This window comes from Bubalus kerabau, chromosome 7 (assembly GCF_029407905.1).
Source record: "Bubalus kerabau isolate K-KA32 ecotype Philippines breed swamp buffalo chromosome 7, PCC_UOA_SB_1v2, whole genome shotgun sequence".
In the NCBI taxonomy this organism is placed as follows: domain Eukaryota; kingdom Metazoa; phylum Chordata; class Mammalia; order Artiodactyla; family Bovidae; genus Bubalus; species Bubalus kerabau.
Window position 1 is genome coordinate 49,842,736 of NC_073630.1, and position 288,358 is coordinate 50,131,093.

The 288,358-nt window shown below is 40.7% G+C and overlaps 2 protein-coding genes, 1 long non-coding RNA gene and 2 other non-coding genes across 19 annotated transcripts; 2 read left to right on the plus strand and 3 right to left on the minus strand.

Annotated features, from left to right (window-relative positions):
• Positions 1–14,905: 14,905 nt before the first annotated feature.
• On the plus strand, positions 14,906–175,622 carry RBPJ (recombination signal binding protein for immunoglobulin kappa J region). 14 transcript variants are annotated; one of them, XM_055588193.1, is made up of 13 exons: positions 61,249–61,354; positions 102,045–102,227; positions 132,401–132,439; positions 146,949–147,044; positions 150,422–150,436; positions 155,417–155,582; positions 158,316–158,490; positions 163,735–163,872; positions 164,026–164,138; positions 169,002–169,142; positions 170,410–170,565; positions 170,924–171,027; positions 171,202–175,622. In XM_055588193.1, exons 2-13 carry the CDS (start codon positions 102,211–102,213, stop codon positions 171,515–171,517), a joined length of 1,476 nt encoding a protein of 491 aa, XP_055444168.1. In that variant the 5' UTR covers positions 61,249–61,354; positions 102,045–102,210; the 3' UTR covers positions 171,518–175,622. The 14 variants fall into 14 exon arrangements, with proteins under 14 accessions (XP_055444162.1, XP_055444163.1, XP_055444172.1 ...); XM_055588192.1 differs by lacking the exon at positions 61,249–61,354 and adding an exon at positions 61,440–61,586; XM_055588194.1 differs by lacking the exons at positions 61,249–61,354; positions 102,045–102,227 and adding exons at positions 63,101–63,205; positions 144,347–144,464.
• TRNAC-ACA (transfer RNA cysteine (anticodon ACA)) lies at positions 14,926–14,997 on the plus strand. Its single transcript has one exon. It is a non-coding gene; the product is annotated as a tRNA-Cys (tRNA).
• On the minus strand, positions 53,865–59,923 carry LOC129657727 (uncharacterized). Of its 2 annotated transcripts, XR_008717037.1 has the most exons (3): positions 59,840–59,923; positions 59,296–59,462; positions 53,865–54,132 (listed from the first exon to the last, which is right to left on the minus strand). It is a non-coding gene; the product is annotated as an uncharacterized LOC129657727 (long non-coding RNA). The 2 variants fall into 2 exon arrangements; XR_008717035.1 differs by having other exon boundaries at positions 59,296–59,913.
• LOC129658250 (U6 spliceosomal RNA) lies at positions 95,194–95,297 on the minus strand. Its single transcript, XR_008717343.1, has one exon. It is a non-coding gene; the product is annotated as a U6 spliceosomal RNA (small nuclear RNA).
• A 30,476-nt stretch (positions 175,623–206,098) lies between the features above and the next one.
• CCKAR (cholecystokinin A receptor) lies at positions 206,099–216,779 on the minus strand. Its single transcript, XM_055587452.1, has 7 exons — positions 216,654–216,779; positions 215,728–215,979; positions 211,637–211,898; positions 209,489–209,616; positions 207,764–208,136; positions 207,049–207,172; positions 206,099–206,741 (listed from the first exon to the last, which is right to left on the minus strand). The coding sequence occupies exons 1-7, from the start codon at positions 216,763–216,765 to the stop codon at positions 206,715–206,717; spliced, it is 1,278 nt and encodes a 425-aa protein (XP_055443427.1). The 5' UTR covers positions 216,766–216,779; the 3' UTR covers positions 206,099–206,714.
• Between the last annotated feature and the right edge of the window lie 71,579 nt (positions 216,780–288,358).

Here is a 288,358-nt window from a genome sequence, read left to right on the forward strand (position 1 = left end):
TGGGGATGGAGAAAACATTTCCAAAAAGGCTCACTCATGCGGCTGGCAAGTTGGTTCCTTTCCATAGGGGCCTCTCCATAATGTTGCTTGAATGTCCTCACAAAATGGCAGCTGGCTTCACCCACAGTAAGCAATCCAAGAGACTGAGATGGAAGTTGCAGTGATATTATGCCTTGAAGACTTAGAGGTCACATCCCACCACCTCTGACATATTCTATTGGTCATTCAGGGCATCTCTAATTCAGTGTGGGAGAGGACCATGGAGGGCCATCTTGGAGGCTTCTACAATAGTAACTACTCCACAGGATATGAGGAAGATTAAATGAAACAACCCATGTAAAACCTGGCACATAATAAACACTGGATAAATGGTAGGCATTATTATAAAATGTCTTAAGTGCTAAATGCCAACTCACATTAAGACTGGTGCTGACTCTAAACTCTGCCCTAGGTTTAATTTTATTGGATTTTAACAAGAGGTTACCTTGTGAAATGCTTTATCCCACATTAGAACCCACTGGGAAGAATCCAATGGGAAAAACCCAGAAAGCCACACAGCTCAGGTGAAACAGCAGCGACAACAAACAACAGGTCAACAAAATATTACAAACAAAACAAAACCAAAAAACAAATACCAGTTCAATGAATGAATAAAGCAAACGACATCTGGGGCTCAGGCTCCTGAGACCCAAGGGCAGCTGGTCCTCCCTGGCAGGCTCAATAGCTCACCCAGGTTGGAAGCATCTGGAGTGGTTTGTTACTACCTTCTGAACAGCAACAACCAATGTATCTCTAGTGACTTCCTTATCTTGCAGGTGTTATCACTTAAATAGTGTAGTGTCTTCCTAACTTGTATTCAGGGAAGCGTTACTACAGGAAAAAAAAAAAAGAAAACTTTAATAGGTGGATCTCAAAAAAAGCTTCATGGTTCAATACATTTGAAAAGGCTGCCTATGAAATCCTATTTTGGAGACTTATGGTGCACATTCGGAGAAGGCAATGGCACCCCACTCCAGTACTCTTGCCTGGAAAATCCCATGGATGGAGGAGCCTGGAAGGCTGCAGTCCATGGGGTCGCTGAGGGTCAGATATGACTGAGCGACTTCACTTTCACTTTTCACTTTCATGCATTGGAGAAGGAAATGGCAACCCACTCCAGTGTTCTTGCCTGGAGAATCCCAGGGACAGGGCATCTTGGTGGGCTGCTGTCTATGGGGTCACAGAGAGTCAGACACGACTGAAGTGACTCAGCATGGTGCACATTTTGTGTACTGTTCAAGACTCTAGGAAGCCCCATGGTTAAACAATTTAAAACTTGGAAGAAAAAAAAAAAAACACCTGTTTAGTTAGACTTGACCCAGCATTTTGCAAATTCACTAGTGCACAACACACACTCCCCCCCCCCCCCCCATTGCAGGTGTAAGCCTCCTACTTAGAAGCACTGCCTGCTTCCTATAGGCCTGATTATGGATGGGTCATTGAAACCTTTTGGCCCTTAGTAGCCCCATCTCTGGGTTTCCCTGGTAGCTCAGCTGGTAAAGAATCCGCCTGCAATGCAGGAGACCCTAGTTCAATTCCTGGGTTGAGAAGCTGCCCTGGAGAAGGGATAGGCTACCCACTCTAGTATTCTTGGGCTTCCCTGGTGGCTCAAATGATAAAGAATCTGCCTGCAATGTGGGAGAGCTGGGTTCAATCCCTCGGTTGGGAAGATCCCCTGGAGGAGGGCATGGCAACCCACTCCAGTATTCTTGCTGGGAAATCCCATGGACAGAGGAGCCTGGTGGGCTACAGTCCATGGGATTGCAAAGAGTTGGACACGATAGAGTAACTAAGAACACAGCACAGCACAACCCCATCTCTATAATGTGGATAATACAAACTTCATAGGGCTGTTGAGAAGATGAAATAATAAAAGTACCTCTCCTGATATCTGAGTCCCCTAGTAAGACCTTGATCCTTTGAATTCCAAACCCAGCTCCACCAGGAAGGATTTATTTGACCTTGATCAAGTTCCTTTTACTTCTCAGTCAGCTTTCTGGTCTGTAAAACAAGGAGAATGAATGCATGCTAAGTCTCTTCAGTCAAGTCTGACTCTTTGCAACCCTATGGACGGTAGCCTACCAGGCTCCTCTGTCCATGAGATCCTCCAGGCAAGAATACTGGAGTGGATTACCATGCCCTCCTCCAGGGGATCTTCCCAACCCAGGGATCAAACCTGCGTTTCTTACATCTCCTGCATTGGCAGGCAGCTTCTTTACCACTAGTGCCACTCGTAACTTTCACATGGGGAGAAAATAAAAGGGAGCACGTGACATGCTGAACACTTGCTTGGCACGTAGCTCACTAGCTGTCTAGGTATCATCATGACTGTTGTTGCTGGAGGTCACAGAGCCGGCGAGAGACAAAATCAGTTAATGAACCCTAGCCTGTCTGCCTCCGAGTACATGTGCTTCAGCCTCTGTTGGGACATACACACAACAGACATGAGACACAATCATTTTCAGAGTGGCTCTGGGAGAGGATTTTATTGGCAGTTAAAGACAAGTGGGTGGCAACGATTCCAGAGAGCTTCCAAAAGCCATGGGGTTGCAGGAAGATATTTAAAGGAGGCAGGTGGCTGGGCAGATGGGGGTGGCAGGGTTTACACACTCAGGACAGCCGGGACAACGGCTCAGAGGAGTGAGTGGCAGCGGCTGCAAGACGCCGGCTTTGTTGGAACAAAGCAGCAGGTGAGGGCCACAGAGAGTCCACACTCCAGGCACTCAGGGAGGGCTGAGGCAGAATAAAACCCTTGGCAGGGAGACGGCAGCCCCATTTGCCTTTTTCAATCAATCAAACAACAATTGAGGGACCAGCCCTGAAACAAAGCTGGGTCTCCCTCCCTCCCTCCCATGCAGCCTCCTTTCAAACATCAGATCATAGTTGAACTTCTGAGAACTCCTCCTCCCTCCTGAAGCCACGAGCAGTTGTACAGATATTCATTTTTATTATTGAGCTCCTATTTCTGCTTTTGCCATCACCGCAGATCAGTTTGGGTTTTGTCTCCCAGCCAAGAGTTTTTCATATTTTCCAGATCACTCAAAAGACTGTATGTGCTGCCTGGAGCAGGTTTAAGGAACAATCTGAGATTTCTTTCTGAATAAGCAGTTATTTGTACTTTGTTTTGCTTTTCTTAGTTACTGAAGAGAAACAGTGACATAAAGAAAGCACTGGTAACACAGCACTGAGCAGCACAAATGTCAGTGGTAGTGACTTTCAAACAAATAGTCACATTGTCAGGCGCACAAGGGTCTCATTGAGGAAATCTGTGCAGTGACTGCTAAGGGGGTTTAACACTTTAGGCACAATGTAATCAAGGAAAGAACTGTAAACTTTGCACAGAGTGACCTCGGAAGGGACTAAAAGGAAATGCCAACTCAAGATCCCAGCATACATTTTCAGACCAGTCACAGTATGTTGAGGCAGGGCGGGGTGGGGAGAGCCTGATAGAGTGAAACATTGTTTATGGGGAAATGGGGAACATTCCCTAATTATTGCAATGATTATGGTAAATCCAGTTACATTCTGTTTCATTCTCTATTTTAATAATTTTAATTATGGTTCTACACAAAGCCAAAGGTTTTTTTTAAAATGAGATGTACAATGCATTTTACCATTTTGCAATATTTTTCTTTTAAAGGTTATTATTGTAAAGAAAATAGAATTCCTTTAGAAGAAATTTAAGTAAATACCTAGAACTCCCACCAGCCCCTTCCCAGAGCCTTTGGCATATAACAATATGGGCAAAATTTGTCTGTCCTGCCCCCCTATTCAGGGTTGCCAAATTTAGCAAATAAAAACACAGGATGTCTAGTTAAATTTGAATTTCAGATAAACTATAATTTTTTTAGTATAAGTATGTTCCAAACATTGTTCAGGAGCTACTAAAAAATTATTTGTTGTTTAAATTTAACTGGGGATCCTATATTTAATTTGACCACATCATTCCAATTGACTATAGATGTCTAGGTTTATTTCTGGACTCTGTTCTCTATCTGATCTCTGTATCTATATTTACACATATACTACATAGTCCTGGGATTACTACAGCTTTGTAGCGAGTTTTGATATGGGTCTGAGTCTTCCAAATTTGTTGTTTTTTAAAAGATTATTTTGGCTATTCTGGGCCCTTTCTATTTCAACATGAATTTTAGGACCAGACGGACAATTCCTGCAGAAAAATCAGTTGTCATTTTCATAGAGATTGCATTGAATCTGTAGATTAGCTTGAGGAGTACTGCCATATATATATATATATATATATATATATATAATATGTTTATTTATTTGGCTGTGCTGGATCTTTAGTTGTGGCATGTGGGGTCTAGTTCCCTGACCAGGAACCAAACTCAGGGCCCTTGCATTGGGAGTGTGCAATCTGAGCCACTGGACCACCAGCGAAGTGCTTGCCATCTTAACCATCTTAAATTTCCAATCCATGAAAATAAGCTGTTTTCTATTAATTTGGTTTTTCATTTATTTATTTCATGCTCTGTAGTTTCCAGTGCACAAGTCTTACACTCTTTTGTTAAACTTATTCCTAAGTACTTTTTTCTTTTCCAAATAGAAGTAGGTGTTGTAAATAGAATTTTCTTAATTTCATTTTCAGATTGTTGATTTCTAGCATATGAAAATAAAATTTATTTTAGTATACTATAATATTTAAGAGTGTAAGTTTGAAAACCTATTGTTCTAGTGAAATATAATTCACATTCTGATTGTCTGCTACCGGGACATTAACTTCTCTGTGACTTTCAGTAACGTGGCTCTTTGGGAAAATGCTGCTGGCTCTGGCCAAGGGACCATAAGCATGTGACCTGTTAGACTGTGGGCTCAGGTACACCTGCAGAGGTGCAGGAGGCAAGAACCCCACAGGCAGATGTGCTGCCCTTCAGTACTTTAACCGCCAGGCTCTCTCACCGGACTTCAAACTCGCTGAGAGCTTAACAAGACCTTCTGTACAATTCTCTCTCAAAAGCAGGCACCAGTTTGGTGTTTGCTCTATGTATTTTGTCAGACTCATTGACTAAGTGGAGAAGGGAAAATGGAACTGCTCAGGGGACAGAGCTCAAGGGGATCTTTTTTGCTGAGGGACCTCACAGCCTACTGTCAGGTTTGACTCATCCATACTCACCCTGTTCATAAAAAGAAAGGTCTGTAAGGCTGTAAAGTACTATCTATTATCTATTGGACATATTGTAATATTTTTATTGCAGTCACTTCATAGTATCTTTTTAAAATATGTGGTACAGCAAAATGTCCCTTATTGTTCTTGTTCAAGATTCTCTTGACAATTTTTGAATTTTTATTTTTTTGTATCCTTTTCATTACTGGGTCCTTAGTGGGATTTTGACTGGATTCAATAACATTTTTATATTAACTTGGGAAGGATTTGTATTTTCATAATTTTTTTCTAATCCAAGATTTTGGTATGTCTCTCCATTTATTCAAGACATGTTTTATTTCCTTTAATTAAATTTTATAACTTTGTTCATATACATTCTAGACTTCCCTTGTTAAATTTATTCATGACACTATTTTTAAAGAATTTATTTTGTAATTTCTATGTATAACTCTATTTCTAATATGCAGAGAAGTTACTGCTTTTTAAAAATATTTACCTTAGCAGCCACTAAGGAAAACAGTATGGAGGTTCCTTACAAAACTAAAATTATAACTACTATGCTGCTGCTGCTGCTAAGTCTCTTCAGTCATGCCCGACTCTGTGCAACCCCATAAATGGCAGTCCACCAGGCTCCCCTGTCCCTGGGATTCTCCAGGCAAGAACACTGGAGTGGGCTGCCATTTCCTTCTCCAGTACATGAAATTGAAAAGTGAAAGAGAAGTCACTCAGTCGTGTCCGACTCTTAGCGACCCCATGGACTGCAACCTACAAGGCTCCTCCGTCCATGGGATTTTCCAGGCAAGAGTACTGGAGTGGGGTGCCAATGCCTTCTCTGATATATGATCCAGTAACTCCACTTCTCGATATGTATCAGGAACAAACAAAAACTCTAATTTGAAAAGACACATGTACCCCAATGTTCATAGCAGCACTATTTATAATAGCCAAGACAGGGAAATAGCCCAGGTGCCCATCAACAGATGACTGGCTTAAGAAGATATGGTATATATATATATATATATATATATATATATCTCCAGTGGAATATTACTTGGTCTTAGAAAAAAAAAATACTGCCATTTGCAACAAATGGATGGACTTAGAGAACATTATGCTTAGTGAAGTAAATCAGAGAAAGATACTGTATGATAGCACTTATATGTGGATCTATAAAAAGATAGAAAAGATAATATAAGTGAATCTACGTATAAAACAGAAACAGATTCACAGACAGAAAACAGACTTATGGCTACCAAAGTGGGATGGAGGGGACAAATTTGGAGTGTGAGATTAACAGATACAAACTATTATACATAAAATAGATAAGCAACAAGAATTTACTGTGTAACACAGTGAATTACATTCAATATCTTGTAATAATCTATAAAAGAATATATCTGAAAAAAACAATGGAATCACTATGTGGCATACCTGACACTAACACAATATGATAAGTCAACTATACTTAAATTTTTTAAATTTATCTTATATTCAGTGACTCTATCAGTTATCTTGGTGGTTTTAATGTTTTGAGTCATTTGGGATTTCCAGGCATAGAAGTATATTATATGTAAACAAAAATATTAATATATTTGCCTTTTCTTTTTCATGATTTGAAATTCTCATTTGCTTTTCCTGTCTTATTTCATAGTAGAACCTCCCAAATAATGCTAAGTGATAGGGGTGACATTTATTTACTTATTACTGAAGTCAAGAGTATTTGCTTTTGAAAATTTTGTAACCAAAACAAACTTTAATACCAAACAAGAAAGTAAACTATATCGTTTTGGAGATATAGCAACAACTATATGTAGAAGTTATATAATGCATTGATGCCTTCAAACTGTGGTGTTGGAGAAGGCTCTTGAGAGTCCCTTGGACTGTAAGGAGATCAAACCAGTCAATCCTAAAGGAAATCAACTGAATATTCACTGGAAGGACTGATGCTGAAGCTGAAACTCCAATATTTTGGCCACCTGACGCAAAGCACCGACTCACTGGAAAAGATCCTGATGCTGGGAAAGATTGACGGCAGGAGTAGAAGGGGGGTGACAGAGGATAAGATGGTTGGATGGCACCACCAAATCAGTGGACATGAGTTTGAGCAAACTTCAGGAGACAGTGAAGGACAGGGAAGCCTGGCATGCTGCAGCTCATGGGTTCGCAAAGAGTCAGACACAACTTAGTGACTGAACAACAACAAAATTGATGAATATAGATAGAAGGATAATACTTAATAACTCCTTGAATGCAGAGTAAACTTGAATCTCCAATGGAGACTTGGAGGAATTTTTCATCCCCTAAATTCTTAAAAGAAGCGATGGGAGAGAGGAGCCAGAAAGAATCTGATACATCCAAGATGGCAGAGTAAGAGTTCAAAGATTAGGAACAGCTGGGGAGAACAAGAGACCACAGAACAGAAAGCAGGATTTTCTTGGGCAAAAGCCAAGAACACCAACTGGGAGGTGACCACTAAGTCAAAACAGTTTAATACAGAAGCCAGAGAGGGAATATGAAGCTCTGATTGGAAAGAATCTTGAAGATTAATTCAAAGTCTTGACAAGCAGCTTCTACAACAGTTTTTCAAACTTTCAAAATACAACTTGTCATCTTCCTATTGGTGCAGTAGAGCTCTTTGCCTAGCACAGTGTTTTGTATATAGCTGGTCATTAAAAAAATTTTTGTCCTTGAATTAATAGACAAGGAGACCATATGTAAAATAGATAGCCGATGGGAAATTGCTGTATGGCTCAGGAAACTCAAACAGGGGCTCTATATCAACCTAGAGGGGTGGGATGGGGAGGGAGGTGGGAGGGATGTTCAAAAGGGAGGGGATATGTGTATACCTATGGCTGACTCGTGTTGAGGTTTGACAGAAAATAACAAAAATCTGTAAAGCAACCATCCTTCAGTAAAAAAATTAATTAATTAAAAGAAATAGACAAGGAGAGAGAAAAACAATAGCACCTCAAAAGCCAAAGAAAAAGTGACAATATCTAAATGCCAAAAGACTTTTGAAAAGTCTTTTTTTTAAGAAAGCATTTTATTAAGCTAGAATGCATAAAGAAAAGAGTACAAATTATCTAGCTCAATAAATTATTACATCCAAGTAACCACCACTGAAAATAAGAAATTGAGTATCAGCAGTTCCCCAGAAGTTCCCTTTAAGCCCCCTCCTAGCCACTACCCTCTCTAGGGGTACTCACAGAACACCACAGATTTTAGCTGTTTTTAGAAATTGTATAAATAAAATCACATACTTTTGTGTGTGTGTATATAAACATAAGAAGTATGTACTTTTTCATATCTGGCTTCTTTTGTTTAACATTGTATTTCTGAGATTCCTCCATGTTATTGCAATATGTAGCAATAATTTCTTTATTCTCACTGCTATATAATAATTGATTATATGAACATATCACAGTTTATTTATCCAATCTATTGTTGATGGGCATTAGGGATGTTTCCAGATTGGAAGTATTATAGCGATGCTGTGAACATTTTACTACATGACTTTTGATGAACATATTAAGTTTCTATAGGGTGTTCATCAGGGAATGGAATTGCCTGGTCATAGACATTTGTATTTTCAGCTTTAATAGATATTTTTAGACAGTTTTCTAAGTAGTTATACCAATTTGTGTTCCTACTAACAATATAAAGGAGGTCCAGTTACTCTATATCCTCACAATCCTGGTTTGTCTATTTTAAACATTTTGGTGGATATATAATAGTATTGCATTGTAGTTTTAATTTGCATTTTCCTGATAACTAATGAGATTAAGTGGTGACTTTTTTGGTTGCAAAATTAAATCATGCCTACGGTAAAATATCCAACAACAGTATAAAAAATAAAGCCAGTGGTATCAGCTTCCTAGTCTTAGAAGCTAAGGCTATAGAGTGTAGACACAAGTCTTCTCAAAGCAGAGTTCATGGAACTCTGTGTTTCCACCGACATACTCTTTTAAGTCCACATATTTTCTTTACAAAATGAAATTTTGTGGTTACATTTTTGAGATAAACTAAAATATTGTTGTAAGTATTATTTCAATCATCTGAATGACCAGCTTCAAGCCAAGTATTGCCAACCAATGTAGGTGCCTTTATTTACTATTATATTTGATTGCCATGATGTCAAGTCAAGGACTAAGAGAAACAGAACAGAGGCAAACCTAGTAGGCTGGCTGCAACTGCAGACTCAGTGACGTCAGGTGCACTGGAGGAAGACAGGCGTCCAGGTGGCTTGAACAGAGAAGAACAGTGGGAGAATAACATTACCACAGGAGTGAAAAGCCAAATAAAAGAATCCAATGAGGGATTTCCCTGTGATTAGGACTCGGAGCTTTCACCGCTGGGCTGGGTATCTAAGATCCCTCTCACAGTGAGGCCAGAAAGGCTGCAAGGATGTAGACCATAGAGTTTCTATAGGTTTAAATAGTTTTGTTTTATTTTTTTTAATAGTTTTGTTTTAATATAATTTTTAAACTTGCCTCCAGTTCTATCACTGCATATGTAAGAATTATAAGCATAAGGAGCTCATAACAGCTTTCTGGTTGTACATTTTAAAGTCACATTCTTTGAAACTGACTTAAATCAATAATAAATTTTTATTCCCTATCGGAGTTGCATACATTGCTCAAGTCTGAGAAACACTAACCTAATAGGTAACTTCATGCAGAATTTCTAGGTGAGGACTATCATGATGGGAAAACATCAGGACAAACACTCAAACAGGACTTTGGCTGCAGAATATCAGCTTTTGAACTTGAATGTGGATTTAAGCGTCATTGTTTCTCTAATCTGAAGGCAGACTGAATGATTCATAAAACTGAGCATATCAGAATGACTAGAGAATTTCGCTGGTAGTCCAGTTAAGATTCTGTGCTCCCAATACAGGAAGCACAAGTTCCATCCCTGATGGTGGAACTAAGATCCCACATACCACACAGTGCAGTACTTTACTTTCTTTTAAAAACCAAAAAGTAAAAGTAAAACAAAATGTTATAGGTAAAAAGAAAGAAAAAGACTGGGCCTACAAACTAGGCTGGTTTTGCTTCCTCTACCACATTTGAACTGTGTCTGTCCCTTATCTAAACTAGAGATTGACAATAATATGAAACTTGCATGTTTGTTGGAAAGATTATATTTAACATATTTAAAGCATCTGGGGAATATTACTGGTGTTTAATGACAGCCACTGATATTACAGGGACATTTGACCTGTAGGTTTTTGGGCAGGTTCCATGAGCTTTATATCATGCTTAAGTTCTTTCCACACTTAGGAAAATATTCTAAACTGAGTGACTAAATATTATACATATAACCAAAGCAGTATCTGCCAGTGCCATTATAGCATACAAAATACAAACAAAACAAAGTGAAAACTATTAAGAGTTTAATTCACTGAATTTTTATCAACTTCTCCTGATCAGTTAAATTTTTTAAAGCAGTTATTTTAACTGTCAACATTGGAAGTGTTTCTGAAGTCTGCCAATCCACTTTTTTTTTTACTGAAGTATAGCTGATTTACAATGTCGTGCCAATCTCTGCTGTACAGCAGTGATTCAGTTATATGCATATATACATTTTTTATGTTCTTTTCTATTATGATTTTTCACAGGATATTGAATATGGTTCCTTGTGCTATACATTATGACACTTTAGACAGTAAAATTTTGTGGATTTGCCTTAACATCACTGGTCAGACTAAAATCATTGACATGTGAATGTCTATGTGGGTATGGGGCTTTCTTGCTAGCTCAGTTGGTAAAGAATCCACCTGCAATGCAGGAGACCATAGTTCGATTCTTGGGTTGGGAAGCTCCGATGGAGAAGGGATAGGCTACCCACTCCAGTATTCTTGGGCTCGACCTGGGCTCGATTCTTGGGTTAGGAAGATCCCGTGGAGAAGGGAAAGGCTACCCACTCCAGTATTCTGGCCTGGAGAATTCCATGGAATGTATAGTCCATGGGGTCGCAAAGAGTTAGACACGACTGAGCGACTTTCACTTTCACGTGGGTATAAATGTATAAAACATACATGAAATTGAGCTATATAGACATTGACTTCGACTCATAAACTGGAAGTTTATTTTTGTATTTATGAAAATCTTAACACCTGCTTGCTTTGCTGTGATGAATAATTTTTATTCTATAATTGGAATGTAATGGGGGGATTCTTGTCCCTCTGAGTTTAGATAAAGTAATCATATTTGAAATAGTTACACGGTCTAAAACAATATTAGTACAAAATGATGGTAATCATATTTAAAGATTCTGGAATTTTGCTTTACTTATAAAGCCCATCTTCCCCCTTATTAGTAAAAAGAACACTGAGTAACAAGGTTGGGGGACATGCCTAACTGTGTCTGCTCTGAGCTTCAGAATCTGTCCAGTCTCCCCCACTTCTACTGCAGCCTTCTTGAGGCACATCACCCTGCACCCAGACAAGAGCAATAGTATCTCAGTTGGTTTATTTGTGTCCACTCCAGCCCCTTCTAATCCACTCTGCATACAATGTGTCAGCTTGTTGTTCAGTTGCCAAGTCCTGTCCAACTCTTCAGGATCCTATGAACTGCAGCATGCCAGGCTTCCCTGTCCATCACCATCTCCCGGAGTTTGCCCAAGTTCATGTCCATTGAATCACTGATACCATCCAACCATCTCATCCTCTGTTGCCCGCTTCTCTTCTACCTTCAGTCTTTCCCAGCATCAGGGTCTTTTCCAGTGAAAAGTGTCAGATTGGCCTTTCTTAACTACAAAACAAATCAAGTCATTGCCTGCTTAAGACTATTCCTAAACTGTCCCAGGCTTCTTTCTCCCACCTCTAATCACACCATTATTCTCCTGCTCACTGTGCTGCAGCTTCATTGGCTTTCTTTCTTCAAATCCTACAAATGCATCCCCACTTTAGAGTCTTAGCACTTACTGCCCTTGGCACCACCTCATTTGAACCTCAGCTGTCCCTTCTCTAAACTAGAGACTGATAATAATCCAGAACTTAATGCTTGCTCTAAGGATAATATTTAACACATTTAAAGCACAGGGTGGGGTATGGGGATGGAAAGAAGAAGGAGGAGGAGAAGGAAGAGGAAGGGGCAGGAAGGTGGGGGAAGTAGAAGAGAAGAAAGGGAAGTTCTCTGCCTAGTCCTCTGCCTAGAACGCTCTGTTCCACAATCTTTGCACAGTTCCTTCCTTCTCTAACTCTTCAGAGAAGTCTTCCCTCCCCATACATGCCATCACCCTGTGTCCAATGCCCTGTTTTATTTTCTTTAAAGCACTCAACAATCTGATTTCATCTTTACATTTATTGGGTAACTAGCTTATACTATAGCATCTCTCCCCACAGAATGTAAGCTGAAGGAGTCCCTTGTCACTCAATGCATAACATGCTGCCTATACAAAGAAGTCTTTCAATAACGTTGCTTGACTAAAAGAATGAATGAGTGAATGAATGCTGCTGCTGCTGCTAAGTCACTTCAGTCATGTCCGACTCTGTGCGACCCCATAAACGGAAGCCCACGAGGCTCCCCTGTCCCTGGGATTCTCCAGGCAAGAACACTGGAGTGGGTTGCCATTTCCTTCTCCAGAGTGAATGAATACCCAGCTTCAGAAATCACCTAAGATCTGGCTTCTGAGTAACAGAGTGTGTGTGTGCTCAGTCATTCAGTCATATCTGACTCTTTGCAACCCCATGGACCATAGCCAGCCAGGCTCCTCTGTCCATGGAATTTTCCAGACAAGATTACTGGAGGAGGTTGCCATTCCTCCTCTAGGGGATCTTCCTGACTCAGGGATCAAACCCGTGTCTACTGTGTCTCCTGCATTTGCAGGTGGATTCTTTACCACTGTGCCACCTGGGAACCTCTAGCAAGTACTGAACTTTTTGGCACTTCAGTTTCCCTTATGAATAATTAGTAAGCTGAATTGATCATTAATGGCACTTCTTGTTTTACACTGGCCAAAAAGTTCATTTGAGTTTTTCTGTAACATCAATATTTCCATGGTTCATATTCAAATATTATTTCCACCTTCCCTTCCTGTTCTTCTGTCTTCTCCTCCTTCTTCACTTTTTTCTTTCCTGTCTCCCTCCCTCCATCCCTCCCTCCTGTCAGCAGCGGCCCTCGCTGGGATCCATGAATAATTCTAAACCATTTGGAGATACTTTATGCATAAAAACAGACGTCTCAAGGATGTATGGTCTCTACACAGTGAATTGTCTTCACAATTGTTGTAGTGTTTCATTTTCCTTGCTTAGCTAACCTCATCAAAACCACACCCTCTGCTGCCAAACCACAGCCCTACTCTGACTTTGGAAATAAAAATGGAACAGAAGGATCCCTGGCTTCTGAGGGGGGAAAAAATGCTACACAAATTTTAACTAGTATGGTGCTTCTGGAGAAATCAGGGGGGAACTGACAGGATTGATTACAACTTTATAAATTTCCTAATATAATAAATTCCATGAGACTGATACCAAATTTTAGATACCACCAAAGACAATCCCTAAATTACTTTTTCTAGGCCATATCTAATTACAGTGACTATCCTTGTACATGCTTAACTTTTAACCACTTAGTTTACGATATGCTATTAATAGAAATATACACTAAAAACAATATAGTGATGATCAGAGAGTAATGTTATGTATTAAAACTTACATCATTCCTTATTTAAGATCCTATGAAACATGGTCTCAGGAAATGAAACAGAATTTCTTCCATGTCTAGAACAACTGAAGTCATTATCAACTGCAAAGACATTTTAATTTGCTTATAAATGCATGTCTACAAACCAAGTTTTTAAAGTTTAAAACCACATGATGGCTTAGAATCACAGCATTTATGAACTGGAAGAACACTGTGACCTTCATTTAACACTTGAGGAAACTGAAACTCGGAGAGCTCAAACGACTAGACCAAGGTCACAGACCCCATTAGTGCTGGAGCTGGAACAAAACTTCTGGTCTCCTGGTTTCATGCTTTTCTCATCACCCCAAGCTGCAGTTTCTTGCAACTTTCAATCATATGTGCCAACTCATCACAGAACACAGTGGGTTGGAATATAAATTATCAGTCCATTAACTGAGAAACCACTTGAGGAATTATAGTAGTCATGTTGCTGTTACAGTACTTCTTAATATTCACTTGACTTTATGTGTCTGGTACTTTAAAAAGTGTTACTTGTATTAACCTATTTAATCCCCAACTAGCCCTATGGGTGGGTGGGTATGGGAGGATAGTCACTTTTCTAAGCCTTTTACATCTAATAAATCATATAATCCTCAAAACTACCCTACAAAGTAGTATTATTACTCCCATTTTACAGGTGAGGAAACTGAGTCTTAAAGTGATACAGTCATGCTCAAGTTCAAACATACCCTTAAACCAATACATATGCTACCTCTCTGCTCTACTACCTACTCATTAGTTTCTACTTTCCCATCACCAAATATTAGAATAACAAGTAGTTTAACTTGAGTTTCTTCTCCCTGCATTCACCTAGCTTCTCTGTATTAGCTGGCACTAGAGATATGGAAATGGCAACCCAGTCCAGTACTCTTGCCTGGAAAATCCCATGAACGGAGGAGCCTAGTAGGCTACAGCCCACGGGGTCACAAAGAGTCAGACATGACCGAGAGACTTCACACACACATACAGAGATATTTAAAGAGAGAGGAACCAGAAAGGACAGAAGACCATCTACAACCTGAATAAATTAGACAACGGATTTTATTATGTAATTAGCAACACTTCAGGCCTTCCCTGGTGGCTCAGACGGTAGAGCGTCTGCCTACAATGCAGGAGACCCGGGTTCGATCCCTGGGTCGGGAAGATCCCCTGGAGAAGGAAATGGCAACCCACTCCAGTATTCTTGCCTGGAAAATCCCATGGATGGAGGAGCTTGGTTGGCTACTGTCTATGGGGTCATAAAGAGTCGGGACTCGACTGAGCGACTTCACTATAGCAACACTTCAACTTGAACAGGTATGGCTACAGCCCATGAGAGTAAGTTTTCTGCATATGGTGACCTAGTATAAAAACATAATCTGTGAATTACTAAGTGAGCTACATTTTTTCTGCAAGAAGGAGCAGAGACATGTTAGTGTTACATCAGTTAGTGGGGAAGTCTGTGGAAAGAACACATGGAGAGGTGAGAAATCCTAGGAACAGTCTCGGTGGCTACAGTCGGGGCCTCAGAGGGTATCATTCAGTTTTTTTCAGGTTGCAATAGTAGCTCTAGTCATTCAACAGCAGCAAAAGCCGTCCACCATTTTCATGACTTGGCTTCTCTGCTGGTCTCCCATCTCTCAACCTACTTACTATTAATTGACTTTTCTGTATTCACCTCTCCTACCTCTTTCTCCTACCTCTCTCTGCTCTATGTCCCCCATATGTCTCTATTTACCACCTTCTTTTCTTTTTTTCCCTGTAGGGCTCTTAAACCCCATGACAAAGAGAGAATCTGAGCTGGGACATGAGCAAGTCTATTGGTGCATCAAGTAGATGGTATTTCCATTAGAGTGCTCACATCAAGTCATCTCAAAGTCTATGGAGGGCTGCCTTCCCACTCATCATACCCTCCCAGAGAAACATCTGTACGCCCACTGGCTGCTTCAAAGGTAACAGGATCATACAGAACAAAGCAAGCATGGACCTATGTGTTTAAAAGGGAACTTTGACCATGATGAGCAATTTGTATGGCTTGTCTGGTACAAATACAGATCCTCTTCCATGTACTGATGGCACTAATCAGGACAAGAGCTCTTGCTGAAAAAAAAAAAAAATTATTAAACTTTTAAGGGCAGAAACCCCAAAAATAAAGGGTCATTGCTGAATATTCTCTCATTTTAGATTTCAGCTACAGTCCTATTTTTAGCTATGGCATACTCAGAATTGGATACCATAAATTCTTTTAATGCTCTTGATCTTCAACTCTCTTACCTGTTAAATCTATAGTAACTTTTAGCTGACTCAGGATACAAACCCAGAGGCTCTGATAATTCTGACATTTTTAAATGGCCAAACAATGGAGGTTTCTGAAGTTGTTTCATTGATGGTGTTGACCTATAAGAGGACAAAAATAGCAGTACCTTGCAATTGCAGATCATTTTGTATTTTTGAAGTGCTCCTCACTGAAATGCCACTCTTTTCTTACTCCTTTGTACTTTCCTAGGGCGCTGACTTTACCAAACCACAAAATGAAATCCCTCACATCACCATCCTCCCCTTGGTTTCCTGAATCCACTTGATTGCTCTTTTCTCCAATCTCACCAGGACTCCTTGCCTACGTTGCTCATGCGTGACACATCTTGCATAATTAAAGTTTTACTTGCTTATCATGTTAAGTTTCTTGAGGGCAGAGAAAATGAGCCATCTAAAATGGTATCTTGCATATAAAAGGTATGAAAAAAATAGAGGAGGGGAATGCATGGGAAAAGGCATGATTTTTCCCACTTATAGATGAGGGGAAAAAAACATACCATTTGGGAACTGAGGAAGATATTGCACTGACTTGTGGTAGACTTAAACCAAGGTGCAGAAGCAAAGAAAGAAACATTTTAAAAGTATTAATAGAAGCATAAGAGACTGGCAAAGAGTAAAATGAGAAAGAAGAGGAAAGGATGAGAAGAGACAGAAAAGGAAGAGAAGAGGGCTGAGCTGAATGGATAAGCAGCAAAGAGGAGTTTTTGTTTGTCTGTCTGTTTTTAAGAGAGTGAGGTGGAAAGCCAGAAGAAAAAGGCAGAAAAGCATTTTTATAATCTCCTTAGGAAAATGTTTTACATTGACTGGAAGCGCTAATTTGGACTTTGGGAAGTAGGAAGAAAATGAGGAAGGCACCATCCTTTAGTCAAAGGTAAGAGAACTGAGAAAAGTGAATAGAGGACAAAGGGGAAGAAGAGAGGGAAGTGGTTGGTCCTTTTTTTAGTTATTAAAATCATTCCACACAAAATCCGTTTTTGAGAATTTTGCAAAATCAAAGGGAAAAAAGAAAACCGCAACGAAAGGAACTTCAGCTCCTGTGATGCCTTGAGTCAGAAATTCTGTGCAGTCTGTATAACTGTAGGCAAAACTTCTAAAGCATATGTTTAAATTCTCTGTCAACAGATAAGAACTTTTCAGCCAGTTTAAACCAGAACTTTCAAATGACAGTCTAATCTAGCAAAGTCTTATGACCATTCTAGGTTTGACACCAGAATCTTGCCCATTATGCACAGTATCAGAGAAAAATCAGTTCTAATTTGATTTAACTTAGAAACTAAATATCTTCTGTTGGCTTTTAGGATACCTTTCTCATTCAGTTTTCCTCTCTCCACTCTGAGTGCTGCTTTGAGTTTCCATGCCCAGTCCTCCAAGTCCACTCTGTACCTCTCTTTTACAATATATCTTGGTTTATGGTAGACAAAGCTGATATAACAAAGACTCAACTATGTCATCAGTCAGTTGTCAGGAACCACTTCCTCCTCATGTAACACATCCATTCATCCATCACATGCTCAGTGTCCCACTGTGTGATCCTATGAACTGCAGCCTGCAAGGCTCCTCTGTCCATGGGATTTTTCCAAGCAAGAATACTGAAATGGGTTGCCATTTCCTTCTCCAGGAGATCTTCCTAGCACAGGGATTGAACCCACACTTCTAACCTAGTGTACAGGTTGTCAGGGCAGCTTTCCTCCACACATTTAGGGGGACTGGCTCCTCTCTATATACAGCTCTCCACAGCCATCCCTTCTACTTAGACACCCTTGGCCAGACTTCAGACACATGACCATACCCCACAGCAAATTCAGTTCAGCTGTCTACCTGGACAAAGAAGCAAACAACAGGTTGGGGGGAGGGGGAGAAGCAGTCTCTGTCACAGTACCACCTACCACAGTTGCTGTTTAACATTTATATGTACAATTACATCATCCATGTCTATTTCCTCCATCAGATTTTTAACCTCTGTTACAGGAGGTAAACATTTTTGTTCACAACTGGGTCTCAACAAACGGCTAAATACATCTGTTGAATTAATCAGTAAATTCTTATTAATCTAGATCTCTAGCATATTAGCCCGGAGCACTACAACAGCCTCTTAACTGACCTCTCTGTTTCCCCTCTTGGCCCCCTCCATAGCAAAGCCTTTTGTAGTGATCTTCCAAAACTACACACGTGCTCCTACCATTTCCTCCACTTTAAAACTTCAACAGTCTTCCATTGTCCCCATATTTCCTTATTTTGCCATGTAATTCCCTTCCTTCCTTCTCTCTTTTCACATTCCTTCCCATCACAGATGCACACACCCTCACTCACTCTCTCACATATACTCACTGTCTGCCTTTCCAGTCCAGTCACAAACACTGACACTTCTCCCCAACACACCGCGCGCCTCCCTGGCTAACTGCTCACTGCGCTCAAGTCTCAGCTTAGTTTATCATTTTATTGAGGCTCTCCCTTAGCCCTCAGGATGGTGTTGGTGCCCTTACTCTGTGCTCCCATAGCCCTCTGCCTACTCTAGGGGGTATTTTATGCTTTGAAGTTATCAAGTGGCAACCCACTCCAGTACTTTTGCCTGGAAAATTCCGTGGATGGAGGAGTGCCGGGGTCTAGCCCCGGCTGATCCAGGGTATTCGAAGGAGAGACGGCATAGGCGACCTATTTATTTAAATATTTATCAAAGATATAAAGAGTAATAGAATGAGGATAGCTCAGTAGGAAAATTCAGTGGAGAAAAGAGGCTGAGTAGCTTGGTTTACGCGGGAGACCAATAAAACTTCAAGACAAGAAGTTTGCACCACTTACATAGGCCGCAGGCGTCCTTCCGTTCTCCCGAAGGAGAGGAGACACTGAGGCCTCCCCGGTCGGATCTTAGAAGCCCAGGCATAATTAGCAAGCATGGCTGGTTCCACGCTCCAGATGGAGACTCAGCCAGATTTTGAGAGAGAGAGTGACATGGGGAGACCAAGTTTCAGTGAACAAGGCCCGCACTTTATTTTCCAAAGTAGTTTTTATACCTTAAGTTGTGCATAGAGGATAATGGGGGAAGGGGTGGAGTCATGCAAGGACAGCAGTTCCTGGTTCTAATCGAAGCCAGGCTTTCAAACTTATCATATGCAAAAGTTCAGGTGATTGACATCATCTTCTGGCCAGGAGGCCTGTTAACATTTTAAGAAACTTATTTTTCTCTAAAGGTGATTATTCCAAAGTCAGGAACCAGCCTCCAAAAAGGCATTGGACAAAGCTGCATTCCTATAGGGCAAAGGTGAGGTGGGCTCAATCAAGAAAAGAATTAACTCAAGGGTCCAAGGTTACAAACATTGAGGCTACTACTTACATTTCTATACACCCATTATATCAATCAATACACTGCCAAGGACACAGTAGGTAAGGAGTATGGAGACTTAGCAGCAAACATTGGCCAACAAGTGAAAAACCCTTCACCAATACAATTTCTAATCAGTCTTTTAACTACTCAAAGGAATCTGTGTTTAGACAGTTTAGAACATCTCCTGCCTCTCACAGTTGGGAGGCTCTGAACAATCACATGTGGCCGGAAAAACCTATTCAGGCAGGCTAGAGGATTTCCAAAGGAGTTTGTAGGTTGAAACACTGTCACACCCAGGAATTATTAACTGGAACTGTAAGCTAACTCTTTTTTCAGAGAGACGTAGTGGGGCACAGCCCCCGTAAAGTCAGAGGTGTAGGTGAAAGCACAAAGCAGAAAGTAGGCAGACTCTGGTTTTGGGGGTAGATGCTCGAGAATTTCCAGGGGGACTCCTGAGGCTCGATCCCGCCTTTGCGTATGTCGAGCCTCCTTCCTCATGACCTTTGTCATGGGCGGACTTCCTCACGCTGGCTCCCGACAGTGATAGAATTCCAGTTGAGCTATTCCAGATCCTGAAAGATGATGCTGTGGAAAGTGCTGCACTCAGTATGCAATTTGCAATATGCACTCAGTATGCAATATGCCGGCTCCCGGCAGAGGAGCCTGGTAGGCTTCAGTCCATGGGGTTGCAAAGAGACATGACTGAGCGACTTCACTTTCTCCCCCAGCAGACTGCCCTGCCACATCTTACTCCCTGGGTGCTCCCAGCACTTAATACATTGCTGGACACAAAGTCTACATCCTGGAAATAGAGGATGGATGGATGACTTTTCAGAGAAAAGTTGTGAGCCATTGCATTCAACTTTAAACAAAATCAGCTATCACTGCTGATCTCAGTTAAGAAAGCTTCAGTGGTGGAAACTCTACAATTCCCAGGGAAAATTGTGCTAAAAGCAGAAGTGTTAATGATCAAAAATGTTTTTCAAATTTCTTTCCATAATCTGAACCTCTTAATTACTGTCTAACTGCACAAGTTCCAAAGAGGTGCTTTACTTCTCTTTCATAACATTAACTTTTAAAACCCAAATGGCTTTAAACTTGCACTTTCTCATGATGCAAATGGCTAGCAAGTTGACCTTTCTCTTGATTTCAAGATAGAGTAGGACATGGGGTTACACAGAAACCTAACATTTACTTTACCTGTTTTCCCTGGGGCTCATGGAGCTCAACGGATCTCTAAATCTGTAAGATATAAGAACTTGATTTCCCCCAAGTTATGTTTGCTTGTGTGTGCTCAGTCTTGGAGCCTGGAGGGGTGGGGCTTGGAGATTTGGTAAGGCTTGTCTCAGGTCCAGGCTCCCACTGTAAACGAAACAGCCAAAATAACAAACTCCCAATTTAGGAATTTGCTATGGGCGCTGCTCAAGGATCATTCTTGGGTTCCTTGGAGTGTATTGGACTAACGTTTTTTAAAAAAGGGAACAACTCCTATTCATATGTAAATATCAGTAGCCTATCATATCCTAGGGCTTCCCTGGTAGCTCAGAGGATGTCCCTTTTGGCAACTGAAGACTGTTGAAGTTTTAACGTGGAGGAAATGGTAGGATCACAGGTACAGTTTGAGAAGATCACTACAAAAGGCTTTGCTATGAGGGGGCAAAGAGGGGAGACAGAGAGGTCAGTAAAGAATCCGCCTGCAATACAGGAGGCGGAGGGTTCGATCGCTCAGTCGGGAAGATCCCCTGGAAAAGGGAATGGCTACCCATTCCAGTATTCTTGCCTGGAGAATTCCATGGACAGAGGAGCCTGGTGGGCTACAGTCCATGGGGTCGCAAAGAGTCGGACACAACTGAGTGACTGAACAACAGCATCACCTAAGCAAGAACATAGATTTCTAAGGACAGGTTACTGCTGGAGGCAAAGAAATGAAGTTAATGAAGCAGTCATGGGGCAGGAAATTTTACAATTTCAATATGAGACCAACAACTACTTGCAGAATGCGAAAAAAAAGATCTTCCTATTTATTTGCCCAATTACATCTGACATTCCTACAAAAAAAAAAGAGGGAAAAAAATAAGCGTAAACTTCTAAATTAATGCCTCTATTCCAAGAATTTTACCGATCTAAATTTCCTAAAACTTAGTTGAGTAAGTCTGTAAGCTGTTTTGATTTTTGTACAAAGGGAGAAGGAAAAGCACAGCACATGCTCTGACTTCGCGTCAACTTCCCTCTGTTTTATTTTCAGCCCAGTCACAAAACCACGTTCTTTGCTTGCCTCACTCCTTTGTTTTTCCAAAAGAGTATTCTCTTCTGTGTGAGGTTCTGATCCAAAATAATCAGTATTGGAAGTTGGGCTGTTTTTGCTTCATTTCTGTGGCCTGAGTCATTCTCTCCAAAACCAGGATGCCCTTAGGGAAGATACAGAGGAAATGATGTAATTCTCTCTGGTCTCTTTCACGCTTTGGGCCGGAGCCTTAATGAATCTGTTTCCTAATTAGCCAGCAAGGAGCACAGTGGGGGAAAAAAAAAAGTGTCTCTTCAGTGTGTCCTTCTCACTAGAGGTGCACACACTATTTTCTCCTTTGGGGAACACAGGTAATCTTGCCAGAAACAGTGCATAAATCTTCGCGTCACTGTCAAGCAGCTGGAAGCAAAGGTATTTTGTTATGCCTACTTTACCAATTAACTTTTAAGTGTTTTGAGTTGTTAAGAGTTTAAGTTTTAAGTGTTTTGAGCTGGGATCAAAAACAGAAAGTGTCATATCCAAGGTCAAGCACTGCCCCTAGGAGAGGGAACTGCAGTGAAGGGGGTTGGGGGAAGGGGAGGGGTAAATATCTCCCAATTCCTCCACTACATCCCCCAAGCAATCCCTGCCTATGCAAATGAAGGGAGCAAGAATCTATTAGAAAACCTGTTTAGAACAGACTTCCTATATTAACTTGATAACCGTTTGTTCAAGATGCTTTTGAACTGTGGTGTTGGAGAAGGCTGTTGAAGAGTTCCTTGGACTACAAGGAGATTCAATCAGTCAATCCTAAAGAAAGTCAATCCTGACTACTCAGCAGGACTGATGCTGAAGCTCCAATACTTTGGCCATCCGATGCAAAGAGTTGACTCATTAGAAAAGATTGGAAAAGATTGCAAGCAGGAGGAGAAGTGGACGAGAGAGGATGTGATGGTTGGAGGGCATCACAGACACAATGGACTTGAGTTTGAGCAAGCTCCAGGAGGTGGGGAAGGACAGGGAAGCCTGGGGTGCTGCAGTCCATGGGGTTGCAAAGAGTTGGACACATCTGAGTGACTGAACAACAACAACAAACTGTGTGTTCAATTTCTGGGCACTCTGGACACTGCACAGGAATATTCAGTCTTGAAGCCGTGTAGGTATATCCGTTGTTTTTGTTGTTTGTGTTTCAGTTGCTAAATCATGTCTGACTCTGCGATGCTATGAAGTGTAGCTCCCCAGGCCACAGGCTACAGGCTATATTTTCCAGGGAAGAATACTAGAGTGAAGCTTAAGAATCCGCCTGCAATGCAGGAGACCTGGGTTCGATCCCTGGGTTGGGAAGATCCCCTGGAGAAGGCCAGGCAACCCATTCCAGTATTCTTGCCTGGAGAATCCCCACAGACAGAGGAGCCTAGTCCATGGGGTTGCAAAGAGTTGGACATGACTGAGCTACTAGCACAAGCACATAGGCTTCCTGACCCAGGGATTGAACCCATGTTTTCAGAATCTCCTACACTGGCAAGTGAATTCCTTACCACTGAGCCACCTGGGAAACTCCTGGACACCGTATCATTTCCTAATTATAACCTTGAGTCAATTTTGCTCTTTTTCTCTGATATTTGACTTCTTGGGCTATTTGCCTGGTAAAAACTAGCAATTAGCAAATTCATGTCCTTTAATTTATTGTGGGGAGGAACTGGAAAGCTTGGACCTGTACCACCACTTCGGCTACTGGTAAGCCATAGATAGCACTTGGGGTCATTCAAAGTATTTGCTCAAATTCCCTTCTCTCTGAGCCCCAGGACTTGAGATCATTTTAACATGTGGCTCGCCCTGTGGAAATGCTCTGTTCAATACGTCTGTCTCCTCAACCAGACCTCAGCTTCTTAATTCTTTCTGATAACCCCAGCTTTAGAGGAAGCTCATGAATTGGCTGCTGGAACTAAACTAAGGAAAAGGAGAAGCAGGCGAGGGGTGAGGAGAATTTGAGGCTGGAGAGTGAGGTGGGGGAAAAATGCCTGAGGGAAAGAAGGGCAGAGTTCACACTGGCATCCCAGATGACCTTGAGACTGCAAATGTCTGTTTTCAAGAAGGATCCACACTCTGAAAGGGAAGCAACACACTAAAGAGTTAACGGAAAGACTGTGAGGAAACTGAATCTGGCTCATAAAGTCAACGGGTGTACCTCAACCAGTGAAATTGCTGGTCTGGTGTTTTAAAGACCTATTCCTGGCTCCACCCTTGCCTAGGAACACAGAACTCTTGGGGGTGGGACCTCGGAGATTTTTTAACAAGCACCCAGGGTACTAGAGTTTGAAAAGCATTGATGTGGTCTTTCTTGAAAGCGTTTCACCCCACTCCATCCGACCCAGGTCCAATTTGCGTGAAGTCTTTTTGTTGAAGACCTAGCCTTCTATAGGAAAGCAAGGTTTGTCAGTGTGGACACACCAGGAGACTTTAGCATGTAAACTATGATGTCCTTTCATTCACTGTGCCCAGCGTCATTCCCCCCAACACACACTCACACACCACACATGCATGTTCCATGTGCACACACCTCTGCAGGACCAGTGCCTGGGGTCACGCGCCTAGTCCCTTGAAAGGCCCCCTGTCTAGGACAGCCCTAATTGACAGTCTGAAAATTAGGCAGGGAGCAAACACAGACATTTAGGGCAAAAACCCTTTGGACAAAAATTCCTTGTACTGCAGACCTTTGACTTCTGACTCTAGATAAAACTAAGAGAATATCTGCAAGAGGAAAATGAAAAGGTTAATTCTCTTTTCTAAAACTCACTACAGATTTGGTAACAGATGAACTTGCATTTTGCCTTCATTTTTTCCAAAGTGATTCATTCATCTTGGTTCCTGAACACCTGCTTAAAAACAGGGCTTTCTTCTCTCTGTCCTTAGGGCGTGCCAACCAGGTTTGAAACCATGAGGTAGGTCTAACACCAGGGGAGGGTTCGTGGAGGGGAGGAAAGTCTTATTTGATCTACATAATGTATTCATTGTTTAAAATCATACATTGCACCGAAAGCCTTGGTGAGTCTTGTGGTGTGAAACCGGGAACTTGGAGCAAGCTCTTGAAGCCAGAGTTTCCAGGCCCAAGGTGAATGTTGACATTACCGAGGCTGGAATCCCTGTTAATACCTAGGTTTTCCTTCCATGAAGACGGCATTAAGTTTGGGGTTTTCTTTCCCTCCAAGTTTTTCAGAGCAACCCGCAATAAAATGGAAGGTGCTCCCAGCAGAATTTATTTCCATTGACAACCGGCCCAGTGTTTCCCAAGTTTACTCATTGGTCCAACTGCCTATCACTGTCCCCACTTCCCTTCTTCTGGGGCGCTTCTGTCTCTTTTTCTCAGCTCCTTGTCAGTTAATTCACATTTCCTGATTTGGCAAACACCACCACCACCACCCCACCTCCTTTTTCTTGGGTAAAACTTCCTGAGTTGACATTAAAGAGAACTGTTACCTCACCCAAGAGCTTTAGCAGGAAAATGGCATTTAGGTTTAATTACCTAAAGCCTCACAGTAGTTACCACTTTATAAAATTCAAGTGACTTTTTTCCAAGCTCCCCGTTTTCCAAAACTGTCTGGCTGGCGACCTCCGGGAAGGTGGGATGCTGCCCGGCCCTGGCCTTGGCATGAAGTTGGCAAGGAGGCAAGGGTGAAGGCCCTTCCAGTGCTCACCCTGAAACCCTGGAAGCAGCAAGGACTGCCGACCTCCAAGGCCATTCTGGGATCCAAGAGAAGGAGGGTATACATGGTAAGACCAGGGAAGAACCACTCCCTGGACTGTTTTAACTCAAAGATGGTGGCTCAGACGGTAAAGAATCTGCCTGCAATGCAGGAGACCCAGGTTCGATCCCTGAGTCAGGAAGATCCGCTGAAGAAGGGAATGGCAACCCACTCCAGTATTCTTTCCTGAAGAATCCCATGGACAGAGGAGCCTGATGGGCTACAGTCCATGGGGTCGTAAAGAGTCAGACATGACTGAGCAAAGATGCACACCCAGGGGGAGGGAGGGGGGATATATGTACATATAGTTGATTCATGCAATTGTACAGCAGAAACTAACACAACATTGTAAAGCAACTGTACTCCAATTTTAAAAAAAGGTGCACACCCTCCTTTGGAAAAGCCTAGAAGACCTGGGCCAGGGAGCTAGTCACACTGCTGTCTCGCCAGCTTTCAGGGAGCAGTGGGGAAATGGCTGTTGTTGTCATATGAGGTGACCACAGCTTTCCCTAGGGCCCCTTGCAGCCACTCTCCCAGAGCTCGGGACTCCAAATGTTCTTCCTTCTTCTTTTTCCCTTATTTATTTATTATTTATTTTTGGCCACGAGGCATGTGGGATCTCAGTTCCCCAGCCAGGGATAGAACTCACATCCCCTGCATTGGAAGGAAGATTCGTAACCACTGGACCACCAGGGACATCTCTCTTCCCTCTTCTTGAAAGCTGTAGAACCATCAAGACATCTTTCTGGGAATCTGTTCAGGCCCATGCTTGCTTCTCCTGGTGGTATCTGTGTCATCTCTGGTTTGGGGCAAAAGAGTTTAATTTTGATCCACTCCCCTGTGGCTGCGAGTCTTGGTTCAGTGGTGGCTTTTCCCAACTACAGATGTAGTCTCCACCCCGACGGGGACCATGCTACCCTTTTCTCTGCTTTGCTTTCCTCAGTCGTGCTTGTCACCACCTAACATGCTTTGTCCAGGCATCCTACTTTAGTTTTCTCCTGTCTTCTGCCACCTGCTTCACTCTCTCACACATTCCCACCCTTAGCCTCTGGGACAGAAACCCCAGGGTGCAGTAATTTGGGCTACTTTGTTCACCACTCCACCCCTGGCGCCTAGAACAGTGCCTGGTATATCACAGGAGGTGCTCAGTAAGTATGTACTGAAGAGTGAATGGATTTGAGGAATTTCTGGAACCAGAAAGAAGATATGGGAAGGTATAATTTTGGATCAGGGAGAATCTAGAATACCCAGGCAGGCGGGCAAGGATGAGAAGGCATAGAGGAAGATAGCATTTAAGTGATGGAGAGTTGCCTACTTTGTCCCTGAATGCTTACAGTGACTACTAGTAATTAGATGTCCCTGTCGATAAGACATAAATGATCAAGTAAGTGTAGGCACAGAAAGTTTCCATGCTGACTTTATAGGGTGCTCTTTCTCCTGCGCTGCTGTTGGTTCCCTGACACCTGTTTCAGACAAAGGCTGGTAATTAGACAGAGACTGGTAATCCTAATTCAGTAAAGTGCACTGTGACTGGATTCAAATCCCACCTCGGTAGCTTTAGGCAAGGCTCTCAATCTCTGTAGGTACCTGTTTCCCAATAAAGAAAATAAAATGGTGGAACCTGGCATTTTATAATTCTGCTTACACCTCCCAACAGTCCACTGGGGTAGGAAGAAGAAATTAAAAGCCAGAAAGACTTCATGACTCGCTGTGTGGTTAGGGAACATGTCAAGTTGGTGGCCTGAGGAGAAACCACCGGGGCAGGAGGTGTCTTGACAAGCCCCAGTTGTCACCTCTTCCCCAAACCGTATCATTTTCATGGCCCAAGAGAGAGATTAAAAGTGACATGCTAATTTTGAAGCTGCAGTGAATTTAAAGTGCCTTCTTTTCTTAAGTGACTAAAGCCAAGCTTTGGAAATTAGAGCATGCTAGATGAGCTCTGGGGCTTCCCAGGTGGCTCAGTGGTATAAAAAATCTGTCTGCCAAGCAGGAGAGGTGGGTTCAGTTCCTGGGTTGGAAGATCCCCTGGAGAAGAAAATGGCAACCCACTCCACTATTCTTGCCTGGGAAATCCCATGGACAGAGAAGCCTGGCAGGCTACAGTCCATGGGGTCATGAAGAGTCAGACTCGATTTAGCAACTAAAAAACAAGAGAGATGAGCTCTGGGGGCTGAGGGATCTTGCATGGTCGAGGCACGCTGGATGCGAGGGTGGCTGCTACGTGTTCTGGTGAATCCACAGAAGTCTATTAACATGCAATCTATGAAAAATCTAAAGTGGCCTCAGGCTCTAGGCTTGTATTTGCTTTGCTGTTAACCCACTGGAATGCTGTCTCTGTCAATTACTTTTCCATTTTCCTGGGTTTGCTGGTTAAATGCTGTATATGAAACCCTTTGAATCATTTAAACGGGAGAGAAAAGTATAAACAAGTCCTTGCTTCACCAAGACATCAGACATACAACAATGGTTTTGATTGTGTGATCTTTAATCGAGCACACACTGTGTTAAGAAAAAGCTTTAAACAGGCAAACTTCAAGTGTTAGGCTTAGTGTCCCTTTATCTTTGGAGACGGCTATTTAGCAAAGACATCTTTCTGTGCCCCTTGCGGCAAGGGCAGATTCAAATATCTTCCTTCTTCAACCTGTAGAATCGCTTTTGAAATTATTCTGTTTCTTTTGGCTAGATGGTATTCTGTATCTTGGCTGAAACAGAATCATTGGGCCACATGATTCTAAGTGAAAAAAGACAAACTTGTGAAAATTGGGCTCTGACCCCCCTCTGTAACATTAGCACTCATGAACAAATCCAATGTTGATGGAATTCCTTAGTTAATGATTTAGGAATCTCCACTCCACCCCCTGCACCACCGGACGGGAGCCTCTCTCCTCTCTTGGGTTTGGAACTAGTCTACAAACCTGAGGGCCTGGGTTCTCCAGTGCGTGGTCCTTGTGGGTTACCCCTGAGAGCTGTGTGAGTGCCAGCCTGGCCAAGCTGTAGGGGCCCAAGACAACAGGGGCAGCGCTACAGAAAAGCTGATCTGTGAGGGACATGATGTGATGGGCACAATAGCCCTACAGAAGCAGAGGGTGGTGGTTCATCTCCTGCAGGATTTAAAACTACCCAGAATGGCAGTGATAGAGGAAAAGACGGCATACGTCAGCCAAAGGGAGAGACTTGGCTTGTATGTGTGGGCTCACATTTTTCCCTGAGAGAAATGTTCTCCTGACCCTCTCTAGTCCCAAAAGCCCAGAGGAAGGATTTTGCTGGCAGGATTAGGGTTTTTAAATGTATTACTTTTCCCCATAGGCTTCTGTCATGCTATTAAAAATTGGACTCAGCATCCATGTCATCTTTACAAGTTATTTGTACGTGATATCTTCATGTTCTTTTCCCTACTTGCTGCCTATTTCCTATATGTGTGCTTATTTCATATACATATATATACACATACATATATATATCTTGTTTTCCAAGCTAGCGTATTTGCTGAATATTTCTTGAGCACCTACTATGTTTTAAGCAGTGCATATAGTATTGTGATGGAGAATGCCAAGGTTTTGACATTCTAATTAGGATCTCTTCAATGATTTTTCCGCTTTATCTTCTCTTTGCTTCCCTTGGTTTTCTAGTTAATTTATTATGTGTGCTTCACATTCACCTTCAATTTTCATCTAAAAATAAGGTGCTAAAATATAATTTTCCAAATGATAAAACCCTGACAAATACAAAATGAATAGGTGCTAAAGACTTTAACTTGTTAAATTATAAGGGAAAACCAGAAAATATGTTAAAACCAGTTCAAAGAAAATCTGCAGAACAAATATATATGTAGGCAATCTAGAATGCCAAGAGGAATTTACAAATAGATACAAAATTTCCTGGCACACAGTATGTGCTCAATAGTAACTATTTGTGACGAATATCTGTCCTACCTGGTAGTTCTTAATAAATATCACTAAATTAAACCCAACTGAACAGAAAGATGGGTGGGACGGAGGGGGATGGTGGTCTGAGCCTAGCAGTAAACAGAGGGGCCACTTAGAGAAGACACATCTTGCACAACAGGCTATTCTGCAAAAAATATTTGAAATGTTTATCTCAATTCCTGGAGTCGCTTAGACTTGCTTTTAATTCAGGATGATTCTAAGACCAGACTAGACAAGTGGTGATGAACTTCAGTAAAAACCTCCTAAGAAGATTGCAGGTGTTTGCATGCCACACTTGAACTTCTCATTTTCAGGTAGAGAGGTGAAAAGGTTCTGGGGAGTGGAGCTGAAAGTGTCTTTTAAGGACTAGAATCATAAAGAGCTGTTTTGCTCCTAGGGATGGAAGGTAGAAGAGAAAAATCAGCACCATTGGGTGGCCAGGAGAGTGCCATTCCTGCCCTGGCTGAACTATCAACAGTGGCAACTGTCCAGACCAGCCCACCCTCTGTGTCTCAGATAACTGGGTGGACCATACTTTTTAAACTGTTCTGTGAAAGTGCTTTTGCAGTTTCAAACTGCAAACATTTGATTCAAATTTCATTTTTCACTGTTTAAATTGATTATTAAAAGCAAATGGTTTGATTAATGCCAGACAAGGCATTTTCCAGAGGCCCAGTTCACTGCTTCACCTTCACTCTAGTTAGGCGACTGTGGTCAGAGTGGCCCCAACGTTGGAGCAGAGTCTCCCTGGGGAGTCCTGCTCTGCACTAGCTGTCATACAAGGATGGGATGGGGAGGGAGAGGGAATGTAAAATGCATGTGAGGAGTTCCTGTTCTCAGTATTTTCAATGCTCTACAAACAGCTGCAGCTGCTGCTGCTAAGTGGATTCAGTCGTGTCTGACTCTGTGCGACCCTATAGACGGCAGCCCACCAGGCTCCCCCGTCCCTGGGATTCTCCAGGCAAGAACACTGGAGCGGGTTGCCATTTCCTTCTCCAATGCATGAAAGTGAAAAGTGAAAGTGAAGTCGCTCAGTTGTGTCCGACTCTTAGCGACCCCATGGACTGCAGCCTACCAGGCTCCTCCGTCCATGGGATTTTCCAGGCAAGAGTACTGGAGTGGGATGCCATTGCCTTCTCCAGCTCTACAAACAGCTCTTTCCCATTAATGATGCGAATTAAATGAACTGACAGGTGCATCTTTCTAATGTAAATCTTCTTAAAGGAGGGCAGTAGAATAAATTAATTTAGAAAGTGAACTGGAAAATCTTAATAAAAAAAAAGCACATGGCTTTAAATAATGAAAAGTTCTAGATAATGGTAATGGTTGTACAACTTAAGCCCCTGAATTGTACACTTAAAAATTAAAATGGCAAATTTTATGTTATATATATTTCATTACAATTAAAGAAATTTTAAAGCAAATGTACACTCAGATTAAAGTTATATACTATGTTTTCATAAATTATAGACTTTCCATATGTTATCTGTTGAACAAAGTTTTTTCTCCTGCCTTTATTTGGAGAACATCATGAGATCAAAAGGTAACTGTTTATAAAAACTGTTGCCATTTGCAACTACATTTATATCCAAATCAGAATTTTTTTTTATATATTTATTAACTAAACCTAAATGCAGAAACACATTGGATGATGAGACTGTAACAGTTTTCCTTTAGGTCCTATTTCTGTGTTAAACAAAACCAGCTTCTTGGAAATGGTATTGTAAGGAGGAGTTTTAATTTTAACATGTAAAAACAGTTTACTTTAAAAAGGTCATTTTAGTCTGTCATATTTTAGGATACTGTTGAGAGTCCCATTGCTTAAAAAATGTTTTTTGGAACCACTCTACTACATCATCTTTAAAATTCTGATTTATTGTTACAATTATAAAATATTTAGTGTTTGAAAAACATTTATATTCTGTGAGTTGCTTTTAGCAGCCAATGAAAAAATAATATAAGGTATATATTTATCTTCAAAACAGGCAAATCCAAAAGATGGAAATATCCAGTAACTCTATTCCCATCTTCAACCAGTTACATGTAAATGTGTGTGTGCTTAGTCATATCCGACTCTTTTTGAACCCATGAAGCCCTCCAGGCCTCTGTCCATGGGATTCTCCATGGCAAGAACACTGGAATGAGTAGCCATTCCCTTCTCCAGGGAATCTTCCCCACCAAGGCATTCACCCCAGGTCTCCTGCATTGCCAGTGGATTCTTTACCAGCTGAGTCATCAGGGAAGCCCTACATGTAAATATTAGACACTAGTCTTCTGGCTCAGATGGTAAACAATCTACCTGCAATATGGGAGACCTGGGTTCGATCCCTGGGTTGGGAAGATCCCCTGGAGGAAGGCATGGCAACCCACTCCAGTATTCTTGCCTGGAGAATTCCCAGGAACAGAGGAGCCTGGCGGGCTACAGTCAGTGGGGTCGCAAAGAGTCAGACACAACTGAGTAACTAAGCACAGCACACAGACTTCTAATTTCTTAATGTCTGAACAAGAGTTATGCTAATTTAACCTTTTTTGGTCTTGGTCTTAGAAAGTTATTTCTTAAAATCCTTTTGTTCTAATTTAATCTTCCTTTTCTGAGTTACTGAGCTCTTTGAAAGAAAGTGCTTCATCCTTTCCAAATTATTTAGATCCAAGAGGACCATCCCCACCCCCAATTTTCATGCAAACATGATGTGTATGTGTTTATCTAGGGAGAAGGTCATAGTTTTATCAAATTCTCAAGGGATTTATGAGAAGTAAATAATTCCCTTCATTCTTAATCCTCCTTTTCTTTTTGCCAATGTAAATCTTGCCTATGAATCATCTAAAGAGGAATTCTGCTATGGACAGCAGGATCAGGACACCAAGAGAAAGAAATCCTTGAAAAAAAACATGTCCATGTCCCATGCATTTCTTTCTTTCGGGATAAATTGCCAATATTGTGCTAAAATCCCCAGGGTACTATGAGATAGAACTTGAATTTTAATTTCCAGTTTTGAATTAAATATGAAAACATAAACCAAAATCATCTGAGAAAAATAAATAAATATATAAACTGGTGCAAGAGTGAGAAAGGGAGACTTGAATAATACATTTCATATTCAAACAAGCATCTAAGAAATTTAAATGATAACATATTAAATTTGTTTGATCTATTTCTTGATAGTTTGATATTATAATAGAAGAAAATATTTAGCTGAGACCAGGAAAATATTGCCCCTTTGTTTTTCAAGTGTAGACTCTGAGTTTTAAAATAAAGATATCTTATGGGATTTTCTAAAGCAAGAGGGGTCAGAAGCTATTGATTTCCCCTTCTTTCCTGCTGAATGCACATAAACAAACTTTTAAATATAGTGATTTTTTTGTGGTTTGCTAAGATTTCCAGAAGATTCAAGTTAGAGGTAAATGATATTGTGCAGGTCACCTAATCCCTAAATCTTCTTTGTCTCATAATACCCAAATTAATCAATATATCCAAATTACAAGATTACATATGGTAATGATTATTACCATGGCATAGCAACGATTATTACTGTATGCTGCTGCTGCTGCTGCTAAGTCACTTCAGTCGCGTCTGATATTACTGTATGGTAACGATTATTACCAAAGCAACTCTCAAACTAGAAAGTTCTTTTCAATAATACTTACTTTACTGTGGTATGTTATGCTACTTACAAAATCCCCAAATGAGAAACAAGTGTTGAAGAGAAAAAAGATTACAACACACAGGATAACTGACTCCATACTCATTCATCAGGACAAACTATAATGTATTTCCTTAATAGTCATGTTGTCTGTTTGTGAAGGTTGTCTTCTGTTTACTAACCCCTTACTGTAATTAAGATTCTTCAGCCACCAACTTCACACTGAGTGGAAATAAATTTTGGTCTTGCAATTGAGTAACAACTATTTTGTTAGAAACTGGCATTACCAAGTTGAGAGTACCACAAAGCATTATATCTGGTTTATATCAAATCATTTTTTTTGTTTTATTTGGGATGGGAACAGAGTGTCCTTCATCCCTAGAACAAGTTAAGCTTAAATATTTCTTCAAATATGTATCTCAGTGACCAGACTCTAGCAAGACATGTCTGCATAGTATCCCCACCCCGAGATAACTGCTGTTTTGTTTTGGTTTTTTTTTGCCTTGCCACAAGACTCGCTGGATCTTAGTTCCCTGACCAGGGATAGAACCCATGCCCCCTGTAGTAGAAACATGGAGTCCTAACTACTGAGCTGCCAGGGAATTTCCCCTAGACAACGGCTCTAAACTTGCACACCTCCACCACTGCTATGGTGATGCTTTAGTTCCTGGTGAGGTGAAGAAGTGAAGTCAAATGAAGTCCCTCAGTCGTGTCTGACTCTCTGTGACCCCATGGACTGTAGCCTACCAGGCTCCTCTGTCTATGGGATTTTCCAGGCAAGACTACTGGAATGGGTTGCCATTTCCTTCTCCAAGAGATCTTCCGGACTCAGGGATTGAACCCATGTGACTCAAGGAAGCCCCATCTATATAAGTAGCTGTAGTAAAAGTCCCAATATCATTTCAGGGAGTTTGCTTCAAGATCTCTCTGCCTTGACATTTTAGCAAATAATTACAGCCTTGTTCTTTTCACAGTCTGCAAGGAGAGAATGTGAGAGACAGGAGACGGATATGATTTGGTGCCAAAGAATAGCACTGTTATCTATAGTACGTGTATTTAATACTGTATGTAGTAGTGGCTCCAAGAGGCCTGAGTGCCATCAACTCTGAATCCCTCACTAAACCCCACTGTAAAAACAGCATTTTACCTAATGCAAATCCCAAGCACCATCTTCCAGCCAAATTGCTGCCTCCTTAATCCTCTCGTACATAGAAATTCTAGAACCATCTCTGTCTGAATATAAAATACTATGTGTATACCCAGAGCTTAGAGTAGCCCCTGCTGTTCCAGAGTAGTTTGTTGAATCCATGAATACAATTACCCACTGACAGTCCATTTTAGAATTTGTTCTATGTAAGCTGGTGTAGCCACTATGGAAAACAGTATGGAGGTTCCTCAAAAAACTAAAAATAGAGTTGCCATATGAGCCAGCAATCCCATTCCTGGGCATATATCTGGACAAAACTACAATTCAAAAAAATACATGCACTTTTATTTTCATAGTTGCACTATTCACAATAGCAAAACATGGAAGCCACCAAAATGTCCACTGACAGATGAATGTATGTAGAAGATATGGTACACATATACAATGGCATACTATTCAGTTATAAAAGAGAATGAAATAATGCCATTTGCAGCAATGTGGATGGACCTAGAGATTATTTTGTTAAGTGAAATTAGTCAGAAAGAGAAAGATAAATACCATATGAGAGCACTTAAATGTGGAATCCAAAATAGTACACAATTGAACCTATCTACAAAAGAGAAACAGACGCAGCAGAACAGACTTGTCGTTGGCAAGGAGAGTCACAGGAGGGTGGGGGAAGGATAGATTAGGAGTTTGGCATTAGCAGAAGCAAACTATTATACATAGAATGGAAAAGCAAGGTCCTACTGTGTAGCACAGGAAACTACATTCAGTATCCTGGGATAAACTATAATGAAAAAGAATGTATACATATACATAACTGATTTACTTTGCTACAGAGCAGAAACTAACACAACATTATAAATCAACTATATTTCAATTTTTTTAAAACAGAGTTTATTCTAAAAATTTTTTTTAAATATATTTTTTCATCTTAGCATTTTAATTTCACAGACTGACTTTAGACATCACTGTGGGAATGTGATTATAGAGCATATGCTGTGGGCTCTTGCTAAACATTATTTTTCTGTCTCACATGTGATCTCTCTGTCTTCCAATATCCCATAATTCACTGTTCTGGCTGTGCTCAGAACACACTGTTCCTACCAAATTGTGAGGACCATAAGTGCTGGAATTTGGACTTAATCTTCTTTGATTCTGTACAGTATCTTACAAACAGCAAGTGTTCACACTGACATTTCTTCAGTTTGCAATTTCCTTCTCTAGGGAGCACTCTTTCTTTTGCAAAATGATGTTGTGCACTAAAAACTACTAGTTGGCATGTTTTTCACTTTTTTTTTTTGGCCACACAGTGTGGCATGTGGAACTTCCCTGGCTAGGGATGATGAACCTGCTCTCTCTGGAGTGGAACCGTGGAGTCTTAACCACTGGACCATCAGGGAAGTCCTAGTTGGCATGTTTTCAGGTGAAAAAAGCAAAGGAAAGATAGCATGGTATAGTAGGGGGAAATGAGTATCGATTTTGAACCATTCCATTCTTCTTAGATCTCTGCTCAAAAATAAAGAAATTTTTTAGATTACTAAGAAAAGAAAGGAAAAGATGACATAAAATGGAAGAAGACTAGAGAAGGGTCTAGTCCTAATTTTGCCATTCATTTAAATATCCTTGAATACCTCATTTTGCCTCTCTGCTTCACAGTTTTCTCTCTGCAAAATGAAAAATCTGCACCACATGGCTCTGAGGTGATTTCCAATACAATGATTCTAAAATATTGGGCCACTAGAATTTCCTTGAAGAACATTGGGGAAGAGTAAGGTCTGCTACTGGTCCTCAGCAGTGTGTTCCAGGAGGATGGATAGGTAACTGTGGACATTTTATTAGTTATCTATTGCTATACAACAAATTACCCACAAACTTAGGGACTTGGGCTTCCCTGGTGGCTCAGCTGGTAAAGAATTTGCCTGCAATGCAGGAGACCTACGTTCGATTCCTGCGTTGGGAAGACCCCTGGGGAAGGGAACAGCTACCCACTCCAGTATTCTGGCCTGGAGAATTCTATGGACTAGTCCACTGGGTCGCAAAGAGTCAGACAAAACTGAGTGACTTTCACTTTCACTTAGGAACTTGAAGCAAGAATACATATTTATTCTCCCACTGAGTTTCTGAGAGCCAGGAACCCAAGAGTAGCTTAGCTGTGTGGTAGAATCTCTCAGGAGTTCGAAGTTAAATTGTTTGAGGGTACAGTCTTCTGAAAGCTTAACTGGGGCCGAAGGCTCTGTTTCCAAGAGGGCACACTCACAGGACTCTTGACAAGAGACTTAATGTGCTCATCACATGGACCTCTCTGTCGGGGTGCTTGAGTGTCCTTGGGACTTGGCAGTTGGCTTCACTCGTAAATGAGCAATCTAAGCATGAGAGCAAGGAGGAAGCCACAATGCTTTTAAGGACTTGATCTCACAAATCACACTGTCATGTCTGCCACACTCTATCTGCTAGAAACAAGTTACTAAATACAGCACATGATCTTAGGGGAGAGAAATGAGACTTGACCTCTTAAAAGGAGGAGTATCAACAAATTTGTGAATTTATTTATGAATTTGTGAATTTATTTTAAAACTCCCACAAATATTATGTGCTGGTTAAAGTAGAGTGGGTCAGCACACAAGACACAGTAGGGAAGTTTCAACAATGAACATTTCTAGAGGGACTCACTGTTTAGAAAGCATCTCCCCAACATGTTTTCTCATTTGGTTGTCAACAACAACCTAGGGGACTAACAATATAAATATCCCCATTTAGCAATGAGGAAATGAAGGCTAGGTGACTTTTATAAGGTTATTTAGCAAGTGAGTTGTATAGCTGGGATTTGAAATCAAGTTCTGGGACTTTTCTCTTGGTCCAGTGGTTATGATGCCACACTCCCAATGCAGGGGGCATGGGTTCGACTCCTGGTCAGGGAACTAAGATCCCACATGCTGCATGACCTGAAAAACAAAACAAAACAAAACAAACAAACAAACAACAAAAACCCACCAGGTTTTATGACACAAAACACAAGGATCTTTTCACTCCCCTTTAAAAGGGAAAATTGACAAAAAGCCTTTTGCAAAGACAAGTCACTAGCAAGTTTGACTGTTCCTTACTGCCTACTAATATTTTTACCCATTTTATTAATTTCAATATCTACTGTCAACTTAAATACTTTTAAAATTACTTGAGGCAGTTTATAAATATTTAGACACCAAGCAGGAGAAGTAAATACCTCTAGGTACCAGAGTTGACCACATTACACTTGGCAATAAGTTTGGTTCACATTTTTCTGGCAGCAAAGGTGAAAAGAGAAACATAATAGGCGACTGGGGTTTCACTTTGACAGGAGCAAGCACACAAGTTATCCCTGCCTGAAACTAAATTCAAGAAGGAATTTATCACATGGATCTGCGCAGAGAAAAGGCCACTTGACACTGTGGTCAGTATCTCAGTATCTTCAATTGTGTTTGTATAGAAGATACTCTCATTTCAACACTGTATATATACACAGTGGACCTACCTCAGTTTTAACTTGGTGAATATATTTGAGCAAGAGGCTAAGGAAAATATGGCTCAGGCACATTGCCCTCTAATTCCTTTATGAAATTAAGAACGGAACCTGGAGAATACACATAAATAGATGGTTGCTCTGTCTGCTGGACTGTGCAAAGTGCCAGGAATTATAAGTGAGAGTGCTTGAATGACCTGCTAAATCTTATTTCTTTGTCTTGACATCCTCTGCCAGGCACCTATAATACAAATGTTCTATACTGTCAATTATACTAGGGGCTTTAGCTATAAGGGAGTAAGGAACGCTAACATAAAGTTACAGAAAAAGGTAAAATAAGGAAGTTGGACTACATGAATTCTTTGGGGGCCAAAATGCAAAATGGCAATAAATTTGGTTCACATTTTTCTGTGACTTTAAGGGTGAGATACCAATATGCATTCCTGTCCCCACAGAGGAGCCAGCCCACTTTGGCCTGGGTGTGAGAAGCAATGTTGCCAAAAGCCTAGGCCAATTTTTTCCCGCAAAAGGAATTTCAAGTATATCCAAGCTCCTGTGTGAGTGACTGACTGAAACCAAAGCTTTATACTGCATGACACAGGATTCTGGAATAGATAACTTTAGCCTGAAAAAAAGTTCAGGCAGGTGCAAGCAGCTGTCCAGTCCTGCCATGAAAGAACTCAAGTTTAGCTTCAGTAAATAATGTGCTTTCTGCCAAGATTTCGCCAGTGAGCTGAAAACTACACCGTAATATTCACTCTAAAGTAAACAACTTAGTATACTTTTATTTAGATATTATAATACTTATAAATGTTTCTATTTACTAGTGGGAATCCTTCTTCCAGAATAGAATGTGAATGAAATACATAAAAATTAATAGACTTTATCTAAACCAGTTGTTTCCTTCCAGGAAGTAGATAAAAAAGTAAATAATCCTTCGTTTCAAAGTAAAAAGCATTCTCTCTGAACACTGTTTACAAGCCCTGAGCAAATCAATGTTTACTTATAAGATTTTGCTGTCTTTTTATTATGTATATTTCTATAATATTTTGCTGAGAAGTGTTGCAAAGAGAAAAAATTAACGTACATGGAAAGAGTACGGAGAAATGAGTGTTACTCTTTTTGTGATGATTCAGAGTCCAGAAAAGGAGGCAATCAGAATAGAGAAGCTATCTGTCAGAATGTTTAGTAAATTTAGATGCTTTTCTGGTCCATTGGTTAACATCTGCATTACCGTTAACAACGCAGATTGCATTGCTTTTCCAATTCAACTGGACATTGTTCAGCATAATCCCTTTTTTACATAAAATAGAATTGTTAAGTATTAATTTTCATGGCACATAGAAAACTTAAAAAGTTGGAAAACTACTGGAAGATACTATTACAAAGTTGTTATTTAGAGTCAAAGAATAGGCTTCACAATTGTACAAACTTCAGGGCAAGGGGGAAAATTAAGAACGTCAATTGCGGTGGAGGAAATCTATTAGGGGATTGTATGAACTGAATTAATATTTACCAGGAAGAAAAGTTGGTGAAGTCCTTCTACAGAGAGAAAAGGCAAAGCAAGGCTGTTTTCCTGCACTGGGGAAGGAAAGACATTTGAATACAGCTGGAGCACAGGACGCGGGGAAGGGAGTGAGAGTGGGGTGGAAGGCTGGAGAGGTGGGTAGAAGCCACATGCTCTAGAGCCTCACAGGCCAGTTAGAGGTCCTCCGCTGCTTAGCCCAGACTCCTCCTCAGGCCCAAGTCTGCTCGCAGCCACATCGTTTCTTCCTTGACTGCAGGCCCTCAGGGCTCTGCCAGCTTTCCTCCCTTTGACCACCCACCCTTTCTCTTGCCTCTAGAAGGTGGTGCCCTCAGCTCCCAGCTTTTTGTTCACTGTAAGACAGTACACTGCTTTGTTGTTCCATGATTTTCAATGTGAATTGTGATGATAAAATGCTTGAGAATTAATAAAAATAACAGAACTGTATATAGAAAATTTTAAAGTAACATAGTCTATGCTTTTTGGGGGATTTTCATTTTTGTTTTTTGGCTGCACCACAAGGCTTTGTGGGGATCTTAGTTCCCCAACCAGGGATCAAACCCAGTCTCCCAGCAGTGGAAGTGCAGAGTCCTAACCATTGGGACTTAGGCCTGGGAATTCCCCATGATTTACATTTTTAAGAGATCACTCGATATTCAACAGAGAATGGATTGTAGGAAGTAGGGGTAGAGTAGAAGTAGGGAGAAGGTGGGAAGGTAATGCAGGTACCTAGACAGAGGTGATGGTGCCCTGTACTGGGATGTGATGGAGAAGTGGTAAAAATTATTAGATTTGGGACATAGTTTGAGGACAGAACCAAAAGGACTTGCCAATGGATTGGATAGGGTTGATGATGAAAATAGAGGACTCAAGGATGAAACACTGAGTACCGAGCTGAGAGCTGCCCTGTTCACCAGGCTTTGCCCTTTCTAGCAATGATGCTGTTGCAGGAAGGAAGCCAATTCTGACTCCATGTTGCAAACTTTCTTTGACTTGCTTTTCATTGCTTTTATTATTATAATTATACTCAATGGCTTGCTTGGAGGATCCTGCCCCTCTGCTTGACTGTAAACCAAAGTGCCTTTGTTCAGCTCAGAGAAGAGTTTGTCCCTGCCCACCTGTGAATAGAAGAGATTAACACCCCCCTTCCAAAGGCTGGTTATACCTTTGCAGATGTTTTGCAAGACTGAAGACCCTTTCACTTTATTTCCCCACTGTGTTTCCCTCTCTACTCTGTCTTTTGACTTTAGTTCCTCATTGCTTCTTTCTCTCTGGTCTATAAAAGAATCTGGCATCCAGACCCCAATAAGATGGTTATTTTGAGGTGCTAGCCTGCCATCTTGTCAGTCTGCCGGCTCCCTGATTGAAGTCTCTTTCTTGCCTTAACACCTCATTTCTTGGATTCATTGGCCTGTCATGCAGCGAGCAGAGCAAGTTGGAACTCGGTAACAATCCCTTCTAGTCATTTCTTTGGGCTTGGAGATGAAGTGCTGTAAATAATTGAAAATATTTAAATAGAAAAATGACACAGTCATCTTTCTCCTTTTCCATTAGGCTTACATTTCCTCCAGCAGAATAACTTTGTTGGGTGAGATGACAAGTATGGCTGCTATCCAGGAAGAATGGGTGTGAGTATGTGTATGTGTGCGTGTGTGCACACTTGTGTGCACACGTGTGGGGAAGAGGAATGATTCTTCTCTCCTGTTCATAGTATGAATTGCTTTACTTGGCTAGTTGTCTTTAGAAAGCAGAGAGCTGGCTCTGATGTGCTGAAGTGCAGGGCTAGAACACGGACGAGATGGGAGTGAGAGGAAAATGCTGATTGCAGTCGGAGAGGTAAAAGACAGAATGATTCCCACTTGACCCTACAATACCCCACTACCTTCCATCCCCAGAATCAGTCCTGTGAAAAACACAAGATTGCTGGAGGTCCCTTCCTTCTCTGTTGGCCTTGCTGCACCGAAGAATCAATCAGAGGGCTGATTTGGGGCTCAAAGAAATGGCCATGGTTTTTTGAATCTTCACCACTTTGGCCCCTGCTTGTCCAAAAATTTATTAATTTAAGGATCTCTGAAGGCAGAGAAGCCTCCTAAGGAATGCCCTGCCTCCACAATCTGAGCCCTTCTGCTGAGTTCACATTCAGATCGTGATGCTGTAGATTACCCCCAGGGTAAAATTAGAAATTGTATAATTTTATGTGTTGTGCTTAGTCTCTCAGTCATGTCCAACTCATTGGGACCCCATAGACTGTAGTCCGCTAGGCTCCTCTGGCCATGGGGATTCTCCAGGCAAGAATATTGGAGTGGGTTGCCATGCCCTCCTCCAGGGGATCTTCCTGATCCAGGGACTGAACCCAGGTCACCTGCACTGCAGGTGGATTCTTTACTATCTGAGACACAGTAAATCATTTCAGTGTTGTGATGCTTATTTGATATCAGGAATTGTGAAAACAGGTTCTTCACACTTACAACTGCTGTGATAGCTCCTGAATTAATGAGCCCATGAGTCCATCACGGTGTAGGGGAGTGAAAGTGTTCTTTCTGCCTCCACTGAAGAGCCTTTTGTTGAATCTGTTTTAAGTGGAGCTTAGAGGAAATAATTTGACTCCTTGAAATGGCAGTTTTCTGTCATCACCAGTAGAAGCATCACTTCCTAATGTCATTGCTTCAGCAGAATAGAAAAGTTGCAAATGTTGCACAGTGATCTCTGCTATAATTACAGGAACACAAGACTATTAGTCACATTCCTACCTACCCCACTTCTAACAATGCTCTTTTTTTTAAAGCACTAGGTAGCTGGGAGTAGAACTGGATCTAAAATTTTGCTGTTGAATGCAGCTGCTAAGTATAAAGTTGTGGATGCTGTCCCTGTGTTAGAGCAATATTCATTAGACTCAATATCAGCCTAGTGGCTTAGGGGAAAAGGGCAATACTTAGGGCATTTACTTACTCATTTGTTCTTCACTCTATTTCATAAATGTTGTAAGGAAGTTGTCAAATATGAACTGTTAATATCTTATTCTTTACCTTGATGAATGACAAAAGCTTTTACTTTAGCCAGTGACATTAATATTTATAGTCTATTTTCTCTTAAGTGAAACATTTTCCTTCGTACCTAATATAAGCTTTATACTTGCAGTTGGCTACCCACCGTACCACACTCTTGTGGCTCAGTTGGTAAAGAATCCGCCTGCAATGTGGTAGACCTGGGTTGGGAAGATCCCCTGGAGAAGGGAAAGGCTACCCACTCCAGTATTCTGGCCTGGAGAATTCCATGGACAAGTCCATGGGGTGGCAAAGAGTTGGACATGACTGAGCGGCTTTCACTTTCACCCACCACACCCTCTCTGAAGTCAAGGTCAACAATTAAATAAAGAGCTTAATACAGAGGCTACAATTCATTCTAGCATTCCTTTAACAAGCAACATCCATTTAAAATAGCAATAGAACTTTCAAGGTCCTGATGTTATTCAGTCAGGGATTCAAAGCAATCACTTCGTTGGATCACTTTCTTGGCATACATTGAAGTCTAAACGTAAGATGTGTTCTGTGGGCAACTGTCTGCTTATTTTCTTTCCTAGACAAGTGGTTAACCCGTGTTGCATATCCTGTGTTTATAGAATTCCAGAAAGGTTATGTCATAGAAATCACTGGGGGTGGGGTGGGGGTGTGAGTGTGTGTGTGTGAGAGAGATTGATTTATAGAGAGAATGTAAACTGAAACATCTTGAGGAGAAATCCATCAGTGTATAGACACTGAGAAGATGGAAAGAGAATGCTGGCCTTAACTTACAGGTGTTGCCTATTGTGGGTACTGTTTTCTGTTTTATAAGCAAAGGAGAGTAAAAGGATATATTCAGTGGACCTAAAGACTGTCATATGGAGTGAACTAAGTTAGAGAAGGAGAAACATTGTATGACATCTCCTATATGCAGAATCTAAAAAGAAATGATACAAATAAACTTACTTACAAACAGACTCACAGACTTAGAGAACAAACTATGGTTGCCAGGGAGAAGTATGGGGAGAAGGGATCAACATGTACATGCTGCTATATTTAAAATGGATGACAGCAAGATCCTACTGTATAGAATAGGGAACTCTGCTCAATGTTACTTGGCAACCTAGATGGGAGGGGAGTTTGGGGGAGAATAGATACATGTATATACATATACATGTATATACATGTATATGTATAGCTGAGTTCCTTTGCTGTCCACTTGAAACTATCACAACATTGTTAATACTCCAGTACAAAATAAAAAGTTTAAAAATAGGTTAAAAAAAAAAAAAAAAACCTAAGGGGGAAAATAAAAGGAGCTATCCAAGGGGTAACGGGCAAAAGAACAGCAAAGAACAGTCAGACACACCGGGTTATGAAGTCTACCCTTTGTAAAGTTAAAAAACTTCATGAAGCTGTAATCAGATACATAAAACCTTAATTTACATTAAAAAAAAATCAATTCATTTGGTCAAAAAATCAGGGTTCTTTAATAAGCATCAGCTTCTAAAATAAGCAGACTATGAGGGGGAAAAAATAGAATTTATTAGAAGGAAAAAGTCCCAGAGGAGCTTTCATATTTTTAACATTGCCTTAAACTGTTAAAAAAAAAAGTCCTATTATACTGTTTATCCTGAAGAATTTAACTACTTTTTTGGGGGAGGGGTGCTATTTTAAATGTAAGGTTTTGTTTATGATTTTAAAATCACAATTAGCACAATCACGGAAGAAAACATTTCTTCTGATATCCATGAAACAGCTTAATGTTTTAATTTACCTAAACCACCAACTGAAGGCTACAGGCCGCTTTGAAAACATTCCCTAATCCTTGGAAATACCGTGCTTTCTCTTATATTCTTTTAAACACTAATCCCTGGAAAAAGCATACCTTCTCTCATTTTCTATTCAATGTTTGCTATTGTTGTAATCTAAGTAAGGCCTCTCTGAAAAAAATGCAAAAATTAAGTTTAACCCACAACTGAGTCTTGCATCTTGTGGTCCTGGAATTTTTAAATTTCATTCAAAACACATATTATAAACAAAGTCTCCCAAATGACTATCTAGAGAGGAATGTGGCAAAAATCCAGAAACTATTGTAATATTTGGAACTAACATAAGCACAAATAATCACTGCACTTTTTTAAAGAAGGGATTATGGGTTGCAGTTTTACTAACCCTATAGGGGATTTATATGAGATGGACAAAGCTGAACTCCAGACTAGTTGTGTGCCTCCAAAAGAAACGAAGCCCTTTACAGTGAATGAAGAATAAATAGAGGTATTAAAAAGGAACTTCTTAATCACAAATATTTGCTCAATATAACCATAATTTGAGAAAACATTCTGGCTTAAAAATTCCTATAAAACTAGAAAGTTCGAAGCAGTATGACTGACAAGCCTGTTGTTTTAACACATTGCTGCTAAGTCGCTTCAGTCCTGTCTGACTCTGTGCGACCCCATAGACGGCAGCCCACGAGGCCTGGGATTCTCCAGGCAAGAACACTGGAATGGGTTGCCATTTCCTTCTCCTTTAACACATTAGTTAGGTGATTATTAACAGTGGAGGCCGATTCAGGGTGGGAGGGCATTATGGGGAGAACAACAAAGGTCAAAACCAAAAAATGTCACCAAGTCAGGAAAATTCACATTTTAGAGACAGGAAGACCACTGCAGTTACTGAAATACAAGTTAAAAACATAAAAGAAGTTAATCTGTCAAATGTATTGAAGTAGAATTAAGACTAATCATTTTAGAGGTATTTAAAATCTAGACTCCTAGGGTAAAACATAAGACAGAGAAACCTGTATTATTATCTCATAATATGCAACCTGTCCTGAAGAAACATCGTACTTCCCTCCAGCTCCAAAAAAAAAATGAAAGAAAAGAACTCCAAAATAGGAATGAGACTGTGAAATAAATATTGTAGACCTCAAAAAAATAAACTATTTAGGGACAGGGCAGGGGAGGGAAAGTCAGCTAAGAAGCTGAAAACCAGTCACATTTCAAAATGATTCCTATGTTCTAGGCAAAATTTCGTATAACATCTTGAGTGTGTCTCATTTTACACCTTAGTCAACTGTAAGGGTATACATATTTATCCACTCTTCTAAGGAACTCTTCTGTTCAGAAGAGCATCCGTATCTAGAGGATTCGCCCTGAGATTCATGCTAGCGTCACCACCATTACTAACACACAGTACAGATACTGCAGATACTGAGGGTATCTATTTTTTTTTTTTTTTGCCCAAAGGTAATTGAATGTGAGTAGATTTTACCACCTCCATAATGTTTCAGTTTCAGTTTTAATATATTGTTCTGAGAAATTTTTGTGAACTAATATAGCATTTTAGGCTGTCTTGCTTTTAATCATCAAGAAAAGGCATCATTTCATGGGGTGGAACAAAGGAAAAAGATTTTCTTCATATAAACTCTACTAATTTTATAATATACAAACAGGAACTGCATTATCCTGGCAAACAGCAAGCCACTTCTCAGAAAAGACAGTTAAGATGGGCTTTTAAAATAGTGTAGTAATCACTCCTCTTACAAACAGATATTTCTGAATATTAGCTCTCATAATATGTGACCTAACAGGCTAAATGAAATGGGAAGTTACATATTGTGATTTTTTTTTTTTTTTAGTGAAGCTGAAACACTTAGGCCAAACTTAAACATACACCAACTCCCTTCACAGTATTTTTTTTTTTTTTTACTGAAAACCTCTTAATGAAGAAGCAAGGTTTTTGGAGGAGTAGGAATGGCATGAAATTATAGGTTACCTGGTATAAGCAAAAGGGTTCTTGACTTGGAGGCAAAAAGATGGCATGGAAACTGGTTTGTCCACTTCTGACCTCGGTGTTCTTGGTCAAAACACACTTCCTTCACCTGTGAAATACAGATAAAAACATCTAACTCCTAGCACTGGGTGGGAGGGTTGGGTGGGGCTGTGTGGAGATGGATTATAAACGTGAATAGATGTTAAGAAGACTTGTCCATTTATAATAGGCATTCAGAATTTGAATGCTCATCACTTTCCTTTTTCTATGTAAACTTTACCAAAGAAAGGTAGAAATATCCAAGTCTATACTTTTGAAAGGCCTCAGTATCCACTTCCTGCTAGAGTCTAAAGAGTGAACTTAAAATTGTCAAGGTTGTTGCTCTCTACTTGTATTGTTTGAAAACCTTTTAAAGAGAATTACACAATTAAAGTACTTCCGAGCAGTTTAAGTACAATGAAAGGAATTTACCATTAAGAGTGCAGTTGATCTAAATACAATCAACTTCCCCTTCCTCTTAGCATTTTTCACTCCTATTTAATTTTTAGCCTAGCTTTCATCATTGTTTAAAATGGTCCTCCTTATTTGTTTGTTTTGTGCTCAGTTGCTCAGTCGTGTCCTATTCTTTGTGACCCTGTGTACTATATCCCGCCAGGCTCCTCCGGGATTTTCCCAGCAAAAATACTGGAGTGGTTTACCGTTTCCTCCTCCCAGGGATCTTCCTGACCCAGGGATCGAACAAAAGTCTTTCGCATTGAAGGCAGACTGCCACCTGGGAAGTCCCATTAGTTTGTTTACTTTTTTATTATCTAAGTCTCCATCTTTGAACTCAAGTCCCCTGAGGGCAGTGATCTTGTCTTACTTGCTCAAACCAGTCTTTACCGGAGCTTACGAGACTGCTGGGCTCATAGCGGGTGTTCAGGAAATACTTCTTTTTGAATCAATGCACAACAGAGGAATAGATTCAATAAGATGAAAGTAGAACAGGATCAATTGAGTCATAGGGCCTTGAAGGGTATTTGGTGGAGTAGAGGCTATAAGGAGGCAACTCAGGACTTCTTTGGTGGTTTAATAGTTAAGATTCTGTGCTCCTACTGCAGGGAGCTCTGGTTGGATCCCTGGTCGGGGAAGTGTCACATGCCATGAGATGAGACCAAAAACAAAAAAGCGAGGTCAGTTCACTTAGGCAATGTTAAGGACTATCACCCTTGACACAAATAAAATCTCAAACCTACTATGAAGCTAGAGGGTAAATCAACTGACATAGTGATGACTATTCTATGGAGATTATTAGTTATTTGTCCACATAGCTCACTCTGCCTGCAATGCGGGAGAACCCCGGTTCGAATTCTGGGTCAGGAAGTTTCCCTGGAGAAGGGATAGGCTACCCACTCCAGTTTTCTTGGGCTTCCCTGGTGGCTCAGATGGTAAAGAATCGGCCCGCAATGCAGGAGACCTGGGTTCGATCCCTGGGTCAGGAAGATCCCCTGGAGGAGGGCATAGCAACCCACTCCAGTATTCTTGCCTGGAGAATCCCCATGGACAGAGGAGCCTGGCAGGCTGCAATCCATGGGGTCACAAACAGTCAGACACGACTGACCGACTAAGCACACACATGAATAAGGTAAAGGTTATGATCATATGGACTTTTAAAGCATCTAATTGAAAGTGAAAGTCACACAGTCCATAGAATTCTCCAGGGAATTTCCACAAGGGAAGCCGGCTCTAATTGAATACAATTAAATTTTAGTTTTTTTTCTGCTTTTTTTGGTAACAGCTTTATTGGGATGTAATTCATGCTAGCGTATGTACATTCAATCAGTCCGGTTCAGTTGCTCAGTGGATAGTTTTTAGTCTGTTCACAAAGTTGTGCAACAATCACCACAATCAAGTTTAGAACATTTTCATCATTCCAAAAGAAGTCCTATAACCTTTAGCAGTCACTCACAACACACCCCACCCTATACTCTCTAGACCTAGGCAACCATTAATTTACTTTCTATCTTTGTAGTTTTGTCTATTCAAGATAGTTCACATACACAGAATCATATGATATGGGGCCTTTTGTGACATGTTCCTTTCATATAGCATGTTTTTAAGGTTTATTCACATTGCATCATGTATCAGTATTTCATTTCTTTTTATGGCCTAATAATGTTCCATCTTATAGATACACGAAATTTTATTTATCCATTCATCAATTAATGGACATTTGTTTTTTTTTTCCTACTTTTTACCTGTTATAATAATGCTGCTCTGACCATACATGGACAAGTTTTTGTTTGGACATGTTTTTCAGTTCTCTTTGGTATATACCTAGGAGAATCGCTGGTCATATGGTAACTCTATCTTTAACCTTTTGAGGAACCGTCAGACTGTTTTTCAAAATGCCTTCTTTAGTTTACATTCCTACCACCAAAGCCTAAGGGTTTCAATTTTTCTATATCCTTGACAACACACCATTATCTGTCTTCTTGATTGTTGCCATCCTGATGGGCATGAAATCGTATTTCACTGTGGTTTTGATCTGCATTTTTCTGATACTTAATGATGTTGAATATTTTTCCATGTGCTTACATGTCTTATTTGCATGTCTTATTTGAAGAAATATCTATTTAGCTCCTTTGCCCATTTTTAAACTGGGTTATTTCTGTTTTTATTATTCAATTTTTTTAAAGTATAGTTGATTTACAATGTTGTGCCAATCTCGGCCGTACAGCAAATGGACTCAGTTTTCATACATATATGCATTGTTTTTTAGTATTCTTTTCTATTACTCAGTTTTAAGAATTCTTTATATATTTTAGATATTAGTCCTTATCAGATAAATGTTTTGCAAATATTCTCTCCCATTCTACGGGGTGTTTTTTTCACTTTCTTGAGAGTGTGCTCTGAAGTACAAAAGTTTAATTTTAATGAAGTACAATTTATTTTTGTTGCTGTTGTTGTGCTTGTGCTTTTTGGTGTCATATCTAAGAAACCATTGCTAATCCAAGTTCATGAAGATATATGCTTTCCTTTAAGAGTTTTATGGTTTTAGTTTTTACATTTACGTCTATGATCCATTTTAAGGTAATTGGAATATATGTTGTAAAGTTTGGAACCCAAGTTCATTATTTTGCATATGGATAGCCAGTTGTCCCAGCACCATTTGTTGAAGGCTATGTTTTCCCCATTGAATTGTTTTCATACTCTTGATGGAAATCAACTGACCACTCATGTGAGGGTTTATGTCTAGACTCTGAATTCTACTCCAGTGAACTATATGTCTACCTTATACATGCACCACACAGCCTTGATTACTACAGTCTTGTAGTGAGTTTTGAAAAGGGGAAGCATAACTGCTCCACCTCTGTTTTTCTTTTCCAATATTGGTTTGGCTATTCTGGGTTCCTTAAATCTTCATATGAATTTTAGGAACAACTTGTCCATTTCTGCAAACTGTACAGTTGGAATTTTGATAGTGATTTTGTTGATTCTACACATCAAATTCAATCCATGAACATGGATTTCCATTTACTTATTTAGATCTTTAAAATTATCTTTTTACAATATTTTATAGTTTTCAGAGTATAAGAACAGCTTTCTGTTAAATTTATTCCTAAGTATTTTACTCTTTTTAATGCTAATGGAATCTTCGTCTCAATTGATTTTTTAATATTCTTTACTGTCTGTCAATCATTTTTAAAATATTTTATTTTATTTATTTGGCTGTGCCAGGTCTTGGCATGTGGTATCTAGTTCCCTGACCAGGGGCCTGACCCAGGCTCCCTGCATTGGGAGCACAGAGTCTTTGCTGCTGGACTACCAGAGAAGTCCCAGAAAGGCAACTGATTTTTGAATACTGACTTTGTATCCTGCAAACCTGCTAAACTTATATATTAGTTCTAATGCATTTTTAGTGGAATCCTTAGAATTCTCTGTATATACAGTCCTATCATTTGCAAATAGAGACATTTTTCATTCTTCTTTTCAACCTGGATACCCTTTATTTAATTTTCTTGCCAAATTGCTTGGGTAGCATCTCCAGTACAAGGTTGAATACAAGTGATCCTAATGGAAATCTTTGTCTTCTTACTCATGATAGCGGGAAAATATCAATCTTTTATGTTTAAAAATGACATCGATTCTGGATTTTTCATAGATGCCTTTATCAGGTTGAGGAAGCTCCCTTCTATTCCTACTTTGTTCAGTGTTTGCTGGAATTCAGTTGAGCATTTATGTGTTTATATTTAGGGGTCTGTAGGCTTCTTTTCTTGTGAAGTCCTTGGTGAATTATTTTTTAAAATAATATGGCAAAAAAATCCACAAAAGTATTAGGTCTTCTCTCTGTCTAAGCTACCTATCCTTAGCCACTCACTGTTACTAGTTCATATGACTGATTTACACACACACACACACACACACACATATATATGTAATATTACTGGCTTTTTAAAAATAAATCTTTTGCACTCTTTAGAATTTATATTTTTATAAATAACTTTTAAAATTATAATCTGATGCTCTGAGTATTCGGTTCAGTTCAGTAGCTCAGTTGTGTCCGACTCTTTGCAACCCCCTGAACCGCAGCACGCCAGGCCTCCCTGTCCACCACAAACTCCCGGAGTTCACTCAAACTCATGTCCATTGAGTTGGTGATGCCATCCAACCATCTCATCCTCTGTCATCCCCTTCTCTGAGTATATGACACAATATATTCTCTATCAGGTTGTAATAATAAAATAATTTAAATTTCTGTAGCAAAAAAGCCCAAACAAACCTCTCAAGCATGAATTCCACTTCTAGAAGTATAACTTGTGCAAGTGAAGCTCTCTGAGTCTCATCACTCAGAGAGCCTATCTGCGGCTTTGTCCTGAGGACTGACTGAGACGATGTTTGTCAGAAGGCTTGGGATGGTGTAGACTTAATCATATTATTGACATTTCACAAACTGCATATCACAGTATCCCTTTAAACAGAAAGCGGCTCTGCTGCATGTTAGATTGGCATATGACTTTTAAAAAATCCTCTGTTTTATAAAACTGAGTACTTCTGCATGTAATCTGTTTTTCAGAAGTTTTCTTTCAGTTCTTAAGTCCTTTTCTTTGGCCTAGATTCTGTGATTTGTTTCCTATTTTGGAAACTTGGAAAGTACCATGCAAATAAAGATATAGCCTTGCTAGTTAAAAATAAAATACTTAGTGTTTGCTGGTGAAGGAAAATATGATGCTATGTAGGTAAAACTGCATGATGAAAATCAGATTCACATTTCATAAGAACATTTCTGGAGAACTTTAGACTTGAAAAAGCAAGAGCCAAATGTTCCTCCCAAACGATAGTTTATAACTCTCACTGAAGTCAGAAGTAATTCTGAGGGTAGAATTTAAGCCAAGAGTTTTGAAAGCTGGGAGAAAGGAAAAAAAAAAAGCATAAATTTCCAAATCTTCTCAAAGTACTTAGATGGGAGGCAATTTGCAGCTAAGATCTTGAGAAATGTTTTTTTCCACTAGTGGGATACTATATTAGTAACACCTTGATACAATTTATTTTACCTTCCACAGAATGCTAATCACAGTAGAATTTTGTCAAATAACCATTTAAGAGAGAAAAAAGTACACGTAGGACAATACCTGCTGGAATATGGGAATCCCCCAGGCTCCTCTTTCCAAAGAATTCTCCAGGCATGAATACTGGAGTGAGTAACCATTCCTTTCTCCAGGGGATCTTCTCAACCCAGGGACAAACCTGGGTCTCCGGCACTGCAGCCAGATTCTTTGCCGTCTGAGCCTCCACGGAAGCCCCAATATGTAACAAGGAGTTGTTAAGGATTCCTTTCCATAGAGTTTCTCTAATGCAGTTTAGAAATTAAATATATCAATATGAGACTGAGATGAAACTTTTCTATTTCTCCTATTGCACTAAATTAAATTTGTACTCAATATTTATTGATAGCTTACTTAAAAATTCTTATTTTTTTTTCTGCAGTCATTTCACAAGGTTTCTTCTTTAATTCCCATTTGTTGACATAATGACAATTACATTTTTTTAATTAAAATAAAAAATATCAACATACTGACATAATGGCAACTTTTAAAGTGACAATGTACAAGTCTCATTATGATGTTCACGGGAATTCTCCATTGTCTTTGATAGCTGTCTTTGACAGAGCTAGGTATTTCAGGAGATGGTAATTATTTGGTATCTTTCATTATTTGTCAGTGGTTGTTTAATAGACTGTTTCCAAAGTTGATCTTCTTGGTCCGTAGTCTATTTTGGACAAGGGTGCTAGCCACAAAGGTCATATCTGCAAGTTGATACTTATCATTGCACTATCTCTGACACAAAACAACACAGATACAAAGAGTAAACCCTTTGAGTAGGCTTTCTTTGAAAAACTTATAAAGGTCATTTATGCCCCAGGTTAATAGTAACTCAGGCCAGGGGAGAAAATGTAGGGGTCTTTTTCTGCCCTATTGATTTGCTATAAAACCATACTCAAATTTTTACAAATAAATGTGCCAACCCAAATAAATACAATAAACTTATTTAAAGATAATTCTTGCCATTTAATTATCTATATAATTACCTGATTTGATTTGTGTAACAAATCTCTAAAGCAGAGAGTCTTAGTCCATCTAATATAAAAGAAAATTGAGCACTGTCATGGGTGGTAGAATTTCCTAAAGAAACAGCATTTACTGAGTACTTAACTACGTCCCCAGTTATTTCATGTAATATCTCAAATAATTTTCAAAATAGTTGTAAGCCATAGGTTTTACATTCCCCCATTTGCACATAAGGAAAGGTTAACTTGCCCAAAGTTAGCTAGCTGGCTAGTGGTGGAGATAGGACTCAATGACAGAGTTAGTCCAAAGCTTTTTTCCTTTCTACCCCAGCTGTTTTGCTGATTATGACTGTTCAACATTGATTCAACATGGAATCAAAAACCATAATATAAGATATATAACAAAGCGGAACATTTAGAAAATCAAAACTCAAATACATTCTTGGAAATGGCAACCCACTCCAGTATTCTTGCCTGGAGAATCCCAGGGATGGGGGAGCCTGGTGGGCTACTGTCTATGGGGTCGCAGAGTCAGACACGACTGAAGCGACTTGGCGGCAGCAGCAGCAGCAGCAACTGTGGCTCGGCTGGTTAGGAATCCATCTGGAATGGATCCCTGGGTTGGGAAGATCCCCTGGAGAAAGGCTACCCACTCCAGTATTCTGACCTGGAGAATTCCATGGACTGTATAGTCCACGGGGTCACAGAGTCGGACATGACTGAGCGACTTTGACTTTCACTTTTCACAACTCAGTTCAGTTCAGTTCAGTCACTCAGTTGTGTCTGACTCTTTGCGACCCCATGGACTGCAGCACACCAGGCTTCCCTGTCCATCGCCAACTCCTGGAGTTTACTCAAACTCACGTCCATTGAGTCAGTGATGCCATCCAACCATCTCGTTCTCTGTCAGCCCCTTCTCCTCCCTCCTTCAATCTTTCCCAGCCTCAGGGTCTTTTCCAGTGAGTCAGTTCTTTGTTTGCATCAGGTGGCCAATGGAGTTGCAAAGAGTTGGATAGGACTGAGCAACTTTCACAACTAGCATTTTACAAATCATATAGTGGTGTTACTTTTTGTGTAGTTTTTTTTTTCTTCTTTTCTTTTTTAAAGTATTTACTTACTTGACTGTGAGGTCTTAGTTGTGGCATGCGGGAACTTTAGTTGCGGCATGTGGCATCTTTAGTTGCGGCATGTGGCATCTTTAGTTGCGGCATGTGGCATCTAGTTTCCTGACCAGGGATCAAACCTGTATTGGAGCGTGGAGGCTTAGCCAGCGGACCACCAGGGAAGTCCCTGTATAGATAGTGTTAACTTGCTTTATCTTGTTTATATTATAAAAAGAAAAAGAAATTATATGACCTGTACACATTCTTCTTACCAAAGGTATATTTGATTCCATTTGCATTTCACATCATTAGAGTAAATGGTTTATAATTTTTCTTCTTTCTCCTTCTTGAAGTGCTGCATATGTTAAGCTTGTTTGTGTGAAAGCATGCTAAGTCACTTTAGTTATGTCAGGGACTCTTTGTGACCCTTTGGACTGTAGCCTGCCAGGCTCTTTGTCCATGGGATTCTCCACCAGGCAAGAATACTGGAGTGGTTGTCATGCGCTCCTCAAGCTTTGCTTTACTTGGACCTAAAAAGAAAGAAAAAAGAAATAAAATTCTCAGGGCCAAAGAATCCTGTTTAAAATCAAACACAATTGGAAAGCAAAGGGTAAATATTTATTTTTGTTTCTCAAGTTCACCTTCCTGAAGCCTGTTCTGTGACTTACTTTCAGTGATCTCTTTATTTCTTTTAATTCTAGAATTAGAGTTCATTTTCCTTATAGACTTGCATAGCCTATAAGGAAAATAAACTTTTTCAATCTCATATACATTTTATTAACCTTAACTAGGACGCAGTAGAAAATGAAAGGGATACTTTCATTAAAAAGGGAGGCATCAGGATGAATGAAAACCATGAGTTAAGAGACTTCTGTGAAGCAAAAGGCTTTCAATTGCTAATAAGAGTTATTAGGAAGATTTTCTTAGGCACACAGCCTCTCCACAACCTGATCACATCAAGCCCAGCTCTACATCCTCAGAGGCTCTTGTTGGCCATTTACAGCAGGTTTCTTAACCTTTTTGAACATGTGAATCTTTTAGAAATTAAATAATAATGATGACATTGCCATTTCTGAATGGGTATGTTAAATGAATTAACATCAATCTGGATAAAATCATCTCTATGTTTGGCTATATTAACATTGATTATTGAAGCATTAAAGACAATTTGATATGCTTCACAACAATTTTCATGAGAAGGCATTTTATGTATTTATTAAATAAAAAATAACAGTGATAAAAATGAACACTACTATAGCAACTATGTTACAGGTATCTTTCTATGTGCTTTCAACAGAACTAACACTTTGAATCCTCATGACAACCCTATGAATTAGTTGCTATTCTCTATTTTACAGGCGAGGAAACTGAGGTATTGCTAGCTTAAATAGCTTGTCTCAGGTTCTACAGTTGGAACCCATGCAATGTGGGGATAGAACCAGTATTCTCCATTATGGGGCTGCCTAGTAAAATTTTCAGTGTTCTGGTGTGTCTCATTAATATGAGTTGATATAACTTAACCTTAGAATGAAAGCAATGTTGAAACATCTGCTATGTTTAAACCACCAGAGCAAAACACGATCCTTTCACAAATGTGCTCATCTCATTGCCACTATTTGCTTCACGCATCTACTGGATATATACTGGTACTGTGCTGTGCAGTTCTTAGTTGCTCAGTCGACCCCACAGACTGCAGCCCACCAGGTTCCTCTGTACATGGGGATTCTCCAGGCAAGAATATTGGAGTGGGTTGCCATGTCCTCCTCCAGGGGGATATATACTGAAGCCCCCAAACTTATTAATATTTATATATTTCATTTATTGTTTTTAACCAAGAAACTATATGTCATTGCTCCCTTTACTGTTAAACTCCTGAAGAAAGGTTACATCTAACTCCTACGACAAAGATTCTCAAAGCTTGATTCATGGACAATTTGCATCAGAATCCCTGACCAGTCTTTTTAGAAATGCCTATTCCTGGGCTCCAGCACAGATTTATTCATTTAGAGTCTTAGGGAGTGGAACCCACCAACTTGTGAGGACCACCTTTTTACCAGGTCCTTCTAGTTACCCTGCCTAGGTTGTCTACCCCCGCTTCTACATGCACCACCTGGAGTTCCCCTGAATACAAGATGCTCTTTCACACCTCAGAGCCTGAACATGCTGTTTCCTGTGCTTCTTATGCTTCCTCCTCTTACTGTCTTCTGAACTCCCACTCCACTAAGATTTAGTTCAAAAGTCATCTCTGCAAGGTTTCCCTGGGCCCATCAGGCAAGAGTTAGGTGCTTCTTCCTCTGTACCCCAATGTGATTAAACTCATGCCTCCACCCTAAAATTACCCTGCAACTGGTCTGTGTACTCTATTATCTAGGGGGTCCCCTGAAGTCTCTGTACTACCCATCTTTGTAAACCGCCAAAGATGATATCTGACATGGAGCAGTAGGGACTCTGAACTTGCTGCTTGAATGAACTCAATGTTACCAGATGACCGGGATTAAGTCCTGACAGTTCTGCAGTTCTTAATTCTACTGAGGTGGTATTATTATCATATACATCACATCTTTTAGAAAATAATTTTCTAGCAGGTGGGAAAAAGAAAACACTTTGATCATTTTTTTTCTTCTTGCACCTTTATTCCCTTTCATTCCCCCCTTTAAAAATGTTTTATATTTTGAAAAAAATATATGTGTGCTTCTACAAAATTCAAAGGATCCAAGATAAGCCACCTCTTCAGCTATATCCTCCAATAGTTGAGTTCCTTACAGCGAAGCAGTCATTATTAGTTTCTCGTGTATCCTTCCAGAACCCTTTTAGATACATATAGGCAAATAAGTATTATTTACCTATAATTATTTTGCACCTTGTTTTTTTAAACTTTGTGATCCTTCCATGTAAGTACATAAAAAGCACCCTCTGCTTATTAACAAATGCATACTATTTGATTCTATGAATATATGTATTTTTTAAATAAATAAGACACTTCTTGATCGACATTTAGATTGTTAAGGTATTCTCTATCATCACTAATGCTACACTATGAAAGTGAAAGTGAAATTCACTCAGTTGTGTCTGACTGTTTTCGACCCCATGGACAAGTCCATGGAATTCTCCAGGCCAGAATACTGGAATAGGTAGCCTTTCCCTTCTCCAGGGGATCTTCTCAACCCAGGGATCGAACCCAGGCCTCCCACATTGCAGGCGGATTCTTTACCAGCTGAGCCACAAGGGAAGACCAATGCTACACTATATGTACAGGTAATTTCACAAATGTGAATATATTCATAGGACAGATTTCTAGAAACAGAGTTGTAGGATTAATAGGTAGAGATAAGTTTTATCAAAATGGTTTTCATAAAGATTATGATTCCCAGGTGGTGCTAGTGGTAAAGAATCCGCCTGCCAACGCAGGTTAGACATAAGACATGTCTGTTTGATCCCTGGGTGGGAAGATCCTCTGGAGAAGGGAATGGCAATCCACTCTAGTATTCTTGCCTGGAGAATCCCTTGGACAGAGGAGCCTGATGGGCTATAGTTCATAGGGTCACACAGAGTCGGACATGACTGAAGTGACTTAGCACGGCATACCCATTTTCACTCCCCTAGCAACAGATGAGAATGCCTGTTTATATCCTGCCAATAGTGTTTTCTTTCCTGGTGGTGGTGGTGGTTTAGTCACTAAGTTGTGTCTGACTCTTGCAACCCCACGGACTGTAGCCTGCTAGGTTCCTCTATCCATGGGATTCTCCAGGCAAGAATACTGAAGTGAGTTGCCATTTCCTTCTCCAGGAAATCTTCCTGACCCAGGAATTAAACCCAGGTCTCCTGCATTGCCTGCAGATTCTTTACTGACTGAGCTATGAGGGAAGCTAAAATGGAGAGTAAAGGAAACACTTCACGGAAGTGTAGGCACAACTACTGGCCTAACTCAAGAGTAAGAATTGTTTTTTGCAAAAAGTTAACACAGGTGTTTGCTCTATAGGCCTTCCCCAGGCAAGATGGTACTGGGGTATTTGCTACTGGTCTAGCCTCGATATTCTTTTAAAGCCTTGTAGGCTTAGTGAGTCTTCAGAATAATTTCTAATTTGATCTAGAAGTGGAAGACATCCTATTCATTCTACAAATACTTACTGAGCATCTATCCTGCAGCAGGCATTGTTCTGATGGCTGAGGTATGAACAATAAACAAAATAGACTAAAGTCCCTGCTCACATTAAGATTATAATGGGGGGAGGAGGTAGGCAGATAATAGACACAATACACAGATCTGATGTATGGTATGTTAGTTTACAATAGAATCATGGGAAAAATAAAGAGAGAGGGAACAGGGAGTAAGAAGAGTTACTTTTGTGAAGGGTGGTCATGGAAGGGCTCTCTGAGAAGGTGACATTTAAGCAAAGACCTGAAAGCAGTAAAGGAAGGACTATAAGGCATCTAGGGAAAAGAGCAAAGACAGGAGTTGAGGGTGTGCCTGGTGCATCCTAGGAACACAAGGAACAATGCTGGTTGGGGCTCAATGAGCAAGGGGAAGAGATGAGGTCGAGGTATGGGGTTTGGGCAGTAGGCCTCATAGGAAAGTAGGAAAGCCATTGGAGAGTTCTAGAGAGTTACACTGAATTGTCTACTGAGAACAGACTGAGAAAAGGCAAAATGGATGAAGGCAGAACTAGTTATTAGACTTCCTGGACAACAGGTGAGAGATGAGATGGGTTAGACTGGGCCGGTTGCCATAGAGGTGTGGATGTGTTTGGACTGTGAGTCTATTCTGAAGGTGGAGCTAGCAAGATTTTGTTAGGTTGAATGTTGGATGTAAGAAAGAAAGAAAGTGAGAATGACTCCAGGGTTCTTGGCTTAAATGGAAGGATGGAATATCATTTACTAGGACAGGGAAAGAATACAGGTAAAGCATGTATTAGGGTGAATGGGAGTTGTAATTTGAGTTACCATGGCTACCATGGCTTTCTGTGGCTAGGGCTCTTAGATGGCAATGGTTCCAGATCAGATGAATAGCCTAGACCAGACCATGACTGTAATGTGTTCTTGGGAAAAAGGCTTGATTCCTTTGAAGGAATGTGTGCCCATGGGCACTGTTCTCTTGAAGCAAGCCTAATCCAAATTAGCTTTGCACTGAGATACTGCATTTAAGATTCTTAAATTTTCTCTTTCCCTTTGTGAACTACTTCATCAAAGGAATAGGCAAATGTGCATGCACACACACAACTAATAACCTTGAAAACAATTCAAAAACTTGATTTCTTGTCTATGGTATAACTAGCAGAATATGAACTCTGTACGAGAGGAGTCACTGTTTTCCCAAATTCAAAAACTCAATTTAATTTTTCATTTGTGGGTCTATGATGTCATTAAGACATCAGTTCCGAGATAATGCCAGTCTAGACTGGTACAGAACCCACACGAAGACAATCTCAAAAGTGCCTGATTGAAGAATCTAAACAGGAATTCACTGGACAAATAATCCAAAAGGAAGGAATGCACTTAAAAGAGTTGTGACTAAAGCACCTGGTAAAACGATATCCAAAAATCGAAATGAATATTTCAACAAACACATAAAAAGGTGAAGGAAAGCAAAACCAGTAAGTCATATAAATGGAGAAAAGAAAAAAAAAAAAAAAAAAGGGACAGAAACTAATACACAGGGATTACTTCAAAAGGCTAAAAAGTTTAGACTCTGCGACCTCATGGACTGCAGCCCTCCAGGCTCCTCTGTCCAAGAGATTCTCCAGGGAAGAACTCTGTAGTGGGTAGCTATTCCCTTCTCCAGGGGAATTTTCCGACCCAGGGATCCAACGGGGGTCTCCTGCATTGCAGGCTGATTCTTTACCGTCTGAGCCAGCAAGGAAGCCTAAAACAGATTAGGGGGAAGAAAATTTTAAAAGGTGTCCTTGAATGGGAGGCGAACTCTATACAAGTGTACAACGTCAGAGCACAGAGAGCAGCACTTTTCCCTAGCTAACAAGCAAGACCAGCGGGTACCTCAGAAAGAAAACAACCAACTGCTAGTAGAGAGTAGCTAAGGGAATCCAAAAGCAAGTAAAGTGGTGGCCAGACTGGGTGACTCAGAGGCATGACTCAAACGCGACACTGGGGGTGTCAGCTCCCGGAGGCCGGAGGCGCGGCGTCAAACACATTTTAGGAAAGTACCAGGAGCTTGGAGGGCGACAGGAAACCTCCCCGGGGAGCGGCCTAGGGCTCCTCCTGCCCTCGAGTCTGACCTCTTACCATCCGCACCAGAAGGAGTTTCTAATCTCCAGGTTTCCCCTTCTTTTAGAATCCGCCCCTCCACCACCCCCACTTTCCTTCCACAAAGCGTCACGCGGCGTGTGTGTGCGAGACGTCGGGCCCCTCCCAGCCGCCCTCCGCCCTGCGCTCCCCGCCACGCGCCCCCCAGCCCCGCCTCCTCGGCGAGCCGCTCCCTTCCCACCCCGCCCGCCGCCCGGGCACGCGCGGCACGAACGGCGCTGGGAGCTGCACTAGACAAACACCTGTCCCGCCTGGGCCCCGCGAGATTTGGGGCAAAAGCATAGACAACAGTGGGCGCGTTCTCGCGAGGTTTAGGAAATTTCCCACGGCCCGTGTTGTGTCTGAATCGAGTAGTGGAAGGCGGTGGGAAGGAGGTGTAGCGTGAGACCGGGCTGCCGGCATTGGACACATGCGCAGTGCCGCTCGCGCGTGCCGCGCCAATCCTGCAGCGCCTTCAGCAGGTTTCGGGCTGTGGATTCCAGTTCTCCGGGTTTTGGGGCTCCCTGCGGGAGGCAGTGCTGGATCTGGGAATCTCTAGGAATTGAAAGGGCAAAGCGGGGAGGGGGGAAGAAAGGGGTGCTGCAGGTTGGGAAGACGGGTAGGGTTCGAGTCCTGCACCTTTCTTGTATGCCCAGACGGGCCAAATTTGCTCGGGGGCTTCCCGGTTTAGGTCGCCTGAGATACACTTAGGGCAGCGAGCTGCGTCCTCCACTGTGCCAGGCCCCTGGGAGGACCTTGTCAGAGTCTGTCCCCATATACCACCCGGGTTCACAGACGTCTTGGGTCTGCGATGAGGTCCTGGGGAGGTTTACGCGACAGGTAGCTCCCTGCCCAGGCAGAGAACCTCTGAGTTATGTGCTGGCTGGGGCAGTGGTGGCTTTCAATTACAGTACACTTTTCACCCCTGGAGAAAGCTTCGCAGCGCTTCGGCGTCTGTATGCAAGGTGGACACAGTAGTGGTGACTTTGCCAGAGGCCTTGGCCTGACCTTATTTCACACCCAAGGAGAAGAAAGCTAAGGCAATAGAGTTCAACCTCAAAAAAGTTTTTCATTTACAGAGCTCTGGTGGCTACCCAGGGGGTCGAATGAACTAAGTTCCTGGTTTGTTACTCCTCCGAACTCCAGGCATCTTTGTAGCTCCAGTACCTAACGCTGACATTACCATAAAGAAGGCGTCCAATGAACGCGTGAATGAATGAAAAGGGCTGGGAACTAAAGTGAGCGGGAAGCCACTTGGAAAACACCCATTTGAGGAGGTGTTTCATCTAGGCCTGTGAAACGCGGCAGATTTTCCCAGGACCCCTCCTCTCTACCCTGGGCTCCGCCTCCTGACCCCTCCATTCCCCGTCCCCCTGTAATCCCCTCCGGTTTTCCTCAGTCTCCACGTACGTCCCTCAGGGCGCGTCCCAAAACCCGGATAACCGGAGCGCTCCCCATGGACCAGATGGAGGGTTCGCCTGTGGAGGAGCCGCCTGCGCATGCTCCATCGCTTGGGTAGGTTTCCAGGGAAGGCAGCGAGCTGGATCCCCTAAGCTGTTGGCTGCGCGAGGCGTCTGGCTCTTTGCGGCTGCTGCGAGGGGAAAAGGAGCGCGGGGGCTGGGTGGAATCGAGGAGTGAGGAAAAAGGGAAGGGGCGGGGGAGAGGGACCAGGGAAGGCGTCGGGGGAATCTCGCGAGGGTTGGAGTTTTGGCGAGAGTTTGTGGAAGATGGCGCCTGTTGTGACAGGGTAAGTCTTGGGGAATCCGAGCGCAGGGAACCAGGAAAGTTGCGGGCGTCCAGCAGCCCGCGGCGGGCGGCGGGTTCGAGGGCCGCGGCACGCTTGGCGTCCGGGAGCCGCGGGGGCGGTGTCGCGTGCGCCGGGCGCGGCGGCGGCGGCGTGTGGTCGTGCGCTGCCCGCTCTGCGCCGCCGTGGCTCGGGCTCCGGCGCGTGAGGGCGGGCGGCGGCGGCGTCGGCGAGGCCGGCGGGTGCGGGTGTGAGTGCGGCCGGGAGCGCGGGGCCCGCGGGCGCCGTGCCCGCCGCGCGCCTTCCGCGCCGCCGATCGCCGGCCCTTCCTCCCAGCCCGGCGCAGCTTTGTTCCTCGGGGCCGTCGCCGCCGTCTCGCCGGGCCAGTGCCCCCAGTCCCGTGCGCTTTGTCTTTACCCGCTGCCCCCCGCTACTCTCTGCCCCCGGCCCTTTGTTTCGCCGCCCTGGGCGCTTTGTCCGACCCGTCGCGCCCCGCATCCTTTCTCCTCTCCTCCCCTCAGCTGGCCTTTCTCCCGGACCCCTTTGTTGTCCCCCTCTCTATTCGGTAGCTGAGTGACCTGCCTCAGCCCAGGCACTAGATTTCTATCTTTCAATTTTGGTTGCTTTCTTTCGAGCGTTTCTCTCTCACCTTTCTGCTTGGTCCGTGATTACCCCCGGAGGCTTTGTCTCCCCCATCCAGTGGCTTATTTGCTTGGCACCCCCTTCACCTCCCATCATCGGTCGATTTATCCACTACCCACGGTGTTTGTCCGCTGGACTGTCTCAGCCCCGGGGACTCCATCTGGTGTTTCTACGAGAAGACAGACCCTACGGTTTGTTGTTGTTTTTGTGGGTCTCAAAGCTGCGTGGGGATACTTAGTTTCATCCTCGGCGCTCCTCCTCTCCGGCACCCTTTTCTCTCGGGATTGCGTGCATACCTCCCCACCATCCCTTTCTCTCGGGATTACAGTGTCTGCAGTTTTCTTCGCGGTCTCTTTGGGCGCCTGGTTGTTTTGCTTGGAAAAAGTAGCACTGGAAAAAGATCTTGGTCTCTTGATTATTGCCGCCCCCCGCACCCCGCACCCCGTACCCCCTCCGCGCCGCTAGGTTTCTGACGGCCTAGGCCAAGGGCGGCTTGTCGTAGCTTTGCGTCTTGGATTAGCTGAGGGTGTTGTAGAGGCGCAAGGTGTATTTTTCTGTTGATGTGTGAGAATACTTTCAGTTTTCATGTTGGATATTCATTTGGTGTGTGCGTAGCAGTTGAGTGCATTTTGGTGTTGAAAAACTTGTGAATGCTGGGGTGGAAAATTTCAGCATTTTCAAGATTCTAGGTTTAGAGTTCAGTTATTTTACCAGTAACTCCTACTTTGCGGGGCAAAAGGGAGGGAATTTTGCTGCTTGGGAATTTGATAACAACTGTTTTACTTTTTCTTAATCTTTAGATAGTTTACAGCTATGTGCTTTTGCCTCTAGATTTATGACAGCCCTTCTGCCTCATCTTTGAAGTTGAAATGAGGAAAGCGCTTAAGAGTGCTATTTGGGTTGATGAATACTGCTTCTAGAATCTTGTGGAATGCATTCATCAAATGCAGTTAAAAGACATTTAAGTGATAATCTTTAAGGTAAAAGGGCTTCTAGTGTTAAAAGAGCTTTAATTTGTTCAGAGTGCTTACTGTTATGGAAATATTAAAAGCTTGGAATTTTCTGTGGGAGTTGGGGGAAGGTGGTCTGGTGTACTTAAATGTTGCCTAAATATTCTGGTGCTGAAATAATAGGTATTAGATTTTGCAATGTTACTAGACTGAATATACGGTTCGGGACACGGACACCCCCCCTGCCCCGCCCCAACCCACTAGTTGATCATTACTTTAGAAGATATGTTATCTATAAAATCATTTGGAGTGTCTTTTCATTTATAAACCAGGAGAAGTGCTACTAGTAGAGGATGTACAAGTGTGAGGAATATTGGTGCTGTGGAAAGCATTTTTTTTAAGGCCATGATTAGAATTAGTTAGAATTAGTTTAATTTTAATTAATTTAAAATCACCTTTCATAATTGATACTAGAGGCTTGTGTGAAAATTTGCAGTCTGGGTTCCATGAGTGGATAACACCAACAATCATTTCGTCTCCCTTATTTGTTCCTAGTGCGAACTCATTCTTTGGAAGGTAAAATCTTGAGCACACACTGTTGTTTCTGACTGTAAGCAAAGTGTAAAGTGTATTAATGGAAGGTATTTTGCTCTGACTTGTGCAGATAAGAATGAGAACACAAACATCATAAAAGCAACTTTTAAAAGATCAAGTTGTGTTTTTTGTTTTTAAATTGTGTAAGACCTTTATTTTGTGACCAAATAAAACAGCACTTTTATTAAATTATATCAAACAGCAGCATATTTAGAAACATAGAGCATGAGTTGTGATTGGAAAACTTTCATTCAGATTATTGACTATTAAAGCTTTAAATTTATTGTGCATGCAAATTGCAGATGGGTCTGTAGAGTCTATTTTCAGGAAAAAGTATGAGACTCACTCAGAGTATTTTCACAACTATTCTAACATACGGTTTTTAAATAAGTTTAAAACTTACCTATTGTTCTATACCAGCAGATTTCTATCAGTATCTTAAGTGGCTAAGATAAAAAATAATTTGGGGAGAGGAGGAAGCCACTCTTGACGGCTATAATTCATTAAATAATCTTTGCCACTCTTGATGGACAAAGTATTAGGGGGAAATTGGTGTTTGAAAGTTCTTGCAAATCTTAATTGTGGTATTCAGTCATTTTAAAAGATGTATTTTAAGAACCTAGGACTTGGCTTTAAAACATTATTTTATATTTTGCTTCCTCCTAATACGAAATCTCATGTTATTTCAACTAGGGGCAGTATTTTCTCATGGATTGACTAAAAGTTGTTATTTTTGGCATCTGGCTTTGTGATTATTTCCAAGTTACTCTGCTTCCCCTGGGCCAATTTCCTAACTATGTAGTAAAATGGGAATTGTAGTAACTTGCCACATCTGCACAGGACTGCTGTGCCTTAGGATTTGCAGAAAGCATCTTTGGATGAAAGGTGTGGCTAAAAATCTAGGAATTCTTACTGAAATAAGCTGATGTGAAGTATGTCATATTTTATAGAAAATCACGTAGAAGGTTATGAATTAAGTTCTTGGGAAATCACAGTGGTGATAGTGGGATGAAAACCCCCTGAATATGTACTATAGTTTGGGTAGTAAAATCGATACTTTTTTTTTTAAAGGGACAGGGATAAGTAAAACAAATTACAAGGTAATGTGTGTGTGTGTGTTGTGTAAGAGACTGAAGATCTCTCAGACTCAGATGTAATAACGCATTTAAAATTGTGGGATGCTTTTCCTCTGTTGATTTGTTTTCCGCACATGGTAATTTTTTAAAATGGTAGCACAAAACGTTTTCATTAGACTCTAGGCCAGAATGTTAATAGTAACAACTAATTTTCAGTATACCTGATATATTTTTTAACACTTTGTCATTTACTCTCAATATTTTCAACAAGCAGGACCTTAATTTTGGACTTGACCTTTGGCCTAGGAAAGTCTTTTGCATTTGGGAGACACTGTAGATATTTATTGAACAAACAAAACCTGTTGCTTCTCTGTTCCTGGTAGATGATGTCATGTCCCCTTAGTTCTGCAAGCCAGGTGTTCTTTCTAAAACTAACCCTTTACATTGTAATTTTCTCTTCTGAAAAACTCTTGAATCTGTCTCTTTCATCCTCACTGCCACAGTTCATGCTGTCATCGTTCTCACCTGTATTACTATAGACATTGCAGCTTTCTCTTTCTGCTTGTGGACTCACCCTCTGTCCAACTTCCACATAGTCTTTCTGGAGTGAATCTGATCACTTCACTCCTTAGTTTAAAAACCTTTCAATGGCTCCCCCTAGCAGCTTTTGTTAAGAGAGGCAGCAGAGTGCAGAGTTTATGAGTTCACTTTTAGGATTTAATCTCAACTGGGTTCCTATTTTGTGTTTGCCACAACCTCAGTAAGATTGACAAGCGATTTCACCTCTCCTTTCCTCCTCCGTGAGTTGCAAGGTAATTATTTTTAGCTCAATGGGTTGCTGTGAAAAGTAAATGCAATAAAACATTTTAGGATACTTGGTACAAAGCAGGTGCTGAAAAAAATGTTAGGATGGCATGTAGGGGCCTCTATAATTATTTCATTTACCTTTTCTTCAGTGAGACTGTTTGCCTTTCTGTCCCTTCATATTCAATTCTCCAGCCATATTTAAGAATTTGGAGTTCCTTGCTTGGGCTCAGTCAGCAGTTTAATATATCCATGTGCTTGACAAGTGCTGGTGTTAGTAGATTTGGGTCTGAGGATATTCTAACTGGATTCACCAGGCTGGGTTCAGTGCCTCTGCGTGTATTCATGCAGAACCAGGTGTAATTCACTTGAAAGTGTCATAACACAGTTTTTTTTCTTAATATATTCTTATACTCAGAAGTGTGTCTAGAACATGATGGGGGCTTCAGTAAAAAGTTTTTTGGACAAAGGACTTGGAGGACTTTGAAGTCTTGATACAACATGGTTTGTGTAAGCAGAATTTCATGTGTACAGGGAATATGTTGATTCCATAAGGAACTTAGCTGCTGAAATACCCAAAGGAATTGATAAATTCAGCTGAAGGCAGCCCATAGCTCCTGAGAATATTGCAGTACAATTCTTAGGCAAAAGCTCCTTTGGATTGTTAGAAAATAGTGTATTGTTTGTACAAACTGACAGGCTTAAATATCTTTTTTTTTTTTTTTGTATAGTTGACTATTCAGTGTTTCTCACAAGGTTACATCATTTTTAAGTGTTTTAAATACTTCTTAGATGCATAGGGACATATATTAAACCTTGAGACTCTGTAGACTGCTTTTTTGGGGATCCATGTCTTTGAACCAAATAAGTTGATAATCTTCAGGAAAATTCAGGCTTTGTAGACAAATTTACTCAAATAATTTCTCCAAGCTTCAGGTTCTACCTCTATAAAATAACGAATGATATTTTTGTTGTGTTTATCGGTGAGGCACACTGACTATCATGTAAGGTAAAATATGTGTCAGATAAAGCAGTGTATGTGTAAGTTATTTGTAAATCGTAAAGTTCTGTGTACAAATACTTTAATTATAGTAATCAGTTTCTTTTGGTAACCTTTTGCAGTCAGGATTCAAGATGGACCTTTTTATCTTGCAACCTGTGGTTTGTGGGTCATGTTTTAGAAAGGAGCAGTGTATTTAGTGTAGAGCACCACAGCCCTTGAAATATGTTCCTTGGCATTTTGAGTGGACATATTTGGTACATTATTGCTTGACTATGCATGTTGTTACGGAGTAATCCCCAACTTTGGGGGTCTGCTTCTAGTCACTCTTGTCTCTGCTTGGACAGCCATAATGATGAGGGAATGTTGAATGTCCAATTGCTACCATCTCTCAGACACCCTGCCCACAGTTCTGGATGCCCTGTAGGCCTGGCACAACATCATGATATCATTTACGCTTCATTAGGCCTGCTCCTGCTTTAGGAGGTGAAATGATATCCTGATGGTGTGAAAAGGGTAATGCATTTCCTGCACACAGTTTACTACTGGGGAAAAAACAAGTATTGGGGGCACTGTGGCTTGGTTTGTTTAATTGGTTGTAGTTACTTACCTGTATAAATGTTTGTGTATGTTTGTTGTGTTTAGACAATGCAGAGTGATAAGCATGACAACTTTTCAGTCAGGTTGTAAGTTCATGACAGTTTTGGGAATATTGAAATTATTAAAGTTTACAAAAGCAAAAAGAAATTACTGCTTCTTAGGTATCCTAAGTGGCAAAAGCCTTGCAGTGAAAATGCTGCACTAGTTGGATGTGAGATGGAATACACTAGAAATCAAGTTGACCCCTTTAAATTCCCCACCCATGCTTTCTTTTCTATATTCAATATATTTAACTTAGCCCTAGAACTAATGTTTTTTGTGTATGTGTTAATTAGAGTTATAAATGAATAAGAATTTTTTCTCACTAAGTTTGTATAACTAGGAAAAATGTTTATTGCTTTGAAGTGAAAGTTGCTCAGTCATGTCTGACTGTTTGTGACCCCATGGACTATACAGTCCATGGAATTCTCCAGGCCAGAATACTGGAGTGGGTAGCCTTTCCCTTCTCCAGGGGATCGGCCCAACCCAGGGACTGAACCCAGGTCTCCCACATTGCAGGTGGATTCTTTACCAGGTGAACCACAGGGGAAGCCCAAGAATACTGTTGTGGGTAGCCTGTCCCTTCTCCAGCGGATTTTCCCGACCCAGGAATCCAACCGGGGTCTCCTGCATTGCAGGCGGATTCTTTGCCAACTGAGTTATGAGGGAAGCACAGCTTTATGCAATTGCTTTATGAAACCCTATTTTTTTTTTATTACATGATAAAGATTGTGTTATATAACTGCAATATTAGTTGCCTTATAAAATAGGGAATCAGTGTTACAGGGTTTTTTTTTTTATTATTATAAATAAATTCTTTTGTAAACAGGTATATTCTCTTTTTAGAAAAATGCTGCTGCTCTAAGATCTTGCTTTATTTTTCCAGCATACTTTTTATTTTGGCTGTGCTGCATGGCTTGTGAGATCTTAGTTCCCCCATCAGGGATCAAACCTGTTTCTCAGCAGTGAAAGTGCTGAGTCCTCTAACAACTGGACCAGAGAATTGCTTTTTTTTTTTTCCTTTTTTAAATGGAACTTTTTTTTTAAGAGTAGTTTTAGGTTCACGGGGGAGCCTTGTGGGCTGCCGTCTATGGGGTCGCACAGAGTCGGACATGACTGATGTGATTTAGCAGCAGTTAGCCGTTGGGTTCACAGCAAAATTGAGGGGAGTATTTTCCATGTACTTCTTGCCCCCACACAAATCACCTCTATTATCAGTATCCCCCAAAGGAGTGATATATTTGTTATACTTGATGAATTTACATTGACATGTTATATCTCCCCAAATCCATAGTTTACAGTGGGGTTCACTGTACATTGGGGTACATTCTGTAGGTTTGGACAAGTGTGTGTGTGTGTGCGTGTGCGTGCGCGTGCGCGCTCAGTCATGTCCAACTCTGCGACCCCATGGATTGTAGCTTGTCAGCCTCCTTTGTCCATGAGATTATCCCACAGGGATTTTGGAGTGTATTGCTATTTCCTCATCCAGGGGGTCTTCCCAGCCCAGGGATTGAACCTGCATCTCCTGTGGCTTCTGCATTGGCAGGCAGATTCTTTACCACTGAGCCGCCTGGGAAGCCCTTGGACAAATATATCTACAAATGTATTTCCCATATAATAGCACAGAGTAGTTTCATTGCCCTGTAAGATCCTTTGGGCCCTGCCTGTCCATTTCTCTCTCCTTCCCTTATCCCATCACGGAAACCCCTGAACTTTTTATTGTCTCCATAGTGTCCAGCATACTTTTTCAAATCATTTAACTTTTGGTTTGAATATGAGGAAATTTTTCATGCAAAAAATTATATAGTTCTATACATAGCTCCTGATCTACCCACTAACTGGAGGAAGTGAAAGTCACTCTGTTGTGTCTGACTATTTGTGGCCCCATGGAATATACAGTCCATGGAATTCTACAGGCCAGGATACTGGAGTGGGTAGCCTTTCCCTTCTCCAGGGGATCTACTGAAACCTAGCTAACTGAGTATTTACAAATGGGAAAGTCTGAGTGAGGTGAACAGGTGTAAGAGCATCTACAGAACTGAGAGTCTGTTTTCACCAGCTTTTAAGTAAATACAGAGTATTTTTGCCTACTTTTGTAACATTTGACATACTTTTGTAACAGACATATTTCTGCGAGTATGTAAATATATCTATATTATCTTTTTTCTCTGTATTTAATCTATCAGCAAGCTTCATGAGAACTGGATCAGTACTTTACTTATTTTGCATAATTGTGGAGCAACTGCTATTGGCTAGATTGTACAATACTTGCTGGATGAACAGGACTTGAGTGGATTTAATAAAATATAATACTTGCCACTAGGTGGCACTTAGTTAAAGTGATAAATAAAGCTGACGTTCAGCTAGATTGGTTTTTCTATGTAGAGCCCATTGATAAAATGACCCCCTGGATTCATTCATGTTCAGCTGTCTGTCAGTTTTGGACTGTACTTTCTGAAGTGGGATATGAAACATATAGCAAATAGAAACCTAACTTAGAGTGTTGAAAAACAGAAAGTATAATGGCATTAGAGTTTGTCCTGTGGAAAGAAGCTGAAGTGAAGCTTAGTGAAATTGACAGGTGATCAAAAATTTCCCACTGCTGAGTGTATTTAAAGTGAAGTCTTACATTTTAGGCCTTGTTTTTTGTTAAGAATTTGTGGATCGTTTAAAAGAAGATTGGGAATTAGTTTCTTGGATTTAATGAAAGATGATGGAGAAGTGTGGTCTGTAGGGATACTGGACTATGATTCTATATCCTCATTTAAATTCTGGTACGTTGTCCTCTTCTTGTTGTGGAATAACATATAGAAAGTAACTGCATCCTGTGTGACAAAAATTGTTAAATCCATTAGATTCAGGAAACTTCAGATCTGGAAAGACTTTGTTAATCATATGTTCTAAAGTAATTACTCACTGAAATGTAGGCACAGATTAAATAATTTACCCGTAGCTAATGGCTGAGACACATTGAGTATCTGAGCTGAGACTAGTGCGGGGAGAGATTTATGCTGGTCTTTTATTCTTTTGTGTTTATACCACTCTGCTGCCTTTTGAAGTTACATGCACTTTGTTTTTTAAAATACTTTTCTTCCCCTATTTTTGTGGGCTCAGATGAAGAATACAAGTCTCGCAGCCCCAGGCCTGGGAGTGCTGCTGCCAGTTTGCTTGACTCTAAGCCTTTCCCCTTTGCTGTTTCCCTGTTCTTTATCTTGTACTGTATTTTGACTGACCAAGGTGGCCACATCCTTGTTCTCACTGCACATCTCCTCAGCCACTCTGCTTTAGTTGCCCTATGCAAGAACTGCCTGGTTCACTTAACCCCTGGTTCACTCCAGTCTCTGCTTCTTGCCTCCTTAGCTTCTTAGTTCTGCCACTTGGCACTAAATTGCACCTGGCTATTTCCAAAACTTCTGGAAGAGAAAATGGTAGAAGAGGAGATAGAGAAAAAAGAAGACTGTCTTAGGGAAGGAGGCCACAACTTGAAATTGTATACTGAAAGATGAGCTTGTTTATAAATTTGATGATTTTCATACAGTGATTTTTCTAATGTATTTATGACAAGATAATAATATTTACTCTCTTGACTGCTCAGATGCTAGGTTGTGTCCAACTCCTGCAACCCCACAGACTGTTGTAGCCTGCCAGGCTCCTCTGTTCATGGAATTCTCCATGCAAGAATACTGAAGTGGGTAGCCATTTCCTTCTCCAGGGGATCTTCTCTACCCAGGGATCGAACCTGGGTCTCCTGCATTACAGGCAGATTCTTTACCATCTGAGTCACCAGGGAAGCCCCTCTTGACTGTGGAATTCATTAAATCTGTTGTCTATCATCTCTTCTTATCCAAATGACAAGGAAGTGAATTAAATCCATTTCAGCATTCCAAAGATAGTAGGGATAGTTTTGGTTTGGTGGTTTACTTGTAGCTTATAGTAATGAGTGTCATTATTTGATTTAAATGGATAGTGCTGAATTAATGGGAGTTGTTGCTTCACTGTTGGGGGAAAAAAAAAAAACCTACACAGTTATAGCTTTCAAAGATGATTTATTTCACAATTATCGGCAAACAAGTCACATTTCATTCTGGCCTTCCTCTATGCTACAATATGACGGGTACATTTTAACACAGACTTTAGTGGCATGTTAGTCCTTTAAACTTTCTTAGCTGTAAGTCCTCGACGTCAGTTGGAAAATTAAATCTTTTAAATTACATTAGAATTTAAATTCATATAGTAGCTTAGGTGTGCTGTTGATTTATTTTTTCATTTCATTTTACCCTGTTTCTACAGTTATTTCAGAGAAGTGACTATCTTGATGTGGAAGTTTTTCTTAAGGGCTAGTTAATGTCATCTGTAAACACTCATCTTGATTATTTCTCTTGTTGGAAAAATAATATGTTTGTTATAAGAAATTCAAAAATTACTTGAATATATCATGTAAAGTGAGCCACTGTAGTCTTCCAGTAGGAAATTAGCTATTGTTATCAACTGGGAGCATATTCTTAAACTTTGTTTTAAATGGAAATGTTAACATTCTATATTTAAAATGTCATTAGTTTAGCAACCACATTTTTTTTTTTTTAAAGCAAACAAAATATTTAAGGGGATTAGGGAACTGACATTTCGGTTGAATGTCTCCTGAGACCTCAACTACACTGTGAAGGGAGATGGTATCTCCATTTCATAGATAAATCTGAGGGTCAGGGATTTAGTCAGGGATTTAACCCAGGCTCACACAGCTTTCCTTCTTCCTTGCCACTGCCCTGCCCTATACTCAGAGAACTTCTGTTTATCTCTCCACCTAAATGTTAATCATTTGAAAGCTTCCAAGCTCTCTATTAGATGGCAAGACAGTCCCAGATATAAGTAAGTCTAATACGAGGCTTAGGAGATTATTATATCCTTCTCTATTACAATACTTCAAAAATAAACCTTTATTTTTGACTAGTGTTTGAACTCAAAAGGTTCTCTGAAGTAGCATCATTTGTCTATAAGTAAAAATTTAAAAATAATCTTGTCGGATATTCCTGGGATAAAGTTAAATCAGTTAAATCCTCTTTCCTCAATTTGTGTTTTTAGTTTTTATCCATCATCTTACTCCATTTCCGCCTAGAGACCAATTTTCAGGTCATTTAATTATTTTGTATACACATTGTATGACTTTGGACAAGTTATATAATTGTGTTATAACTTAAGTTTCCCCAATTGTAAAATGGGGAGTATATCTCAGAATTCTTGTGAGGATTCATGCATGTATGCAAACAGGCTGCCAGACTTGGCTGTTCTCTGAGAATTACTTGCTGCTGATTTCCTTTCATACATTTCTTTCAAGCCACTGCTTTACCACTTATTTTTATATCCTTCTTTTTGTTACATGTTAAAATCTGATTTTTCATCCCAGACCATCAATAAATAACCCTTCACCTGGCTCCCAAAACCTGGTTTTATTTTTCTGCATCCTTTGCTTTTTGTTGACCATGATGTCTTTGTTCTTGACTGTTAAGACACTATGTTAACCTCTTGAACATTCCATCTTTTCTACCTATTCCATCTTTAGTCTTAAATATTGTGGTTTGCAGTCTTTTTCTTTCCTTGCTTTATCTATTCTTTGACTTTATATTTGTATCATTGCCTCAGATGATTAGATCTGTATTTGTAAAACTACTACTAGTTGTTCGGTAGGCCAGCCAAATTTGTTTTTTTCCAAAACAAAATGTTTTTTCCTACCACCTAGACCTGTTATAGCATCCTATAAAATAGGCTTGTTATTTAGTTGCTAAGTTGAGTCTGATTCTTTTGCAACTCCGTGGAATGTAGCCCTCTGTCCATGGGATTTCCCAGGCAAGAATACTGGAGTAGGTTGCTATTTCCTTCTCCAGGGAATCGTTCCGAACCCAGGGATCAAACCCAAGTGTCCTGTGTCTCCTCATTGCAGGTGGCTTCTTTTACCGCTGAGCTGTTTCGTGTTCTGGGCTCTCCTTTCCTTGCTCACTGCCATCGTTTTATTCTCCAGGCCGGTTTCGTCTCCTGGTTGGACCACTGTCATAGTCGTGTCAGCTCCTTCCCCCGCACCCCCGCATTGCTTCCTTCTTTTAATCTGTGGCTTTTGGTAGTTATTGTACACCTGTTAGTATTGGGAGTTTGTGGGGTTACCTGGTAACCTATTTTTTTTCTCAATGTTGTCCACATATTTTGATTTTGTTGTCCGGGTGCTTTTTATGTGGAAAGGCTGAAAAACTAAGCTGGTGCCACCACCATCCTAAAATCCTGTCTTGGGTTTTTTAAAAAGAGTCATTTAGACAAATACATATTCCTTATAAACAAAGATCAATATAGTAAAGTGAAAAAGATAGTTCCACTGCACATCTAAAATCCCAACTCTCAGAGATATGCACTGCTTACAGTGGGGTAAGTATACTTTCAAACTTAAGGGCAAACTCGCTGCTTGTGCCTTAGATCCCTTGCCTTCTCAGCTACTCTATGACATTGGCTAGCTCTCTGGCCTTCCCGCTGGTCTCAGTTTTTACCTTTTTAGTGAAGTGTTCTTGACAGTATACAAACATGCTGCTTTTTCTCATCTGGACTCCCCACTAGTTCCTATTTCTCTATTTCCCTTTGAAACAAACTTTGTACGAGGAGTTCTTTCTGTCTCCAGTTACTCTTACTCCATTTCCCCTAAACCTTTTTTTAAGCCAGGCTTTTGCCTGGACCATGTCAGCAAAATTGTTCTTGTCATGGTAGCCAGTTCCCTCCATACAGGTGAATGTGCAGGCCTCCCTTGACTTGACTTGATCAGTGGCATTTGATATCTTGTTCAAACTTTTTTTTTCTTTGACTTCTAGGATATCACACTTCTGGTTTCCCACCTCATTGGCACTTTTTTTTTTTAATCTCCTTTATAGTGCTTTTCATTTTACTGCATTTATCCTACTTTTTATTCCACATTTTGTTCTCTTTCCCTGTTTTATTTTACTCACTGGCATGTATTCACCTTCTAACAATGTATGTTATTCGCTTTTTGCTTTATTTCTCTTCCCCACTGGAATATAGTGGGTACACAATATGTGTTTGTTGAATGAATGAATAAATGAAGTGTTCTAACTGCATCACTGTTTGAATGCTCTGTTGTTTTCTCATTGATTTTATTTTATTTTATTTTTTGTTGTTGTTTTCTCATTGATTTTAAAGTCCTACTTTTACTGTTGTATGTTATACTTAAAAAATTTTATAGGCCCCCTGGTATAGATACAGATTCATCTAATGTGGAGTCCATGGAGTTGCTAAGAGTTGGGCATGACTGAGCGACTTCACTTTCACTTTTCACTGTCATGCATTGGAGAAGGAAATGGCAACCCACTCCAGTGTTCTTGCCTGGAGAATCCCAGGGACGGGGGAGCCTGATGGGCTGCCGTCTATGGGGTCGCACAGAGTTGGACATGACTGAAGCGACTTAGCAGCAGCAGCAGCTTTGAGCTCTGTTGTTGCATTTATTCTGTGCTGTGCTTAGTTGCTCAGTCATGTCCAACCTCTTTGTGATCCCATGGACTGTAGCCACCGGGCTTCTCCGTGGGGATTCTCCAGGTAACAATACTGGAGTGGGTTGCCATGCCCTCCTCCAGGGAATCTTCCCAGCCCAGGGATGGAAGGCCTTGCCATTGTCTGGAGAGGAAGATAGTGTTCTTTTGTTTTACAGAAACTTAACCAAGTCCATCTGCTGGTTGGTGGGGGGTTGAAATTCAAACACATGTCTCTAGATTCCTGTCCCATTGCCATGAACATCGTCTGGTGATGATGCAGTCTAATGTGATGATGCTACTGGGCATCCTCCCTTCCCCATGTATGGTTAACTCTTAGTCATCCATCGGCACGTGATTGGCTGTGCTCACTAACCACAGGAGCCCCTTCCTCAGTCCAGGCAGAAAACAGATCTGATGCAGGAGGGTAAAGTTGAATAGGGAAGCGGTTTATACAGGAGTTTTTTTAAATAGACTTTTTTTTTTAAATAGACTTTTTAAAGAACAGTTTTATGTGGATTTTTGCTTCTAAAGTTTATTATATGATTTTGGAAGGAAGGTTTTTGAAAACACAGGCTGGTGGTCATGAAATAGACACAGTTCCCCACTAACTAATTTGATAATATCCCTGCTTCACTTATTTTCTGTGTAAATGATATCTTAGATCTAGGCTTTAAGTTAGAAATGATACTGTATGTGCTGGAAGGCTTTAGAAAGTAATTCTCACACCATGTAAGTGAAAGGTATCACTATTAAAAATGACTTGAGTCTCATGTTTTTGGTACTTGAGATATATACATTCTTTTTATTATACTGGAGTACTTTTCATTTTGTTTTATGTAAAACTGTTAAAGTTTTTTTGCTGTCAAATTTTGTTGTTTTTCTAACTAAGACAGCAGCTGTGGATGTGGCTTAAAAACTGATGAACATCTACAATGATGAGCCTTTATGGAGCAATGAAAGGCCGCTCACAAATTGTATCCACAGTTGCCATGAATTCTGTGTTTGTTCTCTAAGGGTGAGTGTGTTTTGAGAGGGATGAGTTAGGACAGTACAGAGAGAGTGTTTCTATTCTGGGACTCTTTGGAGCAGTCATTTCTATTACTGCTCTCCATTTCTTATGATTTTGAAGGAATTTGGGATATTTTGCTTGACTTTTTGATGATCTTTAACTGTATTACTTGGATATGTGTACAGTAAAGGTAAACTGTAATTTTAGTTGGTTTATGAACATGGTTTCAGTCATCAAATATTTTTGCGTTGGGCAGTTAGTCATAAGCAAGAACTTATGAATGATGCTTTACCTATGTCTTCTGTTTAAAGCTATAAATGTTGGATTGTTTGGAACTAACCCACTCCAGTTTTCTTGCTTGGAGAATCCCATGGACAGAGGAGCCTGGCCAGCTACAGTCCATGGGGTTGAAGAGTCGGACTCAACTGAGCAAGTAACACACAGTAACACACATAATTAACTCCTACATAGTGTTTTAGACACAGTGTATATCCCTGTTTTCATAGCAAAAGTATATGGTTTTAATATGTTATTGAGCAGATCCAAATAGTTAAGTATAAATTATTAAAGATAGTTTTCCTCTGAGATACTAAAGATCGCACCTAAAACTGAGCTACAAGAAATAAGGGAACCGCGGTTCTTTTCTGTTAAAATATCTAGAAGATAAAACTTTTCCATTCTAGAAAATAATTTATTTCAAAAAGACAATAAAAAAGAGGGAATGCTTGAAGAACAGTAGTTAAAACAAATGAGACTCTGACCAAAAATCAAACAAAGCAAAAAATCCCATAACTGAATCTGTGGGATTATAGGTCAGTATTTATGCAGTTATTAGAATATGTATTTGCAAACTTCTAAACTACGTGTTTAAATCAACATAATAGATTCACTTTATTTGTAAAGGCAATGTTTAACATGCTTCCTAATCATAAATTGCTTATTATTGAAGATATTAAAAAAATACAGGTTGAATATGCTGTTGAAATTAACTTCTTTGTTGTTAAACTGTCTCATTCTTTCTAGTGGTTAAGAGAGTTTAAGAGTTTTTTTTTTTTTCTGAGAGTTTGGACTTTGACAGTAACGTCTGTTCTTTTATTGTGAAGCACAGGATTTTATGCACATTAGAAATCACAGTTTTTGTAAATTGTAGTTATTATCCACAATCACTTTTAGATATAAAAGTGTTCCCAGTGAGTTACTTCTGATTCATAATCAGATTTTAGTAGAGCAGATGTAGACTACCAGTGGAATAATTAGCCAAAAATATTAGGGGATTAGAGAGCCCTTTGTGTAACATTTAGCTTTAGTTTTTTGGCTAGTTTATATGAATAATTAAAGTTTTGAGGCAGTTAAATTTTCTTTTCTTCTCTTGGGATTTCACAGTTGTCACTGGTAGCTGTAATCACTAGGGAAATAGAAATATTATTTCCATGAATAGATGGCTTTTCCAGCACTCATCTCTGGCAGTGCTCCTGAGGTTTCCATTTATGTTGGACTATTTACTAATCACACCAACTTGGTATACTTTGGAAAGATGACACCTGGCAACAGAATGTGATGTAGATATTAGAATGACTTTGTGAACTTGAGAGAACTCCCAAAAGTTGGAAGTGTATGAAATTCCCATGTTCCCTGGGGGAAGTTAGTCTGTTCCTATGAGAGGGATCACCTAGTGATGGATACTTCTTCCTCATTAGCTCTGACATCAGTGTGCTGTTTTCATTTCTTCTCGGTCAGATAACTAGCCCATCCAGTGCTTTGAGGCACTGGTAGGTTTTTGTTAGGATTAAGGATAGGTTTCTATTGTGTATGAGGAAGAGTTTCAGAGGATACAGTGATACAGTTATTGAGAATTACAAAATCATGCCTTTTTTTCTGCTCTAATGTGAAGCTTTTTCTTGGTATTAATAAGATTATCTCCCGGCCACCGCCACCGCCACCGCCACCGCCACCCCCCCCCCCCCCCCATGTGTCTGTTTTCCTTTTCCTTTAATTTTTTTGGTGGGGAGGGGCCCTGCTGCCTGGATTGTGGCATCTCAGTTCCCTGACCAGGGGTTGAATCCAGGCCCTCGGCAGTGAAAGCGTGGAGTCTTAACCACTGGACTGCCAGGGAAATCCTATTTTGGAAATTTTAAAACACAAATATTGGGCATCCACATGTATACCTATGCTCCTGAAATTTCAAAGGCACAAGTCTACTATTAGGATTCTACAAGTTTTGCATTTGTAAGCTACGTTTACTCTGTAGCAAGAAATACCTGTATTTTGAAGTCATTTTTTAAAAAATTAATTGAAGGATTATTGTTTTACAGAATTTTGTGGTTTTCTGTCATACATCAACAAGAACTGCCATAGGTACATCATGTCCCCTCCTCCCGAACCTCCCTCCCGTCTCTCTCCCCATCCCACCCTTCAGCCTGTCACCGAGCCCCTGTTTGCGTTCCCTGACTCATACAGCAGATTCTCACTGGCTCTCTTATTTTACATATGGTACTGTCGAGTTTCCATGTTACTCTCTCCATACATCTCCCTTCTCTCTCCTCCCCTTCCCCGTGTCCATAGGTCTGTTTCTCCATTGCTGCCCTGAAAATAAATTCATCAGTGCCATCTCTTCAGATTCCATATACATGTGTCAGTGTATGATACTTATCTTTCTCTTTGTGACTTACTTCACTCTGTATAATAGGCTCTGGGTTTGTCCATCTCATTAGAACTGACTCAAATGCGTTCCTTTTTATGGCTGAGTAGTATTACATTATATGTATGTACCACAGCTTCTTTATCCAGCCATCTGTCTTTGGACATCTAGGTTGCTTTCATGTTCTAGCTATTGTAAATAGTGCTGTGATGAACATCGGGGTACATTCAATTTTGCTTTCCTCAGGGTATATGCCTAGTGGGATTGCTGGGTCCTACAGTGGTTTTATTCCTACCTTGTTAAGGAATCTCCATCCGGTCTTCCAGAGTGGCTGTATCAGTTTACCTTCTCACCAACAATGCAAGGGTGTTGTGTTTCTCCACACCCTCTCCAGCTTTTGTTATTTGTAGACTTTTTGATAACGGCCATTCTGACTGGTGTGAGGTGGTATCTCATTGTTTTGATTTGCATTTCTCTAATAATGAGTGATGTTGAGCATCTTTTCATGTGCTTGTTAGTTGAAGTCACTTTTTAATGATATCCAAAAGGAATCTAATGACAGAATTTGTGACGACATGTTATTTTAAAAAGACAGAATGGAGCTTTATTTCTTTAGTATAACTGCTTGGGGCAAGTTGTAAGAGTGAGATTAGTCTTTTGGAGTTATTAGAAATTTGTCAAGAAGTAAGAAGGCTGGTCAGAGAAGGCAATGGCACCCCACTCCAGTACTCTTGCCTGGAAAATCCCATGAACGGAGGAGCTTGGTAGGCTGCAGTCCATGGGGTCGCTAAGAGTCGGACATGACTGAGCAACTTCACTTTAACTTTTCACTTTCCTGCATTGGAGAAGGAAATGGCAACCCACTCCAGTGTTCTTGCCTGGAGAATCCCAGGGATGGGGGAGCCTGGTGGGCTGCCGTCTATGGGGTCACACAGAGTCGGACACAACTGAAGTGACTTAGCATAGCATAAGAAAGCTGGTGCGTTACACGTTTTGTTGGAGTGGGAGGTGGTGGTGCCATTTGTTAGGATGAGATAGCACTGAGATAAATGACATAGTAGAAGAGTAGAGTTTGTATTGGTGGGGAGAAGTTTTTGGTTTTGAACATGTTGTGCTGAGGCCTGTGAGAGAGAGTTAGTTGAAGGTTTCCAGTGGCCAGTTACATATATATATTTTTTTTCTGTGGTTTCCGGAGCTCAGGAGAGAGAGGTCCCTTTTGGAAATATAAACTTGAAGACTGCTAGATAGTAATTAAAACCTGGAGTGTGGGCGAAATCTCCTCAGGAGTTAAGCAGTGACAAACCTCTGGTGAGCATCAGCACTTAAGGCAGAGGTGTAAAAACTAGTAAAGGAAGGTTAACACTAGAGGTGAAACAAAACCTAGACAGTGCGGTGTCACCAAAACGAGGAGCGTGCTTCTGGGAGGAGGGAAGCCTGTCGTCGTGTCACATGCTGCAAAGAGGGCGCGTGAAATAAACACAGATGCTCCCCAGTTGAGGACTTGAGGATTTCAAATTGGTAAAAACAACTTTAGTGAACTAGTGGGAGCTAGAATGTGGTTTGACGCGGGCTGAGGAGTGGTTCAGAATTTGGTGGAATGGAGCCTAGGTGTGGTGATGGAGCTTTTTAAGGTGGAATTGCCTTCATTTGTTTATATGCTTATTGGAAGGAACGCAATGAGGGAAGGGGATGAAACGTAATTGAAACTCCTTTTGTTGCCTTTTCTATAACATTGTACAGCTTCTTATGTGTTAATGGAAAGTCACCGTTAAAAGTGGCTTTTGTTGGGAAGAGGGACACACATTTGATAATGCTGTGACAGTGAAGACATTCATGAACTTGACTGATATTCTTAAACTTTTCAGAGCCTTTCCACATTGACTGTCTCATTTTGATGAGGAAAAATATTCTGTATTGTTTTTCTCCTCAAGGGATGATGTGTATTTGTTGATTCTTTGATATTCTTTTTTTTGGCTTGGTGTCCCTAGTGATTAACTGAGGCATTAACTGAAGCGGATTTAAATAATTCACGTGAAGCCGCAGAAGTTTGCCTGTCTTCGGGTCTTGATCAGTATATACGACAAGAGCAGTGTGCCGCCTGCAGCAGTTTGTTTTGTTTTGTACTTATTATACTCTCTAGACTTTTGGTTGTTTACCAGTACCAGGAAAAAGTTAACATATACCCCGATACATGTGATTTTGTAGTAATAAATTATTTGAAATGTACTTTGCTAATATTCACAATGAAGTATGTACAGAAATCTCAGATGTTGTGATACAAATGAGGTGAAAATTTTAAAGATACTTTTAACAGAATGGTAGAACCCCTTTTTATCTTCGAAAGTATTTTTTAGAGAGAGCAGTGTAGTTCGTTTTCTTCATTATTTAAACTGTATATATAATATGCTTATTATTTTTTTAAAATCTTGGTTTATACTTTATGGGAGTCATTTAGAGAGCTAGTTGTAAGTTGTTTTATTTCTGTACAAATCATGTAATTTTATAGTTGAAATGCCATTGTTTAAATGCCATGCTTACCTTAAATGTTTTTAATTTTACAAAAATAACTGCCGGATCACATACCACAGGAAGCTCCATGCCTCACAGGAAAAGTAATCAATTGGGGAACCTCTTTGTGTAAAGAAAAATGAGTAATTCTTCTGATTTCACAATCCTTTTAGGTGCTTTGCTCTTGTGTGAAGAGGAAACCTCTATGTTGTAGAAAAGATTTTCATGGTTACTCCTTATTTCATTGAAGCTGCAGTGTTTTATATAATTAACCATATCCATGACTTCTGGTAGTACTTTGTACAATTCGGTTGTCATTTTCTTTGCTTGCTAAATGAAAGGTGAAATGAATACGTTTCTTGTGTGATGGGATCTCAGTAAGCTTTTTATAGAAATTTTAATTTTGAGTAAAGTAGGCACTCTCATAGCAGATGATATTCTAGATTTTCCATAAAAAGTTTTAAATAAGTAAAGAATCTCCCTTCTGAAGACACCTTGTCTTTTTGTTCAGTTTTCTGTGCTTTGTACCTAGAAGAATGCCTGTCATGGAAAAGGCAGTCAGTAAGTATATAACTGTAGAATGAACTTGCAGCTGAGAACATATTGATATTTTCCTGTATTTTCTTAGAAATCTTTGCATTTCATCAAGAAGTCAGCAAAGACTGTATAAACTGAGGCACATGAGAAAAACATAACTACTCACTTTATGACAAATATCCTATAGTACGTAATTTTTTCTAATACTAGTTCTTCTCCCCACCATAATCTTGAACAGTATTTTCTGTGTATATTTATACAGTAATTTACTCACAGAAAAATACATTTTGGTTTATGTTCATGTTATTCCCCAAGTCATATTTAAGCCTTGTCTACCATTACAGGAAAAATAAGTTTTTCCCCATGGTATGTGTTTCTTATCTTATACTATTTTATAAGAAATAAAAGAAGCATCTAAACTCAGTGATTTCCAAAGTTCTAAACTGGAAATCGTGACTTTAAATCTTGCCAGAGAGAAAAAGCTCACAACCTAGAGATCTGTTAATGTTTTAAGTACTTAAAATTTTAAGTATTTTACTAATTGTTGTTGCTTTACACTGTCATTTGCTGATATATTGGGGCAAATTTTATACACAGGGAGACGTTATTGTTGGTAATAGGTGTAAATATGTGTTTTAAAAAGTTATCTTTATCTTCTTTTTGACTCTTAGTGTATCTGGTTAATCATTTTTACTTGGTAAAGAGGGAATACTAAGAAGAAAAGGTCCCCTTCTGCCATTTATCTGTTTAGTGTGCTTAAATTATTAGTATTATCTCCAGTGCTACTTTCGTAGCACGAATTATCTTAAGTCCCTCACCTGTTTTCTGCGGGCTCAGGTCATTAAACTAGGTAATTTGTGATATGTTGAAACAGATCAATGAGGGTACCGTTATCAACCCTTCACATTGTGGAACCCTCTTATTCCCTCATTCTGGGACTATCTGACATAAACTGACTGAGCCCTAGTGATATATTCAAAGTTTTGGAGTGCCAGCTGCATCCCGAGTATAATATTTATTGAGATAAGGACTTTAGAAGAGAAAGAATGCTGGAAATAGGATAAGGAGTGTCAGGAAGAGGTTGCAACAAGATAAAGTGTTTTTGGAAGGTCTCTGAGATGGGGACACTTGTGCGAAGGACCTTAAGGATAAGGTGACAATGTGAGGCATGTTGTCTGTGGCAGAACGTTTGAGGAAGAAGGAACAGCAAATGGAAAGACCCTGAGGCAAAGTGTGCCAAGATTAGATGTGGTGTGTGAAATGAAGACAGGAGTCAAAGCTAACCTCATGTTCTGGTTTGAGCAATGGTATTAATTACAGGTTCCATCATTTGATATAGGAAACAGGTTTTAGGTGTGAAATTGGGAAATGATGACGTATGCACAGGAATAATTTGCTTGTGTGGTTTCTGGAAAAATGTCATGCAGGCAGAAAACGTGATTTTGAATAACTTTCACTCTAAATTGATGATACAGGTGGCACAGTGGTAAAGAACCAGCCTGCCAATGCAGGCAATTGCAAGAGATGTGGGTTCAGTCCCCATGTCAGGAATATCCCCTGGAGAAGGGAATGGCTACTCATTCCAGTATCCTTGCATGAAAACTCAGTAGACAAAGGAGCCTGGAGGGCTACAGTCCACAGGGTCGCAAAGAGTCAAGCAGGGCAGAGTGTGCATGCACACATGGAAGATGAACTAATTTATTATAATTGCTCAAATCAAAAATAATAAAGGAAGGAAACTTTCCTGGAGTAAATGAAAGTGTTTAACATATTAATTTTTGATTACTTAAATGATTACTTGAAATTTTCTTGCTTTATTCTATAAAATGCATAACCTCTTTTCCCAACTCTGTTGATTTAAACAATAAATGTGGTAATACTGTACAGATTACTGTGTAATCTCTGACATGAAAAACGTAATAATGAGACTGTATAGATAGAAACAGGGAAATAGGAAGGCACAACATTAAGACTATAATAGAAAAAAGAAACGCATTTTTGACCACTGTGATATTCTGATCTATAAATCTGGTCGTCAGATGACCAGATTCTATTTCTCATACGTGTTTGGTCTTGTCCACAGTTCCTGACTCAGAGCTCCTAAAACCTTTTGAATTTCCTAAATAATGAGAGTGATAAAAAGTGTCTTTTGTTATGTTAATATGTTAATGAGGTAACTTTCTGACCTTTCCCCATTCCTTGCCCTTTGCATCTCTTCCAATTTGAGATATATCCTTTACTAGAAATCAGTAATGTAGTAAGATTGTAGTAACTCTACACATGAACATCACCCACATGGTCAATACCGAAATCAGATTTATTATAGTCTTTGGAGCCGAAGATGGAGAAGCTCTATACAGTCAGCAAAAACAAGACCGGGAGCTGACAGTGGTTCAGATCATGAACTCCTTATTGCCAAATTCAGGCTTAAATTGAAGAAAGTAGGGAAAACCACTAGACCATTCAGGTATGACCTAAGTCAAATCCCTTACAATTATACAGTGAAAGTGAGAAAAGATTCAAGGGATTAGATCTGATAGAGTGCCTGAAGAACTATGGACGGAGGTTCATGACATTGTACAGGAGGCAGGGATCAAGACCATCTCCAAGAAAAAGAAATGCAAAAAGGCAGAATGGCTGTCTGAGGAGGCCTTACAAATAGCTGTGAAAAGAAAGAAGCGAAAGGCAAAGGAAAACAAGAAAGATATACCCATTTGAATGCAGAGTTCCAAAGAATAGCAAGGAGAGATAAGAAAGCTTTCCTCAGTGATCAGTGCAAAGAAATAGAGGAAAACAATAGAATGGGAAAGACTAGAGATCTCTTCAAGAAAATTACAGACACCAAGGGAATATTTCATGCAAAGATGGGCACAATAAAGGACAGAAATGGTATGGACCTAACAGAAGCAGAAAATATAAGAGGTGGCAGGAATACACAGAACTGTACAAAAAAGATCTTCATGACCCAGATAACCACTATGGTGTGATCACTCACCTAGAGCCAGACATCCTGGAGTGCAAAGTGGGCCTTAGAAAGCATCACTATGAACAAAGCTAGTGGAGGTGATGGAATTCCAGTTGAGCTATTTCAAATCCTGGAAGATGATGCTGTGAAAGTGCTGCACTCAATATGCCAGCAAATTTGGAAAACTCAGGACTGGAAAAGGTCAGTTTTCATTCCAATCCCAAAGAAAGACAATGCCAAAGAATGCTCAAGCTACCGCACGACTGCACTCATCTCACACTCTAGCAAGGTAATGCTCAAAATTCTCCAAGCCAGGCTTCAACAGTACAGGAACCGTGAACTTCCAGATGTTCAAGCTGGGTTTAGAAAAGGCAGAGGAACCAGAGATCAAATTGCCAACATCCCTTGGATCATCAAAAAAGGAAGAGAGTTCCAGAAAAACATCTATTTCTGCTTTATTGACTATGCCAAAGCCTTTGTGTGGATCACAGCAAACTGTGGGAAATTCTTCAAGAGATGGGAATACCAGACCATCTGACCTGCCTCTTGAGAAATCTCTATGCAGGTCAGGAAGCAATAGAACTGGACATGGAACAATCAGACTGGTTCCAAATTGGGAAAGGAGTACATCAAGGCTGTATATTGTCACATTGCTTATTTATATGCAGAGTACATCATGAGAAACGCTGGACTGGATGAAGCACAAGCTGGAATCAAGATTGTCAGGAGAAATATCAGTAACCTCAGATATGCAGATGACACCACACTTATGGCAGAAAGAGAAGAACTAAAGAATCTCTTGACGAAAGTGAAAGACGAGAGTGGAAACGTTGGCCTAAAACTCGACATTCAGAAAACTAAGATCGTGATATCTGGTCCCATCACTTCATGGCAAATAGATGGGGAAACAGTGGAAACAGTGACAGAATTTATTTTTCTGAGCTCCAAAATAACTGCAGATGGTGACTGCAGCCATGGAATTAAAAAAAGATGCTTATTCTTTGGAAGAAAAGGTATGAACAACCTAAACAGCATATTAAAAAGCAGAGACATTACTTTGCCAACAAAGGTCCATCTAGTCGAAGCTATGGTTTTTCCAGTAGTCATGTATGGATGTGAGAGTTGAACCTTAAAGCTGAGAGCTGAAGAATTGATGCTTTTGAACTGTGGTGTTGGAGAAGTCTCTTGAGAGTCCCTTGGACAGCAGGGAGATCCAACCAGTCCATTCTAAAGGAAATCAGTCCTAAATATTCATTGGAAGGACTGATGCTGAAGCTGAAACTCCAGTACTTTGGCCACCTGATGTGAAGAACTGACTCATTGGAAAAGGCCCTGACGCTGGGAAAGATTGAAGGTGGGAGAAGAAGGGACGACAGAGGATGAGATGGTTGGATGGCATCACCGACTCAATGGACATGAGTTTGAATAAGCTCTGGTAGTTGGTGGTGGACAGTGAGGCCTGGCATGGTGGAGTCCATGGGGTTGCAAGAGTCGGACACGACTGAGTGAACTGAGCTGAGCTGAATGTATTAAGTGTGAGCCACTCTAGCAAATTAGTCATCCAGGGAGGACGTGCTGCAGCCCATGGGGTCGCAAAAGTCGGGCATGACTGAGCGACTGAACCGAACTGAAGGAGGGGGTCATGGGAACCTCTGATCTGTATAGGTGATTGGTCAGAAACACAGGTAATAACCTGGGCTTGAGGCTGGCTTCTGAAACCCAAGGTGAAGGTCATTGGAACCTCTGAAACCAGAGTTTGATCAGTCTTTAAAATCCCATGCATGGAGGAGTCTGGTGGGCTACAGTGCATGGAGTTGCAAAGAGTCAGACATGACTGAGCAACTAACACTTTCTTTCACTTTCTTTTCACATTGTATTAGGTATTATAAGTAATCTAGAGATGAGGATGTGCAAAGGTTTTATGCAAATCTGGGTAGGTAGTGTCAGAATTGAGTTGAATTATAGGATACCTTTCTGGTGATCAGTGGATTGTTTGTTGGTGTGGCAATTAGTTATCAGAACCTAAACCTATATTTAGCCACTTAACTTAGGTCTCCAGGTATCACTTGAGTAATTTTTTCCGAGAATGCTTTGTTATAAACAATTAATTCTGGGCAATTGTGTATGAAAATATATATTTTATACGACCTGTTTTCTAGGCAAATTATGTTTATCTTTCTATGTGAGCTTTTTGTTTTGATGCTGTATTTATAGCTTTGGAAATTCATGTAAGCTGAATAGCCTTAGATTATTCAGTAGAATCATTCTCCATAGGATCATCTTTTCTAGTTGTTAAGAAATGAAATACATTAAGAGCTGTGTTGGGGTATGTGTGTTTCTCATGTCTACATTGATCTTTGTTTAAAGATCAATAAAAAATCATCAAAGTAGCATTAATCACTCCTGCTGCATTTTACTCCTAATGGAGCAGTTTTAACACACATTATTTTCTCTATAGCATTGGAGTTTACCTCACAAAAAACTATCTGTGGCATTTTAGTCAGTCCATGTACTAAAGGTTCATAAGGGATGTTTTGTATAATGCACACTGGAGTTTCTGCCAAACTTGCTTGGTGGCTCAGACAGTAAAGAATCTGCCTGCGTTGCAGGAGACCCAGGTTCAGTCCCTGGTCGGGAAGATTAAGAAGGGAGAAGGAAATGGCAACCCACTGCAGTATTCTTGCCTGGAGAATTCCATGGACAGAGGTGCCTGGCGGGCTACAGTCCTTGGGGTTGTAAACAGTAGGGCATGACTGAGTGACTAACACTTTCACTTTATACCCACAGATTCTACATCTGAAAGGTCAATCGTGATTCGAAACTATTTCGTGGGAAAAAATTCCAAAAGTTCCTAAAAAGCAAAATTTGAATTTGCCACTTGCTGGCAGAGCTTTTTATATAGTATTTATGGATATTTGCATTGTATTTCATTGGAAAAACGGGGCTTCCCTGGAAGCTGAGATGGTAAAGAGTCTGCCTGCAATGTAGGAGACCTGGGGTTCCATCCCTCGGTCGGGAAGATCCCCTGGAGAAGGAAATGGCAAGCCACTCCAGTATTCTTGCCTTTAAAATCCCATGCAGTGAGGAGTCTGGTGGGCTACAGTGCATGGAGTTGCAGAGTCAGATATGACTGAGCAACTAACACTTTCACTTTCTTTTCACATTATATTAGGTACTATAAGTAATCTAGAGATGAGGATGTACACAGGTTTTATGCAAATACTATGTTATTTTTTATATGGCACTTGGACATCTGTAGATTTTGGTATCTGAGGGGGTCCTGTAACCAATCACCTGTAAATACTGAGGGACGACTATGTAGCTTGACAAAACTTGAGATTTGCAGATTTGTGCAGTGAAAGGAATAAGCTCATGGGCAAAAAGAGAGTTGAGACAGACTAGTGAAATTCCCTGAAACTCTGATCTTGGATAATAACTAAAAACAATAGCAATCCTAATAATAAAAAGACTAGCATTTATACCTTTTTTTACTGTCAGTCTTTGGAATCTCAAACATTAGGCTCAGCCTCTTCTAGTTGTAGGTCCTGGAAGGGCATTGCTTCTAAGAGGCTATCTTCATTAAAATGAAAAATTAATTTTATGTGTAGCATTCTTCATTAACCCATTCATTGTTTTATTACTGGAAGGTTGTTGTGTTTTTTTGTTTTTTTTTTTTGCTTCATTTGCACAGGCAGCTTTGGCAGATAGGTTGACCCAAACTGAAAGAAGAACAATTACTGAAGCTACTAAACCAACTACGTATAAGAAAGAAAAGTACTTTTGTAGATTTTCAGGGCTTTTTCCTTAAAATATTAATCTATTACTAAGCTTTTTTGTTTGTTTGTGAAAAAGCTTTCCTCAGTTGGCTTAAGACATTTAATATGCTAGGAAAAACAGTGTATGAAGCATCATGAATTCCTTTTACACCAGCATCATTCCACACTGTAGTTTCCTAAGAAGTAATTCACAGCAAAGAAACATACATTGTAGCAGAACAGACTTATTTTGATATAATTTGTTAAATGTGTAGGATGAGTGGCAGGTGAATTCAGTTGATCCATGAACAACTTGGGGGTTAGTGGCGCCAGACCCCTGTGCAGTGGAGAATCCCCATGAAACTTTGCGGTTCAGCTCTCTGTACCCAGAGCTGCTCATCCTCAGATTCATCCAGCCATGGATCGCGTGGTACTATAGTGCATGTTTATTGGAGGAAAAAAAAAATCCCTGTATAACTGGACCCGCACAGTTCAAACCGTGTTGTTCAAGGATCAACTGTATTAGTTTTGGAGTCAGGAAGATCTAGCTTTGAACTCTGGTTGTACCTCTTAAAAATCATTTTCTTGCAAGTTACTTCTTTAAACCTCAATTTCTGTTTCTGTAAAGTGGAACTAATTTATTATACCTGCCCATGGAAGTTTGGTTGTAAATAAAGGAGATTCGACCTGACAGTCTTTTTTACACACCGTATTTACTGATAGTAAGTATTAGCTCTTATTGGCAGTTGTCATTTATAATTCATAATACTATTTGGAGCAAAGCATAGCATATACCACTACCAAGGAATATTTTCAGCAAGTTTAACATTTCTCAAATGATTTTTAGATCCTTATCAATTTTATTTAATATTAAATACTTATAAGAAGGCAGGATTTTGTTCATACTGTCAAATGTGGGTCACAAGGAAAATAGACACAAAAATATATGATAAATGAGATTTGTATTTTCATTTTTTTGACAGTTTTACATAGGAAACTGGTAAAATAATCAGAACATGTGGAACCTGTAATTGTATTTAGGCTTATGTGATGTAAAGGGATACAAACAGATTTTTTTCCCTTTAGTTGCAAAGGAGGTGAACTTCTTTTCTGCTTCAGATCAGATCAGATCAGTCGCTCAGTCGTGTCCGACTCTTTGCGACCCCATGAATCGCAGCACGCCAGGCCTCCCTGTCCATCACCAGCTCCTGGAGTTCACTGAGACTCACGTCCATCCAGTGGTGGACGATGACTTGATGGCATCCATGGAGTCAGTGATGCCATCCAGCCATCTCATCCTCTGTCGTCCCCTTCTCCTCCTGCCCCCAATCCCTCCCAGCATTAGAGTCTTTTCCAATGAGTCAGCTCTTCGCATGAGGTGGCCAAAGTACTGGAGTTTCAGCTTTAGCATCATTCCTTCCAAAGAAATCCCAGGGCTGATCTCCTTCAGAATGGACTGGTTGGATCTCCTTGCAGTCCAAGGGACTCTCAAAAGTCTTCTCCAACACCACAGTTCAAAAGCATCAATTCTTCGGTGCTCAGCCTTCTTCACAGTCCAACTCTCACATCCATACATGACCACAGGAAAAACCATAGCCTTGACTAGACGAACCTTTGTTGGCAAAGTAATGTCTCTGCTTTTGAATATGCTATTTAGGTTGGTCATAACTTTCCTTCCAAGAAGTAAGTGTCTTTTAATTTCATGGCTGCAGTCACCAACTGCAGTGATTTTGGAGCCCAGAAAAATAAAGTCTGACACTGTTTCCACTGTTTCCCCATCTATTTCCCATGAAATGATGGGACCGGATGCCATGATCTTCGTTTTCTGAATGTTGAGCTTTAAGCCAACTTTTTCACTCTCCTCTTTCACTTTCATCAAGAGGCTTTTGAGTTCCTCTTCACTTTCTGCCATAAGGGTGGTGTCATCTGCATATCAGAGCTTATTGATATTTCTCCCGGCAATCTTGATTCCAGCTTGTGTTTCTTCCAGTCCAGCATTTCTCATGATGTACTTTGCATATAAGTTAAATAAACAGGGTGACAATATACAGCCTTGACGCACTCTTTTTCCTATTTGGAACCAGTCTGTTGTTGTTCTATGTCGAGTTCTAACTGTTGCTTCCTGACCTGCATACAAATTTCTCAAGAGGCAGGTCAGGTGGTCTGGTATTCCCATCTCTTTCAGAATTTTCCACAGTTTATCGTGATCCACACAGTCAAAGCCTTTGGCATAGTCAATAAAGCAGAAATAGATGCTTTTCTGGAACTCTCTTGCTTTTTCCATGATCCAGCGGATGTTGGCAATTTGATCTCTGGTTCCTCTGCCTTTTCTAAAACCAGCTTGAACATCAGGAAGTTCACGGTTCACTTCCTGAAGTGAACTGGCTGAAGTGAACTGCTGAAGCCTGGCTTGGAGAATTTTGAGCATTACTTTCCTAGCGTGTGAGATGAGTGCAATTGTGTGGTAGTTTGAGCATTCTTTGGCATTGCCTTTCTTTGGGATTGGAATGAAAACTGACCTTTTCCAGTCCTGTGGCCACTGCTGAGTTTTCCAAATTTGCTGGCATATTGAGTGCAGCACTTTCACAACATCATCTTTCAGGATTTGGAATAGCTCAACTGGAATTCCATCACCTCCACTAGCTTTGTTCGTAGTGATGCTTTCTAAGGCCCACTTGACTTCACATTCCAGGATGTCTGGCTTTTGCCAGTGACGTGTAGTGGTTTTTGAGATTATAATCTCTTTTTCAACTCAAAGCTTTCAGTTAACCAAATAAGTTGAAATGGAAATTTATGATTTCTTCTCATTGATCCTTTTTATTTGATTTGAAATTGCTTATTGACAATGTTATTCTGAAATTGAACATCATGTCTGTGAGCTAGTACCTAGTATCATGCACAGAACTATGTTCAACAAATTCTATTCTTTTCTTGAAGAAAAGGAGTCATTTCTTGAGAACAGGTAATATCTTTGAATAACTTGTTTATAAAAGATGGGTCAAGAGAGTTTAGTCTTTGTGCCTTAGTGGGGAATCCAGCTATGCTTATAACTAATATAAAGTAGAACACGGTGACTCCTATAGTAGAGACATTTTGCAAGTACATAAAAATAAGGAATGATTACTTAGGACTGGGGATTTCATCAATGGCTTTGTGAAGGATTTCTTACTCTTACTAGTTTTAAACAGCGCCCCCCCCCCCCCACCCCCCCCCACCATGCCATTTGGCTTGGGATCTTAGTTCCCTGGCCAGGACTTGAAGCTAAGCCCTCAAACAGTGAAAGTGCCAAGTCCTAAACACTGGACTGCCAGGGAATTCCCTTAAACTTTCAAATTATGCTAGAGAAAGATGAGTTCTGGGAATCTGGAGGCAGGATATTTTGTTCAGGAATACCTGGGATACTGTCTGTTCTCTGACCCTCCCTGTCAGGACATGTAGTTCTTGTAGGAGACAGATTAGTTTAAAAACTGCAAGTGCCCAATGTTTGTAAAGATTCCTTTAAATGGAAGAAAACAGAATCAATAGAAGGGTAAGACTAAGTAGTGGCTGAGTGAAAATGTGGTGTCTAGTCAGCTCTGCTAGACTGGGCCTGAGAAGTGTGTCCCTGGCAACTGTGAATGTTAGGGAGCCTGGGCCACCGCAGGTCTGTGCCAGGTTAGGCTGCTTGTGCTTCTGTTCTACGTAGCCACTGCCATTCAGTTAAATTTTGTATCTTTGGGTAAATAGAGTAGGAACTAGATTAGGCCAGGTAGATCAGGAATGAGAGAGATTATCTGTGGATCTCTTTGTGCCTATTTGTAACCCATTTGGAATGTTACACAATTAACATGAGAATATATTCTTCTGTCATTATTATGATAATTTAGAAGCCTCTAGTTCTACTTCCTTCTCCAGAGGTAACCAGTTTTAAAATTTTGAGATATATTCTTCCAATTTTCCATGTATCTAAATGCATATAAAAGTATATGAATGTAGTTTGGGTTTTCTTCAGGACAGGTGGGCTCATATTACTGTATTTGTATAGTATAATGTTTACTTTAAAAAGTTAATGATTCTTGAGTTCTTAGTGTACATTTAGAATTAATTTTCTTGGGAATTCCCTGGTGGTCCAGTGGTTAGGATTTGGTGGGCCTGGTTTCCATCCCTGGTTGGGGAACTAAGATTCTGCAAGCCATGTAGTGTAGCCAAAAAAAAAAAAAAGGAATTTTCCTGGCACCATTTACAAAAATAGAATGAGAAATAGATTTGTGATAAAGGGAAAGTTTCTTAAAATATAAGGAAGATAGTTTACTATCCACTGTTGATGTATTTGCACGAGGTGTCTTCCGTTTTTTTAATTGAGCAAAATGTATGTAAAATAAGACTTATTTTTTTTAACCATTTTTAGCTGTACAGTTCAGTGGTATTCAGTTCAGTTCAGTTCAGTTGCTCAGTCGTGTCCGACTCTTTGCGACCCCATGAATTGCAGCACACCAGGCCTCCCTGTCCATCACCAACTCCAGGAGTTCACTCAGACTCACGTCCATCGAGTCAGTGATGCCATCCAGCCATCTCATCCTCCGTCATCCCCTTCTCCTCCTGCCCCCAATCCCTCCCAGCATCAGAGTCTTTTCCAATGAGTCAACTCTTCGCATGAGGTGGCCAAAGTACTGGAGTTTCAGCTTTAGCATCATTCCTTCCAAAGAAATCCCAGGGCTGATCTCCTTCACAATGGACTGGTTGGATCTCCTTGCAGTCCAAGGGACTCTCAAGAGTCTTCTCCAAGACCACAGTTCATGCAAAAGCATCAATTCTTCGGCGCTCAGCCTTCTTCACAGTCCAACTCTCACATCCATACATGACCACTGGAAAAACCGTAGCCTATCGTTACTACCATCCATCTTCAGAACTTTTTCCATCTTCCTAAACTGAAACTCTGAACCCATTAATTAACTCTGTTCCCCCTTACCCTGAGCCCTTGGTAACTACCATTCTGCTTTCTGTCTCTAAATTCGACTGCTCTACGTACCTCATGTGAGTGGAGTCATACAGTATTCTCCTTTTGTGACTGGCTTATTTCACTTAACATGAGGTCTTCAAGGTTCATCCATGTTGTAGCATGTGTCAGAATTTCCTGCCTTTTTAAGGTAGAATAGTGTTTAATTGTATGCATGTACTACCACATTTTAAAAATCCATCCATCTCCTGGTAGACATTTGGGTTGTGTTTGAGTTTTTTGTTTGTTGGGTTTTGGTGGGAGGAATCTTGGGTTTTTTGTTTGTTTGTTATTGAAAAGTGGATACGGTAAAATTGAATTTGATAGAACTATGCAACGCTCTACACTCCTGTAGAGACCCACTGTTTGAAAATAGTGTTTGCTGCCACAGGGATGATTTTACTTTTTACAACTCAAATATATTATGGCTGTTGGAAAAATGACTTAAAATGCTTATCCTACTAGTGGTAGACACCACGGTGGTCAAAGGTATAATATAATGTTAGACTGGATATAGATGACTTGAGGTTTTAAATATAATCATTGGATAATTGTGACAATTAGTAAAATGTACAAAATTATGTGCACTCTGAAGTGCCCAAAACAGAGATGGTGTTGTAATACATGTCCTAGTATTACATGATTGACTTAAGAACTGTTTGAAGAATTTAAACTATTAGATAGGTGAAATAAAACAGCCCCTGCATCTGATGAAATAACTTGGTTGATAAATGTAACCTAAAATAGGGAGGAGTTACAACCTGTCCAACCAGTCCATTCTAAAGAGATCAGTCCTGGGTGTTCTTTGGAAGGACTGATGCTAAAGCTGAAACTCCAATACTTTGACCACCTCATGCAAAGAGTTGACTCACTGAAAAAGACTCTGATGCTGGGAGGGATTGGGGGCAGGAGGAGAAGGGGATGACGGAGGATGAGATGGCTGGATGGCATCACTGACTCGATGGACGTGAGTCTGAGTGAACTCCAGGAGTTGGTGATGGACAGGGAGGCCTGGCGTGCTGCAGTTCATGGGGTTGCAAAGAGTTGCACACGACTGAGCGACTGAACTGAACTGAATTGTTCAAGTGTCTAAAATCTTGATACTTTGTGGCAGTAATTTTCTAATTGAAGTTAAAATGAGAGTGAGGGTGAGAATATCACAGAACTATCAAGAATATCAAGTGTATCACAGAGGTTCCTTTATCTTTTTATACCTTTCTCCCTAGAAAACACATACTTCCCAGATTCTCTGCAGTTCTTTTCTGTTTAGCAAAGTTGTAGTTCTAGGCCTATAGCCTGAAAATGTGACTTCTATTAATACATTTCAACACAATTCCATCTCAGAAACATGTATCACGTTTTAGAACTCTTTAATACATGATTTTCTTTCATGTTCCTTTCCTATTAAAATATATACCCAAACAGATTGCTGCACATCAAACTTTTATAACATTTGGCATTAGGAAATGGAAGAGCATGAAGAGAATACAAAATGTAGGTGAAGCATGGTGATGGAAAATTAAAGAAATAGACGAAAAGAAGTCCTTAGAGACTTTCAAACTAGTTCTTTCTAGGATGGCTGAAGTTATAGGACCATCCTTTAGCTTTAATAACTTCCTTTAGCCTCATGAGCTACTGGAAGGTAGTTGGTAATTTAAATGAGATGCTTAGTGTCAAGTGGAAAGCACTTCATATATGTTGTCTGTTAAATTTCCTTCTAATCTGTGGGATTGAGACTGAGAAGCCTTTTGGTGACTGGTGATCATCAGATAATAGGCTCCTGTTCTTAGCTGAGATTGCCTTTATTATTTTAACCTCTGCAATGCTTGGACTGTCTCTAAGTTAGTCTGTATAAGTAGAGATTTTCTTAAATATGTTTACCACATTGTTGTTTATTTAACATTGACAGATATAGATGGCAAGAAGATGCATAATTAAAATACTAATATTACTAGAACATTTGTTTAATAAATAATACATTTACTCTCATTTTTGGCTTTTTAAAATATAGAGTGCTTCATGAATTTGTGTGTCATCCTTGCCCAGGGGCCATGCTAATCTCTGTATCATTCCAGTGTTAGTATGTGTGCTGCCAATGTGAGCACCATTTACCTCATTTTTAAAAAATTCAAACTGCAACCAAGAACTAAATAGACTAACCTGACTCATCATATCACCTTACTCTACAGAAAGTTCTGATAAACTGTAGTAAACTCTGTTAGAATATCTGAGCATGTCCAATTTATTATCTCTAAACTGAACTACCAAAACCGCCTTCTTTTTCCCTAATGTATTTTGTCTCTCAGTTTTATTGAGATATAACTGGCATATAGCTTATATAAGTTTACGGTATGCAGTATAATGATAACTTACATCACCGAAAGTTTGGTAAACAACCACAGTCTCATACAGATACAAAATTAAGAAATGAAACCCCCCTCATCTTCTCCTTAGGTTTTCCTCATTTCATGAAGTAACTCCATCCTTTGGGTCACTTAGGCTAGAAACCTTGGAGTCGCCATTGTCCTAGACCTCTTTGCTTCATCGCCATGATCCACAGTATCATCAGATGTGGTTGGTTTTGTCTTTAAAATATGTCTGGAGGTTCTGAAACTTCAAACAGCTTCTATCCTGTGTGAGGCTTTGTCATCTTTAACCTACATAGTCCCATAGCCTCTTAACTAGTTTCTTCTGCTTCTTCCCTTACGCCTTTTCTCTTTCTCTGCTCCGCAGCCAAGTTCACGCTGACCTTCCTCTCTTCAGATCTTCATCTTCTTTGACTCAAAATTTGGGGTAAAAAGCTCAAGACCTTCCTGATGTTCCCTACAACATGTACATGCACACCCCGACCTGTACTCACACAAACTCCCATAACCTCTTGTCTCCTAATAACCTTCTCTTGAAATCTGTTCCTCGCCGAAACACTCCTGCTTTGGGGCCCTTGGACCTCCCTTTGCAGGAGATCTTCTTCCTTGCACCACCTCCTTCAGATCTTTGCTCAGATATTACCTCATTGAGGGCTTATTTAAAATTGTATACCTCACCCCCTGTCTCCCTTATCCTTTCCTTCTGTTTCTGTCCATAGTGTTGGCCACTATCTAACATTCTAATTATCAGTACATTGTAAACTGCTGCCAAGGATTTTGGTCTTGATTTATACACAGAGATATTCTCAGTACTTTGAAAAGGGGTGGCACATTGTAAATGTTAAAATATTTGTTGAATTAATGAATTTATCAAGAGAAAGGAAAATGCTTGAAGGCATGAATTAGAGCCACAGATTGGATCATCATTCACGTAATTGAAATAAACATAAAAGTGTGAAAAATTTAAAACAAACATAAGTATTTCTTGAACATTAAATAAAAAATTTATAGGAAAATGTTTTGACTTTAGAATTGCAACATTAGCAGTAACTGATTATCAGATTGTGCCTTCAAAGTCAGTAATGTTTATGCTTTACTCTAATGGGCAGTGATCTAGGTACTTTCACATTTAAGCAGCATTTAAGCATTATTATTGCAGTTTTATTCTGTTATTATCTACAGAGAAGTTGTGATTGGTCAGAAATTACCCTTCCAGTGAGTTTCTAACCTATGTCTCTTCACTGCCAAGTCCAGAACTTGATCAGCACATTCTTTTATACTCATGACCACACAGTTTTTCAAGCCACCAAAATTTACATTTTATTTTAAACAAAAAGAGACCTAAGCAAGTAAACTGAAGGAGAAACAAAATGATATGGAGAAACTCAGTTCACTCATAACCATTTTTGTAAGTATATACCTTAAAGAAAGTAGAGGTAAATTTGGTTCAGCCTCTTTAGTGTTTCTTCCTTAGTTTCCTCTCATATCCTAGAAGGGAAAGAAACATCTGCTGATGGCTGTATCTGCTTGTTTTGAGTAAATGTCTAGTAGTTTTCATGACCTGATTTACTGTATTACTACTTTTCCTGCCTAATGTCCTTTACTCAGCACTTGAACAGTGTGCCTTCCATCTCCCTGTTCATTTTCCCCACCCTCCTAGCTTAGACAGGTAGCACCTTGCTAACACTAATCTATTTGAAAAGGACAGTTGTGTGTGTGTATGTATGCATGTGTGTGTTTATATTTAAATTATATTTGTCCATACTGTGCCATCTAGATTTCTAGCAAAAAATTCAACCATATTCCAGTTGACCCCTGGGTGTTTGTCACTTTAAGAGCAGCAGCAGCAGCAGGCGCTTAGCTAGTTTTTAATGATGTTGCTGAAAATTAGGATATACATATTGAGAAAAGGCTTCCCCATTTGGGAACTCCTCAGAAGTAAAATTAGCTGAATGTTGCATCTTCCAGAATTGCTAGATCTCAAATGTCTTTTAGTTAGTGGGTCTCACTGATCTTGAGTTTAACCTCTTAGCTATAGGTGCTTGAAGTCCCCTGGCCTCCAGTGTTTAATTGGAAAAGGAGTTACAGTTTTACTATCAAGATGGGAATTGGAAGAGTTTATCATTCTTGGAAAGATTCTTTGAAAGTTGCTCAAACCAGATTTAGCTTTAGAATTGAAACCTTTATTAGCACTGGCATAAAGGAGCTTAAAACTTAAATACCTAAATACATGATTTTCATACTTGAGATAAGAGCAGTGGTTACTTTGCTGTCATTATTTAACAGGACTGTTTCTGAGTACTTGATTGACAACTCATTTAAAATTAAAGTTCTGTAAAACACATTCCCCAAATTATGGTATCTAATTAAAAACACATTGCATCATGAACTCAGTATTTAGAACTTTTCTTCTTAAAAACTTCTTATGTATAATTGCCTGTGAGAATTTATGTAAAAGCACTAACTTAGCTCAGCATGTAGTATGTCATCTATTGTAAGCACTGAAAACATTAAAAAGTTTTTTAACTTGTCGAGATCTCACCTATTTCACCTCCCCTTATTCTTTTCCTGTTAAATATCATGTGATGTTAAATTCTGTTTTGCCCACTACTACTGCAGTTTGTGGATATGGAAGGGTGGGGCAAAGGTCCAGAGATCTGAAACACCATGGTGTGTTCTGAGAAGTGTACACATGTCCAGTGTGGCTAGAACAAATGTCTGGAGGGGACCGGAAACTGGATCAGGGAGAAGCTGTTGCATATGTACAATTAAACCAAACCCAGCACCTTTTTTCTTTCATACTTCTTAATATAGTGTTCTTCCTCAACAAAACTCCGTTTCTTTCTTTTTTTTTTTAATCTTCAAATTTTAATTCGATTTATTTATTTGGCTGTGTTGGCTCTTAGTTGTAGCTCATGGGCTTAGTTGTTCCTCGGCATATGTAATCTTAGTTCTCCGACCAGGGATTGAACCCATGTCCCCTGCATTGCAAGGTGGATTCTTAACCACTGGACCACCCAGGGAAGTCCCCAAACTCAAGTTTCTTCTAAAATAAGTCTACCTAGGTATATTTTAAAAGCTGGCAAGTTTCTGTAATACCTTTTGATGATCTTTTAAAAGTTTTCTGTTGAGATTTCTGGTGGTTTGAGAGTAATAAAATTTGGGATGCTGTAAAACAGTATGTGACAGGTAAAGTCTTTGGAGTATTTTTTTAGCTTTTATTTTATATTGGAGTATAGTTGATTTACATTATTGTGCTAGTTTCGGATGTACAGCAGAATGTTTTGGTTATACATACACAGTGCGTATGCTCAGTTGTGTTCGACTCTTTGGGACCCTATGGACAGTAGCTTGCTGGGCTCCTCTGTTCATGGGATTTTCCCAGGCAAGAATACTGGAGTGGGTTGCCATTTCCTTCTCCAGGGGATCTTACCAGCCCAGGGATGGAACCTGGGTCTCCTGCGTCTCCTGCATTAAAGGTAGATTCTTTACACTGAGCCATCGGGGAAGCCCCATATACATGTACATGTAGCTGTTTTTCAGATTCTTTAGCCATTTAGGTTATTGAAGAGTATTGAATAGAGTTTCTTGTGCTATAAATAGGTCCTGTTTTCTGTATAGATAAATTAACTGATATTTGACTGAATATCCTCAGCTAGTACATTATTTGCTCATCATGAGGCTAAGACTGGGAGCAGTCCATGGGGAAACATGACAGTACAGCTTCTTAAGGGAAATAAATTTCATGCTTATTTTTGTTTTGTCAACCAAAAGTTATAACTACTACGATTTACAAGTCAGCTTTAAAAGATCTTTCGTGTGCATGAGTTCATGAACAACCTGGATCTCATTTGTAGGAATCAAATGAACTTTCTGACTTGAAGAATTAAATATGATTCTAATCCTTCTTAGTGGCTTTAGTGAATGTGCATATACTCTCTTGTTAAATTATAGATAAAAAATGTATTTATATACACTGCCTACATTTTGATTAAGATGCATTTATAAAATTAGATTATTGTTATATCAGCCAGGTTGAAGAATAAAGCTTCAGTGTTGGACTTGATTTTTTCTGGTTGCTTCTGGGAGGTAGATTAGCATAGCAACATGAGTGTGGGTTTTAGAGTTGGACACATGAGAGGGGATATTAGACCAATCACTTTGAGTCTTTGATGCATTATGTTGAATAAATTAGTGCTCAAATCTCCAGGAGCCTCAGTCTGTAAAAGAGGCCACTAGTCAGTCTTAGATCAGGATGAAATAAAATACCATTAGGTTCCTAGCATGAGGCTTCTTAGGTGTTGCTACTGGTAAAGAACCTGCCTTCCAATGCAGGAGATATGAGATGCAGCTTCAATCCCTGGGTTGGGAAGATCCCCCGGAGGAGGGCATGACAAACCCACTCCAGTGTTCTTATCTGGTGAATCCCAGGGCAAAGAAGCCTGGCAGGTTACGGTACGTAGAGTGGCCCAGAGTGAGATGTAAATAAAGTGACTCAGCACATGCACACACACAAGTCCCTCGCTTAGTTCCTGGCGTATTATCAACAGGGTTGGCCCCAGTACCACGTCTTTTCTCCAGTAATATTTACGACAACATTGTGTAGAAAAAGTGTTGCAATTCCAGCTGGAGGGTCTAGATCTAAGTCCTAGTTCTTTTCTCATATTGTGTGTTTTCTTGGGTCAATCATTTGACCACAGAGTGTCAGTTTTCTCCCCAATAAAATGAGATTATGAAAAATGAGGTAATGAGTAACCATTGGGCTTTTGTTCTTTATTCTCTAATGTATTTAAAGCCTGCCTTAGTTTTCAATGGTTCACATTATTCTTCCTGTGTAAGAGAGGAATTGCACTTCAGGAACATTAACCTGATAGTTACATATAGGATATGTTTATTTGGAGGGACAGAGTGTAGGAAACAATGTGGATTTCCTTCCAGGAGGTTGTAACACATACAGAGGCTTTGAAAGGTTTTAAGCTAGAGGAGGGAAATGATCAGTTTAAAAGATGACTGTGGCTGCAGTGATTCAGTGCACCAGGTCCCTTGTTTCTGTTGTTCAGTATTATTTTCCCACCTGCCCTGGTAGAATTCTTTTCTGTATTCAATTATGCTACTATTCCTAGCTTTCCGAAGAGTTACCTGTATTTTGTAATCTGTATTCCCTACAACCTGCAATAAATCTAAATCTCAGGAATATGTAGTTTTTCTGAGATTCGTCTGTTGAATCTACCCTTTTAAGCAGGAGATAATTTCCGTTTTTCCTTAGAATGTGCTTTTTAGCTCTAGCTGGGAAACTTTTGTCATCTTCCATTCCTTGTCTGTTAACCTTTATACAAGCTGTTCCACAAACCCAGAGTATAGCAAACCTCTCCCAGCTACTCTCTTTCCTTGGAAGCTCTTTTTATGACTTGCTTTTATTAAAAGTTTCCTGATCAGTCATCCTAAAGCAATGTTAATTGCTTTATGACATAAATGTGTGTATTACTTCTTTTACTTCGTTTGTGTACCTTGAGTGTTCATTCTTCTTACAACTATAGAGTGCCAAGCTTGAAGCAAAAGTAGAGTGAATTTTTAGTTTTAAAATATGGTACATAGACTTCTTACTGTATCATTTAAATAATGAAGTGTTTTTAATGTCTTCATGTGTAAGAAAGGTGGAGTGGGGTGAAGAGGAAGGAGGAATCAGGTAACCTGCCAAGGCAGTCACAGAAGCACTAAAACCTGATAGTTAGCCGTTGATCTATTCGTTTGTCTGCATGCTTTTCATAGAAGTAAACTTTAGAAACAGAAACTTTTTACACGTTATGACTTCCATGGAATTAAAATGATTCAGTAATATTAGCATCAGGAAGGGGTGTTATTTGAGGGCATTCCTGTTGTGTCTATTAACGAATTCCATTTTATGCAGGTGTGTTGTAATTTCCAGCTCTTCTTCTACATAGAGTAGTTGGTCAGAGGAGAACCTGGCATCTACCAAGTATTCCAGACCTGTCTTTTAGGTTGTTTCAATTCCTTGAGAAGAAAACTGAAGAATCAGTTGGGGCAAAGAGATTTGTGGGCTTTGGATAGATCCCAGTAAAGCAAGCTAGTGGTAAAGAACCTTCCTGCCAATGCAGGAAACGTAAGAGACGTGGTGGGTTCAATCCCAGAGTCAGGAAGATCACCTGGAAAGGGCATGGCAGCCCACTCCAGTATTCTTGCCTGGAGAATCCCATGGACAGGAGCCTGGTGGGCTACAGCCCATAGGGTCGCAGAAAGTCGAACACGACTGAAGCGAAAGTACTCATGCATGCAGGAAAGCAAGGGCTGTCGCTGGCCACTAAGCAGGTACTCTTCCTCATTCCCATGAGGGTCATATTAAAAGTGACAGTTACGTAGCAGGAGCAGCAGCCGGTTTGCTTTTTAGTCGTGGCGGCAGTTCACACAGTGCACTAGTGGCTTAACATACCAACACTTAAGTCCTTTTTTTGTTTGTTTGTTTTTAAGTCATTGAAATTATGAAACTGTCATTCAGATGGAAGCATTATAGTTCTTCGGAAACATTTTGATCTCAAAAGGAAAGGAGAATGATACAGATATACTGGCTGAGGTGTTTTGAGGTGCATCGAAGTGTTCCAGCCTGTGGCTTACCTTAACATGTTCTTGAAGTACCATGGCGTGGATTAAAAGGTATGCTTTAGAAATCTTCCCAGTGATCCCCCAAGGTCATGGGTAGAACAAACACTAATGATTCTATATTTAACTTACATGTATTTAAAATATTTTAATACTTGGATTGCAGATGTGGTTATGGATTTATGGCAAAAGTCTTTTTTGTTTATTAAAAAAAACTATATATCCCAAGCTTGTTGAATGAGTCCCCTCTCCCCCCCTTTTGAGATACGGTTATAGGAGACGCTGGAGTAGACCTTTTCTGCTAAATTTTAATAGTAATCGGTTATAATTTCTTTCATGAATAGTTCGGGGATTATTCACGTTAGTCTGTAATTATCTTTATGGTTTACATCATAGGCTAGTTTCTCTGCAGTGCTGTTATTTCATTGTAGCCTGAACAGGAAATAATTGAATACAGTTCTTCAGTTAGGGTATTAATTTGACCAAACAAAATAATTTTTACGTAGACCATTTATAGTTTGTGCTGTTTTTGTCTTTTACAAAAAACTTTTACTGAGAGGAAAATGAGTGATGCTTCATTAGTAGTGTGATTGTTCTCTGTTCACCACCCTAAATACACAGTTAATCCTTCACGTGCGTGAGGTATGTAGTCCCACTGTTACTTGTGGTTGCTAATAGTGGTAATTCTAGGCTTTGTGTTACCCTCTTAACCGTCAAAAATCTTTAGGGTTTTTATATTCATAACATTTTATTTGAGTGATGTAGTCAAAACCATTTCTTAATTATTTGAAACCTTGGAAACCTCCTAATTGTGTACTAAGTGCTTGCTACTAAATGTTTTCTTTAAGATGTGGAAGTGGATCCACCCAGGGAGAAGGCTGAATTCATTTATGTTACGTTGGGTTCAAAATCCTTTATCTTTTAGGTAATGAAGGAAAATATGTTGGGAAAATAGAAGTTTAAATCATGGATATATAAGTGTAATAGAAATACAGTGGAACAGCCTGTAATTTTTATCATTTAGGCTACCTTATGTTGAGAACCTTTTGATGTGTCAGCAGTTAAATTATCAGTGGAATTTAGTTGTTAAATCTAAGACAAAACTACTTTTTATTAAATTCTAGCCTATAATGACAGTGAATCAAATTTCAAGGTGAAGTCAACTGTCGATTAATTCAACAGGTGTTTTATGTCCAATATGGCAGTATCTACTCCTTCGAAAAAGATCTTTTCTGACATAATGGGTTGGAGATGGTATTGATACGTTGTCTACAAAATATATTTCTCTGTAATACTTGCCACTTGAGCTTAAAAAAGTCTCCTTTTAGATGTACTTGGGCATCTGTCTGTTTCTTTTTAACACCACAGAGGATTCTTGATGCACAGCCAGAGCTGGGTACTCCTTTTCTTTTGGAAGAGCTTACACCTTAGTGGTTAAGAGCTTAGATTCTGCAGCTAGCCAACCTGGGTTTCAGATCTGGCACTACTTTGTTGTTTTGACAGGTTGTAAGAATGACTTGGAAAACATATAAATTTATGTATTAAAAATACCATACCATAAGTATATACTTATATAATTTACATATTGTATTATGTGTATATACACACATATACATACCTTAACACACACCACTTATATAGATAAATTATACATGCATTAGTGCGGGATTGAGCATGCGAGAAGCCAGTGTTAGAATAACAGTGGTGATGATTATGAAATGCTGTATCAGGAACTCCTTTGTGTGGGGGTGTAATGCTGTCACATTTTTTCTTTTCCTGAATCTTATACCTTCTTGTATGGTCTTCCTGGAGTTAAATAAACAGTCACTCTTTGACTACTGTTTTCAGTTCTTTGAGCTTTTTCTCATCAGTGAAAGAAGGTGGCCACTAGAGACTGGTAATTTATCTGTGGTTCTCTTATCCTGCTAGGTTGATTTGTGTGTTCTCTGAAGCTGTGTTTTTCAAATTGCAGGTTTCCACCTATTCATTAGTGGGTCAAGAACTCAATTTAGTGGGTTATGATCAGCATTAAGACATGTAATAGAAAAGAAAATCAGCGCAGTGAATGTAGAAAGGAGTATTTTGAAACAAACTTGTTTCGTTTTTTTAAGCTGAAATAAACAAGATAGGCACATTTATGTGTATGTTGATTGGATCGTTTTAGTTCCACTAAGTGTATGCTTCCCATAGTAATAGATGTCCCTCAGAAGTGGTATTGGTTTTATATTGTTTTGCCTTGCTGAGAAAAAGTGACCAGGATAGGTTCCAGTCTGTGGCTCCTAGTGATATGTGAGTGAAGTTTAGTATAGGAGACTGCCTGAGGAGTAGGAAGAAAAGGGAAACATAGTAGCCACAGCATTGGGCAGCATTAACTACGCCTGTTTTATCAAGTAATCTAGTATACTGTCCCTTAGCATGTATTCTGGTGTTAATCAACTCTTAAATCAGTAGTTTTCAAACTGCCAATGGCGGCCCATTTTGTAATCAATTTAATAAGTTGCTGTTCTTCTCGCCTGCCCCCCCAACAAATTAAATGAACCAGAAAAGAACAGAAAAGGAAATGTCATGAGTGTATCACGTGATATAGTTGTGTAAAAACTCATTTCAAGGGTACGTATGTGTACTGTATTGCAGACCTAAGTTTTAGTAATGATCAACTGGGAAACAGTATGAAACTCCGTCTTATAAATCTGTATTGTCAAACTAATCTCAGCCAGAGAAGACTTCAGATATTTAAAACAGTATTATTAGCTCAGTAGTTTTATCTCTGACAGTCAGATCAGATCAGATCAGTAGCTCAGTCATGTCCGACCCTATGAATCACAGCACGCCAGGCCTCCCTGTCCATCACCAACTCCCGGAGTTCACTCAGACTCACGTCCATCGAGTCAGTGATGCCATCCAGCCATCTCATCCTCTGGCATCCCCTTCTCCTGCCCCCAATCCCTCTCAGCATCAGAGTCTTTTTCAGTGAGTCAACTCTTCGCATGAGGTGGCCAAAGTACTGGAGTTTCAGCTTTAGCATCATTCCTTCCAAAGAGATCCCAGGGCTGATCTCCTTCAGAATGGACTGATTGGATCTCCTTGCAGTCCAAGGGACTCTCAAAAGTCTTCTCCAACACCACAGTTCAAAAGCATCAATTCTTTGACGCTCAGCCTTCTTCACAGTCCAACTCTCACATCCATACATGACCACAGGAAAAACCATAGCCTTGACTAGACGAACCTTTGTTGGCAAAGTAATGTCTCTGCTTTTGAATATGCTATCTAGGTTGGTCATAACTTTCCTTCCAAGGAGTAAGCGTCTTTTAATTTCATGGCTGCAGTCACCATCTGCAGTGATTTTGGAGCCCAGAAAAATAAAGTCTGACACTGTTTCCACTGTTTCCCCATCTATTTCCCATGAAGTGATGGGACCGGATGCCATGATCTTCGCTTTCTGAATGTTGAGCTTTAAGCCAACTTTTTCACTCTCCTCTTTCACTTTCATCAAGAGGCTCTTTAGTTCTTCTTCACTTTCTGCCATAAGGGTGGTGTCATCTGCATATCTGAGGTTATTGATATTTCTCCCAGCAATCTTGATTCCAGCTTGTGCTTCCTCCAGCCCAGCGTTTCTCATGATGTACTCTGCATATAAGTTAAATAAGCAGGGTGACAATATACAGCCTTGACGTACTCCTTTCCCAATTTGAAACCTGTTGTTTCATGTGCAGTTCTATCCTTTCTTTCCGGGTACAGTTGAATCCTTTCTATTACTGTTTCCCCAAGCACCCCACCCCCAGACCCCCACCCAACCTTGTCTTTTCTCAGACTCCCTACTTACACCAGTGGCGTTACTTGGCTTTTCATCATTACGTTAGTCAGGTTTACTTCCGTCATCATCACTTTTGGCCTCATGCTTCTTATCCTGTTGGGCGCAGGGTTTCATGCAAGGGGATACCCTTGTGGCATTTGTTTCTTTATAACTGTGTCCCTTTTACTTTGTTTATCATAACGCATGTGAGCAACTTATCTTTTTCTTTCAAAGCTTTTCCTCCTAAACTGTAGTTTAGAAATAAACTCAACTACCTGCTAGTTATAGTTGTCCTAGAACTGAGATCACTGACTAGAGGCAGCACCCCAACCACACATCTAGAATTAGAAGAAAACATATCATAAATTACTGTGTTAATTATTAGATATGGCTCCATTATACTTTTGGTTACTAAAAACAGATCAGTCAAAAATACCCCCTAAGAATCAAGATTAAGGTGCTTTGAAAGTATTTTAAAAGTAATTTTAGATTTAGCAAAGTTTAAGAAAAATCTTTTAAGTGATAGTGTTTTTAGAATTATGAACTTTCTGAAACTAATTTTTAATTTATTACTTAAAAATAATACTATTTTTGCATTTCTGTGAGATCTGGGATATCTGTTAAGAATATTAGAACCCATCTCGCATATGAACCTACTTGAAAATGGGCATATGCTTTGAAACTGTCATAAAAATCAGGGAATCTCTTTCTTTTGAAAAATACAATGGAATCAGTTGATATTACACTACTGAACTGTTAGCGTATGTAGGTGAGTGATAAGCAGGGAAATGTGCATGGGTTTTCTTGGAAATGCCAGACTTGTCACTTCAATGACGAGTACAGGTTTCATAATGGAGACTATATCAACCATGTAGCCAATTTCCTACACCTCAGAGTGAATGAGCTCTGTGAGGCCCTGGTAGCTGATGAAGAGGAACTGCAAATAAAGTCATGGCAGCTGTAGTTGACCTCCACAAACCTCCAGGTGTTGCTCTAACAATTACCGAGTCAACATAAAATCTTGAAAGATCATAACTGAAAATGTGCTAGTGGTCAGGAAGGATGACTGCCTCCTTTTCCCCTCTGCCCCTTAATTATTTGTTATAAGGAATCCTGGGGATTCCTAGGGTGGGAGATAGGACAAAACATTTTCAAAGCATTTACTTTGATTGAGTGCTTTTGTGTTTTATCATAGCAATGAGTGAAGAATGAAGGTGATCAAAACTGTATGTTGAAGTGCTGGTGATAGCAGCTAGATTAAATGTGCATGAAATTGAACTTATTAAAATTCCTTTATATTTGAAATTCCTGTGGAAAAGTACTCTGAGTGAGAAACTCTAGTCTTGGGGCAAGGATAGGGGAGAGGCAAGTAACAGAAGTATATAAAACTTGGAACAGGCAGAATCCATTGAAAGCATTCACTTTTGAAATAAAAGCCCCTGCGTCCTCTGCCAGGAGCCAATTTCTAATCCTTTCCCTTCCCAATCCTCCACATTACACAAATTTTTATTTTGTTGCTTCCTATATCCTCAGCCCCAGGACAGTGACTAGTCATAACAGGTACTCAGTAAATACTTGTTGAATGAATGAACTTTTTGAGAACACTAGATTTTGAGATAACGTGTCTGTCCTGCAACAGCAGAATAGGCCATTCTCTTATTTACCAACCTCTTAATTTATAAATAGAATGAGTGGATATATACAGAAGTGCATCTTATTTTGAAGTGATCTTAATTTGAACAGTTCTGTCATCAGTTACCTTTTGTGAGTTGAGGTTTGTAAGTCTAAAGGCCGAGAAAAGCTGAGTGCATAATAGCTAACACTTAGCAGGTATTGTACTTACAAAATGCCCCTTTAAAGTGTTTTATGGGTATTAGCTCAATCTTCACATGACTTTCCAGGTTGTCATTTAACTTTCCTATTTTACAGATGTAGAGACTGAAGCTCTAGAATAACTGTGAAAGGATTGTGGTGTTTTTATTGTTGTTAGAAAGTCCTGAACTTTGGGGTAGAAAAACTTGAAAATTGTTTATACAACAAGTCAACATATTTTTCTCACAAGAGTAGATATCCAAGTGTGAGATTTTTTTTTCTTTTTTGTAGGGAAAGAATGTGATCTATGTTCGTATACCACAGAAGAAAAGCTCTGTGTTTGAATGAAAACATTTCCGTATTTGGTGTTGACCAGATTTGGTTTTTTAGGAGGTGGACGATTGCCCTTTTATGGCCATCAGACACTCCATGGCTCTCTTTTATGTTTCTTCAACTTGGTGACTCTGTCACTTCCTCAAGCAGTCTTTTTCTCTCCTATCTTTTTTTTTTTTTTTTTTTTTACTGCTCTTTTATATTGCAGTGTTCTCTGTTCTTTCTTCCTTTCTACCCCTTAGCCCCCTCTCTCTCGTTTACATGCAGTCTGAATGAACAAGAATATTAGCTCTATATTCTTATTGTTTAGAATAATATGTGACTGTGTTTTGAGTCAGAGAACCTGGCAAACCAAGTGAGAAATAAGGATGTTATGAAAATAGCATAAAATGTAGGTGCTAGTAAATTGTCCAAAAGTGAAGAGGGCTGACCCAAGGCAAAGTAGTATTACTCTTTCAGAAGAAAGTTGTTGAGTATAATGGCCAGACGAGTACGATTAATTTCTTGAGGAATACTAGAACCAAACCAAGGCATTTTTGGATAATCAGGGAAAAAGTCAACAATTAGAGTGATCCCCCTTTTGCTTTGATTTTTATCCCAGAATTCAAACTTATACTTAACTTCAATCTTAAATTATCCTTCATACCCAAGAGTTACTAACATTTTAAAAGCCCAGGAAGTTAATTTGTTAACAGCATCATTGTTATTGGCTTATACATAATGGGTCTTATATTAGCACTTGATTATTGTTATTGTAGTAAAAAATTGCCTGGGTGAAATTACTGAAAATTTACACCTGGTGTATGTAAGTTTTCCTAACAGTTAGTTTTAGATTCAGCAAAACTACATGAAAGAACATAAACTTCTAAGGAGTTCTTTTCAGCTGTATTGTTTATAGCCCCATTTATATCTTGATACCAGTTCTTAATAGAATCTGTCAACAATGTGGATTATCACTTTTTTTTTGAAGTGTCAGGATGCCTCATTAAACTACACTGCAATTGAAGAGCAAGAAACAGCAGTTACCTATACCATGGTATCTTGGCAGGGCATTCTCTATGGGAAAAGTAGACAGTTTCATTAGAGTGAGGAAATTAATCATCATTTTAGCTTTTTGGACTTGGGAAAATAGTTAATTCCTTTTTCTCCTCATTATAAAACTTGTGAAGTTAGTATCAGCTCATTTGGTAGACAATTTGTATAAAATTCTCCTCCACTGTAGAAAATAACTTGTTGGACATTTCAGATCATTTTGTTCATAATCATTGGTTAATTCAAAATAGTTGGTCATCATCAAACAACCCAGTCAACAAATGTGCAATAGACATTTCTTCAAAGAAGACATACAGATGGCTAGGAGACACATGGAAAGGTACTTAATTATTAGATATCTAGTTATTAAATATCATGTACTTCAACAGTACATAAACCAAGAAATTCCAGATGTTCAAGCTGGATTTAGAAAAGGCAGAAGAACCAGAGATCAAATTACCAACATCTATTGGATCCTAGAAAAAAGCAAGAGAATTCCAGAAGAACATCTGCTTCTGCTTCATTGACTATTCTAAAGTCTTTGACTGTGTGGATCACAACAAACTGGAAAATTCTTAAAGAGATGGGAATGCCAGACCACCTTAACTGCCTCCTGAAAAATCTGTATGCAAGTCAAAAAGTAAGTTAGAACCGAGCATGGAACAACAGACTGGTTCCAAATTGGGAAAGAAGTTCGACAGGGCTGTATATTGTCACCTTGCTTATTTAGCTTATATGCAGAGTACATCATGTGAAATGCCAGACTGGATGAAGCACAAGCTGGAATCAAGATTGCTGGGAGAAATATCAATAACCTCAGATATGCAGATGATACCACCCTTATGGCAGAAAGTGAAGAAGAACTAAAGAGCGTCTTGATGAAAGTGAAAGAGGAGAGTGAAAAAGCTGGCTTAAAATTAAATATTCAAAAAACTAAGATCATGGCATCCAGCCCCATCACTTCATGGCAAATAGAAGAGGAAACAATGGAAACAGTGAGAGACTTTATTTTTTTGGGCTCCAAAATCACTGCAGATGGTGACTGCAGCCATGAAATTAAAAGATGTTTGCTCCTTGGAAGAAAAGCTATGAAAAAACCTAAACAGCATATTAAAAAGCAGAGACATTACCGACAAAGTCCATCTATTCAAAGCTATGGTTTTTCCAGTAGTCATGTATGGATGTGAGACTTGGACCTTAAAGAAAGCTGAGCGCTGAAGAATTGATGCTTTTGAACTGTGATGTTGGAGAAGACTCTTGAGAGTCCCTTAGACTGCAAGGAGAACCAACCAGTCCATTCTAAAGGAGATCAGTACTGGGTGTTCTTTGGAAGGAATGATGCTAAAGCTGAAACTCCAGTTTCAGCCACCTCATGCAAAGAGTTGACTCATTGGAAAAGACTCTGATGCTGGGAGGGATTGGGGGCAGGAGGAGAATGGGACGACAGAGGATGAGATGGCTGGATGGCATCACCGACTCGATGGATGTAAGTTTGAGCAAGCTCCAGGAGTTGGTGATGGACAGGAAAGTCTGGTGTGCTGCAGTCCCTGGGGTTGCAAGGAATTGGACACGACTGAGCAACTGAACTGAACTGAATTATTAGAAAAATGTAAATCAAAACTACAGTGAGACATCAACCCACAACAGTCAGAATGGTGATCATCAAAAAGTCTACCAACTGTAAATCCTGGAGAAGGTTTGGAGAGAAGGGAACCCTTTTACACTGTCAGTAGAAATGTAAATTGCGATAGCCATTGTGGAGAAGAGTATGGAGATTCCTTTAAAAACTAAAAATAGAGCTGCCATGTGATCCTGCGATGACTTGTCAGGTGCCACTGGCGGTAAACTGCCAATGTAGGAGACGAAGGAGACCCAGGTTTGATCCCTGGGTCAGGAAGATCTCCTGGAGGAGGGCTTGGCAATAACCCACTCTAGTATCTTGCCTGGAGAATCTAGTATCTTGCCTGGAGAATCCTATGCACAAAGAGTTGGACATGACAGAAGCAACTTAGCACAGCACGGCACATGATCCTGCCGTGGCATATATTCATATTCGGAGAAGAACATGGTCTGTAAGGATACATGCACCCCAGTGTTGATCATAACACTGTTTGCTGCTGCTGCTGCTGCTAAGTCGCTTCAGTCGTGTCCAACTCTGTGCGACCCCATAGACAGCAGCCTACCAGGCTCCCCCGTCCCCGGGATTCTCCAGGCAAGAACACTGGAGTGGGTTGCCATTTCCTTCTCCAATGCATGAAAGTGAAAAGTGAAAGTGAAGTCGCTCTGTTGTGCCCGACTCTAGCAACCCACACTGTTTACAATAGCCAAGACCTGGAAGCAGCCTAAGTGTCCATCGACATAGGAATGGATAAAGATTTTGTACACATATACCATGAAATATTGGGCTTCCTTTGTGGCTCAGTTGGTAAAGAATCTGACTGCAGTGCGGGAGACTTGGGTTTGATCCCTGGGTTGGAAGATCCCCTGGAGGAGGGCATGGCAACACACGAGACTACTCCAGTATTCTTTGCTGGGGTCCAGCCCCAGCTGATCCAGGGTATTCGAAGGAGAGACGGCGTAGGCGAGGGTCAGGAAACAACTGCTTAATTACACTTTAATTAAGGATACAAAGAGTAATAGAATGAGGGTAGCTCAGTGAGGAAATTCAGTGGAGAAAAGCAGCTGAAATAAGGATAGCTCAGTAGGAAAATTCAGTGAAGAAAAGAGGCTGAGTAGCTTGGTTTACGCGGGAGACCAATAAAACTTCAAGACAAGAAGTTTGCACCACTTACGTAGGCCGCAGGCGTCCTTCCGTTCTCCCGAAGGAGAGGAGACACTGAGGCCTCCCCGGTCGGATCTTAGAAGCCCAGGCATAATTAGCAAGCATGGTGGGTTCCGCGCTCCAGATGGAGACTCAGCCAGAATTTGAGAGAGAGAGCGACATGGGGAGACCAAGTTTTGGTGAACAAGGCCCGCACTTTATTTTCCAAAGTAGTTTTTATACCTTAAGTTGTGCATAGAGGATAATGGGGGAAGGGGTGGAGTCATGCAAGGACAGCAGTTCCTGGTTCTAATCGAAGCCAGGCTTTCAAACTTATCATATGCAAAAGTTCAGGTGATTGACATCATCTTCTGGCCAGGAGGCCTGTTAACATTTTAAGAAACTTATTTTTCTCTAAAGGTGATTATTCCAAAGTCAGGCACCAGCCTCCAAAAAAGCATTGGACAAAGCTGCATTTTACATTTCTATACACCCATTATATCAATCAATACACTGCCAAGGACACAGTAGGTAAGGAGTATGGAGACTTAGCAGCAAACATTGGCCAACAAGTGAAAAACCCTTCACCAATACAATTTCTAATCAGTCTTTTAACTACTCAAAGGAATCTGTGTTTAGACAGTTTAGAACATCTCCTGCCTCTCACAGTTGGGAGGCTCTGAACAATCACATGTGGCCGGAAAAACCTATTCAGGCAGGCTAGAGGATTTCCAAAGGAGTTTGTAGGTTGAAACACTGTCACACCCAGGAATTATTAACTGGAACTGTAAGCTAACTCTTTTTTCAGAGAGACGTAGTGGGGCACAGCCCCCGTAAAGTCAGAGGTGTAGGTGAAAGCACAAAGCAGAAAGTAGGCAGACTCAGGTTTGGGGGGTAGATGCTCGAGAACTTCCAGGGGGACTCCTGAGGCTCGATCCCGCCTTTGCGTATGTCGAGCCTCCTTCCTCATGACCTTTGTCATGGGCGGAGTTCCTCACGCTGGCTCCTGGCAGTGATAGAATTCCAGTTGAGCTATTCCAGATCCTGAAAGATGATGCTGTGGAAAGTGCTGCACTCAATATGCAATATGCCGGCTCCCGGCAATTCTTGCCTGAAGAATCCCCGTGGACAGAGGAGCCTGGCAGGCTACACTCCATGGGGTCGCAAAGTCAGATACGACTGAGCGATTAAGCACACCATGAAACACTGCTTATCTATTGTAAAGAATGGAATAATACCGTTTGCAGCAAGGGGGATGGATGTAATGATTGTCTACTGAGTGAAGTAAGTCAGACAGAAATGTCCTGTGGAATCTAAAAATAAATGATACAAATGAACTTATTTACAGAATAGAAACAAGACTATGAAAATGAACTTATGATTACCAGGGTAGAAGGGTTGTGGGGAGGGATAAGTAGGGAGTTTGGGATTGACATGTACACACTGCTGTATTTAAAAGGATAACCAGTAAGGACCTACTGTCTAGCACAGCGAACTCTGTTCTGTATTGTGTAACAACCTAAGTGGGGAAAGAATTTGAAAAAGAATAGATATATGTATATGTGTAACTTAACCACTTTGCTGTATACCTGAAACTAACACAACATTGTTAACCAACTATACTCCAATATAAAATAAAAAGTTAAAAAAATGTGTAGTGACTATAAAGACATTAGTTTTCCTTAATTTTATATATATATATTTTAAAACAATAGTTGATGTAATTAATATTATAGTTTAAGAGCTAGAGTTTCATGACAGTTTTTTGTTCATCTTTTTTAACAGATGACTTACTATTTAATATTATTCATTCGTTTAGTGAGCATATGCTGTGTACATACAGACTTGCATTTGAAAACGATGTTAATATTGTATGCAGTTGAGTCAATTTTATATGAATAATACATGCATAGTGTTGTCCATATTTCTCTAATGTACACTTCTGCCATTAAAAAAATTGTCCAGCGTAAAAGTTATGGCCTAAAAATTCCCTTGTGCACCTCTAGTTTATTATGGAAACAGATGGACATTTTCTTCGTTACTGGGATACTTAAAGAAAGACTGTCAATTTGACTAATCCCTAGGGCTGTTAACACAATCAGATTTTCATGGCTGATTTAACTGTGGCATTGTTCCTGTTCTCTAGTTGGATTACTGCAGCATTTCATCCTTGAGAATCAACGGTTTTGGTTTGCTAAGAAATACTTTACAGGTTAAGAAGTGATTTTTCTGGAACATTTAAATAAATTTTCATATGATAGGTGGTTTATTTAATGGAAAAGCAAATAGGAATTAGTTTATCAGTGAATTGGAACAAACATAATTATTTGGGGAGTTGAAGAAAATGAGTGGTTTAAAGACTAGAGATGGCTTCCTTGTATATTTATATGTAGTCTTCAACCTTAGTATGATCAGCGTGAAATCAGAAGCAGGGGGAATATCCTATCTCGTGACTTTCTGAGGTTTAATTTTCCCTTCTAAGTTTGAAGGCCTATCAGGATTGTTGGTGATAGTTAAATGAGAGCGCATATAAACAGATATATTCTGTTTGTTGTGTGCTTGTCTATTTTACTGCATGAGGCTAGTTTAGGATGCTATAGATATAAAAGTTGTAATAAGAGCTTCATCTAACTTTATGGAATCAGGGAGTGGCAATATAGAAGATAATTTGAGAAGGCAGTGGACAGCATTTGTCAATGAATTCCTTGTGATGGAAGTCAAGAATGAGGGAAAGTCAAAAATCTAATACTTAAGAGAATAGAGACCACATGTCTTTAGAAAACATGCCTGTATAGATAGATGTTGATGAGAGAGGAAATGTTAAGAATTAAGTTGCTGCAATGGAGCAGCTGATCTTTAAAGAACTGTGCCCTTCTTTCTAGTTAGACAAATGATAGAGGGAAGTTGACTAGCCAGTTAACTAGTAAAGTTATAACAGAACAGCTTTGCAGTTTGCCTAATTTGAATTCATAGCATAGCAAGATGTTAAGTAAATATATAACCCGAATAACCCAAACTGTGACAGTTGAATCTATACCTGCCAAGAGGTCTTAACCTTTGTTTTCCTCCTTGTTACGGTCAAACTCCCAAGGCTTTTGCCTCGTCTTCTAGTGCGTTACTACTTTAAGTTACTGATGTTCTATATTCTTCATGTTTTTTGTATTTTTTGTTTTTTAGTCGCTCAGTTGTGTCCGACTCTTTGCGACCCCACAGACTGTAGCCTGCCAGACTCCTCTGTCCATGGGGATTCTTCAGGCAAAAGTACGGGAGTGGGTTGCGATGCCCTCCTCCAGGGGATCTTCCCAACCCAGGGATCGAACCCAGGTCTCCCGCATTGCAGGTGGATTCTTTACCAACTCAGCCACCAGGGAAGCCCTAATCACTTCATAGTGATTCTCAATTCGGAGTCTTTCTTGTACCTGTGCCGAGCTGAGGCTCCTCAGATGGTTGATGTTTTATTAGGCTGCCTGTAGAACTACCCACCGGAGAAGGCAATGGCACCCCACTCCAGTACTCTTGCCTGGAAAATCCCATGGACAGAGGAGCCTGGTGCACTGCAGTCCGTGGGGTCGCTGAGGGTCGGACATGACTGAGCAACTTCACTTTCCCTTTTCACTTTCATGCATTGGAGAAGGAAATGGCAACCCACTCCAGTGTTCTTGCCTGGAGAATGCCAGGGACAGGGGAGCCTGGTGGGCTGCCGTCTCTGGGGTTGCACAGAGTTGGACACGACTAAAGTGACTTAGCAGCAGCAGCAGCAGCAGCAGAACTACCCAAGACAAAGTAGTGTGCTGTTAGATTTTTGTACCACCAACTTCAATTCTCCTGTATTGTGTATTTCCCTTGCAGAGCCCTGTGGCTTCCTTGTGAAGCTTGTGGGAGCAGCTACAACGAGCTGCTGGGCCTGGCTTTTTGGTTCTAGCAGTGTATGAAAGCAGCTCAACAGGTTAATGGCTCAGATAATCTTTATAAGCTTTGAATTGTGGTTAAGACCACTTCTTCAGAGTGGTTTTTGGCTTTACCACAAATGTAGGTTTGATTGTTATAACATGACATGTGATAACAGAAAGTTAAGTTACAGTTCAAAAGAAATGTATTGTTTTGGGTAAAAACACTCAAGCAGGAAGGCATTTCCTTATTCATGCAGTGGTGTATAAAAAATACCTGGAAATCTTTTCTTCCCCATCTGAACGTACAGATTTTGATCATTTTATTTTTTGCTTACTGATAGTCTCCCTTCACTGTCCTATTTTGCATGTTTTAAAATTACAGTTGCCATCTTTTTTTTTTCCTTAGGGTCAGGCTTCTTTAAAATAGTTTAATTCCTTGTAAACTTGAATTACAGCCTTTCCTTTATGAATTAGACTTTTTGGCTGCTGCTAAGTCGCTTCAGTCATGTCCGACTTTGTGTGACCCCATAGATGGCAGCCCACCAGGCCCCCCGTCCCTGGGATTCTCCACGCAAGAACACTGGAGTGGGTTGCCATTTCCTTCTCCAATGCATGAAAGTGAAAAGTGAAAGTGAAGTCACTTAGTTATGTCTGACTCTTAGCGACCCCATGGACTGAAGCCCACCAGGCTCCTCCGTCCATGGGATTTTTCAGGCAACCATAAATGTTCTGGTCTGCTTTATTTAAAAGGAAAACAAAAGGCAGATAGACTGCAGAATTCAAATACTTTAAAACCAAACTGTATGTTAGAGGTTTGACTGTTTAAGAAATTGGCCAGTAATGGTTTAATAGAGGTTGGACTGGTACAGAGTCTTTATGTTAATAATTTTGACTAACAGAAAATGTTAGTGTAGACATAGTATATAGTATAAGTGCAGACATAGTATATATATACACACACACACACACACATACATGTATATGTACATACATACATATACATATATACATACATATATATATGTATATATACATAGACATAGAAGATGTTTATGTATTCTTGATCCTTTTCAACTCAGAAAAAAAATGTACTTTGCAAAATTATGATTGGTGATGTAGACACTGGTCATGAGCATTGTAACGTATTTATTGTCTTTGTGCAAGAAATATGAAAGAGTAATTGTCAAATATTTGATGTACGTATATGTACAGACATTTATGTCTGTTTATGTATATGTATGCAGTAGTTAAGGTATGGCTACCACAGCAGGTGTCTTTAGATTTCCTGAGTTTTATGTATTTATAGCTTTCGAAGAGAATTTTTTCACTTTCTAGCAGTCAAAGACAAAAGAATCTTTTACCCTTATAATTTAGTTAGTAGTTGAAGTATTGGAAGGGTAATGAAAGGTTTCCTTTCTGGTTTCTTGTTGACCCCTCACTTAAGCAAAACAAGTCTATACTATATCATAGAAATTTTTAGGATCAGTTAGTACACTTTACAGTCTTTCATAAAAATTGTATCTCTTCATATGTTAGTATCTAGAATTGAACTGTACTTGAATTCTACCTTATTGCAGAATATATGGAAAATCATGGACCTTATACTGTAGTTACATTTTAAACCAAATTTACCATTATGTGAACAAGGCAAAGTGGTTTCTAAGCAGATTTTTCTCGTCTGTGTAGTAAGATTGACATGTGTGTGAAGTGAGATGTGCGTGCATAGTGCATAGGTAGCCTGCTGCTGCTCCTGTCATGTATTCTATGTGGATAGGGACCGTGTTCCATTTGCTGCTACATGTTCCAAATGTCAACTGCAGTTCCTAACATACAGTAGGCCCTTAAATGTGTGTTAAACGTTAAAGAAAGAACAGTAATGAGAATGTTCAAAACAGTTATGCCACACTCTCTCTCTCCTTCCTCCTCATCTTGGTTTTAGGTGAGAGAGGCAAATGAAGCCAATTTAAAAGTTAACAATAGGAAAGTTCTAATCCTACTACCCATTCAGCATTTTTCTGTGACACTGCATAACTAGTGACTTTTAAAAAATGCATACTCTGGGGTAGATTTGCCAAACAGAGGACCACAATTGATCCTGATTCTTGTGCCTACTAAAATTAGGGAAGAAGACTAAATTCTGATTTGCAGTTTAGATGTAGAGAAGACCGGTTTTCAGGACTTAAATCCTTATACTAACCTTTGATATGAAATACATATATTCTGGAATGGTGTAGCTGAGGACTGGAAATCACCACCTTCTAAAATCTGATGTTAAAATAGAATTCAAAGACAATAGGAATAAAGTCTAGGAAAGAACTTTTTTCCCAGAACCATCCATTCATTTGAAACATCCATTCATTTGAAACCATCCATTCATTTGAAACATTTGAATATTAATAAATCTGGATATGTATTTATAAATTAAAGTAATATACCTACAGAAAAACAAAGCACACAAATCATAAATGTACAATAAAGTAAATTTTCACAAAGTGAATGTACATGTGTGACCATCACACAGATGAAGTTACAGAATATTACTCGTTCTTCCGGATCCTTTCATATAGCTCCTCCTGGTGTGTGTACCTCCCTCTCAAAGGTCACCTGTATCCTGGTGAACTCTGTAGTTTAGTTTTGCTTTTCTTTTTAAAATTTCATATAAAATCATATAATTTTGTACCTTTTTGAGTCTGGCTTCTTTTGCTATTAGTCAGTGTTACTGCATGTGTAGTGATAATTTGTTCACTTTCCTTGCTGAATAGCACAGTGCTGTATGATGATTCTATAATTTATCTGATCGTATGATGATTCTGTAATTTAGCCGATCCTTCGACAGTGGTCATTTGAGTTTCTGATTTGGGATTATTATGTCTGATGATGCTGTGGACATTCTTCTACATGTCTGTTGGTACTCATATATACACATTTGTGCGGGTATAGCATTTTTATTATTTTTGAACATCAGCAATAATAATCTCAAGTCAACAGGCATGTATTTTAAGCTGTTGTCAGTGGTCTAGCAGTATTGCTACATTCTCAGGTGTACTTTTATTAAGGAAAGATTATGGGCCTTCATGTACCACCTAATTGCATGATACTGCTTCTGAGGCTATTCCATTCCATGGGCTGAATCAGAATTAATTTAGGGAGAGGCCTGTTGGACCTAACTTTTACAGGGAAATACTATTTTTTTCTACTTGTATTTTCTTCCTTGTGATGGGAGCTAAGTATTACAATGCCTGGGTTCTCTTTACTAAGTTTACTCCTTTGATTCCTCGTTGTTGTTCAGTTGCTCAGTGGTGTCCCAATTCTTTGTGACCCCATAGGCTGTAGCACGCCAGGCTTCCCTCTCCTTCACCATCTCTTGGAGCTTGCTCAAACTCATGTCCATTGAGTCGGTGATGAGGTGATTCCTACTCATGTCCATTGAGTCGGTGATGAGGTGATTCCTCACTAGGTACTTGGAAAACTTTATTTGTAGGATATTAGAACTCAATATGGGCTTCCCAAGTGGCACTAGTGGTTAAGAACTGGCCTGCCAGGGCAGGAGACATAAGAGATACGGGTTCGATTCCTGGGTCAGGAAGATCCCTTCGAGAAGGGCACCCCAGCCCACTCCAGTATTCTTCTTGCCTGGAGAATCCCATGGACAGAGGAGCCTGGTGGGCTACAGTCCATAGAGTTGCAAAGAGTTAGACACGACTGAAGCAGCTTAGCACAGGACTCAATATAGAGCCCAGCTTTAAAATTGCAAGGTCATCTGGCTTGGTAGTTTCTTTTTAAAAACTGAAAATTACCTATTTTTCCATAGTTTGTTAATTCTGTGGAGGCAAAAACTTACTTTGAGCAGCCTCCTGAAATGTAGCTTATTTGTCTTCTTCATTGTTCCCCACTAAAAATCTCTTTGGTCCTCTCTGCTATATTCAGGCTTCCCTACCAGAAATCATTGATGGTTACTTCTTGGGGATCTGATCTCTCAGTTCTAAATACCTGTACTGAGCTAGACCCCTTCTAAGATAAATGTATTGCACAGTAAATGTTGTATACGTTTTCAAGGATAGAAGAACCGAAGGAAATCAGGCAAAGAAATCCTATTATGGATAGTTGTATTCTATGGCTTTCAAATGGAGAAGGCAATGGCACCCCACTCCAGTACTCTTGCCTGGAAAATCCCAAGGACGGAGGAGCCTGGTAGGCTGCAGTCCATGGGGTCGCTAAGAGTCGGACACGACTGAGTGACTTCACTTTCACTTTTCACTTTCATGCATTGGAGAAGGAAATGGCAACCCACTGGTGTTCTTGCCTGGAGAATCCCAGGGACGGGGGAGCCTGGTGGGCTGCCGTCTCTGGGGTCGCACAGAGTCGGACACGACTGAAGTGACTTAGCAGCAACAGCAGCAGCATGGCTTTCAAAAAAAAAAAAAAAATCTCTTTTATTGGCATCCCTCTTTCTTTCCTTTTTAAGTCTCACTTGGATTGGAAAGGCCATTTCAAAAGATGAGAAAAAAATAATAACTTCTAATTAATATCAGATTTCTTTCTTCCTGTGAAGAATTTTCAAATGACTTCAGAGAACTGACAACCTTAACATCTTTGGCAGATGTTTTGTGGAGGAAAAAAATCTTCACTGTTTATAATTTGAGGTAGGGGTGAGAAGTCAGTGGGGAGGTGCAAAGGCAAAAACTATGTGACATCTCATGTACAAGCTGCTTTCCATGATCACTTGGGATTTTCCACAGGAGATGTTCAAACCCAAACAGTCTTTGAGGGATTGTTTGCATGCTGTCTGTGCTGCCCTTCCTTAGGAAGCATAGATTCTAGGAAGAACTTCTCTTTTTCCTTTTCTATCTTTGCCTTGATGGTAGTAGGAACCATTTATATATTATACATGTACTCCTCATGTTCTTCTTTTGTATGTCTTGGCACCCACTTGTCTGTTTTTTCTAAGTTGTACGGCAGCCACTGTCACTTATCCTGGCAGTCACATAGGATACCCCTCAAAGCTGAGCCAATATTCCTCATTAAACCATAGTTTAAGGCAAAACTAAATGTACTATTAGAGGGGCAAAATATATATAAAACATGAAGTTTACCATTTTAATCATTTTTTGTGTTCAGTTCAGTTTCATTAGGCACGTTCACATTACTGCACAACCACCATCACCTTCTGTCTCCAAAATTTTTTCATCTTCCCAAACTATACCCATTAAACAGTAACTCTCCATGCTTCCTTCCATATCCTCAACCATGGTGACAGTCACTGGAAACCACCATTCTACTTCTCTGTCTTCTGAATTTGACTACTCTAGGTACCTTATATAAGTGGGATCATAGGATATTTGACCTTTTGTGTCTTATTTTAATTTAGTATAATGTATTCAGGGTTCATCCATGTTGTATGTAACTTGTGTCAGAATTTTTTTTAAGTTGGAATATTTAATTGTATGTGTATACCACATTTATTCATCCATCAGTGGGCATTTAGATTATTTCCACCTTTTGCCTGGTGCAAATAATGCTGCTCTAAACATTGGTGTGCAAGTATCTGTTTGAGTTTCTGCTTTTATTTCTGTTGGATATGTACACAGAAGTGGAATTGGTAGATTATGTGTTAATTGTACGTTTAATTTTGGAGATACTGCCATACCATTTTATATTTCCACCATAATACCATACCATTTTATATGTCCACCAGCAATGTACCAGGGTTCAAATCTTGTTGTTTTTTGTCAGTTTTGATAATAGGCATCCTGAATGGTATGAAGTGCTATCTTTATGTTTTTGATTTGCATTTCCATAGTGATTAGTAATGTTGAGCTTTTATGTGCTTATTGGCCATTTGTATATCTTCTTGGAGATACATCTCTTCAAGTCCGTTGGTGGTTCAGTTGTGGTGGTTTAGTTGCTAAGTTGTGTCCGACTCTTGCAACCCCATGGACGGTAGCCTTCCAGCCTCTTCTGTCCATAGGATTCTCCAGGTAAGAATACTGGAGTGGGTTGCCGTTTCCTTTTCCCGGGGATCTTCCCAACCTAGGGATCAAACCCAGGTCTCCTGCATTGCAGGCAGATTCTTTACCTACTGAGCTAAGAGAACAGTCCTTTACTTATTTTTAAATCAGGTTTTTGTTGAGTTCTTTTATGTATTCTCAATTTCTTTGTGAAATGTAGAATTAATTATATGTATTTTAAAGCTATATAAATGTGTATTTGTTTTGAAGACCTTATTTCAATTTTACCGTATTTGTAAGAGTAAATAATACTGTGTAATCCAGCCTTGAAACAGTAGTGGTGTTTCATCGAGTGCTGACTTAGTACCTAGAACTCTTAGGTGCTGTACACTTTTTTTTTGGTTGCACTTCATGGCATGCAGGATCCTATTTCCCCAACCAGGGACTGAACACGCACCCCCTGCATTGGAAGGGTGGGTTCCCACTCATTGAACCTCCAGAAAATCCCTCGGTCTGTACACTTACGAACCTTTTAAATTCTTGTAAGAATTCTGTACAGAGATACTTTTATCTGTGTTTCGAATTGAGAAAACTGAAACAGTTTAAGTAACTTCTACTCCTTTGCTTTAAAGTTAGGGTGTGAACTTAAACAACCTTGCTCCTGAGTCCATGTCTGTACGGTAATATGCGGCTACCTGTCCCATGACCTGTATTTGTGACAGATTGTGTGTGCTCTTATCAGATGACACTTTTCACCTCTTAAATATTGCCTTAAAAGGCAGTGCATAAGATCAAGTCAGATGTCTGAAGGAATTCTTAGCAAAAATTGAATTCTTTTGCAGAAATTAAACAGATGGTTAAGGTTGCTGCTGCTGCTGCTGCTAAGTCGCGTCAGTCGTGTCCGATTCTGTGCGACCCCATAAACGGCAGCCCACCAGGCTCCCTCGTCCCTGGGATTCTCCAGGCAAGAACACTGGAGTGGGTTGCCATTTCCTTCTCCGATGCAGGAAAGTGAAAAGTGAAAGTGAAGTCGCTCAGTCGTGTCCGACTCCTAGCGACCCCATGGACTGCAGCGCACCAGGCTCCTCCATCCATGGGATTTTCCAGGCAAGAGTACTGGAGTGGGGTGCCATTGCCTTTTAGGACCTCTTTAAACTTCTTTAAGTTGCATTATATTTTCCTATGTGGAAGTGTATGTTTTCCATAAGGGTGTGAATTTCTTTATTTGGATCTGGCATATTTTTTTCTGTATTATTTCCCCTAGGGAAATTTGTTTACTGAGAACATTTTGTGGGGTAAAATTTTAACTTACATGTTTTTCTCAGTTTTTATTTTAAGCCACCCTTCTTCTAGACTCAGTATATGAGTGGCCTTAACTGATGTTTAGATATGCAGTTTTATTTGGCTGTTTACCTAAGCCAAGCCTAGCTAGTAATGAATAAAACATCTGCCAGATTATATATAATACATTCTAGAGCAAAATGGAATTCTTGCTGCTGCTCATCATTATCACTAATACTGATAATTAGTGGAAATGGTGTATATATATATATGTGTGTGTGTGTATATATGTGTGTGTGTATTATTTTATATACACACTTGGGGAGGGGAATGAAAATATATATCTCATTTTTTCATTCAAAATTAATGCTTCTGGGAATTCCTAGCAGTCCAGTGGTGGCAGCATAACCAAAAAAAGAAAAAAATTAATGGTATTAATTGGATAGCTCTTTTTACTTTTTTCTTTTCTTTCTGTTTGGGTCTGTAGGCATGATTGTGAAGTGCTATGTGTAACCAGCAATCCATTCCTAGTTATCATGGATTTAAAAATTTTTTTTTAATACAAATGATGCTTTATTGCATATCTTTGTAAACAAATTTTTGCATAGTCAGATTTGTCTACCTATATAATAAATTTCCCGAATAGAGAGTGCTAGGGATTCAAAGGAATGCACATCTTGAATTACAGTAGACGCTGCCAGGTGTCTTCAAAAAGATTGCACAAATTTAAACTCCCAACAGTGCATGAGAGTTCCTGTTTCTCCACTTGTACATCAACACTGGGTGTAATCAGACTTTAAGTCTATAGCAAGTTGTCATAAGAACATAAGAGCTGTGCCAGAAAGCCGGCCGTGGGGTCTCTTATCGCCGCCAGTGAATGTCTCTGTTTGTCGCCACCAGGTTCTGTGGTGATTAGCGTTATGTCAGCACCTAGATCAGGTTAGTGCTTCTCTGATGGTGGCCTTTTTTGTTTTGATATAATTTCAGTTTACAGAAAAAGTGCAAATATAACAAAATATTACAGAGAAGTTCAGCCAGATACTTCAGTTATTAACATTTTACCACATTTACATTATCCCTCTGTGTATCTACACACACACACACACACACACACACACACACAATCTTATTTTTCCTGAACCTTTTGAAGGTAAGTAGACATCATTCCCTTTTCTTTCTAAACACTACAGTGTTTCAAAAATTAAAGACATTCTCTTCTTTAATGCCTGTACAGCTATCAAAACTAGATATTAAAATTTATATGATCCTGTTTTCTAATCTACCATTTTATGCAGATTTTGTCACTTGTCCAAATAATGTCCTTTTCTAGCAGAAGTAAATTCTGGATAGTCTGTTGTATACAGTGATCATGTTTCTTCAGTCTCTTCTAATCTGAGCAAGTTTTCATTTTTTTGTCTTTTACAACCTTGGTGCTTTTAAAAGTGTAATCCACTTATTTTGTTGACTCTGCCACAGTTTAGGTTTGTTATGTTTCTTCTTGTTTAGCTTCAAGTTGCGTTTTTGTCAGTGAAATTACAGAAATGATACTGTGCTCTTACCATGTTAGGAGGCATTTGATGTCCGTTTGTCCTTTTCAGTCTTTTGGCATGAAATTGGAGTAGTTGTCCAGCATCTTACTGCTCTCTCTTGTTGAGGCCATAGATTTTAAGACATATACTTTTCATATAAGGTCTTTATATGTGATGTTAATGGATGCCAGGGTTCTCAACTCAGCTCTGCTGTCTGGGTTGTGAGGCTTATGGCTGTCGCAGATTTAACTGGAGCAAATCCCTCTGCAGGTATGAATTTTAGGAAAATCACCTATTCCCTAACCTGATGCTAATTTTGGAGATACCTCAAAAGCCAGATGCAGAGAATAGCTGAAAACGATGGTCTCGGTCACTCCTAGTTTGTACCTTTCCACTCTGCCTGCTTCTTTACATAGACTGATGACAGGCTAACAAAGTTTGCTGTTGTTTTAATTGGGGGGAAAAAAGGTAGAATAAAGGGATTTTAAAATTAAGGAAGCAGTGCCTTTCAGATGTTCTGTGCAGCATTCTATTAAGAAGGGGAGCAGGTTTCTTCACCTGGTGGGGCCAAGTGTGGCATGTCTTTGGTCTACCCCATAGGATATTTGTTCTAATAGAAAATATTTAGTAATTGTGATGGTTCAGGAGAATGCATCATGCCTTGATTGTCTTTTTTGTTGTATCCAAGACCACTGGTTATACCTTGACAGGTTTTGAGCATTATTGCCATTAAATACAGGTCTTAAGGTAAGAGTAGGTTAAAGCTAAAAATTGAATTGTGACAAGGTGTCGCTTGTCTTGCTCAAAGTTATTTGACTCAATACATAGACTATTTTCTGTCATAAATATAGAATGAAGGTTTAGAAGTGAAGATGTTACATATTTACTTGAAATATATTTTTAGATTGTTTCAATATTAGTCTTTTAAATCATATTCAATAAGTATAGTGTTTATTTCTAGCTTTTTAAAAAATAAATTACATTGATGAACATCGTTGAATATATACCATTGTCCATTTGTCTTACTTGAATGTAAGTGCCATAAGGGAATGGATTTTGTGTCTCTTTTGTTCACTGATGTATACCAAGTACCTGTACTCGGTACATACTAGGTGAATGAATGAATGAAGACAAAGTTGGTATATTATGTGTAGCCTTTTCTAATTAGCATCTTCTGTTTTGGTGAGTAGATTGCTCAACAACTTTCTGGTACCTATTGCTTTGTTTTTCATATTATATGTTAGCACAGACTATGATGATCACGTATATCATCTATTTATTTCTTTATCCTGGTGGAATGATCAGGCATGGATTCTTGAGGGTATCAATCAGGTTTCCTTATTTTTCCCTCGTTAAATGCTGTTTCATTTCACTGTCTTAAACCATGATTCAAAAATTCTGGTACTTTTTTTGAACTGTATACTACCTAGAGAAGATTTGGTATGAAGTGAAGTGAAGTTGCTCGGTGTCCAACTCTTTGCGACCCCATGGACTGTAGCCTACCAGGCTCCTCTGTCCATGGAACTCTCCAGGCAAGAGTATTGGAGTGGGCTGCCGTTTCCTTCTCCAGGGGATCCTCCCGACCCAGGGATTGAACCCGGGTCTCCCGCATTGCAGGCAGATGCTCCACTATCTGAGGCACCAGGGAAGCCTGACAAGTGTATAAAACAAGTGTACTTTTCTCAGCTTGCTGTTCATTCAATGTTGTATTTACATGAAGTTTGACTTAATTAAGAGTTTGGATTTGTTCATGCTCTCTTCAATGTTTCTTGAGTTAATAATTTATTTTAATTTCATTTATCCATTAAGCAGAAAACTTGTGAAATTCAGAATAATAGAGGAAATTACTTTTAGTTCTACACCCAAGGGCAGAATAGTTTCCCACATGATTTGAGCTGGCTTTTGAGTCTGTAGACTCAAAAGTTCTAATATCACTAGACAATATCCTAGCAGTGTAATTACTAAATTGTTCTATAGTCAAAGTTTTTTCTTTTCTTTCCATACCTCACCTTTTGGTTTTTGACTTGATTTTTCTCATGTGAAGCATCTGTTAGCTAGAAAAGGTGTTAAGATGGTAAAATTTTGATAACTTTATCGTGTTTATCCTCAATATGTTGGTGGTGATATACTTCCTTAACAGATTGGTTAATATAGAAGAAATGTATCTGTTGTGGGGGAAACAATATTACCTGTCCACCATGAGCAAAACAGAAGTAAAAGAAGTATGCAAAGTTCAAGACTTCTACTTACTTGAAAATTCTAATGGATTGGAGGATATGTGGGAACCTTGTATAGGTAGGAAGTATATTAAGTGATTGATGGAAACTTTTGGTGTATGAAAACAGATACAGTTATAATAATATTTTCCCTAATTCTATTTTAAGTAAAAGATGATTGTTATATTAAAAAGGGAAAGCTAGTGAAGTTAAAGTAAAATGAATTTGCTAGCCTAAAATTATACTTACAACATATACTTTGGACAGTCTAAGCTTTCTTGAGCCATGTGTTATATGAGCATAACTAACTAGTGATGGCACCTAGGTTTGTGTTTTATTCGCCAGTCCCAATCTGAGGGAAAAGCATACAGAATGGAAGAGGGAAAGGACATAGGTGTAATCAACTTTACATAAGCTAACCTTTGCTTGTTACTTAAAAAAAACTCCAGAATTATAACTTTTCTTTCAAATATATAACAGGATTTATATTATCATGATTAATCAAAATATGCTTTATATAGTGTACATAAAATTTGAGAAACCTATTCATGCAAATGAGATATTGACAACCTATAGTATCAGAAAGATAAACTGGATAGCAGTGATTCTTTGTACAGTGAGGAATTAACTCCATATTTGATAAAATCAAAGGTGTCCCTAGATAGTGAAGGATTTAGGGTTTGTTTGTTTGTTTGTTTGCATTTTTACTTGTATCATGCACATCTTATGAAAGTGTCTTACAGAAAAGTGGTCTAAACTTGACTGATCCGATTTATTTCTGGTTTTCAGTTGTCAACACATGTCAATAGACATCTTGTTTTAAAAATAGATTAGAAGTAAAGATAAAAATTTTGTAGTGTCCTTACTCCCTACTGCAAAATGGAGGAATAGGACTTAATCTTTAAATTATAATCAGTCTCTGAGTAATTGTTATCTGACTTGTCATTTCTGCTGAAAACTGGTTATTTTGATTGTATAATATAAATACTGCATCATGAATTTTCTTGATTCACTCATGTTTAAAGATGGGCCTTCTTTCTGCAGAAGATAATTCCTGAAGTGTTATTTATTGTACATCAGATCAGTAGAGGAAAGTGGCTCTTGATAAGTATAGGGTGCATATAGTATCTTGGTATAAGTTGATAGTTTTAAATATGTAGATCTATGAAGTTAACTGAATAATTAGAATCTAGTTCAGTTGTGAGCTTCAGAGTTATGCATCGTGAACCTACTAAACACTCTTATGAATTTTCTCAGAAAACTCATTTTCTTTTATTTTTGATAATTAAATTTACTTATTTTTAATCGAAGGATAATTGCTCTAAAATATTGTATTGGGTTCTGCCATAGATCAACATAAATCAGTCATAGGTATACCTATGTATACCTTTCTCTCTCTTTTGAACCTTTCTGCTGCCTCCCTCTGCATTCCACCCCTCTAGGTTGTTACAGAGCCCTAGTTTGAGTTCCCAGAGTCATGCAGCAAATTCCAGTTGGCTGTTTTACATAGGATAGTGTATCTGTTTCTGTGTTACTGTCTCCATGCATCCCACCCCACCTTCCTCCCCCCACCGCCTGTGTCCATGAGTCTGTTCTCTGCGTCTCCATCGTTGCCCTGAAAGTAGTTTCATAGGTACCATTTTTCTGGATTCCATATTTATATGTTGAAACACAATGCTTATTTTTCTCTTTCTGACTTTCATTCTGTATAATAGGCTCTAGGTTCATTTACCTCATTAGAACTGACTCAAATGCATTCCTTTTTATGGCTGAGTATATTCCATTCTATATGTGTACCACAGCTTCTTTCTCCATTCATCTGTCAGTGGACATAGAGGTTGCTTCCATGTCCTAGCTATCGTAAATAGTGCTGCAGTGAACATCGGGGTACGTGTGTTCTTTTCACTCAGGTTATATGCCTAGTTGTGGGATTGCTGGGTCATATGGTGGTTTTATTCCTAGTTTTTTTAAGAAATTTCCATAGTGACTGTATATACATTCCCACCAACAGTGCAAGAGGGTTCCCTTTTCCCTACACCCTCTCCAGCATTTATTGTTTGTAGATTTTTTAATGATGGCCATTCTGTCCCTTGTGAGATGATATCTCACTGTAGTTTTGATTTGTATTTCTCTAATGAGCAGTGCTGAGCGTCTTTTCATGTATTTATTAGCCATCTGTATGTCTCCTTTGGAGAAATGTCTGTTTAGGTCTTTTGCCCTCTTTTTGATTGGGTTGTTTGTCTTTCTGGTATTGAGTTGTATGAACTGCTTGTATATTTTTGGAAATTAATCCTTTGTCAGTTGTTTCATTTGCTATTGCTTTCTCCATTCTGTAAAGAATCTGCCTGCTACGCAGGAGACCCGGGTTCAATTCCTGGGTTGAGAAGATCCTCTGGAGAAGGGAATGGCCACCCACTCCAGTATTCTTGCCTGGAAAATTCCATGGACAGAGAACCCTGGCAGGCTACAGTCCAAGGGGTTACAAAGAGTTGGACATGACTGAGCGACTAACACTCTTCATTCTGAGTGTTGTCTTTTCACCTTGTTTATAGTTTGCTTTCCTGTGCAAAAGCTATTAAGTTTAATTAGGTTTCACTTGTTTATTTATTTATATTTATTTCCATGATTCTAGGAGGTGGGTCATAGAGGGTCTTGCTGGGATTTACGTCATTGATTGTTCTGCCTGTTTTCTTCTAAGGGCTTTATAGTTTCTCGTCTTTCATTGACATCTTTAATCCATTTGAGTTTGTCTTTGCATATGGTGTTAGGAAGTGTTCTAATTTCATTCTTTTGTAGCTGTCCAGTTTTCAATGGCACCCTACTCCAGTACCCTTGCCTGGAAAATCCCATGGATGGAGGAGCCTGGAAGGCTGCAGTCCATAGGGTCGCTGAGGGTCGGACATGACTGAGCGACTTCACTTTCACTTTTCACTTTCATGCATTGGAGAAGGAAATGGCAGCCCACTCCAGTGTTCTTGCCTGGAGAATCCCAGGGACGGGGGAGCCTGGTGGGCTGCCGTCTATGGGGTCGCACAGAGTCGGACACGACTGAAGCAACTTAGCAGTTTTCCCAGCATCACTTATTGAAGAGACTATCATTGTCACATTGTATATTCTTGCCTCCTTTGTCAAAAGTAAAGTGCCCATAGGTGCATGGGTTTATCTCTAGGCTTTCTATCTTCAGGAGACCCATTTTATTACCCTTCTCCCATTCTATTAGATACAGTAACCATTAGGTTTAATGAGATCAGTAGAAGTGTGATGGCATATGCATTAAAGAGAGGATTGAGTTTACAGACACTTACTGGAGATACTTTATTATACACTGAAGAAGTGATTTATCACTTATAAGATTTCTAACTTTCAGATAGCACCCAGATAGAACAGTACATCATTTTGAAATACTGTTCAAGCTCAGCAGGCAAATCTCTTTTTCATGTTTTCTATGGGGGCAGGAGTGATGTTGCACAAGCATTACTGTATGATTGTTGACTTCATCTAATGGGTAGTTCCAAAAAAGAATGTAGGCAGATATTTGAACCAACATTCAGTTGATTTAATCTGATTTTTAAAGCATTTCAGAGTACCAGAAAACAAAATTTGCTTTTGAATTTTGAGAGCAGTGGATCTTATTGGTTATATAATAGACCTATGTTAAATTATCTGTTAGATTCCAAAGGATGTGTGATGATCAGAGTTATTAGCTAATATGGTTAGTATCATGATTCTAACTGAAAAGTTTCATCTCATTTGTTAGCTGTGTCTCTCTAAAATTTTCACCATTTTAAGCTCTTAGATATGCTCTACATTCTTTGCTTCTCTTTATAAAGTGTGACTCTGTTCTTAAATATATATATGCAAAGAAGTAATTTAAAGATTGTCTTAAACTTTTGGGGTTTTATACTAAATCCAACCTAGTGAGGAACTTTTTAATTTTAATCATATGCTGCAATAGTAAATTTAATCAGTCTCATAAATTAAAAAAAAAAATCTTTCCTGTGAAAAGTTTCAGGAATAGATTTTTGCCTTTAATTCCATAATTGGAATTCACATCATAGATTAACCAGTAGTTCAGTGTTTTGAAACCTATGTCCTTCAGCACCCTTGTTGATATTACTAATAAATCATTGTGTTTTAAAGTGGACCATCCTATAGGATAAAAATCAAAGAGGATTACTTATTATTAATCCTTCTGACAAAAACTTGGGATTATTTACTCATTTTGGGGTGCTGTTTCAGTTATAGCCACTTTTCAGTATTTTAGGGTTAACTGAAATACCAAAATATTCAAGGGCAATTTCTTATAAACCAAGTTCATAAACAGTGTCATAGAACATTAAATTACTCAACAGAATGAACTACATGGGATTTTAAGACTTTTGTCATCAAATTAATAATTGTGTGAAATACCACAAATATAGAACTCTTTTAGGCTTCTCAAACCTATAACTCGTTATGAACAAGTCACTTAACCCATTTATAACTGCAATGTGGCTTTAAAAAGAAAGAAAAATTCTATTGATCTTTTTTCTTCAAGTGCTGTGTGCCTCTGCCATGTCTTTCAGAAGACCTCATGTTTTATTTTCAGAGGAGACAGGTCATCACATAAGGATTAGTTTCTTCTCCTTATACTTGTTTATCTTTGTTAATATCACACTTAATATCTTTAGTTATTTTGGCTTAACTTTTATTACTAGAAAACAGTAATAATTACTAACATTTACTAATAATTAATAATTCCAGGCGTTCCAGGTGTTCTGTGTATCTTCTGTATATTAGTTAGCACTTTTAATCCTTCAGCAACTCCTTGAGGTCAAATGAGGAAGGCAACTGAACTAGAGAGTCAGATAACTTCAGGGCTGCTCGGGAAATAAACACTAAATCATAGATTTGAGCTCAGCTAATCTTACTCTTGGAGTCTCTCTTACCACCCATACCTTATTCTAATTCCAGCCTAAATTGTGCTAATCTTTGCTTGGGCTTTTTCTCTTTGCCCTCTCCCAAACAATGTTACTGTCTTTCAGTGGTTCTATGCTAGAATATTTAGCATATTTCTTTTTGAAAGGCCATATATTATGAACTAATTAATTAGTCAACATCTAGGCTTAAATCTTAACTCTGCCTGCCACTTAGTTTACTTTGTGACATTGGGCAAGTTGCTTTGTACATCTTTAAAATTTGCCTTCCAGAATTATTTTATAATGGTTAAAAAGGGTTAACAAAAGGTATAACATAATGCTTGCCACATGGTAAACATCTGTGAGATCTATACCCCCTCGGGCTCTGAGGAATTTTTGAGTGCTGCAGATTATGGGAGACTAGAAGATCATCTTTTGTTGGGTGTTTTAGCAAGGTGTCTCTGGGAAGTACCTGCTATCCTCATCTAATCAGTGTAATACACACTCAGCATGTGGATGTGTCAGGCCTACCTAGGGTCTGTTGTTTTGTTTAGAAACAACTTTAAAGTCTGTATTTTGTTACTACTGCGTGTTGGTATTTACTGGAGGCTTTCTTTTTACAGTGGTCTTTAGTAGGGTTGAAGTGTAAGTCGTAAAGGAGGTTTCATGGTGCCTAAAATACTGTGGAGTGTGTCATATAGCCTATTTAATTTTTTTTTTCTTATTTCTTCCAGAAAATTTGGTGAGCGGCCTCCACCTAAACGACTCACTAGGTAAGCGTTATATTAGTCTTTTACCCAAACATTTTATGAAAGTGTTAGATCCTGTCATTTTGGAAACTCAGGTTTTATTGAAAAGAAGTTACTCACATAATGATATCTAGATCATAAGCCTATTTCCATTTTCCCTTCCTTTTATCACCCCTTTTCTCTCCCCATAAAACAAGATAAGATGGTACAGTTGAAAGGGAAAATGAAACCTTTCAAGGTTAATATTGAGTATTATATAGTTAATGTGACAAGGACTACAACATAAGGATGGTTTCCTTTATCTAGTTTCATTAGGCAATCACAATTTGTTGATTACAACTGGGACTTGAAAGATACTTAAATGCTTTTAGAAAGAATTTTAAAACAGATTTTATACATTTTAATGAGACTATAAATATTATACTGTTCTAATTATATAATTTTTACAGTGTGCATTTTAATTACATGTTAAATTTAAAAGTGTTAGTCTTGAAAATACTCCAAAAAATTTCTGAGAGCCAGTGATTGTAAAATAAAAAGTAAGATGCTCAGTTCCACAGCTACAGTCCTGGAGATAATGCTACCCTGCCTTGTTAATATCTTTCAAGAAAATTGTATGCATGTATAAACAGAGACTTGTCTTTTTTTTTTTTTTTCTTTTTAAAGTCTAGCATCATACTCTTAGCATTGTTCTGTTAACTGTAGATCTTCTACCTTGGTCTCTTTAGTGTCTTCATAATTTTTCATTGTCTTCTGACCAGTCTTTATTTAATTCACACAGATGGCCATTTGGGTCATTTCCACATTGTTGCCATTATTAAAAAAGCTGTTTCACTCAAAAGAATGATGGGGACCTGCCAGAAGGACACACAAAGGGAGCCAGTTTGAAGAGGCTTCTTTAGCTAAATCATGGACACTTTGGTCATCAAAATAAATAATGACAATAATAGATTAAAACCCATAAAATAAAATGACAGTTTAGAAGTCTATGCTGAGTTAAATACTTAAATAAATGGAGGAAAGGAGATAGCTTCCATTTACAGAAGAATTCCACTTAATAAATGTAGAAGAAATGATGAAACTAGGAAACCACACATTGGCAACCACTACAGTGATCATTGTCTCAGGCTAACGTCATCAATGGATGTTTAAACTACTGGTTTAAAGTCTGATGAGAAACAAAGCTTTTTTATAGTGTCTAAGCATATCTCACAAAGTATGTGTTAACTGTGAGTTTAGTTCAGTTCAGTTGTGTCCGACTCTTTGCGACCCCATGAATTGCAGCACGCCAGGCCTCCCTGTCCATCACCAACTCCTGGAGTTCACTCAGACTCACGTCCATTGAGTCAGTGTTAACTATAAAGAGAGCAATAGTAACATGACAGTGAGGAAATCTGACAGACACCACCTTAATTAAGTGTTCTAAATTAACATCACCAATAATGGACAAATAAATTCCACATGCATCATGAAGAATCACAGTATAGCTTTGGTGTGATTCTTGCCAAAAATGCATAAGCTTAAATCTAAGCTTAAGGAAACTGTCAGACAGACACAGATGGAAGGACATCCTATAAAGTAAACAGCATTTACTCGTCCAAATGTTTAAGATTATGAAAAATAAAGACTGCAAAGTACCAGAGTAAAGGAACCCCAAAGGTCACAACAGCTAGGTTACACATGACAGATTTAACTAAACTGGAACAGGAACAAATTTTTCTTGTGCTCCAAGGATGGAGTTGCCAAACATTTTCTCTAATGGATCAGATAATGAAAGTGTTAGGCTCTTTGGATCACACTGAGTTTGTTGTGACTCTTCAGCTCTGTTCTTATGTCCCCAAATCATCCATAGACAATATGTAAATGAGTGGTGTGTCCATGTTCCAGCTCAGCTTAATTAAAATAACAAACAAAATGGAGGCTATCCTAATTTGGCCTGAGTTCAGAGTTTCTCAAGGCTACTTCACACTTCCACCCCCCAGTAAAGGATATTAGAGGGACAGTTGGAAACAACTGAATAAAAATCTATTGTGGAAGTATTGTATCAGTCATAATTGCATGTGATTGTATAAGACAATGTTTTTTTGGCAATAAACACAAGTATTTTGGGTAAAGTGGTTTTATGTCTATAATGTGCTCTTAAATGGTACAAATATGGTAAAATGTTAACATTTGCTAGTCTGAGGGAAAAGGAGACTAGGAATTGTTTATACTACTTTTGTAACTTTATATCTGAAACTCAAAATTTAAAAATATTTTTAAGGCATTTTTCAGATCAAGTGGGTTGGGAAAATATAACTTACCTCACAGGTCAATGTAAATATATTGTCAACTACTTGTTTTTATATGTCTTGAAGAAATTCTAACTGGAATTTGTTTAATTCACATGTTAGGCATTTTGAAATTTAAAATTTATTAGATAAATGATATTATTAGATAACTATTTTCATTTCATTACCAGCAGGAATAGGTTTGAGTGACTCCTAACAACAAGATATATTTTGATGAATAATTGGGTTTCCCTGGTGGCTCAGAGGTTAAAGCGTCTGCCTGCAATGCGGAGACCCGGGTTCAATCCCTGGGTTGGGAAGATCCCCTGGAGAAGGAAATGGCAACCACTCCAGTATTCTTGCCTGGAGAATCCCATGGATGAAGGAGCCTGGTGGGCTACAGTCCACGGGGTCGCAAAGTGTCGAACACGACTGAGCAACTTCACTTCACTTTTCCATAAAAATAGCAATCAGCACAATATATAAATGTTATAAATAAATATAATAAATGGTAATAATATAAGGAAAGGAGGTTTTCCTTTCCTTAAGTGTATACAATGATATAATTAGGTCCCATCTACTTTATCATGGCTTTCCATTTACCCTTTAAGCAGTTTTCCCTGGTTAGAAAATTTTAGTAGATTTTAGGACTTCTGCTTCTGGCCAAGATAGAGTAACAGGGACTGAAATTACTCTTCAGCTTGGAACAACTAAAAACCTGGACGAAATATATGAAACAGCAGTTTTCAAGATACTGGACGGCAGGCAAGAAAGGACAGTGAGCCTTGAGAGACAGGAGACAAATGAGGTGAGCCCCAGCTTAGTGCCTGGAGAAAGTTTCCAGTATATGATGTAGGAAGGGGAATCCAGGTTGAGCCTGGTAAGCACCTTGAGTTGTGGAGATGAACTGGGAATGTAAGGAGGCTAATTAAAGTGGTCAGAATTCTTTGGGTGGGGAACTGGAGAGGAAAGAGCTATGCAGAGTTTCAGAGATCTTTAGAGGGTCCTCTCTAGTCTTGAGCTGAGTATTGAACAACACATGTGTGAGTAAACTACCCAAGGCTGGGGGAAGATAAACCTAAAGAATTAGAGGAAAGAATTCCTATAGCTCTCTCAATTCTATGAATTGTGCCTGTTGCCAGTAGTCAAAGTGGGGAAAAAAGCTCATAATTCACAGCGCATCAACTAGAGTATTCAGAAGAGTTTTGTTTCAGTGGTACAGAATTAGGCCTAGACTAAATGCTGCTCTGGTTTCACCTAAAAACCTTAAGCAAGTTTGAAAGGATCAAACATTTTCTAAATAACTTAAATTAGAACTAGAACAAAGCTCAAGAATATTTAAAGAATGGAAAAATATGCAGCACTCAAAAAGATGGTAAAATTCATTGTGTCTTAACATATGGTCAAAATAAAAAATGTAGGAAAATGGTTCATAATGAGAAAAACCAATCAGTCAAAACCAACCCAGAAATGACACAGATGATAGAAAAGGGCATTAAGACTGTTAATTACATTTGTCTTCTTTATGTTTAAGAAGCTAAGATCAGGACTGTACAAAATTTTTGTCAAAGGATAAAATGGTAAATATTTTTATGGCCTGAACAGCCTCTGTTGTAACTATTCAACTTTATTGTGGCGTAAAAGTAGCCAGACACAGTGTCTAAACGAAGGGACATTACTGTATACTGGAATATAAATTCATTTCTACTATAGGTGGTAGTTTGCATTTGGCCTATAGGCTGTAATTGCAGATCCCTGAGCTGGAAGAGAGATTGGAAGTTAAATAAAGGACATGGAAGATTTAAAAAAAGAGAAGATCCAATTCACATTTGTAGAGATGAAAACTAAACTATTTAAATGAAAAAATACACTTGTGGTATTAATCACAGATACATGCTACAGAAGAAATTAGTAAACTTGAAGGCATACCAATAGAAGCTATCCAAAATGAAGCACACAGATAAAATATCTGAAAAATATCATTAATGAACTGTATTTTATTTTCAAATGGACCAATACACATGTCATTGAAGTCATTGAAGGGGAAAGAAAGAAAAAGAAAGTGAAGTTGCTCAGTCATGTCTGACTCTTTGCGACGCCATGGACTGTAGCCTGCCAAGCTCTTCCATCCATGGGATTTTCCAGGCAAGAGTACCAGAGTGGGTTGCAAGAGATAATGAGTGAAAATTTTCTAAATTTGCTGAAAACTATATAATAAAACAACAATTCTAAAACTCAGTGAACCCCAAGTGCAAAAACTATTACCTTTTTTTTCTGGAAACATCATCATCAAACTGCTTAGTTCAGTTCAGTTCAGATCAGTTGCTCAGTTGTGTCTGACTCTTTGCGACCCCATGAACCGCAGCATGCCAGGCCTCCCTGTCCATCACCAACTCCTGGAGTTCACCCAAACCCATGTCCATCAAGTCGATGATGCCATCCAACCATCTCATCCTCTGTCGTCCCCTTCTCCTGCCCTCAATCTTTCCCAGCATCAGGGTCTTTTCAAGTGAGTCAGCTCTTCACATCAGGTGGCCAAAGTATTGAAGTTTCAGCTTCAACATCAGTCCTTCCAATGAACACTCAGGACTGATCTCCTTTAGGATGGACTGGTTGGATCTTCTTGCAGTCTAAGGGACTCTCAAGAGTCTTCTCCAACACCACAGTTCAAAAGCATCAATTCTTCGGTGCTCAGCTTTCCTCATAGTCCAAGCTTCACATCCATTCATGACCACTGGAAAAACCGTAGCCTTGACTAGACTGCTTAACCTCAGTGATAAAGAGAAAATATTAAATAGAACAGAAAAAAATGATACATTATATACAGAGGAACAAAGATAGCATGACAGAGGTTTTTCATCTGAAGCCTTGCTAGAAAGAAGAGGACAGTGGAACAAGAGTATTTAAGTTCTCAAGGGGGGAAAATATGGCAACCTAGAATTCTAGACCCAGCAAAGGCAAAAACAAAGGCAGTTTTCGACATAAGAAACTGAAAAGGAATCAATCATAAACAGGCCTGAGCTATAAGAAGTGCTGCTGCTGCTGCTGCTAAGTTGCTTCAGTCATGTCCGTCTCTGTGAGACCCCATAGACGGCAGCCCACTAGGCTTCCCGTCCCTGGGATTCTCCAGGCAAGAACACTGGAGTGGGTTGCCATTTCCTTCTCCAGTGCATGAAAGTGAAAAGTGAAAGTGAAGTCGCTCAGTCTTGTCCGACTCTAGCAACCCCACGTACTGCAGCCTACCAGGCTCCTCCATCCATGGGATTTTCCAGGCAAAAGTACTGGAGTGGGGTGCCATTGCCTTCTCTGTAGAAGTGCTAAAGAAATCCTTTATGCAAAATGATAAGAAATTTTGTATCTCTGGGAGTGTATGGAGGTTGGACAGTTTAATTCAGAGTTTCTTTCTTTAAAAAAATAATCTTTTAAACCTACCCTCTTCTAATCCCTGTCTTCCAAATTAAGCAGTAGTTTAAAAAAATATGTTGTTACTTAGAGGATGATCTTTTGGATAGTGTTCTAAAAGTACTATTTTACTGATACAGAGTTATTTTTGATTAAGTATAGTTAATACTATGTACTGTTAAGCATTTCACTTTTTAAAAATACTACAGTCTTCTGGATATATAGATGAATACATATGGTAGGAATTGAATGCTAACTCTCAAGGGCATCCCACTCTCTTGAAAATAGTCCCCTTAATGTGGATCATAGATATAACTGACTTTACTTGACTGTGGATTAAAACACCAGAATAACCAGGTTTTATACTGAGATACAGAAACAACTGGCGTGGTTTTCTGTGGCCTGTAGTCAGTTCAGTTCAGTTGCTCATCATGTCCAACTCTTTGCGACACCATGGACTGCAGCATGCCAGGCCTCCCAGTTTTTCTCAAACTGTACTCTGCAGCGCTCTGAAATGTTTGCAGGTGTTGGGTGTATGTGTGGAATTACTTAATGCAACAAAAACAAGTTTCTTTACCAGCAGACAGTTCATGTTGGAACCTTTATTATTTGGATTTTACAAGTGACAAAAATCCAACTTGAGGAGTACAGAGACTGATACCGTTGGTAAGGGTGACAGTTTAGACCTTCCATCTTTGTGGGCCACCATTCTTCTTGAGTATTTGGGATTGGCTATGGTTAGTTCCCAGCTCAAATGCCTTTCCCACAATCCCCAGCCCCCAACACAAACACACACGCGCGGGTGTGCGGGCACGCATGGTTTAAATCACTTACGCACCCTTTGCCTCACTTATGCACCCTTTGCCGCAGTCATGGCGGCTTAACTGAATGCGGTCGGGAAGTAAGGGTTCTTTTTTCAGATGATTAGGGGTTAGCAGCAGTAAGGACATTCTTTTTTGAATTTTGCTTGCGATATAAAAGAAGTACACATTTATAAAGGAAAAAAGAGTCAGAAGGTTGACAAAGTGATAGTTGAACCATGTCAAATTATAATGGCATTTGCCATGATTTCATGTTAGTAAAAATACTGATAAAAATTTCTGCTTTTCTAAACATTTAAGCTAAATGTGTTTTAAGTAAGTAAACTCAAAAATAGTTGCTCCATACTCTTCTTCAAATAATTTTTAATTGGCTTCCATTCAGAATGAATATTTTATAAGGAATTATGGAATGAAATAAAGAATACATAAACTTCAAAACTTGTTAAATAGTAACTGTTAAAACAGATTATGAGTTTTAGCTTTATTGTTACTGTTTTGTTTTGTTTTTTTTTTAAATAATTCAGCAATACAAAGTAGTAATTCTACTGGTAAGGTTCTTATAGCACCTATATTGTTTTCAAATGATAAAATTTCCCTTGTTCTTTCTTAAAAAGACATTGGATGATTTTCTCATCTTACTGTTGGAAGGAACAATTTTGGTTTTCTTTAATCCACTTATTTTCATCCCAGGTGAATTGCCCCACCCCTCTGATATTTGGCAATATCTGGAGACATTTTTGGTTGTCACAAATGGAGGAAAGGTGTTACTGGCTTCTAATCGGTAGAAGTTAGAGATACTGCTAAACACCCTCCAGTGTGCTGCACAGCCCCCTCACACCAGAGAATTGTTTAGCCCAGGATGTCAACAGTGCCTAGATTGAAAACCTGTTCATTTGAAGACACTCAACTCTGTTTGAGGGAAGAGCATATGGGTTATCACTTTATGGGCTTTACTTTTTAATTGTGTTTCTTTTGAGTATATTGCCTTAATTTTTTTTAATGGCTCTTTAAGATACGAAATAGAACTATCAACCTACAATTGCCAGAGAACATAATTTTAATGTTTGATATTCTATTAACAAACTGGACTTTGTCTTGTTGAAGAAGCTGTTTGTTAAACTGTTATTACAGAACAACTATTATTAAAGTTTTTAGTTGCTTTTTCAAGAATTTGTATTATAAATATGAAGGGAAAAGACAAGGAAAACTGGAGCTATCTTGCATTCATCATAAATATGTTGAGATCTGTACTCGTTTGTCATGATGACATTGTGAACAGTTACTTCCAATATGAGCAGCTAGCATGATAACCAATGTCTGGGAGGTAATGGGCTCTCAATAAATCTTTAATGGGAAGATGGATAAAAGTGTAGCCTACCTGTTATGCTTGCAGAAACTTGTGCCTTGCAAGTCAGGTGGGACACCTGATCCTTTACCTCCTGGTCCCTTCCTTTCAAGTTTGCTGTCAAACTTAAGTGGAAGTCTTCCAACTTCTACCTCCTGCCCCCTTCCTCCTGCTGTTCTAAGAAAATAATAATAATAGAGTTGCCTGACCCTTGATATTTGTCAGTTTGTGGGGATACTTAATTTAAAATATTTTTCACAATATGAGCTATTAATGTCATTTTTTTTTTAAACAGGTGAGAAAACTCAGGCTTAGCAATTGATAAGAGTTAGGATTCAGACCCCTGTTTTATACCAAAACTGGGCTCATAACCAGTGCAAAATATCTAATAATATTAATTTTGTCTTCAAGAGCCAGACTGCCTAAGTTTGAATCCTGAGACTTCAGTGTCATTTTGGAAAGTTACTTAACTGTTCCTCCATTTCTAAAATGTGTCTGATAGTGTGTCTTAGAGGCTTTGCATACTGTTTGGGATGACAAGGAAAAGGCCCTGACATCTGACACACTAAGTAATTGCTAAATGATATAATAGAGACTATAATGCAAGTAGAATCCAGTGTGGGGAAATATATTTGAAATTGCTTCTTAAAATTTTTTTTTCAAGTATATTGTGACTATTCACATTTTATGCCAGTGGCTGGACATCTGTGTCAGTTTTGTCAAGATATTGACCTTCTGGCTTAGCTTTTGTTTCCTTATCTACCTTGAACACTTTGGTCAGTCATGTGACTTAGTCGCGCCTCAGATCCCGTATTATCCTTATCCTCCTCATGCTACACGACTTGTCCACTACCTAGCAGGTTTGAGAATGTGCTGTCTATTCCCTTGGAATGTTAGTGGAAATTGTCACTATCATTTATGAATTTCAACATTAGCCAGTCCTTCAGTACAGATTTTCAGTCATTTACATTGTCAGCATCTTTCTCCATTCCCTAGAGAGTATTTTCAAATATCAGTAGTACCTATGGCCTTCTTCTGACCTGTTAAGCATGGCAGCAGACTCTCATTTTACAAAAATTGGTAAGACTTTTTGTTAGCTGGTGGCTGACTTCTTGGTAAAATTAGAGACTTACACCTCTGCAGCATCTCACTCTTGATTGTTACCTTTTTTTGAGGTTGTCTCCTTCCTTAGCATCTAATAGACAGTTTCAGTTCTACCCTTACTGGTTCTTCTTCATTTCCTTTTATACGTTTTCTTCTTGACATTCCTATCACTTTTTTTTCTTTCTCAGAGATTTAATTCACTTCCATGGCTTTAGTTGTGAGCTATATACCAATGAACCCTACTTTTCCAGCCCAGATCCTTCTCAGGAACTACAGGTGGTTATTTCCAACAACCTACCAGCTTGGAGTTCTGGGGCATTTCAGAGTCGACATTTGTCAAATATGATGGAACTTATTATACACTTGCCTCTCCTGAAACAAAAGGCTTAAAAGTTGTCTTCTGTACTGTCTTCTATTACCTCTTCCTTAGTGTGTCAGCCTTATTTCAAGTTTTTCTCTGTGCTTTCTAAAGTCCTTTCCCTATTTCACCACTAAAATTAACTGAAAAAGAAAATTGACTGTATGTCTTAAAAAAAAACCCTCAAGATCTTACGTTGCCTTTTGTGTCCATTGAAAATCCAGATTCCACAGCATGGCGCTTTTTCTTTTTTTTTATGATTTTGTTTCTTTAGTTTTAGCTTGTGAGATTTTGGATCTTCATTACTGCATGTGGGATCTTTTTGTTAGTTGCCCACATGTGAAGTCTTAGTTGCAGCATGTTGGATCTAATTCTGTGATCAGGGATCAAACTCCGACCCCCTCCTTTGGGGTCGCTGAGTCTTAGCCACTGGACCACCAGGGGAATCACAGCATGGTGTTTTTTTGGTAATGGGGTTCGGTGGCTCAGATGGTGAAGAATCTGACTGCAATGTGGGAGACCCAGGTTCCAACCCTGGAATGGGAAGATACCCTGGAGAAGAAAATGGCAACCCATTCCAGTATTCTTGCCTGGAAAAGTCCATGGACAGTGGAGCCTGGTGGGCTGCAGTCCATGGGGTTACAAAGAGTTGGACAGGACTGAGCAACTAACACTTTCACTTTGGGATAAAATTAAATGATGATCTTTTCCCAGTTTCAAAGAGATGGAATTTTTTTTTTAATATTTTAAGTTTTTTCTAGGTATTTTAAGAATTTTATTACCTGCTATTGCTTTTATCATCATCTGTCATAGGGTGGGATTTGAATTAACTTAAACTTTTATATTCATTATTTAATTTTTTTTAAAAGATTTATGTATTTTTGGCCATGCTGTGTCTTTGTTGCTGAGCATGCTTTTTTCTCCAGCTGCGGCGAGCGGGGACTCCTCTTCATGGTGGTGCACAGTCTTCTCTTTACCGCGGTTTCTCTTGTGGAGCACGGTCTCAAGGGCACATAGGCTACAGTAGTTGCAGAACGACTCAATGGTTGTGGCTCAAGGGCTCTAGAGTGAGAGCCCAGTAGTTGTGGTGCTTGGGCTTGGTTACTCCGAAGCATGCGGGATCTTCCCGGACCAGGGATTGAATCAGGGTCCTTTATTACCTCTGCCCTCCTTTACATCAGTTCAGTTCAGTTGCTCAGTCTTGTCTGACTCTTTTCGACCCCATGAATCGCAGCACGCCAGGCTTCCCTGTCCATCACCAACTTCTGGAGTTTACTCAAACTCATGTCCATCGAGTCAGTGATGCCATCCAGCCATCTCATCCTCTGTCATCCCCTTCTCCTCCTGCCCCCAATCCCTCCCAGCATCAGGGTCTTTTCCAATGAGTCAACTCTTTGCGTGAGGTGGCCAAAGTACTGGAGTTTCAGCTTTAGCATCAGTCTTTCCAATGAACACCCAGGGCTGATCTCCTTCAGAATGGACTGGTTGGATCTCCTTGCAGTCCAAGGGACTCTCAAGAGTCTTCTCCAACACCACAGTTCAAAAGCATCAATTCATCAGCACTCAGCTTTCTTCAGAGTCCAACTCTCATATCCATACATGACCACTGGAAAAACCATAGCCTTGACTAGATGGACCTGTGTTGGCAAAGTAATGTCTCTGCTTTTTGATATGCTATCTAGGTTGGTCATAACTTTCCTTCCAAGGAGTAAGCATCTTTTAATTTCATGGCTTCAGTCACCATCTGCAGAGATTTTGGAGTCCCAAAAGATAAAGTCTGACACTGTTTCCACTGTTTCCCCATCTATTTCCCATGAAGTGATGGGACCGGATGCCATGATCTTTGTTTTCTGAATGTTGAGCTTTAAGCCAACTTTTTCACCCTCCACTTTCACTTTCATCACGAGGCTTTTGAGTTCCTCTTCACTTTCTGCCATAAGGGTGGTGTCAGCTGCATATCTGAGGTTATTGATATTTCTCCCGGCAATCTTAATTCCAGCTTGTGCTTCTTCCAGCCCAGCGTTTCTCATGATGTACTCTGCATAGAAGTTAAATAAGCAGGGTGACAATATACAGCCTTGATGTACTCCTTTTACTATTTGGAACCAGTCTGTTTTTCCACGTCCAGTTCTTTTTTTTTTTTTTTTTTTTTTTTCCTTTTTTTTTTTTTTTCCATGTCCAGTTCTAACTTGCTTGCTGACCTGCAAATACAAGAGCCAGGTCAGGTGGTCTCGTATTCCCATCTCTTCCAGAATTTTCCACAGTTTATTGTGAGCCACACAGTCAAAGGCTTTGGCATAGTCAATAAAGCAGAAATAGATGTTTTTCTGGAACTCTCTTGCTTTTTCCATGATCCAGCAGATGTTGGCAATTTGATTTCTGGTTCCTCTGCCTTTTCTAAAACCAGTCTGAACATCTGGAAGTTCACGGTTCACGTATTGCTAAAGCGTGGCTTGGAGAATTTTGAGCATTACTTTGCTAGCGTGTGAGATGAGTGCAATTGTGCAGTAGTTTGAACATTCTTTGGCATTGCCTTTCTTTGGGATTGGAATGAAACTGACCTCTTCCAGTCCTGTGGGCACTGCTGAGTTTTTCAAATTTGCTGGCATACTGAGTGCAGCACTTTCACAGCTTCATCTTTTAGGATTTGAAATAGCTCAAGTGGAATTCCATCACCTCCACCCACTTTGTTCGTAATGATGCTTTCTGAGGCCCACTTGACTTCACATTCCAGGATGTCTGGGTCTAGGTGAGTGATCACACCATTGTGATTATCTTGGTCATGAAAATCTTTTTTGTACAGTTCTTCTGTGTATTCTTACCACCTTTTATTAATATCTTCTGCTTCTGTTAGGTCCATACCATTTCTGTCCTTTATCGAGCCCATCTTTGCATGAAATGTTCCCTTGGTATCTCTAATTTTCTTGAAGAGATCCCTAGTCTTTCCCATTCTGTTGTTTTCCTCTATTTCTTTGCACTGATTGCTGAGGAAGGCTTTCTTATCTCTCCTTTCTATTCTTTGGAACTCTGCATTCAGATGATTTCATCTTTCCTTTTCTCCTTTGCTTCTCCTTTTGCTTCTCTTCTTTTCACAGCTGTTTGTAATGAAAAGCTATTTGTAATGTAAAGCCATTTTGCTTTTTTGCCTTTCTTTTCCATGGAGATGGTCTTGATCCCTGTCTCCTGTACAATGTCATGAACGTCTGTCCATAATTCATCAGGCACTCTATCAGATCTGGTCCCTTAAATCTATTTCTCACTTCCACTGTATAATCATACGGGATTTGACCTAGGTCATACCTGAATGGTCTAGTGGTTTTCCCTACTTTCTTCAATTTAAGTCTGAATTTGGCAATAAGGAGTTCATGATCTGAGCTACAGTCAGCTCCCCGTCTTGTTTTTGCTGACTGTATAGAGCTTCTCCATCTTTGGCTGCAAAGAAGGTAATCAGTCTGATTTTGGTGTTGACCATGTGGTGGTGTCCATGTGTAGAGTCTTCTCTTGTGTTGTTGGAAGAGGGTGTTTGCTATGACCAGTGCTTTCTCTTGGTAAAACTTTTGGTCAGACCTCTAGTTGAACCATGTTCAGTTCAGTCGCTCAGTCGTGTCTGACTCTTTGCGACCCCATGAATCGCAGCATGCCAGGCCTCCCTGTCCATCACCAACTCCCGGAGATCACTCAGACTCATGTCCATCGAGTCAGTGATGCCATCCAGCCATCTCATCCTCTGTCGTCCCCTTCTCTTCCTGCCCCCAACCCCTCCCATGTATTTCATTACAATTTGTTTTCCAAATATGTTTTACTGTCTTTACTGGACTTTGAGCTTTGTTCCTGTGGTAAGGATTAATTCTCAATCTGTTAGATTCCAGTGTTACCTTGTCTGCCTTGAATCAGTAAATATAAACACTGTCATCTAGATCATCTCATTTACCTACAACCACTCTATATTATGTCAGCATTATTCTTATTACCAGATACAGAAACCAAGCTAGATGAGGTTAAGAGATATGCCCCAGGCCACTTAGTTTCAGAGTGCTACAAGTATAATTTCCCCACCTTTGATAACTTACTACTATTCTGTGGGCTTCCCTAGTGGCTCAGACTGTAAAGAGTCTGCCTGCAATGTTTGAGACCCACGTTCCATCCCTGGGTCGGGAAGATCCCCTGGAGAAGGAAATGGCAACCCACTGCAGTATTCTTGCCTGGAGAATCCCATGGACAGAGGAGCCTGGCAGTCCATGGGGTAGCACAGACTCAGACACAACTGAGCAACTAACTCTTTCACTTCACTTTTCATTAATCTATAGCTGTCCTCTTACACATTTGTCTTTTTACTTATAAATAAAACAGTATTCAGTGTATTAAAAGTGCTTCTTGATGATTGTTTTTGAAGCACTTCTGCTTTAATTTTGTAATGTGTTAAACATCTTAAGAATTAGGATTCTACTGATTCAGATATGTGAAAGTTTGATCTGTGTAGACCTTGGGTTCTTTGTATTCTCTTGTATTGCTTAGCAAAATAATTGATAAATGTTTTTAAGACATTGAACTTTTTATACAGTATTTGCGTAATAAATGGATAGTTGGAGTACTTTGTACCCAAAACAGTTAACATTGTATTTTTTCCAAAATTTAATTGTTTTTCCCTAATTTGAATTATCTTTTATTAAACTTTGTGTTTAGTAACATCATTGAGAGTAATTATGAGTTTGTATATAAATAATAGCCCTTTCTTATTCCTTTTGTAGGGTTGTTATTTTAAGAACATGTAATAATAAATTTGAATGACCTGAGAATTTCTTATGGATTTGTATTTGGTGAAAAACACTCATTCTAATAGCTGGAGGAGAGGCGCTAGTCTTAGTGGTGAATTAGATTATTAAGTACAAAAGTATTGCTCATGATTAATTTTACAAAGGGTTTAAAGCCTAATAAGCAATGTACTTGGTGTTTCTAGTTACTCTATAAGTTGTAATTGTGGTTTAATTGAGTTATATCATAAATTCCTATAGTGAGGGACAGCTTCTTTGCAGAGAAAAAAGTGTACTGTTGAAGACGAGCAGTATTTATTTCTCCATTGTATAATATTTTTTAAATTTAGTTATGGTTTGTTTTGCTTTATTGTTTTCATTTTTAGATTTACTTGTTTGAAACATTTAAGCATTCTTTTTACAGAACATAGTAATATTCCAAATCTTACCCCTGTAATAGTAATATTTATATTTTATTTTAGGGAAGCTATGCGAAATTATTTAAAAGAGCGAGGGGATCAAACAGTGCTTATTCTTCATGCAAAAGTTGCACAGAAGTCATATGGAAATGAAAAAAGGTAAGATTATTTTTTCTTTTTGTGGATAGTTAGTTAATAGTTATCAGATGAATTTACAAATGATGTATTGATATGCAAGTAGAAGAATGGTTTCTGTTATTGGGTTATTTGCAAGTACAAAGTGAAAAGTACAGGATTTGTCTCTATTGTCTCTATTTAGTATAGATCCTCTGGCTAAATCCCTCATTTCACAAAATGAAATAATCCATAATTTTTATTCAGGACTCTATAGTATTCCCTAAGTACTTCTGTGGTACATTAGCTCATTCAAAAAGTAGTTTTCCTTTTGGTGCAAAATATAGTTTTATAAAGAAATATGACCTCAATATTACCATTTTAAAAAGAAAAAGGCTTAAACAGACCCCAGAATTGAATTATAGAGTGATTGTGAAGAAAAGTACTCCGAGCCTTTTCCACCTTGACTGTGTGCCTGTTCAGGCTAAGGGAAAAACAGCAGACTTGAGCTGGTGCTCATATTACGTGAATGTGGCATTACAGAAATGACCTATAAATCAGATTAGCCAAAATTAGATAACAGATTTTAATATTTAGTGTTTATCTTAGTATCTTTTAAATTTCAACATTTTTGGTATATACTTGTGGGTTTTTGTTACTTGTTTTTTCACTTAGTTCCTAGAATTTTTCTGTTAATAGTTTCTTAAGTCTTTGTCTTTCAGATAGCATTTTTATGTTAAGCATAAAATAACATGCTTTGGTGGACAAGGCTGCTTATGGAGGAATATGAAAGATTTTTTGGGTTGGCTCGAAAGGTAATAAAACTGAACTGGAAGAAGGAATGAAAATTTAGGTTTCAGTATTGGATTGAAAGGAATGAGTGGAGTCTTTGATTCCATAAAATCTTTGAGTTTGTGAGATAAAGGAAACCTTAGCATATGCATAAGAGAAAGGAAATGGAGTACATTGATTGAATGTGCTAAAAAATTTTTAAATAGTCTGTTTCTCAAAGTCCTCTAAATCTGAGCTGAAACTATTTAGTTGATAATCGTATCATCAAAGAGGATTAGCAGCTGAAAACAGTATTTAGGACTCATTGTCAAGTGTTCATTTTTAGTTATTCAAGTTCTCTAAATTTCTAATTACTCATGAAACTTAATCATCTGATTCAAATACTAGAAGAAGTTGGTACCTATGGTTTGGGACATAGAAGCCAAATCAAGATAGTGGCCCCTTTTTGCATGAAGTTGATACTGGATATTCAGGTCTCCCTGCCCCATGACTTCATGTAAATATATAGGAGACGGTCTTTTTTTTTTTTTTTTAAACTCCTAAGCAAAGCAAACCAAGTCTGTACCTTCATTACTTGAGATGGATCTAAAAGGCCGGTGTTGCACCTCATGGTGAAGAAGGAACAGCTTTCCTTTATCCAGTCATGATCTAGACATTGTTCAGGAAATGCCTTACAGATGTTTTAAAGTTTTAATCTTTAGAAGAATCTTGTAGATAGGAGTGCATTAGTTAGGAAACAACAGATCAGAGACTTTAGAAATGGGATGGTAGACAATAGAATAGAAAATACTAGAGATCTCTTCAAGAAAATTGGAGATATCAAGGGAGCATTTCATGCAAGGATGGGCATGTTAAAGGACAGAAATAGTAAGGACCTATCAGAAGCAAAAGAGATTAAAAAGAGGTGGCAAGAATACACAGAAGAACCATACAAAAAAGGTCTTAATGACCTGGATAGCCACAATGATGTGGTCATTCACCTAGTGCTTGACATCGTAGAGTATGAAGTTAAGTGGATCTTAGGAAGCATAACTACAAACAAAGCTAGAGGTGGAGGTGATGGAATTCCAGCTGAGCTATTTAAAATCCTAAAAGAACATCTTCTTTTAAAGTGTTGTGCTCAATATGTCAGCAAATTTGGAAAACTCAGCAGTGGCCACAGAACTGGAAAAGATTAGTTTTCATTCCAGTCTCAAAAGAAGGGCCATGCCAAAGAATGGTCAAAACTATCATACAGTTGCTCTCATTTCACATGCTATATAGCAAGGTCATGCTCAAAATCCTTCAAGCTAGGCTTCAGCACTATGTGAACCAAGAACTTCTAGACGTACAAGCTGTGTTCCAAAGAGGCAAAGGAAGCAGAGATAAATTGCCAATATTTGTTGGATTGTGGAGAAAGCAAGGAAGTTCCAGAAAATCATCTGCTTCATTGACTATGCTAAAGCCTTTGACTGAGTTGATCACGAGAAACTGAAAAATTCTTAAGGAGATGGGATTGCCAGACCACCTTACCTGTCTCTTGAGAAACCTGTGTGTGAGTCAAGAAGAAACAGTTAAAACTGGACATGGGATAACTGACTGGTTCAAAATTGGGAAAGGAGTACGTCAAAGCTGTATATTGTCATCTTGGTTATTTAGCTTTTATGCAGAGTACATCATACTAAATGCTGGGCTTGATGACTCACAAGCGGGAATCAAGATTGTCAGGAGAAATATCAACAACTTCAGATATGCACATGATATCACGGTAATGGCAGAAAGTAAAGAGGAAACTAAAGGGCCTCTTGATGAAGGTGAAAGAGGAGAGTGAAAAAACGGGCTTGAAACTCAGTATTAAAAAACTAAGATCATAGCATCTGGTCCCTCACTTCATGGCAAATAGAAGGGGAAAAAGTGGGAGCGGTGACAGATTTTATTTTCTTGGGCTCCAAAATCAATGCAGACTGACTGCAACCATGAAATTAAAAAATGCTTGCTTCTCAGAAGAAAAGCGATGACAAACCTAGCAGCCAGCATATTAAAAAGTAGGGCCATCACTTTGCCAACAGAGGTGATTACAGTAGTCATGTATGGATATGAGAGCTGGACCATAAAAAAGGCTGAGTGCCGATAATTGATGCTTTTGTATTGTGATACTGGAGAAGCCTCTTGAGAGTCCCTTGGACTGCAAGGAGATCAAAACAGTCAGTCCTAAAGGAAATCAGTCCTGAATATTCATTGGAAGGACTGATGCTAAAGCTCAAGCTTCAGTACTCTGGCCACCTGACTCATTGGAAAAGACTCTGATGCTGGAAAAGATTGAGGGCAGGAGAAGAAGGGGTCGACAGAGGATGAGATGATTGGATGGTATCACCGACTCAATGGACATGAATTTGAGCAAACTCCAGGAGATAGTGAAATACAGAGGAGCCTGGTGTGCTGCAGTCCATGGGGTTGCAAAGAGTTGGACATGACTTAGTAACTGAACAACAACAGTGAAAATAGGACTAATTTAACTTAACAAGTTCATTGTATAGCTGCTCACCTGGGCAGTGTTGCTTTCCCTCTCCCCACCCATGTATTTTTGAAGATCCATTTTTTTAGTATGTTTTGATTCATTTATTAACTCATTTTTTCTTTATTTTTGACAGCCTGCTAGATTCTAGGTACTATGCAAAAGGCTCTTTTAAGCCAAGAGTTTTAAAAGTCGCTATGTCATTTAATACTGAAGTGGATAACTGAGACCCAATGGAGATACAGACAAGGAAGAGCTTCTCAAAGTCCCAGATAAGATTCCTGTTTGCTAGTCACTGTTAAAAATATAAAGCTGTAGTGGCTTATCGAGTTTAAATAGGTGATTTAGTGATTATCTTTTATTATGGTTGTATTTATTTTCAATTTCTTTCTATTAAGGAAAGATCAAGGAATCTAAGCTTCTGACTCCAAAAAATGAAAAGATTTAAAAAAAAATGCCAGAGTAACTACTTTCTTATATTTACTGTGTTATTAACATTTCCAGAAGAGACATGGCACTAGTTTTACAGTAAAGGCAAAAACTTCTCAAAATTACTTGATTTTTAAAAAGTATTAGTTAGTAGTCAGGGGCTGCTAACAGAGGCCAGTCTCCTGGGTGATTGTCAGGGCTTCTTACTGGAAGAGGTCTTGTCCCTTGCTGCTTGGTAGAGTGTAGTAGAAAGAGGAATATCTGCTTTCTTTCTTGTTGATCAGATTCAGGCCTTTCCGAAAAGCTGCTAAGTTTAGGCATGAGGTAACCTGGGGACATGACCACAGTCCTCTTGGCTTACAAAATAATTCCAGTGAATGATGCTAGAAATATTTGACATGGAAGTTTTATCCTAAAATTTAAATTGTTCTGAGAATTCACTTTAGTGCCTAATAAGGAATATTTCTTTGCTTAACACATTTGGTATCCCCACTTATGTTAGTGGTTAGTTTTAACCTTTCATTGAAGACGTTCTTTACAAGATTGAAAAATAAACTTACAGAAAAAATTATTTTGTCTAGAGGAAAATTTCCATTAAAGATATGGAAATGCCATTTGATGTATTAACATTTCTTCAACTTTGTGTTAGGGGAAGTATGAATAATCATCAAAGGGTAATGATTCTGCCAGAATAGTCAGATAATGTAAATGATGTGTTTAGATTTTGTCTGATATTATGTATTGGGCTGAATAAAAAGACTTCTTTGAATCTGTAAGGTATTTTCCAGACCTCATCTTAGGATTTGAGGGAAAAGTTGTTGAACCATTCCCTGAAAATAAAGACTGATTGTTTGACTTAGGAAATGAATAAAATCATAAATGTGTGCATATCGCCACCAAGTGGTAGATAAAAGCATTGTTTGCCTAAGTTGCTAAGATGTAGCTACTGGAGAAGGCAATGGCACTCCACTCCAGTACTCTTACCTGGAAAGTCCCATGGACAGAGGAGCATGGAAGGCTGCTGTCCATGGGGTCGCTGAGGGTCAGACATGACTGAGCGACTTTGCTTTCACTTTTCACTTTCATGCACTGGAGAAGGAAATGGCAACCCACTCCAGTGTTCTTGCCTGGAGAATCCCAGGGACGGGGGAGCCTGGTGGGCTGCCGTCTATGGGGTCGCACAGAGTCGGACACGACTGAAGCGACTTAGCAGCAGCAGCAGCAGCTACTGGGAAAGATTAGAAAATAAAGGCACATTGTTTCATAAAGTATGCTTTCATAGCAGCTGTTAAACTCTGAAAGCTGACCACTTGATTTCAGACTTTTCACTGATTGTTTGGGACATATTGACCATCTGTCCAAGTTAAAAACATCGATTTACATACTACTATAAAGGTATATAATTAATTTTTCTTCTGTTAATTAGGTGATATTCTTTCCTTCCCTTCCTTCCTTTAATTTCTTTTCGTCTGTAATTTTTAAATTGATGATTATCTTCTGTTTGATTATTATATTACTGCAGAAGTCTCTGGAGATGAAGATTTGATTCATTAGCTGATTTTTTAGGGGGTGGCAGTATTGGAATGTTTAAAATATGATTTCATCATCACATGGTAGAAATAATCTTAATGTTTATATTGGATTTGCTATTTTCTTGCATCACAGCTTTTTTAAAATTAGTTGTAGAGTTGATAAAAAAACTAAGGCTAGTTTAAAGACAGTTGAAGACTCTTCATTTTTCTTAGATTTATTACATGACTGGAAAGCACTTTCAGTATAGAACCTTAGTCAGTGTTTTAAGTGATAAAGAATTTCTTGACCGTCTTTCTGATTTTATGCCCTGTTGGTTTCATACCACTTCATCGCAGTACTTTTGAGAAAACCAGCACTACTGAGTCTTCTGGGCTTTCCTCGTGGCTCAGCTGGTAAAGAATCCGCCTGCAATGCGTGAGACCTGGGTTCGATTCCTGGGTTGGGAAGATCCTCTGGAGAAGGGAACAGCTACCCACTCCAGTATTCTGGCCTGGAGAATTCCGTGCACTGTATAGTCTATGGGGTGCACGAGTCGGACATGACTGAGTGACTTTCATTTTCTTTTTCACTTTCACTGAGTCTTTAACAGTTTAGACCTCTTTCCAGATGTGAAATAAAAGTATCTTTTGTGATAACTTGTTGGGATTTGATTACTATATTTGGTACACTATACTAAAACGCAGCAAGTTTTGTAGCTTGTATACCAGTTTACTAAGGAGACCTATTATTTGTCAGTGCTCAATAAAATACTAATAGGAGATAAGTTTTCCAAAATTGAGGCCTTCTCAGCTTCCTAATAGTGTGCCAGCGAGGAATTTGAGTCTGTGCCATGGTAAGTATTGGGTAGTTCCCAGCATTAGAGGCCAGAGAGATCCCTGGTATAGACTTGAATGAGCAAATTCCAGAACTTGCCCGGCTAATCTAGGCATCCCTCCAGATTTGGAGTGACCTGAAGCTGAGCCCAGTGCCTCTGCTGTGACCTCTGTACTCATGGCAACAAGGAGCGTTATACCGGCAAAAAAGCCACTCTGATTCCCTTCTCTTGGTTTGAAAAGAAGACCCTCAGAAGGTTTTCCTCCTCACTCAGCCTGACCCTTGCAGCCTACTAGGTCTACTTTCCAATTACTCCTGGTTTCATATCCTATTGTTCTCCTCTGGACTCCAGCCACACTGGTCTGTTGTTTCTCTGCTGTCTATGTTAGTCCTCCCTACTTCAGAGCTTTTGTGCTTGCTGTTCCCTCTTCTGAAATGGCTCTTCCCCAGATACCCATGCCATAGGTCCTAACTCAAGGTCACGTTCTTTAAGAAATTTTCCTTGGCCACTCTGGTAGCCACTTACATTTTTAAGTACCCCTTCCTTGCTTTATTTTTCCCCTCACCAGCTAAAGTATTTATTTTATTTTAGTCATCTACATTTTTAAAATTGTCTATCTTATTAGAGTATGAGTTCCCTTAGGGCAAGGATTTTTGTTTAACTACTACTATTTTTCCAGTGCCTGATACAGACTAGGAATGTAGTAAATTTTTGTGAATTAGTGAAAATTAAAAACACCCAGCTCACTTCTTATAAATTGTGTGTAGATTGCCTCTTAAGTAGTAGTCTTTGGTAGAGTTGAGCAAAATGTGGATGCCATTGTTTATTTTGATTCAATTCAGTCAGTATTGTAGTAGGTGCTGAGGGGGGAGCAAACAAGTAGATATTCTGCTACCTTTAGGATGGACCGAAAACTAAATCCAGCATGGTGGTATCTGTGTGTTTCTGTGCATGCACACGTGTGTGTGTGTGTGTGTGATATACATGGATACACTTCTTTTTTTAAAAGTCTGTACATTGTTGGCCTAAAAAGTGGTAAAAAATAATAATAAATTAGCTGCTAAATTTTAGAATCAGGAATTTCATATAAAACTTGGTTTTAGGTGACTACTGGAAAATTGGAGGATGTGACCAACACGCGACCTCCATGCCCTCAGTTCAGCCATGTGGGAATGCTTGCAGTTCTCAGTTGTTTCCTTGCCATCAGAGCCACACACTAGTGGGTGATGATCTTTGCGGTTAAGCTTTTATTTTTTTCCTTACAGTGAACTTAAAAGAATTAAGATAGAAATTTCTATGCTTATAACTATATAAAAAGTGGGAATTGCCTTGAGGGTTTTGTGTTTCAATAAAGAAGGGAAGGAACATACATCTTTGGATAATTAAAGAATATTTCTACTTATTTATTGTACACCCTGTCCACTCATTCGGATTACTTACCTGGCCACTATTTGAGTTTACTTGGCTATTATCTGAGTAGGTATTTGAGTTTTCAGGCCCCTTGATGAGACATGACATATTAATAAATGTTTTAAAGTGTGTATAAGTCAATGTGTGTAATCAAGTGAAGGAGTTACCCCCTATATAAGGACTGGATTCATGGTCTTCTGAATTAGGTAAAATGTGGGGCTTGAGCTAGACTTCAAAATAATCTAACTGCTAAGAGAAAACTATACGAAAGTTATTCTAGGTGGGAAGAATTTGTGATGGCAGGTTATTGGCATCTAACAAAACAAATCTGTTGGTTGTCTTTGAGTTAAAGGGACATAATATATTGTTCTTTTACCCACATGCAGCAGGTGTTTAGGTTGTAAGATACATAGTAAACTAATTATCCATTTTGCCTTTAATTCTTTTACTTACTTGTATTAATATTTTGGAAGTGTCTACTTTGGGCACTGCTCTGTTTTCCAGATTAGTTACCAAATGAAGTTGAGAGTGATATCCATACCAAGAATGTCATTAATTAACAGTACATCATTTTGAGTAGACCTTAACCATTAATTGCAGATTCTGTGGTGTTGTACCCTGTTTTGTATACGTTGGAGTAAATTGGATTTCCTGAAGTGCAGATGTTCAAAGCTCTGAGCTGTGTGAAAATTTATGTTCCCTGCTCTGAAAGTATCTAGGCTAAGTGAATGTGTAATGTCAATATAGATGAACCTTAACTGGAACAAATGGAAGTATTGATTTCTGCGCTGTGGGTATGGTTATTTGCATTACACAAGGCTTCACCAAAATGTTTCTTTAGAAGCTAACTTGATATAGTTCAACATGATTTTGTATTCATATGTTCAAGAAAAGGAAGTGCTTTCTTGAGTGTAATTTCATTGTGTTTCCTCCCCTCTGTTTTAGGTTTTTTTGCCCTCCTCCTTGTGTGTATCTTATGGGCAGTGGATGGAAGAAAAAAAAAGAACAAATGGAACGCGATGGTTGTTCAGAACAGGAATCTCAACCATGTGCTTTTATTGGAATAGGAAATAGTGACCAAGAAATGCAGCAACTGAACTTGGAAGGAAAGGTAAGTTTACATGGTTCCCTGTAAAGAGCACCATGATACCATAATGTAGTTTTCTTATTTTTGTAGTGGTGATTTTTTTTTTTTTTTCATTTTTTTCATTTTATGGTTACTGGTAGCATTCTTGAATATATAAATCAGAACTGGAATAACCTCTAATAGCTGAGGTCTAGTCATGACTCGTGAAGCTTGAGCTTTGACGTCTAAAGGTGGCACACAGAAAGCTTTCTCAGCTTGCCAGCAGTTTTAGCAGGCTGCGAATCATATTTCTACTGGGGGCCAATAATAAATTTAGGAGGCTAACTGCCGATCCTTATAAGGGCATGATATTCAAATAACAATGAAAATACATAGTTCACTAATGCCTTACTCTGCTCATTTAATCTTAGTCTTTTACTGGAAGCAAAGTATTAAATAAGTTGGTAATATCATAAATGTTTTATTTAGCTTCAGTGTGGAAAAGCACTATCTTGTGTAGACAGGAACACTGTGAATAGCTTTTGTCAAACTTTAAGGGATTTTCTTCGATTACTTTGCTAAGGAATGCAGTTTATGAGTTAGTTTTACTAATTGTATTTTATGAATTTAGAAAGCAGTTATCTCAGTCTGTACCTTTAGTACCCAAAAATAATTCTTTATTGACTTAGCATCAACTTGTTTTCTCTTGCTATTAAAATTGAAAAATGGATATTTCTGATCTCAATGACCACATGAATGTCTTTTAAAATACTGCATAAATAGCTGTTTTCTCACTCAGTAACTATTTGTTGAATGTCTTAGTGTTTGCGGTATTGTAGTTGACACTAGGGATGGGAATTGGAGGGCGAGGTTGAGGGTGGTAAACTAGGAGATTTGTACTCTCATTTAATTTTTTTAGTGATGATACAGATAATGAGTCATTCTACAGATAATGAGCACTGAGAATAAAGAGCCTTAATATCAGTCACCTTCAAATTTGAGTGTGTTTCTCTCACTTATATTCTTAAAATTGTTATCATTAAGGGTTGTCAACTATGTATTTTAAGTTAAGTTTGAGAGAAAATTTACTATTGTAAAGATTGTTTCATTTTAAAATAGAGCAATATAAAATATATCTGAGTTACAACTCTTGAGCCAAAGTTAAAGATATATTTGAGTAGTTGGTTGAACAAAGAGGCTTTGGTCACATCTCATGTATTTTTTTTATGTATGTTCTCCAAGCTGTACACCTAGACATTTGTAATTGTGATTGATAGTTAGATAGGTAGTGAGAAGCCCAGCCGTTTCATAGGTGACACAGAGGTGAAGAATCTGCCTGCCAATGCAAGAGACATGAGAGATGTGGATTCAACCCCTGGGTCTGGAAGATCCCCTGGAGAAGGAAATGGCAGCCCACTCCAGTATTCTTGCCTGGGAAATCCCATGGACAGAGGGGCCTGGCAGCCTACAGTCCATGGGATTGCAAAAGAATTGGACATGACTTAGCAACTAAACAACACCAATTGAACTTTATTGCTAGCTTTAACTGCTTCCAGCAATTCTGAGGGCAGTAATACCAAACAGCATGCCCACTCGCTTTTCTCAGCATCGTGGCTTAGTACATCTTTCATCAACTTCTGCCATTATATCATTTCCCCAGGCCCTAGAAATTTGCAGAAAATAATACCTGAGAGCTTGAGTATTAACTAGTACTTAAAACACTTAATTACAGGGAAGCACAGTGTCTCTAAGCCAAAATTATGTGTTAATATTTAGTTTTAATGAAAAATGCTATTAGAGGAGTCTGTAGAGAATAAGACTGGTTGAGAGTCAGCAGAAGGCATTCCAGGCAGAAAGAACAATATAATCATATGCTTGGACCATCAAGATACAAGAACGAGGTCAGTTTGGTTCCAGGTAGGCAAAGATGGACCAAGCAGTGAGATGGATGCTGAGCTTCAGAAAGTGGCACTTTACTCCTGTCTTACTTAACAACCATTCATTTAAGGTAATATTGTTTTCTTTCAATAGCATGTTCATTGAATGGTACGATTAGTCATTATTGGGAAAGGAGGGATTTTATTTTGCATTATTGGGATTTATTTTGCATGTTGCATTCTTATTTTAATACTTAGTACAACAAAGCTCTAGTATATGTAGCCCTTATTTTTATTATGGTCATGGTATTTGACTATATAGTTATATTTTGGATCTGATGTTTTTAAGATGATTTGTTAAATATTCATTTTCTCAGTTTTTGTTTTATATAGTTGAAGCTAGGTAAGCTGTGCAACATGAATTTTTACCCTAATTAGTACTTGAATTTTTATTTTTAAGAATTACGTGCCCTATACCTCTGTGGCTAGTATTGTTTTGTTTCTATAATTCAAATTCTACAATTCAGAAATTTCTATAGACTTTTGTAGCATTATATTTTGTATTTCTTTTTCATTTCAAGGCAAATGTTTTTATTGTCTGAAGGTCTTGATAATTCTGTAAATAGATGGAGAGCTATATAAAACAATAAAAGATTTTTTTTTTTTAAGTCTTTTTGAGAGGGGGAAACAGAATACAGTGTTGGTATTGTAGACTCAGTAAGGAAGACTTTGTACTTTGTTTTCAGAGATCAATTTCAGTACTTTTTACAGTTGGTTTAATCAGCTGTTCAGTGGAATTACTGCCTTACGTCTGATCAAACTTAGCCATAGCCTTACTGAGTTATTTGTACATAGCTGACAGTGTTTTGATGCTATTAAGACTTATCCTTTTCTTTCACAGAACTATTGCACAGCCAAAACATTGTATATATCTGATTCAGACAAGAGAAAGCACTTCATGCTGTCTGTAAAGATGTTCTATGGCAACAGTGATGACATTGGTGTGTTCCTAAGCAAGCGGATAAAAGTCATCTCCAAACCTTCCAAAAAGAAGCAGTCACTGAAAAATGCCGACCGTGTGTATACATGTTTTCTTTTTTTCCCCTCAACTCCCAATATGAATTAATAAGACTAATTCAACTATTTTTTAAAATAAAATTTTCTTTTCAGTAGCCAGTTCATTCTTTTAAAGTATTTTTTTGGTCTTCATTTTATCTGAAAAAGTTATATTCAGTTTTTGTGGCTGCTTTGTTGTCTTTTTTCTCTAATTAAACATGGGCAATACCTGGTGTAGCAAAGTCGTTCTTAACCAGAATTGCTTCCTCACTGCTCCCCAGAGGCATTAGGAGAAATGGGAGTTTCCTTTTGCTGTCAGTGACTAGAGGGAGTAATGTTAGCACTGAGTGTCTAAATATCCTGCAGTGTGCAAGATGTCCTATTCCACAAGAATTGATTCACTCAGAATATCAGAACACCTCTTCGAGAAGCACTGTTATATCAAATGGACTTTGGAAGGCCATCATGAAAACCTAAAAAAAATTTAATATGGTTGTCTGTCAGACTGCTGTCTCTGTACATTTTTAGACTTTCACGGGTAAATGCTGTTTGAATTATACATTTCAACTTTTATACCCATTTTTCTTTTTTTTTTTTGACTTTTTATTATGAAAACTTTCAAACTTACATGAAAGGGGTAGTGTTGATATAAGGTGACCAACCACCAGACTTCAACAGATTTTACCAATTCTATTTTATCATTTCTGTCACCACCAACTCTTCTTCCTCCTCCAGTTGCTGGAATTTTTTAACGTAAATCTTAGACATCCTGTCCTTTCAATCATTTCTGTAATAGTGACTCTTAACAGAAATTTTTCCTTTTAAACGTCATTATACCCAACAAAAGTTGATGATAGTTCATTAATGCCATCTACTGGCCAGTCCATGTGCAGATTGATCATACTGTCTCAAAATATCTTTTTACAGTTGTGTTTTTATTGTTTTGTTGTCTTCAGTAGTTGGGTTGTTCAAACTTGGATCCAAACAGGGTTCATATATTTTAACCTGAAATAGTTTCTGTTCTTTCTACTAGCCTTTTTTTTCTTTCTGTGTTATTTATTTGTTGAAATTGGTTGATTTTTTCCTATGGGATTTCCATATTCTGAATCTGACTGATTCGTGTTTCCTCTGTCTCTCATATCTCCTATAAACTGTTGATTAGACCTAAAGACCTTCATTTTAGAATTAGCTGGTTCTGCATATGTTCATTTCTCTCAGATCAGAAGTCTTATTGTCTGGTTATCCCACTTGTTGTCACACTAAGACTGGTTATATTAAGTTGAGTTGTTAGTCTAATCCAACAGTTACAAAATTCCTCAGGAAACTTTAACCAAATGATTTTAGTAGTCCTTCATCATGGTTGCAAAATAGTGGCATTTCTAATTCTTTTATTCTTACCTTTTGCATTTGTTAGCTGTTTGCTTTAAATGTAGTCTAGGAAGAAAAGGCAGGATAAGAGCTTGTCTACTAATTTGCAGATAATAGTTTCATTCTTTGAAGGCGAAGTTTTAGGATTTTGGTTAATTTGCTTGTTTTTACTTTGTTTTCTGTTTTTTTTAATGAACTTATGCGATGTTATATAGTGGGTGGTTTTTAGTCTGCTTTAGTCATTATCATCATTGTTATGGAAATTTCAAACGTACTAAAGTTGAGTTGCATAATAACGTGAAACCTCTTGTGTTTATCCTCCAACTTTTCATCAGTGATCGGAACTTCAGGCCAGTCTTGATTCATCTTGATCTGTAACCCTACTCCACCCACACTTTTCTCTGCCTTCACTTTAGTTTGATACAAATCCAAGACGTATCACCTATAACTGTTTCTATGCCTCTCAGAAAGATAGTGTGTCTTTGTATTCTAATATAATTATAATAACCATGATCATACAAAAACAAACATAAAACAACTATAAAAAGAAATAATGTCTTAGTATCATTAAATCCTAGTCAGTGCTCAAATTGAAAATTGTCTAAAATGTGTGTAGGGGTTGGGAGTGTTGGTTAGCCATTGGTTTGAATCAAAATTCAAATATGATTCACCAGATATTATATATTGTGTTGACATGTCATTTAATTTTCTTTTTAAATTTGTGGATTTTTCTCTTCATCTTTCTCTCTCTCATATTTATTTATTCAAGAGGCTAAGTCAGTTGACTATGAGAGATTTTCACATACTGGATTTCAATAATTGTATTCCCTTGGTGTAGTTTAATGTATTTTCTGTAAATTGGTAGTGTCAAAGAGAAACAGAACTGGACATTAAAGGCGGTAAAAGCACATTTTATTCACTACATTTGCAATAGGGAAAAGAGCTTTCAGTATAGAGCTGAGCTCAATTACAAATACAACAAGGACAAGTGGAATTTATAGTCAAGGAGCAGAGTTGAACGTTGTCAGTAGGTGGAAAGTTACTAAGAGGAGACATCGAGGGGGTGGGTATTCTTGACAAGAATTTTTATAAAGATAGGCCAAGTGGATCAGATCGACTTTCTGGGTGGCTCAGAGGATAAGAATCCATCTGCCAGTGCAGGAGACACAGGTTTGATTCCTGGTTCAGGAAGATCCCCTGGAGAGGAAATGGCAACCCACTCCAGTATTCCTGCCTGGGAAATCCCATGAACAGAAGAGCCTGGAGGGCTATATAATCCATGGGGCCACAAAAGAGTTGCACACAACTTAGTGATTTAACAAGAACAAGATGATTAGATATAAAGGTGGAGGGAAAAAACTTGATCAGATATCAAGGATGGAAGGATGACTTAGCAGGATTCTTGGCAATAACTGGGCTAGCTAGGCCAATATTGGGACCCAAGGAAGAGTCTCCATGGGTAAAGGGCTCAGAGGAACCTGTCTGAAGTTTGGTTAAGGAGAGAGTCTTTGTTAGTAGTTAATTTAGAAACTTGATCAAATTTCAGTTTGTTGTTCTTTTGTTGTTCTTTGTTGCTGGAGGGCAAGCCTGCTTCACAGTGATATAGTGTTCTTACATCAGTTCAGTTCAGTCGCTCAGTTGTGTCCGACTCTTTGCGACCCCATGGACTGCAGCACGCCAGGCCTCCCTGTCCATCACCAACTCCCAAAGTTTACTCAAACTCATGTCCATTGAGTCAGTGATGCCATCCAACCACCTCATCCTCTGTCATCCCCTTCTCCTCCCGCCGTCAATCTTTCCCAGCATCAGGGTCTTTTCCAGTGAGTCAGTTCTTTTCACATCAGGTGGCCAAAGTATTGGAGTTTCAACTTCAGCATCAGTCCTTCCAATGGATATTCAGAACTGATTTCCTTTAGGATTGACTGGTTGGATCTCCTTACAGTCCAAGGGACTCTCAAGAGTCTTCTCCAACACCACAGTTCAAAAGCATCAATTCTTTGGTGCTCAGGTTTCTTTATAGTCCAGCTCTCACATCCATACATGACTACTGGAAAAACCATAGCTTTGACTAGACAGACCTTTGTTGGCAAAGTAATGTCTCTGCTTTTGAATAGGCCATCTAGGTTGGTCATAACTTTTCTTCAAAGGAGTAGGTGTCTTTAAATTTCATGGCTGCAGTCACCATCTGCAGTGATTTTGCAGCCCAGAAAAATAAAGTCTGCCACTGTTTCCACTGTTTCTCCATCTGTTTGCCATGAAGTGATAGGACCGGATGCCATGATCTTAATTTTTCTACAGTTTGTTGTGATCCACACCGTCAAAGGCTTTGGCATAGTCAGTAAAGAAGAAATAGATGCTTTTCTGGAACTCTCTTGCTTTTTCAATGATCTAGCGGATGTTAGCAATTTGATCTCTGGTTCTTCTGCCTTTTCTAAAACCAGCTTGAACATCGGGAAGTTCATGGTTCACGTATTGCTGAAGCCTGGCTTGGAGAATTTTGAGCATTACTTTACTAGTGTGTGAGATGAGTGCAATTGTGCGGTAGTTTGAGCATTCTTTGGCATTGCCTTTCTTTGGGATTGGAATGAAAACTGACCTCTTCCAGTCCTGTGGCCCCTACTGCCTTTTCCAAATTTGCTGGCATATTGAGTGCAGCACTTTCACAGCATCATCTTTTAGGATTTGAAATAGCTCAACTGGAATTCCATCACCTCCACTAGCTTTGTTCGTAGGGATGCTTCTTAAGGCCCACTTGACTTCACATTCCAGGATGTCTGGCTCTAGGTGAGTGATCACACCATTGTGATTACCTAGGTCGTGAAGATCTTTTTTGTGTAGTTATTCTGTGTATTCTTGCATCAGGAGGCATTTAATGCCATGTATTTAGGTTGTTTCCAATTCAGTTGTGCAGCACGGCCAGGTAACTAAAGAATCTGCTTGCCAGTGCGGGAGATGGAAGAGACTCGGGTTCGATTCCTGGATTAGGAAGATTCCCCTGGAGAAGGAAATGGCAACCCCAGTCCAGTATTTTTGCCTGGAGAATCCCTTGGACAGAGAAAGCCTGGCAGGCTATAGTCCATGAGGTCGCAAAGAGTCAGACACGATTGAGCATGCACAAATGTCTTAAGCCAATTCAAATTATAGGATTTTATTTAAAGTGTTTAATTTTGTATTTCTGCTGATTCTTGAGTTTTTTGATGGCAGAGAACGTATTTCATTTATAGAGTATTTTTCCTGCTTATATAGATGTGGTTGGTTTTACAAGAAATTTCACGCAATGCTATACTTTAAGGTATTTAGAAGGAAGCAAAATCTCTAAAGTCACAGTATCCAGAGGCAATTGCCATCATCTTTGGTAAAGAACCTTCTAGACCCCTCTCTTTGAATATATTCCATGGGATTATATATGAGCACGTGAAGACATATGTTATCACATGAAAATGTGTATGTTTACCTAATGAAACCACAGTGTAGTTTGCTTTGCATTCAGTGATATATCAGGGAGATGTTTTCTCATCAGTGCATTTAAATACACATTATTCAATTAGGTCAATGATACTATGTTTTATTTAATCAATTTCCTATTGACACCTATTATTTTAAAAGTAACTTCCTTTAAAAAACAACACTTTTAAATATACAGCACTCGTTAAAAATCATTTTTATGGGCATATTATATATCTGTAGCTTAACATTATTAATAAAAGAGTTACCCTGACTTCTGGGGGAGTATTATCTATATTTTCTTGGAGGGTTTGAAATAAGTGTTAGCAGAATCCATTAATTATTATAGTAAAGAATAGTCATAACTTACCAGGTACTGGTCCCTTCTTGCTCTTTACTGTTACCCCACCCCCACCCCACCAATCATGTAAATAGCTGTTTTTTCTTTGCAGTCTGCATTGCCTCAGGAACAAAGGTGGCTCTGTTTAATAGACTCCGATCCCAAACAGTTAGCACCAGATACTTGCATGTAGAAGGTGGTAATTTCCATGCCAGTTCTCAGCAGTGGGGAGCATTTTACATTCATCTCTGTGAGTATAAAAATATGCATTTGGTTTTTTTAGTGTGAAATTAAATTTCTTTAAATAATAAGACTTACAGATATATTTAGTTTTGCCATTTTTATAAGCAGATTAATAAATTTTAAAGATGATAATTTGATCTCTGTTTCCATCGCACTGCAGTGGATGATGATGAATCAGAAGGAGAAGAATTCACAGTCCGCGATGGATACATCCATTATGGACAAACAGTCAAACTTGTGTGTTCAGTTACTGGCATGGCACTCCCAAGATTGGTATGGCTTTAATGACCTCATGACTGTTTATAATAAATTTTGACAGCTTTCCCCTTTTTTGGGTTGTTTATCTGGACGATAGAGGGCACTCTAAAGTTACATTATGATTTATTTTCTTAACTAATGTAGGTTCATTAGTCATTCTTTGTGGTGCTTGCTGCATCCTGCCACAGGCCCAAGTTTTCAAAAGCATAGAAATTGTACATTTCTTTAAAAATATAAGCATAGTTTTTTTTAGTTTACTCTCGTGCAAAAAGAGACAGTGTTTGGGCTTTTTGAAGTAGTAAAAAACTGCTTTTCTTAGCAGAATGAAGCAAAAGCCTCTTATACATTCTGCATCATATTCCCCCTTGTTTTCTGAAACAACACAATTTAGTTGTATTAAAGATGGAAGGAGTTTATGAGTAAGTTCAATTCAAGGTCAGCTTGGGGGAGAGGCTGAGCAAATGGAAGAACTTTAGTATTACTTTCCTGAATATGCTTTGTATCTCTTTGATGAAATATTTCATTGGCTGATATTTTCTGATATTATCTATAATTCTCTAAGTTAATGCATCAGCTTGTGGTTTTTGTTACATTTTTCTGTGTTGTGATTGTACGAGGTGATTTTATTTCCCATTTCAACTTAAAGTCAAAATATGTGAAACATAGTAATATAAATTTACAAAACCTTGAACCTAAGATAGATTATAAAAGGGAGAAAGGTAGGGAAAGAAGGTTGCATAAATTAGGAAGACACAAACCAAAAAACAGACTGAATAAATTTGACTAAAGTTCTCTTCTTATTTATTCTGTGTCACTATATTCCAAGGATAATGTTTATTTGCTTTGGCATTAAATGCTTGTACTTTGGAGGCACAATTCAGAGGCTTATGTTTCTGACCAGCAACAACTTATATATAGGCCACTGAAAAGACTGACTCAAATCTAAAAATGGTGTTTTCACTTAGTTTCATGTAAAGTACCAGTCTACCTTGCTTGAAAGTCATCTTTAATTGAATATTTTTACATTCAAAACTGTGTGGCTCTCATTATAAAAATGTTGAAATAAAAAAACCTGATCCAGAGAATGCCTTAGGAAAAGTTGCAGTATCATTGTTAACATTGTTAACAGTAAATACTTCTTTCTAGAGATCATGTGACTGAGGCATTAGTTTCTTCAGAATCATAGCTAGGCTTTATTATGGTCTACACTACTTCCTGCCTTCCTTTCCATCCACTTACATACAGTTTTCAATGAAAACATGTTTTTCAGAGGAAGCATTATATAGTTTTCATATGCTTTTAAGAAGGATAACACTGCCTTAATATCTAAAGTTTGCATTTTATGTGTCCTAGAATATTAGCGTTATTAGAGATCCTTGCTTGAAGAACACTATCCCCCCACGACCAATTTCAGTGGGGTAAAGGTCTTAGTGAGAAGTCCTGGTTTGGGTACTTTGAGAACAGGCACAATCTATGTAGCCAACTAATAAGAAACACCAGTTAGCATTTGTCTCACGTCCTCAAGTCTGTTAGATACCCCAGAAATTTGGGACATCTAACATCTGTTAGATAAACTAATCAGCAGCATAAATTTAGCTTGGGCATTTACAAGGTATAGTGCTAAGAGTATGAATAAGGTATGTTTTCTGTCCTTAAGGGCTGCATCCCAGTTACCTAAGAAGTATAGTAAACACTGTACCAGTAATGTACAGAGCCAGCATAGAGGAGAGAGAGCTGGTGGGAGTAACTCCTGGTGTTAGAATTCATCACTTTCTCATCACACATAGCTAATTATAACATTCACACTACCTGGCTTCTCAGATTTCTTTGCTCTTCTTAATAGTTAGAAATTATCACAGCAAGTTTTTCATACCAAATAGTAGGGAGCATCTTTGGTTTGTTTATTGGTGAGACCTGGTCACTCAGCAGTGTCTATGTCCAGAGAGCTATTGTGAGAAATAAAATTGAACCAAACATGACCCATGTTCTCAATATGCTCATTATTATTAAGTAGTGGAGAAACAGTAGGTTATAGGAATAAAAGCTGTTATAGGCAGATCTTGATTCTTATGTGGTGAAGTCATAAATGAGTGTGGTAGACTTATAGGAAGTTTTAGGCTTACTTCATTCAAAATTCACTATTTGTCTAAAATTCAAGCATTGTTAAATTTAAACAGTTATAAGTCTAGAGTTGAATGGAAACATTTTACTTGAGTTTATTAGTCTCACAGAATATATTAGAAAATATAATTGCTAAAAGTGTACTGTCTCCCTTTAAACTCGAAAATTAGTGGTGATATAAGTAGAGTGACAAATATTCAGATATTACTTGAGTGACAAGTATTCAGATAATACTTTGCTCCACAATGGACATTCTTAATAACTCACAGAATTTTGAAGGGTTAAATGAATTGATATTTGTAAAAGTGCTCAGAACAGTGCTATAAATATTATGCAGTACTATTGGGTTTTTATTACTTGATTCACACACCTAACTTATATTCCATGATCATTTTTTTTCACCTAAGCCACAACTATTAAAAACCAACATTCTTCATATTTACGTGTTTTTAGCTCTGCAGAAACAGAAACTGGGTGTGGAACGTTTCAGGCTGACAGAATGAGAGCAGAAGAACTTAGGACAGAAATGTGTGAGGACTAGCAAGGAAGCCATTGTAGCGAGAGCTGAGGGAGCAGTGGAGAGGGCAGGTGCCAGGAAGTGATGCTGCAGAGTAAGCCATGGGCAGCATCTTGTCAAATCCCTCTCTCTGTCTAGGGCAAAACTTTCTGTTACCTATGTACAGTAGGAGCCCACTGGAGGCTCTCAAACAGAGAATGATGGCTGGTTTATGTTTGGAAGAATAATTCTGGCTGCTTTGTGAATAAGAGCACAGGGAGATATAGCGGTGGAAGCAAAGAGAAAGATGACTTGGCTTATGTCATAATTCAGGCAAAAAGCTGATGATGATACTTAGACCAAGATGGTACTGGAAAAGGGATGAAAGGTGACTGATTTATTTGAAAGTAGACCTAACAGAATTTGTTGACAGATGGTGTGTAAGAAAAAGTAAGGAGTCAAAGATGACTCCACGGTTTTAGGATTGAGTGAACATGGTGTCATTTATTGAGCTTAGGAAGAAAAAAAAATTATATTTTTGATTGAGATGGCTATTAATAAGCATTTTAAGTGGAACTGTTGAATAGGTAGTTAAATATACAAGTTGAGTGCTTGAGAAATGCTATGACTGGAGAAAAATTTAGGAATTGCCAGCCTCTAAAGCTTAGATGGTAAAGAATCTGCCTGCAATGAAGGGGACCCAGGTTCGATCCCTGGATCGGAAAGATCCTCTGGAGAAGGGAAGGGCAATCTACTCCAGTATTCTTGCCTGGAGATTCCCATGGATAGAGGAGCCTGGCGGGCCACAGTTCATGGGGTTGCAAAGAGTCGGACACGACTGAGTGACTAACACTACTACTGCTAACCTCTAAAGAGAATAGAAGGTCTGTAGAGTATGGGAAGAGGGAAAGAGATCTGGGGACTCAGCTCTGGAGCACTGAAGGCAGTTAGAGCAGGTGTATTTCCAAAGGAAGAATGTGTGGGTCAGATGCTTCTGAGAAAGCTAAGGTGAGGACAGAGAGGTGCTCATGGGATTCATCTGTCTTGAAGTCCTTAAGGACCTCACCAAGAGCAAGTTTGAAACACAAAGTTGGAGAGATTTCGGGAGATGAGATGGTGAGGAAGAGGAGTTTTGCTATAAAGGGAAACAGAGAAATGGGGCAGTGAGAGGGAAGGAGAAAAAGGGGTTTCTTCTTTTTTTTTTAATGTCAGTGACTGGAGACTTTGTTTATTGATTTGCCACACCACTTGGTATGCAGGATCTTAGCTCCCCAACCAGGGATAGAACCCATGCCTCCTGCTTTGGGAGCATGGAGTCTTAACCACTAGACCACCAGGAAAGTCCCAAGGAAGGGGTTTCTTTATTTCTGATTTAAAGATGAGAAGTAGTTCCAACATGTTTGTATGCTGTTGAGCGTAATCTTCACAGTCCTCAAACACTTAGTGATTACCTTCCATGTGATAAGTAACACTGAAGGTTTGAATAGTATTATCTTTCAGATATCCTATGTGTTTTGTGGAATATTTATAGTGTAAGGTCATACTATATAATGGAAAGAGTTCAAGCTGGGCAGGCAGCCAGCCTTGGAATCATACTTTGGTTCTTCAGCTACTGACCGGGTGAATTTGAGGAGCTTAACCTGACCTCTGAGCCTGTTTCCTAATCTGCAGAATGATGCCTATTTTATGTTAAAACAAAGCAACAGCATGTAAGTGTGATAGTAGACTTAGGTACTAACTAGCATACCCATAGTGACCTTTAGAGATAATTTTCCCTTTGATGTTGGAATGTTTGTCATTGTGTGTTATTGGAGAGGCCATCTGAACTTGCTACTCAAAATACAATTCATAGACCAGCAGGATGAACATCAGCTGGAAATTAGCCAGAAGTGCAAAATATCAGGTCCTCTCTATGATTTGCAGGCTCAGAACAGATATATGTTTAACAGGAACCCCATATGATTTGTACAGATGTCAAAATTTGAAAAGCACAGATTTAGAAAGCAAGTGCCTGCCTGCCCTGTTGTTTTTAGGAGTTGGTGGGAGAAGGTAACATCTCTGCATTCTTAACATGCTTGCAATTTAAAAGTATTTTTATGCCTAACTTTATTGTTTGTAAATGGTGTTATGTATGTAGATATGTGACCGGTATCTGTGATGTATTATTTCATGGCAGATTCTTGCCGTGGACTCTTAACAGTGTAGGAAATGAAGACTCTCCATATGTGATGACCTTTCCTTTTTTAATTGTTGAAATGCAGATAATTAGGAAGGTTGATAAGCAGACCGCGTTACTGGATGCCGATGATCCTGTGTCACAGCTCCACAAATGTGCGTTTTACCTTAAGGATACAGAAAGAATGTACTTGTGCCTTTCTCAAGAAAGAATAATCCAGTTTCAGGTATGTTTCTAAATTGCTGGTAAAATCTAAAATGTGCAAACTGTTAGGTTAGCAGCATTCAGAAACATGAAACTTTCATTTAAAAAATGTTAATAGTATCCAAATACATGAATCTGTGTTCAGGTATTTATCCCGATTTCAAGGGTCCTTAGCCCACATGTTCTTCAGACATGGTAGTCATTCTACCTCAAAGAACTCAAAACTATGAGAATGTTCTAAGAGAAACAGTTAACATCTAATTCTGAGGGATGAAAAGTTCTTCAGAGTATCCAAAAGTAGATGTTGGGTGTTCAGAGAGTCACCTGAAATATGTGCAGATAACACTGTATATAGTGGTGCATGCATATTTTGGAGGAGGGTTTCATAATTCTCATCAGATTTATATATTGGGGTCTTCTAAGATGGCAATAATGACATGTTAAAAGCTAATTAGTCAAAATCTAATTTTTAACTATATTGACTCAGAAGACCTTCATGAGGACATTTATGACATGAACAAATGATTTAATAGAATAGTTACACTTCCACATGAAACTCATTTGTGGACATTTGGAGACTTTTTCCAGAGAGATGGCCACGCACAGCTGGTCTCCTCAGCCCAGCACTGATGGTCTGGCCTAGGTGTTTTGAGGTAGGGATAGGGGATTGCTGTTCACATCTTGGTTCCTTCCTGCTGAAAGTACAGAAGTTTCTATAGTTCTCTAAGGAGGAGGGAACTCCCCTTCTCTCTTTCTTGTTGTTGTTGTTTAGTCACTCAGCTGTTTTTGACTCTTTGTGACCCCATGGGCATAGCCTGCCAGGCTCTTCTGTCCATGACATTTCCCAGGCAAGAATACTGGAGTGGGTTGCTATTTCCTTCTCCAGGGGATCTTCCAAGCCCAGGGATTCAACCATGTCTCCTGCATTGGCAGGTGGAGTCTATACTATTGAGCCACCAGGGAAGCCCTCCTCTCTCTTAGGGATCTCTGAAGCATTTTAAGCAGCTAATTATATCACATATACTGATCTTTTGTAATTTTACTTAAATGGTTGTTCTGAAAGGTATTATTAATTTTTTGTATGTCACAAAGTAGTTCATATTAAAATAAAACTAGCCTTATGTGAGGTTTCCATATTAATATTCTATTTTTAATTAGGGGTTGGAAAAGTATGGTGCCTGGGAAGTTTGTAAATTTGTACTAAATTCTCTTCATGAGTGTTACTTTGTTAAAATTGTCTTATATAATACCACAATGTATATAATTTATAACCATTCTTTTTTTCTAAGGCCACTCCATGCCCAAAAGAACCAAATAAAGAGATGATAAATGATGGAGCTTCCTGGACAATCATTAGTACGGATAAGGCAGAGTATACATTTTATGAGGGGATGGGCCCTGTCCTTGCCCCAGTCACACCTGTGCCTGTCGTAGAAAGTCTTCAGGTGAGACCTCTTACAAGTTGACTTCAGCTTTTTGCAGCTGTTCATCTATGACATGGCGTAATTTTACTTCACAATAAATTTGATTTTTCTTCAAATCCTGTGCTTTGGAGGGTTTTTTACACAGTGAAGAAGAAGAAAATCAGAGGAGCACACATAATTTTAGCAAGAAAATTTAAATGTAAATCAGCTTGTATATCGAGTTTTAGTTCACTTTGTCTTTATAATCATGTTATTTAAAGGAAGTATTTTAATTATCTTTTTTTTTTGCACATGATAGTTGAGTGAAAAACTCATCTGTATACTTTAATGAAAAATGAAAAGTTTCCTCAATGTTGTTTTGATTTTCTGTGAATTGCAGTTGAATGGCGGTGGGGACGTAGCAATGCTTGAACTTACAGGACAGAATTTCACTCCAAATTTACGAGTGTGGTTTGGGGATGTAGAAGCTGAAACTATGTACAGGTACTTAATACAATTTTTTACATTATCCAGAGTTTTTGATGGGGGTGGGTATGTGAGACTCTTTCCCAAGAGTCCTGTATTAAGAGGTTGATGGTCCTGTATTAAGCAACCTTGTTTTTAAGTTTCAGTTATAAAATTTGCCATGCTTTTAAGTGATTTCTATTTCCTCCTCAGATGTGGAGAGAGTATGCTCTGTGTTGTCCCAGACATTTCTGCATTCCGAGAAGGCTGGAGATGGGTCCGGCAGCCAGTCCAGGTTCCAGTAACTTTGGTCCGTAATGATGGAATCATTTATTCCACCAGCCTTACCTTTACCTATACCCCAGAACCAGGGCCACGGCCACATTGCAGTGCAGCGGGAGCAATCCTTCGAGCCAACTCAAGCCAAGTGCCCCCTAATGAATCAAACACAAACAGCGAGGGAAGTTACACAAACGTCAGCACAAATTCAACCAATGTCACATCATCTACAGCAACAGTTGTGTCCTAACTACCGTCTTTTTGCTAGGACTTACACTGACTTGAGTGCGGCAAAATGTTGACAAAAAAAAAAAAAAAAGAAAAAAATGAACAATCTTTTGTGGTTTCTTGGGAAAACTTTTCATACCAGGTTATACTATTCAAAAACCCCATTACCTGCAAGTGCTGATTTGAAGTGCAGAAGCCACAGTAAAACAAAACAAACAAACAAAAAAACATCTAAATGTACAAACTTCTGGAAATCGATTTTTTTCAGCTGTTATTTTTGTTTGGTTGGTTTTTGTTTGATTTTGTTTAAATGGGTGAGAAATAGAGATGTGGCTGGAGTAAAAGTTAATCAAAGTGAAGTCCTCAGTCATGTCCGACTCTTTGCGACCCCATGGACTGTAGCCTACCAGGCTCCTCTGTCCATGGGATTTTCCAGGCAATAGTACTGGAGTGGATTGTCATTTCCTTCTCCAGGGGATCTTCCCGACCCAGGGATCGAACCCGGGTCTCCCGCATTGTAGACAGACGCTTTATACCGTCTGAGCCACCAGGGAAGTCCTCAAAAAAAATGTTAATCAAACTAGAAGACAAAAATCTAACATAGTTTTTATGGACCAAGGAACTTGTATAAGCTTTAGTAAAAGGTACATTTTCACCATACCTTTTTTATATCACTTATATAATACACCTTTGTTACCAAATAGGTTGTTCTCCTCCCCACCCACTTTGAGCTTTTGCTCTTAAGTACATTCAGGTTCCAAGCCTGACCATGCTTGTTTAATCTAATTACCATACTCTTCCAGGTCTTTTCTGGTCCAAGGCTGGAACTGTTCTTTTTATTTTATTATTTTTTTAAAAGCTGAAGTCATATGACTTTTCTTGAATGGAAGGTGTTTTGATTTCAGCAAGTCAAATCTTGTAAAGGCCTGCATTCATATTTCTTTTAAGATTATATGAAGTCTGTGCAAAAGCTTTAAAAAAAAATGCCTCTGCCTTGCCTGCAATACATTCAATGTACTTAGTCTCTATTCTCAAATACCGTTGATAGTTATTTCTCTGTGTTACTTTTTTTTTTTTAATGTATTTATAGTGGTAATCTAAGAGGTTCTAACATTTACCTGAAATTAAATGTGGCCATTTAGTCATTAATGAGTTAATGGCATGGAACATGTTGGTTTTTACAGTGTTCCCTCCCCTTTTCCTGTGCAGAAATGTATCTACTCAGTCAACATTTGTTCAGGTTTCCTCCCCCTCCTTATCTTGTACATAACTTGTATTATGTGTAAGTTAAACATTTTATTTTGAACTTGGAATATTCCCAGTGATTTCATTCAGCAGGGTGTTTTTCTGCCTTGTTGGCATAAGATAACAAAAAAGTATCATGCTAAGTATTTGCTACCAGTTGGTAGATGGTGCCCTTATTGTATAATGAGGAAAAAAATCTCAGCAAAAGCATGGTTTTATTTACTTTTTTTTGGTGGGGGGGTAGCCTAGGTCAAAACATCACTGTAACCTTGAAATAGGATGCTCTTACTAGATGACCAACTAAAATAGCTGGAAGACAATACTTTAGAAAAGGATAGTTGTAAAATGATAAAAATGCAAATGTAATTCATCTTTCCATTTCTCTCCCTTTTTTTGGTCTTCTTTTCCCAAACACTGAGTGTCTTCGCAAATGTCACCCACTCAGAAAACATTTCTTCTCCATTTAAGATTTGGTTGCATTCCGGGTTGTGTGCTCCCTATCTGTGCTGGACTCACCTCTTTTACATTGGTTTTGTTCCTGCACTTTGGTTATACCTTTGTTTGGTTTCTTAGAAATTGCGGCAGACTCATTGGGCTACATTTAGTACAGGATCTATGTGTGTAATGTTACAGGACATGGTCTAGTAATACAATCATCTTTCTTCGAGTAAAAACTACCTCTAGATTGTGGTAAGCTTTTACTGTCCCATAAAACAGAAGCCACAAGTACCTTAAGGATGCAAAACTGTAACTTCCTGCATATCTTTCCGTACAGAAATTGTCTTTTTGGTGTCCTGGGCTATTTTGAAAAGTTTCCACCTGTAGGCTTTTTAAAACATCATCATTAGTAGCTTCCCCCCATTCCCACCCCACAGCTTTGATAAATCTTCATTACTCATTCTTTTGCTCAGACTATGCCATTGTAAATATAGTTCCTAACATCTTGAAATCACTTTTTCCTCGGTTTTCAAGGGCGAAGTCATTTGTAAAACACGTAGTTAAAGTTATTGTGGTCTTTTCTTTACTGCAAGCCTTTTTAATTAATACAGGCTGCATTATGCTATATATAGCCTTTCTCTCTTTAAGTCTGCTCCCGTCACTAGCTTCTCTTGTAAGCTAATCCTGCCTCATACTTTAAATCTGTTTCAGTGACCAAGGGCAGAATTCTTTGTGGCCTTATCTTTCTTTGTTTTAACTGTTTACTGGCTTTTTCTTGCAAACTTGCTTATTTCTGAGTAGTATTTATTCTGCTCTCTGTTGAGTCTGGAAGTAGCCTTCACACAGTGCTTTTTGTTCAGAGCGCAGAAATGTTTTCAGTGCTGCTGAAATGGGCCACAGGTTTCCTCCACTTCCCAAGTTTGTTCTTTAGTTACCAATTTATATTAAATTAACTGATAACAAATAAGATGCTTTTGAAGCACAAACTATTCCTACCCAGCATTGCAACTCAAATATTTTTTTTCAAGTTTATGACTTCATTAAAATGAACTTTTGCTTTTTTACTGTTTAAGTCTAATTTTGGCTCTGTTTATTTTAATAAGATAATTGAAATATTAGACTGTAAACCCTTTTCGTTGTTGGTTCTTTTTTTAAGATTTAAGAGTATACTCCTACAGGCCCCACCCCCACCCCCTGCCACTGCTTTATGCCATTCTACATACCACAAACTGAAATGATTTGTCTGTTATGGCTTATCGTTTATCTGTAGTTCTTTCGTCAGCTGCTTAAAAAATTTTTTGTGAATTATTTTCAGTGTATAATTGACAGGAGCCTCGTCCTCCAGTTATAGTGTTGTAGAACGTGGCCCTTCCTCCAGTTGTGGCATTATTAGAGATGTTGATCATTTTCCCTCATAAAGGCCCTCAGAATGGTAACCACTTCACTTAAAGTATAGTACGTTCAAGTTTTTTTTTTTTTTAAGTCATGTATTAGAAGTATATCCTATGCTTTTATGATTCTATGCAGTTTCTGAAAATATGCATAGAAGCTGTCTCTTATCTAATATATTAATTGATTACATAGATTGAGAAGGCAAACAAAAAGCTATAAATATAAAATGCCCTTTTTATTTTGAACGGTTTCAGAGTTGAACACTAGTATAATCTGCTGCTGACTTTTCTTAAACCACGACAAGTAAAGATACCCGTATGTGCGTTATTAACTGGTAAAATATTTGTCACTCTTACTGCACAGACTTATGTGCGATAATAACTGGTTAGGTTTTTTGTTTTTGTTTTTTTTTTAAACGAAACTAGTACTGTCTGTGCCCTCACAGGAAATTGTCAACAGTTTTTAAGAACTAAACTATTCATGTTTAATCAGATAATCCATGCGGGGGTGGGGGTGGTGGGGTTCTTTTTTGAATCAAAATGTTATTCAATTATTAACTAAGTTACTTACTTTTGATTTCAAAAGCAGCTGTATTTCTGATGAATACTGAACAAATGTGTGTAATTTTCTGTGCCAGACTTTTGACTTTGTTTTCAAGCACTGTAACGTGGGATGGATGGTTAGAAACAATAATATATTAGGGTTTCTATTTAACCCTTTCAGGACTGAACTGTATTTTCTTTTATTAATTTTTCCCTGTGTTGTGATAAATGTTTGCCAGCATTCAGTACTGTGTTGGTCCAGATGTAGGTTTATATGCTCATTTTTAGCTTATTTCTTGTACCTTGCAGCATGCTCTACGCATTCAGTCCTTAAGGGGTTTATTTTACAAACTGTGCGCCTGTAAGGTTTATTAGCAATAAGATAGAAAATTGAGCAAGTTTATACCATAATTTTGTAGAAAAAAGAATCTGCTCAGTTCCATATTTCATCCATGAGAAACCTGCAATATGGGCAGTTTCAAGAAATAAATAAAAAGGAAATGTAAACCATTGTAAAAGTGTTCTGTTGGACGTGCCTGATACATGTATTATCATCACTGATTTCAGAATACTTAAAGTTTGTCTGTTTATAGTTTTACCTTGCTGTCTAAGCTTCATGACATCAAAGTAATAACTGTACTGATTTTATTTTTCTTTTTTTCATTTTTAACTAGATAGTGCTTTAAAAAGAAAGGGTTTTTTTTGAGAGGGTTTGTTTGTTTTTTTAATCCTTGTAAATGGGGAAATAGACTTTGGACAACTCGAGTTGTCTCCTAATTCAGGAACATTTTGAACTAATCTCAACATGATTGGCGAGCATTATTTAATGACAGCTTGCTTTTCCAGTATGAGGTTATCATTTGGGCCTGATGTATGAAAGAACATAGAATGGTTTGTGCTTTTTGTTGGGGGCTCTTCAGTAGGCTTTCAGAGAAAGCATACTTTGTTTAATGGTGGTTTAGTTGCTAAGTCGTGGCCAACTCTTGAGACCCCATGGCCTGTAGTCTTCTCTGTCATGGGATTCTCTGGGCAAGAATACTGGAGCGGGTTGCCATTTACTTCTTCAGGGGATCTTCCCGACCTAGGAATCGAACCTGGGTCTCCTGCATTGCAAGCAGATTCTTTACCAACTGAGCTATGAGGGAAACCCCCTTTGTTCAATAGGGAAACAGTAAAGGAGGAGGTTGTTACGTATTTTTTAAATCATAGCAAGTTTATTTATCTGACATCCCCTAAAGGAAAAAAACGTAAGCCAGGTTATCAGGATTTTGCTAAAGACATCTTCTGAAAATGCTGCTGCTGCTCCTGCTGCTGCTAAGTCACTTCAGTCGTGTCCAACTCTGTGCGACCCCATAGACGGCAGCCCACCAGGCTCCTCTGTCCCTGGGATTCTCCAGGCAAGAACACTGGAGTGGGTTGCCATTTCCTTCTCCAATGCATGAAAGTGAAAAGTGAAAGTGAAGTCTCTCAGTCGCTGCAATCCCATGGACTGCAGCCTACCAGGCTCCTCCGTCCATGGGATTTTTCCAGGCAAGAGTACTGGAGTGGGGTGCCATTGCCTTCTCTGCTTCTGAAAATAGTGATTGTTAAATAAATAATTTAGTTGGGGTTTGAATGGTGAGACTTTCAATGGCTAAGATTGGTAATAGCTTCCTTTAAAAAATAATTTATTATTCTTTTAACAGTAGGTCTTGTTGGTTATCTATTTTAAATATAGCAGTGTGTATGTGTCAGTTCCAGGCTCTCATCTCTAGATTAAGTAATAGCTCCTTTAGAATTTAGATGGGAGTAATACAGTATATAAAGAGTATGTGATCACTTTCTAAGCAACCTAATGAAAGATCCATTCAGTGTATATGTGTATATTTTTTGTCCTTGGATCCCTAAATGGTTGCCAGTTTAAAAGATACAGAGGGCAAGCTACATCAGATGCTAGTGGTGAAGGATCCCAGTAGTAAGTCCTCTTCCCAAAGAAAAATCTTTTTCCCAAGTTTAGTGCTAGACAACGAGGGCAACGATTAAGTTGATGTATATAAGGTACAAATGAGGTGATTAATTTTGACTTATGGTCAGACCCTAAAGCTTTAGGCTGGGAGATAGAATACACAGCCCTGGCGAGAACCTGCAAGACTGGACAGTTACTCGCAGTTCTGTGTGTTAAGGATAAAGTTGTCTGTGTGCCTGGCGTGCAGGCGTTCAACAAATAGTTTAAGGTGTTATACACACATATGTAAGAAGTCGTGACTCATCTTGGTTTAAATAAAAGACAGGTGAACATTATCTAATCCAGAAAAGGAACAGGGTTTCAACTCTTAACAAGAACCATTCATGCTGAACTCAGGTTTTTTTCTTTTTAATGGAATTTATAGAATGCTTTGCTTTGGGGGAAGTAGCACTTTAACACGTGAAATTCTATAACACATTTTCTAAAAGATAAGTATGAAGTTCAGGTGTGTATTAAGTTCTTTCTGGCACGATCAACTGTAGTCCCTGCTTCTCACCTCCTTGTATTCCACGACCCTGCTCATTGAGTGCAGTCAGCATGCAGGTCGTTCATTTCTGGCACCTTTGCCTGGTGGATCATTTCTGCTGATGCTGAAATCCCAGACTGTCGATCCAGAAACAGCCCACCCCGCCCCGTCTTCTTCATTTAAGAAAGTAGAGTGTGATGAGGCCATTCCCAGTGGCCTGTTGAGCCAATTTTGACAGCTGTTCTTTTTTCCTGAAACTAAGCTTTCTCCCTGCAAGGATGTTCTCTTTGTCCTCACTCACCACACAACACAAAGTCAGTGATTGTGATCTTCTCCTGCTTCTTAAACCTTCACAGCTAAATTCTTAATTCAGATACTTTGATATAATAATGAAAAGCTTTGGAAAATAATTGTGACTCAAACAATCATTGTGACTTTAATCATTGATTATCCTAGAGAGTAGCTCTAAAGGTTGTCAGCTGGTAAGATGCCAGAGGTGCAAATGTGATCTTTGGGAAGAATGTCAGGTGAAGGATAATGGAATATGCACGTATTTGCTTAGAAGCATGAATATCCATCCCTATTATTTCTGAGTAGTGCTAGAAGTTGGAATTAGTTAAGACACAGCTGCTGCTGCTAAGTCGCTTCAGTTATGTCCAACTCTGTGCAACCCCATAGACGGCAGCCCACCAGGCTCCCCTGTCCCTGGGATTCTCCAGGCAAGAACACTGGCGTGGGTTGCTATTTCCTTCTCCAAAGACACAGCTAGGAATGTTTAAACAGCCAGTAATGTTCTAGGCACTGAGCTTATTCAGGGCATGGCTGTTTCCCTAAAAATTTTCACGAAGGACTTGTCTGTCTGCTTAGGCTCCCATAAGAAAATACTGCATGGCTTAAAACAACAGAAACTTATTTTCTCACATTTCTAAAGGCCAGAAATCTGAGATCAAGGTGCCAACATGGTTAGGGTCTTGTGAGTTCACTTAACTGGTTTGCAGGTGGGGCCACCTTTCGCTATGTGCTTCCACAGCACAGAGATATCTGTATCTTCTTAAGACCACAGTCCCTTTTTGATTAGGACCCAATCCTTAATTAACTCCTAAAGGCCTATCTCCGGATACAGTCAGATTGAAAGTTAAGCTTCAACATGAAATTTAGGGGAAAACAATTTAGTTCATAGCAGGGCCCTTCCTAAAAACTTTCTAGATTACAGTTTCAATAATGTATTGGATACCAGTCTATAGAATAGTATTCAGGTTTCTTGGATTTTTAAGTCCAGAATGGGGGTTTTCAGAAGTCAGCTAAGATGATGAACGGACTTGGGCTGAGGGACAAGGGGAGAGGCAAGATTGAGATGGAAATCACTTTTACCACCTGTGAATTGTTTTGTGGCCATGATTTAATCCTCACCACAACACTGTGAGCTAATATGCTTGTATCAGAGATGATACAGGCTCAAGACTTGCCCAAAGTCGTACACTAAATTTAGCAGAGCTGGGCTTCAAAGTGGACCCAGGTGGCCCAAAGTCATGCTCGAGGGGCACACTAGATGTCTCAGTCACGAAGGAGCCGGGACTCAGGTTACTAGGGGCTGGTACTGTTACAGGCTCTGTCTCCCTAAGGAACTTTATAGGGAATAGCCATTCTGTGTCAGTCCTCACTTCACAGTTGAGAAAGACATAGCCCCAGAGAATGTGAAAAGCCCAAATGTGATTATGGATTGAAAATGCTTTATTCACTTGAACGTGCTATCCAATTTCAAGGTGTTTGTTTGTTTTCACTATTAATGTAGTGTCCTGGCCTCTTGGTTAATGTTCTTACTCACTCTAGCCAAGCCTTACACATAAATATGTGCTAAATTATACAACTCTGGAGAGAAACAGGAGGCTACTTGGTCTGGGTCCTCCAGGATCATGGTCTTCAGGCTTTTTTCTTGCTGCTCATTCAAGAAAACAGTGATATGGTGGTTTTGTATTTAATACTTGAAAGATAGAAAATTTTACATCTTCAGTACAATAGTGGTTATTAGAGTTAACAAGAATTAAGTCAGAAACCAATCCTGGTTAACTTAGAAAAAAGGGATTTTGTAAGAGTAGCAGAAACCCATAGGACTGAAGGGAAGCCTGGATCATGTTTCTAAGGAGGGCAGCTCTTGTGAACTGAGGAACCCTGGATCGTAGGAATGGTCTGCCCAGGGAGCCACGACTGTGAGCCTAACCTCTTTAATCCTTAAGTCAGCTGCTCTAGATTCAGTTTGCAGATGACAGCCACTGGCAGTGTGAGCCCAGCTCACTTGCCTGTCCTGTGCACTTAGAGGAAGGGTCAGTTAAAAGGAACTTCTTGGAGGGCATGGCAACCCACTCCAGTGTTCTTGCCTGGAGAATCCGAATGGAGAGAGAAGCCTGGCGGGCTGCGGCCCATGGGGTTGCAAAGAGTCAGGCATGACTGACCAACTAAGCACAGAGGCTCTTTGGCTTCTGTGGTCACAGGCAAGCCTGGATTTAGAACAAACAGGGGAAGAAATATTTCCCCAGTAAGGAATTTGAGGTTGCTAGGATAAGGAATAGGTGCCAGGCAGCTGCTCTAGAGGGCTACAAGCAATAAGTTCTGTAGTAAAATGTATTAACTGTATTCTCTGTGCTAAAGGCTTTACTTGAAATATTTCATATTCCTCAAGTCTCTGAGTCCATTTAATAGGCAGTTTTGAAAAGGATTCTCAGATGAGTCAGAACACCAAAACCCCTTCTGTCTCCTCTAGCTTTCCAGCCATCCCTAGAAGGGCCCCTTCTACCCAGTAGGCTCTCAGAAACTCTGACTCTGCTTACCACACCCGCCCCCTACACCCAGTAACTGATAGTCTCAGGGCCGCTGGAGAGACTTCCTCTTGGTTTCTGCAGGTTATTGGGCAAGAAGCAAACAGGAGATTGCAGGGAGCTTGTTTTGACGTAGCAACTCTGACGCATCCACTGAGAAGCAAAGAACAGGTTTGCAGGAAGAAGAATGAAGGAGACATCTAAAGAGGGAACATTCCCAGTTCCACCCCTTTCTGAAGCTTGACTATATTCCTGCCTTAAGGACCATGAGATAACTCATCCATTCAGTGCTTCAGTGAACTTGAATAGGTTCATATTACTTGCAACCAGTGTTGTAATAGAAAAGTCTTGCCACTGTTGCCTTAATTTCATCAATGAAATGCCGTTTTTAGGGTTCTGCAGCTGTAAGTGGCAAAACCATGGTTCAAACCTAGGCCCTCTGGACCTGAGGGGAGGTCAGGGTTCAGAGGCAGTACCAACATCTTGGGGAGCAGCATCGAGATAGAAGCATTTGAACCATGTCAAAAGAGTGAGGGGTCCAGGATTTTACCAGGTAGATGTGCCCGTGTGGATGTTTCAGGAGTGGATATGCTGATGAAGGCAAGAGCATAGTCCAGGCAGGTCCTAGTGTAATGGAACCATGGGAGCAGTAGGAATTGTCATGAGATTGTGTATAAATTTTAACAGGCTACCAGGGTTCCATAGGTAAGAATGTCCTGCCATGTCTGTCAAGGGGAACGGTTCTCTCCGCACTTCATATCCTTCCTTGTAGGGGAAGCATCTGTTTGCTAAGATTCCTGGCCTCTGCCCTCTACTCAGTACAGTATTGCTACTGCTGCTGCTAAGTCACATCATTCGTGTCCGACTCTGTGCAACCCCATAGACAGCAGCCCACCAGGCTCCTCTGTCCCTGGGATTCTCCAGGCAAGAATACTGGAGTGGGTTGCCATTGCCTTCTCCGAGTACAGTATTAACTTTGTTGAATGAGTTAATTTAGCTCAACATCAGCCAGGAACTGCAGATACAGTAATAAAATCCTGCTACTTATGGGGCTTTCCTGGTGGGACAGAAAGAAGCAAAACTAAGTTCAAGTATTCAATATATGTATATGCATGTCATGGGCTTTCCTGATAGCTCAGTTGGTGAAGAATCCACCTGCAATGCAGGACACCCCGGTTCTATTCCTGGGTTGGGAAGATCTGCTGGAGAAGAAATAGACTACCTTCTCCAGTATTCTTGGGCCCCCCTTGGCTCAGCTGGTAAAGAATCTGCCTGCAATGTGGGAGACCTGGGTTTGATCCCTGGGTTGGAAAGATCCCTTGGAGAAGGGAAAGGCTGCCCACTCCAGTATTCTGGCCTAGAGAATTCCATGAAATGTATAGTCCATGGGGTCGCGACTGAGCGACTTTCATATGCATTTCTAGGTCTTAAAGTGCTCCTACTGAAAATGTCAGTCCTTCCCTGGTGGCTCAGTGCTAAAGAATCCACCCGCCAATACAGGAGACTCTGCTGTGACCCCTGGGTCGCGGAGATCCCCTGGAGAAAGAAACAGCTACCCACTCCAGTATCCGTGCCTGAGACGGCCCATCAGAGTCACAAAGAGTCGGATATGACTTAGCAACTAAATCACAACCGAAAATGTCACCATCTCGAGCCCAGAGATGATGGAGTCTGACCATCAAAAAAAAAAGACCCTCCATGGGCCATCATCTATGGATGAGAATTACTGTGTCCTAGAAGTAGTGAGTAGGTAACGTTCACTATAAAAATCTGTTGTTTTTAACGAGTACTTTGCTGTTTGAGTGGGAGTACCGTCACTTCACAATCTTGTGCAGCCAGCCGAGGAACTGAGGCCTGCCCCTGTTGTCTTTCTCGGGGTCCCTTTCAGCCACTTTGCAGTAATCCCTGGGCACACATTCAAAGGGTGGGGTGAGGTGCTGTGAGCTCCTGGTGATTGAGAGATGACTACAGTCTGCCCAGGAAAGCCCAGCAGGAAGCAGGCTGTGACTGGGATTCCCATACTCCAGGAGGGCTTGACCTACATGGGGTCTGGGAAGCTTCCAGAGTCTCGCCTGAGAGAAGAGCCTAGCTTTCTGGAGGCTGGGGTCAAAAAGCAAGGTTGAGGGAAGGCAGGAGCCATGCAGGGACCCCGGTGCCCACACAGCAGTTTCCTGCCACTCTGCTGCTTTGATTAAGGCGTGTCCTGTCCCTCCCCTGGGGTGCAGCTGGAGGAAGGTTGCAAGAGTGAAGAGTCGCACAGGTTCATTCTGAGACACCTATTAGACTTCAGTTAGAAAGGCAATTAAGCAGCTAGATATCCGGAACCGGAGCTCAGGGCCATCTGTGCTGAAGACACACATTTGGGAGTCAGTCACATATAGATGGGATTCGACGCCACCAGCCTGATGAAATCTCGGAGGGAGGAGAATATGTAGAAAAGAGGTCCAAGCCCCACCCACCCCGCAAACAGTCCCTGTTTAAGATGTGGTTCTCAAACTTTTTATGCTAGGAGCCAGCAGGGGAAGGGGTTAAAATTCGAGGCTGATTCTGTGTGTCTTGAGATCCTGTATTTCAGCAATGCTGTAGCACAGGAACTGAGGTCTAGAGACCCCACCTAGAATGGCGAGGGCCTCACTTAGCCGAGACAGAAATGGGAACGATTGACAAAAACGGTAACATGCCTCTTCTCTTGGAGAAGGCAATGGCACCCCACTCCAGTACTCTTGCCTGGAAAATTCCATGGGCGGAGGAGCCTGGTGGGCTGCAGTCCATGGGGTCGCAAAGAGTTGGACACGACTAAGCGACTTCACTTTCACTTTTCACTTTTTCACGCATTGGAGAAGGAAATGGCAACCAACTCCAGTGTTCTTGCCTGGAGAATCCCAAGGAAAGGGAGCCTGGTGGGCTGCCGTCTATGGGGTTGCACGGAGTCGGACACGAATGAACAGACTTAGCACAGCAGCAGCCTCTTCACTTAGTAAAAGTGATAGTTTTTAACTAACCTCACTATTTCCAGGTTGGCATTAACTCACAAATGGTTTGAGAATTAGCCTTACTGTTTTTGAAGCACAGGGTCAAGATTTCTCTCTACCGTTGAGAAGACCTTCTACACCAAATTGCAAATGGGCTCATCAGATTCTGCTGTCCGTGCTGATGAAGATCAAAATGTTCATATGCAGTCATATTTACAAGACACAGAAGCCTACATTACATGATCACGGGTCATAACGTCCAGAGATCTTTGAGCGTCTTTGGTGAATTGCTGTACCCAGGAGTCAGAGGAATGCTGAAAGAGTTTTAAAACTCTTTGATTGGGGCAAGGGGAGTCTACTTTTAATTGGGTTCTGCAAATTCAGAAAATTATCACAGAAACCTAAAACTCAAATAAGTGGTGTCCAGCTGCGAATGAGATTCACAGACAACTCTCAGAGCTGAGAGAGGCAGACCCTTCGCCTTAAGTTTCTCTGCTTCTCTGTGGCCTGCCTCTAGGAAGACTGTGTTTTCTCCTTCCTGTGATTGTAGGTCCAAATGGAGCAAACGATGCACATGGTACTTCTAGGGGATAGGACTGTAGACTCAAGGTGATCAGAGAAGCAAAACAGATCATCAGAAATGTTACGGACACAAAGGTGTGCACACATACACATACACACACACACACACAACCGCACCCTGCTCTGATAATACTTCAACCAAACCAAGGAGTCTTTTTTTGGAACGTGATGTTTAACTTTGTCTATCATGTGGTCTGAACATTAGCCAAGTGTGCTTAGAGAGCAGAGCTTTGGGCATAATCCCTGGAGACTGGGTCACTGAGGACAAGCAGAGAAAGACTTGGCTTTGTGGGTCAGTGCAAAAAACACTTTGCTTTTTTTTTTTTTCCTTTTTAAACTTTGTCACAAATGTGGAGATATTTTAAATGCTAGAAAGCAATATGTTAAAGCCCATGAAATACTTTGTTTCCTGAGTTATCAGAAAAAAATGCTTGCAAGCCCCTGTTTTGTTTGCTCACTGTGAGTGGTTCATTACTGTGTTGCTTTGAAACAGTGCCCATCCCTCTTGCTCACTCCTTTGACACAGCTGATTACCTCTTCAGTTTTGAAATTCTCTGTTCTCGTGGCCTCTGGGACACCAAACTTTCCGGCTGCTTTCTCAGTCTGCCTTGCTGGTTCCTTCTCAGCTCCCCAATCTGCAAACTTTTGATAGTCCCAGGGCCAAGACCCATCCCCTCCTCCCCAGCCTTACTCCTCCCATGGTGATCTCTCTACCAATCAGATGACCCTCCCAATCTACTACCCTGATTGCTTCTTTGATTTTCTTATCTTTTTCCTGTTTTCCATTTCTTTGTCTTTTTATTTCATTTTTCAGAGAGATTTCCTCTACTTTTCCTTCCAGCCCTTCTTTGTGTTTTTTCCATCTTGGCTCTAATTTTAAGTCTTCAAAAGCTCTTTCTTGTTCTTTTTTTCTTAAATTGTGTTCTTGGTATATTTTATGAATACAGTATTTTCAGATGAAGTATTTGTCATAAGATCCATTTTAAGAGAGTTTCTGACTCAGGAGGTCTGGATTGGGGACCCAAGAAATTGCATTTCTAACCAGTTTCTATGTGATGCTGATCTCAGGACCTCATATTGAGAACCATAGGTCAAGGAGTATCTTGACCAAAGGTCAAGGTCATATCTGCCTTTCCTTTACAACTTTTTCTCAATTGTGATTTGATACAAAACAAGAACAACCCTGAATAGCCTGGAATGCAGCCAAGATGCTCAGAGAACAAGATATAAACATTTCTTTGTTTTAGAAATCAACAGTGATGCATTTGAACCTGTACTTGCAAGAGCATGAACATGGACTCAGTATGTGAATAACACGTTGCCTGACCACAGGAAGTTCACCTAACCTCCTTGACCTCTATCTCCTCATCTGTAAAGTGAGGGGACTAACAGATAGTCTTGAGGAGCGTCTAGCTGGAAGATTCTATGATCTGACCCTACCATCAAAAGCTTGAATGCTGCTACTAGAAAACAGAAGTTGGTGCTACTCGCTGAACATTTATGTTCTAGGAATTATGCTAAATTGTTTACCTGTTGGATCACATTTCTAAAGCTCTCAAGAACACTGGGGAGCAAGACTTAACATTCCCACTTCATAGACAAGGACACCGAGGCTCAGAGAGCCTATCTCGTTCAAAAGCACACTGAATTATGTCTGAGCTGGAGAAGGTAGCATGGCTGGGAAAGGAATATGAGCATGAGAGATGCAAAGACTTGGGCGGAAGTTCAGATTTCCTCTTTCACTGCTGGCTAGCTTTAGGGTCTTGGACACCTCACTTTATTTCTCTAAATCTCATATCTGTTTCCTCCTCAGTAAAAGAAAAAAAAAAGATAATGATACCTGCTTCATTGAGGCTGTTGACTTAAAAAATATTCACAACCTAAAAGTTGAGAGTTATGTTTTACTCGAGAATTTTCAGGACTTCAGAGAACTGCTCTGAGGTGAGGGGAAGAAGCCAGGTTACATACAAGTTTTGCAACAAAGGGCAGGTAATCTGAACATCAAAAGATTATTGTTAATTAAAGAAGGTAGATAACCTGAGTTAAGGAACTTAGCACTTTTGTCTATACAGGAAGAGGTGAGTTTGGGATCACTGAAAGCTGTCTGCGGCCAGTATTCTGTTTTTCACATTCTCAGCTTCCTTGGGGCTCGCTACAGGGAGTGGCTGTATTCTGATGACTGCTTTGCTGCTCTTCAGTCCCTAAGTTGTGTTCAACTCTGTGACCCCATGGACACATTCCAGGCTTCCTGTCCTTCACTGTCTCCTGGAATTTGCTCAAACCCATGTCCATTGAGTCGGTGATGCCATCCAACCGTCTCATTCTCTGTTGCCTCCTTCTGCCCTCAATCTTTCCCAGTCTCACTCAGGGTCTTTCCCAGCGAGTTAGCTCTTCACATCAGGTCTGATGGCTGCTAGATCTCAGGTATTCTTCCCGAGTGCCCTCATCAGTTCATACTGGAGGGCTGCAATTTCAATGACTGACATCCTTGTTTACTGACAAATACGGCAGGAAATATTCCATTTCTCATGATAAACATAAAAATGCAAGGAACTATGTGAAATGGCTGGCATAAAGTTCACATTCACATAATGCTAAGTTTGATCTGGGTCCCATGGAAATGCAGCCACGTCTTTAGGTGGGAGGCAGTGGCTTGGAAGAAAAGAGGCAGGCCCTCATTACATTTGGAGCCACCTTGATTTTCACCCCTCTGGGGTTTCTCCCCCTTGGAGGCGATGAGGGAAAGTTACCTGTGTCTGAGCAGTCACCTGAATTCTCTAGTGAGAAGGATGAACACTCCCCATTTTCAGCTGCCCAGAAACCATGTCTGTCATTGTGAATTAAGCTGCACAGAATTCAGGAGGTCCCCTGGAGTAGTAGAGAAGAACTGAGTTGAACTGAGAGGAAACTAGGCAGATTTCTCCATCTCGCCTGTAGAAGTTGACTCTTAGGATTTTGAATTCCTGCAAAAAACCCAGGCATTTCAACTCAGATGGTTAGAAAGGGGCTTTGTTGTTGTTGTTCTTTTTTTTTTTAACTTTTTATTTTGTGTTGGGGTGTAGCCAGTTAACAATGTTGTGATAGTTTCAGGTGAACAGGGACCCAGCTGTACACATACGTGTATCCATTCTCTCCAAAACTCCCCTCCCATCCAGGCTGCCACAAAACACTGAGCGGAGTTCCCTGCGCCACACAGTAGGGCCTTGTTGGTTAACTATGTTAAATATAGCAGTGTGTACATGTCCATCTCAAACTCCCTAACCTTTCTCATCCTGCTCCCTCACCACTGTAAGTTCCATCTCTAAGCCTGTGAGTCTCAGAAAGGGACTTTTTTTAAAGGATGGAATGAATCCTGGAAGGGACTATACTATGCACAGCAGTGACTGGCTGAGTTAGTATTGCAGTACAGCAGAAGTTCAAGGACATAGAATTCAAGCAGGAGGTGAAGACTGAATTGGGCCTCCCGTGGCTCCCCAGTTCCCAACCCCGACAAGATCCTTCTCCCCTGCAGGGGAGCAGGCAGCCTTCCCTGGGGAACAGGTGAGGTCACCAGCAAGCCTTTTTTGTAAACAAGTTCCTTGACTTTCATCTCAGGGAGCTTGAAGCTGTCCTAGTCAGCGAGATAAGCAGGTAGTGAGGGTCACCCAGGTGTGTGGGATCTCACAGGGCGGAAAGCCTTAGAACCAAAGGGCCTCTCATCCGGGTGTTCCCACACTGGGCAAGGACAAGCAGATGCAAACAGTGAAAAATAAATACGTGAAAAGAGTTCAGAAACAAATGTTGATGTTAAACAAAAGGCTCCTTTGAACCCACAGGAGGACATGTGTAGCCAAACAGAAGCCGGGCTCAGTGGGGGAGTCTGAGGGGATTAGCAGTATCGACTGTTCATTTATTATTGGAGATAACGAAGTTACAGCTTGATGATAAAATTGCCTCTCAGCGGGTCCCAGTCAGCCCGTCTGGGCCGGCGCGTCATGGTCCCTGGTGGGTGGCCGAGGCATGCAGTGCCACAGGATCCTGTGTGTCTGGCTTCCGGAGCCTGCCCTGGACACTAGGACAGGGATAGTGACAGGAAGAGAAACTGCCTTGTCTGAGGCCGGAGGCTGGTGTTCCAGGAAGCAAACCTGGGGAAATGAGATTCAGTCCCCGGCCCTGCTGGGGCTCTTCCTCTCCAAAGTCCATTTATCTAAAGTTTCTTGACTCACCAAGGGCAGGGGACTAGGGCCTGGACCCAAACTCATCTGGAGCTGCAGGCAAGACCAGACTTGGGGTGAGGCTGGGGTATGCTCAGGTCCCCAGGCACAGCGGCTCAGAGATGGACAGAGAGGGGCAGGCTACTACCATGCTTTAAAGCATGTCCTGTGTTACCAGGTAGAGGAATGACCCTCTTGTCCTGCAGCCAGGAGAAAAGAGAGCATGGGTCTGTGCTAAGATCTGTGGGTATTCAGAGCGGGCCGTTACTAGCCTCCTCAAACCGGAAACCACAAATGCCCATCAGCTGGTGAGAGAAGAGAACAAGCTGTGGTCTATCCTTATGTAATAGGTTAAATGGCGGCCCCCAGAGGTCATATCTGTGTGCTGCTCCTTAAAACTGTGAAGGTGTCCTTTTTTGGAAAAAGAATCTATGCAGATATAATTCGCTGGTGGCTCAGTTGGTAAAGAATCCACCTGCAATGCTGCAGACCCAGGTTCAATCTCTGGGTGGGGAAGATCCCCTGGAGAAGGAAACGGCAACCCACTCCAGTATTTTTGCCTGGGAAATTCCATGGATGGAGTAGCCTGGAGGGCTACAGTCCATGGGGTCTCAGAGTCGAATTCTACTTGGCGACAGTCGATGGGGTCTCAAAGAGTTGACTACTACTTCGTGACTATACCACCACCAGATGTATTCACACTGGATTCTCAAGTGGATCCCATATCCAAGGACAAGGAGAGAGGAGGAGGGCGTGGGAGGATGGAGGCAGACTGCAGTGATGGAACTACAAGCCATGGGACACCCTGGTGCCTCCAGAAGCTGGAGGAGATAAACAAACCTCCCAGAGATGAGGAGGGGGAATGGGCCTGGCCTCCAGAATTATGACAGGATAAGTTTCTAGAAATAAATTTATAAGAAATAAACAAGTTCATGGTAGTTCTTCACACAAGGAAATGCTGCTGCTGCTGCTGCGAAGTTGCTTCAGTCGTGTCCAACCCCGTGATGACCCCATAGACGGCAGCCCACCAGGCTCCCCCATGCCTGGGATTCTCCAGGCAAGAATACTGGAGTGGGTTGCCATTTCCTTCTCCAAAGCATGAAAGTGAAAAGTCCAAGTGAAGTTGCTTAGTCGTGTCCTTAGCGACCCCATGGACTGCAGCCCACCAGGCTCCTCCATCCATGGGATTTTCCAGGCAAGAGTACTGGAGTGGGGTGCGCTACTTAGCAGCAAAAAGCAACAGACCAATGATACGTGCACAGTGTGCGCATGTGCGTGTGAAAGTAGTCAGGCACAAAAGACTCCACATTCTGTGATTCCATCACAGGACCTAGACAAGGCAAGACGCGGGACACAGACATCACACCAGTGGTTGCCAGGGACCGGGAGAGGGTGGAGGGTTCAATACAGAAGGGGCTCCAGGGAACTTCTGGTGGGGGAGAAAAATATTTCATATCCTGATTGTAGCCACACACAACTCCACATATTTGTCAAACCCATAGAATTATGCACATAAAAAGAATAAAGTTTACTAGATTTAAATGATACCCCAATAAATCTTTTTAAGTGAAAAAATGCCAGGGCAGTGTTTTCAAAATTGTGTACATTGAATAAATGAACACTAGCCACACCCAGAATAAAAGAAATGGGGAAAATCTGCCCTCAGCAAAGGTCAGGTCATAGGTCAAATATACTATCCAGTGTAACATTCAAACATTTTGATTATATTGGAAACAATTTGTAGGTTTGATTTTTCTCCCTTGGGTAGGATTTTGGGGTTTGCTTGATGATCGCCAAGAAACAAATTGCAAAAATATTAATTTTACAGGTACTTTTTTTTTTCACTTTTTAAAAAATTGAAATATAGTTCACTTACAATGTGTGCCAATTTCTGCTGTACAGCAAGGTGACTTGGTTATACATATATACATTCTTTTTTTATATTCTATTCCATTATGGTTTGTCACAGGATATTGAGTATTGAGAAATGGAATACTTCCTGCCATATGAGTAAACAAAGGAGGTCATAGTCATCAGGGATTGCAGCCACCATGGATGGTGAGCCAGTGAGCTCTGAGGGAACTCAGGATGTGAAAACACAGGATACTGGCACCAGAGAGCTGGGGTGCATATCAAAGGGATGATTTCAGTAAGCCCGGACCTTCCCATATATAGCAAAGCACTGAGTTCCTTAACTTGGGATATCTGGTTTTCTTTAATCTTTTAATGTTCTCACTGCATGCCCTTTCTTGCAAAACTTCTACGTAACCTGGCTCCTCTGCTTGCCTCTTTGGAGCAGTTCTCTGAAGTCCTAAAAATTTCCACTGAATAAAACATAGCTCTCAACTTCTAGGTGAATAATTATTAAGTCCACAATATAGTTCCCTGTGCTATACCTTAGGACCTTGTAGTTTATCCATTCTAAATGTAATAGTTTACATGGACTAGATAATTTGAAAGGCAAAATGATTAAAATATTTTCAATTAAAACTACCAAAAAAAAAAAAAAAAACCCTGCAAACCCATGTTTGACATGGGATGTGGATATTTTATATGAATATGGGATAGGACTGTTCTTTGAGAAAAAGACGGCCAGTCCAATAAGTCTCTCTCCTGCATTCACACTCCATCTCATTTCCTGTTTTATTTTCTGTGTAGCCCTTACTGCTCCTGAGTCTCTGCACTTGTACATTGCCTTTCTCTCCTGCTAGAAGGCAAGACCCGAGAGAAGGGAAGCAGTGTCTGCCATGTTCACTGCCGTGTCCCCCAGAGCCTAGAACAGGGTCTGTGACTGCTCCATAAATACTAGTGGATGAATTTGTAGAATGAATGCACTCTGTGGGGATTGCTCAGCAGGTGACTGGGCGAGGGGGACTTTGGTGATCCCTGCCAGCGAGCAGTTGTCCAAGAGGCTACTCAAACACACACACGCGCGCGCGCTCATACACACACACTGTTCTATTCTCAAGGACAAACATTAATTCTCAGAGACAATTCTGCCTGCCTGCCCAGAAGGGGTCTCTGTGGTCCTGTGGGGCAGTGGCAACTCTGAGCAGACTAAAGAACCACCAGCCAGACTTTGGGTCCATCAGTGTAAACCTCAGGGCCCATTCCAGAACCATGTTTTTTGATGGCCAGTCCCAAGCCATACTGAGTCTCAGAAGAATCTTTGAAATCAGAGGTTTGTGTGTCTGTGTTTTGGTTTTTTTTTTGAAGGATTTTTACTTATAGACCCAACTTACCTCTCATACGCACCAAGCAATGCTAGGTGATCTATTGTTCTCCAGTGTTTGCAGACATATTAAAAAAGTATGTCAAATAAACACACACACACAAGCATGCTCTTTCTCAGTGTGGGGCAGCAAAAATGGACTTCCTAGACTTCACTTTCACTTTTCACTTTCCTACATTGGAGAAGGAAATGGCAACCCACTCCAGTGTTCTTGCCTGGAGAATCCCAGGGACGGAGGAGCCTGGTGGGCTTCCGTCTATGGGGTCACACAGAGCTGGACATGACTGAAGTGACTTAGCAGCAGCAGCATCTTCTATTGAGTGGGCAGCTGTTCCTACTGCACTTTCTTGCATGTATACACTATGGGCTTGAGTATCTTCAGGAGATGTTCTCTGACTTTCAGAATTTGATTTTTCCCAAACTCACAGATTATGAAGTAGTAGCCATAAAACCCAACAGAAGCAACATATTCATCCATTGAGGGTATAACATAATTTTTGATTGGAAATTTCATTGTGCTCTGATTTACAATTTAAGCTTTTAAAACATCTGATACAAAACAGTTTATGTTTATTTTCTTGAGATGGAATATTACTGCCAAGTTCATGTTTCCATAACTTTCAGCAAATGTTTTAAGTTACACATCGGTTCAGTTCAGTTCAGTTGCTCAGTCGTGTCCGACTCTTTGTGACCCCATGGACCGCAGGACGCCAGGCCTCCCTGTCCATCACCAACTCCCGGAATTTACCCAAACTCATGTCCATTATGTCAGTGATGTCATCCAACCATCTCATCTTCTGTCGTCCCCTGTCCTCCCTGTCCTCCCTCCTCCTCCTGCCCTCAAGCTTTCCCAGCATCAGGGTCTTTTCAATGGGCTTGGTTAAAATTTAAGTATATGCAGGTAAATGTAATGTTAAGGGTTGGCCAGTAGATGGCAGCAAGTTTGAACTTGGCCTGGGAAATTGAGTTTCCTGGAACAGATTATGAGCGTCTGCCAGAGCAGTGAAGGTTTAAAGGTAAACAGGTCTGGATAAAAATGTCCAGTCTCCAGTCCTCATCTTGATGAGCATCTTTGTAAAGTTCATTTACATCTCTATGCTTTTTGGCATTAATTAAGAAATACACATCGAAACCCCCTCTTGTGCCGGGTGGAGTCATCATGGCAGATGGGGTCACCACCATTCTGAAGTTATGTTCTGGCACCATCACTTGGGTTGTCATCTCGACAAAGACGGTTCCTCAACGATATCAAAAGCAGGTGTGCCGAGGTACAAAGCCAGGACTTACAGGGTGGTGTGGAAAGCACCCTTATTTCAGCTCCCCCAAAACGCAAAATGAGTACAACCACTGAGACTGAGAAGCAGGTTCCACACCTCACTAAAGGGAGGGCTGCACCAGCTAAGAAGACAATGCAGTTTCTGGAAGGTTTAAACATATCTTAACAACGAAAAAAAAACAAAAACAGTTTTATGACACCCAGGCATCAAAGTTGATTAATGTGCAACAGGCATAGACAAGCCTGGAAAATGTTTGACAGGTGAGTAGGAAGTGACCCTCTCTTTTACCTCTGTCTTCAGGGTGTGTTGACATGGTTGAGATTCAGACCTGAGGCTGCCTTGCACTGCCAGTCAGAATGTTGTTCCGTGCTGTTTCCTCAGGTATAGCAGGTGAGCCAGGAGGACAGTAGAGGAGAGAAGGCCCCTTACTGGTCAGCAAGCCAGCCAGGCTTGGGCTCTTGTGTTGTGAGATGCTTCCCTGGACCCCCCCAAGCCCAGTTGATTGGTCCAGCATGGACATCTCATGGGGTGGGTGGTTGTCAATCCAGTGGGGCGGTGGGTGGGGTGCAGCTAGGACTGGAAGGTGCGAAAGCATGGGCAGGAAACAGATCAGCAGCAATGTTCAGAAACCCGGACTAGGCAGCAAGCACCAGAGTAGGGCTGAAGCAGTAGGAAAGATATAGACCCTTGGACTGGGGCAGGCTCCATCTATCAACATCTCAACTTTCTCTTTGATGATAAGAATCACCTGGGATGGAGAGAGGTGCTTTCACAAGTAACCAGTCCTCTCCTCCAGAAATTCTAATCAGTAGGTCTGGGTTGGGGCCTGAGCTTATTTATTTCTAGCAAGCTCCTGTGGGATTCTAATGGGCTAGTCCTTGGACCACACTTCAGGTAGCAAGGAGTCCCTTTCAACACTATATTCTACAGTGGGTTCATGCCATGGAAAAAACCTGGTCTTGTTTGCAGTGGAGAAAGAAAGCTGGACATTTCTGCAGGACCAATCCTCTGGTGACCTTGCTCTCAGCTCTTTACGAAAGCTATTTCATTTAACCCTCTCAATAATGAACCTTGGGATTGTTTTATTATCCCCACCACACAGAAAGTGACAATGAGGATCAGAGAAGTTGATTATTTGCCCAAGGTTGAACAGTTAACAGGTGAAGGATTTAAGATTCAAACCAACGCTGGATTGGTCCAGTGCTTATTCATTAATTAGTTAAAACAAAAAAGCACATTCATTGATCCAAAAAAGAATTACTAAATATATCCATGAATTAAACAGGCTTCCCTGGTGACTCGGTGGTAAAAAAAATCTGCCTGCCAATGCAGGAAATAAAGGTTCAGTCCCTGGGTTGGGAAGATCTCTAGGAAAAAGAAATGGTAACCCACTCCAGTATTTATGCCTGGAGAATTCCATGGACAGAGGAGCCTAGCAAGCGACAGTCCACGGGATCACAAAAGAGTCAGACACAACTTAAAGACTAAACAACAACAACAAATGAATTAAACACTGCATAAGACATTAGGAAAATGAAAGAGGAGAGTGAAAAAGTTGGCTTAAAGCTCGACATTCAGAAAATGAAGATCATGGCATCTGGTCCCATCACTTTATGGGAAATAGATGGGGAAACAGTGGCAGATTTTATTTTGGGGGGCTCCAAAATCACTGTAGATGGTGATTGCAGCCATAAAATTAACAGGCGCTTACTCCTTGGAAGGAAAGTTATGACCAACCTAGATAGCATGTTCAAAAGCAGAGACATTACTTTGCCAACAAAGGTCCGTCTAGTCAAGCTATGGTTTTTCCAGTAGTCATGTATGGATGTGACAGTTGGACTGTGAAGAAAGCTGAGCGCCAAAGAATTGATGCTTTTGAACTGTGGTGTTGGAGAAGACTCTTGAGAGTCCCTTGGACTGCAAGGAGAACCAACCAGTCCATTCTAAAGGAGATCAGTCCTGGGTGTTCTTTGGAAGGACTGATGCTGAAGCTGAAACTCCAGTACTTTGGCCACCTCATGCGAAGAGTTGACTCATTGGAAAAGACTCTGATGCTGGGAGGGATTGGGGACAGCAGGAGAAGGGGACGACAGAGGATGAGATGGCTGGATGGCATCACTGACTCGATGGACGTGAGTTTGAGTGAACTCTGGGAGTTTGTGATGGACAGGGAGGCCTGGCGTGCTGCAATTCATGGGGTCGCAGAGTCGGACACAACTGAGCAACTGAACTGAACTGAAGGCATTAGGACATAAGGTGAACACAAGTCCTTATGAAGTTTTAGCAGAATAGGTGTCACTTGAATGAGCAATAACACCACAGAGTGGAAACATCCCAAAGCTGCTACTTCTCACTGTGTCCACTCAGGTTCTAGAGGACTGTGCTGGTCTCCTCGTCCACCTGAGGAGGACACTCTTGCTCAGACCTTGACATGGCTGGCGCCTTCTATCACAGACTTCTGCCCCACTGTCACCTACTCTGAGAGGCAATATGTCTATACAGGTGAGAGTGTGTCTAGACTGCAGTGCCAATCCCTCGGCGTGCCTCCAGCACCTCTCCTTATTTGCTGTGTGATCGAAAGAGAGTTACTTCATGTCTCTGTGCCTCAGTCTCCTCATTTGTAAAAGGACAGTCATCATACCTTCCCCATACTGTTGCTGGGAAAATTGAAGATGGTCATAGACACGAACTAAGATCATGGCATCCGGTCCCAACACTTCATGGCAAATAGATGGGGGAAAACTGGAAACAGTGACAGACTTCATTTTCTTGGACTCCAAAATCACTGCAAACAGTGACTGCCTCCATGAAATTAAAAGACGTTTGCTCCTTGGAAGAAAAGCTAAGACAAACCTAGACAGCATATTAAAAAGCAGAGACATCACTTTGCCGACAAAAGTCCATATAGTCAAAGCTATGGTTTTTCCAGTAGTCATGTATGGATGTGAGAGTTGGACTATAAAGAAAGCTGACTGCCAAAGAAGTGATGCTTTTGAACTGTGGTGTTGGAGAAGACTCTTCAGAGTCCCTTGGACTGCAAGGAGATCCAGCCAGTCCATCCTAAAAGAAATCAGTCCTGAATATACATTGGAAGGATTGATGCTGAAGCTGAAGCTCCAATACTTTGGCCACCTGATGCGAAGAGCTGACTCATTGGAAAAGACCCTGATGCTGGGAAAGATTGAGGGAAGGAGAAGGGAGCAACAGAGGATGAGATGGTTGGATGGCATCACTGACTCAATGGGATGGACATGAGTTTGAGCAAACTCTAGGAGACAGTGAAGGACAGGGAAGCCAGGTGTACTGCAGTCCATGGGGTGGCAAAGAGTCAGACAGGACTGAGTGACCGAACAACAACAAATAGACACAAAGTGCTTAAATAGTGTAACAGGGTAGGCAGCATGGAAGCTCCTGCTTCTAGTATTCCCTGAGCACCCCCACCTAATTGTGATGTACCCCCTGTTATTCACATGTATCATATCACCCTGTTTTATTTTCTTCCTAGTCCTTGTGACCAAACCACTCTGTGTTTACCTGTGAGTGGTCTGTGTCTCCACCTCCAGAGTCTAACTGGCAGACGTGGGCACTGTGTGTACTCCATATGCCTCCGCGTCCTGAACCCAGGCCCACCACCCAGAAGGTTCACCATAGCTCGGAATTAAAGGAGTGGGCAAGTGAGCATGGGGTCTGGGTTCCATGCAGAACAGAACCGTGTGCTTAGCCCAAGCCCAGTAGCAGTCAGGAATAGCTGCCTTCCATGGAAAGTGACCCAGACCCAACTACATACTGGACCCCAACATGAAAGCCACCGCCTCTGCAATTAGGAACAGATGATGGACAGAAATAGATGGGCTCTGTCAACCTCTATGACCTCTTTGTTGAGTAGTTTGAGGCTCCCTGGAAAATCTTTAGATGCTTTGAGCCTAGAAGCCAGAACTTGAAGAACATCTAGTTGTTGAAGATTGGAGGCAGTGGTCTGTCTTAGATCATGCTGGTCTGTGTTGTACCTTTGACATTATATTTAAACATAGATTTTTATATTTAATAAACAAAAGGTTCCTGAGAGATTCTCCAGAGCCTTCTGCTAACATTAATCATCTTTCCCAACACATGCTGCCATTTGGACTGCGGAGCTGGCCAAGCTTTAGGGAGGGGTTGGATGGCTGGAATCACCAATCCATGCTGCCACTTCATTAGAGTAAACGATGGAATGAAGCAGATATGTACCTTTTGCTGAACCCTTCTTTCAGTATTTTGCATCTTCTTGAAAAATCAGCTATTGGTTGGGGTCTGTTTCAACCTAGGCTACGAGAAGTGTGAAATCAGGGGACCTATAAAACTGATTCCAGTCTGTAAAGGCCTTTCACACCTGGTTACTGATTCCTGAAGTCCTAATAGTAAAGTCTTTCTTTTTGAAAAGAGACAATGAATCGAAACCCATATATATGTGAGAGTGTGTGTGTATATATTTGGAAAAAGAAAGTGTGTAACTAAAATTCAGTCTAAGTGATAAGAAGCTGATTTTGTAGATTGAAATATTTTGATAGCTATATGTATATGTATAATTGATTCACCTTGCTGTACACCTGGAACGGATACAACATTGTAAATCAACTATACTCCAATAAAAATTTTTGAAAAATAAATACTTTGATAGAGAGAAGATAGAGGAGAAAGGAGAGAAGACACACAGAGAGAGGTGGTAGGAAACAGGAAAAGAGCAAAGCATCAGTCAGGTATTGCTGCAGTAAAGCTGCAAAACAAATCTTCCAAACCTCAGCAATATACAACAATATATAACAATATATTTCTTGCTCAATTGTCTGTTGGTCAACTTGGCTCCAGCTGATCTGTGCTAGGCTCTGCTGGGCTTGGTTCCAAGCTGTGGGTGGAGTCCAGCTATGCTCCATGTGTCTATCATCCTTGGACCAGCTGCAGACTGAGGAGTAAATGGAAACCCTCAACACTTCTTCAGTCATAGGCTCAAACTTGCTCACTGTCACTTCCCAAATTATTTTAGCCATAGCAAGTCACAAGGCCAATCCCAATATCTGTGGGCAGGAAAGTAAAAGCCTCCTAGGGAGGAGGTGGTAGTGTCAAGAGAAAGAATACTGGCTGAACAATATCTTTCTCAGGCCTGGGTATCGAAAGTCACTTTTAGCAGCCTTGAAATGGGCCTCCCATTGCACTAAGCCTTTCAGTTTTATTGAGTCCACACAGAATTAGGGTAGTGAATTGCAAATGGGACTCAGGGTCTTTAAGTCATATTATGCTCTCTTGCACCCTAATTTTATTCTGCAAAGGATCCCCCTCTGCTCAGTGTTCCTTTCCTTGCCGCCCCTCACCCCAAGCTCTAGGACTTCATTACAAAAGGAAATGAGACTGTCATGTCTAACACACATCCACCATAATTTACCCCTCAGAACTAGACTTTTCCCCCTGAACATGATACTATCAAAGCCTATATATAATGGCATTTCATTTGCAAGCAATGAGGAGTAGGGTTGGAGGAATAAACTCTTATGGGGCAATTACATGTACACAGAGTCAGTGTTTTGAGAACTCCGAGGAGGGAGAAATCTCTCCAATACAGGACTTTGGATTTTATGGAGAAGATAATGTCAGCTGAGCCATGAAGAATGATAAGGTTTTATGAGGAAGAGCTAAAAGGAAAAGGAGAATATCTCAAATTGGGGGAGGCATGAAGGCAAGGAAGTAGTTGGGTATATGCATGCATGTTCAGTCACTCAGTCGTATCTGACTCTTTGCGACCCCACAGACTGTAGCCCACCAGGCTCCTCTGTCCATGGAATTGTCCAAGCAAGAATACTGGAGTGGGTTGCCATTTCCTAACTGAAGTACTTGGGGAAAAGCAAATTATTCTGTTCTGAAAAGAAGAGGAAATTGACTAATGAGAAAGGAAGATGAACTCCCAGTAGCTGGGGATATTGATGCCAAGCAAACAAGTGGGATTTTAGGGAATAAGAAGCCACTGGAGATTCCTGGACAGGGAGTGAGATGCCCACCTCTGATATTGGCTAAACTAAGCTCATCCTGGAGAGTAGAGTAGGCTGGAGGGGAGAGCGAATTGGGGGTCAGAAGGACAGTTGAACAGTCACTATGATTTTCTGGGTGATAAGTTACAAAAGTAATCTGATTAGGGTGTTCTCAGTAAAAATGGAAAAGGCCAGCTGCACCAGGTTAGTAACTGAACTAGATGTCTTAACTATTATTTCTAATGGTTGTGCTTCATTAAGTACCTCCTGTTTGCCAGACATTGTTCACATGAAACAGGTGTCTTGAAAGATGTGGGACAATCAGGAAAGAGCTTTATTATTCCCCAACCTCTGTCTTCATTACTTATCTGTTAGATTATCTCCCCACCCAATGATATTCTGGGAGATCCCATAGCTTTTCCTATTTATTCATTAGAACAATTTCATCTTTAGGTACCTAGTGTGATAAAAATCAAACCTTTTATCTCACACATAGTTTGAAGTTTTTTCTGAGTCAGACAGGTGCTAAGTGAAACCTCTATGGTGGGAAAGAAGCTGGTGGTCTTTTTTCCTCTCATTCTTCCTTGTTCCATGGTTTTTCCAGTAGTCATGTATGGATGTGAGAGTTGGACTATAAAGAAAGCTGAGGGCCAAGGAATAGATGCTTTTGGACTGTGGTGTTGGAGAAGACTCTTGAGAGTCCCTTGGACTGCAAGGAGATCCAACCAGTCCATCCTAAAGGAAATCAGTCCTGGGTGTTCATTGGAAGGACTGATGTTGAAGCTGAAACTCCAGTATTTTGGCCACCTGATGCGAAAAGCTGACTCATTTGAAAAGACCCTGATGTTGGGAAAGATTGAGGGCAGGAGAAGGGGACGACAGAGGATGAGATGGTTGGATGGCATCACTGACTCAATGGACATGAGTTTGGGTAAACTCCGGGAGTTGGTGATGGACAGGGAGGCCTGGCGAGCTGCGGTTCATGGGGTCGCAGAGAGTTGGACACGACTGAGTGACTAAACTGAACTGAACTTCCTTGTTTCATCTCCTCTTCTTGAGGATGGCAGGGGTGGGGGTGGGGCTGTAAGTAGTAGAAGGGGCTAAGTGATGGTCTTTGTGGCTTTTCTTCAGTGAACAAATGACCTTTGTCATGGCAGATGTGCAAATGCTGTTTCTCTTGTGGGGCGATTTTGTAGGTTTTCCAGAGACCTCCACCCTCCCATGCATGTGTACCGTGTGGGGTCTTCCGGCCCTGCACAGTGATCTGAAGCCAGGGAGGTGCATGACCTCTCTCTGTCCCACAGTACTCAGGCCTGGCTACTCCCTGTGATGTCGGCCGGGCTCATGAGCCATACCCTCCTCCCTTTCTGCTATGAACTGAATGTCTCAGTTACCCTACAACTCACATGAAAAAGTGAAAGTCACTCAGTCGTTTCTGACTCTTTGCAACCTCATTGCCTATAGCCCGCCAGGCTCCTCTGTTCATGGAATTTCCCAGGCAAGAATGCTGGAGTGAATTGCCATGCCCACCTCCAGGGCATTTTCCCAACCCAGGGATTGAACCCAGGTCTCTTATGTCTCCTGCACTGGCAGGCAGGTTCTTTACCTCTAGCGCCACCTGGGAAGACTTTGAGATAGGATAAAGTAAAGTCGCTCAGTCGTGTCCAACTCTTTGCGACCCCATGGACTGTAGCCTATCAGGCTCCACTGTCTATGGGACTTTCCAGGCAAGAGTGCTGAAGTGGATTGCCATTTCCTTCTCCAGGGGATCTTCCCAACCCAGGAATCGAACCCGGGTCTCCCGCATTGTGGGCAGACGCTTTACCGTCTGAGCCACCAGGGAAGCCCTTGAGATAGGATAAACCATTCCATTTCTAATGATGGATTTGGGGTTATGGGGACATCTTAGTCTGGCATGCAGGTAATGATAATCTGCAGATTCCACCGGGAAAGGGGCACCTGAGAGAAGGGTAACAGGCGAAGGGGGTGGACCAGGAAGCTTTACAGTTGGCCTGTATTTGTTTCCTCTCTGATTATTCTGAGAAAAGAGATCTACATTAATACTTTGATCATTCGGCCAAGAGGTGAAAGCTCATTGGCTGACAGTATCTCTTGGCTTCCCTGTGAGGTGGCAAAGTGTATGACCTCCTTTCTAAAAATAAACATAGAAACATCTAAGACACAAGTACAAAACACCAGATCTCCAATCCTCCACACTCAGATAACTCAGAGCAAGAACACTGGTGTGCAGTGATGGGTTGGTGAGGAGGAGGGGAGATGGGATTCCTCATCCTTAGGGTTGGTACAGCACCAGGACTAGGAACTGGGAAGCATTATAGGAAACAAAATCACCAGCTGCTGATTACTTAGGCTACTAAATGTCACCTAATCCCAACAGCAGCCTGGTGGCTTCAAAGCGAGCCCACTCAGTCTCTACTGTTTACTAGGTGTCAGACCTTGTCCACATTGCCACTCCCCTGAGCCTCAGTTTCTTCACCTGTGAAATGGGGAGAATGGTGCCTCACATGCTGTTTTTGAAATTTAAATAAGAAATCAGATGCTGATTGGCAGGCAAGCTTCTCCAGGACTTCCTGGGTGAATCTGAAACCAGTGACTTTGGTGAAGGGCAGGGAGACACTGAGGACAGAGGCAGCCCCTCCATGCTGGTTAGCAGCAGGTGCACAGAGCAAGGGGACTTGCTTGGGTGGCAGCGGGGTGAGTTGGTCTCCAGGCCTGCCCACAGACTCTTAGCAATGTATGCAGAGGCCTTCCCTGGGTTTGGGCTTCCTAGCTGGCATTAGTGGTAAAGGAACTCAAACAGGGGATCTGTAACAATTTAGGAGGGATGGGATGGGCAGGGAGGTGGGAGGGAGGTTCAAGAGGGAGGGGACATATGTGTACCCATGGCTGATTCATGTTGATGTTTGGTGGCAGAAAACAACAAAATTCTGTATAGCAATTATCCTTCAATAATTAATAAAAAAAAAATTCTTCTTTCCTAAAAAAAAAAAGAACCTGCCTACCAATGCAGGAGACAGGAGACATGGGTTTGATCTCTGGGTCTGGAAGGTCCCTTGGAGGAGGGAATGGCTACCCACTTCAGTATTTTTGCCTGGAGAATCCCATGGACAGAGGAGTCTGGCAGGCTACAGTCCACAGGATGGCAAAGAGTCGGACCTGAGTGAAGTGACTTAGCACGCATGCGTGCACTCCCTGGGCTCAGTCATACGCACAGTCCAGTAGCCTCGGCACCACATTTCTATCTCACGGCTGAATCCTTGGCTCACCTCCAGGCAAGGGGGAAGGCACGTTCCAGGGACAGGGGAGGGGAAGGGGAGCCTCCAATTGCCCGGGTCCAGCTCCAGGGTCAACAGATGGCACCATCTTTTATTTTTTCTTTAATTAATTAACATAGGATTGTTGACTGTGCTGGGTCTGCATTGCTGCCTGTGGATGTTCTCTAGTTGCAGAGTGGGGGCTACTCTTCATCGTGGCGCATGGGCTTCTCGTTTCAGTGGCTTCTCTTGTTACGGAGTGCGGGCTCCAGAAAGCGTGAGCTCAGTAGTTATGGCACACTGGGCTTAGTTACCCCTCAACATCTGGGATCTTCTGGGACCAAGGACTGAACGGATGTCCCTTGCGTTGCAAGGTGGATTTTTAACCCCTGGATCACCAGGGAAGCACAGAAGCATGTTTTTGGTGACTTTCTCTAACCCCACGAGCACCAGACATTCCTTCATCCTTCCATGAGTGTGTATTGTCGCTTGCTGTCACCAGTGACTTCATAATGCTTTAAGCAGGCTTTAAAGGATGCTTGTACCCCTTTCACTTAGGCCAAATTTGGTTTGGGAGTGGATTTTTATGCCTTCATGTCAGTGGGACTGGGGCTTATGTTCCAGGGATCAGCCTCCCATGAGTTGCTCTGGTCAGCTGTGACCTAGAAGGGGTTGAGAGTTGACAGATTCCTCTGTGAGACCTTTTCTTTCTCACCCTGGCCACCTGCTCTGAGAGGCACCCTGGAGATCAAGCCTTCCTCAGAGGTGGTTATGTGCTTGGGCATCAGGGAGTTTCTCTGATTGCAAAAACAATGGGAACCCAACAAAATTGAGTAAGGATATAGAAGAGTAAAAGCTCATAGCAAATTCTGACTCACCAAGTCCCACAGAGATGGTGTGACAACCTCTCACTTTATATGAAGGAAATGATACCCAGAGAAGGTATGTGACCTCCCTGGAGTCACACAACAATTTAGTGACAGGGCAGACATGACTGAGCGTGTGTGTGTGTGTGTGTGTGTGTGTGTGTGTGTGTAACATTGGGACACAGATTTATGGACTTGGGGTCCAAAATGTATCTTCTTCACTAACGAAGGAGGCCTTTATGATCAGTGAAGTTGAAAGCAGTATCTGCGGGACTTGACGTGCAGTGTGGAGGACTGGGAACAGAACAAGGCTGTCCCATGCACTTCACCTCTTGTCGAGCACCACTGCACACTCTGGGCAAGATGCTTCTGGTTAGGATGGTGGGGTCCCCAGAGCAGCCCAGAAAGGCCCAGCGTTGACAAAGGACTCCATTCAAATGTCCTCACCCATTCACTGTGTCATTCGCCCCAGACACTCACTGACCACCTGTTACATGTTACGTACAAGAGTGGTTGCTGGACAATTCATACTTGTCTGACCACTCTTCCTGAGCAAGAGGGACCTGAAATTCCTCCCAGGCTGGGCTGCTCAGAGCCAGGGTTGGGGATTAGGGTTGTGGGGCTGGTCCTCAGCTGTGGCAGCAGGTTTAGGAAAACTGGAATCTATGCTCCACTTGAGGGTGACCAGGAAGCTGGACGGACCAGAGAGATCCGAATCAAGGAAGCACCTTGCTTGGAGCTGAGAGCAGCCGCAGGGCTCAGAGGTAGGGTGTGGGGTGGGGGAAAGCCAGGAAGACGCCCAGAGGCTCCAGGAGGAGTCCTGCAGGAAATCAGATAGTTATGAGGGAACAGCCAGGGGTGCTGGGTGGGCTTCGATGATACATATAAGCCCTAAAGAGTGAGCAGAGGACTTAAACATGGACCAGGAACACAGTGATGGTTTTTTGCTGTATCACCACTGTTCTCCTTAAAGGGAATGAGCAGAGGAAGGAGCAAAACCAAGGAATACTACAGACCAGGGCTTCCTCACTCCCTCCCCCCTTTTTTATTCTGCTAAAAAACACAAAACTTTATTTTTTTTCTAATGTAAAAGACAGTTAATTTTTTAATTTCTTCTTTTTAAATTTTTAATTAGAGGACAATCACTTTACAATATTATGATGCTTTTTGCCATACATCAACATGAACTGGCCACAGGCATACATATGTCTCCTCCCTCTTGAACCCCCCTTAAATCTCCCTCCCCAGCCCACCTCTCTAGGCTGTCACAGCACTGGATGTGGGTTCCCTGCGTCAGACAGCAAACCTCCACTGGTTGTCTATTTTACAGACAGTAATGTGTTTGTTTCAATGCAATTCTCACAAATCACCCCACCCTCTCCTTCCTCCACTGTGTCTAAAAGTCTGTTCTTTATGTCTGAAAAACGCGCAACTTTAAATTTACCATCCTATCCATTTTTAAGTGCATAGTTCAGTAGTGTTAAGTATATTTTACATAGTTGGGCAAGAGATCCTAGAACTTTTTCATCTTGTAACACGGCAACTCTACATTCACTAAACACTAAATCCCCAGCCCTTGGTAATAACTTTTCTATGTTCTATTTTTATGGTTTTTGACTATTTTAGATACCTCATGTATATAGAATTATAGTATTTATCCTTTTCCTCAGCCCTTTAAAAAAACCTGTGTCCCAGCACTGTTTACAGGCACGAGAACCTTCCATGGGTAGCATCTCCGATTATACACACATTCCCCAGGGGAGAGCAAAGGGAGGGAGCGATGGCAGCAAAGGCTCACACAGCCGTATCTTGGGTGGGGATGCACACAGAGTTAGAGAAAGCCCTCCAGAAATTCCCATGGTCCCCTGAGACCATGCCCCCTTTGTTGAGACTCACTGCTGTGGAGAAAAGGAGTTCCCCGAATCATCAGAGGCAGAGCAGCAGTCAGTCACAACATTTATTGAGCACTCATGGTGTACAGAGTACTGGGCAGAACACTGGAAGGAAATACAGTGGCAATTCAACAGCTATTGCCGCTCACCTCAGGATTACGTTTTAGGTGAATGGAGAAGATAACCTGTTAAGCATGCACGAACAAGTATAACTGACATCTAGACACATGCATGGCTTATTCACCACTACAAGTTATTATGAGAGTTTACCCAGTAACTAGGGCACAGGAAGCCATTGAGACACATGAGTTAGGTAAAGATCAAAGTTACAGAGTTCAAACTTACCATTCTGATGAGTGGAAGCTACCAGAAGACAAGAGAAAACACCAGAAACTTGGTGAATCTATTTTCTTAACTCTATTAAGTCACTATTTCAAATTTAAGAATTCAGTTTAGTATGAAATAAAGGCAATTGACTCAACAAAGTGCTAGAATAGCTTTATGTTAAAAACTTTTCTGGAAGTAAAATCAGCCTGTTGATAGTACCATTTCCAAAGGTCAGACACAGACTCTGAAAGTTAATAGCATTTTTCTTATTTTTAAAAATAACTTCCATTATGTGAAAGACTTTCCAATAAATTTAGTGAACAGAGGCATTTTATTGCTCTATTTTTGGGAAATCTTGTTTATGTTCTTACGTGCTTTTAAAGTTAATTTAAAGTAGAGTTGCCAGATAAAACACAAGATGTATTTTAGGGCATGAGACATACTCATACTAAAAAAAATTATTAGTTGTTTATTTGAAATTAGAATTTAACTGGACATCCTGTATTTTATTTGCTAAATCTGGTGACTCTATTTTTAGGTTAAGTTACCTTTGGAATTTCCAGAGGTTTCCAATAAGGGTGGGGCGAGTAGCGAGGCTAATTAATCTTCATTTATATGCTAACACTGTCAGATGGGAAGGCTTCTTCTTCTGGCAGGAAAATTGTAGGTTCTGCAGGATTCACTCAAATATTGGAGACATCTTTCTTTCTTACATCTTTTATCATTACTATTTTAGCAGTGCACGTTTTAGTCAGTTGAATTTTCACCTTGAAATTCTTGACAGAGATGACTGGTGTGAAGTATGAAAATAAGATTGCCATCTGAGAAGCAGAAAAATTAACATCTGGCTTGGAAAGTCCCCTATAAAAAATGTTCACATCCTCAATAATTTCTTCTGTTAAGCACACTATCCTCTCTACCCTGTTTGGCAAAAACACAACAAAGGCAACACTCACATCTTGTTAGATATACCACATCCCTTCCCCTATTCGTGATCACTTCCTGCCACTCTCTGTACTACCCGCCCAATATAGATTTCTTTTCTTTTCTTTTTTTTTTTTTGATAATAGAAAAATCACTAGCCCTTGTGCACCACAAAGAGTGTCTGTCAGGTATAGATCAATGGGTGGTCATGGACCCCCACAAACAGGAAAAAGAAAAGCTCACCTCTCAGATGCTTGGAAGCATGAAAACTATGAAAGAGAGAGTGAGAGACAGACAGACAGACAGAGACAGAGAGAGGGAGGAAGGGAAAGAAAGGGAGGGAAGGAAAGAGGCTGTTAGATTGGATTGACACATGCAGTTTTAGAAATGCACTTCCTGGTATCTAAGTGTATAGCTCATATCTTATATTAAGTTGGGATTTCTACACTGGAGAAGAGAAATTTCAACACCAATTTTTCGAAGAAAAAGAGTTCACATGAAACTCCAACTGTGGTACAGGAATGTAGAATGATAATACTTTCTCAATTGCAACCTCCATCCACTATTCTTTTTTTTAAACACACCAAAGAGTATACTTATATGTAAAGAACATACTGCTCTGTTCATGTTTCACATACACATAAAATTACCACAAGTATTAACAAACACATAGATTGTATCTAAAGGCATAGAAGGCTTTGACTATCTGTTAGTTGAGTCCAAGTATGCCAGTTTTTATTCTGGGCCCAACTCCCTGAGTTTCCAGCTTGGCCAGGTACACATTACAGCTCGCCTTTGGACTTGGAGGTCTTTGCAGAAAGGAGGATGAGTATGAAAAATGAAGTTGAGGCAAAGCAGCCATGGGGTTTAATATCACCATGAAAAGGTGGAGTTAAGCAATATATATTATTAAATTAGAAAACTATTTCTTGGCGCCTCCTGGCATTCAACATCCCTTATGCTAAGACAGTTACTGGCTACATACTCTTTTCAGAAATATGAGTTCCAAATTCCATCCTTTAGACAATGTTCCATATACTGTTCTGTTGATGACATCACCTGATGTCTCTGAATGTCCTTGACTGACCTGAAGAACAGGTCAGGCTGTTTTCTTACTACAGAAAATGGCCAGAAGAGGGTTTGCTTCCGGTTCCCTTGTGTGGTCATGGTGAGGTGGGTGGTTACAGAATGTTCCTGAAAGAGGGATGGACTCCTCAGGCGCAAAGCAGCCTCCACAATTCTGCATCAGCAGAAGCAGCAGAACACAGAAGGGTGTCACTAAGAGGAGTTAAGAGCCCGCCTTGGATGTTCTAGAACCTTCTAAAGCTCAGTAGGGTCCAAATCCCCATTTGAACATGTGCTTAGCAATTACATGTGCAGCAGGAGCCCTGGTGAACTCCTGTCATTGGCCTGCTGAGGTTTTCTGATGGTGAATGTTACTGAAGTCGTCCCACCTGGGGCCCCAGTCACGGCCCCACCCTCAGAGTGTTCCCCTGGAACCCAGGTGAAGGGTGCCAGGCAGACGAGGAATGGTTCCCACTGGGACCGGTGCCCTCCTTCACTTCCGGCTCCCTCCTCCTCCTCCTCCTGCTGCCTTCTTTCCCTCCCTCTCTGCTGCCTCCCTCGGTCCCTGCCTCCATGCTTCCCGCCCGGCAGCCGGCGGGGCACCGCTCACGGGGGCGGCGCAGAGGCGCTCCCGTGGCTGTAGGAGCATTTAGACAGAGACGCCCGCGTGGTGCCGCTCTCCACCTCGTCCCCCACCTCGCCTCGTGCTCCTGGGGGACCGGGGTTGGGGCAGCAGGGGAACGTGGCCAGGAAGCCGAGGCGGAACCTCTTGTTCATGAAGCAGTAGATGATGGGGTTGACGCAGGACGAGGTGTAGGACAGCAGGAGGATGAAGGCGATGGGGGTCCCCGAGAGGCGGCGCTCGGCAGAGGCGGTGTCAAAGGCCCTCCAGGCGTTGGCGCTGAAGATGGGCATCCAGCACAGGAAGAAGAGGACCACGATGACCATGAGCATGCGGATGACGCGCTTCTTGGCCATGAGGCTGGCCGCGGGGCTGCTGCTCCTGATGCGGTCGGCCCGGCCGGCGCTGCCGGAGGACAGCTGGCGCAGCTCCAGCTTCCTTGGGTGCTTGGGCCGCTGCAGGCAGCACCCGGCGCTGTCCGCGTACCTGCCGCTGTTGGCCGAGCTCCGTTTCCTTTCTGGGTGGGCAAGCCACGTCACTTATTTTGGGGGATGGGTCATGCCAGACAGAGGGCACGGGATCCCTGCACCCTCCATCCAGGGGCTAAATCACACTTGAACTGTATTACTTGACAGGCCACCTTGGGCCTGCACTAACATGGGTAGGTATTGATCTATACTACTCAAATGAAATGCTACTTATAACTAATAAAAAAAATGTATAGTATAAAATGTGCATAATTTAAAATAGTAAAATAATATTTTATGTGTGTAGACTATAAGGATACAAATTTGTTAAAGAATGAGTATTCACACTCTTCTTCCAGCTCCTCAAGGCGGGGAGTTTTCTGCTTGCTTGGGAAACCTCCAGATTGCTTTTATTGCATAATGAGCAAAAATCAACAAAAGCCAAGGAAGACCCTAGGTGTATATGTGGTAAACAGCTGAGCAGAAGGATGGAGTGAGAGCGGTGGTGAGTGATGTCAACAAAGGTGTGGGGTAAGTTCCAATGAAGAGTGGGCTGTAATGAATGGGAGGGATGGGGGGTGGGCTTCCCTGGTGGTTCAGTGGTAAAGAATCCACCTACCAATGCAGGAGACATGAGTTTGACCCCTGATCAGGGAAGATCCCACATGCTGCAGGGCAACTAAGCCTGTGCACTACAACTATTGATCCTGTGCTCTAGAATCCAGGAGCGCAACGACTGAGCCCATGTGCTGCAACTGCTGAAGACCTAGAGCCCTGGAGCCCATCCTCCGCAACAAGAGAAGCCACCATGGTGAGAAGCCCACACACTGCAACTGGAGAGTAGCCCCTGCTCTCCGCACCTGGCGAAAAGCCTGCGCAGCAGTGAAGACCCAGCACAGCCAAAAAACAAAAAGAACATGCAGGTCCCAACATTAAAAAAGGGAAGAGGGAGGAGATGTGAGGTTCCATGGCAGATATATCAGGAGTGAAGGGTGGGAGTGAAGGGGGGAAGAGAGGATGGCACCTGAAATGACAATTTGCTTTGTTTGCAGAGGGGGTCCATTTGAATATGACATCACAGAGACCCTGGACCTATGGGCCCTGAGCTTGTAATTGGGCAATGGGTATATTATCTCATTTTATTCCATTTAGTACCCTTTTGGGAGAAATAATTTCTTCATTCTACAGGAAATAGAGACACTGGGTCTCCTGACCATGTGTTACGACACAGAGAAACACTCCTAAGAATACTTTTGAAAAATATTTTGAAATACTTTTGAAAAGTATTTTGAAATACTTTTGAAAAGTATTTTCAAAAGTATATACTCTGGGTATATCTAAGTTATAGAAAACAAGGCTTGTGTAATCTTTTGGCATAAACCAACAGATAAGAGATAGTTACCTCGGGCAGACTTCTTCTGGCTAGCATCAAATTTTATTCCTTGGTAAAGTTCCAAAGAGATTAATCCATATGCCACCATCATCACAATTCCAGGAATAAGAAAGAGGATGAGTAACAGGAATGTGTGCCTAATAAAATAAAAAGCAATCCAATAACCAGCAACTCCAGCATTTCAAACTAAGATGAGATGGAATAAACAGGGTTCATCTCCATTTTAATGAGTTGGAGCAAACACATTAATTACCAGTATTTAATATCTTTGGAAATTCCATGTCTGGAGGTTCAGTCATTAGAAAATGTTACTTCTTTTCTCCCAGATAAAGTCTCTTATGAAGGACTAGTTAAATTGGAGAAGTTTGGTGTAAGTCTGTGCCTGAAACAAGTGTACATTTAAACTACTGAGAGCTTAAAAAAAAACAAGCCAATGAGAGTATTTGAATACCTCAATAAAGCTGTTACTGAAATAATAATAATAAAATCATAAGAATTTATATTCATTGATGACTTGTTAAATTATTTAATTTCAATATGGTACATACATGACTGTATTTAATCCCCATAATAATTTTTGAAGTAGGTACTATTAACCTAACACCCATTTTACAGATAAGGAAACAGGCAGAATAAATAATTTGTCCAAAGTCATACAGCTAGTGGCAAAGATGGGATCTGAACTCAAGCAATATGATTCTAGACGTTATGCTCTTAAGCATCACAATAGATTAATACCATTTGTTGACTTTATAGCACCAGAATCACCAAGTGCATAAGTAGCAATGCTGGAAAATCTTGGTTTTGCAAAATAAAGTATTCTGGCTGTTTCAACCCATTAGGCACAGTGGCAAACTCATTCTAGTGCCTGGCGGGCCAGAGTTATGCTTTCTCTAAACATGTTTGATTCCTGAAGAACTGCAGCCTCCTTCTTCTTGAGTCTGGCCCCTAAATCACTTTTGCAGTCTGGCATGTGTAAGGTTACACAATTAGGCCATAAAATTGTCAGAGGCTCACAGTGGCTGAGCCATTTCTCATTTCAATTGGACATGTTTTGATAAGATTTCTTTTCAAGTCTTGGAAATGTCCCTCATTTGCAACGTAATTCTTTGAGTATGTGTGTGTCTTGGTTGAAATGAAAAAAAGGAAGGCAAAGAAGGCAGAAATTATCTTGGTTTTGAGCCATTTTTGAATGTCTAGCCCTCTGCTTCTAAAACATGCTGGGAATTAGTAAACATAATGCCCTGCACTTGTGTGGCCTTTTTGAATATATCTAATGATGTTTTCGTAAACATTCTCTCATTTGAATCTCACATCCATCTAGTGATGTAGATAAAAACGGTATCTTTATTCTTAAATCTTTGTGTAAAGAACTTTAACGTCAAGGAAGTTATATAAACTTGTCCAACATCACCTGCTAGTGAGCAAAGAAACAGGTAGCACAACTTTGCATTTGTATTTCTAGTAAAGTGTTCTGTGTAAGTACCACTGCTGCAACTCTACTCTAAGAAAAATCCCATGGGATTTGGGGTTTTGGACTCCTCAGTTCTATCTCCAGTTTTTGGAAAACCAGAGCTCTTCCACTGTCTCAGCCAAGATCCTCACTAGACTATCCTGAAGCACACTGCATAGTGGTTAAGCCCAGACACTCTGTTGTCTCCTCCAGGATTGGGAACTTGAGCAACTTAACTTCTGCCGGTCTCAGTTTCTTCATTTGTAAAATAGGGACAGTAATAGTACCCACCCTATGAGGTTTTGAGAGGATTAGTTGATTTTAATACAGGTATGGCATTTCAGAGACTTCCCTGGTGGCTCAGATGGTAAAGCATCTGCCTACAATCTGGGAGACCCGGGTTCAAACCCTGGGTCAGGAAGATATCCTGAAGACAGAAATGGTAGCCCACTCCAGTATTCTTGCCTGGAAAATCCTATGGATGGAGGAGCCTGGTAGGCTACAGTCCATGGGGTCGCAAATGGCATTTCAAATACAACATTCAAAGTGTTCGCTCTATTCTATCATTCTAGAAAGAGGTTAAGTCTTCTCAAAAAGTCTCTAGGAAACTGATCCCTCAGACACTGGACAATACATTCCAGTTTTTATTAAAACTGAAAAATTCTATCAAGTTATAGTAAACAAATAAACCCAGGCGGCCTTACCAGGACTGCTGCATGACATCACTTGGCAGTAGAAAGCGGCACATATTTGCGGTCTGGTTGTTATTTTTGGTAAAAGGCACCAAGTTGCTATAAATTGGGTATGGAGTCATGATGGTGAAGGAGAGGCACCAGGTAGCGGCAATCACCTTCAAAGCATGGGACTTCGTCTGCCAGACTCGGGACTGTAAGGGTTTGCAAATTGCACCATATCTCTCCAGTGATATGGCAACCAGATTAAAGGTGGAGACACTCACAGAGGTGCCTGGGAAAGGAACAAAGAAGCTGCTTACGTCGGCTTTGAAATCCGAAGTTTATTTGCACATGAACTTAAGTTTACCTGATCTGCACAGGTTGGATAGATAGTAAAGGAAAATACTCAGAAGGTAAAGAAATACTGTGTATGTATATCTTTAAAAAATGATTTATTCCCAGCTTTGTTCCCAAAAGGATTTGAGGCAGTTCAAGCAATGTATTTGCAAATACATTGTATTGCCAGTGTATTTTAGATAAGTTTATTGAACTTTGATTACAACCTAGCTCCTTCTTAGGCTGGAGGTGCTCATTAATTAATAACCAAGTGGATGAACTATGTTCCTACCCCACAGAAGAAGTTTCTGAGTGACCTGTAGAACAGCTTTAGTTTTGAGCATGATGTGCATAAAGTTGACCTTTTAATCCAATATCAAGGACAGTGACTCCAAAAATTCAGTGGGGTCTGAGATGGGAGCATTAAGACTCTTCCTGAAAATGTCTAGTACACAGGCTGTTTTTGAGTGAAACATTCTAAATTTCAAAATGGAGTGTTGAAAAAATACCTAATAAAAAAGGATGAAGGGGAAAATCCCCATATTGTAACTAATGTTTTTCTCAGGGTAGGAGGAATGCGTCTTCTTTCTAATTCTTTTTGCTTTTCTGTGTTTTGTAGAAGGAACATTCATCAAACATTCATCATCAGTGAGAAAGACATCAAAACACCTCATCTAAAAGGAAATCAACCCTGAATATTCATTGGAAGGACTGATGCTGAAGCTGAAGCGCCAATATTTTGGCCACCTGATACAAAGAGCCAACTCATTGGAAAAGACCCCAATGCTGGGGAAAGTTGAGGGCAGGAGAAGGGGATGACAGAGGATGAGATGGTTGGATGGCATCACTGAATCAATGGACATGAGTTTGAGCAAACTCCAGGAGTCAGTGAAGGACAGAGAAGCCTGGTGTGCTGCAGTCCATGGGGTCACAAGAGTCAGACATGACTGAGCAACTCAACAACAACAACAAAAGGATATACTTACAGCATAGTCAAAAAACTTAATTTTTGTATTTTGTGTGCATATATAATGATTATAATGTCTTATCCCTGTAAAATTCCCTTTAATTCTTCATCCATAAATTCAGCTGATTCTTCTCTTATCTCTTACCATGATTTCTTAAACCTTCAAATCAATCCTAATTTAAATTTGGGAGAAGTTCTTAGCCTGGGGCCTTTTGTGAAACTATGTATAAAAATATCCTTTTTCTAGGGAGGATATCCATAGTGTTCCTCAGAGACTTGAAGGAATCTAGAACCCCAAAACCATAGCTAAGAACTCAGGTTCTGAGATAGGATTTGCTGTTTTATAGGAATTTACCCTAAGGAGTTGATAACATTTGGGTTAGAGAATACAGCCCCAAACTTAGAGTGAAATCTATTGTTGTTCACTCTCTTAGTCATATCCGACTCTGCAACACACCAGGCTTCCCTGTTCTTCACCATCTCCTGGAGCTTGCACAAACTCATGTCCATTGAGTCAGTGATGCCATCCAACCATCTCATCCCCTGTTGCCCCCCTTCTCCTCCTGCCTTCAATCTTTCCCAGCATCATAGTCTGAGTCAGCTCTTCACATCAGGTGACCAAAGTTTTGGAGCATCAGCTTCAGTGTCAGTCTTTCCAGTGAATATCCAGGATTGATTTCCTTTAGGATTGACTGGTTTGCTCACCTTGCAGTCCAAAGGACTCTTAAGAATCTTCTTTAACACCACAGTTCAAAACTATCAATTCTTCGGTGCTCAGCCTTATAATGGGTAATTATAAACCCATCATCAGGCAAGCACTTTTTTTTTTTGGCTATGTGCATGCGTGCTCAGTCACTTCAGTCGTGTTTGACTCTTTGGGACTCTATGGACTGTAGCCTGGAAGGCTCCTCTGACCGTGGGATTCTCCAGGCAAGAATACTGCAGTGAATTACCATGCCCTCCTCCAGGGGATGTTCCCAGCCCAGGGATCAAGCCTCTGTCTGCTGTGTCTCCTGCATTGCAGGCAGTTTCTTTGCCCATTGAGCCACCTGGGAAGCCCTTTTGGCTATGTATTAGGAATTTAATGCGTGTTAACTGTTAAAAACCTGAAATTAAGGGAAGAATTGAAATGACTGGAATCAGAAATCCAACAAAACCATTATGGTATTGCAAACACTTTTAGAATTATCTTGCTTTTCATTTTCTAGAACAGTCTGTACTAGGTATTTTCAGAAAGAGTGTTAAGGCTCCTAGCTCAGACCCCAGCTATTTTAAAACATTTTTTTTTATTGAGGTAAAATTCATATAACACAAAAGTAATCATTTTAAAGTGAACAACTCTGCGGCATTTAGCACATTTATGTTGTGCAACTACACAAGGACTCATTTTTAATCTCCTTTCATAAACCCTGGTTAAAATGATTAAATATTACCATAGGATATATACAGACAGGCCTTGAAAGCCTGAGGCACTGTGAGATGTTGGTTATTATTATTGCGTCATTGTTTAACAACGATCCTTTTCATTTGTGAGTCCATTTTTCTTTTTTAGACTACTTGGACCCAGATTGACACTTTCTCGGTTATTTGTCCATGGCATGTAGATCAGTCATTCATCACTGTTTTGTCAGCGCTGGATACTACTTCCTCAATTGGAAGAAATAAAGGCTTTTAAAGCTTTCTGGTCACTGATAGCTGCCCTAGGCGGCTCAGCTCTGCATATTTTGCAAGGCTTAGGTCAGAACAACCAACTCCTTCTTCATTTCCTGCCTCTTCTCTTCCTCCCCCAACCAGCTCTCAGAATGGGCAAGGGATGAGGCGTTTTGGCAGGCAGAGGGGACCAAGAGAAATGTCTTGTTTCAGCCTCAGATGAGCCACAGCAGTTGGCAAAACAAGGCTGTGTATTCACTCACCATTGTAGTGGCCACCAGTTGGGGTTCAAGTCAGCTCTGTGGCTTACCACCTGTGTGTCCTTGGGCACATTATTAACCTCTCTATGCCTCTGTTCCCCTCTCAGTGATACAGGGAAGAATAACTGTGTATACTTCATAGAGTGGTTGTGAGATAAAATATGATCATGGAAGTAAAAACTTAAAGCAATTAGTAGAACATCTGGTACTCAAAAAAAAATGTACTCAAAGACATTAGCTCTTATGATTTTTCATCATCACCATCATTCTGATTGGCAAAGGCAGTGAGCTGCATTTCTCAGTCAATCAGCTTATCCGCCCAGGCACTGGGAGCAAATTCAACTTGTTGTCTAGTGGCAGAGGTTCTCTCTCTCTTTCTGCCTAAGATGGTCCCAGCCCCTGTGAAAACAGGCTCGAAAGTGAATCCTGAGAAGGGAATCTAGACCTCTGGTGAAACTGGATTTTGAATAACCCTGTTCCCTATAAGAGCCAGAATGGCGGCAGAAGAAGCCCTCTTCCAGCAGCCTGGCCACCCCAAAACCATGCCTTGGGTTGGGTAGAGCTGAGTACAATCAATGACTTCCAGGAAGGCACAGATCAGCTTGAATCTGTCTGTCTTTCTAACAGAAGCAAGCAAAACCCGTGTCTTCTGTAGTTTCTTACCAACTTATTCCACTTTGAGGAACTGGTCCCCTGACTGGGGAGTGACTTCTGGGGCGTTACGAGGACTGACCCTCCCATAAAGCCAGCTCCTCTGTCCTTGTACCCAGCTCCATACAGTCAGATGTTTTGTTCTGTACACCCATCAGGGCTTCTCTGTGGAGGCTGTCAGGGGTTAGGGAAGGTCTGGGACTGAGTTTCACTGATTTAGGGCGAAACTCCAGAAATAGGCACCAGCAGCAACTCACCCATGAAGTAGGTGGTGGTCTTGCAAACAGCGCTTCCGAAGATGAAATCCTTAAGCAGGTTGGGGATGAGGTTGAATGGCATGCAGAAGAGACAAAGCATGAGATCGCTGACAGCCAGGGAGAGGAGGAAAATGTTGGTGACTGTTCTCATTCTCTTGTTCCTAATCAGCACCGTAATGACCAGCGTGTTTCCCAGCACACTGAGCAGGAATATCAAGGAGTATAAGAGAATCTGCACGGCCGGCTGCCACTCTGCAAGGAGGAACCCGGACAAGACGGAGTGATGCAGGTGATGAGGGCAGAATGTTAAAACCCAGTACACCAAGTGGACGCTTATTTCCTGCCGGTTTGTATTTTCAGGGGTGTGCATCACCAAACCCAGCTCTCCCCATACTTAGATATTTTGCAGAAACAAAGCGAGGAGAGCACGGAGTGATTCAGTTGCTGCTGAAAGGCTGGTCTGTTAAAGGATCACTCACTCGGGGAACCACTTTTTCTTAAGAACAAAGCTCCTCCAGTGATTTCTTTCTTTCCTAGCTGCTAAGCATTTTTTCGATTTAATCACTTCTTCACACCGATTTCCCCCAAGGAAAGCCGACAGCTAGATTGTGACAGCACCTTTTCTGTGATGCTGGTAAGTTCCAGCTTTTACACTTGTACTCCCTCTGGCTCCACTTCAGCTCCTCCTCCACTGCTTTTGTGCCCCCCAAGTCCTGTACATTAATCCCAACTCTCCCATGGGGAACAATAAGAGCACTGGACTCAGTTCTGCTTTTAGATCTCTTATCCAAACTTCTGAGCAGATGACTTTATCCAGCCTCGTCTCACGAGGACTGTGTTCTGTTTTCACAGTCAGCCTTGCCTTTGCTGATTTTTCCCACAAACTTAAGGTTTTCTGAATTCAGATAACATCCCCTGACACCTACCTTTGGAAGGATGGGGCTGATCCAAGCAGAAAAGCGTCTCATTTTCGATCCCCAGTTCACAGGGGGGAGTCAGGTTGCTTTCATTCATGAGAAGGCTGTCAACCACATCCATGCTTGCCTGCTGCTTTCCACCAAGTGTTGGCAAGCTGGTGAACGGCTCACTCTCGGCTCATTCCTCTAATGACTGACTGGAGAGTCTCCCAAATGCGACCTGCTGTGGAGAGGCAGGGGGGTAGGGGGCGTGATTGCCAGGTGTGGGCTCCTGCGGCCATTCTTAAAGGCGACTGGAGTTCAGCACGCTCAGGCCAGCTGGGCAGGCATTTGCACTCCTGTCTTGGAAAGAGCAGCTGATGCGAGCCAAGCCCGCTCCACCTTCCAGGCCCACCCCATTCCTGGGCCAGCCGTAGGGCCCTGAGCACAGGCAGCCTGACTGCGAGTTAACCCTTCCCAGAGCATCGCTGCTTTTCCGCACACATGCACACACACGTGGACACACACATACAGGGACACAGTACCTCTCTCCTCTGTATAGGAACCTGTCACCATCCCAGACATAGGCAGAATAAAGCTCAAACAGGCTGTGTGAGACAGGAGCGACTAACACGGCAACAGACACCGATATGCAGAGCATCAGGACTAAAGGACACGGAGGCACTGTGTTTCTCCCTCCTTATATAAAAGCAATTAGTGCCTTTTAGCTTTGGAACCATGCCCAACAATGTGTGTGGATATAACTGCTGGCTGGTTGTTAAGTTGTTACCAACCACAGGGCTATTTCTTGTGGTCTCTGCCCCTGGTAACTGAAAGGAGGGGGTGCCCTGACTGTAGGTGCTTGGATCCTTAATATAGAAAACACTTAGTAAGATTTTCCATTCATTCATTTACGCATTCGTCCATTCATTCAGCACATGTTCATTGAGAGCCTCCCGCTTGCCAGGTACTTCTCTAAACACATAAGCAAATAAGGAACAAGATCATTTCAGATGTGTAAAGCACCACAGAGGAAGTCGAGCAGCAAGGTATACTGGAGAGGGATGATGGATTGTGGGGGCTGTTGCTCATTTAGATGGGGTCTCTTGCAGGAGGGGACCAAGATTGGAGAGCTGGATGACAAGGAGCGGAAGGCTTGTGACAACTGGGGAAAGCTGCTTCTAGGCAGGAGGAGCAGTCTTTTGGGCAGAGGTCACAGCAAGAGCAAAGGCCCTGTGTGGGAATGAACTTGGCCTATTTGAGGAATAGTTAGAAGCAGGAATGAATGAGGGGCCAATGGTGGGAGATGGGGTTAGAGATGGGGGCCTGGCCAGGGCTCTGGGCTTTCTGTGAGGCTTTGTGGTGCCGGCAAGCTCCTCCAGCCCCTTCGTACACGTGGTGTCCTCTGCTGAGACCTTTGGGACAGCAGCTGACAGCAGAGGCTCTTTGTTGCTCACAGCTGCTTAGCTGAGCTGAGACCTGATCGAGACCCTTTAGGGGTCCCTCGTGCTTTGACAGCTTTCTCAGCTGACAGTCCTATGTGTTCTATCGTGGCTGATTCCCGGCCGAACATGGATGAACCGATGGGCATTTTTACCACCCAGGCTTGGGATGTGGGGCTGGAAAGAGACCGATACCTCTTTTCTTTGAAACCACGAACAGCTCATATTGGAGGTACTTAGTCACAAGAACTAGAAATGCGAGGAATATTGGAGAAGCTGTTAGCAGTTATTAACAGGAGAGACAGACCCCAGATCAAGTCCTGGCTTCACTGGTTACCCGTTGGCAAATACTGGGCAGGTTTCCTAACCCGAGACTCATTTCTTTCTGTCAAAGGGGGACCAAATGACTTCCCAGATACTTGTTATAAAGATTGATTGCCTCAGGACAGTGCCTGACACACAAAAAGTGTTCAATAAACCATAGATAATAAAAACGATTATTATGATTTTTCCTTTTATTTTTTTGGCTGCGCTGGGTCTTCATTGCTGTATGCCGGCTTTCTCTCGTTGCGGCGAGCCGGGGCTGCTCTCTGTTGTGGTGAGTGGGCTTCTCATGGTGGTTGCCTCTCTTGTTGCAGAGCACAGGCTCCAGGGCATGCGAGCTCAGCAATTGTGGTGCATGGGCTTAGTTGCTCCGTGGCATGCGGGATCTTCCTCAACCAGGGATCAAACCTGCATCCCCTGCATTGGCAGGCAGATTCTTATCCACTGTACCACCGGGCAGTCCCTATTATTTTTCTTTTATACACAAGGATTTGACTCAGAGTGGCCCCATGGTTTGCTGGTGAGAATGAATGGTGGAATCCCCCTCATGGACCAGTGGCTCCGTCCTTGCTCCTCTTCCTGCAGTGTTCAGCTTTCTTCATTATTCTATGTCCTGTAGCCTATCTGGAGCCAGAACCCGTCTCTGCCTCTCCTTCCTGCCTTGGTTCCTGTTGGCTGAATCTTCTCAGTCTGCAGACTGATATGGACCCTACCCACTAGGAGGGACCCAGAGCAGTACTGTCCTGATTTGGGGAGGGACAGATATTCAGATTTTGAGCCCTGGGTACAGCTGAATTTCATCACGCTGCTCTTCTCAGCAGCTGGCTGCTTCAGCTGCTTTAACTGGGCAGACATCACCATCCATAGCAGGTGCTTCCTACGGAGGTTCCTGAGGCCCATCAGCTGTGGCTTCAGCCGCTACAGGGAACCTCTGCTGTGGGTCCAAGAGCAGAGGAGCCAAGGGCTGGTGTCCACCTGCCCTGAACGAGGAGGATGCGTGTGTGCATGCTGAGTCACTTCAGCTCTCCAACTCTTTGCAACCCCACCAAGCTCCTCTGCCCAAGGAAGTTTCCAGGCAAGAATACTGGAGTGGGTTGCCATTTCCTCCTCCAAGGGATCTTCTTGACCCAGGGATCAAACTGGCATTTCTTAAGTCTCCTGCATTGGCAGGTGGGTTGTTTACCACTAGTGCCACCTGGGAAGCCCTGAACTGAAATGGAGCCCAACTTGGAGCAAGTTCTTCCTTCCTCCATCCCTCCTTCCCTCCCTCCCTCCCTTCTGTTGAGTCCTGCCCTAAAGCCACAGGTGCGAGGCCTTGTACCGAGGCCACAGCAGCAGAGCCCATAATCAAGGACACCTCCGAAGCTGACTGGGCCCCTTTGTAACCTCGCCCAAAACCCCCTGATAGTCACTAACAAGCTTCCTGACTCCCAACTAAGCAAAGATGCCAACCTACTCCAGTAAACACTCTATAGAGCCCCAACCAGTCACCTAATGCCAACCATCAAGCAGGAATTTTCTTTGTCTTGAGGCTCTACAAATCGGCTATTAACCCACAAAAGGTCAGCTCTCCCTGGCCTGTCAGGAGTTGTTGGCCTACTGCACTTGCGGTGCCCGCTTTATCTCTGCTCTTTGTTCTCAATAAACTCCCTCCTTTCTGAAATGCCCTGTGTCTGGAAATTCTTTTCCAACCCATGCTCAGACTGCCTCAACACCTCCCTTCCTTTTCTCCTTCCTCCCCACCTTTCTACTCCATCTGTTCATCGGTTGGCAGGTAGCAAGGGTGCAGGGGGCTTTCCCAGTGGCTCAGCAATAAAGAATCTGCCTGCAATGCCAGAGCCATAGGAGACACTGGTTTGATCCCTGGGTCAAGGAAGGTCCCCTGGAGGAGGGCTTGGCAATCCACTTCAGTATCCTTACCTAGAGAATACCATGGACAGAGGAGCCTACCGGACTACAGTCCATGGAGTAGAGTCGAATACGAATGAAGCAACTTAGCACACACACACACACAAGAATGTGGGAGGCGGGTACTGGAGATTTTGTAAACTCAGAAGGAGTCAGTGTGGCACATTTGAGTGCTGTGCTTTACAAGCTTTAGTACAAATCTGAATCAGCTGAGTTAGTGGTTAAAAACTGGGATCCTCAGACTCCCTTCCTGGGATTCTGATCCTTTAGCCCCAGGCATGGGAATCTGCATTTTTATCCAGCATTCCTGGTGCTTCAGAGGCCAGTGATCTCAGGGTCACTCTCAGGAGGCTCCCTGGAAGCCGTTATGCCGGTGAGCCCAGGCATCAGACAACAGTAACCTAAGCCTGTTCTCTACCCCTGCCACCTCCGCTGTGATCATGAACAACTTAATTGGCCTTTCTGAGTCTCAGCTTGCTCATCTGTAAAATGCACATACCACAGCACTATCTATAAACAAAGCAACACTTGGAAGGCACCTCAAACAATGCCTGGAAGTTAGGGCTGGACTCTAATAATTATTGTCAGTGAAGAAGATTAATCCCAGGGATCCTCTATTTGTCGCTATCATCACGGCCAGATTAAGGGCTTATGTCTCCAGCACCCGAGCACAGTGCTTGGCATACAGTATGTGCTTGGGAAATGGAAATAAAGAGTAAAACATCAGGAGTGTCAATATTGCATTGCTTATTCTACCCTTTTATATCTCTATCTGAAGAAGGAAATGGCAACCCTCTCAAGTATTCTTGCCTGTGAAGTCCCATGGACAGAAAAGCCTGGTGGGTTACAGTCCATAGTGTTTCTAAGAGCCGGACATGACTTAGGAATTAAACAGCAGCAGCAATATCTCTATCACATCTATTCTTTTCCTGACCATCTCTGGATTTTTCACTCTGAGTTTCTGAGCCAATGTTACTGTAGAATTAAACTGAAAAAGAGAAAATTCTAACAAGAGACCATAGTGCTTTCAAGGTGAGAGCTGATGCATTTCTCAGGGCGTTAGTCTTTATTTCACTCCTCAGTGCACATTTATTGAATGCCTTCTAAGTGCCAGGCACGGTGCCAGCTGCTGGGGATAAGCCATGAGCCAAGTCGATGGAATCCTGCCCTCAGGAAATTCTCGGTCCACTGTGGGAGACAGGCCATAAACAGATGGGGCAAAATTGAAGTAGTCCTCTTGTCTCAGAGTCCTGTCCCTTAATTGGGCACAGGCCCAGACGAATTGATAAAAATTGATTAAACTGAGCTGAAAAATTGCTTCCCCTTTCTCTGAAACCCACAGGATGGGTGCCTCCTGAGGTCCACAATGCCCTTTGGGTACTGAGGACTCTTGGCAAACGCTGTCCTAGGAAGACAGAGCATGAGCTATCTTTTTTTTAGGTTTGTAAATTTTAAAAATTTATTCTTCACTGAAGGATAATTGCTTTACATGTGTTAGTTTCTGGTGTACAACACTGTGAATCAGCTATATGTATACATATATCCCCTCCCTCTTGCGCCTCTCTCTGACCTCTCCCATGCCACCCGCTAGGTCATCACAGCGCACTGAGCTGGGCTCCCTGTGCTATACAGCTGCCTCCCACCAGCTCTCTATTTTATGCATGGTAGTGTATATAGAGAGCTTCCTTGGTAGCTCAGTTGGTAAAGAATCTACCTGCAATGCAGGAGACCCTGGTTTAATTCCTGGATTGGGAAGGGTTAGGCTACCCACTCCAGTATTTTTGGGCTTCCCTGTTGGCTCAGACGGTAAAGAATCCTCCTGTAATGTGGGAGACTTGATTTTGATCCTTGCATCGGGAAGATCCCCTGGACGAGGGCATGGCAACCCACTCCAGTATTCTTGCCTGGAGAATCCCCATGGACAGAGGAGCCTGGCGGGCTACAGTCCATGGGGTCACACAACTGAAGTGCCTAAGCACAGCACAGTGTATGTAGAACATGAGCTATCCATTACCCTTGGATAATGGCCCCCTTGGTAGCTGCTCCCCAAATTGTTCTCCATCTTAAGAAACAATTGTTCTAAAACACCTAAGATTTGTTTGTATTTTTTCCTCATTATAACTGAATCACATGCTCCCTGCAATTTTTTTTTAAATAAAGAAAAATAGGTAAGTATAAATATCACACAAACATATTTCAGGACCCCACATGATTGAAACACAGTCCAGAAGCCAGAGGTAGTTAACAGGTAATGGCAGGTTGAGGATTCCCAGTTCTTAGGGCAGCCTGACATTTCTCCAAGTTCTCTTGCCTCTGCTCTGCAATTTCCTCTCTCTGCTGCTTAAATGTCACTGTCTAAATTCTTTATTCCTCATCCTCTTTCCAAACCCAGCCCCACCGCTGCCTGCCGGCTAGGGTTTCTCTCTTTTCCTCCCTGTAACCGTCTCAGACTTCTGGAAGTGCCTGACTGGGGCTCCGCTCCCTCCTCACCCTATGCTGGTAATGCTGGGTTCCTCAGGTGGGGGAGGGGGGCATGCTGATTCTGGTACAACTGCTGCCCTCAGAGGACTGTGTGTGACCCCCCCGAAGCGGGTCTTATCCCCCTCCTTGAGAAATCACAGTGGATCTTTTCTGATAAGTGAAAAACCCCTCCTTACTACAGAGAAAGGCGAGCATTATGTCTGTGTCTGATGAAGCTGTCACTTAGCAAGTCATGGCTGGGTTTGGACAAGTAGCTTTTCTGTCTTTATTTCCTCACCTTAAAATGGGTTAACAGAGGTAACGCCTACCTCAGAGGAATGCCGGGACATTTTGCATCACAGTGTGTTTAAAGTACACAGCCTAGTGTTTGGCATGTCGTGTGTGTGTGTGTGTGTGTGTGTGTGTGTGTGCTAAGTCATTTCAGCCATGTCTGATTCTTTGCGACCCTCTGGACTGTAGCCTGCCAGGTTCCTCTGTCTGTGGGATTCTCCAGGCAAGTATACTGGAGTGGGTTGCCATGCGGTCCTCCAGGGGATCTTCCCAACCCAGGGATTGAACCTGCATCTCTTATGACGCCTGCATTGGCAGGTGGGTTCTCTACCACTAGCGCCACCCTGGAAGCCCCTGGCATGTCATGCTGCTGCTACTGCTGCTAAGTCGCTTCAGTCGTGTCTGACTCTGTGCGACCCCATAGACGGCAGCCCACAAGGCTCCCCTGTCCCTGGGATTTTCCAGGCAAGAACACTGGAGTGGGTTGCCATTTCCTTGTCCAATGCATGAAAGTGAAAAGTGAAAGTGAAGTCGGTCAGTTGTGTCCGACTCTTCGCAACCCCATGGACTGCAACCCATCAGGCTCCTCCATCCATGGGACTTTCCAGGCAAGAGTACTGGAGTGGGGTACCATTGCCTAGAGGCCTAGTAAATAATATGCCATGTTTCATGTTGACAGAAACATTAAAATCATCTTTAATACCAGTGCCTCAAGATAATGTGGAGAAGGAAATGGCAACCACTCCAGTGTTCTTGCCTGGAGAGTCCCGTGGATGGAGGAGCCTGGTGGGCTGCTGTCCATGGGGTTGCACAGAGTCAGACATGACTGAAGTGACTTACTTTGCATGCATGCATTGGAGAAGGAAATGGCAACCCACTCCAATATTCTTGCCTGGGGAATCCCAGGGACAGAGGAGCCAGGTGGGCTGCCGTCTATGGGGTCGCACAGAGTTGGACACGACTGAAGCGACTTCACAGCAGCAGCAAGATAATGTTTGTTAAAGATCTGGAGGCTATCTGTCCAGACTTCACCTCTATACAATTAAAAAAACAAACAAACAAATAAAAACAAATTTGAACTCCTGCCTTATATACAAGATTCATCCTGCTGCTGCTGCTAAGTCGCTTCAGTCATGTCTGACTCTGTGCGACCCCATAGACGGAAGCCCACCAGGCTCCCCCATCCCTGGGATTCTCTAGGCAACAATACTGGAGTGGGTTGCCATTTCCTTCTCCAATGCATGAAAGTGAAAAGTCAAAGAGAAGTCGCTCAGTCGTGTCCGACTCTTTGTGACCCCATGGACTGCAGCCCACCAGGCTCCTCCATCATGGGATTTTCCAGGCAAGAGTACTGGAGTGGGGTGTCATTGCCTTCTCCAAGATTCATCCTACTTACCATTTTTTGAAAATGTATTTTTAATATAGAATTTTCCCTCAAAATGAGAAACATGGCTTTTTAAGATTCTGAAAACCTTATTTTTAAAACATTTAGGTAAGAAAGTTAAAATATTACAACCCCATCATCCAGCAAATTTGAAAAGTATTTTGCATACATACTAGTTTGCATATTTATTGTTTTCACTTAGTATTCTTTCATCATCATGTTTCAGTACTTCTCCATGGTATTATTTTCAGGGTTGTCTATTATTTCATTAATAGACACCACTGGAGGCCTGAGGCCTGGGCAAATAGTTTTCCAAAGGATCAGATTCGTTATATAAGGCTGCTGTTTATTAGTACTGGCCTATTATACTTTTTATCAGCATTTGATATTATTAGTTCACATTTTCATTTTGCTAATTTAATCATAAAAGGTACCTCTGCTGCTGCTAAGTCACTTCAGTCGTGTCCGACTCCGTGCGACCCCATAGATGGCAGCCCATCAGGCTCCCCTGTCCCTGGGATTCTCCAGGCAAGAACACTGGAGTAGTTTGCCATTTCCATCTCCAATGCATGAAAGTGAAAAGTGAAAGTGAAGTCGCTCAATTGTATCTGACTCTTAGCGACCCCATGGACTGCAGCCCACCAGGCTCCTCCGTCCATGGGATTTTCCAGGCAAGAGTACTGGAGTGGGTTGCCATTGCCTTCTCCACCAAAAGGTACCTCGTGGTTGTTTAAATTTTCATTTTCCCTTTTAATTGAAGTATAGTTGACTTACAGCATTACATTAATTTCAGGTGTACTGCATAGTGAGACAATATTTTGATTGATTATAATTCCTTTATATTTATTATAAAATATAGGCTATACACCCTATGTTGTGCATTACATCCTTGTATCTTATTTTCTACCTAGTTGTTTATATCTCTTAACCCCCTAGCCCTATCTTGCTCATCTCCCTACCCTTTTCCCCACTGGTAACCACTAGTTTGTTCCCTGTATCTGTGAGTCTGTTTCTGTTTTGTTGTATTCATCCATTTGTTTTATTTTTCTAGATTCCACATGTTAAGTGAAAACCTACAGTATTTGTCTTTCTCTGACTTACTGCACTGAGCATAATACCCTCCAGGTCCTTCCATGTTGTTGCTAAATGGCAGATTTTCATTCCTTTTTATGACTCAGATAATTTGCATGTCTTTTATTATCAGAGATGCTCCATATTTTCCATGGGTTTATTTACTAGCTGTATTTCTTCTTCTGTCACTTGTGTAAACCTAGGATAAGCCAGAGCATTTTTTATGAATGGTTTATGTGCTTTGCCTATTTCTTTGTTAAATCAACGAATATTTATTGAACACCTAGTATGTGCCAGGAACTGATGTAGGTCCTGTTCACAGTAGTGAGTAAAACAAAGTCCCTCCCTTAACTGGGCTCACATCCTAGTGAGGGACACACAGAAACATGGAACAGAGCAGAGAATATCAAATGGTATATTAGTTCTTTGCAGGGAAACAAAGCCAGCTTAGGGGATGTAGAGTGATGGGTGACCAGAGAAGGTCTTTCTGAGGTGGTGACATTTGAGCAGAGAGCTAAATGAACTGAGTCTCATGACTATCTGGGAATAGAACATTCCACATAGTGTATTTATTGCCACATTAAAATGTTTTTCTCATCACTTGACAAGAAAGCTACCTAAAGAGTTGACAATGATTTCTCATTTACAATTTACTGTCATAAACTGCTGTGTGTAGCACAGACTACATCCCTTTTCCCCCTTCTTATATATAATTGGAGCTCCAATTTTTAATTGGGGGCATGGCTGCCTAGAATTTATGTTATATATTTCCAGCCTTCTTTGCAGCTAGACATGGTTCTATGATAAGGTCTGGCCAATGGGGAATAGGCAGAAATGAATATGCAGCTCCTGAGAAGTATCTTTGCAGAGAAGGAGCATACTCTTTTCTTTCCTTTTCATCTGTCCTCTGGCTAGAATGAAGATATGAGCACTGGAGCTGACGCAGTCATTTTGTACCCTGAGACAGGTGCCAAAGTTGAATTCGGCTGAAACCTGGATACTAACAGAAATGTGGATCCCTGATGGTCTTAGAATTTATATACTAGCCAGCCCTGGACTGCTTCCAAAGAAAAATAAATTTATTTTACTAAGCCAATTTTTTTTTTTTTTTTTTTTTGCCATTTGCAACCTAATCCTAACTAAAACAGTGTGGAGTAGAGTCTGCATATTTAATTTATGACCTTTTCTCACGTGATTCTTCAACTGCACTCAGGATGCATCATGGGAGCAGTCATTCTCATGCTCATATTTTCCAGCCCCTAGTGGGTCTGACTCCTTCCCTCCTAGTCAGGGTCTACTGTTCTTCAGGGCCCAACTGCATCCTGTCTCCAAACAGCCTTCTCCAGTTTACAGCCCTCATGGCTCTGCCTTTTCTTTTAACTGTCATAGTCCTTTTCACTGATCCCACTCATTGGGACTCAATCAGATGGCCTTCTTCTTTCTCAGGTTGAAGATAACTTTCTGCCCCGTTACTTCACATCTCTCCATCTCCACTGCTCTGTCCTGGTCCAGGTGACCCTTAACTGAAATCCTTACCTTCCCTTTGACTTCTCCCATCCCTTTTCCATATAAAAGGAAAAGGGTGGTTTTCCTTTTGTCTGGAAAAATGGTGGTTTCAAAACATAGAGGAGGGTACTATTATCTACCTAAAACTCTCCAGCCCAATCCAGAATGGATAGACTCCCGACTCTCTCCCTGGCTTCACCTTACACTCTTCTCCACCCACTCCCTGGCTCTGTGTGTACCAGATGCACTTTCTTCTCCCTCCTGTGCCATGCTCCCGGCCCACTCTCTTCCCCAGCACCTTTGCCCACATTGTTCTCTCTGCCCGGGCTGTTCTTTCTGCCTGTTATCTCACCCTTACTAATCCCCACCCACTGATGCCACCTTCACAGGGAAATCTCCCCTGGACCCAAACTAGAATGCATTTCCCTGTTGGATGTTTGTATAGCCCACAGGTCTCATCTTTCACTTACTACACACTTACTGTGGTTTGTGATGTTATGTTTGTGTGGCTGCTGGATCATTATGGGTCACCCCACTAGCCTGAAGGTCCACAAAGTCCAAGGTCATGTCTTTTTTGCACATCGCTATAGTAACTCCTCGCAGCTCGCGTGCCCGTCCCGCACTCGCCTAGCGCCCTCACTCCCGCCGCGCGCGCCGCCCGCGCCTTTTCTCCGGCCCTCCGCGCCCGCCCCCGCGCGGCCCCCGTGGGGCGTCCCGGGGGACAGGTGGGTGGCTCCGCCCAGGGCCCCGCCGAGGGGCCGCGAGGCGGCAGCTGCGCCGGGGGCCGTGCGCGGGCGGGTGGGGCCGCGCACGCCCGCCGGGCGTCCGGCGCTCGCGGCCTCTGGGCTGCGGCCGGCCATCCGGCCCAGGAAACCCGAGCCCGGCCAAGTGTCCCCTCGGCAGGTCCGGCTGCCCGCCCCGCGCCCCCCGCCCGGGGTGCTGTGGCTGGCGGAGGCCTCTCTGCCCCTTTGGGCACCAAGTGCTGGGAAGGACTTTGTGGGGGTCCAGGAGAATCCCCCTAGAACTTGAAGCGCCCCCATCCTCACCCCTGGCCCAGTGCGGTGAGAAGTGCAAACCATGCTGATGGGCGCAGACCCTCTGACAGCAGGAGAAATCTCAGCCACCTGCAAAACGGCCCCCATCGGGGACGATGCAGTTGGAGGTGGGGGGCAGTGGGGGGAGGTTCTTCACCGCTTCAGCCATTTTTTTTTTTTCCATCCCAGACTCTGCCCCTGAAGAAGAAAGGGGATGCAGAGAGACAGAATAAATGAAGGCCCTGGGAACAAGCGCATCCTTGTGTCTGGCTGATACCTGTTGGACTCTTGGGGTATATAGTTCTAGGGCTGCATGTGTGAGATACACAATGGATTTCACACTTGTATCCCTGGACTTAAAGGACAAGAACTTGAGCAAATTCCTGGGAGACAGTGGAGGGCAGGAAGGCCTGGCGGGCTACAGTCCAATGAGGTTGAACAATATATATATATATATATAATGAGATGCATATATAGATGTGTATATATTATAAGAGATATATACATCATGACGGAGAAGGCAATGGCACCCCACTCCAGTACTCTTGCCTAGAAAATCCCATGGACGGAGGAGCCTGGTAGGCTGCAGTCCACGGGTCGCTAAGAGGCGGACAGGACTGAGAGACTTCACTTTCACTTATAGTAACTCCTCAGTCCTCAATCAAAGGATCTGGCATGTTCCTCATAAAACCTCAAGAAGTAATAATTATCTCTTGCTAGAGTTTCCTTTTGCAGATGAGGAAGGTAAGTCGCAAAGAGATTAGAAATACAGTATCAGTATTCAGACCCAGGTAAGATTGGTGCCAAGACCTACACTCATTTCATTCCACGACTAGGTGAAAATACCACCTAACAATTCTCTGAGTCTGATGAGAGCAGGGACCAACAACTGACTAACTCCCACCTCCTCTGGTCCTCAGCACAGTTGGGAGGGGCTGTGGGTCGTTAAGGGCCTGACTCTCAGAATGGAATTTCATGGTGGATCACAAACACTGGGTGAGATACTCAGCAAGAAGACAGAATAAGCTTATAATTTTCCCATCCTTCCTTAGGATCTCCCAGGACCACTCAGAGCAGGACATCCAGAGATTAGCATGCCAGGACCCCGGCACGTGTCTTTACTGTGTCATCTCCATGATCTGGCCTCAGTCGGACTCCACCCTTGACCTTCACGGTCTGAATTTCCGTATCCTCATTCATGAAGTTCTGATTATCATGGGAACCTCACAGGGTCATGAGAGGATCCCATGGGATGGGGTATGTGTATGAAAGTTCTGTCTAAACTCTGGAGAGATTGTGTGAGTGATTAAAACACCATTACTGAGCATGAACTCTCCCTTAGGTGATTCATTCTACCATTTCTGTTCCTCACACACCGTGTGAGGTGGCTTCAATCATTCCGTTGTACCCATGAGGGAACTCAGAGTCCTAGGAATTAGATCTGCTGCTCCTCCTTGGAGTGTCCCCCAGTTACATGCCAGAGTCCTCAAGCAGAGGCACCTGCACGCCATTCTAGCTGCCATTCCCCCCGGGCATCTATCACTTTACCTCCCATCCTAGTCCCACTGTGGACGTGTGCTACCCATGCAGCCGCTGGAATCCCACCATGAGGACACCACTGGCCATGGAAAGGATAGTGTTTCCATTTAACCCTGCAGTGGCCAGTGCTTGGTCCAAAGTGGGAAGCCAACACCCAAATGGCTCTGTTTGGAACAAAACCTCAGAAAACCTTCTATGAAAACTCTTCATCACCTCCAGTCCTCGAATCCCGTCCAACGGCTGCCCTGACCCTGCATCTCCCTATCTCCCACTCTCCTGCTGTGCTCCCCCACCCAAAGGCCTTTCTCTTCCCAGAGATAAAAGATGGCCCCCAGAGATCTTAGTGGCTGCAAAGAGCTGAATGCGCCTCCCTGAGGTGGTGGGAGGTCTGTGACCAACCTCTGCCAGCTGAATGTCCTGCTCCCTTATTGTCATTATTCTGGAAGATGTTCCAGTTATGCCAGCTGCTGCACACCATTAGGTCACTAAAAACCCAGGGTTCACATGCCTCAGAGGTGTGGGGCCCCAGCAACACTGCTCTTCCGGGAACCTCTTAGAGAGTTGTGCCTGCTGGTATCTGCTCCACCCACGTGTCCCCTCGATATTTGGAGATTGTAACAGCTACTGAATCCATTAAATGACCCCAAAGTGAAAGCCATCGGAAGCACAAGTGGCTTGAAATGTTTAAGCACCATACTGCTGATCTGGCCTCATCACTGCCAAAAGTAGGGTCAGAACAGAACTCTTGATCTCAGCCCTCTTCATGGCCCAATACACTATAGGAGAAATGGCAGATTTAAGAATTAAAAGGTATCATTTCTATGCCTGTCAGTAATAAAAGCTTGGATTGGAAATTCAGGTATCTTAGAATGGTACTAGCGGTCACAGAATACTTACATTACACTTCCAGGCTCAAAGCTTACGCTGCGGTGCTGTAATTTGCCTTCCTTCTGGCTCCCCAGAGGAGGGTGGGTGTTCTGAGCTCCCTGAGGGCAGGGCCTTGCAGGACACATTTGCTGCAATTATATCTCCAGCTGTTCCTGCAATATTTAGTGCATTGTAAGCATTCACTAAATGACTGCTGGGTAAATGCATGAACAGATGGAAGGATTCGGTATCATTTCGGTCGCTCAGTCGTCTGACTCTGCGGCTGCATGGACTGCAGCACGCCAGGCTTCCCGGTCCATCACCAACTCCCGGAGCTTTCTCACACTCATGTCCATCGAGTCGGTGATACCATCCAACCATCTCATCCTCTGTTGATGTCATTTAAATGACTCTGATGCTGGGAAAGTTTGAGGGCAGGAGGACAAAGGGCGACAGAGGATGAGATGACTGGATGGCATCACTGACTCAATGGACATAAGTTTGAGCAAACTCTGGGAGATTGTGAAGGACAGGGAAGCCTGGCGTGCTGTGACTGAACAACAACAACAACAAATGTCATTTTACCATTCTTATAGAAAGAAGAAAATTTTGGAGTCTGAAGCTGTGAGATCTTCAAGTCTAGACGGCATCATCTTCCTTACTTTTTTTGTGATATAACTGTTCTGACAACTCAAGTCTCTTCAATGAAGGGTTCTTTTTAAGCCATTAATAATATAGCAGCAACAACAAAAGCTACATAATAGCTAACAGAGATTGACTTCTGTTTCATGAGCTTTATAAACATTGATTCATGTAATCCTCACATTAACCCCTGAGGGAGGAACTACTATGACCCCCGTTTTCCAGATAGCAACTTCCCCCAAGACCAGAACAGAAAAGGAATGCTTTCCACTAAAGTTGTTCCTTACCTTCTTTGGCTCAAAAATCCTCCTTTAGAAATCTGAGGTTATGAGTTTCCACGTAAGGGAAAAACGTGCACTCCTCAAAACACACCGTGGTGCACAGTTTCAAAAAGTGTAGGAACCTGCCAAAATCTATTCATAAACTGTAGGTTAATAACCAGTGTGACAATATCCTTAGGCTCTGGAATCAGACACTCCTTGTTTATTTCTCTTTTTAAAAACTATTCATTGTTAATTGAGAACTAATACTAGAATACATGTTCTTTAGTGAAAATCCAAATATCAGAATGTGTGCTTAATTGCTCAGTCTTGTCTGGCTTTGCAACCCTGTGGACTATAGTCCGCCAAGCTCCTCTGTATATAGGGATTCTCCAGGCAAGAACACTGGAATGAGTTGCCGTTCCCTCCTCCAGGGGATCTTCCCAACCCAGGAATTGAACTCAGGTCTCCTGCATTGCAGATGGATTCTTTACCAGCTGAGCCACAAGGGAAGCCCAACGATAATTTAAACTACAAGCCAGCCATCAGAGGTAATATCTAAATTACCTTTGACCAGTTAATTCCAGGTCCCTTCTTAGAAGTAACCATTGCTACCAGTTCACTTTATATCCACTTTCTATACATTAAATACCTATCTATGTATCCATGGAAATTACTTGGTATGGTTGTATGTTATCTCGGAATCTACAAGAGCTATATTGTATTGCATCTTTTTCCCCTGCAACTTGCTTTTTTTCTCACTTAAGAATCATCTTGGAGGTTTTTCAGCCTATATAGATTGGCTGCCATATCTTTTTAAGCTACTGTGTGGTACTCCACAGTGTGGACATAGCACAGTATTACCATTTTCTTACTAAGTGACTTTTTAGATTGTTTCTAGATTTTTGCTCTTACAAAGTTGCAGTGAATACATTTATAAATACTTCTTAAGCATGTAAACAGGTGTTTGTCTTGAAGAATACCAAAATTCTGGGATTACTGGGTCATAGAATATGTGCACTTTTAAATATCAAAAACTACCACCAAATTTCCCTGGAAAGTGACAGTGCTAATTTGAACCCCTCCAAAAAATGTACATAATCCATTATTTATTCACATTCAATCATTACCTTTACCAGTCATTTCAGTTTTCCCTAATGTGAGAGGTGAACAAAGGTATCTTGTTTTATTTTGCAGTTTTGATTACTAGTGATGTCGAACATCTTTTTGTATTATATTAATCTAGTTTTAGAAAAAGCAGAGGAACCAGAGATCAAATTGCCAACATCCACTGGATCATCGAAAAAGCAAAGAGTTCCAGAAAAACATCTATTTCTGCTTTATTGACTATGCCAAAGCCTTTGACTGTGTGGATCACAAGAAACTCTGGAAAATTCTGAAAGAGATGGGAATACCAGACCACCTGACCTGCCTCTTGAGAAACCTGTATTCAGGTCAGGAAGCAACAGTTAGAACTGGACATGGAACAACAGACTGGTTCCAAATAGGAAAAGGAGTACGTCAAGGCTGTATATTGTCACCCTGCTTATTTAACTTATACGCAGAGTACATCATGAGAAACACTGGACTGGAAGAAACACAAGCTGGAATCAAGATTGTCGGGAGAAATATCCATAACCTCAGATATGAAGATGACACCACCCTTATGGCAGAAAGTGAAGAGGAACTCAAAAGCTTCTTGATGAAAGTGAAAGAGGAGAGTGAAAAAGTTGCCTTAAAGCTCAACGTTCAGAAAACTAAGATCATGGCATCTGGTCCCATCACTTCATGGGAAAGAGATGGAGAAACAGTGGAAACAGTGTCAGACTTTATTTTTGGGGGCTCCAAAACCACTGCAGATGGTGATTGCAGCCATGAAATTAAAAGACACTTACTCCTTGGAAGGAAAGTTATGACCAAGCTAGATAGCATATTGAAAAGCAGAGATATTACTTTGCCGACAAAGGTCTGTCTAGTCAAGTTTTTCCAGTGGTCATGAATGGATGTGAGAGTTGGACTGTGAAGAAAGCTGAGCACTGAAGAATTGATGCTTTTGAACTGTGGTGTTGGAGAAGACTCTTGAGAGTCCCTTGGACAGCAAGGAGATCCAACCAGTCCATCCTAAAGGACATCAGTCCTGGGTGTTCATTGGAAGGACTGATGCTGAAGTTGAAACTCCAATACTTTGGCCACCTCATGCGAAGAGTTGACTCATTGGAAAAGACCCTGATGCCAGGAGGGATTGGGGGCAGGAGGAGAAGGGGACAACAGAGGATGAGATTGCTGGATGGCATCACCGACTTGATGGACATGAGTTTGAGTGAACTCCCGGAGTTGGTGATGGACAGGGAGGCCTGGTGTGCTGCGATTCATGGGGTCACAAAGAGTCGGACACAACTGAACGACTGAACTGAACTGAACTGAATCATTTGTATTTTTTTCCTCTTGTGAATTACCTGCTCATTTTTCTATGCATTTTCTTCTTGCCATTGATTTATGAGCTCTCTCTTATATTCTGATACTAAAATTTGTTAACCATGTTATAAATATTTTCTCCCCATCTATTTATTGTGATTGTAATTTACATACCTGGCTTAAATTCCTGGCACTAACACTGACTTCTGGATGACTTGAAAAAAATACTTACCTCTCTGAGCCTGCAAGTCCTTACCTGTGAAATAAAGTGCCATTCACCTTTAGGGCTGTGGTCAGGATTAAGTGAGATAATGACTGAAAATGCTTGATTTGGTGCCTGGCATAAAATAAGTGCTCAAATAAATGCTTACATATATATTATGAATATTCATTGCTAATATTTAAAAGATTCCTCAATGAATGAGCAAAAATAATGCCTACCTTCAGACTTTTACCCAGTGGTTTTAGGGTTTTGACCTGTTTTCTACAGGAAAACAAAAATGAAAGTCTGCTTTTAGGATGAATGGTGCAAAAGCATCACATCAGATTTTTGTTTATAACTTCTATAATAGGTCTGTTTTATTTTCACGTCCAGTCAGTGTTGTAGAAATCAAACTGTTATCACAGCAAGGGAAAGCCTGAACAGAAGTAAAATTGTCTTTATTGAAAAAACTGTTTAAAGCAAATGTATAAAGACATTTTTCACAACAGCTCAGAAAGAGGCAGAGGCATCCTGTCTTCTTACCACTGTTAACACCTACAACATTACTGCTCTTAAAACTATTCATTTGTTCCTATAGGTCAAACAGCTTCTTCTGAATCTGAATGATCATAAGACTATCTGTATAGCTTTACTCTACAGGTCACAGACCAGCTCATGAACTTGATTCCACATACTCTCTGTCCCAGATCCGCCATACGCTTCTAGAATAGGTAGGACAGGAATAACTATTTCCTCCAAACTTCCAAATAAAGAAACAGAAGTTCTGACGGCAAAGACGTCTCTGAATTTCCCAATCTGACTCAGAGTCCACTCCTAGGCACCTGTATCCCTCTGTCAAACCATGTTCAAGTCAAGTATATAAGTCTTTTCTTCAGTAAATGAGCTCTGATGTGTTTCTTATGAACAGAAATTCTACCTTTGCTCTGTGCATCTTTAATACCTGCCTAGCATGAATGCATACATGGATGGATATCAAAGGCTCATGCTGTATGATTCCATTTATATGACATTCTTTAAAGACAAAATGTTAGTTATGGAGACTAGACTCCATGGATACATCCACCCATGGATGGATAGATGTATGTCATACATGCTAAAAAGTGGTACCCAGGTTTCCATAAACCATATAGAGCACTTTTCTAGATGTATTAGCAAAAATTTTTAATATCTGAACTGATCATATAGTATAAAAGACTTTGGGGGATGTATGTATAGAGTTTTTTGAAGTTTAGAATATGTATAGATTCATATGGGCTTCCCAGGTAGCTCAGTGATAAAGAATCTGCCAGTAATGCACGAAAACACAGGCTTGATCCCTGGGTCAGAAAGATCCAATGGAGAAGGAAATGGTAGCCCACTTCAGTATTCCTGTCCCTGAAATCCCATGGACACAGGGGCCTGGTATCCAGTCCATAGGGTTGCAAAGAGTCAGACATAGATTCATATATTCACTGCCTCAATCAAGTAATAGAAATATTCAACTGTCACTAAAAATTCCCTCTCATTGCCTTTTATAGTCACCTCCTCCCTTCCCCAGCCCCTGGCATCTACTGAGTCTAGTCTCCATAACTAACATTTTGTCTTTCAAGAATGTCATATAAATGGAATCATACAGTATAAGCCTTTGATATTCTTTTCTTTCATTCAGTGTACTGCATTGGGGGTTCATTCTTGTTATGTGTATCAATAATTTGTTCCTTTTTTTGGACTGAGAAATACTCCTTTGAGTGCCTGAACCACAGAGACTTTATCCACTCACCATTAGACTGCTTCCAGTTTAGGACAACTACGAGTAGAGCTGCTGTGAACACTGAAGTCCAGGTTTTTATGTGAACCTAAGTTTTCATTTCTCTAGGGCAAATTCCCAGGAATGGTGTTGCTGAGTCTTATGGTAAGTGTATATTCAACTTTTTAAAAAATTACTGGTGGAACAAGATGGCGGAGCAGTAGGTGCACGTGGAGTACATCTCTCTCCACGGGTACATCAGGAATACACCCTCAGACACAGAAGTGCATGCAGAACACCAGCTGAGAGCATACAGGAGACCTGACCAGCATAGAAGAATATATAGACCCGCACAAAACTCAGTAGGACGAAGGAACTAGGGGGAAAAACAGGAGTGTTAGTAGGACTGGAAGTGGGGGAACTGAGGCAGGATTCCAATCCCCACATCCGGGCAATTGTCTGAGTCAGAGGAGAAACATTTAAGGCTGAGAGTGAAACAGCCAATCTGTGGTAGCCTAAATGGGATGAGAATCAGATAGTCCTTGCCGCAGTCATACATACCCCAGACAGGGATGCAGATCTCCTAGAAAATGCAATGGCTGGGAGCTGGAGTTTAGGGATTGTGGAGCAATCCCAGGGCGAGGGCTGCTGTTGACTGTGGAGAGATGGATCAGGGGGATGTGAGGGAGGAGACTGTGGTAGGAAATACCTGTGGAGGAAAGCCAGGCAGCAATGAAAGCAAGGTGATACTGCTGAGTTGCGTGTAGGGGGAGGAGCCATTACCATAGCCTCTCATCCCTGGCAAGGCAGCATCGGCAGCCGACCAATAGAGAAGCTAGCCCATCAAACCCCTGACGCACTGAACTACAGAGTAGGACCCCACCCAGGGTGCCCCTTTAAGTGACTGATGTGCCAAACTACAGAGTAGGACCCCACCCAGGGTGCCCCTTTAAGGGTCTGATACACTGATCTACAGAGTAGGACCCCAGCCAGGGGGGCCCTCTCTATGTGCCTGACATGTGGAAAAACAGAGAAGGACCCCAGGCAAGGGAGCCGTCTAAGTGCCTGTATGGGTGGAGCTACGGAGAAAGACTGGCCAAAGAGACCTTCTGATCGCCAGCTACAAGAGGCTTGAAAAAAGACTCTGACAGGGCCATAACCTCTGTAGTGGAGGCAGTCCATGTCCCTGCACACTTGGCGCTGCCAGGGTCCCTGCAAGCCAAGCAGCTGTGCCTCCTTCATGCTCAACTCTCACTGGGGCAGAGCTGTCACGGGCAAAAAAGGTCTTGCATCTGTGCATGCAGGGTTGCTTCGATAGTGTCCAACTCTTTGAGTCCCTGTAGACTGTGGCCTGCCAGGCTTCTCTGTCAGGAAGGGAGGTTCTCCAGGCAAGAATACTGGAGTGTATTGGCCATTAGTGGTTGCCGTACTCTTCTAGAGCGCTGTATTTCCTGCTGCCCTAGCCACCAGCTCCCCTGAGTACCTGGTGCCTTCAGAACCCCTGCAACCCAAGCAGGTGCACCACCTCCGTACCTTCTGCAGGGCAGCCTCAAGAGCAAACCCCAGTAGATGACCCACATGCAGAGGTGGAAATAAAACCACAATTGAAACCCAAGCACAGTGTGACTAAGGAAGAAGACCCAATACCTTCCCACCAGCTGTACAAGCTGCAGATTAAATCCACACGATCAACTAGGCAGACTCTGTGTCTATGGAATATATAAAAGATCATTGAGAGCTCCCACAAAAGAAAACGCACTAGTCCTGATAGCTGTGGTCATTGGAGGCAAGAACACAGAACAGTAGGACCAGATGAGAATCTGAGCTGCCCCCATAGCAGGTACAGAGATCAGCACAGTGTTGGAGGGCGTCCTAGGGAGGTGAGGTGGACTGGGACTCCCAGAGAGGGAGAGGACTCTGACAGCAGTGACTCCAGAAAAACATTTATTACTTTCATGTTTTGACTTGTTCTGTAGACTCTTTGGATTTTTTTTTTCTTTTCCTTTCCCCCAAGTCTGTTGTAATTGTTGATTTCATTGGCACTATGAAATCTGCTTAAGCTTTTGAGTTTGGTTTTCTTTTTTTCCTCAGTCACATTTTTTATTTTATTTTCATTTTTTATTGTTGTTATAAACTTCTGCCTCTATGTTGGACTTTTGCAGTTTTCCTTTCTCTCTCTCTCCCTTTTTTTAATTTTAATTTTTTAAACCTATTATTATTTTCTCTACATTTATTCCTTTCTTTGCTTTTCCTACTGTTCTTTCCCCCTTGCAGTTAATCTTTAATGTATATAAATCTTTATCTACCTATATTTAACTTTGCATATCTATTCTTTCTCTCTTTTCTTTCTTTCCTTTCCTCTCAAAATATTTGTTAGTTTTATTTTCATTGCTTTATTCCCCACTTGGCACTTTGCTTTAGTTTTGTTTTCCAGTTTGTGCTTTAGTTAGTTTTGTTCTGGTAGACATAATTTTTGGTTTCCTTTGTTCACTGAGTCAATCTGTTGTACTTTAATTTTGTTGTACTGTTTTAATTTTGCTTATGGGTGTATATGTGTATATTTTAGTCACACTTTTTATTGTTGTTATAAACCTCTACCTCTACGTTGGGCTTTAGCAGTTCTGTGAAATTTTTCTTTTGTTTTTTCCCTGTTTTTCTTTCTTCTTCTTTTTTCTTTTCTCTTTTTCATAATTTTAATTTTTTAAAACCTATTGTATTTTTTCTACATTTATTCCTTTGTTTGCCTTTCCTACTGTTCTATTCTCCTTGCAATTAATCTTTAATGTATATAAATCTTCTTCATTTACCTCTATTTAACTTTGCATATCTATTCTTTCTCTCTTTTTTCTTTTTTTAAATTTTATTTTAAAAATTAATTCATTTATTTTAATTGGAGGCTAATTACTTCACAATATTGTAGTGGTTTTTGCCATACATTGACATGAATCAGCCATGGGTGTTCATGTGTCCCCCATCCTGAACCCCCCTCCCACATCCCTCCCATCCCATCCCTCAGGGTTGTCCCAGTGCACTGACTTTGAGTGCCCTGTTTCATGCATCGAACTTGGACTGGTGATCTATTCACATATAGTAATATACATGTTTCAATACTATTCTCTCAAATCATCCCACCCTCACCTTCTCCCACAGAGTCCAAAAGTCTGTTTTTTACATCTGTGTCTCTTTTGCTGTCTTGCATATAGGGTCATCATTACCATTTTTCTAAATTCCATATATATGCATTAATATACTGTATTGGTGTTTTTCTTTCTGACTTACTTCACTCTGTATAATAGGCTCCAATTTTATCCACCTCACTAGAACTGATTCAAATGTATTCTCTTTAATAGCTGAGTAATATTCCATTGTGTATATGTATCACAGCTTTCTTATCCATTCGTCTGCCAATGGATATCTAGGTTGCTTATGTGTCCTGGCTATTGTAAACAGTGCTGCAATGAACATTGGGGTACACGTGTCTCTTTGAATTCTTGTTTCCTCAGTGTGTATGCCCAGCAGTGGGATTGCTGGGTTGTTGCATATCTATCCTTTCTCTCTTTTCTTTCCTCTCAACATATTTGTTAGCTTTATTTTCATTGCTTTATTTCTCACTTGGCACCTTGCTTTAGTTTTGTTTTGCAGTTTGTGCTTTAGTTAGTTTTGTTCTTAATTGGTAAATATAATTTTTTTTCTTTCCTTTGTTTGTTGGGTCAATCTATTGTACTTTATTTTTGTTGAACTGTTTTGACTTTGCCCATGGGTGTATATGTATATGTGTATATTCCATTATTTTAATTATTATTAGCCTGATTTTGTAACTGCCATTTGTCTGGGGTTCCTCTTTTGTTTCTCATTTTTGGATATTTGTTTTAATCTCACTTAATGCCATAACAAAACACTTGTGGAATCTTCATTCCTGACCAGAGATCAAGCTTTTGGAGTGGGAGCACTGACTCCAAGACTCTAGACCACCAGAGAACTAGCCCTAGGGAGTATTAAATAGTGAGAACTCACACAAAGGAAACCACTTGAATACAAGCCCTGGCATCATCCAACCACCAGTAGCACCCTGTGCAGGACAACTCATCTAAATAACAAACAAAGCAAAAATACAAACCCAATCATCAGCAGACAGGATTACCACCTCATTCAGCCTTGCCCATCAGGGGGAAAACAAACAGACAAATAAGAATTTGCACAAATCTCACCCTATAACAAAGCTTACACAAACCACTGGACCAAGCCAAGGAGGGCAGAAATCAAAAGGAAGAAAGAATTCAACCCTGAAGCCTTGGAAAAGGAGATCTCAAACACAATAAGTTTAAAAAAATAATAAAAAGGCAGAGAAATACTACACAAATAAAGGAACAAACTAGAAACACAGAAATCCAAATAAATGAAGAGGAAATAGGCAAACTACTTGAAAAAGAATTCAGAATAATGATAGTAAAGATGATCAAAAACCTTGAAAACAAAATGGAGAAAATGCAGGAATCAGTGAACAAAGACATAGAAGAATTAAAGAATAAACAAACAGAGAGAACACAATTACTGAAATTAAAAATACTCTAGACAAAATCAATAGCAGAATATCTGAAGCAGAGGAATGAATCAGTGAGCTGGAAGATAAAATGGTGGAAATAACTTCTGAAGAGCTGAATAAAGTAAAAAGAATGAAAAGAACTGAGGATAGTCTCAGAAACCTCTGGGACAATATCAAACATACCAACATTCGAATTATAGGGGTCCCAGAAGAAGAAGAGAAAAAGAAAGGGTATGAAAAAATTTTTGAAGAGATTATTTCAACTCTTTTTGAAGAGTTGAAAATTTCCCCAACTTGGAAAAGGAAATAGTCAATCAAGTCCAAGAGGCACAAAGAATCCCATACAGGATAAACCCAAGGAGAAACACACCAAGACACATACTAATCAAATGAACAAAGACTAAACACAAAGAAAGAATATCAAAAGCAGCAAGAGAGAAGCAACAAGTAATATACAAGGGAAAACCCATACGCCTAACATCTCTCAGCAGAAACTGCAGGCCAGAAGGGAATGGCAGGATATATTTAAAGTACTGAAAGGGAAAAATCTACAACCAAGATTACTGTACCCAGCAAGGATCTCCTTCAAAACTGATGAAGAAATAAAAAGCTTTCCAGATAAGCAAAAGTTAAGAGAATTCAGTACCACCAAACCAGCTTTACAACAAATGTTAAAGGAACTTATATAGTCAAGGAATACAAGAGAAGAAAAAAGATCTGCAAAATCAACCCCAAGGAATTAAGAAAATGGCAATAGGAACATACTACTTTAAATGTTAATGGATTAAATGCTCCAGTCAAAAGACACAGACTGGCTGAATGGATACAAAAACAAGACCCATATTTATGCTGTCTACAAGAAACCCACTTCAGACCTAAAGACACATATCACCTGAAAGTGAGAAGATAAGAAAATATACTCCAACAAATGGAAAACAAAAGAAAGCTGGAGTAGCAATCCTTGTATCAGACAAAATAGACCTTAATATAAAGATTATAAGAGGTAAGGAAGGACACTACATAATGATCATGGGATCAATCCAAGAGGAAGACATAAAAATTGTAAATATCTATGCACCTAACATAGAAGCACCTTAATACATAAGACAAACACCAGCAAACATAAAAGGAGAAATTGACAGTAACACAATAATAGTAGGAGAGTTTAACACCTCACTGACACCAATGGACAGATCATCAAAACAGAAAATTAATAAGGAAACACAAGTCTTAAATGATACATTAGATGTGATGGATCTCATTGATACCTTCAGGACATTCCATCCAAATAGAGAAGAATACACCTTCTCAAGTGCACATGGAATATTCTCCAAGATAGAACACATCTTGGGTCACAAATCAAACCTCTGTAAATTTAAGAAAATTGAAATCGTATCAAGCATCTTCTCCAACCACAATGCTATGAGACAAGATATTAATTACAAGAAAAAAACTGTAAGAAACACAAACACATGGAGATTAAGTAACACATTTGTAAATAATCAACAGGTTAGTGAAGAAATCAAAAGGGAAATCAAAAATTTTCTGGAAACAAAGACAATGAAAACACAACAACTCAAAACCTATGGGATGCAGCAAAAGCAGTTGTAAGAGTGAAGTTTATAGCAATGCAATCTTACCTCAAGAAACAAGAAAAATATCAAATAGACAACCTAACTTTATACCTAAAACAACTGGAAAAAGAAGAACAAAAAAAAAAACACACCCAAAATTAGTAGAAAGAAAGAAATCGTAAATATCCAAGCAGAGATAAACGAAAAAGAAATGAAAGACCCAGAGGGATGGTATGAGGAGGGAGGTGGGAGTGGGGTTCAGGATGGGGAGCACGTGTAAACCTGTGGCGGATTCATGTTGATGTATGGCAAAAGCCACTACAATATTGTAAAGTAATTAGCCTCCAATTAAAATAAATAAATTTAAATTAAAAAAAGAAAGCATCAATAATACAGGCTGTTTCATAAGTTGGTTGTACATTCACAGATCTTCACTTTACTATGTTTAATAACTTACATTAACATATACTCTTTAATACATATCAGACTTTTTACAAGTGAAGGAATAAAGTAACTATCAAATTCCTTGACAGTACAGTTAAACTTCTAAAAAAAAAAAAAGAAACAATAAGAAAGCTATGGTACATATACACAATGGAGTATTACTCAGCCATTAAAAAAAATACATTTGAATCAGTTCTAATGAGGTGGATGAAACTGGAGCCTATTATACAGAGTGAAGTAAGCCAGAAAGAAAAACACCAATACAGTATACTAACACATATATATGGAATTTAGAAAGATGGTAACAATAACCCTGTGTACGAGACAGCAAAAGAGACACTGATATATAGAACAGTCTTATGGACTCTGTGAGAGAGGGAGAGGGTGGGAAGATTTGGGAGAATGGCATTGAAACATGTAAAATATCATGTATGAAACGAGTTGCCAGTCCAGGTTCGATGCACGATACTGGATGCTTGGGGCTGGTGCACTGGGACGACCCAGAGGGATGGAATGGGGAGGGAGGAGGGAGGAGGGTTCAGGATGGGGAACACATGTATACCTGTGGCGGATTCATTTTGATATTTGGCAAAACTAATACAATTATGTAAAATTTAAAAATAAAATAAAATTAAAAAAAAATAGTAAAGATTAATAAAACTAAAAGCTGGTTCTTTGAGAAGATAAAGAAAATTGACAAACCTTTAGCCAGACTCATCAAGAAAAAAAGAGAGAAGAATCAAATCAACAAAATTAGAAATGAAAAAGAGGTTACAACAGACAATGCAGAAATATAAAGGACTATAAGAGACTATTATGAACAACTATATGGCAATAAAATGGATAAACTGGAGGAAATGGACAGATTCTTAGAGAAGTTCAATCTTCCAAGACTGAACCAGGAAGAAATAGAAATTATGAACAACCCAACTACAAGCACTGAAATTGAAGCTGTGATCAAAAATCTCCCAAAAAACAAAAGCCCAGGACCAGATGGCTTCACAGGAGAATTCTATCAAACACTTAGAGAAGAGCTAATGCCTACCATTCTAAAACTCTTACAAAAAATTGCAGAGGAAGGAACACTTCCAAACTCATTCAAGGCCACCATCACCCTGATACCAAAACCAGACAAAGACAACACAAAAAAGAAAACTACAGGCCAATATCACTGATGAACATAGATGCAAAAATCCTCAATAGAATTTTGGCAAACTGAATTCAGCAACACATCAAAAAGCTCATACACCATGATCAAGTTGGATTTATTCCAAGAATGCAAGGATTCATCAATATATGCAAATCAATCAATGTGATAAACCATATTAACAAATTGAAAGATAAAAACCATATGGTCATCTCAATAGATGCAAAAAAAGCCTTTGACAAAATTCAGCACCCATTTATGATTAAAACTCTTCAAAAAATGAGCATAGAAGGAACCCACCTCAACATAGTAAAGGCCATATGTGATAAGCCTATAGCAAGCATTATTCTCAATGGTGAAAAATTGAAAGCATTCCCCCTAAGATCAGGAACAAGTCAAGGGTGCTCGCTTTAACCAGTATTATTCAACATAGTCTGGAAGTCCTAGCTACAGCAATTAGAGAAGAAAAAGAAATAAAAGGAATCCAGATCAGAAAAGAAGAAGTAAACCTCTCACTGTTTGCAGATGACATGATGCTGTACATAGAAAACGCTAAAGATAGTATCAGAAAATTACTAGAGCTAATCAGAGAATTTAGCAAAGTTGCAGGATATAAAATCAGTTCACAGAAATCACTTGCATTTCTATATAGTAACAATGAAAAATCAGAAAGAGAAATTAAGGAGTCAATCCCATTCACCATTGCAACAAAAAGAATTAAATATCTAGGAATAAACTTACCTAAGGAGACAAAAGAACTGTACACAGAAAATTATAAGACACTGATGAAAGAAATCAAAGATGCCATAAACAAATGGAGAGATATTCCATGTTACTGGGTAGGAAGAATCAATATTGTGAAAATGACTATACTATCAAATGCAATATATAGATTCAATGTGATCCCTATCAAATTACCAATGGCATTTTTCACAGAACTAGAACAAAAAATTTCACAATTCATATGGAAACACAAAAGACCCCAAATAGCCAAAGCAGTCTTGAGAAAGAAGAATGTAGTTGGAGGAATCAACCTTCCTGACTTCAGATTATACTACAAAGCTACAGTAATCAACACAGTATGGTACTGGCACAAAAACAGAAATATAGACCAATGGAACAAGATAGAAAGTGCAGAAATAAACCCATGCACCTATGGGTACCTTATTTTTGACAAAGGAGGCAAGAATATACAATGGGGCAAAGGCAGCCTCTTCAGTAAATCATACTGGGAAATTGGACAGCTACATGTAAAAGAATGAAGTTAGAACACTTCCTAACACCATACACAAAATTAAACTCAAAGTGGATGAAGAAGTTGTGGTACATATGCACAGTGGAATATCACTCAGCCATAAAAAGGAACACATCTGAGTCAGTTCTGATGAAGTGGATAAACCTAGAACCTATTATACAGAGTGAAGTGAGTCAGAAAGAGAAAGATAAATATAGTATTCTAAGGCTGTATATTATCACCCTGCTTATTTAACTTATATGCAGAGTACATCATGCTGGAATCAAGATTGCCAGGAGAAATATCAATAGCCTCAGATATGCAGATGACACCACCCTTATGGCAGAAAGTGATGAGGAACTAAAAAGCCTTTTGATGAAAGTGAAAGTGGAGAGTGAAAACGTTGGCTTAAAGCTCAACATTCAGAAAACAAAGATCATGGCATCCGGTCCCATCACTTCATGGAAAATAGATGGGGAAACAGTGGAAACAGTGTCAGACTTTATTTTTTGGAGCTCCAAAACCACTGCAGATGGTGACTGCAGCCATGAAATTAAAATGAAATTAAAAGATGCTTACTCCTTGGAAGGAAAGTTATGACCAACCTAGATAGCATATTCAAAAGCAGAGACACTACTTTGCCAACAAAGATCCGTCTAGTCAAGACTATAGTTTTTCCTGTGGTCATGTATGGATGTGAGAATTGGACTGTGAAGAAGGCTGAGCGCCAAAGAACTGATGCTTTTGAACTGTGGTGTTGGAGAAGACTCTTGAGAGTCCCTTGGACTGCAAGGAGATCCAACCAGTCCATTCTGAAGGAGATCAGCCCTGGGATTTCTTTGGAGGGAATGATGCTGAGACTGAATCTCCAGTACTTTGGCCACCTCATGCGAAGAGTTGACTCATTGGAAAAGACTCTGATGCTGGGAGGGATTGGGGGCAGGAGGAGAAGGGGACCACAGAGGATGAGATGGCTGGATGGCATCACTGACTCGATGGACGTGAGTCTGGGTGAACTCCGGGAGTTGGTGATGGACAGGGACGCCTGGCGTGCTGCGATTCATGGGGTTGCAAAGAGTCAGACATGACTGAGCGACTGAACTGAACTGAATGCACATATACAGAATCTAGAAAAATGATTCTGAAGAATTTATCTACAGGGCAGCAATGGAGAAGCAGACATAGAGAATAAACTTATGGACATGGGGAGAGGGGAAGAGAGGGTGAGATGTATGGAAGGAGTAACATGGAAACTTATATTACCATATGTAAAATAGATAGCCAATGGGAATTTTCTGTATGGCTCAGGAAACTCAAAAAAGGGCTCTCTATCAACCTAGAGGTGTGGGATGGGGAGGGAGATGGGAGGGAGGTTCAAGAGGGAGGGGATATATGCATACCTATGGCTGATTCATGTTGAGGTTTGACAGAAAACAACAAAATTCTGTAAAGCAATTATCCTTCAATAAAAAATAAATTAAAAAGAAAAAAAAATTACCAAACTATTTTCCACAGAGGCTGTTATCAAGCATTCTTACCTTTGTACCATAAAATCTTTTAAGAAAAATCCATTCTTTTTTTTCCCCCTCTCTTGAGATAGGATCTCTCTCCCAGGCTCCCCTTATTTAATTTCCCCTCCCTGCGCTCTTCAGAATTCTGGGTGCCTCGCTGAACTCCACGGCTTGAGGAGGCAGGAGGCAGCCATCCACAGCGGCATTGGAAGATGTACCCCACCCCAACCCCAGCCTCTCCCTCATGGCTTTGGAATGTCTTCCCTTCTGCAGCACCAGAGTCTACCTTTCATCCTTGTTAAAAAGCAGATGGTCAGGGTTGGTACACAATGAGCTCTTATCAGTCATACTTTTCTTAGAACAAACCATATTCGTGGTTTTCCCAAGTATGGATGTGATATGGAAAGTAGAGAAACCATGGGGGAGGGTGTGGTGCCGGCAAGGAGCAGTTACTGGGAGGGACTTAGAGGAAGGTAGAGGGTTCCCAGCTCTGGAGGTCCATCAGCCGTTTGTCTGAGGTACCTTTGCTCCCTTACACTCTGACTCTTAGTAACGGGAGGTGTGGGGGGTGGTGTTGCCCCACACTCCACCCTTTCCTTTCCCTATAATCTACCAGTTCTCCCCTTTCATTTCACCACAATGAACACAGTGCAACTGGTTCCTTGAGTGCAACCTTTCATATTGTGTGATTAGCACAGAGACCCAAGCTAGATAGTTTTAGATTAAGGGATTATGAAGTCCCAGGTACAATAACATCTCACATCACAGCTTCATTCTTCAGGTTTTAATTATGTACTGTTCTAATTTGACACTAAGCTCATGGTAGGAAGGCAGGGGAATCCTGAAATAACACAGGCTATAAGATGCAAGATGCTCTGGCTCCCCAAAACTTTGGAGAAAGCACCACGGCCTCTTAAAATAATCTATGTGGCATATTTCAAGCCTCATGCTCTTTATTTCATCTGTGATTTTAAACACTGCCTGACAATGAGATACAATATCAGACTTCACAGCCACAAATCATGATGTTATTTGAGTTGCTTCACTTTTGACAAACTTCACAAATACAGGGGATGGAAAGAAAAGGCTCTTTCGGTCTTTCTCTCTTTGTGAAATCTTGACACAATGCAGACCCACATTCTTCTAATGGGCCTTTGACCAACATGGTGCTGGTGCCATCTGTCAGTGGAACTCACACTAGCGTTGGTCGCTGTGAGGCCAGAGGGCCACGTGGGCCCAGGGCTGTAGCGCTTGCCTGCTGGAGGCAGGGCTTCAGGTAGGTCTGCCCCCGCCCTTGCCCCCTTTCCCCGCCAACTCTCCTGCCCTGCTGGCCGCCTCCTAGACTGGCCTGCTGGGACTTTGTCATTACAGCAAGCAGATTGTTCATGGGCTTCGTAGCTCAGCGTTCAGTGTGTTGTGGCCCCTCCTACACTGGTGGGGTAACAGGCACACCAGGAGCTCCTTTGCCCCTCAGCTGGGCTTTTCCCTGGGGCTTGTAGACTACACAGCAGTGAGGAGTGGGACCAGTGTGTGGACTTAGGGTGTTTCAAAGGGTGATGAGTCTGATGGGGTCACGACACAAAATTCCCTAATGTAAGAGATGGAGAAGGGATTTGGGGGCTACAGAATCTACTGTATGCTCCTGCCATTCTGTAGGACCTTGACAGTGAGGAACCAGGGAAATGGCCTACACCATTCTCTGCTTGGTCTTTCCTGCATGGGTGAAACTCACTGCTTAACAAACGGGAAAGGTGACCCTTAAAATGTGTGCTCTGAACAATAAGCTAAAGCAGGGATCAGCAAATTTTTTCAGTGTAGCGGCAGATAGTAAATATTTTTGGCTTTATGAACCATGTGTTCTCTGTTGCAACTACTTAGCTCTACCTGGAGCATGAAGGAAGCCAAGACAATATGTAAACAGGTGGGCATGGCTGTGTTCCAATAAAACTTTGTTGATGAAAACAGACAATGGACTGGCATTTGCCCACGAGTGGATCATGATTTACTGACTCCTACTCACTAGTACTCTTGCCTGGAAAATCCCATGGAAGGAGGAGCCTGGTAGGCTGCAGTCCACGAGGTCGCTAAGAGTCAGACACGACTGAGCGGCTTCACTTTCACTTTTCACTTTCATGCACTGGAGAAGGAAATGGCAACCCACTCCAGTGTTCTTGCCTGGAGAATCCCAGGGACGGTGGGGCCTGGTAGGAGGCCGTCTATGGGGTCGCACAGAGTCGGATACGACCGAGGCGACTTAGCAGCAGCAGCAGCAGCAGCTCACTAAAGAGATGGAGATGGCAGATAAGCCAGAGAAAGTTTCCAGATCCCTATCCTATCGGCTCTGGATTACTTATCTTTAGTCTGTTGGGTGAGAGAGAAATAAATACCTATCTTATTTAGGCAGCTGTTTTGTAGGGTCTCTTTGTTACAGCAGCCTATCCAGTCCTTGCTTGGCTCACGCCCTTACTTTATTTAAAACTTGTGCTTGAATGCCATCTTCTCAGAGAGATGTACCCTGACCATCTTATCTAAAATAGCACCTGCCAATATCCCAAGCTCCTCGACCTGCTTGATTTTTTAAGTGTATTGTTAGGAAAGGAAAGTGGAAAGTGAAAGTCACTCAGCTGTGTCTGACTCTGTGACCCCATGGACTGTATTCTGCTAGGCTCCTCTGTCCATGGGATTCTCCAGGCAAGAATACTGGAGTGGGTAGCCTAACCCTTCTTCAGAGGATCTTCCCAACCCAGGGATTGAACCCAAATTTCCTGCATTGCAAGTGGATTCTTTACCATCTGAGCCATCAGGGAAGCCTATTGTATCTGTTACTATATAAATACTTAAAATAATTTTTTTTTACTGCCTATTAAGCCAAGTAAGTTCTAAGAGGGCAAGGAAATTTCCAATTTTAATGTTGTATTCACATGCCTGGACAAAGCATAGCACATAGTAGGCACTGGATGAATATTTGATGAATGAATGAGTGAAGAAATGAATAAACTTAAAAGACCTGGAAAGCTCAAAATATGGGAGACTAAATCAAGTTTCCAACCTTTTTTTCATCTATCCTCCATCAGCAAAATTTTTTTGAGCATGTACACCAACTATAGGACTATTTGTTTCTCAATTAAGTCAAAAATTCTAAAGGATAAGAAGAAAAGAAGAAATAGAACTTCCTAGTTATTGATGAATTGTTTCATGCATCCACTTTGGAGTCCAGTGAATTAGAGATGGTGGTAAGAGAAGACCTAGATAGACGTTAACACTGGGGATGAAAAAAGAATAAATCAAGCAGTGAATTTATTGGATCCTCCAAAAGATCTTTGAGGGCACTGTCTTTGCTCAAATCTTTCCCGATGTTCCCTCTCACCCCAGTGAATGGTTTGAGGGGCTGATCCTTCTGAACAACCAGTGTAGAATCTCAGGGATGACCCCAGCCATGAGATAACAAAGGCATATGGACAGGTTTTAGGACCAACTGGAAAATTGTATATATTTCTTTTTTAGTGCAGGCACTTGGGAGTGGGAATGGTCCCCTTTTTCTTTATTTTTTTTTCCTCTTTTCTCCTTTAATTTCCAAATTTCTGGAGTGCATATGTGCTACTTTAGTTTTAAGTAGAGTAGCTCCCAATTTACTTATTAAATATAGTCCACTTGCTAGGCATTATGAGAAGCTGGGAATTAAGAGCAAAAACAACAGTCTCAATTTCTAGGATGCACAACCTCCCTTTTAAATGAGAAAAAAAGCAGGAGGAAAGCACACATACGGAACGATTCTTTGTTGCTTCCAGAGTGTAGCGAGCATCTGTAGGGCACTAAATATTCTCGAGCCTAACCTTGGTGTCAGCACTGCAGGACCGAGCAGCTGCTCCCCTAGGTATTTTCCTTGCTAGCCTCTTGGGCCCCTCCCAGTCCTGTCTTATTTGTAATTTGCCTTTTGCAGGAACTGACTTTTCAGCCCATTCCAGCCTTCTCTCTCTTCTAGCTGCATTGAGAGGGGCTTTATTTATAATTAACATTTTCAACACGGTGTCTGTGTCCTGAATATCTTTCTTCTTGGTTTTATTAAACTGGATAGGCTAACACGGGTGTTCTCATCTTTATTAATATATCGAAAAACAGCTTGCTTGTTATAATTCCTTCTTCCCAGGACTCAGGTGTGAGTCCCTGGGGGCTGAGACAGACGGCAGACCATGGACACGACCGCGGGATCTCACTGTGGGTTCAAACTCTCCCTTTATGCTAACCCTGCTGAGCTTGGATTACATCTGCGTACTTGACTCTACCTGGGAACGAGAGTTTTCCCAGGAGGCTCTCCTGTTCCTCATGCTAATCAGGTCTCCATACGATTCTCCCCACTGCTCTTCCAAATGCGACTGAAACCCAGAGTAAAAGCCCATGGGAGTCCCCACAAATATACTTGCACACAGGAGTGCTACACAGTTTTGTTGAAATAGCATGAGTTTTGCAGTCAGCAGGAGCTGAAATTGAACATGATTTCATCATATGCTCAGTGTGTGACCTTGCCACGGTACTCAACTTTTCTGAGCCTTGGATTCCTTATCTTCATGTGACAGAGAAAAAAGGAAAGATATTAGATTATGACTCCTTGCATCCTGCCCCCTCCACACACACACACATTCCACAAAACAATACCGGAAGTGAACAAGGATTCTTTGCCTACATAATCAGCTATTGGGCTTTGTATGGATTCCACAGGGTGAGAGATGGAGAGGAATATTAAAGAAACCAGGAGAGACCAGGTTACATTGTTTAAGAAAGATATGAAGGGGCAGTGGTGAGCCAGAAGGAAGCAAGTAGGAACTTTTTCATGGCCAATACAAGGACATGGGAGTTTTGCAGCTGGGGGTTATATGTGTCATTTCACATCTTCCAAGAAGCAGACAGCAAGATGGAATTAGAAGGACAGAGACTTCTTAGGGAAATGCCTGTGCAATAAAAGAGGTAAGAGAGGAAGCAGGAAGAACAGAAGGGAGGTTTGACCTCTGTGAAGAAAGAATGGGAAGGAAGGATTGAGTAAGAGCTTTAGTCTACAGTATAGCTCTGAAGGAAACTTGGCCAGGTGATGGGAGACCCAGACCAAAGACTGCCCAGGAGAAGAGTCCTTTGTTGGTCAGGAATGTCTGGGCTCAAGTACCTGCACCATGCACATTGGCTGGGAGCAACCCAGGGAGGGCTGCAGTGGGTCCAAAGCCCTGCTGATACTGTGGTGGGTCCAAAGGTGCTATAGCACCAGGTTGTCAGCCACAGCAGGTTCTCTCTTGAAGGGAGACTAGAGAGGCATGCTCCCATATCTGCCATAGACCACCGTGGAAAGATGGTCCTGCTCTGTGTACCATCATGGCTGCAGGGTTGATGGTCACTGCTGCTGTGTTACTGTTCTATTGTTTCTCTTGACAATGACCCAAAACTTAGGGGCTTTAAGCAACACAACCTTATTATCTTGTAGGCCTGTAGTTTGGAAGTCTAAGAAGAGTTTCACTGGGCTAAAGGCAAGCATTGGCAGGGCTGTGTTTCCTTTGGGAGGATTTAAGAGAGAATGTGTTTCTTGGTTTTTCCCAGACTTCAAATGCTGATGGCCTGTCTCCTCCGTCTTCAAAGCCAGCTACAGCAGACAGAAGGCCTTCCTCCATCCCATCACTCTGGCCTTTCTTCTGTACTCACTTCTCCCTCCCTCTCTCCTCTTCTGCCTCCCTCTTTGACTTTTATGGACCCATGTCATTACATTGGGCCCACCCAGATAATTCTAGAAAATCTCCCCATTTCAAGGTTATTAACTTAGTCATATCTGCAAAGTGCTATTAGCTGTGCCATCCAGCACAGTCACACGTTCCAGGGGTCAGGGCATGGACACTGTTGTTCTGCCCATCGTGGCAGCTGTGAGTTTTCAGTTCTGATTCTGTGTTCCATTGGAAACACAATTTGTGGAGCCAGCCATTGACAGAGAGGGAAGCAGTCGGGCTGTGAGGCAAATAGGTGAACTCCAAAGGGAGACATTCATCAAGGATTATGCAGGAAGTTAATGATGGATACATCTTACAAGTCATACTAAAAATAGTTTTGTTCAGGTGAAAATGGGAAGGGGATGATCAATTTGAGGACAGAGGTAGCGCTGACAGAATTTCGTTGACAAAAATACTTACAAATATAATAAGTTTGGGGGATGCATTCATCTGAAGTTGTGTTTTTTTTGTCCAAGAGCATTTTCCCACAAGGAGGATACATAAATATCATCCATCTAATCAAAATTTCAAAAGAAATCTCTTCTCAATGAAGCATTAAATTGTCTGTGTAAGAATAACAATTTTGAGGGAATTCGCTGGTGGTCCAGTGGTTAAGATTCCACGCTCTCACTGCCAAGGGCTCAGGTTCAACTACTGGTTGGGGAACAAAGATCTTAGAGACTGCATGTCAGGGCCAAAAAATTAACAGATTTAAGAAAAAAGAAGAAAAATCTTGAAATAGAGTGAAAAGTTTTGAAAAGGATTGAGTTCTTTTGTTTAGGAACAGTAGTTTCTTTTTTCCCCCACTTTTTTATTTGTTTGGAGTATAATTACTTTACAATGTTGTGTTAGTTTCTGCTGCACGATGAAGTGAATCAGTTACATGTATACATATGCCCCCTCACTCTTGAGCCTCCTTCCTACCACCCCCCACCCTACCTGCCTAGGTCATCACAGAGCACCGAGCTGAGCTCCCTGTGGTATGCAACAGCTTCCCACTAGCTATCTGCTTTACACATGGCAATGTATATATGTTAATGCTACTCGCTCAATTTGTCCCTCCCTCTTCATCCCCTGCTGTGTCCACACGTCTATTCACTATGACTGCATCTTTATTTCTGCCCTGCAAATAGGTTCATCAATACCATTTTTCTAGAAGGAACAGTAATTTCATACTTTGGGGTAATTTCATACTTGGAGAATAAAGATTACTGGATGGCCTTCATCAATGTTCAAAATCTTATCAACACCACAGAATTCATAATGGAATAAAAATTTGTGAATATAATGAGTGTAGGGAGATTGTTTGGGAGAAGGCAATGGCACCCACTCCAGTACTGTTGCCTGGAAAATCCCATGGATGGAGGAGCCTGGTAGGCTGCAGTCCATGGGGTTGCTAAGAGTTGGACACGACTGAGCGACTTTACTTCCACTTTCCACTTTCATGCATTGGAGAAGGAAATGGCAACCCACTCCAGTGTTCTTGCCTGGAGAATCCCAGGGACGGAGAAGCCTGGTAGGCTGCAGTCCATGGGGTCGTACAGAGTCGGACACAACTGAAGCGACGCAGCAGCAGCAGCAGCAGCAGGGAGATTGTTTAGCCATGGCTCTTATCTTACTCAACATCAAGGACTATACACTAGAGAAAATGCTGTGGATGTGATAAATGCGAGAAGGCTTTTAGCCAATGCTGAATTTTAGCCAATTGAAAAATTCTATTGGCTATTGAATTCTATTCTCTATTAAAAAATTCATATCATGGATGAAGCCTATGAATGTAACCGATATACAAAAGTTTTAGCAAGTGCTCAGACCTTGCTAGGTACCAAAGAACTAATAATGAAGATGAAATTTGTGAGTTTCATTCTTCCAAGCATGGAGTCAGGACTATGAGCAAGCAAGATCTTTAGCCATGCTTCCAACCTGGCCTAGAATGAGAGAATTCACGTTGCAGAAAAGTCCTACAAATGTAATGACTGTAGAAAGTCCTTTAGACAGAGCTCAAACATTGATCAACATTTCAGAATTCCCATGTAAGTAACGCTGGCAATTCATGCATCAAGCAACCCCTATAAATGCAAAGAACGTGGGGACAGCTTTAGCCTGTGTCACTCCTTACTCATATCAGAGTATTTTTGGGGAGTGAGGGTGGAACTTCCCTTAGGTATAAATTTCATTGATTTAATGTTCAAAAAAAAATTGCAGCAATGAGAAACCTCTGAATTTTCAGTGTCTTTTGTCATAGCTCTCTGGTATGGACTTCCCTGGTGGCTCAGATGGTAAAGCGCCTGTCTGCAATGTGGAAGACCCAGGTTCGATCTCTGGGTTGGGAAGATCCCCTGGAGAAGTAAATGGCAGCCCACTCCAGTACTCTTGCCTGGAAAAGACCATGGATGGAGGAGCCTGGTAGCCTACAGTCCTTGCGGTTGCAAAGTTGGGCACAACTGAGAGACTTCATGTTCATTTTCACTGTATCATAGTTCAACCTTGCTGACAAGCAGGGAATTCTAACTGGGGAGAAATCCAAATTGTGGAGCAAGTGAGTAATTGAATACACAGGTCAAAAAGCATGAGAAATGTGAAGAAATCCATTTGTCTGTGTAAATATGTGGTTTTCATTACCATTTCACAGAAAAGGTTGATAAATAAAGCCAAATAGTAAGGAAGACTTTTGTCTTGGAGTCAAAATCAATTGAGGCAGTGGCTGCAGACAAGACAAAATCTTTGTTATAAGGAAAGCCTAGGGCATTTGTTTTTAAAAACCTTGTCTTAATAACGTGTATTGCAGGAACTGTGAATGAATTAATTTAATGGATAAAGTTTTAAATCTATTATAAATGGCTCCAAGGAGACAATGAAGAACGAATCACTCCAAAATGAAAGGTTTCCAAGGGAGAGAAGTCCTGATACTTAAGAGGAACTACCATTTTCTGATGATGAGCATAGAAAGGAAGATACAGGAGCAAACTGGGGGAACCTGGTGACTTTAGAGGAACCAGCAGATTCACAGTGGTGGTGAGGGTTAACTTATGTGGAGAAGAAACAAAGGACAAGCTTCAGGATGGAGATCTGTGGAATCGGAGGGATCTATTTTCTTTGCAATCAGAAAGCACGTAGAGAAGAAAGTGTGAGCAAGGCAAATGGAAATGAAGGGCCACCGTCTTGGGGGGAGACTGAAGCAGGGCTTTCATTTAATCCACAGTGAACGTAAACATTGGGGATTGTATTATTGTTTCATGTGAAAGTAATTTAATATATTGTATACATGAAAAGATTTTTTTGTGGGGAAAAAAGTAGAAAACTATTAGACTACTGCAGGGGGAGAAAAGATTTGCAAATGGAGAGAGGGGAGGGCTAGGGAATGCCAGGTGGCAGAGAGTGGGGTGATGTGGAGAGGGAGAGGAGCTGCTCAGATCCTTGATGAGCCAGGTTTAATTATGGAGACAGAGTCTGTGGGGTTGTGCAACGTAATCCCTCCTTTACGTCCCTACCCGCTCCCACCCTAATACAACTCTCCGTAAGGATTCGTGTTGCTTTTCAGGGCCACCAGGTCAGACTTGTGCTTCTCTTAAAGTGCTCTTGTTTTATTTGGATTATGTGCAGAAGCACGTTTAGCGTCTATGTTTTGGTATTATCTGACCAACCAGGGAAGCCGTTTTGGTATTATAAGGAATAATTAAAGCAAGTCACGTGGAATTGCTTGCCATACAGCATGCTGAGCACCTAATATGTACCTGTCACAATTCTATGTGGTAGGAATGGAGAGATAGGCAGGACTGATATGGTCTTGCCCTCATGGATCTTAATAAGTGGTCATTTTTCTTATCTTCCTTCTCAAGAAGCTTTCAGTTTAGGAGATAAGGAAACCAAAAAGACATTTTGGGTCTCATTGCAACCTTGATTTCACATCTGCATAGACAGACAATCCTCTTAATTAATATGGTATCTATTAGTTATGATAGTAATGATCTTGGCTAATATTTGTTGCTTGCACTTGAGGAGTTTTTATGTGTGGATGTGTTGAACCTTCACATCACGCTGGTAAAGCCAGTATCTGTGTTCCCCCATTCTAAAGATAAGGACGATGGAGCACAGAGGTCTTGAAGCACTTAGCAAGGGTTTGGCAGACGTGAGATGTAAACCAGATGTTGGCCTTCAAAGCTGCCACTCTGCAAAGACACCATCCTACCGCAGGAGTGCAAAGACCTATTCCCTCTGGAGAAACAAGTGTTATCTAATGAGTCTGCCCACGCTGTCCTTAATGAGTTAACTGCTGGACAAATGTTTGCTTTTCATAAAACAAACCTTAATGCCTTTATCTTTCCAAATGTGTGTAGTGCCGACAAGGCCATTTGGGGAGCCAGGGAACAGAGGCAGTCCGAGGAAGCCTTTATTTACATTCTGAGAAGACAGTTGAGCATTTTTCTTGTCTACAGAAGAATGCTAACTTCTGTCTGCAGAGCTTGTTCTGAGTTCCCACCGCTGTTTGTGGCTGCTGCTCCCCACGACCGCTGCCAAGACAGAACTCTCCCCTTTATCCTCAGGACACTGAGACTGACCTGGCTACCAGTTCCAGACAGTTATTTTCTGTGCCAATGCCAGGAGTAATTCTTCAGCAGATTGATGTGTTCCTCCTTCATTTATGGCCCAGGTTTGTTTTTTTTTTTTTTTTTTCCACTGCCGTATTCATTTCTCTTGTGAATGACATACCTTTTCCTGGATTCATTTCTCTCACTTTTTTCATCTTGGCTCATTTAGTTTTTTCTTCCTGTTAATCAGGGTTAATAGTGATATTAATATCTTCTGTTTGCACAGTGCTCTCTGAATTACAAATGCTTTCATTTATTTAATCCTCTTGATAGTTTCATGTGATGGGCATTTTATACCCTTTATACAGATGAGAAAGCTGAAACTCAGGTATTTTTGGTGATTTGTCCAACATGATAGGAGTGGACATTTGTTGTCCACCTAGCATCCATTTACCCCTTTTCCAACATTGTTCCAATTTTTATTGGAGTCAACTGCCCCATCTTCGGGTGTAAGGTCCTTGTGAAGCTGAGTCAGCCAATGGTTTCACAAATAGCTATTAGAGTAATACACCACCCAAGCGTCATTGAAAATTGGTCAGTGACTTCCACAGAGGTGATCAAAGCTTATCCTGGGAGTGATCTTCAGAAGGGCTTTGCTTTTACTGACCTTGAAGCCTGAGGACCCACAGGAGAAAAACATGACTGAAAATGGAGTTGACCCTGAAGGATGAAGAGCTAAAGACAGTCAGCCTCTTTATAAGCTGGATCCAGCTGGAAGTTATGGTTGAGAGAGCCAACACCCACCCCTTCTGACTTATGCCAGGTGAGCTGGGTTTCTGGGACTGAGTCCAGATCACACCCCATGTGCTCAAAGCAGCAAGTCGATGTGACCCAGCTCACCTAATTCCACCCTGGTGTGTTTGTCCCTGCTCAGAGCACCTTCAAAGGACCAGCCATCCCACCCATCTGAGTGTGACTTCGTTATGATGTCACCCCTTTCCTGAACACCCCTAGAACTTCATTTTTATCCTGGCAGCTATGTTTCTACTTGTTTAAGGATCTTCTCTAAGATCTTTCCAGTGATAAAAACAGACTTAAAAATGTCCAGCCTGTAAACTCAAGGTCACTCTTTTTTTTCATTTTGAGTAGAAGGGTGACCTTTCTCATTTTTGAGAGTTTCCTTTATCTTTCTGAAGAACTAAAATATAATAGCTAATAGCTTTGCAGTAATATCTTCATATTCCCTGAATGCCTTAGAATAAATACCATCTAGCTTGGCTAATTGAAGTGTGTTCAGGTTCTAAATATTCTCTGTCATTCTTCCTATTTGTAGCGACAGAGATTAAAGAGAAAACAGTAAGAGCTTGCCAACGTTAGTGATGCTATTTTTTGGGTCTATTTCTTTTACATTTTGTTTTTCTCTGATTTTTATTACAAAATTAACATACTTCCTGCAAAAATTTAAAGTAGAAAACATAAAATTAAAAACATACTCCCAGCATTCAATAGCCCTCTTTTCTCAGTTCAGCCCCGAAAAAATAATCACAGAACAAGGAATCCAGAAATATAACAAGTTATATTTGAATCTTTCTAATGACTTTTTATACATTTCAAATGTCTTCTTTGAAAAAAGTACATATATGTATGGGCTTCCCTGGTGGCTCAGACGATAAAGAATCTGCCTGCAATGCAGGAGACCTGGGTTTGATCCCTGTGTGGAGATGATCCCCTGGAGAAGGGAATGCAACCCAGTCTAGTATTCTTGTCTATAGAATTCCATGGACAGAGGAGCCTGGCAGGCTATGTATAGTCCATGGGATTGCAAAAAGTTGGACACAATTGTGCGAGTAGCACACACATATATGTATAGAAAATATGTCTTTCCCCCATTTTCAAATTTCACTCCCTTACAGTAGCAATCGAGTATTTTATACTGTTCGGTGGTAGTTTTTATTTTTTACTTAGGAATATATGATGAACACTTTCCAGATCAACATACGTAGTTCTACCTCATTCTTCGCAAAGACTATGTGATCATCCACTGTCTATTTAGACCATAATTTATTTAACCATTTTCCAGTTGATGAGCATGTAAATTGTGTCTATTTTCTATAATTATGAACAATAAAGCAATAAATAGCCTCTCACACATTTCTTTATACACGGTATAAAGAAGTATTTATACTGTATTTCTGCACAAGTATTTCTGAAGTTTCAATTTCTAAAAGTGAAATTTCTGGGTCATCCTTTTTTAAAGGTTGTCAAATAATGCTCCAAAAAAGGCTTTATCAGTTTATTCTGCCATCAAAGTATACAAATGAGATAATACTAGAGGCAATCAATTTTTTTTTCATTTTTGCAGACAAAAGTGGAAAATAGAATCTTGCTGTTTTAAATCTTCTTCTTTTACTATTGAAGGAGTTTGCACCTTTTAAATATTTGCTAACCATTAATATTTCTCCAGTGAATTTCCTTACTATATCATTTGACCATATTTCTATTGAGTTATTTGACTTTTTAAATTGATTTTGTAGGGCTCCTTATATTATTTATTTCTTTGTTCATTTGTTTCATGTACTCTGAAAGCTTTCAGATTATTGGATTATGTATATTGTGGTGACTCACATGTGACTCATTTTAATTTTCCAAATAGATTATCGCCCTGTTTTTAGGTAGTCATATTTATTTTGATTTTTCCTAAGATAATGGTCTTCTCAATTTCATTTCATTAAGCAAATCTACTGCAATCAATAATTGATTTTTCTTCAATATATTTTGTTAAACTTTTTATTTTAATTTAATTTTAAATAGACACTTCATTTAAATTTAATAAATTGGTAATCAATTATTCCTATGCATTTTATTGAATAGGTCATATAGTTTCTTCTAATTTGAAATGCTGCCTGTATTATATTTCCTAAACCAGTCTTTGTTCTGTTTCTGGACTCCCTGTTCTGTTCTAGCAATATATGCATGTATTCTGAACCAGTGTTGCAGTATATCTATGCCCTAAATTATCCATCACATGCATTATATAGTTAAAAGTACAAGCTCTGAAATCATACTGAGTGGGTTCAAATCTTGCCTATATAATTTATTAGCTGTGTGACTTTGGGCCAGGTACTAAATCTCTCCTGATTTTTTTTTCACATCTGGAAAATGTGACCAATATCAATTTTAGTTTCATGAAGATATTGTGATGGTTAAATGAGATAAAATATGCCAAGCATTTGGTTGAATGCCTAGTTCTTTAAAAGCAATACATTCCTATGAAACTTCAAGTCCGAACCATGTGCTGTGTGGTTCTTTTGTAGATATGTTTGTTTTTAAAAAATCTCCACAAAAAAGGAAAAATAAGTATATATAAGTATACCTATTGCTGATTCATGTTGATGTTTGGCAGAAGCTAACAAAATTCTGTAAAGCAATTGTCCTTCAATTTAAAAATTAAAAAAAAATAATAAGTAAGATTTATAAATTTTAAGAAATTTGTATAATGTGGTAGAACTCTGGTTCTAAAGTCTGTCTTTTTAGAAGACATGTTCCCTTTCCACTATATAGAACGTGAGTGCATGCTTAGCCATGTCCGACTCTGAAACCACGTGGACTGTAGCCCACCAGCCTCCCTTGTCCATGGAATTTTCCAGTCAAGTATACTGGAGTGGAGCCATTTCCTTCTCCATTCCACTATATCATCCTTATTTTAAACAACAGGCACTATGCAATAGTGGAAGTTTGTGACTCATATTTTTCTTATATTCTTATTACAGTCCCATTAAATCTGGAATCAGCTTTCCCTTCAAACACGGCTTTTTAACCCTCTCTTGACCCCCTGGCTTCCATGCTGAGGAAAGATATCTGTGTCAAAGTTAGTTCTCCTAGGGGACTTCCCATGCACCAAGAATTGGGGAAAACAAACAAGCCTAAGCCAGAGTAATACATTTTCTACTGTGGTGGTTTTCATAGTTATGTTACTCCAAAGATTATTCAACATAGACTATTGGCCAAAGCTTAAAATTATTTTTTATTCCACTGGGTTTTTAAAATGATATTCCTGGTAATGGATTTGGTCACCGTGCTCTTGGTTTGCCCTCTGCTCTGAGTTCCCAGGGCATCTTGCACTCTGCCACCCTCCACTTTCTTTGGCAGTTTGTTGGGCATCCTCACTTGGCTCCAGTTCTTCTGGGATTGTTCTTTCCTAGGTCAGGGATCCTTTATGCTGAAAACCCACTGTGGCAGAGACCAGCTAGATGTTCACTGAGCCAGTTTCCACTTCCTAGACACATGGGACAATTATATTCCCTGCCTCCCTTTATGGGTAGATTGAGGCCTTAGGATGAGTTATGGCCAGTGGAGTGTGGTCAGAAATGACACACAGTACTTCCAGGTCTGACAACAGAATAGACTGTGTGTGATGGTTAATCTTATGTATCAACTTCATCAGGCCACAGTTCCCAGATATGTGTTGAACATTATCCTGGATGTTTCTGTTAGCATATTTTTGGATGAGATTTAAATTAATAACATTTAAATTAATGGGCTTTGAGCAAAGCAGATTGCCCTCCATAATGTGAGTGGGTTTCATCCTATTAGTGGAAGGCCTTAGTGAAACACAAGACTGGTCTCTCCCAAGCAGAAGGAAATTCTATCAGCAGATGGTCTGTAGCATCACCTCTTCCCTAGTCTCCAATCCACCCACCCTGAAGATTTTGAAATTGCCAGACTCTATAATTACATGAGCTAATTCCTTAAAATAAATCTTTTCCTATATGCATGCATCTTACTGGTTCTGTTCCTATGGAAAACCCTAATTAATACACTGTGCCATTCTCTGTGCTATTTTGTTCCCTAGCTGTGTGGCTAGAAGTCCTCCAAGATGACAGAGCCACGTGATGGAAGGAGTTTGGATCCCTGCCTGAGTCACCATAAAAGGCACTCTGCCCAGTAGCATCATCTGACTGTATCAGACTTTTTCTGAGCTGGAAATAAATGTTTTGTTTGTTTTTGTTGTTGTTGTTGTTGTTGTCAAGTCACTGAGATGTGTTACAGCAGCTAGAATTACTTGTCATAATATAAACACAAATCATTGTTGTCTACAAAATCTAGTGAAAAGGTCTGACTTTTATGAAGCCCTTTCTCAAAAGCAGGAATCTTGCTTGAAAGGTATCCTGACCCTGGAGATTTATCACGCTTGAGTGATAGTCCTGGAGCTGCACTGTATGATCCTAATCATTTTTTCTTTCTGTTTTATTGAGATATAGTTGACATACAGACTAGTTAAGTTTAAGGTATATAGCATAAGGATTTGACTTACCTACATCATAAAGTGATTATCACAGTAAGTTTAATGAGCACCCATCATTTCTTATAGGTACAAAAATTAAAAAATAAAAAAAATTATTTTTCTTGTGATCCTAATAATCTTGTCACATTTTTCACAGTGGACTAATTAAGTGATTTACAAACATTATTTTATTAATTTGTTCAAGAAATATCTACAGTGTCTACCAAGTCTGAGGCATTGTTAGTGTTAAGGACACAACAGTGAACAAGATATGCATGATGCCTGCCCCACAAATCTAGTGGGGGATTTATGGCTCTCAAAACCTTGTAAAGTACAGATTATCATCTCTACAGATGTAGGAAAGGAAGCACACAGAAGTTAGGCGTCTCTACTAAGCTCTTTCTGGGTAAGGAGACCTCTCTCATTGACTCACTGAGCCATCTTAGACGTGGGCTTCCAGTGAACAGTACTTATTTCTGATTTCTGCTTCCAGTAGCATTTGATTCAGGAGGAAAGCATTGCTCAACATAGCTCTCGCTCACTTCTTCCTGAGCTCCTCTATTTTTCATATGAAGTTTAGTGTTTAGTGGGCCATGGAAACCATAGACTTCATCTCCACTGTTGTGCATATCCAAATATATCATCAGGGTTTTTGACTGCAAACAACAGAGACAGCTTTCCCAGTGACACGTTGAAGAAGAATCCACCTCGCAATGCTGAGGTAGCGGGTTGGATCCCTGGATGGAGAAGATTCCCTGGAGTAGGAAATGGCAACCCACTCCAGTATTCTTGCCTGGAAAATTCCACAGAGAGAGGAGCCTGGCAAACTACAGACCATGGGGTCGCAAAGAGTAAAACAATTTGAGCACACATAAACACACAAAACAGAAACTAAGTTTGGTTGACGAGGGCAGAAAAGAGAATCAGTAGAAGGATATTCTGTTTCCAACAGAAATGATGGACGATTTAGGTAGCAAATTTTAAAAAGTGGCAGGAGCCCAGATTAGCAGAAACATAGCCATGACCACATCTCGGGAATTTTCTGGCAAGTGTATCATTGCCACTGTGACTGCTGGATTAAAAACTGCTATGTCTGCTTTGAGTATTGTTTCTACATCTTTGTATCATCATCTAGATGGATAATTGAGTTCCAAAAATCTGGGCCAGGAACTGCTGCTAAAGAAGCAGGGGATCAGGAAGAAGTATCCCTTTGAATAGAAAGGGAGTGGTGAACAGATTCTGGGTAGCCAAAAGTAATGAACATACACTCCATCAAAACAGTGATACTGGGGTACAGAGGAAAGGCATGGTCATAAAGAACTCTCAGCATTGGCGATCTCAGAAGCCAGATGTTGGCAGGGTTTAGTTCTGGGGTAGAGGGGATTCATCAAGTGTGGAGCAGTAGTAATCAAAATTATGGGCTTCAAAAAATAAAAGCAAATTACCTTAGGCAAAAAAAAAAATTATTGCCAAATAAAATGGAAATGGACAAGAATATTTTTGTTTTAAATATGTCCTATCCAGAGATTCAAATAATGTTACTAGAGTCCAGTCTCATCTTCTCTGAGCAATGCTCTCCTGTATGTTTACTCTATTCTCAGGCTCTACTGTGTGGTAAAGAGCCCTTGGCCCACATTCTTCCAGGTTCTTAATCAGCTGAAAAAACGGTGTACCTCTCTCTATAAAGTCTTGGTACAGGTCTACTTATATCTTGTTGGCTTCTACTGGGCAACATTCCCCTCCCTTAACTCATCACTATGGTCAGAGAAAAATAATATCTGATTGACTAGTCCTGTCGCATGCCCAACCCAGAGCTGAAGTAGAGTTAAGTCTACTTGGGCACAAAGACAAAAAGTGAGGGAGAAACTGGGCCTTCAGAGATAAATCAGAAAAGGACAAATATATGTCAGCAGCAAAAGCAAGATGTCCAGCTGAAATAGGACTCAAGGCAGTGGTGGAACATATAGACTAGAAGGTCTAAAATGCAGATAAATGGAGGTCCATCCAAGTGAAGAATCCTAATAAAGACCAAGGAAGTGATGCACAAGAGACTTGGGGGCTTCCCTGGTGGCTCAGTGGTAATTAATCTACCTACCAATGCAGGAAACACCAGTTCTATCCCCAGTCTGGGAGGATTCCCACATGCCGTAGATCAATGAAACGCACGCACCGCAACTATTGAGCCTGTGTTCTAGAGTGCGGGAATTGCAACTACTGAAGCCCTTGAACCACAACTACTGATGTCCACACACCATAGAGCTAGTGGTCAGCAACAAGAGAAGCCACCGTAATGAGAAGCCTGCACATGGCAATGAAGAGTAGTCCCCACTTGCCACAACTAGAGAAAAAGACCTCACAGCAACGAAGATCCAACTCAAATAATAAATAAATAAATAAAATGATTAATAAAAACAAACACCAAAAGCTGGTTCTTTGAAAGGATAAATAAAATTGACAAACCATTAGCCAGACTCATCAAGAAACAAAGGGAGAAAAATCAAATCAATAAAATTAGAAATGAAAATGGAAAGATCACAACAGACAACACAGAAATACAAAGGATCATAAGAGAGTACTATCAGCAATTATATGCCAATAAAATAGAAAACTTGGAAGAAATGAACAAATTCTTAGAAAAGTACAACTTTCCAAAACTGAACCAGGAAGAAATAGAAAATCTTAACAGACCCATCACAAGCACAGAAATTGAAACTGTAATCAGAAATCCTCCAGCAAACAAAAGCCCAGGTCCAGAGGGCTTCACAGCTGAATTCTACCAAAAATTTAGAGGAGAGCTAACACCTATCCTACTCAAACTCTTCCAGAAAATTGCAGAGGAAGGTAAACTTCCAAACTCATTCTATAAGGCCACCATCACTCTAATACCAAAACCTGACAAAGATGCCACAAAAAAAAGAAAACTACAGGCCAATATCACTGATGAACATAGATGCAAAAATTCTTAACAAAATTCTAGCAAACAGAATTCAACAATACATTAAAAAGATCACACACCATGACCAAGTGGGCTTTATCCCAGGGATGCAAGGATTCTTCAATATCCGCAAATCAATAAATGTAATACACCACATTAATAAATTGAAAAATAAAAGACATATGATTATCTCAATAGATGCAGAGAAAGCCTTTGACAAAATTCAACATCCATCTATGATAAAAACCCTCCAGAAAGCAGGAATAGAAGGAACATAACTCAACATAATAAAAGCTATATATGACAAACCCACGGCAAACATTATCTTCAATGGTGAAAAATTGAAAGCATTTCCTCTAAAGTCCAGGACAAGACAAGGGTGCCCACTTTTACCACGACTATTCAACATAGTTTTGGAAGTTTTGGCTACAGCAATCAGAGCAGAAAAAGAAATAAAAGGAATCCAAATTGGAAAAGAAGAGGTAAAACTCTTACTGTTTGCAAATGATATGATCCTCTACATAGAAAACCCTAAAGACCCCACCAGAAAATTACTAGAGGTAATCAATGAATATAGTAAAGTTGCAGGATATAAAATCAACACACAGAAATCCCTTGCATTCCTATACACTAATAATGAGAAAATAGAAAGAGAAGTTAAGGAAACAATTCCATTCAGCATTTCAAAGAAAAGAATAAAATACTTAGGAATATATCTACCTAAAGAAACTAAAGACCTATACATAGAAAACTATAAAACACTGGTGAAAGAAATCAAAGAGGACACTGATAGATGGAGAAATATACCATGTTCATGGATCGGAAGAATCAATATAGCGAAAATGAGTATACTACCCAAAGCAATCTATAGATTTAATGCAATCCCTATCAAGCTACCAACGGTATTTTTCACAGAGCTAGAACAAATAATTTCACAATTTGTATGGAAATACAAAAAACCTTGAATAGCCAAAGCAATCTTGAGAAAGGAGAATGGAACTGGAGGAATCAACCTGCCTGACTTCAGGCTCTACTACAAAGCCACAGTCATCAAGACAGTATGGTACTGGCACAAAGACAGAAATATAGATCAATGGAACAAAATAGAGAGCCCAGAGATAAATCCACGCACCTATGGACACCTTATCTTTGACAAAGGAGGCAAGAATATACAATGGATTAAAGACAATCTCTTTAACAAGTGGTGCTGGGAAAACTGGTCAACCACTTGTAAAAGAATGAAACTAGAACACTTTTTAACACCATACACAAAAATAAACTCAAAATGGATTAAAGATCTCAACGTAAGACCAGAAACTATAAAACTCTTAGAGGAGAACATAGGCAAAACACTCTCGGACATACATCACAGCAGGATCCTCTATGACCCACCTCCCAGAATATTGTAAATAAAAGCAAAAATAAACAAATGGGACCTAATTAAAATTAAAAGCTTCTGCACAACAAAGGAAACTATAAGCAAGGTGAAAAGACAGCCTTCAGAATGGGAGAAAATAATAGCAAATGAAGCAACTGACAATGAATTAATTGCAAAAATATACAAGCAACTCCCGCAACTCAATTCCAGAAAAATAAACAACCCAATCAAAAAATGGGCCAAAGAACTAAACAGACATTTCTCCAAAGAAGACATACAGATGGCTAACAAACACATGAAAAGATGCTCAACATTACTCATTATCAGAGAAATGCAAATCAAAACCACAATGAGGTACCATTTCTTGCCAGTCAGAATGGCTGCAATCCAAAAGTCTACAAGCAATAAATGCTGGAGAGGGTGTGGAGAAAAGGGAACACTCTTACACTGTTGGTGGGAATGCAAACTAGTACAGCCACTATGGAGAACAGTGTGGAGATTCCTTAAAAAACTGGAAATAGAACTGCCTTATGACCCAGCAATCCCACTGCTGGGCGTACACACCGAGGAAACCAGAATTGAAAGAGACACGTGTACCCCAATATTCATTGCAACACTTTTTATAATAGCCAGGACATGGAAGCAACCTAGATGTCCATCAGCAGATGAATGGATAAGCAAGCTGTGGTACATATACACAATGGAGTATTACTCAGCCATTAAAAAGAATACATTTGAGTCAGTTCTAATGAGGTGGATGAAACTGGAGCCTATTATACAGAGTGAAGTAAGCCAGAAAGAAAAACACCAATACAGTATACTAATGCATATATATGGAATTTAGAAAGATGGTAATGATAACCCTGTATGCGAGACAGCAAAAGAGACGCAGATGTATAGAACAGTCTTTTGGACTCTGTGGGAAAGGGAGAAGGTGGGATGATTTGGCGGGATGTCATGGAAACATGTATAGTATATAAGAAATGAATCACCAGTCCAGGTTTGATACAGGATCCTTGGGGCTGGTGCACTGGGATGACCCGGAGGGATGGTATGGGGAGGGAGGTGGGAGGGGGGTTCAGGATGGGGAACATGTGTGCACCTGTGATAGATTCATGTTGATGTGTGGCAGAACCAATACAATATTGTAAAGTAATTATCCTCCAATTAAAATAAATAAATTTGAAAAAAAGAAAAACAAACAAACAGAAAGGACTTGGGAACTGAGTAAGCACAGAGAAGGCTTATGGACCAGAGGGTGGCCCAGTGAAGAAGAGCTCCCCCAGGCAAAACACATGCTTATTTGGCAAAACGAATTTCAGACTCCAGCTGCTGGGGGTGCATCAACCCAGGGAACTTTTGGGAAATGAGTGAGCTGTCTCTTGTAGAACCAGAGAGGCTGGGGGCCCAACCCAGTTTACTCAGGAAGTGAGAGGGCAGTGGAGGTATCTGGGCCAGTAGCAGTAACCCAGACTCCCCCAGTCCTTTGGTAATAGTCTTACTTCTCCAAGTATTCCTGCCCTTCTGCTTAATCTTGCTGACATCCCCGTTTCTCCCTCTTGCCTTATTTCTCTGTAATGAGCATAGCTTGTTTTAGCTCCCAGGCAACCAGAGGAGAATGCAGGAATCAGGCAATGACCTCGGCAGGACTCTAGACTTTGATGTCTCCTTGCTCCTTGTAATGAATTGAATGCTGCCATCCCTGACCCCAGTCATGTCTACCTGGAACCCCACAGTGTGACCTTATTTGGAAAAGCGGTCTTAGCAGATTCAATTAAGTGAAGACTCTCAGAATGAGATCATCTTGGACTTAAGGTGGGTCCTGCATCCAGTGACAGACATCTTGATAAGAAATGCAGAGGAGGCAGAGACAGAGCCAGGAAAGTGATGTGAAGATGGAGGCAGAGATTGGAGTGATGCATCTTCAGGCTGTGGAAGACCAAGGATTGCAGGCTACCACGAGGAGCTAGGAGAGCGGAGAGGCCTGGGACAGATTCTCCCTTCGAACCTCCAGAAGGAACCAAACCTACCATCACCTTGATTTCAGATTCCTGAATCCCAGAACCATGAGATAATACATGTCTGCTGTTGCAAGTTACTCAGTTTGTGGTTATTTGTTATGGCAACCCCAAGCCAGTTAGTGGAGTGAGGCTTGAATCTGGGCCTTATGATGCCCAAATTAAACCTCCTGCCTCTACCTCTTTAGCTTTAGGCTTGTAGGAGGGATTTCTGTGGAAACAGTTGATTAAAGGCAGCAGCTGATTAAAAGCTGTCTCCCTGAGGCAGCAGGGAGCAAAATGCCCCTGATACCATCAACCCTGACCACTAGCGACTTCATGATAGTCTTACTGGTTCGGTATACTTGTTACCTAACTTCCAGCCTTCCTTCAAGACAAAAAAATAGAGAGAGCTGTCTACACAACCTGCTCAACACAATGAAATGGAAAAATTCTGTTCATCACTGCAGTTTTTGCTAGTTCCAAAGGGCTAAATAACAGAATTCTCTAGCTGCCATAGGGATGTTTGCTTGGCACAGGCAGAGACAGGGTTAGATGTTTCCATAGTCGGCTTTATAGAAGGAAAAAAAATTAGAGTGGTGACTCAGAATGTAAAAATCAAATTACTTGAAATGATATAAATAGCAGTCAAGGCAAGAATACAATTATCTGCAGGTGGAATCAGAAAGCAGAGATTCACTGTCGCAGACTAGAACGAGGTTTGTGGTCGTCTGCATTCCTTCCTTTTCCAGACAATTTCACTGACTACTGATCAATCAAACACAGTCGACAGCACAGAAACTGACCTCAGTGTATCTAAGAAAATAAGTTGGTGTCTTCATCCATGCAGGCTGCTGTAACAGAATACCATGGATGAAGTGGCTTGCAAACAACATAAATTCACTTCTCACAGTTTTGGAGGCTATGAAGTCCAGGATCAGTGTGCCAGCAGGTTCACTGTCTGGTGAGAGTCCACTTTCTTGTTCAGACAGTTATTTTCTGTGTCCTCATGTGGATAATTGATGCTTTTGAACTGTGGTATTGGAGAAGACTCTTGGAATCCCTCAGACTGCAAGGAGATCCAACCAGTCCATCTTAAGGAAATCAGTCCTGAATATTCATTGGAAGAACTGATGCTAAAGCTGAAACTACAATACTTTGGCCACCTGATGCAAAGAATCGTCTCATTGGAAAAGACCCTGATGCTGGGAAAGATTGAAGGCAGGAGAAAGGGATGACAGAGGATGAGATGGTTGGATGGCATCACTGACATGAGTTTGAGTGAACTTTGAGAGTTGGTGATGGACAGGGAGGCCTGGTGTGCTGCAGTCCATGGGGTCACAGAGAGTCAGACACAACTGAGTGATGTGGATAAAGGGGGCAGGGAGTTCCCTGGGTCTCTTTTTTAAGGGTATCAATCCTATTCATTAGGGTTCCACCCTCATGACCTAAGTACCTCCCAAAAGGCCCACTTCCAGATATCATCTCATCGGGGATTCAGGTTTCAACATATAGATTTGGGGGAAAAAAACATTCAGTCTATAGCAGATGGCATTTCAAGTTAGCTGAGGGGAAATGGATTATTATTATTATTAAATAATTCATATAAGAGTGATAGATTATCTATCTGAAAAAGTTATTTTCTGTTCTTACCACACAGCATACTTTAAGTAGTCAGTGTGCTTGGTTGCAGATAATAGAACCCACTCTAGCTAGTTTAAGCGGAAATAGAAACAGTTAAATAATTAAAGGATATTAGGTGGTCCTGAGACTCTCTAAGAAGGACAAGAATCAAGCCCAAGGATTCTGAAGCTAGGAACAGCCCAAATTACAGCACTGCTGCTGCTGCTGCTGCATCGCTTCTGTCGTGTCCGGCTCTGTGCGACCCCATAGACGGCAGCCCACCAGGCTTCCCGTCCCTGGGATTCTCCAGGCAAGAACACTGGAGTGGGTTGCCATTTCCTTCTGCAATGCATGAAAGTGAAAAGTGAAAGTGAAGCCGCTCAGTCTGACTCTTATCGACCCCATGGACTGCAGCCTACCAGATTCCTCCGTCCATGGGATTTTCCAGGCAAAAGTACTGCAGTGGGGTGCCATTGTCTTCTCCGAATTACAGCACAGGCCAGCTTAAATGGAAACCGTATTACTCTCGTCCAGAGTACTGACCTCCAGACCTAATCCACTGTAAGAGGCACAACAGCTGGTGACACCAGAACCTCTACCATTGCTGCCTCTGCAATCTGGAGGCCTGTGCCACCACCTTGCCCAGGGCGGTTCTTTAGAGGCCTCTATCCACTCATCACTGCTTTCTAAACTGAAACTTCACATGGATTGGTAGAGTCTTGGTCACATGCATGCTAAGTCGTTTCAGTCATGTTCAACTGTTTGCAACCCCATGGACTGTAGCCCACCAAGCTCCTCTGTCCATGGGGATTCTCCAGGCAAGAATACTGGAGTGGGTTGCCGTGCCCTACTCCAGGGTTCTTCCCAACCCAGGGACTGAACCTGCGTCTCCTGCATTGGTAGGCAGATTCTTTACCGCTACTGACACCTGGGAAGCCCCCTTGGTCACATGCTTGTGCCCTATTGGAAAAGGCAGCTGAACATTGAGTTTCTGGCTTACAAACAGATAAGGTGGGAACACCCTCCATACACACACACACACACACACACACAGAGGAAAGATTGTGTCCAAGTTGCTGTCAGCCAGGAACATAATAAATGTTCACTGTAATACTTCAGAATAAATTCTAGGAATTACAGAGTTAACTATAAAAAAGGGAGCCCTAGAAAGACTGGAAGAAGATACAATCAAATGTTGAACCTATCTTGGGATGAGGAAAGACTTTCTGAGCATAAAAGCAATAAAGGAAATCACAAAGGGACAGATCAATAGATCCAGCTGCTTAAAAATCCAATCCTTCTTACATCAAGTAATCTGCAAACCTCTTAACTGATCACCCCATGCAGCATTTGCTCCCTTTAAAATATACACATGCAAGACTATACTTTCAGAGATCATCTCTATAGTTCGTGAAATATACACACACGTAAGGCCAAAGGGAACTGAATACAATGTTTGGAAGCTCATTAGAGATCACACAGTTTGAGTCCACATGAAACTACTTTGGTCATCTCAGAGTGCCTAAAACCCAGCTCTGGTCTCCTCCAGAGGATGATTTATATCTCTAAGGAAGAAGCTTTGGTTTTTCCCAGTCTCTTAAGAATTGCTTTTACATATTTGGAAAGTTTAATTATTTTGATTGTCCAAATTACATTCTGCTTTTTAGAGTTATTTCGGTTAATCCACGTCTAGACTCATGAGATTCTTTTAATTAGAAAGAGAAATGACTCGGTAATATTGTCGATGCTTCCTGCAGTTCCCTCAGCTCTGTTTACAAGGTTATTGTTGGATGTGTTATTGTTAAAGTGGAGTGCGACATGGGGTGGGTAAGAGGAATTCTCTTTATTTCTTTTCATTATAGATACTGGAGAATTCTGGGGCTCAGCTCTGGGGGCTAGCTGGGCTCTGACGGGTGCATTTTGCTGACAACATGAAATATATGCTCTTTGATTCTTTGTCAGATTTCAATATATCATTCACATGATTGGGAAAATTCCCTGGAAGAGGGCATGGCAACCCATTCTAGTATCCTTGCCTGGAGAATCCTGTGGACAGAGGAGCCTAGCTGGCTATGGTCCATAGGGTTGCAGAATCAGACATCACTGAAGCGACTGAGCATGGCACGGACACGAGGAAAATGAGGAAAAGAAGAAGAGCAAATCAGGGTCTCGACACAGATGTGCTGATGGATGTGAGGCTGAGGTCTGAGCGTAGAGCAATGCAGATGTGGGGGGCATCTCCCCCATGGCAGCCTGCTCTCACCACTGTAGGGGAACGGATGAACAATACCCTACATAGGGGAAGGAGATAAAGAAGGGCTAGCTGATCAATGTGACTTAATTATTGTGGAGTTTGTGATCTAAGATTAAGCAAAAAAGAATACTCATAAACAGTTATGAAAACCAGGGTCTATCACCAGCCAGTCCTTTCCATCCTTTGCACTTCCACCCCTGTAAACCTACCCATGTACTCATTTGATCACAAAACACAGAAAAAGTCAGAAAACTTCATTCTGGTATTTATATGCCAAGTACTTTGAATAGGTAGCAGAAAAATAGTTTTGCTGTTGAACAACACTTATTTCAAAATAATAGGTATGACAGATTAAAGATGGTGCAAATTGTTATCTGAGCTGGTTCTAGCTTTGACAAGTAGAAGGTGGCAAAAGTTTTTCTTAAGAACTTCCAGGGCTGGGCCTTAAGAAAGCTGCAGCTTCTGCTTCCAAGTGTTGAGAATCTTCCCTCTTGGAACCCAATTGCCACACGACAACAAGACCAAGCAAATGGAGAGGCCACACAGAGGAGAACTGGGTCGCTCCAGCTCAGCTCCCAGCAGAGAGGCAGCACCAACGGCCATCCATGTGAGTAAATGGTCTTGGATATGTCATCCTTCTGATGAAGGTAAGGCCAGCTGACACCATGTGGAGTAGAGGAACCACCTGACTGAGCCCAGCCAACCCAAAGAACTGTGACAAAGATAACAAATGCTTGTTGCTATGTTAAGCCAGGGAGTTTTGGGGGCAGTTTTTGCAGCAATAGGCAATCAAAATAGGGAGTCCTGATAAAATGACTGGTGGACCCTTTTTATGCTGAGCAGTGTGTCAAGTTTTCATGTGTGAGTGGAAAATTCAGAGCTGGCTTGGGGCCAAAGTCATAGGGTAATAAACGTTTGATGAAATTGCTTGGGGTGAGAGATCCTGGAGGGAGAAGGAGTAGGGGCAAAGAAAAGAGAAGAGAAAAAGAGAATGAGAAATCAAGAAAAAGATAAATAGAGTGAGATAGAGAGAGAAGCTCCAATCACCACCCCACGCTCCCCCAGCCCCTCTGGTGGCAGGTTAGCAGAGAAGGGTGCTGGAGAAAGAGAAGAGGTGGTTTGCTATGGTGGGTAGTACGTAAGCTCTTCTTCATGGTTCTATGCAATCTTCATCATAGTCTTTGTTACTTGAGAATTCTTCTGTGCAAGCGCAACAGTCAGACACAGTGGCTGCCCGTGGTTATGCTGGAACCGCAGGACAGGAAGGCACGGTGCAGGGCGCAGACATCAGGCAGCGTCTCATGTTGTCAGCCACCCTGGGAGACAGGTAGCATTCAATTCATTTGCATTTGAGCAAATAAATGCTTTGAGATGTGAAGCAATGTTTCCAGGTAGTACAGCCTAGAAATGGAGGCAGTGGGATTCACCTCCAGTTCTCTCTAATACCACTGCTTGAATTCTTTCTGCCTTATCTTACTTGTTTTCTGTACTGCTTTTCATCTTTTACTATTCAGATAAGCAATATTCAAGACTTAAGTGTTTCATGGGCCTTTTATTCCTTGGTTTTTCAAGCCTTTCGTTCTCATAGAAACAATGTCCTAGTAGTATTTAAATGTTGTTTGAGAGGCTATTGGCCTAATGGTCACATGTATAGATTCTGGAGTCAGATTTTGGGTCTGGGTTCCACCCCTGGGCAGGATACCTTACAACCAAAAAAAAAAAAAATCAGTGGGGAATCTTTGCACCTTTCTCTGAATTTTGTTGAGAATCTAAAACTGCTTTAAAAGAACAGTCTTCAAAAAATTAACAGTGGTCCTCTATTGTTGATGAGTTACAAGCAAACTTAACTTTTTCCTCATACTTTCCGGTATCTTCTGATTTTTTTTGAAAAAAAGCACACTTTGCCCTTATTGTATAGAAGCAAGGAAGCCATTGGTTCAAAGCTCACCTCCATCACTGACCGACTTTGTGATATTGGACAAGTTTCTTAACTTTTCTGTGCCTCATTTCAGACGAGGATGACGGGTTTTTTTTGTTTGTTTCTGTTTTTACCTTTTTCGTTTCTTGGCAATTTTCAATGATTTAATGCCTGAGGTTCTTATGGCAGCATCTCGCATAAAGAAAATGCTACACAAAGTATTAGCTATTGCTATTATGCTACCGACGCTGTCTCAGAGCCTTCTGGAAACTAAAATTTTCCAGTCATTCTGAGGTGTATTGCTGGAATTCTTGGTCCGTATTGGAGATGAGAGGAGGCAGGATGCCCTCTCCTTGCCATGAGCCTGCACTCCCTGCTGAAGTGGTCAGCTTGTCCCCAGTAAGTGGACAGTGAATTCTGTTACAGGACAGCCACTGTGGACCAATGAGGAGGCCGGTTTAAAACTCCCTTCTTCTGGGAATGCCTTGGTAGTCCAGCTGTCAGTACTCAGTGCTTTCACTGCTGTGGCCCAGGTTCCATCCCTGGTCAGCATGCTTCCCCCACCCACCTCCCACAAAAACAGTGGCGAATCTTTATATCTTTCTCTTAATTTTGTTGAGAACCTAAAACTGCCCTAAAAACAGTCTTCAAAAAATTAATAGTGGCCCTCTCTTATTGATGAGTTATAAAAAAACTTAACTTTTTCCTCTCTACTTTTCTGTATTTTCTGATGGTGTTTGTAAGAACATTTTGCTTTTATTGTATAGAAGCAAGAAAGCCACTTCAAATTTTTTAAAAAGCTTAGAACTCACGATTAACTTGGGATTTATGGATTCACAGAAGTCTTACCTTGCTAAGTCTTTGTTATACTCCCAGCTCAACCATCCATCCTTAGCTGACCGGGAGAATACCTACTCATAGCCCTTAATGATGGTCTTTCCAGTGCTTGAAGACTATAATGATGCTTCTTCCTCATTCTTTAGGGAAAATGACACCAATTTTGTTAGTCTTTTCTCCTAGAGCCAATTTTCCCAGCCCTTTCATCATGTTAACACTTCCAATTGACAATCCCACCAAGTCTAAAAAATAATTACATGTTACTGACCTCCATCAAAGCAGGTTGACCACATCCTTCAACAGACATCTGGAGAGTCTAAAATAAAAGCTTACCAGATCGCTTGTATGTGAGAAAGGGCTAAACAAGGCATAGTGACTACATGGGCCCCCAGAGGCCTCCAGCAATTTCTTGCCTTGCTATCATGCCTTAAGTTTTTGCTGCATCTCTCATCCAGGGGAAGACTTTAATTTCTGTTATCATAAGACCTGGGGACCAGAATGCTCCATTGCTACTTGTGAAGGAGGAAATAGACAGAACAGGTTCCATCTTGAAAGCAGGACTCCATCTTGGGCTGGACTGTGGACTTTGAGCTATGTGCCCTGTATCTATGGAAAAGACATATAAACTGGAAAATCAGATGCCCCCCCCTCCCCGCCCTGCAATGGAAGAGCCTCAGGTCTTGTACCTAGTCTCTCCATCGCCTAAAAAGATACCCTGATTATCTGTGTAACTGAATAGAATCATAAATCTATTATGCTTATTGGGGTATGACCACAGGCCTATTGATAATTGTCTGCTGTTAACTACCTAGGCTTAAAGCATACGAATCACGGGTTGAAGACATGAATCATGGGTTAACTTTGTATCTCTCTTTTCCTTTGTTCAGACTAGTTTCAGAGAATTTGGGGAGGTGGGTTTGAGCATGTACACTTAGGGTATATATGTTTTCACAAAAACTGGCCAGGGTCCTTGGCTAAGAGGAGACTCTGCCTTGGGCCCACCGGTGTAATAAACTGCACGCCACTATCTGCACTGTCCTTCTGAGTGAGTTTGTTTCCCGGAACGCGTGGCTACAACGCTTGTTCTGCCGTAATGATAATAATAGTCTTAATTATTATCATTAACAGTAACAAAATGACCATATTGATATATTATTATTGTTGTTGCTACTACATGTGGGTGCTGTGTGTGTGTGCTCAGTTGTGCCTGACTCTTTGTGACCCCATGGACTGTAGCCCACCAGGCTCCTCTGTCCATGGAATTTTCCAGGCAAGAATACCGAAGTTGTTGGCCATTTCCTACTATCACAATTGATTCTAATTTAATTCTTTGCAATTGTTATGTTCTAAAGAGTTGATGAGAACTTTAAATTAGTTGATACTAAGCCATTGCTCCTAGAGGAAATACAAGGTTCAGTACTTGTAAGCCTCTGGTTACAACATTTTCATGAATCAATCAATACATACCTTATTTCCTGTATGCTTCTGCTTAAAGACACCTTAGTTAGCATCTATTGTCGATTCATTAGCATTGAACTCCTGGCCAACAGCACCGTAATTCGTGCCTGCATAACTCTTATCTCACACACATATTTTTTCTAGAGGGCATAGCACAGTCTTCTTGCACTGAGGAATCCTAGACATCACTTCACCAATACACGTGGGGACAATTCTAAATAGACATCACCCCAAAAAGCACAAGAAATGAATACATAATGGCACTAAATAGACGGCAGAAAGGCACCTGTTTATAGTATGAAAGCTGAAATGAGGACGTAGAACATCACCTGATTCAACCTCAGCTGGAAACGTGAGCACTGAGTTCCTTACTACTTTAAAGAGACAAGTACATAGTAGAAGAGCAAATAAACATGTTTGTTAAAAAGAATGCCTTTTTCTTATTTCTCAATTAGCTCAGAATTTACTGCCCTGGCATGTACCCTAACATGCAGTAGGAGCTTGATCAAAATCCCTGGAATCCCAAACAGTTGAAATTATCTGAGCTACCTCTTTTTCAAACACATAGAATTTTTCAGGGATAGAAGATGCTTTTTACAGTCAAATGTAAGAGAAGCCACCCAGCAGGTCACAGTAACCCTCTGGCTTGGCTTGCAATTTCATTATATTAACTGCATACTCAGAGACTGGCTTTAACCCATCAGGATTACCCATTTCATTGTGCTTGGCAAGCAAACTTAATAGGGCTCCCTTCTTCTGTCAGGACTAAATAATATCCAGATACCCACCAGGAACCAGGTTGGCCATTGCAAGCCGGATATATTTTCTTTGTTTTGTTTCAGAGCATAATATCAGTCTCCCCAGGGCACTTTATATTCAGAAAAGATCTTCCCAGAGAGCAGTAGGTAGCTTTTACAATCCGGCAATGTGCATGCAGTTTGGAGGTGGCTGAGTTTGGAGGTGGCTGAAAGAATAAAATCCAAATGTCTTTTTCATTCCAAGCTCTTAGTTTACCTTAAATCAGCAGCAGGCTGCCTGCATCTAACCCCAAGAAACATGAAAGGATAAGTCCAGGTTAAATTTTGCAAATTCAAGTCTCTTGTTAGCGCCTCTCTTCAGAGCTTTGTGTTAATTACAAACATAAGTCTAAAACCGTATTTTTTTGTTTATATACAGTTTAGAAGGAGCTTGGCCATTTCTGTTCTAGAAGAGAATGAAAGCAGAAGATCTTTTTCTTTGAAGTTAGTTTAAGCACAGTATTTGATACTTTCACAGATAATATTCCACTTAATCTCTACAGTGACTCTGTAAATTGCATATTATTACTCCATTTTACTGGTAAAGACACTAAGCTTTAAACCTGTAATGTAATTTGCCTGTAGCAGTTCAGTAAGTAACAGGAGAAATGGAAGGAGAATCGAAGTTTCTGTTCCAAAAAATTTGCATAAAGTGGAACTTGCAAGTTAAGTTTTATTTGGGGTAAAATGAGGAGTTGGACCATAAAGAAAGATGAACACCGAAGATTTGATCCTTTTGAACTGTGGTGTTGGAAAAGACTCTTGAGAGTCCTTTGGATTGCAAGGAGATCTAACCAGTCAATCCTAAAGGAAATCAGTCCTGAATATTCATTGGAAGGACTGATGCTGAAGCTGAAACTCCAATAATTTGGCCACCTGATGTGAAGAACTGACTCATTGGAAAGACCCTGATGCTGGGAAAGATTGAAGGCAGGAGGAGAAGGGGATGAAAGAAGATGAGATGGTTGGATGGCATCTCCAACTCGATGGACATGTGTTTGGGCAAACTCTGGGAGTTGGTGATGGACAGGGAAGCCTGGTGTGTTGTGGTTCATGGGGTCACAGAGAGTCGGATACGACTGAGTGACTGAACTGAACTGAGGACAGCAGCCTGGGAGATAGCACCTCAGATAGCTCTGAGGTAAGAGGAGGCGCTAGAATATATAGAAGTTTTACGACAAAAGGCAGATGGTCAGGAACATCAAAAGATTATTGTTAGGGACTTCTCTGGTGGTCCAGTGGTTAAGAATCCACTGGCCAGTGCAGGGGACACTGGTTCGATCCCTAGTAGAGGAGCTAAGATCCTACATGTGGCAGAGCAACTGGAGAAAGCCCACATGTAGCAGCGAAGAACTGGTGCACCACAACAAAGACTCAATGCAGTCAAAAAGTAAAATAAAATAAAGGATTACTGTTCATTAAATAAGCCAGATATGTCCAAGAATTTAGTGCTTTTCTGAGTAGGTAAAGATGCAAGAGTCTGGATTCACCAAAAGCATTCCTTTGATATGCACCTCAGCTAACTGGGGCAAGTATTCTGTGTTTTTACATCCTGAGTTTCCTCTGGGCTTACCTGCTCACTTGAAAGGCTTCAATCATTGATGACTGTGATATCCCTCCTTTAATGATATGGCAGGAAATATTCCATTTATTATTTCTAAGAGCAAGAGTAGGATGAGAATTGTTTTTTGAACCCAGGGTCAAAAGCATCACAAATATGACTGCATTAAACAACAAAAACCTTTTATAAAAAAAACTATAAGGAAACAATAAGACAAGAACCCCTACATTTCAAAGTGAGGTGCTGAATTATCTATGTAAGACTTGCAAATGGTATTTTGAAAAACCTATTTTGTGGCTCCCCAAATGGAAGGATCTGGAGAGTCAGCATTCAGGAGACTGGGTTGCACGTGCTGTGCATCCTGTCTTCCTTCAGTGAGGCTGGGGAGGAAAGCACTGCCTTCCCACCACGGTCACATTCTGAAGGTTCCAAGAGACCAGTGGCATGTGTGCCCTAGAGTTGAAGGTGCACATGGATTTGCATTCGACCCACTTTGAAAAATTCTACAGGTAGGTGACTGGGTGATGCTGCCTGAGGCAAGCAAGCATTATAGAAAGGTCTGCACTGGGAGTAAATTCTCATTCACTGGTGGAGAGCACAAACTTGCTGGGGTACCAGCTGCACGACAATTTGGAAAATTCTAGCTTGAAGGCATCTTGGACTCTCTCGAACCTTCCAGAGGGGCAGTGTGACTGCAAGAGAGCAAGTGAACAGCCAGATGCCCACAGGCTTAAGAGGAATTATAAGTAGCTACTGAGGGGCACAAATTCTCTACATTAAGGATGCTGGGATCACATGAGGCACCTCTGGGAATTCTTCAGAGCATCCCACGAGAGAAAGAATTAGCTCTAGGAATCTCTTATGGTAGAGACAGTGCTGTGCATTCCAACTTCTGGGTACCCAGACCACATTTCCCAGCTGCTTTTGCAGATTTGTGGGATCATGTGACTGATTTATAGCCAATAGACTGTAGGCAGGAGTGGTTCAACAGATACCTTCCCAAATAAAGTATGTCCATGGGATCCTCTTTCCTTTTTCTCTTTTCCACCATAGCAGAGCAGGATAGCGCCCTAGAAAATGGAGAAGTCACAGACTGGAAGAACTGGGGACTTTGAGACTGCCAAATATTGCTCTCCATAAAATTGCCCTCCAATATACCTCCATCAGTAACTTGTGAGAGAATTGATTTCCCCATGCCTTCTTCATAGAATTTTGTATTCATTTTCTGAGGCCATCATGATAAATTATCAAAAACTTGGTGGCAGCTTGAAACAGAAACTTATTCTCTTACATTCTGGAAGCCAGAAATCTAAAATCAAGAAGTTGACAGGGCCAAGCTCCCTCCAGAGGTTCTGGGGAAGAACCTTTCTTGCCTCTTCCAGCTTTGGGTCCCAGCATTCACTGGCTTCCTTGGCTTGTAGCTGCATCAACCCAGTCTCTGCCTCCTTCTTCACGTGGCCTTGTCCTCTTCTGGCTGTGTCATGTCCCTCTGCCTCTTTCTTATAAGGACACTCATCTTTGGATTTAGGGCCCTCCTATGCAGAGTACATCATGAGAAACGCTGGATTAGAGGAAGCACAAGCTGGAGTCAAGATTGCCGTGAGAAATATCAATAACCTCAGATATGCAGAGGACACCACCCTTATGGCAGAAAGTGAAGAGGAACTAAAAAGCCTCTTGATGAAAGTGAAAGTGGAGAGTGAAAAAGTTGGCTTAAAGCTCAACATTCAGAAAACGAAGATCATGGCATCCGGTCCCATCACTTCATGGCAAATAGATGGGGAAACAGTGGAAACAGTGTCAGACTTTATTTTTCTGGGCTCCAAAGTCACTGCAGATGGTGACTGCAGCCATGAAATTAGAAGACGCTTACTCCTTGGAAGGAAAGTTATGACTGACCTAGATAGCATATTCAAAAGCAGAGACATTACTTTGCCAACAAAGGTCCATCTAGTCAAGGCTATGGTTTTTCCAGTGGTCATGTATGGATGTAAGAGTTGGACTGTGAAGAAGGCTGAGCACTGAAGAATTGATGCTTTTGATCTATGGTGTTGGAGAAGACTCTTGAGAGTCCCTTGGACTGCAAGGAGATCCAACCAGTCCATTCTGAAGGAGATCAGCCCTGGGATTTCTTTGGAGGGAATGATGCTGAGGCTGAAACTCCAGTACTTTGGCCACCTCATGTGAAGAGTTGACTCATTGGAAAAGACTCTGATGCTAGGAGGGATTGGGGGCAAGAGGAGAAGGGGACGACAGAGGATGAGATGGCTGGATGGCATCACTAACTCGATGGATGTGAGTCTGAGTGAACTCCGGGAGTTGGTGATGGACAGGGAGGCCTGGCGTGCTGCGATTCATGGGGTCGCAAAGAGTCGGACACAACTGAGCGCCTGATCTGATCTGATCTGGATAGTTTAGGATTATCTATTCATCTTAAGAATTTCAACCTAATTACATCTTCATAGACTCTTTCCCCAAATCAGGTAACATTCACAAGTCCCAGGGATTAGCACAGAGATATATCTCTTTGGGAGCCATCATTCACCCCGCTCCCCCCCCACAAGTTTATTAAAATTTAAAAAATTTTTACTAATCTTATAGATGAAAAAATAGGTTCTAGATATTTTTACCAAGAGCATCTTTGCCACAAGCATTTTTGTCACCTAAAAAAAATGTCTATTTTCTCGTATCTATGGGCTTACACCTATATACTTCCTCTCCAAGATTTTTAATTTCCCCTGGTGCCTCTTGCTTTCTACCCAAGCATGCACACCCTCATCCTGTCTAAATCAAACACTTAAGAGCATCCTCCTTTGATCCTGTAACCTCCTCTGGCTGAGATTCTATTTTTCTCCTTTTTATTGTTAAATTTCTGGACTAAGTGGGAATTAAATGGTCCCTCTGTTGCTTGAATAATTGAACCTTCATTGCCATGAAACTAAAAGATGCTTACTCCTTGGAAGGAAAGTTACGACCCACCTAGATAGCATATTAAAAAGCAGAGACATTACTTTGTCAACAAAGGTCCGTCTAGTCAAGGCTATGGTTTTTCCAGTGGTCATGTATGGATGTGAGAGTTGGACTATAAAGAAAGCTGAGTGCTAAAGAATTGATGCTTTTGAACTGTGGTGTTGGAGAAGACTCTTGAGAGTCCCTTGGACTGCAAGGAGATCCAGCCAGTCCATCCTAAAGGAGATCAGTCCTGGGTGTTCATTGGAAGGACTGATGCTAAAACTGAAGGCCACCTGATGCAAAGAACTGACTCATTTGAAAAGCCCTGATTCTGGGAAAGATTGAAGATGGGAGGAGAAGGGGAAGACAGAGGATGAGATGGTTGGATGGCATCACCTGCTCAATTGACATGGGTTTGTGTGGACTCTGGGAGTTGGTGATGGACAGGGAGGCCTGGTGTGCTGCGGTTCATGGGGTCGCAAAGAGTCGGACACGAGTGAGTGACTGAACTGAACTCATTGCCGTATTTGCCATAAAAGATAAAATAGTGAAACATAAAAGAGAGACATTAAAAAAGATACAGTGAAGCAAGAAAAATGAATAACAACATTAAAACAACTTACAAAATACAAAATATTTGAGTATATTTAAAATGTTGGCAGATTCATGGCAATAGCGTGCAAATAACTGATTTTATTTTGTGGTTTGTACTTAAGCCTTTGTCTTCCAAGTCTTTTGTTTTTGGTATTTTATACTATTTTTTTTCACTTATTGATTTGTGTCCTTGTTCAGCATCACAGTTTTTCTTTGTTGCTCAAATTTCTTCCTTCATTAAGAGTGGTATTAGTTTCCACTATTAAGTCAGAGTCAGCATTTTAACAAGATCCCCATGTGTCAGATGTGTGTGAAAGTTTAAAGAAGCATGTGTCATATTGTACCCTCTCACTCTGATCCTGGCTCAGCTTGATATGCAAAACCGAACTCTGGATTCTCCACCCCACCCCGTTTCATCCCATACCAATCTCAAGCTTGTTCCTTACTCATCTCTCTAAATGTTGGCTCCTTCTCCTGAAACGCTTTGAGTCATCCTTGAGGCCTTGCTTTTTCCTGTCCTCCATATATAATCCATCCTTAAATCTTGTCAGATCTACTCCAAAATTACCCACAGTCTGACCATTTCTCTGGACTTTCAACACTATCCAAATAGCCTAAGCCATCATCATTTCTCTACTGTGTCACTGCAGCAGCCTCTCAGATGGAAGTGGTCTTTCTGCAATTACCCTCTGGCAATCTCCTGGCCCACTCAGAAGAAGATCCAAAGCCATCTTGTGTCCTACAAGACCCTACGTGCTCCAGGCACCCACACCCCCACTCCACCAACTCTCTGACTTCATTTCCTCCTCTTCCTTCTCCCCTCTCCTGCCCCCATGCTCCAGTCACACTGGTCTTCTTACTATTCTCAACTATGGCAAATTACTCCTGCCCCAGGGCCTTTGCACTGGTTGTCTCTCTGCCTAATAAGTGTTTCCACAGATACCAGCATGGCCAGATATCTCACTCCAGTAAGATCTCTACTCAAATATCACTTCAAAATGGTCTTCCTATTATTTCTAAAATAATACAATTCCCCCCACCCTCATTCTTCTCTACCATATCAACTGCTTCTCTTTTCTTCCTAATGACCAAGAATTACTCAATGTAATATATACATTCATATGTTTATTTTCTCTTTATTTTTTGCCCATCACCTCCCACTAGATTTAAATCCATGAAGGCAAGGCATTTCTATCATTCAGTCATATAACTCTTGTGCCTAGAACAGGATTTGGCTTGGAGTAATTTCTCAGAGCAAATATGCTCAAATTTGGCAGATTCTAAAAAGCAGTTAAATATATCACTTTTTGTGTTATTTCTGGCTACCTACATGGCCTATTGAAGTTTGTGTGTTCTGGATGTCTTGCTCTGTAAACAAGATCAGATCTTTCTGGTGTTCCTCTCACTCGCTCTCATTCTCTTGAGCATGTTCTCTCCCTCTTTCTCTCTTCCTTAGCACTGCTTTAGGTAGTTAATAAAAATCTGATGATGATAATGATTTTCTCATTACATCAAGAAGATGCGGTACTGGTTGACTGGCAGGTGGCTGAAAGTCACCCTGGAGAATCATGCTGATTGGTACCCTGTGAGTTTGAGGTCAAAATGATTTAGTTCTTATTATGTGAATGAAAACATTTCAAAGCTTGTTTATATTGCTTGTTGATTACACCACTGAGTCTTGTTAGCACATTCAGGAAAATAAACGTAATTCAAAGTCACCTTTGCCAAAGAGAAAATGATCCATCCAAAATAAAAATAAACTCCAAAAGGAATAAGTGAAATAATTTGGGGGAAAAACAAATGGCAGTGAGTCAGGATGTAAAAGACTTGACTCTGCAGAAGTCACAGGGAAGCCTGGCATCTTAGTGCAACTCACACTAGCAAGACCTAATACTAACACTAGCAAGATAGCTGCCAGTATTTGTTGGATACTTTTCAAGAGACAGGCACTAGGCAATCCTATAAGATAGATAACATTATCATTCCCATTGAACTGACAAGCAAACTGAGGCTAGTAAGTTCTCCCAGGCCACAGGAGCTATCAGAAGCATATCCAGCCTGGCACTGAATATATGCCCACTGAGAAAAAGACATGCTGATTGGGTACTTCATTTGAACTTATGAATGGCCATACAATAGAATAGGAAATAGTAATTGAAAGATTATAAAAATTGCATTGCATTTTAAAATAAATTGTCCACCTACACATTTGGAGTAGTCAGAGGGTAGAGGCAAATGCTATTTAAATACTAGTTCTCCATGAATATTAAATGACAAGACGAGATTAGAATTGTAATTAGAATTACTCTATCCTATATATAATTCTTGTATCCTGTAGTCATTCTTGTCATTCTGTGTTGTAGCTATTTGCTGGGTGTTTATTCTACTGATTGTGGACATCATAACAAAGTATCCCCTTCTTTTCCATCTCTATAGGTCCAGTGCTAGATGGTTTGTTGTCTTCACTGATAATAAATAATGGCTAACAATTTTCATATCAATTAAAGAAATATTAGGTAGCCACCTAGACAGCATATTCAAAATCAGAGACATTACTTTGTCAACAAAGGTCTGTCTAGTCAAGGCTATGGTTTTTCCTGTGGTCATGTATGGATGTGAGAGTTGGACTGTGAAGAAGGCTGAGCACTGAAGAATTGATGCTTTTGAACTGTGGTGTTGGAGAAGACTCTTGAGAGTCCCTTGGACTGCAAGGAGATCCAATCAGTCCATCCTAAAGGAGATCAGTCCTGGGTGTTCATTGGTAGAACTGATGTTGAAGCTGAAACTTCAATACTTTGGCCACCTGATGCGAAGACCCTGATGCTGGGAAAGATTGAGGGCAGGAGGAGAAGGGGACAACAGAGAATGAGATGCTTGGATGGCATCACTGACTCAATGGACATGGGTTTATGTGGACTCTGGGAGTTGGTGATGGACAGGGAGGCCTCTGTGCTGCGGTTCATGGGGTCACAAAGAGTTGGACACAACTGAGTGACTGAACTGAACTGAACCTCTCCAAATCTGTTAGTGAATTGTAGTTGAGCCAACATGTATAAGTCAAGACTCTGTCAGTTGTAATGGGCAGAATTTTAACTCAAATTGGCTGAAGTTAATTGTGGATCCTATAATGTATATTTCACAAAACTAAAGCAAGTCTTGCAGGAATCATGGCAGCTCCAGGGACATCTGGGATGGAACTGCACCCTGACACCCCAGGACTGTATATCATCTGCCCATCCTATTTCTGGACTCTCTTTATTCTCACCTATTGAAGATGAGGTTTCTCCATGTGGAAGGCAAGAGGGTCAAAGTTCCACATTTTTTAATCCCCTTGTTCCTTCAACTCCAAATGGAAAAACCCCAGAGAAAGACCACGTTTTGCCAATATAGTCCTCTTCTCATCCTGGAACCATTTTCTGTGGTCAGGAGAATGGGAGACTGGCCTTCCAGAGATGAATGGCTGAGCGACGAGAATGGAGTATTACTCAAGTGGGGGAGGAAGGTTCATTCCTCTTCTTGGAGGGGGTGTCCTACCTGAACAAAAACAACAGGTAGTCAACTCAGCAATGTTTTGTTATTTGAATTAAATCTTACATCAATAGATATTTACTGCGTTTCCAGAGACTGACACTGAAGATTAGGAATGGCAAAAGTTTGAGACCCAATATCAAGGAGTTGGGATGACCCAAAGTACATGATGATTTCAGCTATGCAGACTTCAGGTCCCAGCTCAAACATCAATTTTTTTTTTTTAACCTCTAAAACGAGGCCTATCCCTTTGTTATCAACTCTTACAGAGTTCTATCCCTTTCCTTAAGGTAACTTACATTGATATGTCTCCTCTTTGGCTCTTTCCAATAAGCTGATGTCCTCCCACTAGAGTGAAAGCCCTATGATAGGAGACAGGGCCACGCTGGTTTAAGTTCCATTGTCTCTCCAGCACCGAGCACAGAGTACTTAGAGTAAACACGCTGAGTGCTTAGTCATAGCCAACTCTTTTCGAACCCCTGGAGTATAGCCCACTAGGCTCCTCTGTCCATAGAATTCTCTAGGCAAAAATACTGGAGTGGGTTGCCATTTCCTTCTCCAGGGGATCTTCCCAACCCAGGAATCTAACTTGCTTCTTCTGCATCTCCTGCATTGGCAGGTAGATTCTTTACCTTTGTGCCACCTGGGAAGCCCACTTAGAATAAAGGATAGATAGAATTGCTGAAGATGTCAACATGAATAACCTATCTCAGGAAGTGTGAAGAGAGAGCAGGGCTTCCCAGGTGGCACTAGTGGTAAAGATCCCACCTGCCAACGCAGGAGACATAGGAGATGTGGGTTTGATCCCTGGGTCAGGAAGATCCCCTGGAGGAAATGGCAATGACAATCCACTTCAATATTCTTGCCTGGAGAAGCCCACAGACAGAGAAGCCTGGTGGGTTACAGCCCGTAGGGTCACAAACAGTCAAGTCAGGACTGAAGGGACTTAGCACCCACACACAAAGAGAGGGCAAAGCTGAGAGCCAAGAACTGAGCTTGGGCAGGGCCTAAATTAAACTGAGTAAGAGGAACAAGAGATGGAGAGGGAGCCAGATAGAAACGAACTGGAGAAGGGGGAACTGGCTAACCAAGAATCACTCTTTCCAGGATAAGATAAAGTTTTGTTGAAAATGGAGAGGTGGCAATGTTTGCTGCTGAGAATCAGGAAAGGATAAAAAAATTTTTTTTAAGTCACAGCCCCCCAGATTTGTTCTAGAAGGAGAGATAAGCTCACCACCTCAATGTCCCTTTATCCAAATCAGGACTGGTCTCCCATGGATGAAAGAAAGCTCTCCCACTTAGAAAAAGCCTGAGAACTTGCCCTTGAGCTCATTCTATGAATTTTATCTGCGTTGCTTGCAGTATTTAAGAAAAATGAATAATTTCAAAGTTTCTGCTCGTTATTTGTTTTGCTAAAGGTCATCAGTTGGGATTCACTTCGGGTGAAAGGAGACATGAGATCTCTGTGCAAAAGGAAAAAAAACAACCCACAAAAATGCAAACTCATATTGGAGTTGAGAAGCTGAGACAGTGAGCAAGGAAACTGGGACTTCCTTTCTCTGTCTGCGCATTAAATCCCATGGGGAGCTTTTAAAGCATACCCATATCCTGACCCTAATTCATGTGAATCAGAATCTCTGCAGGCACAGAATAATCACTGGAATTTTTTACAAGTCCCAGGTGACTCTAGTATGTAATCAGAATATTGGTTAAACCTCAGCAAACTGTTTTATATGTTAGAGTGATGCATTTGGGAAGTTCAGCTTCTGCTGGCTGGGGCTAGAGATGGGGAGTTGGAACTCGGGAGACAGAGAATATAAGAAGGGGCCTTCAACCTGACTGAGGAGGAGGGGACCCTCAACATCATGGTGACTGGCCTTGAGCTAAGAAGGTAGACAGCCTCCATATTGGATGTTCCCCCATCCCCCCTCAATCCCTGCCCCCCATGAAAGGGCCAGCCAGTTAAGTTTAGGATCTGTTATATCTAACTTAGGACTGCTATCATATTTAATTCTTTTGTCCTCTGTGATAATTCCTTGCAGTAAACTTGTGTTAGCAGGGCCATGGGAAATGCAGAAAGGGGCTGTGTCTACCCTTGGGCGTGAGGGGAGATGGCAAGAGGCATCCACCAGAGCAGCCTGGTACAACCATCTCAAGGGAGGTGGCAAGCATCCTTCATCAGTAATCTTCAGCTAGATCTGGCAAGACATTGGTTTCTCATAATAAGGCAGGAAAAGGGCAAAAGGTTTTATTTGAATATAGTTTTCTAAAACTAGTAGGAAAGAGCAATAAATTTGACTGGGGACAAAGAGGCCAAGGACCTAGGAAAGAGTTTTAGATTTGGCTGTAAGATCTGTGGGAACATCCAAACCATGGGTTTCAGAGGAATGAAGTCCTGTTTGTAGGGTTTCACCCACAGTCTGTGTGTGCACGCACATTCTGGGGATGGTGGTGAGGACAAAAAAGCGATGAAGGCACAATTATTCAAGCAAGAGAGGCAGCTTTTGATGCTCACTTAGTCCAGGAATTTGGCAATAAAAAGGAGAAAAATAGAATCAGCCAGAGGAATTTACAGGATCAAATAAGAATGCTTGTGTGTATTTGGTTTCAAGACAGGATTGGGGTATGCATGCTTGGATAGAAAGGAAGAGGCACCAGGAGGAACTAAAGATTTGGAGAGGAAGACTGTAGGTGGATAAAAACAGGTTTTTTTTCAGGTGTGTATTCTTAAAACTTCTGGTCATGCCATTCCTATCAATATAATATTTTTGAAGGTTTATTCTGAATACAAGTATGTTTATTTA

Bases quoted from the DNA above. Each gene is read 5' to 3' on its own strand.
- RBPJ (XM_055588187.1), top strand. From the start codon at position 15,670: ATGGTATTTCCATTAGAGTGCTCACATCAAGTCATCTCAAAGTCTATG. The intron at 163,873-164,025 runs GTGAGTATAAAA...ATCGCACTGCAG, and splicing joins AGCATTTTACATTCATCTCT to TGGATGATGATGAATCAGAA. The intron at 171,028-171,201 runs GTACTTAATACA...TTTCCTCCTCAG, and splicing joins GAAGCTGAAACTATGTACAG to ATGTGGAGAGAGTATGCTCT.
- CCKAR (XM_055587452.1), bottom strand. From the start codon at position 216,765: ATGGATGTGGTTGACAGCCTTCTCATGAATGAAAGCAACCTGACTCCC. The intron at 209,617-211,636 runs GTAAGGCCGCCT...TTATTTTATTAG, and splicing joins GATGTCATGCAGCAGTCCTG to GCACACATTCCTGTTACTCA. The intron at 206,742-207,048 runs GTAAGAAAACAG...CTTTCTGCAAAG, and splicing joins TCTTCTGGCCATTTTCTGTA to ACCTCCAAGTCCAAAGGCGA.